The following is a 288,358-nucleotide window of genomic DNA, read 5'->3' as shown; positions in this document are numbered from 1 at the left end:
ATCCACGAGGAGGGCTGCATCAGCCGCACCATCATTAACAGGTTCTGCTACGGACAGTGTAATTCTTTTTACATCCCCAGACATGTCCGCAGGGAAGAGGGAGCCTTCCAGTCTTGTTCATTCTGCAAGCCGAAACGATTTACAACCATGACCTACACTTTGAACTGCCCGGACCAGCAGCCGCCCACCAAGAAGAAGCGCATCCAGCGCGTAAAGCAGTGCCGCTGCATATCCATAGAATTGGACTAGCCATGTGGTGTGATTGACCGGGATGCAGCCAATAAGTCTGCTCATCAAACCGCTATTGGATTGCTCACATGAACGACAAAAACCATATGACTGACTGGGAGCATATTTCCCTCTTCCAAATATGGGAAAATGTTCAATCTGCAAGGAAAGTAATAAATTAAAAACATGTGCATCCCATGTTATAATATAGGCTTGTGTAGATAGGTCTATACGTGGGCATACTATTTTGTAAACAAAGCCTGGTGTACCATATACTTTTATGTGTCAAATGTTGTATTAATCCAATTCCAATAGCAGCCTGTGGCAAGCAACGTTTCATGGTATAATAACATGGAATGAACACAACAAGCTGCGGATTGACTTGTAACCAAGCGCACGGCTTTTCCAACCTCCGCAAATAGGACTGCAGAACCGTTTCACAGAGGACGTTTACACTCTTTTGGACAGAAACATCCTTAGGCAATCACAACAAATTTCAATGGAAGGGAATATGACGGACAATGCATTTAAATAATGGTTGAAGACTAGTTTCCACTATGTGGAATTTGAAGATAAGTGACGACTATTTAATGTGGCAAGAATGCTCCACTGATTTGTGACTCCAATGTTCAATATAGCCTAGTGGAGAAAAGATAGCTTTTGTAAAGTATGCTAGGCCTATACCTATGTTCCACGCTATAAATCGAAACAAACCAAATGTTTGTATTAGTTTGACATTTAAATAAAAATGGTCGATGTTCACTGAATGTATAAAACATTATGAACACCTGCTCTTTCCATGACATACTGACCAGGTGAATCCAGGGGAAAGCTATGATCCCTTATTGATGTCACTTGTTAAATCCACTTCAATCAGTGTAGATGAAGGGGAGGAGACAGGTTAAAGAAGGATTTTTAAGCCTTGAGACAATTGTGTTTGTTTGCCATTCACAAACTATTTAGGTGCCTTTGAACAGGGTATGGTGGTGACAGGGGCACCGGTTTGTTTCAAGAACTGCAAAGCTGCTGAACAGTTTCCCGTGTGTAATCAAGAATGGTCCACCACACAAAAGACATCCAGCCAACTTGACACAACTGTGGGAAGAATTGGGGGGGATCGGGTGCAACTCAATATTAGGAAGGTGTTCTTAAAGTTTTGTACACTCCGTGTACATAATTGTTTATAATGCTATAGATGGAAGCGTTTCTTTTAGTTTTAAAATGTTATTCATACACCAATTGTATATGCAACCGGTTTGATAATTATATCAAAGCAAGTGATCCACAAAACAAAATAAACAGTTATTGACATTGATGCAGTGTTCACTGAACGTGCTTGTTTTTTGTTCACATTCTTTGTCTGAAAGTTGCAGTAAATTAACCCACACCCAAACGGCAAAGACTCCCAATTTCATACAGAACATTTTATGCATCAGGTTAACCCGAAACACCAAATAAAAGCATCCTCTCCAGCGATGGGGTTATTTCCTTGTTGCTTGGAGCCAACCTCTTGCTGGGACCTTTATACGTTCCTTAGACCCGTGGACAGCTTACATTTCGTCGTAAAACGAATATAATTTATGAGGAAAGACCACAAGAAACGCAATTACATGTCAGGCACAACAACCTTCTCAAGAACCCCATTGAAACGATGTTATCAGAGTTTACAATAGCCTCTACCTCGGCTCACAGCCACAGGCCCATGTCTTTCTGTGGACAATCTGACGCTAAACCGGGCTATGACGAATTTGTAAAACCATTGCTGCATTACTATTTTTTGTTCAGACAGTGTACTGTAGATGGTTCTCCACACGGTTCTCTAAAAATAAATACATCAATCAATAGCCCTTCGCTAAAAATGTAATACCGGGCCGAGTTTTCTTCGTCAAATCTTTATTGTCCAGTTGTTTAAGCCTCGTGCGCATTTGGCAAATGGTAATTTGCCACCCCATGCGTAAAAAATCCATCTGCTTGGAAATGCAATGTTTTAGGCTAAGAACATATCAGTTGCCTCGCTTTTCTTCGATTTAGCCTTGCCATGCCTTTACTGTACTTAATGTAGTGTTGAATAATCACGTTTGCGGCCAATTGTAGGCAAATACACAACAATACAAAACATGCAACATGTTTTCAGGGAAATTGATTGTTTCTATCCATTTAACTTAGGTCTCCTTCCTCCCATTATTATCGCGCTTTCTAACACGTTTCAATTATTCATTCATAATGAAAATATGCATTTTGAGAGGAACAGGTGCAATTTAATAAATAATTGCGCATAAATTAATCATATATATTAATGAAACAATTTGGCTACTTGAGTCATTGTAATGAACATATTTCACCTTTATTTAGTTACTGCATCATTACTGAGCCTGAATGTTAAGCCTATTAGGGAGTGCTGAAAGTAGAGAAACAATTGACAAGGATGCTTAAACGTTCCTTTCCAAAGCTGCAAAGTTCCTCATCTATAGACTCCAGTTAAGACTTCGGTGACTGAAATGTTGTGATGTTTGTGGTGTCTGTCATCTATTTCTTTGACCTAGCGCAAATGATTTATTTTACGATAAACATGTAAAAAAACGTGGAAACATATATCGGCCTGTAACTAAATGAACCAATTTACATTATAGATAGGCCTTCATAATATTTAACTTCTAGCCTACTAATTTGGTTTTGAAAAAAATGTAAAGTAAACAGACAATTTGCAATTGTAAGATTGTGAAAACTCTTCATGCAAAATAATGGCACATTCAATGATTATGAAACAACGATGTTATTTTTTACACTCAATTAGGTTCTGACAGGGGTGAAGTATACACATGGCTTGATATGAGCAATCGTTTCTATTTTTAAACAAAGTACAAATGTTCTTGATTTAAATAAATCAAAAGGCAATATATTTAGCCAAATGATACTCTCCCTATCAGTTTGGAGCAGGTATGAAACAAGATAATTTGGGGTAAATGAATAAGGCTCTACATAATATGTCACATCCAAATTAAACTAAACACATCTTTCACCTGACTACTGAGCCATTCATGTATCCTCCTCAAGCTAAGGGTAGGAAACAAATAATACACAAAAATACAGCCTCAAAGAGGCAGTTAACAGTTAATGTTTTGGCATAAAATAAATCTTTCACATTTAGAGTTTTCCAAAACAACGTTTAAATCTTCCAGAGTTAAATGACAAATATTTTGTTAAATAAATATAATATAGTTTTCTCTAAAAACTCGAAATGGATGATGCAATTTTCATTGCAACATTAATTCATAAATGTTCTTATCATAGCACGCAAGCCATAGAATTGCATAGGAGTTTAAACTGAGGTGTAAAAAAAGTGCAATACATTTGATTAATAAGTACCATTCTGAGAAGAACAGGGGATGTAGCTTAGCTACTAAATACAGCTGATGCAAGAAGGAAAGTGCTTAGAATTGTGACATACATATGTCATGAATGACATTCATTGGGAACAACTAACGGTTCTATCATATACACTTAAAAAAATGTGTCAGGGCAGCCATACTCAGAAGACCTGTTGCTTTTCTCAGCGTAGCTTATAGCAGGGTTGTTTGTTCATCTCAGAGCGTGATGTCTGACTCGGGGGATGAGAGCAAAGCATTGCTGCCAAGGTCTGGCATTCTCTGGCTATCACCCAGGAGGGGTCAGTCTGGTGCAGTGAGAAAGTTAACACCGTTACATCCAGTTTCTACCTTCTGACCAGGACCCACATCGCTATGCCTTCAACAGGACTCTCAGTCCAATAAAGACTACTGATTCTCTTCATAATACAACATCAGTCTCTGCTCATATGAAAACAAACACCATATGAAAGGCATTTACAAGACACACTTCAAAAATGGGCCACAGCAGATGAATAGCTATTCTCCACATGATAGCATTGTATATTGCTTTCATATTCTGAATCATTGTTAGAATAACAATACCTGAATGTCTTACTCATTCAATCGTAATAGTTTCTCTGAGTGAACATCACCTGGTAGCCATATCTGCTGACATTGCCCAACAACAATGAGGCCTCCTCTTTATTTTTGATGTATTTATTGTATTTGTATAACCTAGCTACAATGCATTGCATTATGTCATCAAGATGTGTGATGCTGTCCTTAAAGAAACCCAGACTGGGGAATGAATGTAGGTCCTCAGCTCCAGCAGGCCTAGGAAGCCTAGCGGTCAGGGGTCAGGGGCCTACCTAGACTTAGCAGTCGGCATATCTACAGCAGGGTGTCAGGCAGACAGGTTCCTATTTCCCATGGTGTAAGTGGTCTGGATGGTAGTCCTAGGGATACACAGTGATGGAAGCCACACAAGGTGCCTCTCATCTGGGAACGAGGTTGAGGTGAAAGAGGGGTGCCCCATGGAGAGTGGTGGAGATGGTCCAGTCAGTAGGGACGGTAGAATTGGCCGTAGTAGAGAGGTCCACAGCGTGGGGGCACGGAGGGCTATATGAGGTATGATGTTGGGTAAGAGGCAGGTGGTGAAGGCGAGAAGTGGCAAAGCCAGCAGACTTTCCCCATCTGCCATCTCTCTCCACTTCCTCTCTCCACTCTGTCCTTCAATGGTCATCCTCTTCAGCTGGAGGACACGCTGGCTTCCTTCTGACGCAGTCTCTCTTTCTATTGACAGAGGAGAAAAAGGGATAGCTGAGATTTAAAGCATTGTGTTATATGATATGATCCACCATGATCGACTGTGTTAGTAGCCAAGGTAATAGCAACCATGTTACTGATCAAAATATTTGAGGGAGGTTGAAGGGAGTCCAGTTCTTACCAGACTGTTGGCATTGATCTTCTTGGTTTCCACCCTCTTCTCAGCAGTGATCTTTTTCATATTCTCCTGCGCTTCCTTCAGCCTGGAAGAAAGAGAAAACATCAACCTAACAGGTTAAAATAACTTTTGATAATAGTACATAAACCATAACAGCTCCCTCAAATTTGTACATTGTGTCACATATCTGACCATGTGGCACAACACTGTCATGTCTAAGACAGAAAACCTCTTGATGTCTGTTAATAACATTGGCATACATGAGTTAGTTCGCTAACAACGGCCTCAGTCCCTCCAGAAGTTATTTGTACTGTAATAGCAGCATTTATTTGACCTTTATTTAACTAGGCAAGTCAGTTAAGAACAAATTCTTATTTTCAATGACGGCCTAGGAACAGTGGGTTAACTACCTTGTCAGCTCGGGGGTTTGAACTTGCAACCCTCCGGTTACTAGTCCAACGCTCTAACCACTAGGCTACCCTGCCTACCCTATCCACCCTGGGCACTATTGTATGTGGCACAGCGAAGCACCGCCGCAACATGTTATATTTTACCGCGAACACTGCATGTAAGCATGGCACAGAGAGTCCTCATCCTCCCTCACAGCCCCACTCTGTACTGTTGAGCCTTCTGGAGTTAGCAGGTAGTGAAGCCCACCGCTTAAAGCAGGGAGAATGACAGTGGGCCAATGAGATAATGAGCTAGACTTAAAAACACTTGGGTTTTATGGGTGTGCAAACCGTATTTCAAATAAAGTTGATTGTACATAAGCACAATCAGCTGTGTGTAATACGGGACATGATTGCCTAGTAAACAATTAAGAGAGCACATGGGTCCATGGAATGGCTGGGAGAGCATTACCTCTGTCCATAACTCACCAGTTCAAAGATAGCTGCCCTGCTTTACTGTATGTATGGTGACTGTATGTGTGCATGTCTCCATGTGCAGTGCTGCATGTCTCCATATGCAGTAAGCCTGAAGCTCTGTGGACTGGTCAGATCATGACAATGTTTAACAGTCCTCCCAGAACACACAGTCTTTAACGAGCCTCTGTCCCCTGCCAGTAAAGCCAGGAGGACTCCAGGAGAGCTGCTGTCCAGCAGTTGGACTCCCATCCGACCACGCATCGGGTCAGATGAAACACCGTAAATCCAGTCCCAGGCTTTGACTCTGTACCTGGCCCTGGTCCCGGCCTGCCTACCTTCTCTTTGATGCCCGTGTGCTTTAATAAGAACTGGTAAAAGCATCTCCACTCCACACTTTCTACAGAATTTATAATGCCCTGTTGGGGTGTTTGTACCACACATAAATGTGATGGACACCAACAATCTGTTACGTGTCAATAAAGATGGGTAAGAAAAGAGCGACTAAAGGTACTGTTCAACATATTTAAAGTGTGAAGAATGAACTTTGACCCAGTCACAAAAAATCCCCCTTTTATGTCATCAAAAAAAGAACACTCAGGCTTCTAGAAATAGATACAGTTGGAAAGGAGCTGTAGAACTGTCCCCTTCATCACAAGCTGTGTGATTTAATATGATCTCTGATGCAAGCCTGGATTCTTCTACTCACCTCTCCTTGGAGATGTTCTTACACTCCCGTTTCCACGTGTTCTTGAAGTCACTGCAGAACTCATACCAGAGCATGAAGACGTAACCAGGGGCCACCTCCTTCTCCCCAGACTTTGGCTTGAGCCCAAAGTAGCCCACCATGTCCAGGAAGCTGTGTGGGAGAAACAGAGGGAAGAAGAGAGAGGGAAGAGAGATAGAGTGAGAGGACATCCTGCTGGGTCACAGGGGAGAGCCAGTAACGGAGGTCCCGTTATCACATTGACCTCTACTACAGCCTGAAGGGGAACAGTGCCAGGGGATCTAGCCAAGATCTGGCTGACACACACACACGTTGTTTCGATCCAGGAACAATAGTTATTGGCAGACAATATGCAAGATGATCACAGGAATGTGTAAATGTTACATCAAAACACAGCATGTTGCTGGCACGCACGCACGTGCACACACACACACACACACACGTTTGTAATGTTCATCATCCTGCACTCTGAGACATGCTTGACGCAAATATGTTGTGGATTAGGTCTTCAAATCCACAAATAGAAGGGAGAACTACTTGAAGAGATTCAAGATTCTCAGTCTTTATGAGAAGAGAATCCACAACCCTGTGTATGGCAGATCCTCAGACTAATTCAATTGTAACCAAATCTAAATTCTTCACAAGGCTCTCAGCAGTGCTCACAGGGCTTGAAAAGCAGCCTGCTGCTCCGGGGTTTTCTCTAACCCAAACATTAAAGGCATTTTCTAGGCCTGTCTGTCACACGCCTGATATAGAGGAGTCATGATTCAGGAGATGTTCCCAGATTGACACAGAGGTTTTGACCTCCAGATGGTAGGTGGCTGTTGCGACGCTAATGTAAGACATGTTGGGCGGGGATTGTTGGGGGCCGGGGCAATGTGCGCGGCAGACGGCTGCTCCCAATTCCTCAGATAACTGTCATGTGCTCCTCCTCCGATGGTGCAGTATATCATCCTCGCCTTGCCTCGCTCTACAACCAGAACAGACCAGGCCAGCAGAACCCAGGAGGAACACAACAGAGAGAGGACAGCCGGGAATCAATTCTGGAAGCCTTTGTAGACCCGACCAGCACGGTCCAGCGTGATTAACTAGGCCGCTTTTGTATTGGCTCCTTCCCTGACCCTGGGTCAGGTGTCAGAGCTCACACAAATCACACACAGTCTGTAGTGTGGTGAGTTTAGCTCTTTCCCTTGCGTTTTCTTCTTCTTTCTCTCACACACACACACACAATAACACAAAGATGCAACACACACACACACACACACTCACACACACACACACACACACACACGCACACGCACACGCACACACACACATGCACAGGACACACCCGCCCACGCCAAGTCCTACAAACACATATCACATACTTCTGGAGGGCTACGACGCAACTACCATGAGACGGTTTATTACTGTACCTATGTCCAGCATTCCTCACTGACGGCTGTAAAATAGGCCAGTTAAAAAAGCCTGGGAAACCGGGTATATCAAGAGGATATTTGGACCGCTAAAACATTCCATACAAAAACAGATTAGAACGGTAAACACACTTTTGTGATCATCTGTTGTTTCTTTAACAGAGATAAGACATCTTCAATATACTTTGGACAGTTCAAATATCCCTCCTGCGAATCACCCTGTAACCACATACGTATGTAAGCAGCACACACGCTGCAGTCGTGTCATATGAAATTGAGCATGATGAGGGGGGGGGACTGTAATGGTCCATTAACTGTGGACGTATCAGGAAACCTCAGGGAAACTGAAAAATAAAAGGAACAAATTAGGATTGCGTGTTCTGGAGAGGACCTCATTACTCACTGCATAGGATGCCCAGGAAAACTATAACAAACCCCCAAAACTGATGTCATAAACTGTGTATCATATCAGCTTCCCATAAAGTCATTTTACCAACCAAGTATCCAAATTCACTACAACCTATTTAGTCCTATGATGGTTGTTGTCTTGAGGCCACATGGACCATAACAAACAACCGCAATCCCATTCCTGGACGGGTTGACCCAGTGTTGGCCCAGCGTTTCAGTAGCTAACTGTGGTGATGTCTATGAGCCTTATTAACACGGGGCCCTAATGTGAGGGTCGGGGCCCACCCAGGGCCCAAAGAACACACAGCACACACACACTATAGCACACACAGCACACACACACCACGGCCCACTGCCCATATTCATCACCAGCGTGTCACTTTTATGAGGTGCGTCCCTGGGAACCTGAGAGCCCCCCCCCCCCAGCGCCAGGCAGCCCCCGGCCTCGTTTAGGTGAAATTAAAGGCAAACTTCATTAAAGGCTGGGGGCTGTTAGCCGCGGGACCCTTTTGATCAATATCCCCAAGTTCAACATCTTCATTACACTGGTGTCAGTCACACAGCCGCAGACAGAGATATCACAATACCACCAGGAGAGGGAGAGGGAGAGGGAGAGAGAGAGGGATAGTGGAAAGAGAGAGAGAGGGAGAGGGAGAGGGGACAGAGCGAGTGAGAGGAGTGAAGGAGACAGAGAGAGAGATGGAGAGACCCATGCATACCCAAGCTGAGTGCTTCTCTTGGCTTGAAATGGAAACATGAAACAGGGACGTTTGGAAACTTTCTCCTTTATGTGCTTTTCATGATTTATGTTGGAATTGGGAGAGTTATGATTTAAAGCAAACAATTCTGGTCTCTATCTAAACAAGTAAAAACATTTTTTTGTTTGCTCTTTCTAGTGTGTTTTTCCGATATGACATTTTCCAGATATGGTTTCGCTCTGACACTCGTTAAACGTCTGCCAGTTGACCATATCTCCATAAATCAGATGGGCCGCTTCTTACAGTGACTCTTGAAGTTTGCAATACCACACACGGAAGATAAGGCTCGACAACAACTGGAGTGGAGTGAGCACAGTGTGTGTATGTAAAAGTATCGGTGCGGGAGCAGTGTGTGTATAGGGAGGTGTATGTGAGTGTGGTGTGTCTACATAGGCAGCCATTCCTGTCTCGGGGCCAGTCTACAGTGGGCCAGGTTATGACCTGGGTTTTCTGCTACATGACTGAAGAGCCTGGATACCGCAAGGCCCCAGTACTGAAGCCTCTGTCTTATCACAATCCGTATCTGATTACTACAGACAGCTTTACAAATGACCTGCATTACTTTTATCTGATGTAAGCCATGTTAGCTATGTGAAACATGTTAAATAACCATCATGCCCTCATGAAATCCACCATCCATTATACTTGGCTGGGTTCCCTTCTGAATGTCGAAAGGTCTTATTAAAAGCCAACATTAGAGTATTCCAGAGGTATGCAACCAGCCAGGTCAGAAAATAAAGACCACTCTGTTACACAGATGACATGTTGTTTGGTCTAAGACCTCTAGGTAAATCGTGTTGTGTTATCATATTAGAATGGATAGAGACGATTCATACCTTTTCTGTGCTGCATTGAGCCTGTCATCCTCAGCAGTGTGGTCCTTTTGAGCTGGAAAAGACAAAAAACAACATGGAGTAAACAAACCTATGTGTGAGGCAGTATTCGTCGAGGCATTGAGGTCAAAGTACATAGAGTAGTGGGAATAGATATATCCAATGGGAGGGAAACTGAGGTACAACAATGAGACTCCATACAGTTCCACTGATACAGGGTCACACTGGGTGGAGCCCAGGTGGGGACACTGTGGGAACAGACCTTTCCTCTCCCAGGGGGTGGAATGAATGTCAGGGTGGAGGGTCACCAGGTTGACATGTCTTGGGTGAAAGAGCATGTGATAGAGGTGTCTGAGGTAAGATATTTATGTGTCAGTTGGTAGAGCATGGCGCTTTGAACGCCAGGATAGTTAGTGGGTTTGATTCCCAGGACCACCCATACATACATATACATATATATATATATATATATATATATATATACAGTACCAGTCAAAAGTTTGGACACACCTACTCATTCAAGGGTTTTTCTTTATTTTTACTTTTTTCTACATTCTATAATAATAGTGAAGACATCAGAACTATGAAATAACACATATGGAATCATGTAGTAACCAAAAGTGTTAAACAAATCAAAATATATTTTAGATTCTTCAAAGTAGCCACCCTTTGCCTTGATGACAGCTTTGCACACTCTTGGCATTCTCTCAACCCGCTGCAGGAGGTAGTCAGCTGGAATGCATTTCAATTAACAGGTGTGCCTTGTAAAAAGTCCATTTGTGGAATTTCTTTCCTTATTAATGCGTTTGAGCCAATCAGTTGTGCTGTGACAAGTTAGGGGTGGTATACAGAAGATAGCCCTATTTAGTAAAATACCAAGTTCATATTATGTCAAGAACATATAAGCAAAGAGAAACAACAGTCCATCATTACTTTAAGACACAAAGGTCAGTCAATCCCAAAAACGTTCAAACTTTTAAAGTTTCTTCAAGTGCAGTTGCAAAAACGATCAAGCGCTATGATGAAACTGACTCTCATGAGGACCGCCACAGGAAAGGAAGACCCAAGACCTCTGTTGTAGAGGATAAGTTCATTAGAGTTGGTTGCACCTCAGATTGCAGCCCAAATAAATGCTTCACAGAGTTCAAGTAACAGACAGCAACTGTTCAGAGGAGACTGCGTGAATCAGGCCTTCATGGTCAAATTGTTGCAAAGAAACCACTACTTAAGGACACCAATAAGAAGAAGATACTTGCTTTGGCCAAGAAACACGAGCAATAGACATTAGACCGGTGGAAATCTGTCCTTTGGTCTGATGAGTCCAAATTTGAGATTTTTGGTTTCCAACTGCTGTGTCTTTGTGAGTAGCAGAGTAGGTAAATGGATGATCTCCGCACGTGTGGTTCCCACCGTGAAGCATGGAGGAGGAGGTGTGATGGTGCTTTGCTAGTGACACTGTCAGCGATTTATTTAGAATTAAAGGCACACTTAACCAGCATGGCTACCACAGCATTCTGCATCTGGTTTGTGCTTAGTGGGACTGTCATTTGTTTTTCAACAGGACAATGACCCAACACACCTCCAGGCTGTGTAAGGGCTATTTGACCAAGAAGGATATTGATGGAGTGCTGCATCAGATGACCTGGCCTCAAAAATCACCCGACCTCAACCCAATTGAGATGGTTTGGGATAAGTTGGACGGCAGAGTAGAGGAAAAGCAGCCAACAAGTGCTCAGGATATGTGGGAACTCCTTCAAGACTTTTGGAAAAGCATTCCAGGTTATGCTGGTTGAGAGAATACCAAGAGTGCGCAAAGCTGCCATCAAGGCAAAAGGGTGGCTACTTTGAAGAATCTCAAGTATAAAATATATTTAGATTTGTTTAACACTTTTTTGGTTCCTACATGATTCCATATGTGTTACTTCATAATTATGATGTCTTCACTATTATTCTACAATCTAGAAAATAGTAAAAATAAAGAAAAACCCTTGAATGAGTAGGTGTCCAGAATTTTAACTGATACTGTACAGTATATATATACAGTGTGTTGATGAGGAGTGTGAGGTGGTGATGTCTGGAGTGTGGTTGTAGTAGAAGAGGTCTCAGTGGACTGTGTTGAGGAGGGGAAAGTAGCAGAGGCGCGGAGCAGGGGCACAGGCAGCACAGAGCTGGGCTGAGGAGTGAGTGTATGAGGCTCGGGAACTGGAGGCTCCTGTGTACTCCTGCCATGTAAAAGTGTCTAAATGCAAGGCAGATGTGTGCGGCCGGCCAGGGCGAGGTGCAAGAATTTATCTAGGGCCAGAGAGTGCCTGTGATCTCAGATTTATTGCATTTTTCCAGATTCATCCTTTTTACAATGATGGGGGACCTTTCCCACTTGAAGATTTAAGAGGGGGAAGTCTCCCAAAAATTGTTCAAAGGTAGGTTTGCAGGGCTTTTGGGAGAGGGTGAGCTTAAGCTGCTACCACCCCATTTTTTTTTTTACATAAGCAGGCTGATTGTCTGAGATAAACCTAATGAAAGGAAGGGGTGGCCATGGCTGGGATGGGGGAGGAGGGGGGAGAGTCATGACCAATGGCGTTAGTCACAGCGGGGGGGGTCGAGCTGGCGCCTGAGGTCCTCTCTGGTATGGTTCTGTGTGGAGGTGGCACCAGGCTGGCCGGCGCTTTGAGAGAGAGTGGTCCACGGAGAGAGAGAGAGAGAGAGAGAGAGAGAGAGAGAGAGAGAGAGAGAGAGCGAGAGACAAGGAGAGAGAGCGAGAGACAAGGAGAGAGAGAGCGAGAGTGAGAGAGAGTGAGTGAGAAAGAGGATGTGTGAAGTTTCTCTTTCTCCGCTACCTGTGTAAACATGAAACCAGTAGTGGCTAACTAGAAAGTTATGAGACACGCATGTTGAGAGGGACAATAAATTAGGCCTTTAAAACTCTGACACACTTTTCCAAACCACTGGTTTACCAAGCATTCAGATAACGAAGGGCTAGGGAACTACATATCCAGTATAAGCTGTGTTAAGGACCTGGAAGCTTTCTGTGAAAGAAAATTACACAATCTTTACTGCATCGGTGACTACAGCTCCACTGCTATAATTTTTTTTGAATGTATGTATAGCTGAAGTCGGAAGTTTACATACACCTTAGCCAAATACATTTAAACTCAGTTTTCACAATTTAACTTGGGTAAAATGTTTTGGGTAGCCTTCCAGAAGTAAGTTGGGTGAATTTTGGCCCATTCCTCCTGACAGAGCTGGTGTAACTGAGTCAGGTTTGTAGACCTCCTTGCTCGCAAACGCTTTTTCTGTTCTGCCCACAAATGTTCTATGGGATTGAGGTCAGGGCTTTGTGATGGCCACTCCAATACCTTGGCTTTGTTGTCCTTAAGCCATTTTGCCACGACTTTGGAAGTATGCTTGGAGTCATTGTCCATTTGGAAAACCAATTTGCAACCAAGCTTTAACTTCCTGACTGATGTCTTGAGATGTTGCTTTAATATATCCACATAATTTTCCTGCCTCATGTTGCCATCTATTTTGTGAAGTGCACAAGTCCCTCCTGCAGCAAAGCACCCCCACTACATGATGCTGCCACCCCCGTGATTCACGGTTGGGATGGTGTTCTTCGGCTTGCAAGCCTCCCCCTTTTCCTCCAAACATAACGATGGTCATTATGGCCAAACAGTTCTATTTTTGTTTCATCAGACCAGAGGACATTTCTCCAAAAAGTATGATCTTTGTCCCTGTGTGCAGTTGCAAACTGTAGTCTGTCTTTTTTATGGCGGTTTTGGAGCAGTGGCTTCTTCCCTGCAGTGCGGCCTTTCAGGTTATGTCAATATAGGACTCATTTTACTGTGGATATAGAAACTTTTGTATGAGGTCCTTTGCTGTTGTTCTGGGATTGATTTGCACTTTTCACACCAAAGTACCTTCATCTCTAGGAGACAGAACGCGTCTCCTTCCTGAGCGGTATGGCGGCTGTGTGGTCCCATGGTGTTTATACTTGCGTACTATTGTTTGTACAGATGAACGTGGTACCTTCAGGCGTTTGGAAATTGCTCCCAAGGATGAACCAGACTTGTGGAGGTCTACAATTGTTTTTCTTGGCTGATTTATTTTGATTTTCTAATTATGTCAAGCAAAGAGGCACTGAGTTCGAACGTAGGCCTTGAAATATATCCACAGGTACACCGCCAAGTGACTCAAATGATGTCAATTAGCCTATCAGAACCTTTTAAAGCCATGACATCATTTTCTGGAATTTTCCAAACTGTTTAAAGACACAGTCAACTTAGTGTACATAAACTTCTGACCCACTGGACTTGTGACACAGTGAATAATAAACTAAATAATCTGTCTGTAAACAATTGTTGGAAAAATGACTTGTGTCATGCACAAAGTAGATGTCCTAACCGAGTTGCCAAAACTATAGTTTGTTAACAAAAAATGTGTGGAGTGGTTGACAAAATCGTTTAATGACTCCAACCTAAGGGTATGTAAACTTCCAACTTCAACTGTATCTCATTTCCATACATACTCAATCAAACATCAAAAGGTGAACGTTAGTGTGTGTGTCTGTGTCGATAAATCTCTCGTTCTCGGAAACGATAAATATACCTTGTTCCTTGCCAGCCTCAATCTTGGAACTTTGTTAAGCTGTGCTGGTGTTCATATTGTTGTCCTATCAAGAGGGAGCCTACAGCCTCTTATTACCATGGCACAAACAAATATACAGGTTTTCAAAGCCTCTGCCCAAGACAATTGATTGCCAACACAGTGAAGACGTCAGGGTTGTGCAAATATGAACTAGATGATTATGGCCATGATAGTCTGGTGGGGAAAGGCTGGGAACTTGGCCTGGTGGAAACCAGTGTACAATGGGATCTTTCGTGAAGAGCTGACCTTACCCTTTGCAGGACAGTATATGATATTGACCAAGAATACAGATAGAGATTTGACACACTGGAATGTTAAAAGCAATAAACATTCTAGATCATTCTAGAATACTAAAATTTGAGTGCCTTGCGGTCAGATGACAAGCAGTTGCCATACCAAGCGGTGATGCAGCCAGTCAAGATGCTCCCAACTGTGCAACTGTGGAACTTTTTGAGGATCTGAGGGCCCATGCCGAACCTTTTCAGCCTCTTGAGGGGGAAGAGGCGTTGTCGGGCCCTTTTCACGACCAGTGGTGTAAAGTACTTAAGTAAAAATACTTTGTAGTTTTGGGGGGTATCTGTACTTTACTATTTATACTGAACAAATATATAAATGCAACATGCAACAATTTCAAAGATTTTACTGAGTTACAGTTTAAAGAAAATTAGTCAATTGAAATAAATTCATTAGACCCTAATTTATGGATTTCACATGACAGGGAATACAAATATGCATCTGTTGGTCACAGATAACTTGAAAAAAGGTAGGGGCCTGGATCAGAAAACCAGTCAGTGTTTGTTGTGACCACCATTTTTCTCATGCGGCACTGCATCTCCTTCACATAGAGTTGATGAGGCTGTTGATTGTGGCCTGTGGAATGTTGTCCCTCTTCTCTTCAATGGCTGTGTGAAGTTGCTGGATATTGGCAGGAACTGGAACACGCTGTCGTACACGTCGATCCAGAGCATCGCAAACTCAATGGGTGACATGTCTGGTGTCTGGTGAGTATGCAGGCCATGGAAGGACATTTTCAGCTTTCAGGAATTCCAGATCGTTGCGACATGGGTGCATTATCATGCTGGAACATGAGGTGATGGCGGCGAATGAATGACACGGAAATGGTCCTCAGGATCTCGTCATGGTATCTCTGTGCATTCAAATTGGCATCGATAAAATGCAATTGTTTTCGTTGTCAGTAGCTTATGTCTGTGTAACGGATGTGAAACGGCTAGCTTATTTAGCGGTGCGCGCTAAATAGCGTTTCAATCGGTGACATCACTTGCTCTGAGACCTTGAACTAGTAGTTCCCCTTGCTCTGCAAGGGCCGCGGCTTTTGTGGAGCGATGGGTAACGATGCTTCGAGGGTGACTGTTGTTGATGTGTGCAGAGGGTCCCTGGTTCGCGTGAGGGGACGGTCTAAAGTTATACTGTTACATCTGCCCATACAATAACCGACATACAAAAACCGACGTTGGAGGCGGTTTATGGTAAAGACATTAAATTAAATTAACATTAAATTCTCTGTCAACAGCTCTGGTAGATATTTCTGCAGTCAGCATGCCAATTGCGCACTCTCTCAAAACTTGAGACATTCGTGGCATTGTGTTGAGTGATCAAACTGCACATTTTAGAGGGGCCTTTTATTGTCCCCAGAACAAGGTGCACCTGTGTAATGATCATGCTGCTTAATCACCTTGTTGATATGCCACACCTGTCAGGTGGATGGATTGTCTTGGCAAAGTAGAAATGCTCACTAACAGGGATGTAAACAAATTTGAAAACAAAATCTGAGAGTAATTAGCTTTTTGTTCGTATGGAATATTTTTGGGATCTTTTATGTCAGCTCATGAAACATGGGACCAAGACTTTACATGTTCAGTGTATATTTTTGACAACTTACTTCTAATTCACTACATTCCTAAAGACTTTTTACTCCATACATTTTCCCTGACACCCGAAAGTGCTCGTTACATTTTGAATATTTAACAGGACAGGAATATGCTCCAATTCACGCACTTATCAAGAGAACATCGCTGGTCATTCCTATTGCCGCTGATCTGGTGGACTCACTAAACACACATGCTTCGTTTGTAAATGATGTCTGACTGTTGGAGTATGCCCCTGGCAGTGGTGGAAAAAGTTATAAATTGTCATACTTGAGTAAAAGTAAAAACCCCTTTATCTAAACTGACTAAACTAAAAGTAAAAATCTAATAGTATCTGGTTTTAAAAGTACTTAAGTAGATTGGTGGAAAACTACTCAATTGTCATACTTGAGTAAAACTTAAAAGTTAAACGAAATTATATAAATATTTATTTAACCTTTATTGAACTAGGCAAGTCAGTTAAGAGCAAATTCTTATTTACAATGACAGCCTACTCCAGCCAAACACGGACGACACTGGGCCAATTGTGCTCTGCCCTAACGTACTCCCAATCACAGCCGGACGTGATAAGAGCCTGGATTCGAACCAGGGACTGGAGTCACTGAGATGCAGTGCCTTAGACCGTTGCACCACTCGGGAGCACATACATATAACATTAGTTATATTAAAACAAACCAGACGCCACAAGTTTCTTGTTTTAAAAATTTGACAATGCGTTATATTGATAGGTGCTTTTACCCCCAAGCCATAAGACTCCTAAACAAGTAATCAAATGGCTACCCGGACTGTTTGCATTGTGTCATCCCCCCACCCAACCCCTCTTTGACACTGCTGCTACTCTCTGTTTATCATACATGCATAGTCACTTTAACTATACATTCATGTGCATACTACCTCAATTGGCCCGACCAACCAGTGCTCCCGCACATTGGCTAACCAGGCTATCTGCATTATGTCCCACCACCCGCCAACCCCACTTTTACGCTACTTCTACTCTCTGTTTATCATATATGCATAGTCACTTTAACCATACCTACATGTACATACTACTACAATTAGCCCGACTAACCGGTGCTTGTATATAGCCTCGCTACTGTTATAGCCTCACTACTGTGTATAGCCTTGCTACTGTTATAGCCTCACTACTGTGTATAGCCTTGCTACTGTTATTTTTCAGTGTCTTCTTAATTTCTTTACTTATCTATTGTTCACCTGATACCTATTTTTTACTTACAAATTGCACTGTTGGTTAGGACCTGTAAGTAAGCATTTCACTGTAAGTTCTAAATCTGTGTATTCGGCGCACATAACAATTAAACTTTGATTTGATTTGACAACAGTGGTAGGTCTGATCACCAACAACTAGGAGACAGCTTATAGGGAGGAGTTCAGAGACCTGACAGTGTGGTGCAAGGACAACAACCTCTCCCTCAACGTGATCAAGACAAAGGAGATGATTGTGGACTACAGGAAAAGGAGGACCGAGCGCGCCCCCATTCTCATGGACGGGGCTGTAGTGGAGCAGGTTGAGAGCTTCAAGTTCCTTGGCGTCCACATCACCAACAAACTAACATGGTCCAAGCACACCAAGACAGTCGTGAAGAGGGCACGACAAAACCTATTCCCCCTCAGGAGACTGAAACTATTTGGCATGGGTCCTCAGATCCTCAAAAGGTTTTACAGCTGCACCATTGAGAGCATCACTGCTCGGCCTCCGACCGCAAGGGATTACGGAGGGTAGTACGTACGTCCCAGTACATCACCGGGGCCAAGATTCCTGCCATCCAGGACCTCTATACCAGGCGGTGTCAGAGGAAGGCCCTAGACCTTGTCAAAGACATTGTCAAAGACTCCAGCCACCCTAGTCATAGACTGTTCTCTCTGCTTCCGCATAGCAACGGTACCGGAGCGCCAATTCTAGGTACAAGAGGCTTCTAAACAGCTTCTACTCCCAAGCCATAATACTCCTGAACATCTAATCAAATGTCTAAAATACCCCTTGTATATCGCCCCGCTATTGTTATTGACTGCTGCTCTTTAATTATTTGTTATACTTCTCCCTTACTTTTTGGGGGGGTATTTTCTTAAAACTGCATTGTTGGTTAAGGGCTTGTAAGTATGCATTTCACTGTAAGGTCTACCTACACCTGTTGTATTCGGCGCATGTGACAAATAACATTTGATTGGATTTGATTTGAAGTTAGGGACTCAACATTTCAGCATTCTATCAAAAATGTCCAAAATCTGAGCAGATGAAACATGAGGAAGAGCAGTACTGTATGTATGGATGGGAAGCAGGGGTGGGTCACAGCCCCCACAGCTCCCTCAAAGCCTCCCGACAGTCTCCCAGGCAGTTTTGGGTCAGCGCTCCACAGACACGGTCACATGAGCTGCTCTGCTCCCCTGCCTCGCACAGGAGCAGGCATGGAGTGCACTATGACCAACAGACTCTCCCTCCTCCATAAGAAAAGCATACAGTGTGTATGAGATAATACTGTCGCCCTTCTTACACATGCTTGCTTATGGTTATCACTGTCCATCAATACCGATGACGAGATTGCTACCAGAAGCACACCGGCACACGTGCACGCCTGGACAACACTAATACTGTTCAGTCAATTAAATATTTAGATCCTCCACAACTCTTTTGTGTGAGAACTGTTCCTTTGTTCTGTATATTAAAGTCATAGAATCATCCTCAATGGAAGGGACCTGTCACCAGCACTAAACCGCACTGCTTCACAAGTAAGGGCAACTGCTGGAGGAGCTCTGTTTATTAAGAATGGTTTATATGTTTCGCACTGGAAGGTTTATGTTTAAGATGTGTTTTTGTTAAACCAATACCATTTTGTAGCCAGTGGCAACCATCATGGTTTAAAGACCTTTCAAATATTCTGTGATCTTGATCAATAATACAGATAGAGGTTTGACACACTGGAATGTTAAAAAGAGTAAACATTCTAGAACACATTTCCATTTGCAATGTGTAACTAGGAGACAAACATACCAAGGCAGACTTTGTTTGCAACACATACAGTACATGAATCATTTCTATGCTGAAAACACTGCCCTGCCTCCAGTTCTCACTCTGCACCTCCAATAACATGTGGATGCAATCTCTCTGTGAGATACCACATTTGCATTTTTTATAGAAAGAGCCTATTGTTTAACAATATTCTCTGTCCGCCACAAGTAATGTGTGCAATTTGCCCTTTAATGTAGTAAAATCTAGATCGCCTTGCGTGACGCTGACACTTTTGTCTGTCACTAGTACTTTGTAGAGATAAAAGACGTTGTTGTGGATGTTGGCCTCAGAGGTGGTCCACTTTAAGACACCTCTGATGCTCTACCAGACCTATAGAGGTGTATAGACCTGAGTCAGTGTGTTTTGTTAATAGCCCGCTCTTTGTGGCTCTTTGAGCATGCAGAAATGTGAAGGCCCTCGCCTCGCCTGTGGCAGCTATGTGAAGATGGTGAAGGTGGCGAGATTGCATGCAGGTGGTTGTTGGCTTGCCAAGTTGCTTTGAGATGGATTCTGTTTGGTTGCACTTATGTTTACCCACTGCGAGACTGTTGAGAGCTTGATCATTTAAAACCAGTGAACTGTGTGAGAACATTGGCAGAAGCACACCTACGTACTGTATGGGAGTCCTAGTTGGCACTCATTCAAATGGGGAAGAGCTTCTGTATGTATTATGATGCTTTAGCGACACAGGCCTGGCACCCACTCTACATAAGCCTGACACAAGGCCTCTCCCTCTGTCTGCAAGACACATTGTAATGCAAGTTAGGATCAGATGTGTCTCTGCTATGTGAACAATAACTCCTGGGAATATTTACACAGTAATTTCCAGTAAATCAGGGATCACACCGCGTCTCTGTAAACTCCTTCCCTCTGCCTCTCACATCCCTATGATCAATAGTAATCACAGTTGAACACGTTGGCCCTTTGGAGGAACGCTCCGAGATGGATGTCCACTTTCTCTCTAGGAACACTATGACCTCTGTGTTTCCTCATGCTGCATACCACAGAAACCATACAGGAGCCCGTGTCTGCATGATGGACGTGAAAAAGCTTTCTGTTTTCAATGGCAGCAGCTCTACTGGCTGACTGGCTGCCTTTGCAAGGCACTGGAGGGGGCTGTAGGAAGCGTCTGGGGTGAAGATGTCTAGTGGAGGGGGGAGAGGTAGAAGGGATCAGAGCGTCTCCACCTCGGTGCAGTGTGTCCCTGGCTAACACAGTGGTCCCCAAGCTGTCCAACCAGCCTTTACGAGGCCTCAGCCAGGGATGTCCTGCCAGCTTTATAGCAGCCATGGGTACAGGCAGCATGTTAAGGGCAATGTGATCCTCTCTACAGGCTTTAGACTTCTGTCCCTGACAGGCAGCTCTGTCTCTAACTAACGCTGGCCATGGGCTCCACCACCACCCAACTAACGGCCTGACAAGGCAAAAAAATATAGTGAAGAGCTAAATTACAGCTTTGGGCTTTAATGGTTCCTCTCAGTGTTTTTGAGAAAGGAAAACAGGATCTTTCTAGTTTCTCTCTGAGTTTGGTTTCTTTACATGACATTCTCCTCAGCAATAAATAGTCTATGTGGAGAATATTTCATCTCTGAAGACAGATTTGGAGAACAGTGGGTTCATTCTCCATTCAGAGAGATGACAGGCTGGCTTAGAGACATGACAGAGGGGGTGAATATACATCATCACTATCTACTGGTAGAACTTGGGAGTGTGTCACAGAGTATGATTTGGCGGTAGGAGAAGGGGGAAGGTCGTCTCATCACTCAGTCCAGTGGATGGGCTCTGACACAGGCCTCTGCTTGCCTCAGATACAGTGAGTGATATCAAAAAATCGAGGATCCTCATTTCCAAGAGCTGCCATTATAATCAGTAGAGAAAAAGTGGCTTACGGAGAACAAGGGGAGTGTAAACACATCTAAACTCCCAATCAGGCCATACCCAGTGCAGCCACTCTGGCCTCTGGCTTTATTAGCTTCCACTGGGGCTCAAACAGCCTGCCCTGCCCAGCCTGGGTTAGGTGACACGCTATGAGTCTGCTGGAGCAGTATTTACTAAAACAACATATAAAAACAACACATAGCACCCCCTGGAGGTCAACACATGGGGTCATGTCTAGGGTTGCAAAGCTACCGGTGATTTACCAAAGTTACCAGAATCTTTAGTCATTTTGTTAATTAACAGAAAACATATGTCAATCTATTGTAACTTTGGTTATTTATACTTGAATAACTTTTTTTTAAAATTATTCATATATAGTCATAAAGTTTTATATCTATATTTGATATTGTCCATAAGTTTCTAGTAGATGGACTGAATGGTTGAAGAGAAAATAGCCTAATTCCTGTAAAAATGTATAATCTAATCAACTCTTCCAACTATTGACTTTTCTTCACAACTGGCAATCAGTTTGACGCCAAAACATTGACAACCAATACATATTGATTTAGTCAAAAATAAATAATAATATAAATATATATACAGTGCATTCGGAAAGTATTCAGAGTCCTTCCCTTTTTCCACATTTTGTTACGTTAAAGCCTTATTCTAAAATGGATAAAATCATCAATATACACACAATACCCCATAATGACAAAGCGGAAACAGGTATCTATTTAAAATTATAAGTATTATAAGTATTCATTATAAGTATTCAGACCCTTTGCTATGAGACTCGAAATTGAGCTCAGGTGCATCCTGTTTCCATTGATAATCCTTGAGATGTTTCTACAACTTGATTAGAGTCCACCTGTGGTAAATTCAATTGATTGGACATGATTTGGAAAGGCACACACCTGTCTATATAAGGTCCCACAGTTGACAGTGCAGGTCAGAGCAAAAACCAAGTCATGAGGTCGAAGGAATTGTCCGTAGAGCGCAGAGACAGGATTGTGTCGAGGCACAGATCTGGGGAATGGTACCAAAACATTTCTGCAGCATTGAAGGTCCACAAGAACACAGTTGCCTCCATCATTCTTAAATGGAATAAGTTTGGTACCACCAAGACTCTTCCTAGAGCTGGCCGCCCAGCCATACTGAGCAATCAGGGGAGAAGGTCCTTGGCCAGGGAGGTGACCAAGAATCCGATGGTCCCTCTGACAGAGCTCCGGAGTTCTTCTGAGGAGATGGGAGAATCTTCCAGAAGGACAACCATCTCACAACCATCTCTGCAGCACTCCACCAATCAGGCATTTAAGGTAGATATAAAGTCATGGGGTCTGCATACTTTCTGAATGCACTGTACATGCAATATGCTTTGTGGACTTCAGCGGACAGAGGTTGCTCTCCAGTTTTGTGATGAAACAAAGGTTTTGTTGAATTTATTCTGCCACTGTATCTTCTTATTGTCTTGGCTTTAGGCCTATATATCACGCTGGCAAGGCATATGAACTAACAGGTTATAGAGCAAGTAACGCAATTAAGACAACACATACAGCAGGTTATGATATGGCTTTTTCCCCCTGGCTTCCCCAGTGATTTTACCCATGCACCGCTACTGTCCTAGTCATGTCTCTTCTCCTCCCCTCTCTCTGGTTATGGTTTGTGTTACTCACCGGTCGAGACGAAGGCCTCCATTTTCTCCTTGAAGGGCTGGAGGTCCTTCTCAGAGGAGTTAGCACACACCTTCTGAACAGCCTTTTCACACACTGAGGGAGAGAGAGAGCGGGAAATGTTAAATATCTGACATTTCGCAGCAGGAATGGATTAAAAAAGCTCTGGCCTGGGTTGGGTGGGGGAGAGAAAGTGGGAGCGAGAGTAGACTGTATACTGCGGTGTACTGTGTGAATTTGGCATTTATTATTGGGCTAAGCTGTAAAACAATAACAAGCGTGCCCAAACAGCAAATGTAGCACATTTCCAGCACTTTCATAAGTGAGTTAACCAAAGCCTGCCGGGGGGAAACATTTGAGGGGAAATGTGTGTGAATCTCCTCCAAAACATCCCAACCAGATGGCTATTGAAAAGACCTTGCAATCACTTAAATGAGCTTGGTCTGCATTCAAAATGAGAAATGTATTATAAATCTTCATAAACACAGACTGTTCTTTGAATGTGAGTAGGGTGTTCAATCTGTTACTCTCAAAGAATGTGAGGATATAACACATGTTGACGCCACAGATACTGGGGTAAGACAGTCATCCAACCAACACCATGAGCGTTTGGCCCACTAGCTAGATATGACATGGTGGCAGTAGATGGGCCTGTCCTGTTCTGGCTCTCTCCAGTGGAACTGGACATGTGGGTGACGGCTGAATGTCGAAGCCTTGTTTGTTGTGGATGGGTCTTTGTTGCCCTGCCAAACCACCTAGCTCACACAGGCTCAAAGGAAACAATGATGACTTGGGCAAACATGAGCCAAACTATTTCATTTTCTCCTAACAATCAGCGTGGGACGTTATATACAGAGCGGCCTGCCGGAATAACTTTTGAAACTTCACTCAAACCTGCAAGTCATTAATGAGTGCAGTAAATACCTTGTGTTGGTTATTACTGCATAGCTAAATGTCTTAACAACACAACAGGAACACTTGGCTGGTCAGAGTGTGAGACTGCTTCACTGGTTTCCAGAAGAATCCAGAGGGATGTATTAAGAACAGGTGAATATGCCCAGCTATACCCACAATCCTTTTCCAGGGTCTCAGGAGTAGTTGCTCTTGAAAGGTGAGGGACTAAACTTGAACTGCTGCACACTAATTGAGTAAGAAAATACATAATCTACAGCTGAGGGACAACCATGACCCAAACCTGATCAGGTGAGCCAGCTCAAACACCACTGAAAAGTTAGTACTTTAAAAGAAAAGCCTTAGATCCCTCGCTCCATAAAACCCCCCTGTCTCAAACAGGCACATTAAAGGGTGTTCAAAACAGCAAGACTACAATTAAGAGGCGGATCTCCTCTAAATGTGGTCCAGACAGTGTAGGCCACAAGAAGGAAACCCCCAAAACATCAGCAGCTGCATGAAATAAAAACCCAGTGGGCTCTGGTTTAGGACATTGTCCTACAGTGACAATACATAGGCACAGAGGAGGGGTAGGGGTGGGGGGAGAGGGAGGAGGAGGAGGAGCTGGAAGAGGATCAAGGGAGCCATTTCTAAAGCAGTCTCCTGGGGATATGCAGGCTACAGTGTAAAAGTATTACTACAGTCTAAAAGTATTTCTGCAATGTAAAAGTATTACTACAGTGAAGCAGCATTACTACAGTGTAAAAGTATTACTACAGTGAAACAGCATTACTACAGTGTAAAAGTATTACTACAGTGAAACAGCATTACTACAGTGTAAAAGTATTACTACAGTGGAAACGTATTTCTACACTGTAAAAGTATTACTACAGTTACTGTGTAAAAGTATTACTACAGTGAAACAGCATTACTACAGTGTAAAAGTATTACTACAGTGTAAAAGTATTACTACAGTGGAAACGTATTTCTACACTGTAAAAGTATTACTACAGTTACCGTGTAAAAGTATTACTACAGTGAAACAGCATTACTACAGTGTAAAAGTATTACTACAGTGGAAACGTATTTCTACACTGTAAAAGTATTACTACAGTTACCGTGTAAAAGTATTTTCTACAATGTAAAAGTATTTCTACAGTGTAAAAGTATTTATACAGTGTAAAAGTATTACTACAGTGTAAAAGTATTAATAGAGTGTAAAAGTTTTGCTACAGGGTAAAAGTATTACTATAGTGTAAACGTATTTCTACAGTGTAAAAGTATTACTACAGTTAAAAGTTTTGCTACAGGGTAAAAGTATTACTACAATGTAAAAGTATTTCTACAGTGTAAAAGTATTACTACAGTGTAAAAGTATTTCTACAGTGTAAAAGTATTTCTACAGTGTAAAAGTATTACTACAGTGTAAAAGTATTTCTACAGTGTAAAAGTATTGCTACAGTGTAAAAGTATTACTACAGTGTAAAAGTATTAATACAGTGTAAAAGTATTGCTACAGTGTAAAAGTATTGCTACAGTGAAACAGTATTACTACAGTGAAACAGTATTACTACAGTGAAACAGTATTACCACAGGGAAACAGTATTACTACAGTGAAACAGTATTACTACAGTGAAACAGTATTACCACAGTGAAACAGTATTACCACAGTTAAACAGTATTACTACAGTGAAACAGAATTACCACAGTGAAACAGTATTACCACAGTGAAACAGTATTACTACAGTGAAACAGCATTACTACAGTGTAAACGTATTACTACAGTGAAACAGCATTACTACAGTGTAAAAGTATTACTACAGTGAAACAGCATTACTACAGTGTAAACGTATTACTACAGTGAAACAGCATTACTACAGTGTAAAAGTATTACTACAGTGGAAACGTATTACTACAGTGTAAACGTATTACTACAGTGAAACAGCATTACTACAGTGTAAAAGTATTTCTACAGTGTAAAAGTATTTCTACAGTGTAAAAGTATTACTACAGTGTAAAAGGAGTTCTACGGTGTAAAAGTATTGCTACAGTGTAAAAGTATTACTACAGTGTAAGTATTAATACAGTGTAAAAGTATTGCTACAGTGTAAAAGTATTGCTACAGTGAAACAGTATTACTACAGTGAAACAGTATTACTACAGTGAAACAGTATTACCACAGGGAAACAGTATTACTACAGTGAAACAGTATTACTACAGTGAAACAGTATTACCACAGTGAAACAGTATTACCACAGTTAAACAGTATTACTACAGTGAAACAGAATTACCACAGTGAAACAGTATTACCACAGTGAAACAGTATTACTACAGTGAAACAGCATTACTACAGTGTAAACGTATTACTACAGTGAAACAGCATTACTACAGTGTAAAAGTATTACTACAGTGAAACAGCATTACTACAGTGTAAATGTATTACTACAGTGAAACAGCATTACTACAGTGTAAAAGTATTACTACAGTGGAAACGTATTACTACAGTGTAAACGTATTACTACAGTGAAACAGCATTACTACAGTGTAAAAGTATTACTACAGTGAAACAGCATTACTACAGTGTAAAAGTATTACTACAGTGGAAACTTATTTCTACACTGTAAAAGTATTACTACAGTTACTGTGTAAAAGTATTACTACAGTGAAACAGCATTACTACAGTGTAAAAGTATTACTACAGTGAAACAGCATTACTACAGTGTAAAAGTATTACTACAGTGGAAACGTATTTCTACACTGTAAAAGTATTACTACAGTTACCGTGTAAAAGTATTACTACAGTGAAACAGCATTACTACAGTGTAAAAGTATTACTACAGTGGAAACGTATTTATACAGTGTAAAAGTATTACTACAGTGTAAAAGTATTAATAGAGTGTAAAAGTTTTGCTACAGGGTAAAAGTATTACTATAGTGTAAACGTATTTCTACAGTGTAAAAGTATTACTACAGTTACCGTGTAAAAGTATTACTACAATGTAAAAGTATTTCTACAGTGTAAAAGTATTACTACAGTGTAAAAGTATTTCTACAGTGTAAAAGTATTACTACAGTGTAAAAGTATTTCTACGGTGTAAAAGTATTGCTACAGTGTAAAAGTATTACTACAGTGTAAAAGTATTAATACAGTGTAAAAGTATTGCTACAGTGTAAAAGTATTGCTACAGTGAAACAGTATTACTACAGTGAAACAGTATTACTACAGTGAAACAGTATTACCACAGGGAAACAGTATTACTACAGTGAAACAGTATTACTACAGTGAAACAGTATTACCACAGTGAAACAGTATTACCACAGTTAAACAGTATTACTACAGTGAAACAGAATTACCACAGTGAAACAGTATTACCACAGTGAAACAGTATTACTACAGTGAAACAGCATTACTACAGTGTAAACGTATTACTACAGTGAAACAGCATTACTACAGTGTAAAAGTATTACTACAGTGAAACAGCATTACTACAGTGTAAACGTATTACTACAGTGAAACAGCATTACTACAGTGTAAAAGTATTACTACAGTGGAAACGTATTACTACAGTGTAAACGTATTACTACAGTGAAACAGCATTACTACAGTGTAAAAGTATTTCTACAGTGTAAAAGTATTTCTACAGTGTAAAAGTATTACAACAGTTACCGTGTAAAAGTATTACTACAGTGAAACAGCATTACTACAGTGTAAAAGTATTACTACAGTGGAAACGTATTTATACAGTGTAAAAGTATTACTACAGTGTAAAAGTATTAATAGAGTGTAAAAGTTTTGCTACAGGGTAAAAGTATTACTATAGTGTAAACGTATTTCTACAGTGTAAAAGTATTACTACAGTTACCGTGTAAAAGTATTACTACAATGTAAAAGTATTTCTACAGTGTAAAAGTATTACTACAGTGTAAAAGTATTTCTACAGTGTAAAAGTATTTCTACAGTGTAAAAGTATTACTACAGTGTAAAAGTATTTCTACGGTGTAAAAGTATTGCTACAGTGTAAAAGTATTACTACAGTGTAAAAGTATTAATACAGTGTAAAAGTATTGCTACAGTGTAAAAGTATTGCTACAGTGAAACAGTATTACTACAGTGAAACAGTATTACTACAGTGAAACAGTATTACCACAGGGAAACAGTATTACTACAGTGAAACAGTATTACTACAGTGAAACAGTATTACCACAGTGAAACAGTATTACCACAGTTAAACAGTATTACTACAGTGAAACAGAATTACCACAGTGAAACAGTATTACCACAGTGAAACAGTATTACTACAGTGAAACAGCATTACTACAGTGTAAACGTATTACTACAGTGAAACAGCATTACTACAGTGTAAAAGTATTACTACAGTGAAACAGCATTACTACAGTGTAAACGTATTACTACAGTGAAACAGCATTACTACAGTGTAAAAGTATTACTACAGTGGAAACGTATTACTACAGTGTAAACGTATTACTACAGTGAAACAGCATTACTACAGTGTAAAAGTATTTCTACAGTGTAAAAGTATTTCTACAGTGTAAAAGTATTACAACAGTGTAAAAGGAGTTCTACGGTGTAAAAGTATTGCTACAGTGTAAAAGTATTACTACAGTGTAAAAGTATTAATACAGTGTAAAAGTATTGCTACAGTGTAAAAGTATTGCTACAGTGAAACAGTATTACTACAGTGAAACAGTATTACTACAGTGAAACAGTATTACCACAGGGAAACAGTATTACTACAGTGAAACAGTATTACTACAGTGAAACAGTATTACCACAGTGAAACAGTATTACCACAGTTAAACAGTATTACTACAGTGAAACAGAATTACCACAGTGAAACAGTATTACCACAGTGAAACAGTATTACTACAGTGAAACAGCATTACTACAGTGTAAACGTATTACTACAGTGAAACAGCATTACTACAGTGTAAAAGTATTACTACAGTGAAACAGCATTACTACAGTGTAAATGTATTACTACAGTGAAACAGCATTACTACAGTGTAAAAGTATTACTACAGTGGAAACGTATTACTACAGTGTAAACGTATTACTACAGTGAAACAGCATTACTACAGTGTAAAAGTATTACTACAGTGAAACAGCATTACTACAGTGTAAACGTATTACTACAGTGAAACAGCATTACTACAGTGTAAAAGTATTACTACAGTGGAAACTTATTTCTACACTGTAAAAGTATTACTACAGTTACTGTGTAAAAGTATTACTACAGTGAAACAGCATTACTACAGTGTAAAAGTATTACTACAGTGAAACAGCATTACTACAGTGTAAAAGTATTACTACAGTGGAAACGTATTTCTACACTGTAAAAGTATTACTACAGTTACCGTGTAAAAGTATTACTACAGTGAAACAGCATTACTACAGTGTAAAAGTATTACTACAGTGGAAACGTATTTATACAGTGTAAAAGTATTACTACAGTGTAAAAGTATTAATAGAGTGTAAAAGTTTTGCTACAGGGTAAAAGTATTACTATAGTGTAAACGTATTTCTACAGTGTAAAAGTATTACTACAGTTACCGTGTAAAAGTATTACTACAATGTAAAAGTATTTCTACAGTGTAAAAGTATTACTACAGTGTAAAAGTATTTCTACAGTGTAAAAGTATTTCTACAGTGTAAAAGTATTACTACAGTGTAAAAGTATTTCTACGGTGTAAAAGTATTGCTACAGTGTAAAAGTATTACTACAGTGTAAAAGTATTAATACAGTGTAAAAGTATTGCTACAGTGTAAAAGTATTGCTACAGTGAAACAGTATTACTACAGTGAAACAGTATTACTACAGTGAAACAGTATTACCACAGGGAAACAGTATTACTACAGTGAAACAGTATTACTACAGTGAAACAGTATTACCACAGTGAAACAGTATTACCACAGTTAAACAGTATTACTACAGTGAAACAGAATTACCACAGTGAAACAGTATTACCACAGTGAAACAGTATTACTACAGTGAAACAGTATTACCACAGTGAAACTGTATTACCACAGTGAAACAGGTCAACTGAAGGCCCACTTTGCTCCCAGGGGCCTGCTCTCCCCACAGCCACCTAATCCCATTACTGTAAATATGTCCATGCTGTTCTCTAATTGGCCAGTGAGTGTTAATCTGGGTCCTCTGTGCCCAAACAGCCGTGTCAATTCCCCTGGGGTTACAGCAGCAGAGAGAGCGAGAGAGAGAGTGACAGAGAGAGAGAGAGACCTGGGCCCTGGCAGTAACATCCCAAAAATACAAAAATAATGATTTTCCAGAGAAGATCCAGATCTCAGGGAATTAGACCAAAGTTCTCAATTGGTACAAACTATATAGAGTACTGCACACACTACAATTAATTAGGTTTAAAAATAAGCTCAACTGGACACCTTAATGAGGCAGAAAAAGCAGGGCATTCTACGCCATTAAAAAACAAATTCAGATTGAAATAAATTCAGATTGAAATTGAAATTAAAATTTGGCTAAAACTAATTGAATGTGTCATTGAACCAATTGCACTTTATGGCAGCGAGGTGTGGGGTCCACTTGCAAAACAAGATTTCACCAAATGGGACAAACATCCAATTGAAACCCTGCATGCAGAGTTCTGTAAGATTCTCCTACATATCCAGAGGGAAACTACAAACAATGCATGTAGGGCAGAATTAGGCCAATAGCCAATAATAATAAAGACAACAAAAAAGCAATTCAGTTTTGGAAACATCTCAAATTTAGTGACCCCCTCTCATATCATTATCCAGCCCTGCAATGCCAAGAGCTGAGCAAAGAAAAGAGTCCCCTCATCCAGCTGGTCCTGGGGCTGAGTTCATCAACCTGTTCTACTAACACACTGAAACCTCAGGACTCTCATCCAGCTGGTCCTGGGGCTGAGTTCACCAACCTGTTCTACTAACACACTGAAGAAGCCTCAGGACCCGAACATCCAATCAATCAGAATAAAACAAATTACAATACAGTCAAAACAAAACTACATTGCTTATTGGGAAGCACAAAGCAAAATGCAGTGCTATCTGGCCCTAAATCGACAGTACACCGTGACTAACTATTTGACCATGGTTACTGATCAAAACCTTAGAAAAACCTTGACAAAGTACAGGCTCAGTGAGCACAGCCTTGCCATTGAGAAGGGTAGACACAGGAAAACCTGGCTCCCTGTCGATGAAAGGCTGTGCAAACACTGCACAACATCAGAACCTGAGGCAGAGCTGCATTTCCTGACAAAATGTTAAAAAATTTAAAAAAAACATTTCCCCAAATTTGAAACCCTCATTCAAGTTTTCAAAGACCTCTCTGATGAGGATAGGCTACCTGTCCTGTTGGGGGAGGACGCAGAGAGCTGTGGATTGGCAGCACACTACATTGCTGCCTCCCATTAGATGAGGGACAGTGTCTGACAGACCAATCAACCTGCACGTTTCCTCTACTGTATGCTTAGTTATTGTTCAATGAATGGTTATTTTGACCCTAGGTTATTGTTGTTACTGTTGTCCCGTTGACAATTTTGAATCTTATTATTTTAATGTCGTAAATATCCAAATTATGCTTTGGCAATATGTACATTGTTACGTCATGCCAATGAAGCAAATTTAATTGAATTGAGAGAGAGCGAGAGAGAGAGAGAGAGAGAGAGAGAGAGAGAGAGAGAGAGGGATGGAGGTGGGGGGGTAGAGACAGAGAGGGTGCGGGAGGGGGAGGGGAGACAGACTGCAGTTGAGGCTCTTCTTTCATAGAGGAAAAGACTGTTGCAAATTACCACCAAAAGGTGCTTTCCTATCCATCATCTGTGTTAATCAGATAACTGCTAAGGCACACCAGGATCTTGGTCCACACACTCCCACACAGTCATCAAGAGGGCACGACAGCATCTCTTCCCGATCAGGAGGTTGAAAAGATTTGGCTTGGGCTCTCGATCCTGAAAAAGTTCTACAACTGCACCAACTCTGCATTGTTGGGAAGGGCTCGTAATCAAGCCTGTTAATGTCAGCGCTGTTTGTCCTGTCTGGCTTCCTGTCCAGTCACCAGGTCAAAAGGGACCTGTCTCCCCTCCCGCCACCACATTCAGGCAGGGCCAGCCTTCATACAGACAGTGGATTCAGCATTATTGTGGAACAGGGTTATTTCACTGAAGAATACTGATTTCCAGATGTTACTCATCATAAACTGTAAGCAACACATTGATTCTCTGTATACAAATACATGTAGAGGAACATTTGCAAATGTTTATTTGTGATGGTTTATTTGGGTTTAGAGTGGAGATATAAGACAAATATGATGGCAGGATGATTTGATGGCCATATTGTCAAGGGTTGCCCAAACAGTATGCGGTTAACACTGTAGTAAGGCATGGATTCATAAACTCTACAGTGTGTGTAAACAGGAAGCTCGCCCAGTACATGCTGTCTTGTAGGGACACTGGGGTAGCTGGTATGCATCATATAAGGTATAGGATTGCATCATATAAGGTATGTTACTGTACTGTAACATGGGGAGTGGGCTAACATGAAAAGATAGTCTGACTTCTGCTCTGAGACATGGCAAACGCGGTTAGTCAAGCTCACTTTGATGTAATGAATGAACCATGAATTCTCCACATTAACCGACGGCTTGCCACAATATTCTGTAGACCCTGGGATGTTTGGAAAACAAAACATTGTACACTTGGATGATCATTGAGCTCTACATATTTGACTGCCATATAGAAAAGGTTTCTGTTCTAAATGTTCTACTGCTTGAACTCATTCCAGATTCATGTTCATTCTGTTATGCCCTCCTTTATTTCTAACCATCAGTGACTATAAAAAAAACTCTCGCAGATAAACTGACACTACATATGTTTTCACCCATCAAGCATGAATGTTTTGAAAACCCTTTCTAATCAGAGAGAGAGAGAGAGAGAGAGAGGGAGGTTAGTCTTGATCGTGGTCTGGCCTGGCAGATCAGTGTTATTTACGTCAGGCACTGGATCATTTTCCATCAGCTCTAAAGCACAAGGAATTCTCTCACTAATCCACAATTATAAACAACCCACCCCAGTGCACTGTCAGGCTCCCAGCTTCCTCCTCCCTCCCCTCCCTCCCACCCAGGCTAGAGCCCTGCTATTACCCAGGCTACATTGGGCCAGCCAGGAGATAAAGGTCAAACACCCACCACACCTCCCTCTAAAATAAATCTCTCTCTTAATTTATTTATTTGATTTTTATTTAACCTTTATTTAACTAGGCAAATCAGTTAAGAACAAATGATTATGTACATTGACGGCCTACCCCGGCCAAACCTTAACCCGGATGACGCTGGGCCAATTGTGCACCGCCCTATGGGACTCTCTATCTGCCTGGACCTATCCAGCATCCAACCCTGGCCCACGTCTTACATAGAGCCTGTCTGAGAACACAACTGCTGTAAGACATGCTCCTCCAATGTTCAGGATTTCAGCTGTTCTACTGTAAGGGAATGCTTGGGATGTCATAGTTTGAGGAAATCATAAAGAAATGATAGATCTTCAGGAAATGAAAGGGGTTTGGGGTCAGCCAGGATGTTCTGGAGAGGGTGTACAGCAGCTTGGTGGAGAGCATCCTCACGTTCAATATGACAGTCTGGTATGGTAATCTGAGTGTGAGGAGCAAAAGCTAACTGACCAGAAAAGTAAACACAGCCAACAATGTAATTGGTCGACCACAGGCACATTTAAGCATCCTGTTCCAAGGCAACCAAAAAGAAGGCACTGGCTGTCATTGGCGACCCCTCCCACCCTCAGTTGGAGAGGCTTCCCTCTAGCCGGCTCGTTAGTATGCCCATGACCAAGAAGAACGGGTTTAAACATTCATTCCTTCCTTATGCTGTTGGACTACTAAATGCACAGTAAATTGTATCGGCATATGTACTTATCTATCTAGTGTAGTTGGGACACTGGTCATTTGTTAGTGAGTGTATTAATGTCCTCTATGTTGTTAGTGTTCGCAACATGATGGACTGACTGGTTTAAATCTGTATGATGTGAAAATGCATGTGATTATTTTAAGGAAGGTGATGCCAAAGAAAAATGTCTATCCTGGATGGACAATAAAGTTGTATTCTATTCTATTCTAGTTGATAGATTTAGCTTCAATTGGCTCCATATCTAAGAGGAAAACAAGGTGAGGAAATGTACGGACAAATCTGTTGAAAAGGCAGTCATCATTTAATATATGGCCTGCTACCAAGACAAAATAATAGAAGTCATTGAACATGGTTTACAATTCTTATGTGAGGGTCTTGAGTTTACAAAGACTGTATTATCCACACTCGGCATGTTCCCTGCATCTTGTGCCTGTATTTAAGCAAAATTAGGAGTAGCCTATATTTAACCGTTATGTGGGGAGGAGAGGTAGCAGTACTCTAACCCAAACTGGAGCTTCTGTCATAAAATGGACTTCAGGGTAAAGGCCTTGCCTTGACTTGACATTAAGGGGCATTTCTAATAAAGACACTGTCTGATTTGCCATGGTGATGAATGCCGAACCCTGCACAGGACTTCTGTGAAACACTAAACTCCCCCGGGCAGCAAATGAGCTCTGACGGTTCTTTTTTATTTGATACAATTTCATTCAGTAGTGTCCCTGCTTCGCTGTCCGCCCCAATTACCTACCAATTACCTCTGTCCTCCTGACAGATAGAACAAACAACAATGAGACAGCCTATAGGGAGGAGGTCAGAGACCTGGCGGTAATGGTGCCAGGACAACAACCTCTCCCTCAACGTGATCAAGACAAAGGAGATGATTGTGGACTACAGGAAAAGGAGGACTGAGCACGCCCCCATTCTCATCGACGGGGCTGTAGTGGAGCAGGTTGTGAGCTTCAAGTTCCTTGGTGTCTACATCACCAACAAACTAACATGGTCCAAACACACTAAGACAGTCGTGAAGAGGGCACAACAAAATCTATTCTCCCTCAGGACACTGAAAAGATTTGGCATAGGTCCTCAGATCCTCAAAAGGGTCTACAACTGCACCATCGAGAGCATGGTCGAGAACTGGTTGCATCACTGCCTGGTATGGCAACTGCTCGGCCTCCGACCACAAGGCACTACAGAGGGTAGTGCGTACGGCCCAGTATAACACCGGGGCCAAGCTTCCTACCATCCGGGACCTCTACACCAGGCGGTGTCAGAGGTAGGCCCTAAAAATAGTCAAAGACGCCAGCCACCCTAGTCATAGACTGTTCTCTCTGCCACCGAACGGCAAGCAGTACCAGAGCGCCAAGTTTAGGTCAAAAGGGCTTCTTAACAGCTTCTACCCCAAACCATTAGACTTCTGAACAGCAAATCAAAGGGCTACCCAGACCCCTCTTTTACGCTGATGCTACTCTCTGTTTATTATCTATGCATGGTCACTTTAACTCTACCTACATGTACATATTACCTCAATTACCTTGACTACCCGGACTACCCGGACTCCCCTGTATATAGCCTCACTTTTGTTATTTTACTGCTGCTCTTTAATTATTTGTTACTTTTATTTTCACTTTTTCTACTTATCTATTTTTGACTTAATTAACACATTTTTATTCTCAACTTCTTAAAGCATTGTTGGTTAAGGGCTTGTAAGTAAGCATTCCACTGTAAGGTCTACTCCTGTTGTATACGTTGCATGTGACAAATACAATTTGATTTGAACTGAAAGCCTCAGAAGACACTAGGGAAAACACAATATCCTGGTCTTACTCTATAGTTGCCAGGCTTCTTCTGCAGGAGAGAAGGGATGGATCCTAACCCCCCCATCCCCAGAGAGACACCCAGAGAGACACCCAGAGAGACACCCAGAGAGACACCCAGAGAGAGGTCATCAACTCCTGCCCAAACAAGAAGGCAGATCAAATGAGGATCATGTTTCTGCACGGCAGAGTGGAGGAGAGGGCAGCCGCCAGGCTAGGGAGTCTGACCTACTCCTTTCCATTGTCTCAGACCAGACACACACATACATCTACCTGGCTACTTACTGGAGCCTCACTCTCGGGAAGAGGGATATGGAGGAACACCACTGAACCTTAGCAAAGAATGAAAAAGTGGGGCAAAACAGGACTCATGTGGCTCCTGCATGGATAAGGAGAACGGCTTTCATATTGCTAGCCTCCTCTCAGTTGAGAGCCCTTGTAGCTACAGAACCCAAGGGGGTGTGATCCTGTGTCAGCACCAGCCACACAGAGTTAGACATAATTCAGATGTGAATGGAAGTGATCTGATATAATTAAGATCAGTTGGTTTCTTTAGGGTGGTTTATAATAGCGCAGCATAAATATTTATTCCTGGAGGCTGGCGAAGAGGATAAAAATGGGAGTCATAGGTGGACCTCACCAAACACTGAGAATTCAGGCTCACCGCTCCCTAACCAATACCCAGAGGATTCCGGGCGAGACTGCTATTTCTTTCCTGCAGTAGATATAAAATAAATGTAAAATAAATGTATTGTCTTTAAGTGTTCAATTTATCCTAATAAATGACTGACAGCTGGGTCTGGGGCTCTTTTGTAGACTCTTTGTATTTTCCCAGAGGGCAGCAATCTGAATGAGGAGGGGAGAGTGGAGAGCATATCTAATTGCTTTCATATTCTGTATTATTGGTTGACTGAAATAACGCCTTTAACCCCCGGACGGCCCAGCTGACCACTGACTGGCTCGATGATTGACTCACTGACTCACTGACTGCCTGGGGGCAACGCCTTTAATCCCCGGACGGCCCAGCGGACCACTGACTGGCTCGATGATTGACTCACTGACTCACTGACTGCCTGGGGGCAACGCCTTTAATCCCCGGACGGCCCAGCGGACCACTGACTGGCTCGATGATTGACTCACTGACTCACTGACTGCCTGGGGGCAACGCCTTTAATCCCCGGACGGCCCAGCTGACCACTGACTGGCTCGATGACTGACTCACTGACTAACTGACTGCCTGGGGGCAACGCCTTTAATCCCTGGACAGCCCAGCGGACCACTGACTGACTAGATGACTGTCTCACTGACTGCCTGGGGGCAACGCCTTTAATCGCCGGACGGCCCAGCTGACCACTGACTGTCTCACTGACTGCCTGGGGGCAACGCCTTTAATCGCCGGATGGCCCAGCTGACCACTGACTGACTAGATGACTGATTCACTGACTAACTGACTGCCTGGGGGCAATGCCTTTAACCCCCGGACGGCCCAGCTGACCACTGACTGGCTCGATGACTGACTCACTGACTGCCTGGGGGCAACGCCTTTAATCCCCGGACGGCCCAGCTGACCACTGACTGGCTCAATGACTGACTCACTGACTGCCTGGGGGCAACGCCTTTAATCCCCGGACGGCCCAGCTGACCACTGACTGGCTCGATGACTGACTCACTGACTAACTGACTGCCTGGGGGCAACGCCTTTAATCCCCGGACGGCCCAGCTGACCACTGACTGGCTCGATGACTGACTCACTGATTAACTGACTGCCTGGGGGCAACGCCTTTAATCCCCGGACGGCCCAGCTGACCACTGACTGGCTCGATGACTGACTAACTGACTGGCTGACTGCCTGGGGGCAACGCCTTTAATCCCCGGACGGCCCAGCTGACCACTTATTGACTAACTAACTGATTGGCTGGCTGGCTGGCTGGCAGACTGACTCACTGACTAACTGACGTGTTGGGTGACTGACTCCCTGACTAACTCATTGACTGGCTGGCTGGCTGACTCACTGACTAACTGACTAGCTGGCTGACTGACTCATTGGCTAACTGACTGGCTGGCTGGGTGAATGACTCACTGGCTAATTCCCAGGCTGGCTGGCTAACTGGCTGACTGACTCACTGGCTAACTGACAGGCTGGCTGGGTGACTGACACTGGCTAATCCACTGGCTGGCTGGCTGGCTAACTGGCTAGCTAACTGGCTGACTGACTCACTGGCTAACTGGCTGGCTGACTGACTCACTGGTTAACTGGCTGGTTAACTGGCTGGCTAACTGGCTGGCTCACTGGCTGGCTCACTGGCTGGCTAACTGGCTGGTTAACTGGCTGGCTCACTGGCTAACTGGCTGGCTACCTGGCTGTCTAACTGGCTGGCTACCTGGCTGGCTAACTGGCTGGCTGGCTGGCTACCTGGCTGGCTAACTGGCTGGCTACCTGGTTGGCTGGCTAACTAGCTGGCTAACTGGCTGGCTACCTGGCTGGCTACCTGGCTGGCTAACTGGCTGGCTACCTGGCTGGCTACCTAGCTGGCTACCTGGCTGGCTAACTGGCTGGCTAACTGGGCGGACCATGCCAGTGAGCACTGAGCTCCTGATACCAGCCATGTGGTAAAGTTTCTCCTGTGAGTGTTGCTCCTTTATTGCATTTCCATCCAGCTTTCATATCATCTGCAAACGTTTCAGACAGATAGACTTGCTTTGGCTGAAATGAAGACACTGACACTTCTGACATAGGATACTGTAAGTAGAGCATGTTCATGGCAGGGGGAAATGGGGGAGTGATGACATGCCTGTTATGGCATGACACGATGCCTGGGAACAAGGAAAAGGTGCTTCAGAGAGTCTGAGATCCTGAATCTACCCTGAAACACCTCTTATGGATGATGGAGGAAAGTGTTCTTACAGGATAAGACAGAATGTACAATGAGTATCATACTACATATAGAACAGGACGCCTCTATGTAGGCCTGACGTTATGTGAGTTGCTTAGAAAAAAGTGAAATAACCTGTGTCTCACCAGTCAGGTCTCTCCCCAGCTTCCTCATGTCCTTTGTGAGGTCTTCAAATTTGACCTGAGCTGCCAAGAATAAATCCTGTGGCTCAGGCAGTGGGAATATACTCTTGTCTGTTCCTGCGTGCTACAAACCAACAGACAACCCACCAATGTCAAAACATCAAGAAACAACAGAAGAATTTATATTATAGTCCATCCTGGGATATTTGTTCCCTTCATCTGAAATACTGTACCTCGTCAAAATTGCGCAGATAGTATGCAACTACGTAATCCACCAGACTGATACAGTTGTCCTAAAGATACAAAAGGTCAGACAAAAGAAGCCATTGCCACTTCTCAGTAACATACGGTAGATGAATATAATGTAATATGGCTGTGTGTGTGGTGAGAGTACCCTGCTCTTGACATCCTTCAGTTTGGGCAGGATCTCCAGGCCAAAGCCATCAGCCTGACCCCGTGTCCTGTTGCCTCCGTTCATGTAGTTCCCAAAGGCTAGGACCAGCCCCATCACATCCTTCACACTGCTACAGTCCAGCAGATCCTGACCATACACACACACACACACACACACACACACACACACACACACACACACACACACACACACACACACACACACACACACACACACACACACACACACACACACACACACACACACACACACACACAGGGTCAGCATGATAAAAGCTCATACACTGACAAATGAATAAGATTGAAGTCATGTCCAGTCTTACTTTGCTCACGGTGGAGACTATTTCTACTTTGCGGTGGATGGAGGACATGGAGTCAAGGAAGATAGACTGGAATATGATGCAGTGGGACCGGCCAGAGAAGTCTGGAATCTGGGAGAGTTCATACAAGAACCTGCACAAGAGGAAATAATGTGTTATGACAAAATTAAACTAAATGTCCAACAGGAAGAACTATTTTTAATCCTTGGCTGCGCTACTTCCACACACACACACGGCTGAGTCAGTATAGCTTTTAACTAGCAGCTGATAGTCATGAGTCTTTCTGCTCTAATAGTTTGATAGGTCCAGGGTCAACTAAAGGAGGACCGGAGCACTGATTGGTCAAATGTAGTGTCAGGCCGACTCATGTAAACAGGGACATGTCTGTAATATCCTGTGGGATTAGGCTGCTGATGGATCAGACACTGAGTGGGTATGAACATGGCCCTCAGCCCCACAGTGACAAGTCATTAATAGGCCAGCTATGTTTAACCCCCATGGGAGGAATGCCGCGCTGAGAGCCAGCAGCCGTCCATCTCTGCCATTCACTCTGAGACACACACACACACATATGCACGTGTATGTACACCCACACACATGCACACATACACACATAAGCCCATTCCCTCAGTATGGATGACATGAAAGTTGCAAAACAGACCAGGAACAAATATTTACTGTCTGAGGAAGACTAAGGAGCTTGGTTTATTTACTGCTTGAAATGATAAATAAACACAAAAGTGATGCCACCTTTTCTAAGTGATGTCTATATAAAATATCTCCCTGTAATGGTTTGTCTGTAAAGAACCATCAACGTGATGAGTGAGCTCAGGCTGTCAAAGACCAAAGTGTTTGTCTCTGTCTGTACACATTAAAAACCACATGATGTGTTTCTAAAAAATCTCTAAGACAAAACCAAAGTACCCTCTGAAATTGGCATGGTGAATTCACGGGAGGGGATGGCTTTCTGTGTGTATGAGCATCTAGTTCTCTGACTCCAGTAGAAGTCAGGGTCCAGTGTTTACCGCCCTCTCCCTGAACCCTTGGATGCAGGAGAAGCACTCTTACTGTTCAGGCTTGTCCAGTAGCTTCACCTCGTCCTCCTTGGACGTCTCATAGTGTGTTTTTATCTTCTCCAGCTCGTCATTCGTGGCCCTCTGTGATCACACCCAATCAAAACAGTTGAGTAGACAACAATAAAGCTGTAGCAACGAATGATATGGACAGTCATTACAAAACAAGAGGTAGAATAGCAATGGATAAATGTTGAGTATGACATCCTTGAGACATTGGCTGTAGACTAGCATATGTTATAGAGCCCTGGTGTAGTGTCAGTGGTGTAACGTTCTTAAGTAAAACTACTTTAAAGTACTACTTAAGTCGTTTTTGTTGGGGTATCTGTACTTTACTATTTATATTTTTGACAACTTTTACTCCACTACATTCCTAAAGAAAAGAATGTACTTTTACTCCATACATTTTCCCCTGACACCCAATGTACTTGTTACATTTTGAATGCTTAACAGGAGAGGAAAATGGCCCAATTCATGCACTTATTAAGAGAACATCCCTGGTCATCCCTATTGCCTCTGATTTGGCAGACTCACTAAACACAAATGCTTCATTTGTAAATGATGTCTGAGTGTTGGAGTGTGCTTTTGACTTTTACTTAAGTATGGCAATTCGTTATTTTTCCACCACTGTGTAGCGTTAAGAAAAGCATACTGAGTGAGAAAAACACTTAAAAAGGAGTTTAGATTCTCACATTTCTCTCATGCTATTGAATGACTTTACAGCACACCTTGGAATACTCACATTTTCATATAAAGCCTCGATGGTCTCCAAGTCCACCACAGAGTTATCTACACTCAAAACAGCTGGAACAATACATTCATTTATTAGAGACAATCTCTTGTAAAGATGGAATATGTTGGGCAGGCATGCTGTTGAAATTCCCTGCTGCCTGGGTTTGGTGCCCAGGCCTGTTAACCTGTGAGGGAGATTACATTCATATAGGCATGCTATGTACAAAACTATACTTTACAGAAATAATACCCATGTCTATTATTTGTTTTCTCATTTCAACATTAAACACCTTTTGAGATCTGAAATGTCTGACAAACTTAGATTATGTAGTGAACTATCACTTTAAAGTGACTGAACGAGAGTATTAGGGAGTGGTGGGTATCGGGGCGTGTGGTCAGGCAGGTCAGGGCAGTCATTGTGTCAGAGCAGAGCCCAGAGCAGAGCCCCACACAGGAGCTTTCCTCTCAGGCCAGGGGTCACAGGAGAGGGCATATAACTGCTTAACCCCAGGACCTGCAGCCAGAACTACCACAGTCTCCAGTAATGATCTCTAAAGTGGGGACGCCGAGGGAGAGGAGGGGAGAGAGGAGGGAAGAGGAGGGGAGAGAGGAGAGGAGAGGAGAGGAGAGGAGAGGGAAGAGGAGGGGAGAGAGGAGGGAAGAGGAGGGGAGGGGAGAGTGAGAAGGAGAGAGAGAGAGAGAGAGAGAGAGAGAGAGAGAGAGAGAGAGAGAGAGAGAGAGAGGCTCCACTCTTAGAAACAGTCTCCAGTAATGATCACAGTCTGCAGTAATGATCTCTAAAGTGGGGCCGCAGAGAGACAGGAGGGGAGAGAGGAGAGGAGAGGAGAGGAGGGGAGAGAGGTGAGGAGGGGAGAGAAGAGAGAGAGAGAGAGAGAGAGAGAGAGAAAAGGCCCCACTCTTAGAAACAGTCTCCAGTAATGATCACAGTCTGCAGTAATGATCTCTAAAGTGGGGCCGCAGAGAGAGAGGAGGGGAGAGAGGAGAGGAGAGGAAGGGAGAGAGGTGAGGAGGGGAGAGAAGAGAGAGAGAAGAGAGAGAGGGGTGAGAAGAGAGAGAGTGAGAGAGAGAGAGTGTGAGAGAGAGAGAGTGAGAGAGAGAGAGAGAGAGAGAGAGAGAGAAGGCTCCACTCTTAGAAACAGTCTGCAGTAATGATTACAGTCTGCAGTAATGAGCTCTAAAGTGGGGCCGCAGAGAGAGAGGAGAGGGGAGAGGAGAGGACAGGAGAGGAGGGGAGAGAGGTGAGGAGGGGAGAGAAGAGAGAGAGAGTGAGAGAGGGGGGGGGGGGGAGGCTCCACTCTTAGAAAAAAGGTGTTATCTAGAACCAGGAAGAAACATTCCTGGAAGAAACATTTTGGTTCCAGGTTGATGGTTCTCCAAAAATGGTTGTCCTATGGGGGAAGCCAAATAACTTATTTGGAACCCTTTTTTTTTCAGAGTGTAGAGGAGAGAGAGAGAGAGATAAAAATAACATTTTATCAGAAGGGGTGAAAGTAAGCTGGAACGGTCCAGAACGGATAACCGGCCAAATAAATAGTAGGGGTACTCATAAATAGTGGGGGTCATTTATCATGACCGCATGTCAGTCATATTTGTCAGTCATTTTTAGCTGCAACATCGAGAGCATCCTGACCGGTTGCATCACTGCCTGGTATGGCAATTGCTTGGCTTCCGACCAAAAGGCACTTCAGAGGGTAGTGCGTACGGCCCAGTACATCACTGGGGCAAAGCTGCCTGCCATCCAGGACCTCTACACCAGGCGGTGTACACACACACACACACACACACACACACACACACACACACACACACACACACACACACACACACACACACACACACACACACACACACACCTTTTCCGCACTATTGGTTAGAGCCTGTAAGTAAGCATTTCACTGTCTACCTGTTTTATTTGGCGCACATGACAAATAAACGTTGATTTGATATGAAAAATAGACAGTGAAATCTTGCTAAGGAAGAGATGAGTGGGTGAGAACGAGATGCAGTGCACAATATTTGTTTAGGCCGAATGATGACAATCACTGAATGTCATTCATAATACTTTTTGGTGTTTTGTATGTGATTTTAGAGTGGAGTAGTCTAATAGTTGGAATAGTAACTGAATGTAGGCCTCACACACAGCCTAGCCTATTATAATATGAATTCCTGCAGAATGAAGCCGGTTTTAAGGAAGTTTGGCCGGTTTTAAAGAAGTTTGGCCGGTTTTAAAGAAGTTTGGCCGGTTTTAAGGAAATGTTCGTGATGTGTCCTGGTCTGACAAACAGCGCTGTAGCTCAGCTACAGATGCGGAAAGCCCACAGACGGACGTGGTGGATTGAGATGCAGCCCATGAAAAAAACTGACAGATTTTGAGGGGATTCTTTTATCATGTTGATTAGATTGCTGCACAAGTGTAAAAGTCAATGTAAAACAACACATCTTTCCTATTAGGCCCATAGAGACCCTTTTAAATAAAAAATGATTCTATATGTAATTCTGTGATTAGGCCCATGAAAATGACAAAGTGCGTCCACACATACTGTAGGAAGTCCCCGTACCAGGAAGACATTTGATCTACTTTCACCCCTGCTTGTCAGCAGTGCGAGAGAGAGAGAGAGAGAAAGTAAGAGAGGGAGAGCTCTGCTCAGTGTCTCAGAAAGAGGAGTCACAGCTTTATGGCTGGGTACAGGTCAGGGAGGAGAGAGGAAAGGAGGGGGCAGACTGGGAGGGATGGCTCCTGGTCTCAATGGCGATATGGATCTGTGTGCTGTTAGCTGTAGACTGCAGAGCGACCCCTGCACTCAGATCAACCCAGAACAGACCCAATGTGAGTGGAAACAAGCCCCTCTCTACACCACTGTGGCTGTGTCATGTCTGAGAGTCGCATGACTAGCAACGAACCACCAGTGAAGTCGAGCCAAAAGCACATGACTGTACTGTATACAGAGACACCCCTGGAGTCATTAAGACATGTTAACTTCTATCTCCACAATAAGAAGAAATAGTTCTGCATCCAAGAATCCAAGCATTCTTCCAATGACATCCAGATCTTCCCCAAGCCCCTACGACCAGCTGAGGCAGCAGGGCAGCCCAAAATGATGCATCAAAGTGGAGAGCATGCTGGATAGCAGGCTGGAGGTGGAGGGACATTTCCTACCTCTTAATAGAGTGGATTACCTAAGGCCTCAGCGCGCCTGCCATGCACCCGTCAATCACACACCAAAGGAGGGCCGCAGCGCAGTGCAGCACAGTGCTTTGAGCCAAAGGAGGGCCGCAGCGCAGTGCAGCACAGTGCTTTGAGCCAAAGGAGGCCAGGTCCGGATATCTATCCACACCGGGAGATCAAAGGAACCTTGTTGCCACCTCACTCCCTTTCCCTTCACTTCACACCCATCGCTCAGGGTGTGTGTGGTGTGCCTTGAACTGCGGTGGCCCAGGAGGTCCCACAGCCAGGCTCAAGCCCTCCGTTGGCCCCCACTCTTCCCTCTCCCTGCCCTGGGCCACCAAACCCCTGCCTCCCCTCACTCCCTTCTCCCAAGTGGCTGTAATTACATTACATGTCCCATGTCCTTTTAATTTGCCAACAAAGGGCAGGCAAGCAGGCGAGGCCAGGGACCAGGGACCAGGGCCCTTAGAACTGCTTGTTAAGCTGCTCTGCTGCATTGTCAGATTCAAATTGTCCATTTCACCTACACCTCCCATTAAGGCTGTAGGAAGCAGGCTCACGCTGGGAGAGAGCAGACTCTTTTATTGGGGGTTCTTTACTTCGACACTGACAGAGGGAGAAGGAGAGAGAAAAAATGATCACAACCAAAAACGGCAGCTTGGCCCAATGTGTTGTTTGGTTTGCATTGGGCAAGCGTTTTTATGTGGCGGTGCTGTGTCTGCTGACTGCGAAGGTGGATTTATACACACTCAGATCATTAGCAGGGTGTCGCTCCCATTAGGCGGTGGAAACCGTCACTGGCAACAATAAACAAATCTGCCAGGCTGGCCGCATGCTCAGACTGCCAGGCGCTCCACTCCCAGTCCCAGTCCCAGTCCCAGTCCCAGTATCAACCCAGTTGGCTGTTACCAACGGCCCTAAACCATGCACGCCTAAGCGCTGCCTCAGACATTCCCGCCCCATTCACATACATAAACATGTGCAGTCAAATACACATACACAACCAAATACTCCACTCCTCTTTAGTGCAAGAAGGAAAATATAGATGTGATTTTGACCAGTGCATGAACGATTGAATCTGGGGAGACAGAATTGCAAAAATGGCTAATTTCATTCCAATGCTGTTCACTCACAACATTATGTACTAGTCTGGGAAACTGGGGGCACTAGTCTGGAAAACTTGGAAATCTTCCACATTTGACATGAAACACAACTTCATCTATAAAAGTGGGAACTATTCACACATTAGGGTCTGTCAAGAAGCAGGAAACAATTTGCAGCGGGCTTCAACATTTCTTCTTTCTAAAATAACTACTTTCATCATTTTTATGGCATTTCATTTTCTAATCAGGTGAAAAAAGGATTGTAACTGAAGTTTATCACTATTTAATTGAAACAATGACTGTTGGACAGGGAGGAAATGACAGGTTGTCAGTAATATAGACAATATCCTCCAGTAATAATGCACCAAACAGCGTGGTTTTAACACAGTTAAGGAGTTCCTATTTGTTTGCTCTGACCTTTCTGAATGTCCTTCATTTCAAGGTGAAGACTTGAGATGAGGATGCCCACTGCTTGGGAACGTTTCCCATCCAGCAGCTTGATAATCTGCAGGAAAGACATGAATATCATATTTTAATTACATTTACATTTAAGTCATTTAGCAGACGCTCTTATCCAGAGCGACTTACAAATTGGTGCATTCACCTTATGACATCCAGTGGAGCAGCCACTTTACAATAGTGCATCTAAATCTTTTAAGGGGGGGGGGTGTGAGAAGGATTACTTTATCCTATCCTAGGTATTCCTTAAAGAGGTGGGGTTTCAGGTGTCTCCGGAAGGTGGTGATTGACTCCGCTGTCCTGGCGTCGTTAATCACAGTGATTACATCGAAGAGTGAGAATTCCATTGGATTACACATCCTCTATTTGATCACCATTACCACGTGACTGAAGAGGCACAGTTTATACAGTTGATAAGATGCAGACCAACAGTTAATCTTAAATTCAAGTAATAAGAGTTATTTGACTAGAATACTAGAATATGATTTAATATGATATATTCAGATGAAACAGGGACACAGGTTAACATCATCCACAGTCTTTTTCCCAGAGAGGCCAGAAGAAAATATCAGTTAGTCACTTCCCAGAGCAAGACCACTTGAAGATAGATTGACTCTGGGAGGGGAGAGAAGGAGTGCTCTAGAGAAGAGCCATTCTAACATCTCTGTGGAGCGTCTGGATTGACCCTAAAGCCACACTAATCTACACAGTGTCATAATCCTTCACGGTCCATGATAACAGGCTGAGAGACAGTGAGGATAGAAACCCACACGCCACAGACAGCAGGACTTATCAAATGACATCACTAAAAATACAGAGCACAGAGTATAGAGAAAAAGTCCCCCCGTTAAAAGTGCATGATATAGTCGGAAACATAAAGCCACAGGAAAGTAAAAAAAAGTAAAAAATGAAACCATAAAAGGACATCTTTTAAGTCTAGAAGAATAGGTTTTTTATAACAAACTATAAATTCACAGGATTTTTATTTGTGCCTAAACATGGTCACAACGACTTATTACTGAATTACCCATTAAGCTAGAAACAGTTTTGGCAAGGTAAAGCCCAGCTCTACAACTTAATGTCTCAGCCTTCTTCATTAAAGAAGCACTGGACGTTATTACTGCATCTCAGCTACTGGGCCATCCAGTGGGAACCAAGGAGCAGAAGCCTTAGAAGTGAGTATTGAATTACAGAAGGTAGGATGCATACTGCTTCCACGTCATTACCATTATCACTGAGGATCACCCTGTATGTGGACATGAGAGGGGAAGCAGGCAGAGTGAGAGGCCTTCCCAACACCTTTAATGAACTGCACTGGTCGGGCCACACTAAAAGCTTCCCAGGAACCCTGGCCACTCGCTGTGGCCCCAGAAGCACCAATTAGCCTGTCTAGTTGACTTACTGAGAAATTACAACTGATCTGGAGGAACAAACCTGGATGCTTACTCTCAGACACGCAAGGAAGGAACTTTATGATGCTGATGCTGAGAGCTCGGTTAGAAACCCATGATGAATATAACAGCTACATCCAGTGGACACTGGGAGAACTACCCACCAGTCCAAGTCAAGGTGAAGTCCTTCCAGCAGACCAAAAAAACACTTGAAATATAGAGGAGACATTGGTTTGACACTGAAATGAAGATTAAAATAACAAAAGGAAGAGGGAGTGCTTTGAGGAGTAGCAGGTGGCTGGTGTTGGGGAGAGGGCACCAGGTTCATCAGAGAGCTGATAGTTTACACAGCCATGGCTGAGGGGGCAGGCAGCTAGACAGGTGCCTGGGAGCCAACCCTGTCAGAGTTCACCCACCCTGGAGATACGTTACAATAATAAATGGATCAAGAGAACACATCAATAACACCCTCCACTGAATGCTCAACATCCCCACACAACGTTCTGCAAATCTTACAACCACTCTCCCACTCAACACTCAAAATATGACTTTAATAAACCCCAGTGTGAACGATTATGTCATCGCTAAAGATGTAGGGTCTGAACAAATTAAAGCCACTATTTGTTTTACAGAGATCCATGGGTGGTGGGAATTGCTGTGCAATGTTTACGCAGGCTGTATTACTGGTGTATATGCAGGCTGTATTACTGGTGTATATGCAGTCTGTATTACTGGTGTATACGCAGGCTGTATTACTGGTGTATACGCAGGCTGTATTACTGGTGTATACGCAGGCTGTATTACTGGTGTATACGCAGGCTGTATTACTGGTGTATACGCAGGCTGTATTACTGGTGTATACGCAGGCTGTATTACTGGTGTTTACGCAGGCTGTATTACTGGTGTTTACGCAGGCTGTATTACTGGTGTATATGCAGGCTGTATTACTGGTGTATATGCAGGCTGTATTACTGGTGTATATGCAGGCTGTATTACTGGTGTATACGCAGGCTGTATTACTGGTGTATACGCAGGCTGTATTACTGGTGTATACGCAGGCTGTATTACTGGTGTATACGCAAGTTGTATTACTGGTGTATACGCAGGCTGTATTACTGGTGTATACGCAGGCTGTATTACTGGTGTATATGCAGGCTGTATTACTGGTGTATACGCAGGCTGTATTACTGGTGTTTACGCAGGCTGTATTACTGGTGTTTACGCAGGCTGTATTACTGGTGTATACGCAGGCTGTATTACTGGTGTATATGCAGGTTGTATTACTGGTGTATATGCAGGCTGTATTACTGGTGTTTACGCAGGCTGTATTACTGGTGTATACGCAGGCTGTATTACTGGTGTATACGCAGGCTGTATTACTGGTGTATACGCAGGCTGTATTACTGGTGTATACGCAGGGCTGGGGGGCAGTGGGTGGGAGTGGGGCACTGTCAGGGTTTCCTCATCTCCTTAACGCAGCGCAGCACCCGGATCCTGTAGCTCATTATCCTCACACCCAATATGCAGCGACACGCGCATCCTCTCCTTTCCACTTCAAATGCCCCTACAGGTGTCATCTCATCTCCTCCAGCCCCACTGTGGAGCCGAGTGGAGCCACATGGCTACAATTACCCCCAGTCTGGTCTGGTGTGTCCTGGGCGGCCATGGACTGTGGAGGCTGACAGAGAGCTCATTCCCCTGCATGTCATCTCTGCTGCTTTGATATGATAATCAGTGGCGGGAAAGAAAAAGGCCTCCAGAGAAAACAGCAGCTTTCAGTTGTATTGGACACATGATACAGATTAGCACTTCCATGTACAGACTCACCCCTCTACCATTCCCTTACCGCCCCAACTTCCACTTAGGGTCCTGTATGTAGAGTTGTGCATTAGGAGGGATGGGAGAAGAATGGCTAATCTCCATAATGCACATACACATTCCACCCCCCCCCCACACACACACACACACACCCCCGACTAGGCCCACAGGTGTTATCTGATCTGGCAATACTTTCTGAACAAGTTACAAGTGCGTCAGGCATGTATAGGTGTTCTGTCATCACACACACCACTGTGTGCCCTACGGCGAACATGCTTAGTGCAGTGAAAACCATCATGTGTGCAGAGTGTAGCTGCTCTTCATAAAGTTGATGGAGACGACTACAGGGCAGAGATTGAATTACTTGTCTCTGTGTCGTGTAGAACCGTATCGGTGTGGTGGCGAGGCCAGGACAGGACTATTGGCTTGTCAAATCTCCTCGGGGTAAGATATTGCAGAGTAAGGCAAGACAGCGCTCTTGATTGACCCCATGTCTCCACAGGCCCAGTCTGGCTCTGTCTGTTAGCTAGCTGGATGACAGTCTGCTCCCCCCACCACCTCTCTCCAGCTCCCCTCATTCCAGACCCCCTCTCCTTCTCCCTTCCCTTCCCTTCCCTTCCCTCCCCCCTCTCCATCCTCATCTCCTCCACCTTTCCACCCTCCTCTACACTCTCCTCTCTTCCCCATTCTCCATCCCCCTCTCCCCCTCCTTTGTCTAGTCAGAGCCAGTACTTCTGGGAACCTATCAACAGACGATGATTCAGAGAGTTTGAACGTTGGAAGATAAACTTTTAGGGATAAAAGATGAAGCAGTAAACAAGTTACTTTTGTTTAGCTGACCCTTCTAAATGTGTTTGAGTGCCAAGGGGCTGTAGCCAACCCTTTCCACAGTTGTGGTAGTGTCTCCAAGTAATCATAGCTGAACACAGGCTGCTGTCTCTGGCCTGAGTATAGTACGGCCCCTAGTACAGCTCACTGCTCACGGATATCTATACCACATACTGTATCTACTATCTCAAATAAGAACTACCAAGAAAAGTATTCCCATTTCTAGTGGGTATGTGCATTTGTGCCCACACAGCTCAGGCCACTGCTCAGGCCCCATGTTGTTGTCAAGTTCAATGCTGCAACTCTGCACTCCTGCAGCCGTGTGTGTCAGCATTCCCACTAACCCCATGGCACTGAATGTGGCGTCCAAGCAGTTCAAAATCGGCCACTAGCCCAGACTGTCCCCTTCCCAATCCATACACATTGTCATCAATCTGTCAAGGCTCCAGTCCACTGTAGAGGCCTCAGTGTGGGTGTATCCATCCAGTCTGGTCACTCTGAACCCACAAACATTTGATCCAACTCAGATAGCCACAGAGAGACTCCAGGGTGGCTTAAGTTAGTGATTAAGAGCGTTGGGCCAGTAAACCAAAGGTTGCTGGTTCAAATCCACGAGCCAACTAGGTGAAACATCTGTAATTGTGCCTTTGAGCAAGGCACTTCACAGCTATCAATTCTAGGAAGAGAACATTATCGTAATGTTCCCCTAATGTTTGAGTGTCCTGTTTTCCGATTGTTAGGGGAACATTCGATCTATGATAGCAAAAACCTTCTGAAAACCTTTTTAGCATGTTTTGGCGTATGTCTGTTGGGACGTTGGTGGAATATTCTCCTAACCCTCAGAAAACTGGACACATGAATGTTCTTGCAATGTTCCCATGAAATGTGTCTAGAACACTAATATATTACATTCTGAGAACATGGCAACCATGTTCTGTGTACAGTAGCAGTCAGAAGTTTGGACACACCTACTCATTCAAGGGTTTTTCTTTTATATTTACTATACACAGCCTGAACGTGTGTTTTTGGGTCATTGTCCTGTTGAAAAACAAATGATAGTCCCACTAAGTGCAAACCAGATCGCATGGCATATCGATGCAGAATGTTGTGGTAGCCATGATGGTTAAGTGTGCCTTGAATTCTAAATAAATCACGGACAGTGTCACCAGCAAAGCACCCCCTTACCATAACACCTCCTCCTCCATGCTTCAAGGTGGGAATCACACATGCTGTGATCATCCGTTCACCTACTCTGCATCTCACAAAGACACACGGTTGGAAACAAAAATCTCAAATTTGGACTCATCAGACCAAAGGACAGATTTCCACCGGTCTAATGTCCATTGCTTGTGTTTCTTGCCCCAAGCAAGTCTCTTTTTATTATTGGTGTCTTTTAGTAGTGTTTATTTGCAGCGATTCGACCATGAAGGCCTGATTTACGCAGTCTCCTCTGAACAGTTGATGTTGAGATGTGTCTGTTAATTGAACTCTGTGAAGCATTTATTTGGGCTGTAATCTGAGGTGGAGTTAACTCTTTTTTAAAAATGTTTTATTTCACCTTTATTTAACCAGGTAGGCAAGTTGAGAACAAGTTCTCATTTACAACTGCAACCTGGTCAACATAAAGCAAAGCAGTTCGACACATATAACAACATATGGAGTAAAACAAACATACAGTCAATAATACAGTAGAAAAATAAGTATATATACAATGTGAGCAAATGAGGTGAGATAAGGGAGGTAAAGGCAATAAATAGGCCATGGTGGCGAAGTAAATACAATATAGCAATTAAAACACTGGAATGGTAGATTTGACAGTAGAAATACTGGAGTGCAAAGGAGCTAAATAAATAATGAACTTATCCTCTGCAGAAGAGGTAACTCTGGGTCTTCTATCTTCTAAAAATTCCACAAATGAACTTTTAACAAGGCACACCTGTTAAATGAAATGCATTCCAGGTGACTACCTCATGAAGCTGGTTGAGAGAATGTCATCAAGGCAACTTTGAAGAATCTCAAATCTCAAATATATTTAGATTTGTTTAATACTTTTTTGGTTACTACATGATTGCATATGTGTTATTTCATAGTTTTGATGTCTTCACTATTATTCTACAATGTAGAAAATAGTTAAAATAAAGAAAAACCCTTGAATGAGTAGATGTGCCCAAACTTTTGATTGGTAATGTATGTGTGGTAGGACATTAATGGAATAGTCTCCTAACCCACAGAAAACTGGACACATGAATGCTTTTGCCACGTTGCATGAATTGTGTCTATAACATTCATATCTTAGTTCTGAGAACATGGTAACCACATTCTGGGTAAGTTCTATTTAACATTAAGGGAATGGTCTCTTGCAAACATTCCTTGCACATCACAGGAACATTCTTATGAAAACGTTAGTTAATGACCTAATGAGACCCTTAAGGGAATGCTCTCTAAAGTTGTGGGAAGTTTGTTGTTAGCTGGGTTGATCAGTCCTGCCAACTATCTTCTGTCTCACTGACCCTGCCTGCAGGACTGGCTGGCCCCTAAGTCAGCTTCGTAGCTCACATTGATATCTGACCAAGCTGCATTAGCCCAGGAAAACATTAGTAATTGTGCATGTTCTATAATTTCTCTCAAACGATAACTATGACCAGGTTCAGTAGGAAAATAACTATCAGACTTAGTTGAAAGTACAATCCAAAGAACATTCCAAGCCATGGCATAGAACAGTTTAGTCTGCAGCTGATTGTGAAGTGTAAGCAGAAGGTCTTCGAAAGGTGGATTCTACTCAGCTCTGCTTCCATTCACAGAGCCAGAGAGAGGAGAAGAGAACTGAACTCACTGCCACCTGATAGCTTGCTTTGACCTAGCGCAAGAGCTGGCTACACCAATCACCAGGAATTGGACAGTTGGGAGTAAGAGGAGAAAAGGGAGGGGAGCAGTTTACTCCTTGCACACTTTGTGTTCTTTCTAGATTAGACTCCATGTAAGGCTGGGATCCTTACTTGGGCTAATTCAGCAGAGCTCCTAATGGAATGTTCCGGAGGTAAGTGGTCTAGGGTCGGAGAATATGGGATAATCTGCTGACACCATTGTACTCATTTAGCAGATGCTCTTACTGGAGTAACAGTAATAATGTCCTCAAAAATGTGTTTATGTCAATATTTTCTTTCTGACTACCTAATCTCAATGATTCCTAATATTGACGAGGAAACTCGAGTAAAGGAAATATGAATTGAAATGTGCCACTAACGCCCTCGTGTGGTAGCAATTAAACACCATTACGATGACAAAGCATTCTCTTTCGAGAAGACAGGTGTCTGAGAATTACAACGTGCCATGCAAAATATAGTGTGTCGTCGATACTGATAACAGCTTTAGAGTTACAGCATATGGGTCCCTGCATGGAAAGTCCAATAGCACTCATCACTTTCCAAGCCCAAGATATTTAAGACGCTCCTCCCGAGAGAGGAAAAACAGTAGGAGCCAACACAATATAATAGCAGCAGCATGGGGGAGAGAAGAGAATGTATGAGTTAAACCAACCTTCTTAGTCTTGGCCTTCTTCTCAAAGGTGTCTGAGAGGGGCTTCTTCTTTGGCTGCAGAGTGGCCTTCGAGAACAGGTCCTCAAACTCCTTGGTGTCTACGATGTCTGGCTCCTCCAGAGAACCCCATAGTGTATTATTACTGGAAACAAGAGACAGGCTTTTAGTCTGGGGCTGGGGGAGAGATACCCTTCTATATGCTGAGGAGCACCCCAATTCAACATAAAACCCTCTTTAGTGACAGTGTTACTGTGATGAAAGAAGAGTGCGTTACAGAGGTGACTTCTTGGGAGAAGTAGAATAGCTAGTGGACTGCTCAGTACAAATTGTCCTGTGACAGAGATAAACAGATATGAAGCAGTTTATTTGATGTTTACTCGGGCTGTCCAGTGTTTACTTCCATCTTTTGATTTATAGCAGACGTTTGCTGGAGTGAGAATTTGAAGAATGCATTTCCACTTTTTAATAAAGTGACATTTATGACTGAGGCTTCTGAAAATCATGTGAGTTAAGTGTCCCTGAGTTTGAGATGTGAGATTTCAGCACTAAAGGAGTATTTCAAATAAACTACCAGGAAGATAGGAGGTATTCTGTTTCCTCTGTTGCTGGGTAACGCTGAAAGCAAACATAGAGGGAGTCTGAAGATGTCTCTGTACAGGAGTCTTCCAGAGTTCAGCCCTGCTCTGCTACCATTACTTTCCATTCCTCTTTTAACTCACAGAAGACAACTACCCCTTGGGTCAGACAGTGCGGTAGCCTTAGACTCGGCATGATACGTGATCCAGCCTCCTAGTCTCTGATAATGCAGGGAGAGGAAGATGAAGTCAGCAATAACTCAGCCTGTTTATAGCCCAGGTCAGGCAGCTTCACAGGCAGCAGGTTTATTGAGACAGTTTCATCAGGACCCACCCACGTGAGCAGAGTTACTGTATGTACACTGAGTATACCAAACATTAGGAACACCTTCCTAATATTGAGATGCACCCCTCTTTTTGCCCTCAGAACAGTCTCAATTTGTCGAGGCATGGACTCTACAAGGTGTTGAAAGTGTTCCACAGGGATGCTGGCCCATGTTGACTCCAATGCTTCCCACAGTTGTGTCAAGTCGGCTGGATGTCCTTTGGGTGGTGGACCATTCTTGATATACACCGGAAACGGTTGAGCATGAAAAATCCAGCAGCGTTGCAGTTCTTGACACAAACCGGTGTGCCTGGCACCTACAACCGTACCCCGTTCAAAGGCACTTACATCTTTTGTCTTGCCCATTCATCCTCTGAATGGCACACATACACAATCCATGGGCGGCAGGGTAGCCTAGTGGTTAGATCTTTGGACTAGTAACCGAAAGGTTGCAAGTTCAAATCTCCGAGCTGACAAGGTACAAATCTGTCGTTCTGCCCCTGAACAGGCAATTAACCCACTGTTCCTAGGACATCAAAGGGATCCTTCATAGAAAATAAGAATTTGTTATTAACTGACTTGCCTAGTTACATAAAGGTAATATGTCTCAATTTTGTCAAGGCTTAAAAACCCTTCTTTAACCTGTCTCCTTCATCTATACTGATTGAAGTGGATTTAATAACTGACATGAATAAGGGATCATAGCGTTCACCTGGATTCACCTGGTCAGTATGTCATGGAAAGAGCAGGTGTTTTTAATGTTTTGTATACTCCGTGTATAACAGGTCATGTTAACTTTCAAAGTAGAGCTAATCTACTGATACTACTGTGTAATGTTGCATGATTTAGCAACTTTCTATAAAGGATCCCTTTGTAAAATGTAATAGGCCTACTGTTTGACACTTTTTACACTGCTTTTGTAGACGTAGGTTAAAGCGCTGTATCCATACTGTATATACAGTAGATATGCCTTAAATGTGTTTGGGTTCTCTCTAGTCATGTCATGAGGTTAGGGTTTGGCAGGCCCGGGTTGTTCCACCCGAGAGGAGACATTTTACAACTGTGGAGACAAAGTGAACTCAACAAACATTCCAAAAAGTTGGCAAGCTAGTCATGGCTGAAATACCACAGCAATCAACCACATAGCCAGAGACTCAATTAGGGTGAAGTGAGTCCAATTGGGTCCTATTTGCTATTGGCTTCCCACAGCGGTGGTGAAAGTAACTGTCTGGGACAGCCCAGAATAAGCTTTAACCAAGAACATAATGTTACTCCTGAAAATCCACCCTTTCATTTCATACTGCCTTCACAGGGACCAACTCAAATAACTCCATGCAATGGGCTCTGACTCCAGCACGCTGCAGTGGAGGAAACAATGGCAGAAAATGTTGGGAAAGTAAATCTACATAAACTCCACTTAGCCTTTGTGATTCCACGGTAGACAACATTTATACATGACCGGATCATGCCTGTATTGTCATTTATGCATTTCCCCTATAAGTTATGTATTCAATCCCCTATATGTCATGTATTCAATCCCCTATATGTCATGTATTCAATCCCCTATATGTCATGTATTCAATCCCCTATATGTCATGTATTCAATCCCCTATATGTCATGTATTCAATCCCTATATGTCATGTATTCAATCCCTATATGTCATGTATTCAATCCCCTATATGTCATGTATTCAATCCCCTATATGTCATGTATTCAATCCCCTATATGTCATGTATTCAATCCCCTATATGTCATGTATTCAATCCCCTATATGTCATGTATTCAATCCCCTATAAGTCATGTATTCAATCCCCTATATGTCATGTATTCAATCCCCATGTATATGTCATTCAATCCCTATATGTCATGTATTCAATCCCCTATATGTCATGTATTCAATCCCCTATATGTCATGTATTCAATCCCCTATATGTCATGTATTCAATCCCCTATATGTCATGTATTCAATCCCCTATATGTCATGTATTCAATCCCCTATATGTCATGTATTCAATCCCCTATATGTCATGTATTCAATCCCCTATATGTCATGTATTCAATCCCCTATATGTCATGTATTCAATCCCCTATATGTCATGTATTCAACCCCTATATGTCATGTATTCAATCCCTATATGTCATGTATTCAATCCCCTATATGTCATGTATTCAATCCCCTATATGTCATGTATTCAACCCCCTATATGTCATGTATTCAACCCCCTATATGTCATGTATTCAATCCCCTATATGTCATGTATTCAACCCCCTATATGTCATGTATTCAATCCCCTATATGTCATGTATTCAACCCCCTATATGTCATGTATGCAATTCCCCTATATGGCATGTATGCGATTCCCATATATAGTGCATTCGGAAAGTATTCAGACCCCTTGACTTTTTCCACATTTTGTTACGTGACAGCCTTATTCTAAAATTAATTAAATTGTTTTTTCCCCTCATCAATCTACACACAATACCACATAATGACAATGCAAAAACAGGTTTTTATACATTTTTGCTAATTTATAAAAATAAAAAAATACAAAACTGAAATATCAAATTTACATAAGTATTCAGACCTTTTACTCAGTACTTCGTTGAAGAGCCTTTGACAGTAGATTACAGAATGGATTCTTCTTGGGTATGACGTTACAAGCTTGGCACACCTGTATTTGGTGAGTTTCTCCTATTCTTCTCTGCAGATCCTCTCAAGCTCTGTCAGGTTGGATGTCAGGTCTCTCCAGAGATGTTCGATCGGGTTCAAGTCTGGGCTCTGGCTGGGCCACTCAACGACATTCAGAGACTTGTCCCGAAGTCACCCCTGCATTGTCTTGGCTGTGTGCTTAGAGTCGTTGTCCTGTTGGAAGGTGAACCTTCACGCCAGTCTGAGGTCCTGAGGGCTCTGGAGCAATTTTTCAAAGAGGATTCCTCTGGACTTATCTCCGTTAATCTTTGCCTCGATCCTGCCTAGTCTCCCCGTCCCTGCCACGGAGAACATCCCCACAGTATGATGGTGCCACCACCATGCTTCACTGTAGGGATTGTGCCTGGTTTCATCCAGACGTAAAGCTTGGCATTCAGGCCAAAGAGTTCAATCTTGTTTTCATCAGACCAGAGAGAGAATCTTTCGCCTTTTGGCAAATTCCAAGCTGGTTGTACTGTGCCTTTAGTGGCTTCCGCACTGACATGCACTATCAACTGTAGGACCTTATATTGACAGGTGGGTGCCTTTCCAAATCATGTCCAATCAATTGAATTGACCACAGATGGACTCCAATCAAGTTGTAGAAACATCTCAAGGATGATCAATGGAAACAGGATGCACCTGAGCTCAATTTTGAGTCTCATAGCAAAGGGTCTGAATACTTATGTAAATAAGTTATTTCTGTTTTTTATTTGTAATAAATTTGCAAACATTTCTAAAAACCTGTTTTCGCTTTGTCATCATGGGGCATTGTGTGTAGATTGCTGAGTTTTTAAAATGTATTTACTTCATCCATTTTAGAATAAAGTTATAACCTAACAAAATGTGGAAGAAGTTAAGGGGTCTGAATCATTTCCGAATGCATTGTATATCATGTATCCCATTCCCCTGTATGCATGTAGAAGATGTACCCCCCACACTGCAGGAAGACTCCAACAATCCCCTGCTAAATTTGCTGAAGGAAATCCTAGGGGAAACACTAGTGTTAACTATTCCTTCCTATTACAGGTGCCTCATAAAGCCTGCTCTGTGTACACAGTCAAATTGTGTATATCTTCACATTTGTTCGTTGACCTGGCCTTATTTCAAAGTGTACTGTATTTCCCCTCATAATGTCCATTAGCCCAAAAACCTGTTACAGTTAAGAGTCCTGTTTAATTCTGTTCTCCTGAACTTTATAGCAGACATGAAACCCCTGTGGCCCACTCAACCCTCCACCATTGGCCAGGACCAGAGAGTGTGAACCACAAGTCAACTTCCTCTACTAATCCAGCCATAGAAATACAAGGCCATAAAGCTGGGAGCCTGGTATTCAGCAGTACAAACCACAGCCACTGGAAATTAGCTGAATAATCCACTACATCTCACTGGGGCACCTGTACTCATCCAGAGTACTGGTGCAGGGGAGGTCAACCCAGCCTGATGCATTACTGAATGACAGTGTCTCTGTACCGGATGGCAGTGACACACTGGGGAGACAAGGATGATAATAAAGCTTGTGAATGGGCTATAGAAGTAGTACATACTTATTGTCTTGGATCTGTATCCTCGTCCAGTATAGAGGCTTCATGGGAGTAGCAGGTTCCAACGCAGGTTTCCTTGGGGCCTGGCCGAACCCAAACCCAAATAATCCACCCCCAGGAGGAGGGGGTGGGGCACACCCAGGTGGAGGGGGAGGAAGGGGAGGACCTGCTCCAGGTAACCCCGGAGGAGGGGGAGGGGGAGGTGGGGGACCAAAACCTGGGAGGGGGTGGAGGCGGTGGCCCCATGTTGCCAGGTAACGGGGGAGGTGGAGGAGGAGGAGGTGGAGGCGGTCCGGATTGGCCAGGGAGGGGAGGAAGGGGGGGAGGGGGCAGGGGAGGTAGGCCGGGGATTCCTGAGGCTCCTCCATGCAGACTCAGGTTGAGTTTCTTAGGCACGTTCTGACTGGGGCCAAGACTGGGCCGACTGGCCTCACCCTCGGGCGTCCTGAGGAAGGTCTCCCTGTCTGTCTGGATGCAGACATTCCGAAAAGTTTTGGGAGGCAGGTCGTCCTCGGTGGACACGCAGGCCTCACGGAGCTCGCCCCTCTCGTGGCCCAGGCTGAAGGCCTGTTGACGGTCTGTCTGCATCATGCAGATGACTCCGTCCAGATGGGACATGGCGACAGCATGCTCCCCTCGCACCTGGAAGATCTGTAGCTCAAAGTCTGCCTGTGTGGAGCAGGAGCACAGAGATAAATCACAAACATCCCACTCAGCCATATGAAACAGAATCACATACTGTGGGGCTCCAAAAAGACCCCTGGGTGACTCAAAATGTTCATCATGACCTTCATGAGATGAAATGTAGTAATTTCTAACATAATGCCCACTCATTCTCATTCCTATCTTTCATCGCCAACCGAAAAGTACAATGACTGACAACATAATGAAGAGCTAATAAGCTTGATGTTGATAGACGTTTCAAACATCAACACAATCCAGACAAACTTGAGGAAAAGTGTAAAGGAAAATATTTAGCTTTGTATCCGACACATGTTCCTTGTTAGCATGTGGTCAGCTGGGAAAATGTGTTAGGCACGTTTCTATCCTTTCTCATGGTTTAACTACATATTTAGGAGTGTCAATATCATGGCCTAATGCAAGGGATCAGGGACAAATGACAGGGTAACACACAGAGGAAGACAGAGAAACCTGTATCTGCAGAATCAGCACTGCTGTAATAATAGTAATTTTAAGACACTTTGCTCCAATAAGCTTGATCTTCAAAAAAATTGTTCCATAAATAAGGTCAATAGTTTGCTCTATCATCTGGCATGTTTTGACATGCATTCTTATTAATCTCAGGCTGATCTTAGAAGACAGAGAAAACATTTGACTACTCCACTGAGACCTGTGAGAAACTATTTGAAATACTGTTTTCAGTTGCACCTCCTTGGCACCGGTGGCTCAGTTGAACAAACAATGCATTATAGTGCTTCAGTGGAATCTACTAAATTCATAGGGTAATGGAGACATTTCCAGTTGGAGAGAGACAGTTCAGTAAATCAGATATCTGTGTGCATCCAGCATCCAGGTTGTAAATGGTGATCTTATTTCATATGAGGACATCACAGCTTCCAGAATCAATGCTGACCGCATATCACATGTGAATGTGGTCTGTCCTACTGGAGGTGAGCACTATCATTCCAACACAGTCAAACACATTTGACCATTTCTATGCTGACAAAACCTTGGGACTGACAACAGTGTTATACCACAGAGGTGTGTCAATTACTGAGATGCTTTAGTTGAAATGGCCATTTGAAGGAGTCAAAAGATGACACCAGACCCACTTTGACATAGAGTTTTGAATAAGCCCAACAGGTGAGGCCAATAACATTTAGATAGACACTAAAGGCTGTAAGTGTTCTATGGTGATGAAGAGAAGTGTTAACCACACTATGGGAGAAGCTCAGACGTCCAGCGTGGAGAGTCCACTCACTAAAGACACAGGTTGGCTTTGCTTCTGTGGTTGATTGGTGACATCTAGTGTCTCTGAAGAAAACTGCAGTTTCCTGGGTTCACTATAAGTTACTTTGTTATTACATTCCAGGAGGACATGGTGAGGTGACTACAGTTGCAGACCTCTCTCTCTGTCTCTTGATCGAAACAAACCCCAGCGCTGAAACCAGTAGGAACTATATGTAGTGAACTGCTTCGCACAAGGAGATGTACTTACATGTACTTTCTCCACCTCCTCTTTGCATTCTCTCTTCAGCTGTAAGAGGGCAGCCTGGTGCTCTGTGAGGGAAAAGAGCACAGACACTGTAGGACACCATAATGTAAGAAATATTTCTACATAAATACAATTACACAACGTAAGACCATCTCAAATGTCTCGCTAGTTTGAAGGATTATTTTAATGCCTGCCAGAGATGACACTTTCAAAAGCCATCAAATTTACTGGCCATTCATGAGATAATTTACTCTGTGATCGTACATTAACCAGTAAAATAGTGACATGCACACAAGATGAACCTATCATTGCAGGGGTAACTAATATGGCAGTAAAACATCATCCTCTCCTCTTCCATATTACACTAGGCTGATGTTGAGAGACAAAAGAGACATGCCTTTGTCTCGACGGACCACTTGAAGAACAATAAAGGACATGAATCTATTTTTTAAGACAACAGTAACATCTGACAACAGTTACTGTAGGGTGGATCACTTACAGCTATGCCAGTAAAAGCGCCTATTTAGGAAACTAAACCAACCTGTTTTTAATGTCCTTGCTGGTACCATGAAAGATATTGAATTTTCAAAGACTGCTTTATTTATGTTGCCTCGTTATCCCACAGTAAACTATAGTAATATATAGTTTATAAGGCCAACATACACTGAGAGTGAAAAACATTAAGAACACCTTCCTAATATTGAGTTGCAACCCTCCTTTTGCCCTCAGAACAGCCGCAGTTCGTCGGGGCATGGACTTTACAAGATGTCGAAAGCGTTCCACAGGGATGCTGGCCCATGTTGACCCGAGTGCTTCCCACAGTTGTGTCAAGTTGACTGAATGTCCTTTGGGTGGTAGACCATTCTTGATACACATGGGAGACTGTTAAGTGTGAAAAACCCAGCAGAGTTGCAGTTCTTGACACAAAACGGTTTATGGCGCCTGCCATAAACCGTTCAAAGGCACTTCCATTTATAATATTTGAATGTTTTGTACACTCAGTGTATGTGAGAATAAGAATGTCTTCGACAACCACATCAAAATAGTTTTTTTTTCATCTAATTGTGCAGTGAACTATACAAAGAGCTTCTGGCAGTAGGAACAAGTTAGCACACTCAGCAGTAAAGCTATTTGCACTAAGCAATCTGTTGTAGATGGGATATCACAGTATGCTTGTTTGGTGTTTTAAAGTATGTAAGTGTAGCCAAGTGTAGCCATGGTTTTAGAATAAGAAATATATATTTTATACTGAAGAATATATATAAATGCAACATGTAAAGTGTTGGTCCCATGTTTCATGAGCTGAAAGAAAAGATCCCAGAAATGTTCCATACTCACAAAAATATCATTTAGTAAAAAAAAAAAAAATGTGTTTACATCACTGTTAGTGAGCATGTCTCCTTGCCAAGATAATCCATCCACCAGACAGGTGTGGCATATCAATAAGCTGATTAAACAACATGATCATTACACAGGTGCACCTTCCGCTGGGGACAATAAAGGCCCACTCTAAAATGTGCAGTTTTGTCACACAACACAATGCCACAGATGTCTGAAGTTTTGAGGGAGCGTGCAAAATTGGAATGCTGACTGCAGGAATGTCCACCGGAGCTGTTGCCAGAGAATGTAATCTTCATTTCTCTACCAACGTCACTTTAGAGAATTTGGCAGTACGTCCAACCGAGCACACAAGCGCAGGCCAACACCAGCCCAGGACGTCCACATCCGGCTTCTTCGCCTGCACGATCGTCTGAGACCAGCCACCCGGACAGTTGATGAAACTGTGGGATTGCACAAACGAAGAGTTTCTGCACAAACTGTCAGCAAGCGTCTCAGGGACGCTCATCTGCGTGCTTGTCGTCCTCACCATGGCTTCGTAACTGACTTCAGTGGGCAAATGCTCGCCTTCGATGGCCACTGGCACGCTGGAGAAGTGTGCTCATTATGGATGAATCCCGGTTTCAACTGTACCGGGTAGACGGCAGACAGTGTGCATGGCTTTGTGTTGGCGAGCGGTTTACTGATGTCAATGTTGTGAACAGAGTGCCCCATGGTGGCGGAGGGGTTATGGTATGGGCAGGCAGAGCAGAAGCTACAGACAATGAACACAATTGCATTTTATCGATGGCAATTTGAATGCACAGAGATATCGTGACGAGATCCTGAGGCCCATTGTTGTGCCGTTCATCTGCTGTCATTCCCTCATGTTTCAGCATCATAATGCATGACCCAATGTCGCAAAGATCTGTACAGAATTCCTGGAAGATGAAAATGTCCCAGTTCTTCCATGGCCTGCATACTCACTAGACATGTCATCCATTGAGCATGTTAGGCATGCTCTGAACTCTATGAGAAGGAAATGTCTCGTGCTGCATGAGGAAAATGGTGGTCACACTAGATACTGACTAGTTTTTTGATCCACACTCCTACTTAAAAAAAATAAAGATATCTGTATTCCCAGTTATGTGAAATCCATAAATTAGGGTTTAATGAATTTATTTCAAATGACCGATTTCCTTATATGAACTGTAACTCAGTAAAATCTTTGAATTTGTTTAACGTTGCATTTATATTTTTGTTCAGTATATAATCAGAAACATGTAATGTGTATCTGAGACTTTTATTATGACATTGCAATATATATTTTATGTTGAGACTTCTGAAAATACCCTTCCCAGACTCACCTGCACGTGAGGAGGAATTCACATGAGAGATGATGTGTGACAGATAAGTGAAGATGTGACCTGTTGTGCCCCTAAAGTTTGTGTTACTGCTACTTGGAATGATTCAACTATAGAAAAGAACTTGATGGTAACTCTTTATCATCGGGCCCTTAGGGGTAAACAATAGATAGTTAAGTAAAATAATTAGGGTTACACAAGCAATTTCTACAAACCAACAATGCTGTTTCAAGGCTAAAATTGGGAGAGAGTGAAAGCACAAGAGTTAATGGTAATGGTGTGTGTGTGGGTACGTGCCTACAGTATATGGATGTGCGCACGCACGCACGCACGCACGCACGCACGCACGCACACACACACACACACACACACACACACACGTAAACATGTTTTCCTCAACCTTCCAAACTCCATGAGATGGCCTGATATAGCTGCCACATAGCTCTGCTCCAGTACAGCAGGTCTTCTGCAACCAACACATTAAGTTAAATGAACTTCTCCCTGTAATGTTATTAGATCAGCCTATTTAGAGTCCTCTGTGCCTTTACCCTATTTGTTTGAGTATTCTTCTTCAAAGAGAGACAGGCTGAGAGAATGGCAGGCTGCCCACCCCCAGCCTATCCCCAAACTACCTCCCAAAGCTCCACTATACTGTGTGATTCTACCAGACGTCTCAACAGACAGCAGCATTACTGTGGAGGGAAGGTTTCAGTGCGTTCCTGCTTTAAATGGATTTAAGGGTTATCTTACACTCTGTCACTGTGATTAGCTGGCTCTGTAGATACCAGCAGGGCTGCACTACATGTTTGTGTCACCTCTCAATTAGACTAAATAGACTGATTCTGTAAGGAGAGCGTCTGCCCTGGATAAACCCGGGTGGAGGCACTCAGTTTATTTTTGTTAAGACTATCTTGTCTTGTGAGAATTAGTTAAGGCAGACAACAGCATACATGCATTTCTTAACAGGACATTGTATGATACTTTAGACGCAGTGTTGAGTAAGTAGAGAGCTCCAGGATGGCGCAGGTCCTTACCTGCCTCGGTGTACCTGAGCCCCACCTTCTCCTCCTCATCCTTGGGCTTGGGCGGGGGCCAGATGGCCTGGAGCCGCCCGGGGGTCCGGTCCTCACTGTCTGTAGGGGAGGTGACCTCAGACTGGGAGGAAAGACAGCAGATCATTCCTCAATTAACACAGAACATACAGACTTACAGAACCGTTGGTGCCCAGGATAAGAGTATCTGCAATCTGACTGGAAAGTCAACATGTGATAAGACATGAGAACATCTCAAATCAAGATCATGACCAAAACTAATACCCTACTGTCCTGCCTGCCTTGCAGGTCACAACAAAACACAACATACACTTCAAATGGCTCTACATTCCTACATTTCAAAACCTTGATGATCTGAGAACAAGCAAACAACAGGGTTCTATTAAGATACAGAAGGAATAAACCTTTGAGTTAGACACAAACAGTACAGTTCAATCACCACCTTCCGGAGACACCTGAAACCCCACCTCTTTCAGGAATACCTAGGATAGGATAAAGTAATCCTTCTCACCCCCCTTAAAAGATTTAGATGCACTATTGTAAAGTGGCTGTTCCACTGGATGTCTTAAGGTGAACGCACCAATTTGTAAGTCGCTCTGGATAAGAGCGTCTGCTAAATGACTTAAATGTAAATGTAAATGTACATACTTTAGACTCCGCTGGACCTTTTTGCTCACTGCTGGGAGACTTGGAGGTTCTCTCAAAGATGGATTTCAGCAGGTCCTTCTCACTTTTATTTTTTTTCTTGACAGCCTCTAAATCCACAGGATCCGCTGTATCCCTTTTAGCAGGTTTGGAGCTGAAGAGACTCTTAAAAGTGTTTAATGTTGTGTCTGAGGCTTTCCTGTTGTCTGCTGGTGGGGTGGTGGGGATCAGCTCTGGACCCTGGTCTGTCGCCCCCTCCTCCCCCCTCTCAGGCTCCCTGTCTCTGAGCTCTAGCAGTGGGTCCGGCTTGTCCTCGGCCTTGGTCCCGTCAAGGTTGAGCAGCTGGCTGAGCTGCCCCAGGAGATTACTCTTGGTCTCAGCCACATGTTTGGGCTCAGGACGTTTCTTGGGGGTGCGGCTACTGGAGGTGATCTGCTCAGGGAAGTTATTGGCTTTGTTGACGGTCTTCTTCAGGCTCAGAAGGGCCAGGTCAGCGTCTCTCTGTTTGATCTCAGACACTGTCTCCCTCTCCTCCCCCACAGCCCCTTTCCTCAGAACCCGCAGTCCACTGAACAGGGCAGGCAGCTGGAAGGAGGGGGCATGGGAGGAGACTGTGCCACTGGAGGGGGAGGCGGAGGGTGAGTCTGTGTCGGACCTCCTTTTGACAGTCATGTCGCCTTGGCCCCTGGGTGAGACAGAGACAGGAGTGGCACTTGGCTGGCTGTCAGTTGGGGACTCTCCAGGAACACGCGACACGGCCAGACCAGTCCTTAAAATACCTTTTCTCACTTCAGTGTCAGGCTGCTTCTCCAGGCTAGGAGAAGATGTCTCTGCTGCTTCAGGTTGCTTTGACTCAGAGAGGGTGGAGGAGGAGTCCAGGCAGTGGACATGATCTTTATGCTCCTCAGTTCCAGTGTTTTCACCAAAAATCTCCTTCCTCTGTCCAGAATCTCGGCCCTCTGGCTGTCCTGACTGCAAGGCAGTGTCGTCTGCTGCTTCCTCTGATGTCTGGGGTTCAGAGGTGAGAGACAAGTTAAGAAGTGAAGCCACTGCAGATTTGTCTCCAGCACACATGTCAGTAAGGCTCAATACCTCCTGGCTGGTGCTGAAGCCTTTGGCTACTTTGTGGTGATGATAGCTGGACCCCTTGGCACCCATGGCGGCTGCATCCACACCCACCTCCACAGGCCTGGGATCAGTGTAGAGGTCGGTGCTGCAGCCGTCTCCAGGCACTTGTGTTTTGGAGACAGAGGAGAGCAGTCCAAGGTCTGTCCCACTGTTAGATCTGCCCATAAACCTCGCAGAGTACAGAACAGAGGTGTCTTTGAGGGATCCCTCCACAAGACTATGTGGCTTAAACACAGGCAGCTTTAAGTCTGTCTCAATGGCACCTCTCACTGGGCCAACGGGTGGCAGCTGACCCTTGTTATCATTGAACACTGCCACTGTCCACTGGTCAACGTCAGGTGGGAAGGACATTCCAGGGGCGTCAGGCTTGTCCGATTGGCTGAGGCTGCTGATCCCCTCCTCATCTTCCATCTCTGTGTCGCTACAGATCTCCACCATTGTAACCTGGACCAGACCTGGGTCGGCCGTGGAAACAGACACCTGGCCGGCGTTAGGAGAGGTCACAAAGCTACTGGACTCATTCTCCCATGATTCAATCCTGTCCTCTCTTTTATGAAGTACCACACTCATACCCCTCACGTCACTGATAACATCCAGGGTACTTTGATCACTGACCCCTGTGAGATCGTTCTCTTCATCAGACAGGGTCCTGTAAGCCGTCAGCATCGCAGTCTCCCCCGCTAGCCTCTGAGGCTCAGTCTTTTCCCCACGTGTAAACATAGTGGATATCTTATTGCGGAACAAATTGGATTGCTGCTTCCCCTGAACCTCAGAGCTATTACTTACACTGTCCATTTTCACAGAGCCCTTAAATGCACTGTAGCATGTACTTCTGGCAGTGAACTCTGGGTCGGCAGGTAGCCTAGCGTTAAGAGCGTTGGGCCAGTAACCAAAAGGTTGGTTCGATTCCCTGAGCCGACTTGGTAAAAAATCTGTTGATTTGCCCCTTGAGCAAGGTATTTAACCCTAATTTCTCCTGTAAGTCCCTCTGGATAATAGTGTCTACTAAATGACTAAAATGTCGTCAGCCAGCCAGGTAGAAAGGCTACCCCAGTACAGTCTGTCCATTCAGTGTCACAAAAGGATCATCTCTACACCTCCAGCTGTCTAACCTGCCAAACTGTGTCCACTTCTACTGGTTCCAATGAACAAAAGGCCTTTGTGAGGACAAATCCCCTAGCTCTTCTTACCCTCTCCAGGAGGGCTCTAGCTATAACCCCTGCTATCCTGTAATCCCGGTTGGCAACACAAAACCTTGCTATGCTGTGAATAGACAACTTTCTTCAATCACAAACAGCCTCTACTCTACATTTTCCAGAGTTCCAGAACTTCCAGTTTTGTAGAGCAGAATTCCAATGACGTGCCCGGTCAAGTCAAACTGTTCAGAGGCAGGAAGCATGTCCCGGAATAATCTCCCTGGGAATCCAGGAGAAACAAATTATCACTTTCTCAGGAAAACAACGGAACAAGTTATTTGAATTTGGCCCGGATGGTTCCAATACTCCTCTCCTACTATATGTGTAGATACAGAGACCTGAGTCAGAGCTACTGTCCGAGTTTCCCTCCTGGCATGGTTCTTTCCCCTCTCTTCCTGTGTGTATATGTGTACAGAAGATCTCTGTATTCCTGAGAAAAGCCTCCAGGTTGGAAAAGAATGCGGCACACTGGTCTATCCGGTCTGGCCCCGCCTCCCCCCGCCCTGACTGGGAGGGAACTGTGGCAGCAGGCAGCACAGGTGTCCGGTTACTGCTTCTTACTTCCGCAAAATGGCAACCATGGGTAGCTGGAGCTCTCTGTTGATTAGCGCTGTGCTCTCTGAGTGAAGTGTAAGAGTGGGGCTGCTAGCTAGTTAGCTAGCTAATCTCCTGATGGTCAGGTGGACCGCAGGGGAGATCCAGCCCTGTGTTACTCTGCTCTTTGCTCTCTGTACTATTACAGCATAGGGCTTAAGCTGTAGTGATTAGTCAGTCTGCTGCTGCTGCCCAGCCCTGACCAGCCCTGACCAACACTGCAGTCAGTAGCTCCGCTAACGTCAAGTGGCTAATGCTGCTACAGTTTGGTGAGAGGAAAATAGGTATTGATTCCCTCATCTCAGAGTGGGAATATCGTTAGATAAGATTCGTCTTGACACTAAATCATAAACTGCAAACATACATATCATCACACAAGTGTTCTAGTACAGTGAGTTTATATTGAGTGTACACAGACAAGCAACACTACAATATGTATAGTCTACAAAACCTGCTGCTTCAAAGAGGTACGATGGGTTCAACAATCTATCTAGCACCAAGCAACTTTTATTTGAACACAATGTGCACTACCACTTGACAGATTTTAGCACAAAACAGAGCACAGAGGCCTGAAAAGTACTTGGTGAAATTAGGGCTGCTTGGTCATTTAACTTTCAGAGGGTGCTCAAAGCCCTACTAAGGCCATAGTTAGCAGCCAATGTTCACTGCTCAATGTATTCCTTCAGACATAGGAATATTAAGAATTACCAATGGTTGTCAATGTGATTTAGAGCCCCATACCAAACAGACATGCAGTTTGTGTTCAAAGACAAAAACATGCCATTAATAACAAAGCTCTGTAAACATTAATAATATATTAGATAATCATATTTATAATGTATTAGAAAATACTATTATTGTACTTAAAACATTATTTCTGATCTTCTGGGGTTTAAAACAAATCCACAGATTTGTCAGTCAGGGGCTGTCAAGCCTGGAGTGAGGCCCATTATGTCATCAAATCAATAGAATTGGTGTTTAATTTACTAAGTGTAAATCCATCAGCTAGCCGCATAGCCAGGCCTCAGCACGACTTGAAGGGCTGAGAGGAGCTGAGTAACAGTGACAGTAAGGAGGTTCTTCTTTAAATCTCCCACTGACTACAACTACTGTTTTTAGGACAGTATCGAATCACAATACATATAGAATCGTGAGAATATCGCATCATGAGGTCGCTGGAAATTCCCAGCCCTAACCACAACTACTGTACAATGGTTGAAAAGCAGTATATCAATCAAGTAACAAGTGACTTGTAAAACAAGTCACCCCAATGGATGCCATGACTACAATGCCAGTGTAGGCCACACCACACATGAGTATGTGGGTATCTTCATGTTGAGACAGTCTACCACTAGTCTAGAGGTAAAACAAGAGACAGGTTACTTTTGTTATGATATGCTACAACAAAGATCAGGGAGTGCCTTTTGATTAAACTATGCTATGTCGCTCTAACTGACACACAACCACACCCAAACCACACAATAATCTACCCTTCAAATCTAGTCAAATGGCATGATGGAATCTTGACAGACAGACACAGGAATTGTTAAGTTGTTACAATTTACAGTTCATTTGGAAAGTACTCAGACCCCTTGACTTTTTCAAAAAAATATATATTACAGACTTATTCTAAAATTGATTAAATCATGTTTTCCCTCATCAATCTACACACAATACCCCATAATGACAAATCGAAAATAGGTTTTAGAAATTCTTGCAAATGTATAAAAAAACAAAAACAGAAATACCTTATTTACATAAGTATACAAACCCTTTGCTATGAGACTCAAAATTGAGCTCCGGTGCATCTTGTTTCCATTGATCATCCTTGAGATGTTTCTACAACACATTCTATTGATTGGACAAGATTTGGAAAGGCATACATCTGTCTATATAAGGTCCCACAGTTGACAGTGCATGTCAGAGCAAAAACCAAGCCATGAGGTCTTACGAATTGTCCGTAGAGCTCCGAGACAGGATTGTGTCGAGGCACAGGTCTGGTGAAGGGTACCAAAACATTTATGCTGCATTGAAGGTCCCCAAGAACACAGTGGCCTCCATCATTTTAAAATGGAAGAAGTTTGGAACCACCAAAACTCTTCTTAAAGCTGGCCGTGGCAAAACTGAGCAATCGGGGGAGAAGGGCCTTGGTCAGGGAGGTGACAAAGAACCCAATGGTCACTCTGAGTGAGCTTCCAGAAGGAAGCATCCCACCTTTATCAGGCCTTTGAGAAACAGACGCCTCACAAGTCCTCCACAGGCAGCTTCATTAAATAGTACCCTGAAACACCAGTCTCAACGTCAACAGTGAAGAGGCAACTCCGGGATGTCCAGTGTGTGTTCTTTTGCCCATCTTAATCTTTTTTTTTTATATTGGCCAGTCTGAGATATGGCTTTTTCTTTGCAACTCTGCCTAGAAGGCCAGCATCCCGGAGTCACCTCTTCACTGTTCACGTTGAGACTAGTGTTTTGCAGGTACTATTTAATAAAGCTGCCAGTTGAGGACTTGTGAGACGTATGTTTCTCAAACGAGACACTCTAATGTACTTGTCCTCTTGCTCAGTTGTGCACCGGGGCCTCCCACTCCTCTTTCTATTCTGGTTAGAGACAGTTTGCACTGTTCTCATACAGCATTGTATGAGATCTTCAGTTTCTTGGCAATTTCTCGCATGGAATAGCCTTAATTTCTCAGAACAAGAACAGGCTGACGAGTTTCAGAAGAAAGTTATTTGTTTCTGGCCATTTTGAGCCTGTAATCGAACCCAGATACTCAACTAAATCAAATCAAATGTATTTGTCACATGCGCCGAATACAACACCTTACAGTGAAATGCTTACTTACAGGCTCTAACCAATAGTGCAAAAAAGGTGAACAATAAGTAAGTTAGGTGAACAATAAGTAAGTAAAGAAATAAAACAACAGTAAAAAGACAGGCTATATACAGTAGCGAGGCTATAACAGTAGCGAGGCTACATACAGACACCGGTTAGTCAGACTGATTGAGGTAGTATGTACATGTAGATATGGTTAAAGTGACTATGCATATATGATGAACAGAGAGTAGCAGTAGCGTAAAAGAGGGGTTGGCGGGTGTTGGGACACAATGCAGATAGCCCGGTTAGACAATGTGCGGGAGTACTTGTTGGTCGGCTCAATTGAGGTAGTATGTACATGAATGTATAGTTAAAGTGACTATGCATGTATGATAAACAGAGGGTAGCAGCAGCGGAAACAGAGGGTTTTGGGGGAGGGGGGGGGACACACACAATGCAAACAGTCCGGGTAGCCATTTGATTACCTGTTCAGGAGTCTTATGGCTTGGGGGTAAAAAACTGTTGAGAAGCCTTTTTGTCCTAGACTTGGCACTCCGGTACCGCTTGCCATGCGGTAGTAGAGAGAACAGTCTATGACCTGGGTGGCTGGGGTCTTTGACAATTTTTAGGGCTTTCCTCTGACACCGCCTGGTGTAGAGGTCCTGGATGGCAGGCAGCTTAGCCCCAGTGATGTACTGGGCCATACGCACTACCCTCTGTGGTGCCTTGCGGTCAGAGGCAGAGCAATTTCCGTACCAGGCAGTGATGCAACCCGTCAGGATGCTCTCGATGTTGCAGCTGTAGAACCTTTTGAGGATCTCAGGACCCATGCCAAATCTTTTTAGTTTCCCGAGGGGGAATAGTCTTTGTTGTGCCCTCTTCACGACTGTCTTGGTGTGTTTGGACCAATCTAGTTTGTTGTTGATGTGGACACCGAGGAACTCGAAGCTCTCAACCTGCTCCACTACAGCCCCGTCGGTGAGAATGGGGGCGTGCTCAGTCCGCCTTTTCCTGGAGTCCACAATCATCTCCTTAGTCTTGGTTACGTTGAGGGATAGGTTGTTATTCTGGCACCACACAGCCAGGTCTCTGACCTCCTCCCTATAGGCTGTCTCGTCGTTGTCTGTGATCAGGCCTACCACTCTTGTGTCGTCTGCAAACTTAATGATGGTGTTGGAGTCGCGCCTGGCCATGCAGTCATGGGTGAACAAGGAGTACAGGAGGTGACTGAGCATGCACCCCTGTGGAGCTCCAGTGTTGAGGATCAGCGTAGCAGATGTGTTGCTACCTACCCTCACCACCTGGGGGCGGCCCATCAGGAAGTCCAGGATCCAGTTGCGGAGGGAGTTGTTCAGTCCCAGGATCCTTAGCTTATTGATGAGCTTTGAGGGTATTATGGTGTTGAATGCTGAGCTCTAGTCAATGAATAGAATTCTCACATAAGTGTTCCCAGGTGGGAAAGGGCATTCTCACACATTTGTCCAGGTGGGAAAGGGCAGTGTGGAGTGCAATAGAGATTACATCATCTGTGGATATGTTTAGGCGGTATGCAAATTGGAGTGGGTCTATGGTTTCTGGGATAACGGTGATGATGTGAGCCATTACCAACCCTTCAAAGCACTTCATGGCTACGGACGTGTGTGCTACGGGTCTGTAGTCATTTAGGCAGGTTGACTTTGTGTACTTGGGCACAGGGACTATGGTGGTCTGCTTGAAACATGTTGGTATTACAGACTCAATCAGGGACATGTTGAAAATGTCAGTGAAGACACCAGCCAGTTGGTCAGCACATGCCCGGAGCATACGTCCTGGTAATCCATCTGGCTCCGCAGCCTTGTGTATGTTGACCTGTTTAAAGGTCTTACTCACGTCGGCTACAGGGAGAGTGATCACACAGTCATCCGGAACAGCTGATGCTCTCATGCATGCCTCAGTGTTGCTTGCCTCGAAGCGAGCATAGAAGTGATTTAGCTCACCTGGTAGGCTCGTGTCACTGGGCAGCTCGCAGCTGTGCTGTAATAGTTTGCAAGCCCTGCTACATAAGACGAGCGTCGGAGCCAGTGTGGTATGATTAAATCTTAGCCCTATATTGACGCTTTGCCTGTTTGATGGTTCATCGCAGGGCATAGCAGGATTTCTTATAAGCTTCTGGGTTAGCGGCAGCTAAAATCTGCCATTTCCAGCTACAATAGTCATTTACAACATGAACAATGTCTACACTATATTTCTGATCAATTTGATGTTATTTTAACGGACAAAAAGTTGCTTTACTTTCAAAAATAAGGACATTTCTAAGTGACCCCAAACTTTTGAACAGTAGTGTATAAGTGTATTAAAGTAGTAAAAAGTTTAGTATTTGATCCCATATTCCTAGCACGCAAAGATTACATCAAGCTTGTGACTCTACAAACTTGTTCGATCCATTTGCTGTTTGTTTTGGTTGTGTTTCAGATCATTTTGTGCCCAATAGAAATTAATGGTAAATAATGTATTGTGTAATTTGGAGTCACTTTTATTGTAAATAAGAATAGTATATGTTTGGAAACACTTCTACATTAATGTGGATGCTACCATGATTACGGAGAGTCCTGAATGAATCTTGAATAATGATGAGTGAGAAAGTTGCAGATTCACAAATATTATACCCCCCCCAAAATGCTAACCTCCCCTGATATTGTAATGGTGAGAGGTGAGCATGTCTTGTGGGTATGATATTTGTATGTCTATAACTTTCTCACTCATCATTATTCACAATTCATTGCAGGAATCGGTTACAGCTTGAAGATTCTTTTTGAGTGGACAGCTTGATGACAATCAGTCAATATTTAGGTCACTCAGAAAATATACTTAGGTATCTGTTGATATCAAATACATTATCAAGCATTTCACACATATAGTCCAAAAATGGACTTTTAGCGGTCGGGAGTCTACAGCAACTTCCTATGAGAATAGGCTTTAGGTGAGGCAGGTGAACCTGTAGCTATATTACTTCAACATCATCTGACACTACCCTGCAACAAATGGCCGATGTTTGGATGGATGATTGGCTTCAGTAGTGAAAACACCTAGAGACACACTGCACCTAAGGGGTTAGTACAGTAGCTAGAGTCAGTCCTGGGCTCTGAACCACCAAGGACCACAGCACCACATCCCAGATCTCTTAATGTTAACGCAACTGGCAGAAATCATGATCAGGTGGTTTAGCGCTTCAGTAGATTGGAGTACTCGCTGGCCTGGAGCCCTGGGGGAACAGCACTGTCATGCTACACTGCTCTGAAAGCGGATACGTAATGGAGGATGACTAATGCTATTGTGTAGTAACCTTTATACAGTATCAATTAGGGCCAGAGGTGTTCCTGACCATGTGACCCACCTGACCAGGAAAAACTCTAGGGCCTAGTTACACTTTGGCCAGTTATTTCCTGGTTAGGTCGCATAACCCTAAGTATGACCTATTGCTGTTAGCTAAATGTGTGGGTGCAGCAGCTCTCACCGTGCACTCCAGTTGAGGGTAGTAGGGGGTATCTCCGATGATGTCATCCTCTGGGGGCGTGATCCTGAGGAAGTCCAGGTGATTGGGACGGGAGACACGGTTCAGGGAGTCCTGAGTCTGGGAGATGGCATCATCACCGTCCAGCATCCAGATATCGGCCTCCTCTACACACACACACACACACACACACACAACACACAAACACACATGTGCACATGTAAACACACAATAAAGAGTTGTTATGAATTGTAATAACAGGTGTATTAGGATAGACTGAAACACACACTCTGTTAGGGAGGAATTTTACAGAGCAACAGAGCCAAGATGTATCCTGAATGGATCAAGTGGGTGGAGGTAGAAAGCAGGCATCGTAGCTTTTAAAAATCAAAGACACCGATTAAGTACATCTCTGCTGCAGGGTACAGATGTGTTTTATATACTGTACATAGCTAGACTTGCTTCAGCCTGAGGACCACCAACCGCCCTCTGATCTGATAAAGAACAGTGCCCTATAAAACAAATGCAACTATAACCAATATGGATTTCTGTATATGAGCCAATGCACTGTAACAGAGTACATTACCTACGGAATGGTAATACGCTCTTCTCTAAAACAATTGGCTAAAGAAACCAGACCAACAGTGTGTTTATGTTTGTTTTCACTCACTGTAACACATCTATTCTGTTGTCAGGGATTGGAGAGCAGAGCAGCCGACATCTAGCCCACTCAGAGAGAGACTAAACCTGACTAAATCTGACTAGATCACTATGTTCTGGCTAAACTATGGTGGAACAGAGCTGTAAGAACAGGACTGATGTGAGTAGAGTCTTTCATCCATACCCTATTCCTAATCCCAGATAATCCTCAAACACCTCCACTCCCTTCAGCCTACAGGATGGATTCAGATTCATTTGAACTTTGTGATTCATAGCTCAGAGACAACCTCATCCATAGTCCATCACCTCTCCAGCCTATGATCACAAATAATGTCTAGGTGTTGGCTATTATAGTGCGCTTCCCAAAAACATAACACAGCAGTGCATTTCACAAAATAATACTGTCACATCCACATTAACACATCCACATATGCACACGTGGTACTGTCACACACAGCGAAAATAATTCCTGCATTATTCGCCTTGGGAGTGAACATTTCACTTTTAGTTTACACCTGTTGTTTACAAAGCATGTGATGAATACAATTTGATTTGAGAAGCGCTGAAGAACGATAAAGACAGAGTGGTGGGGGAGAAAGAGAGATAGAGAAACAGCTCACAATGAACACACTGATGCTCAACAACCTCAATTCAGGGTTTTCTCATGCTGTAATACAACACCTTCCCACGAGGGTCACACTGCTATCACTTCAACCTGTTGTTTAGATAAATAATAAGGTTAAACTGAGAGGTACAGTGGTTTGCGAAAGTATTCAGCTCCCTTGGCATTTGTCCTATTTTGTTGCCTTACAACCTGGAATTAAAATGGATTTTGGGGGGGTTGTAAATCATTTGATTTACACAACATGCCCACCACTTTGAAGATGCAAAATATGTTTTATTGTGAAACAATCAAGAAATAAGACAGAAACCCCGAAAACTTGAGCATGCATAACTATTCACCCCCCCAAAGTCAATACTTTGTAGAGCCACCTTTTGCAGCAATTACAGCTGCAAGTCTCTTGGGGTATGTCTCTATAAGCTTGGCACATCTAGCCACTGGGATTTTTGCCCATTCTTCAAGGCAAAACTGCTCCAGCTCCTTCAAGTTGGATGGGTTATGCTGGTGTACAGCAATATTTAAGTTATACCACAGATTCTCAATTTGATTGAGGTCTGTGCTTTGACAAGGCCATTCCAAGACATTTAAATGTTTCTCCTTAAACCACTCAAGTGTTGCTTTAGCAGTATGCTTATGGTCATTGTCCTGCAGGAAGGTCCATTCCAGTCTCAAATCTCTGAAAGACTGAAACACACTTCCCTCAAAAATGTCCCTGTATTTAGCTTCATCCATCATTCCTTCAATTCTGACCAGTTTCCCAGTCCCTGCCGATGAAAAACATCCCCACAGCATGATGCTGTCACCACCATGCTTCACTGTGGGGATGATGTTCTGGGGACGATAGGAGGTGTTGGGTTTGCGCCAGACATAGCATTTTCTCATTTGACCAGAGTACCTTCTTCCATATGTTTTGGGAGTCTCCCACATGCCTTGTGGTGAACACCAAACATGTTTCTTATTTTTTTCTTGAAGCAATAGTTTTTATCTGGCCACTTTTCCGTAAAGCCCAGCTATGAGGAGTGTTCGGCTTTAAGTGGTCCTATGGACAGATACGCCAATCTCCGCTGTGGAGCTTTGCAGCTCCTTCAGGGTTATCTTTCGTCTCTTTGTTGCCTCTCTGATTAATGCCCTCCTTGCCTGGTCTGTGAGTTTTGGTGGGCAGCCCTCTCTTGGCAGGTTTGTTGTGGTACTATATTCTTTCAATTTTTTTAATAATGGATTTAATGGTGCTCCATGGGATGTTCAAAGTTTCTGATATTTTTTTATAACCCAACCCTGATCTGTACTTCTCCACAACTTTGTCCCTGACCTGTTTGGAGAGCTCCTCGGTCTTCATGGTGCCCCTTGCTTAGTGGTGTTGCAGATTATTTTTGACCCGAGATGGCATAGCAGTTCAGACGTCTTTTGTCCTCGTCTTGTCGTGTCGTGTATATATATATATTTACAACTTTTTTTCACATACATTTTATTTTTATTTTGCATCAACTCATCTTCAATACACTCTCCTGCAACCTGCCTCACCAATTGATATGTATAAATAAGTATTATTTACCTCAAATCTGCAATCCTCCAAGAAGCTAGCCAGAAGCTAGCCAGAAACTCCAAGAAGCTAGCCAGAAGCTAATCAGAAGCTAGTTAGCTTCTTTACTGGCAACTCGTTAGTATTCAGCTAACCACGGTTTGTGGTCATCAGCTATCCTTTAACTCGAAAATCTATCGCCAGTTTTGTACGGCGCAGCGCGGCTCGGAACGGAACATACCGGACCGATTTTTCTCTCCATGTCCCTGGATTTCAACTGCTCTCTGGACATTCACTCCCGGATCTCACAGCTAGCTGGCTGCTATCCGTGTGTCTATCTGCTTTCGTCGATTCCGGAGCAAACATCAATTACTCCGGAGCTAGCCAGCTCCGTCAATCACTCCTGAGCTCCGTCAATCACTCCTGGGCTGCAGTCACCTATCCGGACCCGTTTTACTGCCTACGCGGAGCCCCACCGGGCCTTCACAACTGGACTGCCGACGTTATCTACCTGAAGGAGATCCGGCTGGCTCCTCCGTCGCGACGTTACCTGAACGCCCATCTGCGGCCTGCTAACCGTTAGCTGTCTTACCGGCTTCTCTCAGAATAGACAATCGGACAATTTATTTATTTTTATTATTATTATGTTTCTTCTTGGGCCTCTATAACTATATATATTGTTTTTATTTTTTTGTTGTTGTGTGATTTGGACTAATCCCCTCTACAACACGGAACTCCACTAATCTACTGACGGAACGCAAGAGGTGGCTAACAACATGCTAGCTTGCTACCGATGTCCTGGCTAGCTGTCTAAATCGCCGTGACCCCCAAACCAACCTCTCCACTCCCTGGACCCTTTTGATCACTCGACTAAGGATGCCTCTCCTTAATGTCAATATGTCTTGTCCATTGCTGTTCTGGTTAGTGTTTATTGGCTTATTTCACTGTAGAGCCTCTAGTCCTGCTCACTATACCTTATCCAACTTATTAGTTCCACCACCCACACATGCAATGACATCTCCTGGTTTCAATGATGTTTCTAGAGACAATATCTCTCTCTTCATCACTCAATACCTAGGTTTACCTCCACTGTATTCACATCCTACCATACCTTTGTCTGTACATTATACCTTGATGCTATTTTATCGCCCCCAGAAACCTCCTTTTACTCTCTGTTCCAGACGTTCTAGACGACCAATTCTTATTGCTTTTAGCCGTACCCTTATTATTCTCCTCCTATGTTCCTCTAGCGATGTAGAGGTGAATCCAGGCCCTGCAGTGCCTAGCTCCACTCCTATTCCCCAGGCGCTCTCTTTTGATGACTTCTGTAACCGTAATAGCCTTGGTTTCATGCATGTTAACATTAGAAGCCTCCTCCCTAAGTTTGTTCTTTTCACTGCTTTAGCACACTCTGCCAACCCGGATGTTCTAGCTGTGTCTGAATCCTGGCTTAGGAAGACCACCAAAAATTCAGAAATTTTAATTCCAAACTACAACATTTTCAGACAAGATAGAACTGCCAAAGGGGCGGTGTTGCAATCTACTGCAAAGATAGCCTGCAGAGTTCTGTCCTACTATCCAGGTCTGTACCCAAACAATTTGAACTTCTACTTTTAAAAATCCACCTCTCTAAAAACAAGTCTCTCACCATTGCCGCCTGCTATAGACCACCCTCTGCCCCCAGCTGTGCTCTGGACACCATATGTGAACTGATTGCCCCCCATCTATCTTCAGAGCTCGTGCTGCTAGGCGACCTAAACTGGAACATGCTTAACACCCCAGCCATCCTACAATCTAAACTTGATGCCCTCAATCTCACACAAATTATCAATGAACCTACCAGGTACCCCCCCAAAGCCTTAAACACAGGCACCCTCATAGATATCATCCTAACCAACTTCCCCTCTAAATACACCTCTGCTGTCTTCAACCAAGATCTCAGCGATCACTGCCTCATTGCCTGCATCCGTAATGGGTCAGCGATCAAACGACCTCCACTCATCACTGTAAAACGCTCCCTGAAACACTTCAGCGAGCAGGCCTTTCTAATCGACCTGGCCGGGGTGTCCTGGAAGGATATTGATCTCATCCCGTCAGTAGAGGATGCCTGGATATTTTTTTTAAATGCCTTCCTAACAATCTTAAATAAACATGCCCCATTCAATAAAATTAGAACCAGGAACAGATATAGCCCTTGGTTCTCCCCAGACCTGACTGCCCTTAACCAACACAAAAACATCCTATGGCGTTCTGCATTAGCATCGAACAGCCCCCGTGATATGCAGCTGTTCAGGGAAGCTAGAAACCGTTATACACAGGCAGTTAGAAAAGCCAAGGCTAGCTTTTTCAAGCAGAAATTTGCTTCCTGCAACACTAACTCTAAAATGTTCTGGGACACTGTAAAGTCCATGGAGAATAAGAACACCTCCTCCCAGCTGCCCACTGCACTGAAGATAGGAAACACTGTCACCACTGATAAATCCACCATAATTGAGAATTTCAATAAGCATTTTTCTACGGCTGGCCATGCTTTCCACCTGGCAACTCCTACCCCGGTCAACAGCACTGCACCCCCAACAGCAACTCGCCCAAGCCTTCCCCATTTCTCCTTCTCCCAAATCCATTCAGCTGGTTCTGAAAGAGCTGAAAAATATATCTATATATATATATATATAAAATATCTTAACCGCCATCGATAAGAAACATTACTGTGCAGCCGTATTCATTGATCTGGCCAAGGCTTTCGACTCTGTCAACCACCACATCCTCATCGGCAGACTCGACAGCCTTGGTTTCTCAAATGATTACCTCGCCTGGTTCACCAACTACTTCTCTGATAGAGTTCAGTGTGTCAAATCGGAGGGTCTGCTGTCCGGACCTCTGGCAGTCTCTATGGGGGTGCCACAGGGTTCAATTCTTGGACCGACTCTCTTCTCTGTATACATCAATGAGGTCGCTCTTGCTGCTGGTGAGTCTCTGATCCACCTCTACGCAGACGACACCATTCTGTATACTTCCGGCCCTTCTTTGGACACTGTGTTAACAACCCTCCAGGCAAGCTTCAATGCCATACAACTCTCCTTCCGTGGCCTCCAATTGCTCTTAAATACAAGTAAAACTAAATGCATGCTCTTCAACCGATCGCTACCTGCACCTACCCGCCTGTCCAACATCACTACTCTGGACGGCTCTGACTTAGAATACGTGGACAACTACAAATACTTAGGTGTCTGGTTAGACTGTAAACTCTCCTTCCAGACCCATATCAAACATCTCCAATCCAAAGTTAAATCTAGAATTGGCTTCCTATTTCGCAACAAAGCATCCTTCACTCATGCTGCCAAACATACCCTTGTAAAATTGACCATCCTACCAATCCTCGACTTTGGCGATGTCATTTACAAAATAGCCTCCAATACCCTACTCAACAAATTGGATGCAGTCTATCACAGTGCAATCCGTTTTGTCACCAAAGCCCCATATACTACCCACCATTGCGACCTGTACGCTCTCGTTGGCTGGCCCTCGCTTCATACTCGTCGCCAAACCCACTGGCTCCATGTCATCTACAAGACCCTGCTAGGTAAAGTCCCCCTTATCTCAGCTCGCTGGTCACCATAGCATCTCCCACCTGTAGCACACGCTCCAGCAGGTATATCTCTCTAGTCACCCCCAAAACCAATTCTTTCTTTGGCCGCCTCTCCTTCCAGTTCTCTGCTGCCAATGACTGGAACGAACTACAAAAATCTCTTAAATTGGAAACACTTATCTCCCTCACTAGCTTTAAGCACCAACTGTCAGAGCATCTTACAGATTACTGCACCTGTACATAGCCCACCTATAATTTAGCCCAAACAACTACCTCTTTCCCAACTGTATTTAATTAATTTATTTATTTTGCTCCTTTGCACCCCATTATTTTTATTTCTACTTTGCACATTCTTCCATTGCAAAACTACCATTCCAGTGTTTTACTTGCTATATTGTATTTACTTTGCCACCATGGCCTTTTTTGCCTTTACCTCCCTTCTCACCTAATTTGCTCACATTGTATATAGACTTGTTTTTTTTACTGTATTATTGACTGTATGTTTGTTTTACTCCATGTGTAACTCTGTGTCGTTGTATGTGTCGAACTGCTTTGCTTTATCTTGGCCAGGTCGCAATTGTAAATGAGAACTTGTTCTCAACTTGCTTACCTGGTTAAATAAAGGTGAAATAAAATAAAATAAAAAATTCTGGGCCCTTTCAGAACAGGTGTATATATTCTGAGATCATGTGACAGATCATGTGACACTAAAAACTAATTATGTGACTTCTGAAGGTAATTGATTGCACCAGATATTATTTAGGAGCTTCATAGCAAAGGGGGTGAATGCATATGCACGCACCACTTTTCCTTTTAAAATCTTTTTACATTTTTTGAAACAAGTTATTTTTTTCATTTCACTTCACCAATTTGAACTATTTTGTGTATGTTCATTACATGAAATCCAAATAAAAATCCATTTAAATTTACAGGTTGTAATGCAACAAAATAGGAAAAACTCCAAGGGGAATAATTACTTTTGCAAGGCACTGTATCTATGCTGCATAAGATGCTCAACTCTCACACACTATTAGATCCCTTCTCTTTTTGTGTTGTTTCCACTCTCTAAAGCTCCTAAACACTATGATGGTGTTTCAAATCCTAATACTGTAAATGGGAGTCCCTCCTCTTATTGTATATTCCTGGCTCTTATATGGTGTTTATAAACTCCTCATTGGTCATTCCAAAAGTTCAAATGTACGCTTGAATAAAGTATGCTTGAATAAAGGACACGAGAAAATATACTTCTGTGAAAATACAAATTAATACGTTTTTTAAGGATAATAATTATTGAGTACAAAATTATTATCTTCAAGACATGATTTTGAAGCCTCAAATGCTTTATATTTTCATTGCAAATTATCACAAGACAAAACAACAGGTCTTTCTCATTTGTATATTGATAAAGTAAGACAGTTTAAAGATTTGTAAGGTATTTCACTGGCTCCAGGTCATCTACAAGTCTCTGATAGTTGAAGCACCGCCTTATCTCAGCTCACTGGTCACCAAAGCAGCACCCACCCGTAGCACTCGCTCCAGCAGGTATATCTCACTGGTCACCCCCAAAGCCAATTCTTCCTTTGGCTGCCTTTCCTTCCAGTTTGCTGCTGCCGATGACTGGAATGAACTGCAAAAATCACTGAAGCTGGAGACTCATATCTCCTTCACTAGCTTTAAGCACCAGCTGTCAGAGCAGCTCACAGATCACTGCACCTGTACATAGCCCATCTATAAATAGCCCATCCAACTACCTCTTCCCCATACTGTATTTATTTATTTATCTTGCTCCTTTGTACCCCTGTATCTCTACTTGCACATTCATATTCTGCACATCTACCATTCCAGTGTTTAATTGCTATATTGTAATTTCTTCACCACCATGGCCTATTTATTGCCTTACCTCCCTTATCTTACTTCATTTGCACACACTGTATATAGACTTTTTCTACTGTATTATTGACTGTATGTTTGTTTGTTTGTTTGTTCTCAACTAGCCTACCTGGTTAAATAAAGGTGAAATTAAAAAATATATATATAATAAATAAATGTATCATTTTAATGATTTTAAAAGAAATATGGCATTTTATTTCACATTCATGGAAACAAAACACAGACATTGACTACTAATGTTGCCAGTAATACTTGTACAAAACTTCAGCCCATGGCTCAATGTAATCTCCAGCTCATCCATTATGCTAATGTCTATGACCTGAAACTTTATATTTAGATGATGGTACATTGCATGTAAGGTTGTTCAGATGAATTGAATCACAGTACAGTTCAGTTAGATTGTTGACAGTTCAGTTGGAATTTTTCTAATTCTTGTCTTGATTAGCTTTGGTTAGGACTGTCCAGCCGGTAGGTAACGTAGTATGTCTGCAGGGAGACAAATAAATTGCAAATAATAACAAGCAATAATGATAGTACATGAATGCACAATTAGGTTATCTAATGCTATAATATTAATATATTGTAATATAAAAATATACAATTATTAAACAAATCAATAGCAATATGCATACAAATCAAATCAAATTATATAGCCCTTCGTACATCAGCTGATATCTCAAAGTGCTGTACAGAAACCCAACCTAAAACCCCCAAACAGCAAGCAATGCAGGTGTAGAAGCACGTGATCATACGTGATTAAGCTATGCAAAACAGGAACAATATAACAAAATGAATGTCAAAGTGGGATGCAAAACCATGTGGTGTGGTTGGCTAAATTGGCAGTGGCTATTTACTGTAGCATATAACATGTGGGTCACACATCAAACAATAGATGAAGCTCATAAAGCTAGTAGGCTTTCCAGCAGTATTAACTAGAAAGCAAACCTCAATTTGCATAAAAACAAGTGCACGAAAGGAACAAACAATGACGTGTCATTTTACAACTAGAGTACATGACCATCGGTATGTGGACACCTGCTCGTCGAACATCTCATTCCAAAACCATGGGCATTAATATGAAGTTGGTAACCCCTTTTGCTGTTATAACAGCCTCCACTCTTCTGCGAAGGCTTTCCACTAGATGTTGGAACATTGCTGCGGGGACTTGCTTCCATTCAGCCACAAGAGCATTAGTAAAGTCGGGCACTGATGTTGGGGGCGATTATGCCTGACTCGCAATCGGCGTTCCAATTAATTCCAAAGGTGTTCGATGGGGTTGAGGTCAGGCTCTGTGCAAGCCAGTCAAGTTTTTCCACACCAATCTCAACAAACCACTTCTGTATGGACCTCGCATTGTGCATGGGGGAATTGTCATGCTGAAACAGGAAAGTGCCTTCCACAAAGTGCATATATGTAAACAACAGCTGGTGCACGATATCTCAGGAAGTCTCGCCTGAGGTAGACGGGGCTCTAGTGGAGCAGGTTGAGAGCTTCAAGTTCCTTGGTGTCCACATCACCAACAAACTAACATGGTCCAAGCACACAAAGACAGTCGTGAAAAGGGCACAACAAAACCTATTCCCCCTCATGAGACTGACGGGATAAACCTGTCAGTGTGCTCTCGATGGTGCAGCTGTAAAACCTTTTGAGGATCTTTTGAGGATCAGGCATACTGTTGCGTCGTCGCACATTTGTAAGATAAATATTGACATTTTACGATCTCTAACACTTTTAACATGCAAAAATGACAAATTAATTAGCGGGTGATGGGGGGCTCAGTTTACCTCATGGCGCAGATCAGGCGCTGAGCCAATAGCCATGGACTTACAGTTGAAGTTGGAAGTTTACATACCCTTAGGTTGGAGTCATTAAAACTATTTTTTCAACCACTCCACAAATTTCTTGTTAACAAACTATAGTTTTGGCAACTCTGTTAGGACATCTACTGTGTGCATGACACAAGTAATTTTTCGCACAATTGTTTACAGACAGATTATTTCTATAATTCACAGTATCACAATTCTAGGGGGTCAGAAGTTAACATACACTAAGTTGACGTTACTTGAAACAGCTTGGAAAATTCCAGAAAATGATGTCATGGCTTTAGAAGCTTCTGATAGGCTAATTGACATAATTTGAGTCAATTGGAGGTGTACCTGCGGATGCATTTCAAGGCCTACCTTCATACTCAGTGCCTCTTTGCTTAACATCATGGAAAAATCAAAAGAAATCAGCCAAGACCTCAGAAAAAAATTGTAGACCTCCACAAGTCTGGTTCATCCTTGGGAGCAATTTCCAAACGCCTGAAGGTACCACGTTCATCTGTACAAACAATAGTACTGTCACGCCCTGACCTTAGAGAGACTTTTTATCTCTCTATTTGGTTAGGTCAGGGTGTGATTTGGGAGGGCATTCTAGTTTTCTATTTCTTTGTTGGCCGAGTATGGTTCCCAATCAGAGGCAGCTGTCTATCGTTGTCTCTGATTGGGGATCATACTTAGGCAGCCTTTTTTCCACCTTCAGTTGTGGGATCTTGTTTTTGTGTAGCTGCCTGTGAGCAGCCCAGAACGTCACAATTTGTTTGTGCTTGTTTGTTTTTGTTTGGTGAGTTTCGATTTATTAAAATATGTGGAACTCTACGCACGCTGCGCCTTGGTCCGCTCATTTCAATGACCACGACAAGTATGTAAGTATAAACACCATGGGACCACGCAGCCATCCTACCGATCAGGAAGGAGACGAAAAGTGCAAATCAATCCCAGAACAGCAAAGGACCTTGTGAAGATGCTGGAGGAAATAGGTACAAAAGTATCTATATCCACAGTAAAACGAGTCCTATATTGACATAACCTGAAAGGCCGCTCAGCAAGGAAGAAGCCACTGCTCCAAAACAGCAACTGCACATGGGGACAAAGATCGTACTTTTTGGAGAAATATCCTCTGGTCTGAAGAAACAAAAATAGAACTGTTTAGCCATAATGACCATCGTTATGTTTGGAGGAAAAGGGGGAGGCTTGCAAGCTGAAGAACACCATCCCAATCGTGAAGCACGGGGTGGCAGCATCATGTTGTGGGGGTGCTGCAGGATGCACTGGTGCACTTCACAAAATAGATGGCATCATGAGGCAGGATAATTATGTGCATATATTGAAGCAACATCTCAAGACATCAGTCAGGAAGTTAAAGTTTGATCGCAAATGGGTCTTCCAAATGGACAATGACCCCAAGCATACTTCCAATGTTGTGGCAAAATGGCTTAAGGACAACAAAGTCAAGGTATTGGAATGGCCATCACAAAGCCCTGACCTCAATCCTATAGAATTTTTTTGGGCAGAACTGAAAACGTGTGTGCGAGCAAGGAGGCCTACAAACCTGACTCAGTTACACCAGCTCTGACTGGAGGAATGGGCCAAAATTCACCCAACGTATTGTGGGAACCTTGTGGAAGGCTACCCAACATGATTGACCCAAGTTAAACAATTTAAAGTCAATGCTACTAAATACTAATTGAGTATATGTGAACTTCTGACCCACAGGGTATGTGATGAAAGAAATAAAAGCTGAAATAAATAATTCTCTCTACTATTATTCTGACATTTCACATTCTTAAAATAAAGGTGTGATCCTAACTGACTTAAGACAGGGAATTTTTACTAGGATTAAATGTCAGGTATTGTGAAAAACGGAGTTTAAATGTATTTGGCTAAGGTGTATGTAAACTTCCCACTTCAACTGTATAAGTCATTTTAGAGAATCCAGGTCAGACTGCCGGCTGATGGGCTCCATCAGCAGTAGATGTTAGAATGGAAAATGAATATGTTAATGCAACAAATCGAATCGAACCGAATCGCGTCAAGTTGTTCCTCTAATCAAACAGAATCCCACCAAATCGTTTGTAACTAAAACGTATTGAGTAGAGAACAGCACTCTTCCATCTTTTCATCCCTATATTAAACATTTACTGATAATTGAGCTTTTGAGACTAGTTTGTCCACATCTATAGCTGTGACTACACAGCATATTCTGAGCTGAGGACACAGGCAGCAGTGTTAAAATGGCATTAAGAGGGCCACGCTGCCACCTTCTGGACAGGAATAGGTAGAGAGGCTTTGCGTCCCTGTCCAAACAGTCAGTGCAGTGCAGCTCTGACTGGCTCTGAGCAGAAAGACCACCGTAAATATAAAGGTGCACAATGAATTAACACTGTCATCAGGGGATCTCGTGTCTTCTTCTGAAATGATATGTGTGCCAAAACATATTATAGACTTCAATCTATTCAACTTTTGTTTATTACACATATCAAAAAACCCAATAATGGTGCACTGAAAAATAATACTCAAACAATTAAATGAGAGTGAGCCTCCATTCCACTATAATAATAGAACGTTAAACTTATAAAGTGTTGACTAGAATCTGATTTAGAAAGCACTCTGCTGCATTAGGTAATACATTTATTAGCGTGTGCTCTGAGAACACTTAGAAGTTGCTTCTACACACACACATACACACACACACACACACACACTATGCTGGGTGAAGCAAAGTTCACTGGCACTGGGAAAACTCTGCTCTAATTGTTATTTAATCTCCAACTTCTCTTAAACAGAAGCCAAGGTAGGCTGAATCGATGCCTGTAGTTCACTGAACACAGAGCCAGAAACACACTTCTCTCTTTCATTGATGACATAGGATCTGATAACACCCTTTCCCAGGCTATAGAGTGGACTGAACCTAAGACAACATTATCATCTTGCCAAACTCATTCCGACTGGATAGTGCTACTGTTCTGCTCCTGCTACTTTACTAGTTACTACTCTGACTTATAAGACTTATAATAACTCCTGTTTCCACACCTCCCTCTCAGTCAAGGCCAGGCAGGCCAGGCAGGCAGGCAGGCAGGCAGACAGGGAATGATGTGGTCCTGTAGGTGTTCATTGACAGGGCTGTGATGTGACTGTGTATAAATCAGAGCTTGTGAACTGAGCAGCTGTCAAACAGACAGTGAGAAAGAATATTGTATTTTTTTTTTAAAAAAAACAAACATTTTCCTTATTTTATTTCACTTAGTCCTGCATGTTGGCGCTCAAAGCCCTGCAATCACACCTGCAACCATTTACATGTGACTATTAAACACTGATTCTGAAAAAGAGAGCACTGGGCTGGGTGGGGTAGGGACAGCGCAGGGCTAATGGAACAGGGCCTGTGTTAGTTAGGTCACATGGTGCTGAGAAGGCAACTTCTGGCTGATTGTGGAGTGCCTGGAGGTGTCAGTGGTGATTGATGACTGGAGATAATACGCAATTCACCGCTCAACAATCTCAAGGTGAGCAGGAGCAACCCTCTTCTTAATGCACTCCATCGAACAGGCTGAAGCCATACATTATAAACAGTGCACTCTTCTCTCTCTCCCTCCCTCTCACCCACAGCAACTAACCCTCAAAGTGGTGTCCAGTGCCCTACTCCTACCATACTATACAAACATCTATAAACTCATTATTCCAATTTAAAGACTGCCCATGTGCTTGGTTAACTTGAAACACCATCATCTTTGTGCTGGAGGCAGGCTTTATACATCTTCATTTCCTGTCTGTCCTGCATGGTTTAACCCTGGTCCCGCTGCTCTCTGTGGGCCATTGGTTGGTTGTCTGAGGCCTGGTCTACAGAGGCAGGGTGGACATACAGTAGCTGAGAATGCAGATTCTCTCTCTCTCTCTCTCTCTCTCTCTCTCTCTCTCGTGCCCTGAAGGGGAGAGCTATAATGTAGCATGATGTGATGGTCACAGATTCATCATCACTCATCTCCTGTCTAGCACTAGCAGAGCGAATGGAGTGGGACTTGTGTGATGTCTGCACGTCAACATAAAGCACAACAACTAGAGGCTAAACAACTACAGTAATAATACATGTAAGCAATAAAATAGGTTTTCAGCAGATAACATCAACCTAAAAGTTACATGATACATAAATATGACTATTTATGATTATGATAAGAAAGGTAAGATTATTCTGAAGAGCTCCAACAGTAACAAGTGCCACAGTAGAGAGGGACCGTAGTGTAGAACTATTCCTCTGGCCGTGATACACCTTAGACAGGCAGCGCGAGAGCTGAGCGCAAACCCTCCTACCCAGACGGGCTTCGCACAATCTATTTCATGATCTGAATAGAGCTGGCCCTTGAGCTGGCCCTTGTCCTCACTTTGAGGAGCAATGTTGCATGACCGGCATTTTGCAATTGACGCTAGGAGAGGGGAGGAAAGACATGTCAACTGACTCCAGGCTGGAGTGGTCATTTCCATATGGCCTGGTTTATGTCATCGAGGTGTTATTTAAGGTACCTCAGATTGAGCAGGCAACATTCACTCATACTCCGTCTCTATTTGTGTCAGTTGCTGCTGTCTCTGCTATAGACAGTGGGAGGGAGTGAAAATCCTTTAAGAAAGTAATTTAAAAATGGGATTTACATTTGCTCTCCTGCTTAGAGCAGAGTAATTGCAATGACAATGAACATAGCATAGATAATCCGAGCAGAAATCTCTAATATAACGCGATTGTTATATATTCCCTATTGTACAGCCATAAACAGACTTTAGGTCTAAAACATAGTGGGCGCAGAGCATTTATACTGAACAAAAATATAAACGCAACATGTAAAGTGTTGGTCCCATGTTTCATGAGGTGAAAAATTATCCAAGAAATGTTCCATACTCATAAAAGTGTATTTCTCTGTATACAAATTAGTTTACATCCCTGTTAATGAGCATGTCTCATTGCCAAGATAATAATCCATCCACCTGACAGGTGTGGCATATCAAGAAGATGATTAAACAGCATGATCATTACAAAGGTGCACCTTGTGCTGGGGACAATAAAAGGCATCTCTAAAATATGCAGTTTTGTCACACAACACAATGCCACATATGTCTAAAGTTTTGGGGGAATGTGCAACTGGCATGCTGACTGCAGGAATGTCTACCAGAGCTGTTGCCAGATAATTTAATGTTAATTTCTTTACCATAAGCTGCCTCCAACGTCATTAGAGAATTTGGCAGTACGTCCAACCACGCCAGCCCTGGACCTCCACATCTGGCTTCTTCACGGCCGGGTTGTCTGTGGCCAGCCACCCGGACAGCTGATGAAACTGAGGAGTATTTCTGTCTGTATTAAAGCCCTTTGTGGGGAAAAATTAATTGTGATTGGCTGGGCCTGGTTCCCCAGTGGGTAGGCCTTGCTCACAACTGGGTGGGCCTATGCCCTCCCAAGCCCCCCAATGCTGAGCCCCTGCCCAGTCATGTGAAATCCATAGATTAGGGACTAATTAATTAATTTAAATTGACTGATTTCCTTATATGAACTGTAACTTTATATGAACTGTAAATTGTTGTATGTTGCGTTTATACTTGTGTTAGTATAGAAGGGGAAGGGGAAAGGCGATACCTAATCAGTTGTACAACTGAATGCATTCAACTGAAATGTGTCTTCTGCATTTAACCCTCTGAATCAGAGTGGTGCGGAGGGCTGCCTTAATCGACATCCACGTCTTCGGGCGCCCGGGGAACAGTGGGTTAACTGCCTTGCAGAGGACAATAGGTTTCTAAATGTTACATATATTTATACACTCTCCCGTACAGCTTCCTTTGACCAATTAAACATTGATAACTGAACCTCACACAGACAACAGAGATCGTATTTAAATGAGAATATTATTGGCAGGACCAACCACGAAGAGCAGCCTTTATTCTGACCTACATAGTAGCAATTATAGCCCCTCTGTTGTTCATTTGTCCTTGTTAACATTTCAAGTGTAATGAATTATTGAACGTGGAGAAAGGATGGCTCAAAACCCACTGAGGTCCTTCCAAATGAACAGTGAGACTGTTTTCAGATTTCTATCAAAGGGGAGATTTAGAGGGGACAATATGCAGCATGGAGAAATATCATGTTACCATCTATACATACAGACCTTATACTATACATACAGACACTGTTCATGCAATTCAATAACGGACAGTATTCATGTTATATGCCTGCAGATGAAACTGTATCCTGTTCACTCAGGCCAAGAATAGTTATTTATAGAACTCATATTGATTAATCATGAGCCACAACAGCCTGAAAAGCACACAGTGCCACAGACAGGCTAACAGGGGAAAATAATTCTACTGCTTTGAATCCTATTTCTCTTACCATTTAAAGGTAGAAGCCCATGTTGACCTTTAAAAGAAAATCGGATTTTCTGTCTGTTTGAATCTAGTCTCGGTAGTCTTGCATTCTGGGAAGCCTGGCGATCTAGGTTCAGAAGATGAATGAACAATGGAAGCGGTGAAGACTTAAGCCGGCTCTGCAGGAAATGGTGTGTATGTGGTGTGTGTGTATGAATGGGTGGATGGGGGGACATTACCACGATGAGAATTGATTCAGATTATTCCTTCTATTTGTGCACGCACCTAAACAATGTATGGGCCTAATCATAGAACCACGTATAGAATCCCTATTAATTCATAAAGATTTGTCATTTAACTTTTAAAATGCATTAACTTATATTGTTGCATAAACACAACCAGTCATTATGTTTTCATCTGATTCACAAACAATCACTTCAAACAGCTCCTTTACTAGGATACCAGCGCACGTTCATCCACTCACAACATATTTCCACCTTCCAAACAGTGGTGAATGGAAGGATACATCTGTTACACCAAACACCAAAAAGTGTAATGACATTTGGCAAATGTCATTAGGCCAGAATTTTTGTGTCCACTGCTGTCTTCGCTCCTGTCGGTTTCGGCCATGCTACCACATCGCATTTTGCAGCGTAGGCTGCTATACTACTCGCTTTCAACTCCATTTGTCATGCCTCTGCAGTAATGATAGATAATGGTGTAACAGCGTACAGTTTTCTTGTTTTACCCAACTATTTATTTTGCTGGGACGCTGTACCGGACCGTACTGCCTTACTTCCACCCCTGGGTAGACGTCATCAATGTAGTTACAATGTAATTACAGGTACCTGTCTAATGGAAGCACCAGGCAAACATTGATACAATCAACTTGCTTCATGACCTTTGTATCTTCCTTTACCAATTTGGACTGATGGGATGTACCCAAACACTAAGCCACGCTACAGCACTCTTACACTGATCAAAGGTTGGGAGGTACCAGACAACCTGCCGACACAACGTAAAAGCAGGCTACTCTTTGCTGTAGGGGCAAGGCATTTGGGGTACAATGTCTGACAGTCAATGTTACATTTTTCAATGACCGAGGCTTGTGACACTTCTACATGGATTCAGAAAGAGGATATGGGGGAGCTATACTTTGTATCACATTTATGCTGTCGATGTAACCATGGAGATACTGCAGTTGATTAATTCCAGATTAAGAGGCCGTCAGGCCATTCGGGAAGTTCTGCTGCACTTCTGCTTCTTAAACTACATCCCAAATCCTAATCCTTTTGTTCTGTAACCCGTGTGCCTATTGAGGCTGTCTTTGTCACCTGGCAGTCTGTGAACTCAGTGGGCAGTGGTTTAGGAGGAGGTGCAGAGCACCGAGAGGACAAATTGGCAATGCTTCAATTAACATTGTTTTTGTGAGAGCGGTAGTGGGTTTGAACTGCATGTCAACCCAGATCCTTTGATCTGGGACCCCATCACAGCCCCTCCTTCCCTGCCCGGTGCTGAAACGGTTAAGAGTGTCTCATCAGCATGGGTTAGAAATTAAATCAGTCTCAGGCTCTGCTCTCTCTCTCTCTGTATGTTGGGTAGCTTTTTAATACGGAGTCGCATGCCAAGGGTAAAGCAAGCATATCAGGCCAGTCACAACCAAAACAGGATGATCAGAAACCATTTGAATTTAAACAGATTGGCAAGGGATGACTGTGCATCAGCTAGCACTGGGACATGCTTTACTCTGTCTCTCACCTAGAGGGGGGAACTACAGAGAGAAAATAGCTTCAATCAGTGGGGAAAACTCCCACAGTGTGCAGTAGAAATAATTTGTTGTTTGACAGCTACCTCACTGCAGTAACCAAGCATTTCCAAAACATCTCCAGGCTGAATGGACTGGGTAGAAAATGTAGCTATAGTGCTCGGGTGCTATATTCTAAACATCAATCACTATGTAATCTCTCTTACAGCTAAGTTAACATAACATCCATTGCAATCCAGTGTTGTATTGATGCCTGATTAAGGACAAATTCTGAGAGGCATGTCCCACAAAGGAGTGAAAAGCATTGATGTCAACATTAGTGTCAAGACGGGGGGACATTACAGGAAAGAATGCAAGCGGTGCACAGAGTGCTTTTGATTGTTAACACTAACTCACCTGTTGCCGTAGATAGGCCATTTAAATTCCATTTGGAAGTCCCTGGTAGTCTGCTGAGGTTCAGGTCCAGCCGTGTGATGGTCCGCTTGTTGCCATTCTTATCTATGACCTCTGTGGTGACTTTGGGCTCCTCTTCGGATCCAGTCATGGGGCTGTCACTGTCCGTCCCCTGGCCAACGTCAACGTCAGAGAGGAGCAGGATGCGGTGGTTGAGCTTAGGGCTGGGGAGCTTGTGCGATAGGGGGGACAGCACTGGGGACATGCTCTGCAGACTGTTGGTGGCAGGGTAGGAGGTGTTGAACACCCCACTCAGAGAGGGTGAAGAGGGGCTTTTTCTGTGGAATTTGATAGAGGAGGCCTCAACAGGAAGTGAGAGATGCAGCTGCAGCCCCTCTGAAGGTTTGGTCCCTCCCGTATCTTTAATGTCCCTGTTTAGACTCCTCCACTCCCCATACCCCTGCTGACAGCTGCTCATCCCCGGCTGAGGTACATCTGATTCAGTCTCTGGATAGAACTCTTTGGACCAGTCTGGGCTAATATGGCCAACATGTTGCACTGTGCCCTCCATCTCCTGCCCCTTGGCAACCACCCTAACCCCCGTGTCCCTCCTGTTGACCTCATCATACAGCTGGTGGGCTGACTTGTCCTCAGACCTCATGGGACGAATGTTGTTCCCACTCATCATATGCTCTAGTTGAACATGATCCTGCACGTCTTCCAATAAACTACAGGACGAAGCTTCGTAGCCCAAGCAGAGTTCACTGTCGTACTCAGACATGTTGTTGCAGAAGTCCAGGTCTGGCTCAGAGGCACGAGAGTCTTCCTCCATGAAGTCCCAGCCCTCTCTAGCGATATGGAAGTGCTCCTCCATACTGAGGATGGGGTTGCTGGCCACACTGGCATAGGAGCCTGACATTGGAGTGTCCGAAGATTGGAGAAAGGCTGGGGCCCCAGGAATGATTTTCTCCTCCGCCACTGGGACGAGGTTGGATTGATCCCGGGTCTGAGTCGAGGACTGAAAAAATAAAGACTCTACTGCAGTGCTCCCTATCCCTACTTTCTTCTTCATCTTGCTGTGCAGGAACTCCTCTGCACTGTTTAACTTCTTTCCCCCCAGCTTCTTCAGCTTCCTGCCCAGTGAGGAGGCTCTATCGTGCCCCAGAGACATAGAGAGAGCATGTTGAGCATTGCTGCTGAGGACCTGTCCTGAGAAGCTCCCACAACCCTCCCTGTGATCCTGGAGCTTCCCATCCTGATTACCCATCCTGACTCTGTCAGCGCAGTCTCCACACAGAGATAGGAGATCAGCCAGCAACTGGTGGTGCTCCGCGGCTAGCCAGCAGAGCTCAGCTACAGCCTCATTTGTTGCCTGGCAGCAGTTGAGGAGTTCGCCTGCGGACTCAGAAGACTGGCTTCTTCTTTTGGCTGCCATGGGATCTACATCTCCCTGGTCTTGGTCATTACAGGGCTTGGCCCCCCGAGGGGCGTGGCTCTTGTACATAAACCCTGGGGCCCTCCCCTTGGGTTGATAAAGGCTGATACTGCACAGTTCCCGGATGGGCTCATAGAGACACAGGACTGTATGCCTGCCCTCCATTATGGGCGCCATGTTAATTGCTTAAGCACTTTAATAAAAATGGACTGTTGTCCCCAGACGCTGGTGTGTTTGGCGTTGGACTTCAGAGGAAGAGTCTGAAGAGCTCTAGCTGTTCATCATCTGGTTGATTGAACTCCTGTCAGAGAGAAATATGCTTTCATTGAGACAAACAGCCATTTATCTGCCTGAGAAAATATAAAGCATGTAACAGCTGTCAATCAATGTTTAATTTTTTTTACATTTAAAATGAAAAGTTGTATTTTATCTTTAGACGGATTTTTTCTAAACTACCACCAATGCAAGAAGCCTAATATTACTATTAAAAGGTCCAGCAATACAAAGTATTTTTTTTTAAAGTCATTCAGGGCCAGTGTTTACAGAGTAAACAGTGATACTGTTCTGAGGGAATACAACATAAAGGTAGAGCAAAACCATAAAAAATAAATAACAAAACCTTTAAGGCTTTGTTATTTGTCTGTTATTCTATTGAAAATAACAGGTGCACCAGTGGAAATGCTTAGCACAACAGAAGTCTCCGCGTTTGACAAATAAGCAACACCAGCCAGACCGTTTTAGACAGAAGATCATTGGCAATAGATCAAGAGTAATGGGTCTTAGTTTCATTATTTAATTCACCCCACTGCAGCAGTTCTGAATATAACCTTGAATAGGGATGTAATTTCATTTACATTTAGGCTATGCATTTGCACAGATGAGAGGTTTAGGACAGTGGTTCCCAACCAGGGATACTAGGTACTTTTTTGGGGTGGCAGGTAGCCTAGTGGTTAGAGCGTTGGGCTAGTAACCGAAAGGTTGCTGAATCGAATCCCCGAGCTGACAAGGTAAAAATATGTTGTTCTGCCCCGGTAGGCCGTCATTGTAAATAAGAATTTGTTCTTAACTGACTTGCTTAGATACATAAAGGTTAAATAAAAATAAATACATTTTAAAAACGGACCCCTGGAGAGGATACTTGAAAAGACTCATGAGAACATAGGCTTACTGGTAAAATGCTCAAGCGGGTACTCCGGGCAGAGCAAATTTCAGTTGGTGGTACAGTAAGAGGTTGGGAACCAGTGGTTTAGGAGATAAATTGCCACACTCAGTGTATACCCTACATATGCCCTTACAGCAAATTCATGGATGACTGTCTTTATCTGGTGTAACACAGGTCATTTTGATATTTATTGTACTGTACCTAAAACCAGAACATACTGTAGCATTGGGAGTGGGACATGCACGACTGTGCTGCTGGTCAAATCACAGTGGGCTCATTCAAGAGTGCAAAGCAGGCAGTATCGAAGTGAATTAACAGCATGGAAAGATGTCACTAATGGACATTGGATCTATTGACGATGTATTGTATATCAATGTAATACTAGTCTTGCGGGGTCATCCTTTCAAATGTACGTAATCCTAACCGACCAACAAAAAATGGCATGCTATTTGATGGATACCTAGAAAGACAGACAACATTTCTCATCACTGTTCTAGTCAATTGTTGCAGTCTTCATCCACATCATCATCATCATCATCAGCAAAACAAACTATCATCTTTATTGAAGCACCAACAACTCACCTAAAAGGCATTCCATCTTCATTGTACAAGCTGCGAACAATGTCCCAAAAAGTGAAGATGAAGTCACAAGCAAACAATATGTTAGTACCACATATAAAAGAGATATAATTTCCCCTTTAAATAATGTATCTGTACTGTAACGTACATCTCTGAGTTTAACTGTTTACATACCTGCCTCTGTAGGGTTTCACCTTGCAGCAGCAAGCCATTTAATGCATGCGGCTCTATTCTGTTTCCTGTTTCACAAACTATGCACATGATATATCGTCAAAATAAACTATTCCATTATGTCTTACGTTATTAAATTCCATAGGAAAACTGTGCACCTTTAAGTTGCACGTCTCCTTTAAATGTTCTCCAAAAGGAAGGATTCCAGTGTTCCAATTCAATAATCAAAATCATGGATACATCCAACGCAACTCCTGCAGATAAATGATTTAGCTGTTTGAGGACGATAAGCTGCGATTTACCCATTTTAGTTGCGTGACAAATAATGTATCTATATCCTCACTGCAGCCAGCGTCCACCGCTGCTTCTTGGAGGGTAGCGTTAATCCTTAATGACTGACAAGCGTGTGGGCTAACTGGAGAGCTCAGTGTTTTTTTGACAATCCCCCCCCAGCACACTGAGTCAGAGCAGCTGCAGCTCTCAGGTAACGATAAAAAACTCACAAAATAGACCATCCGAATTTAGAGAGGACCTGGTAGAGGACAAGAAGGGCTTTACATCAATGCACTGTCACTATGTAGGTGTATGGAGAGGAGTCATATTATGTGAAATAGTAAAGAGTCACATTGTGGCTTTAAGAATGAGTTGAAAGTGGATTGAATAAAATAAACTGTAGGCTTATTACTTGATTATCTCCCTCGACCCTGCATAGATCAGCTTTATCTTCTGATACACATAAAGTAGGCAACTCAAACAGCAATATGACAAAATGGCAAATAATAACAATTTTGGGAGACCTGGCTCTGGCTGGGATCTAACCAGCAACAATTCCCTTATACAACATAATATACCAAGTGTATTGCTGTAGGCCTACCTGTAGGCTACTTCAATGAGTGTGTAAGGTAGTGGACCTTATTGTCTTGTCAGACTGGTGCGAAGCTTCAAATCAAGCAGAATTCAGGTGCAAAATGGTGGGATTTATTTACAGGTGCTGGTGAATAAAGCTGGATCCAAAATATGTAACTAGGCTACACAGAAGGTTGACTCCACAATCATTTGGTTGTTGCATATTTCTAAATTATTTCTAAAATCATTATTTGCTGAAGTCCTTGTTGCCTATTTATACATTATTTATGAAACCATTTTTTGTATCTTGTCATCATTTAACCTCTGCTACCGTAGCTACGTGGCAACGATTTGTTTACCATAGCAACGTGGAATAACTAGAATTAAATATACATTCACTGCAGTCCCGGAGCGTAGCCGCCTTTTACTAAAACCTGCCTGTCACTAAATGTATTATTCTCTACATAAATCCGTGTCACCTCATTTAGTATGATATGTTATGTTACTTGGCCACGCCTAGCTACCTTTCGTCATTTCCTTCTTATTTTTGGATGAGTAGTCAGTCTATGTATAACTTAATGACGATGCTTACAAAGATCATTTAAATATCTCACAAATTTGAAAACTCTTGTTGCTAGTAGTTCCTGCAGGTCAGAGCATATTTCAATCCTAAATTACACCTGTGGTGGTTAGACTATCCACTGCCATTCATATAGACATTCTTAATTGACAGATATAGTTTGAGATGTCTGGAAGAGGTGGGAAGCATTTCAGTCTGAGTATGTACAGCAGCTGTGAGTGTCCAAATAAACTCAGCAAAAAAATAAACGTCCTCACTGTCGACTGCGTTTATTTTCAGCAAACGTAACATGTGTAAATATTTGTATGAAAATAACAAGATTCAACAACTGAGACATAAACTGAACAAGTTCCACAGATATGTAACTAACAGACATGGAATAATGTGTCCCTGAACAAAGGGGGGGGTCAAAAGTAAAAGTCAGTATCTGGTGTGGCCACCAGCTGCATTAATTAAGTACTGCAGTGCATCTCCTCCTCATGGACTGCACCAGATTTGCCAGGTCTTGCTGTGAGATGTTACCCCACTCTTCCACCAAGGCACCTGCAAGTTCCCAGACATTTCTGGGGGAATGGCCCTAGCCCTCACCCTCCGATCCAACAGGTCCCAGACGTGCTCAATGGGATTGCGATCCGGGCTCTTCGCTGGCCATTGCAGAACACTGACATTCCTGTCTTGCAGGAAATCACTCTCAGAATGAGCAGAATGGCTAGTGGCATTGTCATGCTGGAGGGTCATGTCAGGATGAGCCTGCAGGAAGGGTACCACATGAGGGAGGAGGATGTCTTCCCTGTAAACGCACCACGTTGAGATTACCTGCAATGAAAACAAGCTCAGTCCGATGATGCTGTGACACCGCCCCAGACCATGACGGACCCTCCACCTCCAAATCGATCCCGCTCCAGAGTACAGGTCTCGGTGTAACGCTCATTCCTTTGACGATAAACATGAATCCGACCATCACCCCTGGTGAGACAAAACTGCAACTCGTCAGCAATTTTTTGTCAGTCCTGTCTGGTCCATCGACGGTGGGTTTGTGCCCATAGGCGACGTTGTTGCGGTGATGTCTGGTGAGGACCCGCTTTACAACAAGCCTACAAGCCATCAGTCCAGCCTCTCTCAGCCTATTGCGGACAGTCTGAGCGCTGATGCAGGGATTGTGCATTCCTGGTGTAACTCGGGCAGTTGTTGTTGCTGCCATCCTGTACCTGTCCCGCAGGTGTGATGTTCGGATGTACCGATCCTGTGCAGGTGTTGTTACACGTGGTCTGCCACTGAGAGGACGATCAGCTGTCCGTCCTGTCTCCCTGTAGCTCTGTCTTAGGTGTCTCACAGTACAGACATTGCAATTTTTTGCCCTGGCCACATATGCAGTCCTCATGCCACCTTGCAGCATGCCTAAGGCACGTTCACGTGAGCAGGGATCCTGGGCATCTGTCTTTTGGTGTTTTTCAGAGTCAGTAGAAATGCCTCTTTAGTGTCCTAAGTTTTCATAACTGTGACCTTAATTGCCTACCGTCTGCAAGCTGTTAGTGTCTTAACGACCGTTCCACAGGAACATGTTCATTAATTGTTTATGGTTCATTGAACAAGCAGGGAAACAGTGTTTAAACCCTTTACAATTAAGATCTGTAAAGTAATTTCGATTTTTACTCATTATCTTCAAAAGACAGGGTCCTGAAAAGGGATGTTTCTTTTTTTGCTGAGTTTATAACCATTTCAAGAGAGCATAGGCTTTTAGTGCATTTACTACCACTATCTCCATTCCAAACATGTGTATACATTTGATACGTTTTCAGATTAAATGTGACCCTGGCATTAATCTAGTTTTATTTTAATCTGGAGGCAAGTTGAATTGAACCTGCAATAGAACTGTGATCAACCTGCTTATCTTTCTGTATTTTGTTAATGCTACAACCCTTAAATTTTTTATACGGTAAACTTAGTCTATTACTTTGGTTTGTGTCCTGTTTAATTTCAAATGGCCTATTCACTCTTGTCAGTATACACTGTTGAGATTGCTCTGAGGTACTGTATACATCCTGTTGAAATCGAACCCAAACACAACTATTGACTTATTTGGTCAGAGCCACAGTATGTAACTTGTGTCAATTGTAGTATCAAACTATGGATTCTGTTCTCTCACTGTATGCAGAAATTACTCTGGATTGTAGTGTAACTAGTATACACGTCCTGCATGGTTTTATTTAATTTGTTCTAAGCATTTTTATGGCCGAAATGAAGACGTAGGATACTGTACGTCCTGCAATTCATATTATATTGTAAGGCTGCTATTCCATTGGTAGCTTAATGCAATGGAATCTACCGTAATGTAACATATCATAGTTTTTTAAGTTTTTTTATTTAACCTTTATTTAACGAGGTAGGCCAGTTGAGAACAAGTTCTCATTTACAACTGCGACCTGGCCAAGCAAAGCAGTGCAACACAAACAACAACACAGAGTTACACAAACAAATGTACAGTCAATTACACAATATAAAGAAGTCTATATACAGTGTGTGAAAATGGCGTGAGGAGGTAAGGCAATAAACAGGCCATAGTGAGCAAAGTAATTACAATTTAGTAAATTAACACTGGAGTGATAGGTGTGCAGATGATGATGTGCAAGTAGAAATACTGGTGTGTAAAAGAGCAGAAAAGTAAATAAAAACAATATGGGGATGAGGTAGGTAGATTGAATGGGCTATTTATAGAAGGGCTGTGTACAGCTGCAGCGATCAGTTAGCTGCTCAGATAGCTGATGGTTAAAGTTAGTGAGGAAAATACAAGTCTCCAACTTCAGCGATTTTTGCAATTCGTTCCAATCAATGGCAGTAGAGAACCGGAAGGAAAGGCGGCCAAAGAGGTGTTGTCGGGCAGCGATCGGTTGAAAAGCTTGCATTTAAGAACAGTTGGAGGCCACGGAAAGAGTGTTGTATGGCATTGAAGCTCGTTTGGAGGTTAGTTAACACAGTGTCCAAAGAAGGGCCAGATGTATACAGAATGGTGTCGTCTGTGTAGAGGTGGATCAGGGAATCATCCGCAGCAAGACCGTCATTGTTGATATATACAGAGAAAAGAGTCAGCCCGAGAATTGAACCATGGTAATAGGGGTTGCAACAATGGCGGCGGATACTTTTAGAAAGTGAGGGTCCAGATTGTCTAGCCCAGCTGATTTGTACGGGTTCATGTTTTGCAGCTCTTTCAGAACATCTGCTATCTGGATTTGGGTGGAGGAGAAGCTGGTGAGGCTTGGGCAAGTAGCTGCGGGGGGTGCGGAGCTGTTGGCCGGGGTAGGGGTAGCCAGGAGGAAAGCATGGCCAGCCGTAGAGAAATTATTGTTGAAATTCTCGATTATCGTGGATTTATCGGTGGTGACAGTGTTTCCTAGCCTCGGTGCAGTGGGCAGCTGGGAGGAGGTGCTCTTATTCTCCATGGACTTTACAGTGTCCCAAATTATTCTGGAGTTAGAGCTACAGGATGCAAATTTCTGTTTGAAAAAGCTAGCCTTTGCATTCCTGACTGACTGCGTGTATTGGTTCCTGACTTCCCTGAAAAGTTGCATATCACAGGGACTATTCGATGCTAGTGCAGTCCACCACAGGATGTTTTTGTGCTGGTCGAGGGCAGTCAGGTCTGGAGTGAACCAAGGGCTATATCTGTTCTTAGTTCTACATTTTTTGAAAGTGGCATGCTTATTTAAGATGGAGGCGTCACGCTTGTGGCGTCACTACAGACACCCTTGTTCCAATCCAGGCTATTTCACAACCGGCCGTGATTGGGAGTACCATAGGGTGGCGCACAATTGGGCCAGCGTTGTCTAGGTTTGGCCGGTGTAGGCCATCATTGTAAATAAGAATTTGTTCTTAACTGACTTGCCTAGTTAAATAAAGGTGAGGAAAAAAACCCACTGTGATGCAGTGCCTTAGACCGCTGCGCCACTCGGAAGCCCAGTAAATTTAGGTAAATGGAGGGTCACAAATTAAATTCGGTCAAAGCATTCGAGAAATAGGATACTGTACGTCATATAATTTGTGTTAAATTATACAAGTGCTATTGCTTTGGTAACCTAATGTAATGTAACCTAACGTAACATATCCTACTAAAGCAGTCAAACATAATAACATAAACATATATCATACTAAATGGGTCAAAGCATACTGATGCAATCAAGACGTTGGATACTATACGTCCTACAGTTCTTATTATATTCTAAGACCGTTATTCCATCGGCAGCCTAATGTAATGTAAGCTAACATACACTTAGAAAAAAGTGTTATATCTAGAACCAAAAAGGGTTCTTCAGCTGTCCCCATAGGATAATTCTTTGAAGAATTCTTGATGGTTCCAGGTAGAACCCTTTTGGTTTTATGTAGAACTTTTAGGGTCCTACATGGAATCTAAAATGGTTCTACCTGGAACCAACAAAGGTTTTACCTGGAACCAAAAAGGCTGGAACCATATAACCTACCTACCGGCTCCCTAAAAAGTTGGGTAAACAATAGTTTTCTGTGGATATCTTATCTAAAATTTAGAGCAGCTGAAGACAAACAGCACATAAAACCGATAGAGTAAGTTTATTGTAATTTTATTCAACATTCTGGCTTGTAAGGAACATTTACACGATTTTTCAGGGATTCGTTTCAGGCTGTATTTACCAAATAATTGTCTATTACAGCCTAATTAATCAAGCTGTAAACCACTCCTTTTTGGGGGTTATGGGTCAAACCTTTTGAGAACCACGTTTAGACAAACATCCATCATTCCAATTGGAACAATGTCACAAGGTGGCAGCATTGGACCATAAAACATTAGGCTATCTCCAATTAAGACTTAAGGCACAACATCTGGTCAACTGTTGGAGAAAATACAATTATAGCCCATGTCAAGTAAAATACTTGCCAAATTATTAATTATAGATCTATGTATTTGTTTTTGTGAAATAAATGACTAATTTGCCCTCAAGAAATACAAAACTGAGGCAGAGAGGTGAGGAAGAACTATTCTCTGTCAAGATGGTAAAATATTGACTTTACAAACATCTTAGTACATAAGCTCTTTAACATTGTTTTGTTCAAGTTCAAGGTTTTATTGTCACATGCACAGTGAAATGCTTAGCTTGCATTATCAACAGTGCAGTCAGTAATCAATATAAAAATAGTATAACTAATAAAAAAATGAATATATACAGTACCAGTCAAAAGTTTGGACACACCTACTCATTCCAAGGTTTTTCTTTATTTGGACAATTTTCTACTTTGTAGAATAATAGTGAAGACATCAAAACTATGAAATAACACATATGGAATCATGTAGTAATTAAAAAAGTGTTAAACAAATCAAAATATATTTTATATTTGAGATTCTTCAAAGTAGCCACCCTTTGCCTTGATGACAGCTTTGCACACTCTCAACCAGCTTCATGAGGTAGTGACCTGGAATGCATTTCAATTAACAGGTGTTCCTTGTTAAAAGTTCATTTGTGGAATTTCTTTCCTTATTAATGCGTTTTAGCCAATACGTTGTGTTGTGACAAATAGGGCTGATATACAGAAGATAGACCACCAAGTCCATATTATGGCAAGAACAGCTCAAATAAGCAAAGAGGAATGACAGTCCGTTACTTTAAGACATGAAGGTCAGTCAATTCAGAAAATTTCAAGAACAAGAAAGTTTCTTCAAGTGCTATGATGAAACTGACTCTCATTATTTACATTTTTGGTTCCAACCGCCGTGTCTTTGTGAGATGCAGAGTAGCTGAACAGATGATCTCTGCATGTGTGATTCCCACTGTGAAGCATGGAGGAGGAGGTGTGATGGTGTGGGGATTTATTTATAATTCAAGGCACACTTAACCAGCATGGCTACCACAGCATTCTGCAGCGATACGCCATCCATCTGGTTTGCACTTAGTGGGACTATCATTTGTTTTTCAACAGGACAATGGTCCAACACACCACCATGCTGTGTAAGGGCTATTTGACCAAGGGGGGGTGATGGAGTGCTGAATCAGATGATCTGGCGTTAACAATCACCCGACCTCAACCCAATTGAGATGGTTTGGGATGAGTTGGACTGCAGAATGGAGGAAAAGCAGCCAACAAGTACTCAGTATATGTGGGAACTCCTTCAAGACTGTTGGAAAAACATTCCAGGTGAAGCTGGTTGAGAGAATGCCAAAAGTGTGCAAAGCTGTCATCAAGGCAAAGGGTGGCTACTTTGAAGAATCTAACATCTAAAATGATTTGTTTAACACTTTTTTTGGTTACTACATGCTTCCATACAGTATGTGTTATCTCATAGTTTTGATGTCTTCACTACTATTCTACAATGTAGAAAATAGTACAAATAAAGAAAAACCCTTGAATAATTTTGTGTTTCCAAACTTTTGACTGGTACTGTATATATAATAAAGAAAACACGAGAACAAGAAATAAGATATGAAGCTTAATACCAAATGTACAATGTGCATGGATACTGGAGTTTTTGATTTCAGTATTTTTTTATTTCACCTTTATTTAACCAGATAGGCTAGTTGAGAACGAGTTCTCATTGACAACTGCGACCTGGCCAAGATAAAGCAAAGCAGTTCGACACATACAACAACACAGAGTTACACATGGGAATAAACAAACATAAAGTCAATACTACAGTAGAAAAAAAAGTATACAGTGTGTGCAAATGAAGTAAGATAAGGGAGGTAAGGCAATAAATAGGCCATGGTGGCAAAGTAATTACAATATAGCAATTAAACACTGGAATGGTAGATGTGCAGAAGATGAATGTGCAAGTAAAGATACAGGGATACAAAGGAGCAAAATAAATAAATAAATACACTATGGGGATGAGGATGAGGTAGTTGGATGGGCTATGTACAGGTGCAGTGATCTGTGAGCTGCTCTGACAGCTGGTGCTTAAAGCTAGTGAGGGAAATATGAGTCTCCAGCTTCAGTGATTTTTGCAGTTCGTTCCAGTCATTGGCAGCAGAGAACTGTAAGGAAAGACGACCAAAGGAGGAATTGGTTTTGGGGGTGACCAGTGAGATATACCTGCTGGAGTGTGTGCTACGGGTGGTGTGCTACGGGTGGGTGCTGCTATGGTGACCACTGAGCTGAGATAAGGCGGGGCTTTACCTTGCAAAGACTTGTAGATGACCTGGAGCCAGTGGGTTTGGCGATGAGTATGAAGTGAGGGCCAGCCAATGAGAGCGTACAGGTCGCAGGGGTGGGTAGTAAATGGGGCTTTGGTGACAAAACTGATGGCACTGTGATAGACTGCATCCAATTTGAGAGTGTTGGAGGCTATTTTGTAAATGACATCACCGTTAAGGATCGGTAGGATGGTCAGTTTTACGAGGGTATGTTTGGCAGCATGAGTGAAGGATGCTTTTGTTGCGAAATAGGAAGCCGATTCTAGATTTAATTTTGGATTGGAGATGCTTAATGTGAGTCTTTTTTTAATGTGAGTCACAAAGTCACATTAAAAACTCATAATAATAAAAATGGTAAACAGCATGGCAGCAGCATAACCGATGGATGGCTGTGTATGTGGTGGTGAGTGTGTCCATGTAAGTGTGTGAGTGAGTGTGTGTGCAAGACTGACAGCCTAGGTACCATGAGCGGATATGTGAACAGGCCTTGAAAGTGACTGGTAGCAACAATATATAAATACTTTTGGTACTATACTTGTGATAATATCTACATGTAACCACAAACAATAGTGACCAGTAGCAGAATAAAATAGATAGGTTCTAATAGTAATGCCAATCAATAATCAAATAGCAGCAGAATAGTGGTGGTAATACCTCTAATCAATAACCATTTTAGCAGCAGCGTAGGTGTGAGGGGAAGCAGTAATTGTTAGCCATTTAACAGTCTTATGGCCAAGGGATAGATGCTGCTTAGGAGTCTATTGGTCTGAATCTTGATGCGCGGGTACCGTCTGCCAGACCAGAGCATGGAGAACAAACAGTCCATGTCTGCAGTGGCTGGACTCTATGGCAATTTTTCTGAACCTTTCTCAGACACTGTACATGTACTTCCTGGCATGTACTTCCTGGATGGCTGGGAGTGATGCGCAGGGCTGTATGCACCACCCTCTTTAGGGCCTTCTGGTCAAGGGTGGCGCAGTTTCCATACCAGACCAGGTGATACTACCAGTCAGGAGGATGCTCTCAATGGAGCATCTGTAAAAGTTCCCATGGATCTAAGGGGCCATGCCAAGTCCTTGCAGCCGTCTGAGGGAGAAGAGTTGCACTTTATGTCTCAGACAAATACAGAATATTGCTATTGCTGCACAACTTGACCTCGTTTTAGGTTGTGGATCTGACTAAAGCTATGAACATTAACTAAGTAAACCAAATGAAAGTTGAGGTTATGCATTGATTTGCTTTCCAGTGTTGCAACATTATTTGAATCAGGGTTGGTTCTGTCCATGTTGTCAAAACAATGGGCTTTAATATGCTGCTGGACTGGGGAGCCTATGTAGGCCTATTATAGGTAATATTTACACATTTAACCTGACTCTACAATACATTATTTATTTAAGCTACGTAAGTCGATTTGTAGCCTACACTAAATATTGAACATGTTTTAATTGTTCGCTAATAGTGCAATATTGAAGCCATACTTGTCATTCTGGGTACTGTCCATGGTGTTGATTTTTGGAAGCACTTAGGCCTACTTGGCTACAATTTCATGCATCTTGGATGCTTGATAACCCAATTCTGCTATGTCTACACACCCAAATTCACCATATACCATCGAATACCATCGCTGTAGCATATGTCATAGATTCTGTTGGCCAACGGAAAACCAATTGTCGTGCGCAATTATGTGGCAATTGTATGGTGAGGGAATTTTGAAAGCTCGCGCTTTAATGTTTAACGTATATTAATCATTTGTATTTTTATTTTACCTTTATTTAACTGAATAAGATCCACTGGTGACGTCGACGACAAAAGACCCCACTGCCGTATTTTGACTGCAAGACTACGTTTCACATTCCAGACCCGTTTTCATTTGCTCCCGCCTATACCAACGCTTACACGCTCCTTTGGGAACAGCACCGCTGGCATTTGCAATGAGCGAGCGGGCTTGAGTGAGTGACAGGCTCCAGTAGTTCGCTCGGTCTCCGGTACATGGCTGTGGATTAGCTATATGCTAATATCGATACGAGAGAGGAGCAGCAGCGTGGTGCTGCAAGCCGACAGTGGAGGCTACCCGAGTCTGAGCAGGCTCCTCAACAGCCATGGCTGAAGGTGGTGAAGGGGAAGATGAAATTCAGTTCTTGAGAACTGTAAGTAGCCTAATTTCCGTCCGCTATTTCGTGAGGCAACATGGCTCCTGTGTGCATTTCGAGCATCTTATCCCATGCATGTCGATGCCTATGCAATAGCCTACTGCTATTAGTTTTACAGATTATGATTTGTGCAGCCAGGTTATAGACTACATGTTGATTATGAAATATGGCTATAATGTAGCCTATAGTTCTAATTACGAGTAGACTGTCTCCTGAACGAGTTGGCTTTCTAACCACCGCGCTTTTTGGGTAGCCGTCCTTAACCTGCTCCCTCGTAAAGCAGACCTGCCTCGCGATGACAGAACCTTTTTGTTTGGCGCATCCCTCACCTTGATTCCCTCCCAGATTTAACCTGTCCGGTTGTCTCAGTACGTATTGCTATTAATGAATACAATGGAATGTCTACCCGTGTAGGCCTACTACTCTATCCAGTTTACGCAACGATCTCTGTCTCACTTCCAGCCCACAACCCTCCTGCTTTGTTGTTGTTAATTGATAACTACGTTGTCTCACTTCCAGCCCACAACCCTCCTGCTTTGTTGTTGTTAATTGATAACTACGTTGTCTCACTTCCAGCCCACAACCCTCCTGCTTTGTTGTTGTTAATTGATAACTACGTTGTCTCACTTCCAGCCCACAACCCTCCTGCTTTGTTGTTGTTAATTGATAACTACGTGTCCCTTTTCCAGGCATATCAATGCTGTCTATAGTTAGAAAAAGTTCACCTTTGCATGCCTAGTTCTTATTCAAGGAAACGTTCCAACTCACAAGATATTGGTGAACCACTTCTTAACCTCAAATTCTGCATATGGTGTCTATCCAGGCAGATTTATATGCAATGAACAAATAACACAAATGATCATGTTATAATGAAAATAGGTGAAGATGCATTGATGACTGATCCATAGGCTAAGATTGAACTGTTTTTGAGCATTTATTTGGAATACTTTTTTTTATCCTTCTGCCCTGTAGATTTATCTACAAAATTGAGGCTATTCCGAAACCAAACTTGAACCAGTGACAATCCACCTCTTAAGAGAGGCTACTTACTTGTACATTAGCAGTGGGCTTACTACTACTTGGACATTAGCAGTGGGCTTACTACTACTTGGACATTATTCCCAGAGATGCCAGTGGGGTTTAAAATGCATTGCTTTGGAAGCCTCCTGTATTCCCAGAGATGCCAGTGGGGTTTAAAATGCATTGCTTTGGAAGCCTCCTGTATTCCCAGAGATGCCAGTGGGGTTTAAAATGCATTGCTTTGGAAGCCTCCTGTATTCCCAGAGATGCCAGTGGGGTTTAAAATGCATTGCTTTGGAAGCCTCCTGTATTCCCAGAGATGCCAGTGGGGTTTAAAATGCATTGCTTTGGAAGCCTCCTGTATTCCCAGAGATGCCAGTGGGGTTTCAAATGTATTGCTTTGGAAGCCTCCTGTATTCCCAGAGATGCCAGTGGGGTTTAAAATGCATTGCTTTGGAAGCCTCCTGTATTCCCAGATATGCCAATGGGGTTTCAAATGCATTGCTTTGGAAGCCTCCTGTATTCCCAGAGATGCCAGTGGGGTTTAAAATGCATTGCTTTGGAAGCCTCCTGTATTCCCAGAGATGCCAGTGGGGTTTAAAATGCATTGCTTTGGAAGCCTCCTGTATTCCCAGAGATGCCAGTGGGGTTTAAAATGCATTGCTTTGGAAGCCTCCTGTATTCCCAGATATGCCAGTGGGGTTTCAAATGCATTGCTTTGGAAGCCTCCTGTATTCCTAGAGATGCCAGTGGGGTTTAAAATGCATTGCTTTGGAAGCCTCCTGTATTCCCAGAGATGCCAGTGGGGGTTTAAAATGAGACCCTGAAAAAGTTGATGATTTCAACTCCCCGCAGCTCCCTGTCCCTTGTTACCACTACATTCAGAGGTCATTACATCAGCATTCACCCTGCCCCAAACAGTGCTGACATTTCAGCACCATTACTGCTTGGAGAGCTAGCACCTGTGTCAGCCAGCAGTCTGCAGTTGTGATCTACACAGTAAAAACAATGATCAAAAGTTCTGGAGTTTTGCTGTCTGTGCTAAAATGGTGTTTCTTAGTCAATCAAATTTGTCCTGGCTGGTCCCACCACAGTTGTCTTATTTGGAAAAGTTCAAATGTGACACTTTGAGTTGGAAAGGCACTGCTCCTTTAAGAGGCTTTGCAGCTTGTTGCATCTTTCCACACGGGGCAGCAGCAGCTGACTGGATGGCACGGGAATGGGGATGGGGTCTGCGCTAGTGTGTGGATGTGTGAATGCAAAGTGGGCTAGGCTGTGTGGTGCTGCTGCAGAAGCAGGCAGGCTGCTCAAGACGTGCCACAGCAGAGCAGAGTGCAGAAATGATTCATCAGGCCAAGTTGCAGCTGAGCTGAACCATTGAGCCGTCAATGACTCTCGTCTCTCTATCCTCATGCTGATGCCAACACACATTAGAGCGCACACACATGCACACACTAATACACACCCTTGTGCATGTACACATTAACATCCAATCAGAACCGCACACACACAGTCTCTGACTGATCTTGCCTTTGCGTGGATATTGTTTAGCTGTAAATAGGAAGAATGTTTTCCTCCTACATTCAAATAGGTGCACAAACTACCTTTTCTCTAGTAACAACTAAACAATTTCCCGTAAAAGAGAACAGAGAAAATCGCCCCTAGTGGCCTGCTGTCTAAAGCCAGCCCCGGGTTTTACACACCAGCCAAGCTTCTGGGAGAGCACGATGGTATCCTTTTGATTAGAGAGTATTTCCCTGTCATGGGTAATTTGATGCTACAGGAAGAGAAACAGCTCTTATTGTGCTCATGCTTAATGTTAGAGGGTGCTAGGGGGATAGGGGAGAGTGTAATAAGGCTCCACGTCACAATGTAGCACGGTTGTTTCTGTATTTGTAGATGTCCTGAGATGCACCAGCATAGTGGCCTCATAAGCAGGATGATGATTAAAAAAATATCAGCTTATTTGTATTTGTATGTATTATGGATCCCCATGGGATCCGGCAAAATTAAGGCAGTTATACAATTTTAAAAACATTACAATACATTCATTACAGAATTCACAACACACTAAGCTTATATGGAATAACGGATCAGACTGTTAAGTAAGAACAGTTTTGCAAATGAACTATAGTACGTTGTGTCGCTTTTAATCAGTATCAGTGGACTGTGCTTGTGCTTGTTTGCACACGTTCGTGCCATGGTTCCACCTCTAACTTAACACCCATGGGCTCTAACAGGGAGCTGATCTGTGGAGGGATGGAACAGTCTGCAGAGGGAAACAAGCCATTAGCTTTTTCTAATTGGGTTTGTTATTTCGCCCTAAGTTTGTTTGTCTGTTTGATTGTGCTGTGATTCTGACAGGAGGCCTCTGATTTGTACAGGCACCACGCTGCGTGGGGCATGATGCACACATCAGATCACTAAGGAATAGATATGTGCTGGGGCCACAACCCCCCTCCTCGGGAAGAGTCCCAGCTGGGAGAATATCACAGTCTCCGGCTCCATTAGCAGGTAGCGGGGTAGTGGAGGCAGCAGTGAAAAGGGCAGCGTATGAGTGTGACTAATGTGCTATGGCAGCGTTTGGGACTGTTACGTTTTATGTGGAGAGACTGTCTGACCTGGTGTACCAACCAGCTGTCAGCACATTCAGAGAGAAAAGCGTTTGTTAATGAACCAACACTGTTCCCATCCTAACACAAAAACAACTCCAGGTAAGCTTGACTTGGCACCAGCTCCAAACAGACGCTGGCATGGAACGTGTTATCCTGGCTGGTGGGTGTATTCTCTAATGGCAGCAGTGCGGGATAGCTGCCTCCTCTGCCACACACACGTTTCTCTGTGAGTGCTTCTGGCTGTCTCTCTCTCAATTCAATTTCAATTTAAGGGCTTTATTGGCATGAGAAACATAGGTTAACATTGCTAACATTGCTATGTTAACAGTGAAGTAGATTATAAACAAAAGTGAAATAAACAATAAAAATGAACAGTAAACATCACAAAAGAATAAAGACATTTAAAATGTCATATTATGTGAAAATAATTCAAGTACAAAAGAGAAAAAAAATAAACATAAATATGGGTTGTATTTACAATTGTCACATTTGTTGAAAGGATTTATTAAAAGAATGAACACCGAACAAACTAACAAAATAACAACGAAAAATAACAAACGAAAAACAACACAGAATCTGTGTAGAAGATCTAGGTGCTGTTGTAGGCCCTCTTTGGTTGGGGACAGAAGCACCAGATCATCAGCAAACAGTAGACATTTGACCTCAGGTTCTAGTAGGGTGAGGCCGGGTGCTGCAGACTGTTCTAGTGCCCTCGGCAATTTGTTGATATATATGTTAAGGAGGGTGGGGCTTAAGCTGCATCCCTGTCTCATCCCACTGCCCTGTGGAAAGAAATGTGTTTTTTGCTAATTTTAACTGCACACTTGTTGTTTGTGTACATGGATTTTATAATGTCTTATGTTTTTCCCCAAACACCACTTTCCATTAATTTATATTGCAGACCCTCATGCCAAATTGAGTCAAAAGCTTTTTTGAAATCAACAAAGCATGAGATGACTTTGCCTTTGTTTTGGATTGTTTGTCAATTAGGGTGTGCAGGGTGAATACGTGGTCTGTCGTACGGTAATTTGGTAAACAGCCAATTTGATATTTGCTCAGTACATTGTTTGCACTGAGGGAATGTACGAGTCTGCTGTTAATGATAATGCACAGGATTTTCCCAAGGTTGCTGTTGACACATCCCACTGTAATTATTGTGGTCAGATTTGCTCTCACTTTTATGCATTAGGGTGATCAGTCCTAGGTTCCAAATATTGGGGAAGATGCCAGAGCTAAGGATGATGTTAAAAGAGTTTAATAAGTATAGCCAATTAGAATTTGTGGTCTGTATTCTGTCATGACGTTGCCAGGTTGGTGAGGTTTATGACCCCTATAAATACCTTTCCCCCTTTTCTCTCTCTACTCTACAGAATGGACTCTTGGATAGACCGTTGTTAACATAGAGATTGTATTGTAACATCAAAAGGTTGGGGAAAAGAACAATCTTTATGTAATCCAACCAGTTGAAAGTGTTCGTTGGTACTTAAAGAATATGATGTCAGATCAGTAGTCACATGGAATTGTTGGAATTGGAATTGTTGGAATTGTTGTGCAATTTAAATGTTTAAATATGAAACTATTTGTGAAAATATGAAATGTAATTTTAGTTTTTAAAATGAGAGAATTGTTTTCATAAGTAAAATATGCTCAATCAGTGGCCACGCCCACGTGAATAGGCATGGGTTGGAAATGATGAGCCAACCCCTTTTCTACATTTTTACAAGAGCCCCCGTGACCCAATTCACGCAAACTAAGCCAACCTCAGCGTGAGCTCTGGTTGCGAATGGTTGAACGACTACAACCTAACAAAATTAACATTGTGTTCTCGATGACGTGAGGACTGATGTCCATACGTTTAAAATGGTGAATTTCAACAAGGAGGTGACGATTACCACGCTGGAAGGATGAATTGACTATACCAGCCAGAATATAGCATGAGCTTATAGTATGGCAACTTGGTATGAACTTTGAACTCTTATTCACTAAAGAAGTGATACATCCTAGACATTGAGTTAACAGCAACAGCTGTAAACGTGCGTGGCCTAGGAAAGGACGAACAATCTCTTCAAAACGACAGGGTACCACAACGTATCCGTTCTACTAAACGATGACGGTACCGCAACGTATCTGTTCTACCACAAGCCGACAGACAACAACGTATCCGGCCAGAAATATTCTTCAAAGGACAAGGGAGATGTCTGCTGGGCAATCCAGCCTTCCCTCTTCCACCAATCTATCGAAGCGCAGCTCAGAGTAGAGGTCGACCGATTATGATTTTTCAACGCTGATACCGATACCGATTATTGGAGGCATTAAACGGCCATTTTTTAAAAATGTATTTGTAATAATGACAATTACAACAATACTGAATGAACACTTATTTTAACTTAATAGAATACATCAATTACATCAATTTAGCCTCAAATAAATAATGAAACATGTTCAATTTGGTTTAAATAATGCAAAAACAAAGTGTTGAAGAAGAACGTAAAAGTGCAATATGTGCCATGTAAGAAAGCTAACGTTTAAGTTCCTTGCTCAGAACATGAGAACATATGAAAGCTGGTGGTTCCTTTTAACATGAGTCTTCAATATTCCCAGGTAATACGTTTTAGGTTGTAGTTATTATAGGAATTATAGGACTATTTCTCTCTATGCCATTTGTATTTCATATACTTTTGACTATTGGATGTTCTTATAGGCACTTTAGTCTTGCCAGTGTAACAGTATAGCTTCCGTCCCTCTCCTCGCCCCTATCCGGGCTCGAACCAGGAACACATCGACAACAGCCACCCTCGAAGCAGCATTACCCATGCAGAGCAAGGGGAACAACTACTCCAAGTCTCAGAGCGAGTGACGTTTGAAACGCTATTAGCGCGCACACCGCTAACTAGCTAGCTATTTCACATCGGTTACACCAGCCTAATCTCGGGAGTTGATAGGCTTGAAGTTATAAACAGCTCAATGCTTGAAGCACAGCGAAGAGCTGCTGGCAAACGCACTAAAGTGCTGTTTGAATGAATGCTTACAAGCCTGCTGGTGCCTACGATCGCTCAGTCAGACTGCTCTATCAAATCATAAACTTAATTATAACATAATAACATACAGAAATACGAGCCTTAGGTCATTAATATGGTCGAATCCGGAGACTATCATCTCGAAAACAAAACGTTTATTCTTTCAGTGAAATACGGAACAGTTCTGTATTTTATCTAACGGGTGGCATCCATAAGTCTAAATATTCCTGTTACATTGCACAACCTTCAATGTTATGTCATAATTACGTAAAATTCTGGCAAATTAGTTCGCAACGAGCCAGGCTGCCCAAACTGTTGCATATACCCTGACTCTGCGTGCAATGAACGCAAGAGAAGTGACACAATTTCACCAGGTTAATTTTGCCTGCTAACCTGGATTTCTTTTAGCTAAATATACAGGTTAAAAAATATATACTTCCGTGTATTGATTTTAAGAAAGGCATTGATGTTTATGGTTAGGTACACGTTGGAGCAACAACAGTCCTTTTTCACGAATGCTCACCACATAGATTAAATTCGACGCAGGACACACTAGATAAACTAGTAATATCATCAACATGTGTAGTTCTATCTAGTGATTATGATTGATTGATTGTTTTTTATAAGATAAGTTTAATGCTAGCTAGCAACTTACCTTGGCTTCTTACTGCATTCGAGTAACAGGCAGGCTCCTCGTGAGGCAGGTGGTTAGAGCGTTGGACTAGTTAACCGTAAGGTTGCAAGATTGAATCCCCGAGCTGACAAGGTAACAATCTGTCGTTCTGCCCCTAAACAAGGCAGTTAACCCACCGTTCCTAGGCCGTTATTGAAAATAAGAATGTGTTCTTAACTGACTTGCATGGTTAAATAAAGGTGTAAAAAAATTTTTTTTTTTAAACAATCGCCAACATCGGTGTCCAAAAATACAGATTTCCGATTGTTATGAAAACTTGAAATCGGCCCTAATTAATCGGCCATTCTGATTAATCGGCCGACCTCTAGCTCAAGAGTAAATATATTTATTGCATTTTTCTTTTCCTAATGGGCGGTTATTTAGAATACATAAGATTCTGTATTTACGATAGCATAGCTTCATAAGGTCCGATAGAGACCCAAAATCCTTTTGTTCCTCAGTCTTGCCGCGCTTTCATTCAAACCCATTCCCCTTTCTTTGTGTAACCAGCTGTCATATTGGCCACGGACGTTTTCTTTTATGACATAATTACTAATCAATGTATGATCCATCTTGTGTATATGTAATTCTGTGTGTTTATTTAGGTATTTATTAACTAAATAATTGAATAATTGCTGATTCAACCTGTTAGCCAGGGTTCGTGAAGATAACCAAGAATTTCACAATGTTCAGATGAGACTGAATAAGGTGACGATTAATAATTGACTGCTATTGATTTAAAAGATTATCAGGTCTTTAAGATTTTATTCGGAAGACAACAGTTCTATAAACATTCTTCCGTGGTGCCCCGTCTACCTAGTTAATTACATTTACATGATTAGTTTAATCAGGTAATGTTAATTTCAAAGAATGTATTTGATAAAATAGCATGTCATATATCGCTTAATCCATAGTAAAGACACAACAGTTTATAATTTCATTGAGGATACCATCAACACCACAGGCCTTTTTGGGTTGGAGGGTTTGTATGTTGCCCTGTAGTTCATTCAGTGTAATTGGATATTCCAGTGTGATCTGGTAGTCTTTAATGGTTGATTCTAAAATGCGTATTTGATCATGTATTTGATGTTTGTTGTTTGTTGTTTGTTGCTTGTTCTTTGTTATAGGGCCAAAAATATTGGAGAGGTGGTTTACCCATAGATCCCCGTTTTGGATAGATAACTCTTCATGTTGTTGTTTGTTTAGTGTTTTCCAATTTTCCCAGAAGTGGTTCGAGTATATTGATTCTTCAATGACATTGAGCTGATTTCTGACGTGCTGTTCCTCCTTTTTCTCCTTTAGTGTATTTCTGTCTTGTTTTAGTGTTTCACCATAGTGAAGGCGTAGGCTCAGGTTTTCTGTAGTGTATTTCTGTATTGTTTTAGTGTTTCACCATAGTGAAGGCGTAGGCTCAGGTTTTCTGTAGTGTATTTCTGTATTGTTTTAGTGTTTCACCATAGTGAAGGCGTAGGCTCAGGTTTTCTGTAGTGTATTTCTGTATTGTTTTAGTGTTTCACCATAGTGAAGGCGTAGGCTCAGGTTTTCTGTAGTGTATTTCTGTATTGTTTTAGTGTTTCACCATAGTGAAGCCGTAGGCTCAGGTTTTCTGCGTCTCTGTTTTTGTTTGGATAGGTTTCTCAATTTCTTTCTTTTTGCATTCGTCATCAAACCATTGGTCATTGTTGTACATTTTCTTCGGTTTACTGTTTGACATATTTAGATTTGATGAGGAAGCTGAGAGGTCAAATAAACTGTTTAGGTTTTCTACTGCCAAGTCTTCACCTTATAATTAAAACATTTTTCCAGGAAATTGTCTAAAAGGGATTGTATTTGTTATTGCCTAATTGTTTTTGGTAGGTTTCCATACTAGTTCCCTTCCATTTATAGCATTTCTTAATATTATTCAGTTCCTTTGGCTTTGATGCCTCATGATTGAGTATTGCTCTGTTCAAGTAGACTGTGATTTTTCTGTGATCTGATAGGGGTGTCAGTGGGCTAACTGTGAACGCTCTGAGAGACTGGGCTGAGGTCAGTGATAAAGTAGTCTACAGTACTACTGCCAATAGATCCGCTGCCAATAGATCCGCTATAGGTGTACCTACCATAGGAGTACTCTACCTCCTACCATTGACTATGTACATACCCAGTGTGCGACAGAGCTGTGACCCGTTTTTGTTGGTTATGTTGTCATAGTTGTGCCTGGGGTGCATATGGGGGAGGGAATGCTGTCACCACCAGGTAGGTGTTTGCCTCTCTGTGTGCTGACGGTGTCAGGTTCTTGTCCAGTTCTGGTATTTAGGTCGCAACAGATTAGTACATGTCCCTGGGCCTGGAAATGATTGATTTCCCCCTCCAAGATGGAGAATCTGTCTTCATTAAAGTATGGGGATTCTAGTGGGGGTATATACAGTTGAAGTCAGAAGTTTTCACAATTCCTGACATTTAATCCTAGTAAAAATTCACTGTCTAATGTCAGTTAGGATCATCATTTTATTTTAAGGATGTGAAATGTCAGAATAATAGTAGAGAGAATGATTTATTTCAGCTTTTATTTGTTGCTTCAATATATGCACATCATTTCCCTCCTCATAATGCCATCTATTTTGTGAAGTGCACCAGTCCCTCCTGCAGCAAAGCACCCCCACAACATAATGCTGCCACCCTCGTGCTTCACGGTTGGGATGGTGTTCTTCGGCTTGCAAGCCTTCCCCTTTTACCTCCAAACATAACGGTCATTATGGCCAAACAGTTCTATTTTTGTTTCATCAGACCAGAGGACATTTCTCCAAAAAGTACAATATTTGTCCCCATGTGTAGTTGCAAACCGTAGTCTTGCTTTTTTTTAATGGAGGTTTTGGAGCAGTGGCTTCTTCCTTGCTGAGCGGCCTTTCAGGTTATGTCGATATAGGACTTGTTTTACTGTGGATATAGATACTTTTGTACCCGTTTCCTCCAGCATTTTCACAAGGTCCTTTGCTGTTGTTCTGGGACTGAGTTGCACTTTTCGCACCAAAGTACGTTCATCTCTAAGAGACATAACGCGTCTCCTTCCTGAGCGGTATGACGGCTGCATGGTCCCATGGTGTTTATACTTGTGTACTATTGTTTGTACAGATGAACATGGTACCTTCAGGCGTTAGGGTTAGGAAATTGCTCCCAAAGGATGAACCAGACTTGTGGAGGTCTACAATTTTTTTCCGGAGGTCTTGATTTCTTTTGATTTTCCAATGATGTCAGTTAGCTTATCAGACGCTTCTAAAGCCATGACATCATTTTCTGGAGTTTTCCAAGCTATTTAAAGTCATAGTCAACTTAGTGTATTTAAGCTTCTGACAGCCTGGAATTGTGATACAGTGAATTATAAGTGAAATAATCTGTCTGTAAACAATTGTTTGAAAAATGACTTGTGTCATGCACAAAGTAGATGTCCTAACCGACTTGCCAAAACTATAGTTTGTTAACAAGAAATTTGTGGAGTGGTTGAAAAACGAGTTAATGTCTCCAACCTAAGTTTATGTAATCTTCCGACTTCAACTGTAGGTAGCACAGAGAAGGGCATTTTTCTCTGTTGAGATAATTTCCTTTTGAATTTCTTGCCAAATGTAAAATGTTCCTGTTTTGATTCATTTAATAGAGTCAGTTAGGTCTGCTCTATACCAAATTACCATACCCCCTGAGTCCATTCCCTGTTTCACACCTGGTAGTTCGGTGGATGGGACTACCAGCTCTTTCTCTCTCTCCTCTCATTCTCCATTCCCATCTATCTCTGTGTAGTAGCTCCTTCAAAGGGCCTGATTGGGCACTGCCGCTACTCTGCCTGCCTGTGCGGTATGCCATTAGGTTCTTCTGTCCTGATCTGTAATTGGGGTATTCTTAGACAAGCATCCAGTGAGCGGCCTGTTAGGGAGTCATGGAAACTTCCCTGATATCTGGGCTGATAGAGAAGGCCATTTCCAGCTGTTTGAATTCATCAATAGTTGTTTGGGATCTGATGGCTCCTGCTTTCTGGGAGGCAGCAGGGGCAAAGGCTCCCTGTATCAGTCCCACACTGTGCCAGAGGGTATCAAAGGTTCCCTTGATCCCTTCCCTTTCCTGGGTAGTGTAGATTCTCACCCTCTTCACCTCTAATAATCAGTGTTGGGTCTGTAAACTGCAACGTTATGTCATTGTCACCTTCAATGACATTGAAATCACCTTTGTGGAGTAGGCCTGAGGCTCCTACTTTATTCAACCTCTCTAGGTTAGGTGAGACGCTAACGTCTCACCAGGCCAGCATCCGGTGAAACTGCAGAGCGCTAACATTCTAAATACACCATTTTTTATATTAAACATTCTTGTAAATACATGTATCTTACATCATTTAAAAGATGAACATCTTATTAATCCATCCGCTGTCTCAGATTTCAAAAAGGCTGTACTGCGAAAGCAAACCATGCGATTTTCTGAGGACATCTCCCCGCACACACAAGTATTACTAGCATTTTCCAACCAAGCATTAGCGTCACGAAAGTTAGAAATAACAATAAAATAAATTGCTTACCTTTGAAGATCTTCCTCTGGTGGAAATGCCAAGTGTCCTAACTAAATCAAATCAAATTGTATTTGTCACATACACATGGTTAGCAGATGTTAATGCTAGTGTAGCGAAATGCTTGTGCTTCTAGTTCCGACAATGCAGTAATAACCAACAAGTAATATAACTAACAATTCCAAAACTACTGTCTTATACACACAAGTGTAAGGGGATAAAGAATATGTACATAAAGATATATGAATGAGTGATGGTACAGAGCGGCATAGGCAAGATACAGTAGATGGTATCGAGTACAGTATATACATATGAGATGAGTATGTAAACAAAGTGGCATAGTTAAAGTGGCTAGTGATACATGTATTACATAAAGATGCAGTAGATGATATAGAGTACAGTATTTACGTATACATATGAGATGAATAATGTAGGGTATGTAGGCAGTGGCTCGGGTGGTTGTTGTCCTTGATGATCTTTATGGCCTTCCTGTAACATCGGGTGGTGTAGGTGTCCTGGAGGGCAGGTAGTTTGCCCCCGGTGATGCGTTGTGCAGACCTCACTACCCTCTGGAGAGCCTTACGGTTGTGGGCGGAGCAGTTGCCGAACCAGGCGGTGATACAGCCCGCCAGGATGCTCTCGATTGTGCATCTGTAGAAGTTTGTGAATGCTTTTGGTGACAAGCCGAATTTCTTCAGCCTCCTGAGGTTGAAGAGGCGCTGCTGCGCCTTCTTCACGATGCTGTCTGTGTGGGTGGACCAATTCAGTTTGTCTGTGATGTGTATGCCGACGAACTTAAAACTTGCTACCCTCTCCACTACTGTTCCATCGATGTGGATAGGGGGGTGTTCCCTCTGCTGTTTCCTGAAGTCCACCATCATCTCCTTAGTTTTGTTGACGTTGAGTGTGAGGTTATTTTCACACTCCGAGGGCCCTCGCCTCCTCCCTGTAGGCCGTCTCGTTGTTGTTGGTAATCAAGCCTACCACTGTTGTGTCGTCCGCAAACTTGATGATTGAGTTGGAGGCGTGCGTGGCCACGCAGTCGTGGGTGAACAGGGAGTACAGGAGAGGGCTCAGAACGCACCCTTGTGGGGCCCCAGTGTTGAGGATCAGCGGGGTTGAGATGTTGTTGCCTACACTCACCACCTGGGGGCGGCCCGTCAGGAAGTCCAGTACCCAGTTGCACAGGGCGGGGTCGAGACCCAGGGTCTCGAGCTTGATGACGAGCTTGGAGGGTACTATGGTGTTGAATGCCGAGCTGTAGTCGATGAACAGCATTCTCACATAGGTATTCCTCTTGTCCAGATGGGTTAGGGCAGTGTGCAGTGTGGTTGAGATTGCATCGTCTGTGGACCTATTTGGGCGGTAAGAAAATTGGAGTGGGTCTAGGGTGTCAGGTAGGGTGGAGGTGAATGTTCGTTTTGTTTGATAACATCCATTTTTATAGCCTAACACGAAACATTTGTAAACCGCTTGTGTCGTGATTTCCGTCTCATTCAACTTTGGACAAAGCGTTCGTGGTAATTACACACACTAAACAAACGTTTATCCAGTCATGGTTGGTTTCATTGCAATCCGCTGGTTGTTCCTAACACAACCATACGTGATGGTTCTTTTCCCGGGACGTATTGACCGAAACAAACTGATTTGAAGACACCAATCAATGACCTCATTGCGCACCAATGGTAGGACCGGTTTATCGTTGATTGCTTGTATTTTGTCCCAATGACCACTGATCATCCCAAAATCTAGCTTGGAAGATAGCCAATGAGCTGAGGTAAATGGCAATATGTAATGGTTACTCGTTCGAAGACCAGCCTTTGTCGTAAACTCTGTCATAAAAGAGGTTCATTCTCCATTACAAATCCTACTTGACGCAGTCACAAGTGTTACGCATAGCAGTACATAGTCAATAGCATTTTCAGCAAGTTTATATATTTAAATTATGGCGAATAAATCAGGAAAAGCTAAAACAAAGTCTAGGTATACAGATTTAACCCAAATTATAGTGGAAATTGATAGAGAAAGCGAGACCGAGTAAATAGTTACCGTTGTTATTAAAAAACAAACAAATTGTAAATATTTTTTATATTTTTTGCGTGTGTGTTAGAATAGAATTGATGTATTTTGTATATACACTGCTCAAAAAAATAAAGGGAACACGAAAATAACACATCCTAGATCTGAATGAATGAAATATTCTTATTAAATATTTTTTTCTTTATATAGTTGAATGTGCTGACAACAAAATCACACAAATTATCAATGGAAATGAAATGTATCAACCCATGGAGGTCTGGATTTGGAGTCACACTCAAAATTAAAGTGGAAAACCACACTACAGGCTGATCCAACTTTGATGTAATGTCCTTAAAACAAGTCAAAATGAGGCTCAGTAATGTGTGTGGCCTCCACGTGCCTGTATGACCTCCCTACAACGCCTGGGCATGCTCCCGATGAGGTGGCGGATGGTCTTCTGAGGGATCTCCTCCCAGACCTGGACTAAAGCATCCGCCAACTCCTGGACAGTCTGTGGTGCAACGTGGCGTTGGTGGATGGAGTGAGACATGATGTCCCAGATGTGCTCAGTTGGATTCAGGTCTGGGGAACGGGCAGGCCAGTCCATAGCATCAATGCCTTCCTCTTGCAGGAACTGCTGACACACTCCAGCCACATGAGGTCTAGCATTGTCTTGCATTAGGAGGAACCCAGGGCCAACTGCACCATCATATGGTCTCACAAGGGGTCTGAGGATCTCATCTCGGTACCTAATGGCAGTCAGGCTACCTCTGGCGAGCACATGGAGTGCTGTGCGGCCCCCCAAAGAAATGCCACCCCACACCATGACTGACCCACCGCCAAACCGGTCATGCTGGAGGATGTTGTAGGCAGCAGAACGCTCTCCACGGCGTTTCCAGACTCTGTCACGTCTGTCACATGTGCTCAGTGTGAACCTGCCTTCATCTGTGAAGAGCACAGGACGCCAGTGGCGAATTTGCCAATCTTGGTGTTCTCTGGCAAATGCCAAACGTCCTGCACGGTGTTGGGCTGTAAGCACAACCCCCACCTGTGGACGTCGGGCCATCATACCACCCTCATGGAGTCTGTTTCTGACAGTTTGAGCAGACACATGCACATTTGTGGCCTGCTGGAGGTCATTTTGCAGGGCTCTGGCAGTGCTCCTCCTGCTCCTTCTTGCACAAAGGCGGACGTAGCGGTCCTGCTGCTGAGTGGTTGCCCTCCTACGGCCTCCTCCGCCTCCTGATGTACTGGCCTGTCTCCTGGTAGCGCCTCCATGCTCTGGACACTACGCTGACAGACACAGCAAACCTTCTTGCCACAGCTCGCATTGATGGTACATCCTGGATGAGCTGCACTACCTGAGCCACTTGTGTGGGTTGTAGACTCCGTCTTATGCTACCACTAGAGTGAAAGCACCGCCAGCATTCAAAAGTGACCAAAACATCAGCCAGGAAGCATAGGAACTGATAAGTGGTCTGTGGTCACCACCTGCAGAACCACTCCTTTATTGGAGGTGTCTTGCTAATTGCCTATAATTTCCACCTGTTGTCTATTCCATTTGCTCAACAGCATGTGAAATTTATTGTCAATCAGTGTTGCTTCCTATGTGGACAGTTTGATTTCACAGAAGTGTGATTGACTTGGAGTTACATTGTGTTGTTTAAGTGTTCCCTTTATTTTTTTGAGCAGTGTAGTTCTTTCCATCAAAATGTATCACTGTACCATTTCGGCCACTTGGGTACATTTGGTTACATTTGTGTGGGACCCCTGGGTGACTTCATGCTCAATGTCATGTAGCTCGCTCATTTATGAAGTTATCTGTCTAAAATTTTGCTCAGCTATTGTTGCCATCTTATGTTCTTCATTAAAATCAGCCCCAGCATCCTATTTGTATGTTTGGCTGTTCTTGGTCATTTGAAAGATGATGCAGCAACAATAACAAACAGAAAATGTATGTTTATTTCCTTGTATTTTCTTCTACCAGATCTATTGTGTTATATTGTCCTACATTCAATTCACATTTCCACAACATTCAGAGTGTTTCCTTTCAAATGATACCAAGAATATGCATATCCTTGCTTCTGGGCCTGAGCTACAGGCAGTTAGATTAGGGTATGTCTTTAGGCGGAAATTGAGAAGAAGGGGGGTACCCCAGAGAAGTTCAATCCAGTTGATATCCTATAATAATGTTTTTTTTTTGTGAATGAGGACCATTTTTATGATAACTTTACACATGAATGTTCAATTCAATTTCAAGGTTAATATTTGTGTAGAGTTGTGTTGAATGAAATCTGGATGTCCATCCATGTTGCTTTTCCCTCAGCTCTCTGCATAATTATCCCATAGGATTGGTATTCAGTTGAACACAGCACCCCAATCTACTTGACATGAGAATGATAGCTTTAATGCTATTATACTCACGAAGTTCACTGTCATTTCATGGTTGATTTAAAAAGTAATTGGCCCATTTGATTTAGAACTAAATGGCATTTTCAGCATAATGGTACTGGTCTGCCAGCAGACTTTGGTAGAACCAGCAGTATAATGGAAATACCCTGAAATATGACTGATTCGAGATTCCAAGTTCTCTGCTCTTGTAACAGTAGGGTAAAGATGTAGGATCTTAATTTGAACCAGATTGCTATAGCAAGAAAATAATCCTGCAGCAGCATGAAATGTGAAATATTATATGGATTATAATTAATGGATTTTTTGTTGTAGGGGATGATACATTTTTTGTTAGTGCAAATCAAGTCTGGCATTTTAAAGTGTAAATTACAAACTTTAGAACACTTTTCAAACCTTGAATACGCTACAAGTTTGTATTTTCTGCTATGCAGGAAAATTCTCAGCAACAAAAGAGTGTTCAAATTAAGATCCTACATCTGTATGTCTTGGAGAATCCACCTTTCCTCATTTTTATATTATTTATTTCAACAGTTTGCCATCTGCTTTTACCAACTTTTCCATTTAATTAATATTTTTTAACATTTATTTGATTTACCAATGGAGTTAATTAAATGGATTGAACAATTACTAGTGCTGTTCACCAAGAGTACGCTCTAATTCATGGTTTCCCAACCACCTGGCCGGAAAAAAGAAACATAAAAATATACCAAAACAAAAATAAAATTGTTTTCTTCCAAAAATAATAACAGGGCGTATGAACGGCATTATAAGAAAAGTTTCATTACTTTTCACAATGCAAATTGTTCATAATAATAAGAGGCTTTTAATTTGTTACATTCAATGTTAAAATGGACTACATTTGACCTCCAAGATATTTAATGTAATTTTAAAGAATCTGACTCCATGAATGATGGTCCTCAAGAGCTTTTGACAGTGATTTGGTGTTCCCTGGAACGGTAAAGGTTGGGAATCGCTGCTCTAAATGTTATCTGGTACTCCTTTCTCTCCAAAAAGTGATCGTCACGCAGATACTCTTTTTCTCTGCTGCAAGTAAGCAGAGATTGTCTACCCTATATCCATATTGATTTCCTGTATTTAATAATGGTTAACACATTTCCTGAAAGTCATTGAGTGTTTTCAATAGTGCACATTTAGATAGAAGCTGTTAAAACAATGGGAGTCTCATTTTAGGGTGGAACCAGTATTCAGCAGAAAGCTGCTCTCCTGTGTTCCTGCCGGGTGGACGGACTGTCACGTTCATCATAACGGGGAGACCAAGGTGCAGCGGGAGAATACATTCAAATCAAAAATCAAATCTAATTTGTCACATACACATGGTTAGCAGATGTTAATGCGAGTGTAGCGAAATGCTTGTGCTTTTAGTTCCGACAATGTAGTAATAACCAACGAGTAATCTAACCTAACAATTCCAAAACTACTACCTTATACACACAAGTGTAAAGGGATAAAGAAGATGTACATAAAGATATGAATGAGTGATGGTACAGAACGGCATAGGCAAGATTCAGTAGATGGTATAGAGTACAGTATATACATATGAGATGAGTAATGTAGGTTATGTAAACAAAGTGGCATAGTTTAAAGTGGCTAGTGATACATGTATTACATACATGCATACTGGACCCTGGAGGCGCACTGGAGGCCTGGTGCGTGGTGCCGGCACTGGTGGTACCGGGCTGGGGACACGCACCTCAGGGCGAGTGCGGGGAGGAGGAACAGGACGTACTGGACTGTGAAGGCGTACTGGAGGTCTGGAGTGTAGAGCTGACACAACCCGTCCTGGCTGGATGTTTATTTTCGCCCTGCAGGGCGCTGGCACAGGACGCACTTGGCTGTGCAGACTCACTGGAGACACCGTACGCAGAGCCGGCGCAGGATATCCTGGTCCAAAGAGGTATACTGGAGGTATACTAAAGAGGTATACTGGAGACCAGGAGCGCCTCCTTCCTGGCTGGATGCCCATTCTACCTCTGCCAATGCGAGGAGCTGGAATAGAGCGCACCGGGCTAGAATAGTGCACTGGAGACACCATGCACTCTACCGCATAACACGGTGCCTGACCAGTAACACGCTCCCCACAGTAATCACAAGGAGTTGGCTCAGGTCTCCGACCTGACTCATGCAATCTCCTCATGTGCCCCCTCCCCCCAAAAAAATATTGGGGCTGCTTCTCGGGCTTCCGTGCTAGCCGTGTACCTTCATATCGTCGCTGTTCCTCTATTCTCCGGAGTTTATCCTCATAGTATCGCCGTTCCGCTTTCGCTGCCTCTAACTCCTCCTTAGGATGGCGATACTCCCCCGGCTGTGTCTAGGGTCCTGCTCCATCTAATATCTCCTCCCAGCTCCATTTCCCCATTAAGCGCTGTTCCTCCTTTTCACGTTGCTTGGTCCTTGTTTGGTGGGTTATTCTGTTCGTTATTCACGTTCGTCATAACGAGGAGACCAAGGCGCAGCGTGATAAGAATACATTCTTCTTTTATTACACGAAGAACACTAAACAAACTAACAAAACGACCGTGAAGCTATAAGACACGAGTGCTGACAGGCAACTACACATCGACAATAACCCACCAAACCAAAATGGAAAATGGCAACCTAAATAGGATCCCCAATCAGAGACAATGATAAACAGCTGCCTCTGATTGGGAACCAATTCAGGCCACCATAGACCTATATTTACCTAGACATACCAAAAACCCCATAGATATACAAAAACCCTAGACAAGACAAAAAACACACATACCACCCTCGTCACACCCTGACCTAACCAAAATAATAAAGAAAACAAAGATAACTAAGGTCAGGGCGTGACACGGACAGAGGGAATTAAACAGCAGCAGAGCCATAGACAGCCCAGTGAAAGATAGCTGTAATGAGCTATTGATCCAGCCACCAAATGAAGACATTTCCTGAGGAATGTCAGTGGTATGCAGTTAACAAACCTAATTTATTTGTGTTTCACAGCATGAATATTTAATCCAGGAAGTAGATTTAACTGTTTTTTAAGATGCAAGAGAGACGGCCTCTTCCTCAGCGATAGTCTGCTAAGATTTATTTTGCTGTTAAAGGGATTTTTCATTTGCCTACTCCTCACACTTTATGACAAGGCTGTCAGAGACTTGCTCTTCTCATTATTGTTAAACTGGTATTTATGGATGTTGTTTCAGTATTTAGCAGGATTTATTATATAACAAAACTTATTAAACAGTTCCTAAAATAAGTGTCTCTCAAGGTAGTTAATTTGTAGTATTATGTGGATTATAATCAATGGACATTTTATGTAGGGCTGGGAATTTCCAGGGAACTCACGATACAATATTATCACGGTACTTTGGTGCCGATATGTTATGTATTGCGATTCTCATGATTGTATATGCAACGTGATTCCATACTGTGATTTTATTGCGATTCGATGTTCCGAATGTATTGTTCACCATATGTCTGCTGCAGAGGGCCAAGAGGGCCATGAGAAAACAAGTTTTGATTGGTCATGGAAACAATAGTGCTGACAACAAATTGACTCCCTTTTTAAAAAGAAGATGGAGAAAAAGCTATTAAGGAAAAATACTGCAGTTGTGGTACAGGTACTAGCGCAAAATAATATTGCAATATTGTCAAAATGGTACAATAAGATATATCATTAAAAAACTCCCGATATGTAAGTGTATTGTTTTTTTCCTCTACACAGATTTTATGAAGTGGTAGATACATTTTATGTTAGGGAAAATCAAATCTAAAATTTTAAAGTGAAAATTCCAAATTTTGGAAGACTTTTTAAACCTCTAATACACTACAAGTTTGCATTTCCTGCTGTGCATAAAAATGTTCAGCAACTGAAGAGTGAGCAAATTAAGATCCTACATCTGTACAGCTAAGTTGCTTTCAAGGTAGTTAGCACTACAAGCTCACATGTTATCAGTGCTGACAGTGACACTACCCACCCGGTTCTACCCCCCTTACATGAGCTGGGTCCACGGCTCAAATGAACATAATTACATCACATGTAGTAAGCAAACTGGATGCTGAGGGCTCACTCCATCACGCTAACCTATTTTTAACCAGGGCCAAGTATACTGTATTCCTGAGGTTACTTCCTTCCTGTATATGGTACACATAGACTACAGCCTTATACACACCACATAATGTTTTGCAGTGTGCAAAGTTATGCAGGACTTTTCTACCGTCACATTATCCTCCACCATCTGAGCAACCGCCAACTGTATTCATGCCATTTAAAAACTGTCCCAGGTTACCACGGAAACAATGTGAGTGTATTCTATTATAGCACGTAAATTAAAGTCATTCTACCACTTTGCATACGGTACTTGTCTGAATCATTCTCTCCCCTGTAAGCAGCACCTCAGGTATTTGTGTGATAATGATATCCAATGTTCTGCTGTGCCCCACTCCCCACTGTGCTCTTAATAAGGGTTTTTGAGGAACATTTAGTATCTGCTGTTTGGATTCTTAGCTTACTCAGCCTTGCATGGCCCAGGCTCCAGTCTAGTGTTGTTTTAGAGCCCCAGTCTAGAGTTTACAGGCTCCAGTCTAAAACTCTGGTCTCTTGTTAACCCTGCACATTACCTTATCCTACCCTTGATCTCGCTGTTCAATTGAGATATCTGCTGCATCTTTACTGCACAGCCCTTGGTGTCTCTTGAACTACGATAATTGTTGTGTCTTGAGAACCTCATATTTCTCTCTCCCGGCTGATGCCAGCCTCTGAGCCTTATGTCCGATATTGACGACACTGCCATTCCCCACCCCATAAAAGATTCATGCCATTTTAACAACCTCTGCGTCTGCTTTCCACCACAAGCATAGACTAAGAGATATTGGCCTCTTTATTGGGCCTTGTTGCAGCAGAGTCAATGATGTGTGTAATAAAACAATGTATTATTCTGCTAGGGCAGCAAGCAGGAGACAGACCAGGAAGTGCTGAGAGCAGTACTAGCGGTGAGGAGGGATATACAGCCTGGACACTGATGAGCATACTTGACCCTCCGCCATGACCTTATCAGGGCCCACTATCTGCACACTCTCCAACCTGGCACTTTTCAATGACAACAGTGTGATTATGACCCACTGTCATACACCTGCTTGGTGAGTAACTTTCCTGAGGGAATCAAAGTAATGTGGAAATAGAGAGTAAACTTTTACAACTGCGGCTCAGCTCTGTGGTATAGGGATGCTGTAAGGTTTCTTCTCCCTTGATTGGCTAGGGTTTCTATCTCAGCTGCCTGTGTTTCTCCCTGCCTTATCAGCCCACAGCGGGGCTCAGGCCAAGCTAGAAGCTTGAAGAGTTACTGGGACATTAACCGAGAGAGCTGACTGCACAGATTCCTTCTCTCAGCTCTTAATGTGCTTTTGCATGGAAAATTAGAGCACTGGGTTGATTTTTGAAGCACCTGAAACTGCACCGCAAGAGGTTGTAGTCCTATAAAACATTGTTAAATTGCACCCAGATGAGACAGATTTATGTCACTTTTTTTTTTTTACTACTACTCTGTGCGTCTTCACATTATATCTGTGAATTGGCTGTCAAACTCTCTCTTTATCTTTCTCTCTCTCTCCCCCCTACCTTCTCTCTTTCGATCTGACTCAAAAGTGTTTAAGTGCGGAACCATTGGCCTGGGCAGATCTGTCAATCCCAGGCCCTCAAATTGTTTGACAAAGTGGGAAATCAGGTGTAGTTCACTGCCTGCCCTCTCTGACAGGGCGCCCACCTCTCTATTCAAGGAGGGGATAAGTACATGGAATATTCCCCTGATGGATTCAATTGCTGTCAGAACCTAGAATTCAATACCAATCATCTTTTTATTACCATGGCTTTAGTACTGTCACTAAAATTGCCCACATTGAAATTCTGATCTGCTATACAAACACTGAGAGTAAATGTACAACAGTGCTGTAGGTGTTTACCCAAAGGTCCTACGGGTTATCTGCATAGACATGTGGTAGGCTGAATAGTGTCAACCTGTCTCTTCTTCAGCATTCTTTTCTCTGGTGGGAGGCATGAATGAGTAATCCTGTTAGCTGTGTGGCAGTCTGGGTACAAGTCAACAAGCCCAGTTGAGCAGCATAGCCAGAGCCAATTAGTGGGTTTCTAGAGAGTTCCATGTGAACAAGAGAGCCTCTGGGATCTCAGCCTCCCTGAGGCAGGGACACGGTCACATGATCAACCCACTGCATGATTGATATTGGATTGGACTTCTATCAGAGGAAGTAACCTAAATGAGTCAGCCACACACATGTGGGCAGAGATAATGCTGACTGGTATTCTATATTCTAGTATTTACAGGAACAAAACAACAAAACAATAGTCTATATCATACATAAAACAATACATCACAACAAAACAATATCAGGTATTACCAAATTGGGGTACAAGCAATTCTGTCGGGGGTACGCCAAATAAAAATGTGATTCACATTACATTTTTATATATATATTATGTATATGTATATATATATATATATATATATATATATTTTTTTTAAACAGTCCAACGGGGCTATACATTTGGGTGAGGTTTTTTTCTCACCTGAGTAGCCTCGTTTCACTGCCAAAAATTAAATTAAACCATCTAGTGTTCAGCGAAATAACAACACAATGTCAAATACAGGTAACCTAGTCAAATAATTGACATGCAATCAAATTAACCGTTACTCTCTCACGGGAATTCCACTAAAGGTCCGTATGTAGCCCAACATAGCTGCTGCTCACTCCGTTTGCGCGAAAATTGATAAATGGTTAAAAAAAGTAAGGTCTACGTCCATAAAGATACATACAGTTGAAGTGGGAAGTTTACATACACCTTAGCCAAATACATTTAAACTCAGTTTTTCACAATTCCTGACATTTAATCTGAGTACAAATTGCCTGCCATAGGTCAGTTAGGATCACCACTGTATTTTAAGAATGTGAAATGTCAGAATAATAGTAGAAATAATTATTTTTTTCAGCTTTTATTTCTTTCATCACAATCCCAGTGGGTCAGAAGTTTACATACACTCAATTAGTGTTTGGTAGCATTGCCTTTAAATTATTTAACTTGGGTCAAATGTTTCGGGTAGCCTCCCACAAGCCTCCCACAATAAGTTGGGTGAATTTTGGCCCATTTCTCCTGACAGAGCTGGTGTAACTGAGTCAGGTGTGTAGGCCTCCTTGTTCGCACACGCTTTTTCAGTTCTGCCCACAAATTTTCTATAGGATTGAGGTCAGGGCTTTGTGATGGCCACTCCAACACCTTGACTGTGTTGTCCTTAAGCAATTTTGCCATAACTTTGGAAGTATGCTTGGGGTCATTGTCCATTTGGAAGACCCATTTGCAACCAAGCTTTAACTTACTGACTGATGTCTTCAGAGGTTGCTTCAATATATGCACATAATTTCCCCCCTCATAATGCCATATTTTTTGTGACGTGCACCAGTCCCTCCTGCAGCAAAGCACCCCCACAACATGATGCTGCCACCCTCATGCTTCACGGTTGAGATGGTGATCTCCGGCTTGCAAGCCTTCCCCTTTTCCCTCCAAACATAACGGTCATTATGGCCAAACAGTTCTATTTTTGTTTCATCAGACCAGAGGACATTTATCCAAAAACGACAATATTTGTCCCCATGTGCAATTGCAAACCGAAGTCTGGCTTTTTTATGGCGTGTTGGAGCAGTGGCTTCTTCATTGCTGAGCGGTATAGGACTAATTTTACTGTGGATATAGATACTTTTGTACCTGTTTCCTCCGGCATCTTCACAAGGTCCTTTGCTGTTGTTCAGGGATTGATTTGCACTTTACGCACCAAAGTACGTTCATCTCTAAGAGACATAATGCGTCTCCTTCCTGAGCGGTATGGCGGCTGCGTGGTCCTATGGTGTTTATACTTGCGTACAGATGAACGTGGTACCTTCAGGCGTTTGGAAATTGCTCCCAAGGATGAACCAGACTTATGTAGGTCTACAATTTTTCTTCTGAGGTCTTGGCTGATTTCTTTTGATTTTCTCATGATGTCAAGCAAAGAGGCAGTGGGTTTGAAGGTAGGTCTTGAAATACATCCACAGGTAGACCTTCAATTGACTTAAATGATGTCAATTAGCCTATCAGAAGCTTCTAAAGCCATGACATAATTGTCTGGAATTTTCCAAGCTGTTTAAAGACACAGTCAACTTAGTGTATGTAAACTTCTGACCCCATGGAATTGTGATACTGTGAAATAATCTGTTTCCAAAAATTGTTGGAAAAATGACTTGTGTCATGCACAGTGTGTCCTAACCGAGTTGCCAAAACTGTAGTTTGTTAACAATACATTTGTGGAGTGGTTGAAAAATGAGTGTTAATGACTCCAACCTAAGTGTATGTTATCTTCTGACTACCAACAGTACTGCACCTGCACCTGTCGACGACACAAGTTGTTCTGCTTCCACGAGCACATCCAATGTTAGCATCAGTAATTCTACATTTGTTGTTAGCCCAGCTAGCATTGACACTGACAGTTGTGAATCTGATGCAGCCGACGAGCTACTGCCCCCTTACCCGGGAAAGCACCGAACAACAGACAGGGAAGTTGGACCATCGAAGAGGCACAAGTATGATGTGAACTGCATTGATTTGGGGTTCACTTATATTTTCACTAGTGCCTTTCCTCAGCCACAGTTAAATCAAATCACATTTATTTATATAGCCCTTCATACATCAGCTGATATCTCAAAGTGCTGTACAGAAACCCTGCCTGAAACCCCAAACAGCAAGCAATGCAGGTGTAGAAGCACGGTGGCTAGGCAAAACTCCCTAGAAAAGCCAAAACCTAGGAAGAAACCTAGAGAGGAACCAGGCTATGAGGGGTGGCCAGTCCTCTTCTGGCTGTGCCGGGTGGAGATTATAACAGAACATGGCCATAATGTTCAAATGTTCATAAATGACCAGCATGGTCAAATAATAATAATCACAGTAGTTGTCGAGGGTGCAGCAAGTCAGCACCTCAGGAAGTAAATGTCAGTTGACTTTTCATAGCCGATCATTCAGAGTATCTCTACCACTCCTGCTGTCTCTAGAGAGTTGAAAACAGCAGGTCTGGGACAGGTAGCACGTCCGGTGAACAGGTCAGGATTCCATAGCCGCAGGCAGAACAGTTGAAACTGGAGCAGCAGCACTGCCAGGTGGACTGGGGAGAGCAAGGAGTCATCATGCCAGGTAGTCCTGAGGCATGGTCCTTGGCTCAGGTCCTCCAAGAGAAAGAGAGAATTAGAGAGAGCATACTGAAATTCACATAGGACACCGAATAAGACAGGAGAAGTACTCCAGATATAACAAACTGACCCTAGCCCCCCGACACATAAACTACTGCAGCATAAATACTGGAGGCTGAGACAGGAGGGGTCAGGAGATACTGTGGCCCCACAGTGTGTTATATTTGCAAAAGTACTAACTCCCAACTCGATAAAACCTTCACTCTTGCGCAGACATTTAGAAATAAAACATGCCATTTTCGAGTAGTAAGACATGCATACAGCAGGAGCGGTAGAGATACTCTGAATGATCGGCTATGAAAAGCCAACTGACATTTACTCCTGAGGTGCTGACTTGCTGCACCCTCGACAACCACTGTGATTATTATTATTTGACCCTGCTGGTCATCTATGAACATTTGAACATCTTGGCAATGTTCTGTTATAATCTCCACCCGGCAGAGCCCGGTTCCTCTCTAGGTTTCTTCCTAGGTTCTGGCCTTTCTAGGGAGATTTTCCTAGCCACCGTGCTTCTACACCTGCATTGCTTGCTATTTGGGGATTAAGGCTGGGTTCCTGTAGCACTGTGAGATATCAGCTGATGTAAGAAGGGCTTCATAAATAAATTAGATTTAATTTGGTATTGACAGTATTGAAAAACCATCCCGTAGTATTTCCAAAAACCCCAGTATAGGGTAAATACGGTATACCGCCAACTATGTAATAGTGTGTGTTTCCCAGCCTCTGTTTTGGACATAGGAGCTGTAAAGAGACCCCTGGTGTCAACCTCCTATATTCTACATTTTATTGGAGGCTGACATGGGGCAGAACGACAGATTTGTACCTCGTCAGCTCGGGGGTTTGAACTTGCAACCTTCCGGTTACTAGTCCAACGCTCTAACCACTAGGCTACCCTGCCGCCCCTGTAAGGTGTTGCTCAGATGCAGTGTTAGCAGCGTTTCCTCCATGGTATGACAGGTATACAGGTTAGTGGGGAAAGTAACGGCTCTCTCAGGTTCGCTCGTTGGAGTGGCAATGGGATTTGGTTACTTTAAAGGTTGGCTTTCCAAGCTTAGACTGCTGGCGGTTATTGTAAAACAACATCTCATTTCACAAAACAAGCATACAAGAAGGGTACAAATGTATCTATTTGTATTCCCCTCCAATTGGGGACTTTTACAACACTTTCTCCTAGAAATACTATTGCTTGTCAGATGGCAGACAACATAAATGTGTATTTCTAGCGTTGTTTCCCTTCCTTGGTAAATTAGCCTCCTACAGTATGCGAAAAGTAAGTAAAGAAAGTGAACAGTTTGTTTCTGTAGTCCCCAGTGCAACACAGCCCAGAAAGAGCTCTGTCATACACTGGCCCTATCTCATCACACCGTCATTTACCCTCACAAACCAAGCATGAAAGAGGGAAATATATTGCTTCCTATATACAGTACCTAGTGGATTTAAATCTCAAAGCATACCTGGATTTTCAACCGGAACTTAATAGGTTGGTAGCCTCCTCTTGGGGTGAGAAGCTATGAAAACAGTTATCTCTCTTTCTCTCAATTCAAAGTAGCTTTATTGGAATGGTAAACATATGTTTACATTGCCAAAGCAACAAAACTGGAAAAAACGAACAAAAAAACAAAAGTAAACTATTACAAATGAACCGTAAACATTAGACAAAGGTTTGAAAAAGATTAAGACATTTCAAGTGGTATATTATCAGCTATGTACATACAGTGTTTTAACAATGTGCAAATAGTAGAGGAAGATAAATTAACACAAAAATATTGGTGCTATTCACAATGTTGTTTGTGCTCCACTGGTTGCCCTTTTCTCATGGCAACGGGCCAGAAATATTGCTGCTGTGATCTCTCTCTCTCTCTCTCTCTCTCTCTCTCTCTCCTTCTGTAATGAAGGATGCAGCCTGACTCGATACTCCTTCAAGTGGGAAGGGAGGCTTCGATCGGCTTGCAGGGCAACTGTAAAACATTCAAAGGAGTTTTGTTCAAACTTGCTCAACAGATGAACAATATTAGTACTGCCAATGAACTGCTCTACTGTGGAGCAATCGTAAACACCACAGTGATCGTAAAATATATTTTAATGTTGCTCACTTATATAGTGCACTGTGATATCTGTCACTGTGACTCATTTTATGAGATAACCATTCCTGTCCAATGCTGTAGATGGATAGGAATAGCACAGAATGATGTTGAAATGCACAACTCTATTGTGGTGATTAGACTGAATGAAATCACCCATAGCCTGATGTGGACCAGATGTCTCTCAGTCTCAGACAGGTGGAGAGCAACCCTGGGCTGTTCAGACAGGTGGAGAGCAACCCTGGGCTGTTCAGACAGGTGGAGAGCATCCCTGGGCTGTTCAGACAGGTGGAGAGCAACCCTGGGCTGTTCAGACAGGTGGAGAGCAACCCTGGGCTGTTCAGACAGGTGGAGAGCAACCCTGGGCTGTTCAGACAGGGTTAGAACGTAACACGACCACAGGTTAACCTGTGTAAAATAGAGTCAGTACTTTGAACAGTAGTATTGAAAGGGCGGTAGAGAAATAGTATGCTCCACATGAAAAGGGATACATGGAATGGCTTTGTGCCCTACATAATGTAGTTCAGAGATTATGCTACTGTAGCAGCCTGTGCCACGTTGGCCAGAGGAATGTATGTACACTTTAAAACTGTCATATTCAGTGCTGTTAGCATCCTGTTTAAAACAGGCTGAAATGTTTAATGGATGTTGAGATAAATGGATGTTGTCACTCTAGGGTGAGGGAAAGGAATGCAGCGATGGTGTTTCCTCTGGACCCGGTCTTAGCACTCTCTCCCCCCAGCAGCAACAGAACAGCACACTGACAGCACTGTGTCATGGGAACAAAGCGGTCTGCTTGCTACTCAACTCCAACATGGCACTCACTTTCTCTCTGTCTGAGTCACACCACTCTCACTCGCTAAGAGAAGGAAAAAGCCATGAATCACTCCAACACAAACACACACAGCTGGAGAGCATTTTGAAGGGAGGGAGGGAGGCTGGGAGGAAGGGAGGCTGGGAGGGAGGGAGGAAGGGCGGGATTGTGACAATAATTTCTCTCCAGCTGCCTGCTTCTGAAGTAGCGTTGTAAGGTGATCTCAGTTGATGGTTTGAGAACCACACTTATCACACTCCATTAACTATTTGTATACTGAAAACCAATATGAACGCTGCATGTTAAGTGTTGGTCCCATGTTTCATGAGCCAAACTAAAAGATCCTAGACATTTTCCATACTCACAAATATCTTATTTCTCTCAAAACATTTTACATCCCTGCTAGTGAGCATTTCTCTTTTTGCCAAGATAGTCCATCCACCTGACAAGTGTGGCATATCAAAAAGCTGATTAAACAGCATGATTGTTACACAGGTGCCCCTTGTGCCGGGGACAATAAAAGGCCACTCTAAAATGTGCAGTTTTGTCACTCAACACAATGCCACAGATGTCTCATGTTTTGAGGTAGCGTGCAGTTGACATACTGACTGCAGGAATGTCCAACAGAGCTGTTGCCAGTGAATTGTTAATTTCTCTACCATAGACCACATCAGCCCAGGACCTCCACATCCGGCTTCTTCACCAGCGGGATATTCTGAGGAGATGGGGCGGGTATAATAAAGCTCTTTTGTGGGGAAAAACTCATTCTGATTGGTTGGCTTATAGCCCCCCAGGCCCACCCATGGCTGCGCCCCTGCCCAGTCATGTGAAATCCATAGATTAGGGCCTAATTTATATATTTCAATTGACTGATTTCCTTCTTTGGACTGTATCGTGCTAAAATGTTTGAAATTGTTGCATGTTGCATTTATATTTTTGTTCAGTACAGGTAGGTATTATTATATCTGAACCACATTAGAGCCCTAAGGTGAAGCACTTACAGGAATAGTTAAGTGAGTGTGTATCCTTTCTCTGTCATTCCAAAATGGTGACCCTGTGCACCATTTTCCTGATGCCTTCCTACAGTGCGTTATATGTTGGGACAGGATACTTCAGGAGCCGAGGAGGAGCTCTCAGGTTGCTGTCTAAAGGAGAGCAATAGGCCTGGGGAACACCTGGTGTTGTCTGTACAGTCTGCCTCCAGAGACAGTAGAGAGAGGAAGAAGCCACCCACAGCTGTATTTTGTTCTATGGGGCCTGACCAGCTGTAACTATCACAGCTATCCAAATACTCTGCATGAGCCAGCACACGTATGACATTGAGTGACATGGGCTCTCCATGTCTGGCTATGTGTAGGGCTGATAGGGCTGTGTTGTTGCCTAGAGCCCAGAGGTATGAGGACATAGGCAGGAGGAGGCCAGTGGAGCATAACTGACTGCTTCTGGCTCAGGTTGCTCCCCCTGGGAAAGGCCGCTCACGACCTCTCCCCCTGGCCCTCTCCTCCCCCCTGCCCTTGATCTCCTCCTCCCCTGGCCCTCTTCACTGGCACTCCCCTCCCCCCTGCCCTCCATCTCCTCCTCCTCTGGCCCTCTCCCCTGGCACTCCCCTCTCTTCGCCCTGCTCTCCCTGTCCTCTCCCCCTGTCCTCTCCGTCTCCTTTCCCCATGACCCTCTACTCCCCTCCCCCTGCCCTCCATCTCCTCCTCCTCTGGCCCTCTCCCCTGGCCCTCTCCTCCCCCTGCCCTTGATCTCCTCCTCCCCTGGCCCTCTTCACTGGCACTCCCTCCCCCTGCCCTCCATCTCCTCCTCCTCTGGCCCTCTCCCCTGGCACTCCCCTCTCTTCCCCCTGCTCTCCCTGTCCTCTCCCCCTGTCCTCTCCGTCTCCTCTCCCCCTGGCCCTCTCCTCCCCCTGCCCTTGATCTCCTCCTCCCTGGCCCTCTTCACTGGCACTCCCCTCCCCCTGCCCTCCATCTCCTCCTCCTCTGGCCCTCTCCCCTGGCCCTCCCCTTTCTTTCCCCCTGCTCTCAGTCTCCTCTTCCCCTGGTCCTCTCCTCTCCTCTTCCCCTGTCCCTCCCCTTTCCTCCCCCAACCAAAAATATTATATTTTCAACTGTTTGAAGCTGGTGTACAAAAAGTAAAACACGAAGAAAGTAAACTTAAGAACAGGGCGCATAGAAATAGAAAATAACAGATCTATCTACCGCTTCTTAGACTTGCTTTCCAGGAGAATGACAGATCTGTAATGCACATTTCTATGTGAATTCGGTCGGGTCGCCAAAACAGTTTGCAGATTTCAAATCAAATCAAACTTAATTTGTCACATGTGCCGAATACAGCATGTGTAGACCTTACTAAGAAATGCTCACTTACAAGCCTTTAACCAACAATGACATTTTAAGAAAATAGAGTTAAGAAAATATTTACTAAATAAACTAAAGTTTATAAAAAAAACTTTAAAAGTTACACAATATAATAACACAAATGTTAACACAGGGTACCGGTACCGAGTCAATGTGCAGGGTACAGGTTAGTCGAGGTCATTTGTACATGTACTGTACAGTAGGTAGGGGTAAAGTGACTATGCATAGATAATAAATTGTGAGTAGCAGCAGTGTAAAAACAAATAGTCCGGGTGGCCATTTGATTAATTGTTCAGCTGCCTTATGGCTTGGGGGTAAAAGCTGGAGCCTCTTGGACCTCGACTTGGTGCTCCGGTACCGCTTGCTGTGTGGTAGAAGAGAGAACAGTCTATGAATCGGGTGCATGGAGTCTTTGACATTTTTTGGGGCCTTCCTCTGACACCGCCAAGTATATAGGTCCTGGATGGCAGTAAGTTTGGCCCCAGTGATGTACTGGGCTGTATGCCTTACGGTCAGATGCTGAGCAGTTGTCAACCGGTGCAACCGGTGCTGTCGATGGTGCAGCTGTATAACTTTTTCAGGATCTGTGGACCCATGTCAAATCTTTTCAGTCTCCTGAGGGGGGAAAGGGATTGCCCTCTTCACAACTTTCTTGGTGTTTGACCATGATAGATTGTTGGTGATGTGGATACCAAAGAACTTGAAAATCTCGACCCGCTCCACTACAGCCCCGTCAATGTGAATGGGGGCGTGTTCGCCCCTCCTTTTCCTGTAGTCTACGATCATCTCCTTTGTCTTGCTCACGTTGAGGGAGAGGTTGTTGTCCTGGCACCACACTGCCAGGTCTCTGACCTCCTCCCTATAGACTGTCTCATCGTTGTTGGTGATCAGGCCTACCACCTTTGTGTCGTCAGCAAACTTAATGATGGTGTTGGAGTCATGCTTGGCCACATAGTCTTGGGTAAACTGGGACACAGGAGGGAAATAAGCACCCACCCCTAAGGGGCCCCCGTGTTGAGGATCAGCGAGGCAGATGTGTTGTCGCCTACCCTTACCACCCGGGGTTGTCCCATCAGGAAGTCCAGGATCCAGTTGCAGAGGGAGGTGTTTAGTCCCAGGGTCCTTAGCTCAGTGATGAGCTTTGTGGTAGGGCTGGGCGATAAATCAATATCAATAATTATTGAGGTAATTACTTCCCTCAATAACGATATAAAAACATTTAGATTAACTTTCGATAATGTCGATATAGACTAATTAGGTACAGCAGTCCATTTCACCTCTGTGACGCAGCAGGAACGTGCGGAGAAGTGACAATATGCACGTGGAGAGGTATATGCCCACTAAAAACCACTTAGCACCTCGAGTGATGGAGTAGCCACTATTAACCACGAAAAATGAGTGAGGTAGGTGAAAACATTGGCAGTGATAGCCATGGAGAAGGAGCAGCTTCCAACGAAGAAATTATTGATTAAAAGGGTTAAACTGTTTCAGTAATTTGGAAGTGGTTTGGCTTTTTGAAGTCAGACAAAGAGCAGAGCAATGTTCGGTGCAAATTGTGCCATAGACGGGTGGCTACGAAGTCTGGTAATACAACAAACCTTTTTCAACATCTGAAGCAAAATCACTCTTTGGAACATGCAGGAAGTTTGAGTTTGCCACACGGTATTGATAAACGCCTGTCAAGCACCAGCCAACCTAGGGATGTTGGCTCGAAGCAGTCAACACTGACAGCGTTTATGCCATACAAGCAAACATCGAAAAGACTAAGACATCACAGACGCTATTATGCATTGCATTGCTAAGGACATGCTACCAATTAGCACAGTCGAAATGTGAGGTTTCAAGAGGCTTATCAATTTAATTGACCCTGGCCGCAAACATGGAACAATGTTCCTTCAAGTATAATTTGGTGTAGTTCACATTATTATTATTTTTTTTAAAACCTTTATTTAACTAGGCAAGTCAGTTAAGAACAACTTCTTATTTAAAATGACAGCCTATCAGGGAACAGTGGGTTAACTGCCTTGTTCAGGGGTAGAACGACAGATTCTTACCTTGTCAGCTCGGGGATTCAATCTAGCAACCTTTCGGTTATTGGCCCAACGCTCTAATCACTGTTTGTTCAGGCATTCTTGAGTTTGAAGCATATATGCTCCTTTTAAACATTATTTGATTAATATCGTGATATTTATCGTTATCAAATAAACAAATATATAGATATTGTGATAATTTATTTGCCATATCGCCCAGCCCTTCCTTGTGGGCACTATGGTGTTGAACATTGAGCTGTAGTCAATAAAAAACATGTTCACATAGGTGTTCCTTTTGTCCAGGTGGGAAAGGGCAGAGTGGAGTGCGATTGAAATTCCATCAACTGTAGATCTGTTGGGGCGGTATGCGAATTGGAGTGAGTCTAGGGTTTCCGGGATGATGGTGTTGATGTCAGCCATGACCAGCCTTTCAAAGCACTTCATGGCTACCGACTTGAGTGCTACGGGGCAGTAGTCATTTAGGCAGGTTACCTTCGCTTTCTTGGGCACAGGGACTATGGCGGTCTGCCTGAAACATGTAGGTATTACATACTCGGTCAAGGAGAGGTTGAAAATGTCACTGAAGACACTTGCCAGTTGGTCCGCGCATGCTCTGAGTACATATCCTGGTAATCCGTTTGGCCTTGCGACCTTGTGAATGTTGACCTGTTTAAAGGTCTTGCTCACATTGGCTATGGAGAGCGTGATCACACAGTCGTCCGGAACAGCTGGTGCAGTGTTGCTCTGAGTACATGTCGGGGGCAGGTAGCCTAGTGATTAGAGTGTTGGACTAGTAACTGAAAGGTTGCAAGTTCAAATCCCCAAGCTGACAAGGTAAAAAAAGATGTCCTTCTGCCCCTGAACAAGGCAGTTAACCCACTGTTCCTAGGCTGTCATTGAAAATAAGAATTTGTTCTTAACTGACTTGCCTAGTTAAATAAAATAAAAATTGTCCTGGTAATCTGTTTGGCCTTGTGAATGTTGACCTGTTTAAAGGTCTTGCTCACATTGACTATGGAGAGAGATCACACAGTTGTCTGGAACAGCTGGTGCTCTCATGCATGCTTCAGTGTTACTTGCCTTGAAGTGAGCATAAAAGGAATTTAGCCCGTCTGGTAGGCTCGCGTCACTGGGCAGCTCACGGCTGTGTTTCCCTTTGTAGTCAGTAATAGTTTGCAAGCCCTGCCACATCCAACGAGCTTCAGAGTTGGTGTAGTAGGATTCAATCTTAATCCTGTTTTGAGGCCTTGTCTGTTTAATGGTTCGTCTGAGGGCATAGCGGTATTTTTTTACAAAGCCTCCTGATTAATGTCCTGCTCCTTGCAGCTCTAGCCTTTAGCTTTAGATGTTGCCTGTAATCAATGGCTTCTGGTTGGAATATGTACGTACGGTCACTGTGGGGAAGATGTTGTCGATCCACTTATTGATGAAGCCGTGGACTGAGGTGGAATACTCCCCAATGCCATTGGATGAATCCTGAAACATTTTCCAATCTGTGCTAGCAAAACAGTCTGGTAGCATAGCATTTGCGTCATCTGACCACATCCGTATTGAGTGAGTCACTGGTACTTCCTGCTTTAGTTTTTGCTTGTAAACAGGAATCATGAGGATATAATTATGGCCAGAAATGGAGGGTGAGAGAGAGCTTTGTAAGTGTCTCTGTGTGTGAAGTAAAGGTGGTCTGGAGTTTTTTTTCTCCTCTGGTTGCACGTGACATGCTGTTAGAAATGAGGTAAAACGGATTAAAGTTTGCCTGCATTAAAGTCCCTGGCCACTAGGAGCTCCACTTCTGGATTAACATTTTCTTGTTTGCTTATGGTCTTATACAGCTTGATGAGTGAGGTCTTAGTGCCAGCGTCGGTTTGTGGTGGTAAATAGATGGCTACGAAAAATATAGATGAAAACTCTCTTGGTAGATAGTGTGGTCTACAACTTATCATGAGGTACCTCGAGATTACCTTAATATTAGACATTGAGCACCAGCTGTTATTGACAAATAGACACACTCCCCACCCCTCGTCTTACCAGACGTAGTTGTTCTGTCCTGCCGATGCACAGAAAACCCAGCTAACTATATTATATGTGTCGTAGTTCAGCCACAACTTGGTGAAACATACAATATTACAGTTTTTAATGTCCAGTTGGTTTGTATAGTCTCGATCGGAGCTTATCCAGTTTATTTTCCAGTGATTGCTCGTTGACTAATAGAATGGATGGTAGAGGCTGGTAACCCACTCGCCGACAAATTCTCACAAGGCACCCTGATCTCTGCCCCCTGTATTTCCTTATTTTCTTCATGCGAATGACGGGGATTTGGGCCTTGTCTGGGAGCAACATTATATCATTTGCGTCTGACTCATTAAAGAAAACTCTTTGTCCAGTTTGAGGTGAGTAATCACTGTTCTAATGTCCAGAAGTTCTTTTCGGTCATAAGAGATGGAAGCATCAACATTATATACAAAATAAGTTACAAGCAATGCGAAGAAATTGGTTAGGAGCCCATAAAATGATAGCCATTCCCATTGACCCATCCAATCCAGTGTGGAAAACATTACCTGAGGATTAACATCTCAGTCCTCAAACCTTCCACTCTATAGCCTTGCGTGTCAGGCTTCTTGGTGCAATGCAAATGTGAGATTATCTGGCAATGTGAGAGTACCTGTGATCTGAGCTTGGAGAAGGTGATTTGGAAAGGTGTCACCAGTTTATCATATTAAGCCCCAGTCTGTCACCTCAGACTGTGCAGTGTCAGTGTTCACAGAACAGGGAGAAAGTGATTTAGTCTGCAGCACATTCAGGGAGATTTGTGATGTGCCTCACTGTTACTGTGCAGAAATCTCACGTTGTTACAGTGCGTGGGGCTAAAGTGATTATAGCACATCCAGAATGAGTTGAGCTATCATTCATGTACCGTAGTAGTAGTAGTTGGGTTTTTAGCTCTGCTCAATGTCAAACTGCTTATCCAGGGATTTGACATTATTTAACGTGTCAAGATGCACTCTATTCCCCCTAGGATCTCCCAGGGGAGATGTTCCATCCAAAAGGCCTGATTTAGAGAGGGGCACAGTCAGGTCAAAGCCAATTATGTCAAGGACAAAGCGTCCTCTAAAGCTGTGCTATTCATAGAAAGTGATAACAGTCATGATGGTACTGGTAGATAGTGATGATTCATGACTTGTCTAGTAGAGTGCTGTAATTAGGGATGACCTTATACTGTACATCTGCAAGTTAAATCAGCCAGTGTAAATGTACTCGTCCTAAGCTGACTCTCAGCCTCCCAGCTGTAGAGTAGAGGCACCTATATCTCACAGCCAGGCTCACATCAATTGAGATCCATTCATGAATGATGGATGGTGGTTAGGCTAGCAGCGGGCTGCCCTACCTGCTCCCTCCCTCCCTCCCCTCCCTTACCTCCTCTGTGTTGGCCAGGTGAGACGGGAGGTGAGTGTGTGGGCCTTGCCTAGCGTGTGTATGATACATAATTCTGCCCTGAGACAGGAGTGAGAGATGAGGTAGACGGAGAGGAGAGATGGGGGGAGTGTGTGCCCAGACGTGGGGGCCAGACAGAGCCCGGGCCAGCCTGGGCTGTGAGAGGAGAGATGGGGGGAGTGTGTGCCCAGACGTGGGGGCCAGACAGAGCCCGGGCCAGCCTGGGCTGTGAGAGGAGAGGAGAGTGAACCGATCTGATTAACGAGGGCCTCTTGCCGTGCTGCTGGCACTCAGACAGACCTGACGGCACAATATGAGAGACAAATCAATAGTGGCCTCGTATGGCCCAAATCACAACTCCCCCTCCTCAGAGAGAGTGATTGCTTGTGCAGTGGTGTCTGTCCACTGTGTTCATATGCCATGCAGGTTATTCATGTCGATTAAATTCATAAAAGGGGAAAACAATGTTTTAAATTGGTCCTGACATGCATGTTTGTATGATATGATTCTGATTTCTGGTAGTGGTTTCCACCATAGTGCAGTGGTTTACAGTGTAGTACAGTGGTTCTCACCATAGTGCAGTGGTTTACAATGTAGTACAGTGGTTTCCACCATAGTGCAGTGGTTTCCACCATAGTGCAGTGGTTTCCACCATAGTGCAGTGGTTTCCACCATAGTGCGGTGGTTTCCACCATAGTGCAGTGCATACACCATAGTGCAGTGCATACACCATAGTGCAGTGCATACACCATAGTGCAGTGGTTTCCACCATAGTGCAGTGCATACACCATAGTGCAGTGGTTTACAGTGTAGTACAGTGGTTTCCACCATAGTGCAGTGCATACACCATAGCGCAGTGCATACACCATAGTGCAGTGGTTTCCACCATAGTGCAGTGCATACACCATAGTGCAGTGGTTTACAGTGTAGTACAGTGGTTTCCACCATAGTGCAGTGCATACACCATAGTGCAGTGCATACACCATAGTGCAGTGCATACACAATAGTGCAGTGCATACACCATAGTGCAGTGGTTTCCACCATAGTGCAGTGCATACACCATAGTGCAGTGGTTTAGACCATAGTGCAGTGCATACACCATAGTGCAGTGCATACACCATAGAGCAGTGCATACACCATAGTGCAGTGGTTTAGACCATAGTGCAGTGCATACACCATAGTGCAGTGCATACACCATAGTGCAGTGCATACACCATAGTGCAGTGGTTTAGACCATAGTGCAGTGGTTTCCACCATAGTGCAGGGATTTCCACCATAGTGCGGTGGTTTCCACCATAGTGCAGTGGTATTATAAGTTGCAGCAGCATCTACCTCAGCATTCACTATTCTATCAGATGTGTTCTACTTTGTATGCTGTAGTTGAATTGCCATCATACATTTCCAAAACTAATAGACAGTTAGTGTCCTCAAGGCTGGAATATGTCATGAACTTTAAAATTAAAATAAAAATGCCTTAGTAGTAGTAGTGCTATAACGGGCATGGATGGAGAATTTCCTCACCGGCAACATCTGAAGTGTGCATAGAGGACTTGAAATAATGTCTGAAGTAGTGTGTTTTTTAAGAGCTCAGGGCCTTTCACATCGGACTTCAGACACACAGTGACACAGGGCTGAATGCTGCTACTACACCACTCTGCTCTGGAGTGCTACAGCTGCGGTCCTCTCCTCTCCTCCCTTTGCAGAATCCCTTCCTTCAGATGAAATATTGTAGAAGCACAATCTCTCAGTTAGCAGCAACATCAGCACATTCTGCCTGTCTGCTACATTGGGAAAAGAACATTAGAAATGTCAGTATTTACGCTGCCAGTGAGTGCTGTAAATGCAATCACAAGGTTTTCAGAACAAGGGCATTTTCTAATATTTATTTTCAGATAGTGGGCTCCCTCTGTAAGCAGTATACTGTAGGTAAATAACACAGTCTGTGAACACTGAGCAGTGATATGGTTACGGCTGCTGCAATATTACTGTAGTAAAACATGTAAATGTTTACAGCTTTAATAAATCACATCCATTTAACATTGATGTTATTTATTTCTTGCGGGATTCCCATTTATTAATGTGTATGGAACTACAACATAGTGTAAAACAGGCGTGAATAATCGTCCTGTTAATTATTCATTAACTGCTTAGTGATTCTCCAACAGAGACATTCATTAACCACATGCTGAAGGGTGTTTATATGCTCTTATACTAATGTTAATTATATTGTATAACATTCATACAATGAAAATGCTGGTTGGAAACATTGGTCAGAAACAACCAGAAAGTGAATAAAAAGATATTGATATACAGATATACCAAATATACTATATAATGGCAGTTTCCAGTGTATAGCTGTAATAACTACTGTATATTGATGACCAGAATGTGGTGAAAAGACAATTAACTGTTATCAGTATTTACACTGTCTCTTACATGGTCTATGACTTAAACCAAATCCTCCATATCTAATAAGCCCTTACAGAAAAACCACATGATTTCACCTGTGGAAAATCACGATTTCACCTGAAATTTCACATGAATACATGTTTTCGGGAACATGTTTTCACGTGTAGTTTCATGTTATTTCATGTTGCTTCACATGCTATCACATAAGATCACATGACAGCATGTGTTTTTGGAACACTTCACATGTGATTAAATGTGAAATTAATTCATTTTTTCCATAAGGGAGGCATCATCAGATGATATCTTCAGCAAAGTGCATGCCAAGTGCCTCTTGTCTCATGAGGTAGGCCTAATCTAACCCAAAGCAATGAACAGCTGCTGTTCTCTTTCATGATGCTCCTCAGCATACATTTAGCTAGATCACTATGAACTCTCCAATCAATGACTTCAGCCTCATTTATACTGGTGACTTCAGAAAGTAGACCCCTTTCCCTTTTCCACATTTTGTTACGTTACAGCCTTATTGTGTTAAATGGATTAAATAAAACATGTTCCTCATCAATCTACACACAATACTCCATAATGACAAAGTGAATAGATGTTTTTAGAAATGTTTGCAAATATATTGAAAATGGAAATATCTCATTCACACCCCTGTCAATACTTTGTAGAAGCACCTTTGGCAGCATTAACAGCTGTGAGTCTTTCTGTTTGTCTCTCAAGCAACTTCAGTGTAGATGTGGTCTTGTGTTTTAGGTTATTGTCCTACTGATAGTCAAATTCATCTCCCGGTGTCTAGTGAAAGGGTTGAAAGTTTAAACCAGGTTTTCCTCTAGGATTTTTCCTGTGCTTAGCTCCATTCTGTTTATTTTTTTTTATCCTGAAAAACTCCCCAGCTCTTAACGATTACAAGCATACCTATAACATGATGCAGCCAGTGGCGATTGTAGTATGTAAAACTTGGTGAGGCAAACTCAACCAATTTTTTTTAGATGCATGCCAGCAAAGCCACTACACGACACAACACTAAACAATACATGAATTGCACCATAACGATGACAAACGGTGCCGAAAAAATGTTGGGCCAACATAAAGCTCTCCCGACAGCTGCACTTTCCTCTCAGCACCACTAATACACCTGATAGATGTTAGTTCAGATAAATTCTTAACTTAACTTTTCTTTAAGTCAACGTACACAGAGAGAGAGAGGGAGGGAGAGAGAGATGTGGTTAGCCTACCATTTGTATTTTATTAGGCCTATGTGGTCTTAAAAGGAAGGAAAATACAATCACGGGGATCCACTTTTATAGACAATGTACCGAAGCACAGACAGCACATTGTGCAAACAAAACAACCCTCGCAATATCAACTGGAATTACATGGGTCTATTAGCCTAATAAACATTTTTTAAATTTTTTTTATTTTAATTGGAAGAGATTGTAACTGGCAAACATGGTTACAGACCGCAAAACACCAGTCTCAACGTCAACAGTGAAGAGGCGACTCCGGGATGCTCCAGTTCCAGTTCCTCTATCCAGTGTGTGTTCTTTTGCCCATCTTAATCTTTTATTTTTATTGGCCAATCTGAGATATGGCTTTTTCTTTGCAACTCTGCCTAGAAGGCCAGCATCCCGGAGTCGCCTCTTCACTGTTGATGTTGAGACTGGTGTTTTGCAGGTACTATTTAATGAAGCTGCCATTTGAGGACTTGTGAGGCGTATGTTTCTCAAACCAGACACTTTAATGTACTTGTCCTCTTGCTCAGTTGTGCACCGGGCCTCCCACACCTCTTTCTATTCTGGTTAGAGACAGTTTGCGCTGTTATGTGAAGGGAGTAGTACACAGCGCTGTACAAGATCTTCAGTTTCTTGGCAATTTCTCACATGGAATAGCCTTCATTTCTGACTGATGATTTTCAGAAGAAAGGTCTTTGTTTCTGGCCATTTTGAGCCTGTAATCGAATCCACAAAAGCTGATGCTCCAGATACTCAACTAGTCTAAAGAAGACCAGTTTTATTGCTTCTTTAATCTGAACAACAGTTTTCAGCTGTGCTAACATAATTGCAAAAGGGTTTTCTAATGATCAATTATGATGATGATCAATTAAAAGTATACATTTGGATTAGCTAACACAACGTGCCATTGGAACACAGGAGTGATGGTTGCTGATAATGGGCCTCTGTACACCTATGTAGGTATTCCATTAAATATCAGCCGTTTCCAGCTACAATAGTCATTTACAATATTAACAATGTCTACACTGTATTTCCGATCAATTTGATGTTACGTTAATGGACAAAAAAATGTGCTTTTCTTTCAATAACAAGGACATTTCTAAGTGACCCCAAACTTTTTAACGGTAGTGTATATAAGCAATATAACAATTCAGATGTAGAAACTATTGCATAAGCGAACGATGAGTGGATAAGTGGCAAGCCGTAATTTCCATGTAGACATTGAGCAAGCTAAGACGGACCTAGTCGATATGCCTTTTTTTTAGCACTTTTGAAATGGACAGCAACATAATTCAGAACATGGGCTGTTCTTACAGTATTCTCCCATTACACCAAATCAGAACCGTAGGATAAATAATGGGAGCATATAAGCAGACAATGAAAGCTCTTACAATATTCAACTATGGCATTTCTCTAAAACAGGCTATAGGCTACATGTGTACCACCAAGTCAGAACAGTTGGCTAAGTTCCGAGGGGAAGAAGGACCAAATTCTTAGAGCGAGACACATGGGCTACTAACAGCTAACTACACAACATACACTTAGTATTACTTTCTTAGCTATACATATCCTGGCATATTACATCATTTATGCAGCAGCATACAATGCATATTTTTGGACTCTTGTGGGCCTTCTTGTGGGCAAACTTTATATTCAAACTTTGTCATTAAAGTCTGGCATTCTCTGGATAAAGTCATGCTGGAATGACTGCATGGCCAATGTATTCAACTTTTTCTGGCCCATGGTGTTGCGTGTGAATGTTTATCCTTTTAAGCTAGGAAAAGAGACTCTTTCTGACAGATGTTTTAAATCCTTAAACGCAAACCTGGATAGCAGGCAAGGGAAGCAAAACTGTGATTACTTTGCAATGCTTGCAGTTAGCCAGACAATGCACTGATTCCTTCCAAACCACTCATTGTTGAATTAGCGATTTCCGACATTCTGTATAACGTTTATGTCAAATGGCCAATGAGCACCGATACATTTGATCTATAATTTCTCTTCATATGACAAGGATTGGAAAGGATTTGCCTGTAGATTGTCAACTTGATTCATGAAGATACTGCTTGTCTAGCTAGCTAGCTAAGATTTTGTAAGTACAGTATGATGTTGATCAGTCCAATCAAAGCTATGGTAGATACACTGCTCAAAAAAAATAAAGGGAACACTTAAACAACAAAATGTAACTCCAAGTCAATCACACTTCTGTGAAATCAAACTGTCCACTTAGGAAGCAACACTGATTGACAATACATTTCACATGCTGTTGTGCAAATGGAATAGACAACAGGTGGAAATTATAGGCAATTAGCAAGACACCCCCAATAAAGGAGTGGTTCTGCAGGTTGTGACCACAGACCACTTCTCAGTTCCTATGCTTCCTGGCTGATGTTTTGGTCACTTTTGAACGCTGGCGGTGCTTTCACTCTAGTGGTAGCATAAGACGGAGTCTACAACTCACACAAGTGGCTCAGGTAGTGCAGCTCATCCAGGATGGCACATCAATGCGAGCTGTGGCAAGAAGGTTTGCTGTGTCTTTCAGCGTAGTGTCCAGAGCATGGAGGCACTACCAGGAGACAGGCCAGTACATCAGGAGACGTGGAGGAGGCCGTAGGAGGGCAACAACCCAGCAGCAGGACCGCTACCTCCGCCTTTGTGCAAGGAGGAGCAGGAGGAGCACTGCCAGAGCCCTGCAAAATGACCTCCAGCAGGCCACAAATGTGCATGTGTCTGCTCAAACGGTCAGAAACAGATTCCATGAGGGTGGTATGAGGGCCCGACGTCCACAGGTGGGGGTTGTGCTTACAGCCCAACACCGTGCAGGACGTTTAGGCATTTGCCAGAGAACACCAAGATTGGCAAATTCGCCACTGGCGCCCTGTGCTCTTCACAGATGAAAGCAGGTTCACACTGAGCACATGTGACAGACGTGACAGTCTGGAGACGCCGTGGAGAACGTTCTGCTGCCTGCAACATCCTCCAGCATGACCGGTTTGGGTCAGTGGGTGTGGGGTGTGCGGTGGGTGTGGGTGTGCGGTGGGTCAGTCATGGTGTGGGGTGGCATTTCTTTGGGGGGCCGCACAGCACTCCATGTGCTCGCCAGAGGTAGCCTGACTGCCATTAGGTACCGAGATGAGATCCTCAGACCCCTTGTGAGACCATATGCTGGTGCGGTTGGCCCTGGGTTCCTCCTAATGCAAGACAATGCTAGACCTCATGTGGCTGGAGTGTGTCAGCAGTTCCTGCAAGAGGAAGGCATTGATGCTATGGACTGGCCCGCCCGTTCCCCAGACCTGAATCCAATTGAGCACATCTGGGACATCATGTCTCGCTCCATGCACCACAGACTGTCCAGGAGTTGGCGCATGCTTGAGTCCAGGTCTGGGAGGAGATCCCTCAGGAGACCATCCGCCACCTCATCAGGAGCATGCCCAGGCGTTGTAGGGAGGTCATACAGGCACGTGGAGGCCACACACACTACTTAGCCTAATTTTGACTTGTTTTAAGGACATTTCATCAAAGTTGGATCAGCCTATAGTGTGGTTTTCCACTTTAATTTTGAGTGTGACTCCAAATCCAGACCTCCATGGGTTGATACATTTGATTTCCATTGATCATTTTTGTGTGATTTTGTTGTCAGCACATTAAACTATGTAAAGAAAAAAGTATTTAATAAGAATATTTCATTCATTCAGATCTAGGATGTGTTATTTTAGTGTTCCCTTTATTTTTTTGAGCAGTGTATAACGTGATTTGACATCATTTTTTAGCCAATGACCTTGAGCCTTCTTGAATGGGCACTTCTAATGTAAATCTATGGCAGCACCGAAGGGGGCTTGAACTGCCTAGTTCTCCCTGTAGATTCTGCGGTGACGTAGTGTCTCCATGAGAAACCGAACACTTAGTCAATCACGGCACAAAGAAGATTACCAATCCCTATGCTCTGTGTGTTCACTGGCTTCCCCTCCACCACGGAAAGCACTAAGCTACATAGGCTAAAACACCTCCATTTTGGAGCTGCTTTACTCAATAAAAAATCCATGTTTGTATGCGACTTTATTAACTCAATGATTATATATTTATTTACATTGGTTGCAAACTGATATGTGACACAACTTAATGCCAGGATAACATGCAGAGTGGTACTCAGTAATGTGTTGTATTGAATTTTCCCCAAACTTAACACTTTCTATTCAGGACAAATTCTATATTGCTTTGCCACATTTTTAGCAGTATTACTTTAGTGCATGTTTTGGAATATTTGTATTCTGTACAGGCTTCCTTCTTTTCACTCTGTCAATTAGGTTAGTATTGTAGAGTAACTACAATGTTGTTGATCCATCCTCAGTATTCTCCTATCACAGCCATTCAACTCTGTAACTGTTTTAAAGTCACCATTGGCTCATGGTGAAATCCTTGAGCAGTTTCTTTCCTGTCCGGAAACTGAGTTAGGAAGGACGCCTGTATCTTTGGAGTGACTGGGGTTCTTGACATACCATCCAAAGTGTAATTAATAACTTCACCATGCTCAAATGGATATTCCATGTCAGTTTTCATTTTTTTTTACCCATCTACCAATAGGTGCCCTTCTTTCTGAGGCATTGGTAAGCCTCCCGGGTCTTTGTGGTTGAATCTGTGTTTGAAATTCACTTCTCGACTGACAGAACATACAGATAATTATAATTGTATAACACTATTTATAACACTATTATTGCGCACAGATTGAGTCCATGCGTGTGTAGGCCACTGACCAAAAATCTAAATTCAATACATTTTAAATTCAGGCTGTAACAACAAAATATGGAAAAAGTCAAGAGGTGTGAATGGTTTCTGTAAATAGCGTGAATAGCCTAAAGGATGTTTGGCAGACTTAAAGGGATCCTCAGTGGATAATTTGTGTTCGTTCATTACCTTAGCAGGAGACTGCAAATCAACAGCCCGAAACAGTGAACCCAAATAGAGAAATGTATTAGTCATCAATATTAACTCCTCAAAGCAGGAGTTAATATTGCATTGTCTTTTTCTTTAGCATTTGTGTCAACCTATTCTCCGGTTCTGCGTGGTGTGTCAAGGCTTCATTAAGACGTAAAATACTAGAAATCTCACCCCACCATTTTTCCTTGATATTTTTAAGGTACCTATTTTGCTGCTGGAAAATATGAATTGTGAAGCCTGAATCTTAAACCAGCAGCACATTCAATGTAATGCTCTGCAATTATGTCAAATTATTCTGCAATGATGTAAATGATGACTTTTTTCTACCCACCCAGTGTCTGGGTAGATGAATCCCCTGTTTCCAGAACACACTCTTAGAAAAAAGGGTTCCAAAAGTGTTCTGTAGCTGTCCCCATAGAAGATCTATTTTTGGTTCCAGGTGGAACCGTTTTTGGTTCCATATAGAATAACTATTTTAGGTTCTATGTAGGACCATCTGTGGAAAGAGTTCTACCTGGAACCAAAAGGGGTTCTTCAAAGGGTTCTCCTATGGGGACTTCCGAAGAAGCCTTTTAGGTTCTAGATTTTTTTCTAAGAGTGTGGAGTCACAGTGAATAATATGGTTGATGGGTTCCTGCTCCTGAGGGTAGTTTTTTTTTGTCTACCTCCTCTCACTCTGAAAACCTCCATTTTGTCTTGACAGGATGATGAAGTGGTGCTCCAGTGTGTCGCCTGCATCCACAAGGAGAATCGCAAGTTCTGCCTGACTGCAGAGGGGCTCGGCAATCGACTGTGCTACCTGGAACCCACATCAGAGGCAAAGGTAGGCACACAGAGGAGTAGGGTTGTCACGTTATTCGTTGTTTGTTTGTCTCAAACTAAAATCTTATGCAAGAAAACATGAGACAGAATTTCGCCGTGGCTCTAACGCTAAGATATAATAAAGTATTTCCTACCGGAACTAACATCTTGAATGTAGAATTATCACCCTTATCTTTTCAGTGCCTGATTCTCCTACTGTTCAGTGTAGATTATAATGTTGTGAGAAAGGGTGTATTTGAGTCAGAGATAAGGTCTTCCAAGGTGTTCTCCATAGAGCCCAGTGAGTGAGATGAGAGAATGCCAGGACATGTTCACTGAGTTCAGAAGTCCATATACATGTAACTAGGGTCTTTACATAACCAGGGTCTTTAAGTAACCTGAATGTACAGTTTTTATTTTATTTTTTTAACCCCCTTTTTCTCCCCAATTTCATGGTATCCAATTGTTAGTAGCTACTATGTTGTCTCATCACTACAACTCCCGTACGGGCTCGGGAGAGACGAAGGTCGAAAGTCATGCGTCCTCCGGTACACAACCAGCCACACTGCTTCTTAACACAGCGCCCTCCCTAACCCGGAAGCCAGCCGCACCAATGTGTCGGAGGAAACACGGTGTCTCTGGTGCGCGATGAGACAAGGATATCCCTACCCGGCCAAACCCTCCCTAACCCGGAAGCCAGCCGCACCAATGTGTGGAGGAAACACGGTGTCGCTGGTGCGCGATGAGACAAGGATATCCCTACCCGGCCAAACCCTCCCTAACCCGGAAGCCAGCCGCACCAATGTGTCGGAGGAAACACGGTGTCTCTGGTGCGCAATGAGACAAGGATATCCCTACCCGGCCAAACCCTCCCTAACCCGGAAGCCAGCCGCACCAATGTGTGGAGGAAACACGGTGTCTCTGGTGCGCGATGAGACAAGGATATCCCTACCGGCCAAACCCTCCCTAACCCGGACGACACTAGGCCAATTGTGCGTCGCCCCACGGACCTCCCGGTCGCGGCCGGTTACGACAGAGCCTGGGCGCGAACCCAGAGTCTCTGGAGGCACAGCTGGCGCTGCAGTGCAGCACCCTTAACCACTGCGCCACCCGGGGGGCCCTGAATGTACACCTAAGCAGGGTCTACACGCGTAATCAGGGTCTACACATGTAATCAAGGTCTACACACGTAACCAGGGTCTTCAAATAACCAGGGTCTACAAAATGCTGAATGTCTCCAAAATTGTTATAAATTCACTGGGTTAAATGACGTGTCTCTCCCTTGCCCACTGCTTGCATGTACTGTGAGAGAGACACCCACGAGTGAGTGATTGCATGGAGTTTATTCAGTACACTTTTATAAAAGAAGAGATTAGTCATAAATGTAACGGAAACAGATTATTTACTGTACCCGCTTATACCCAAAACAAGGTAAATAACATGCATTCACACACTCCTATTGGATATGCATTCACCTGCCTATGACATCTTGATTTACTCAGTTTATCGAGAGATTTACCATTCAAATGAAAGATTATTACCAATATGTTGTTATGTAGTTAAATTGGTAAAAACAAAGTCAAATGAATTGTATGATTTTATGCATACATGGCTGTCTCTGAGAAATGTTGTCATCAAAATGTTCAAATGTAATAATATTGAATATTGGCCATCCTGGACCCCAAAAATTACTATCAGCATTGGACCTAAAGATAAATCAGATCCTGCTCTCTAGTAACCAGGGACACGCTGAGAGCCTCACAGAGGCAGCTTACTATACCACATGATCAGAAACAGGAACCAATCACAGTCGCCTGATTATACATGATGCAACAATTATAATGTATATAATGTGATTGTACGTCTCAGCAGGCCTCCAGTTTTATGATAATGCTCAATTTGGAAAAATTAGACCATGCGGTTTTTCTTGATTAGTTCATAAACAAACTGTGGTTGTTTGCTATAATTGCTCAATGTTGTAATACAGCCTGGTGCTTTGTCAGTGCTAATGCATTTGTGGTTTGTGCAACTACGTGCAAAATCACTGCAAGTTTTATAAGGATGGATTGAGCAAGGCTTAATTGTTTTAAAAACCAAATCAGCATTTGTCACATCAAAGGGTGTAGTTCTCTCCTGAATGACTTACAACGTGACAATTCTTACTATTTCAAAGCCGATTAGTTTCATTTGTCACGTTTTGCCTGCTTGTAGTTTTGGAATATACTTGGGGAAGAAGCACCATTGCTGTTCTATAGAACTAGTTCTATGAAAGCATAGCAATATTGCACTTTAAAACATTGCAGCTGTCCAAGTGACAATATTACACAGTAAAGCCAGTCGCCCTCATCAGCGCTTCCGAATTCCATTCCCTCTGTCACTGTAACCTGGCATGATTAGATTATTCAGCATTGATTGTTCTTTTAATCATAATCTATTTAAGGTAGACTTAGCTAAATGACGTTGCCACAAGCAGCACCGGAGATATTGAGACAAGCGAGATGCAACACTTCACTCTCACTCTATGTACAGCGTGGTAGCCATGGGACCAAAACAGTGGAGAAGTTGGGCCTTGCGCTTCAACGCTCTTAGTTGTTGCGGAAATTGATCTACTATGCTGTTTATTTTCTGCCTCTATGTCATATCACTGAGTCTACCTTTAACATTGTCTCCGATTAATTTTAACGTGGCCGGGAAGCCAGTTACGTAGACGCTGAGATAGAGACACAGACACAGAGAACATAAGAGAGTGAGAGAGTGGGGAGTGATAGTGATTTATGTATGCACTGCTTAGCTACAGTTTTCCCCTTTCTTCACCCCCACCCCACAGCACTCACCTAGGGATGGAAGGAGAGGCAATGGGAGGGTCTGGATGCTTTCATCCCAGATGGGATGGTAATTACACTAGACAGGTGTAATGGATGCTCTTCCTGTCTGCCACTTTTTCTTTATTGCTTGGTGTTTGTATGAAATGCCGTCATCCCCCAGGGACAGGACCAGAGACGGGGAAGGGGAAAAAACGACTCAACTAACTACAGTACCACTACTCTTTAAAAAAGGGTTCCAAAAGGGTTCCTTTAACATCCTAAGAACCATTTTTGGATGGAACGGTTGTTTGATGATTCTTTGGAAGGCAGGCAGGATTATTTGGAAGGCAAGAAGGGTTCTACATAGAACCATATACTATTTTCCAGAATGCTCTATTGCAGGGAGAATTTGGGGAAATTGTTTGTTTTACTGTAATATCTGTGTTTTTGCATGTACATTGATCGGTTGATTCTTTTTAATCTACACAAAGATAAATAACATACCATTTCTTTATTTTGTATTTATTGAACCTTTATTTAACTAGGCAAGTCAGTTAAGAACAAATCCTTATTTACAATGACGGCCTAGGAAAAGTGGGTTTAACTAATCCAATCTGTTAGTAATTGCTTTTATTGCACCCTTTACTGAGATGGTTGTTCCAATTTAGATGATTGAGTTCGTCTCCCTATTCAATCTTCCCTACCTTGGCAGTCATTCTGAATTCAGTTTGAGGGTGATTAACAATTCCACTTGTTGGATATCCTAACTCTGGCTGGATTCCACTAGGAATTACACGTCACTTTGCAAGCCTGCATAATGTGACTTGCAGGCCTGATGTGGCCTGTAAACCAGGAGATTCATAACACCACAGTGTTAGGATGTACGGTGCATTCGGAAAGTATTCATAGCCGTTGACTTTTTACACATTTTGTTACATTACAGCCTTATTCTAAAACGGATCAAATATATATTTTTCTCATCTACACCCAAAACATTTCTGCAGCATTGAAGGTCCCCAAGAACACAGTGGCCTCCATCATTCTTAAATGGAAGAAGTTTGGAACCACCACGAAATAAACTATTTAATCCACTTTAGAATAAGGCTGTAGCGTAACAAAATGTGGGAAATGTCAAGGGGTCTGAATACTTTCCGAATGCACTGTAACTAGGCCCTCAAAGAAAGGCCGTATGATATACGTAATGGATTGTCAGAAATAATCAAATGTTAAAGGCTAATAAGGTTGGTAGAACCGTTCATAGAGGGTTTTTAGGCAGAACCCTTCATAGAGGTTTCTACTGTATGTATAATCATACAGAGGGGGTTCTTTGAAGAACCCTCTGCAAAGGGTTCTACCCAGCACCAAAAAGGGTTTGACTATGGGGACAAACCCAAGAATCTTGTATGGTTCTACTTAGCACCTTTTTTTCTACGAGTGTACAATCACAATCTAAGCAGAATGAGAGGATTGGTTTTGATGTTCCCTCCCTTGTGATCAGTCAGATCGACATGTGGATCGTAGGGACAGTGTAGGGACACAGTATACAAAATATATACAGTGCATTCGGACTTTTTTCATATTTTGTTACGTTACAGCCTTATTGTAAAATTGATCAAACTGTTTTTTCCCCTCATCAAATACCCCAAAAAGCTGTTTGCCTTACAATTGTACGTTGAATCAACATATATATATATATTTTTTTTACAGTGCATGGAGACATACACAAGGCAACAAGGATGTTGATTTACATGGTGCATGTTTAAATGTGACATCAGTCAGCCAATGAATTAAATTAGCAGTTGATGTTTATTCATGGTTAGCTGCTCCCCCGTCAGCTCTCTCGTGGTAGGATCACCAGAGAGCTGAAGCCCCCATCATAGAATCAACAATGTACAGCTATTGTAAAGTGAATGTTTAACTAATGAAATGGCCAATTAACTGTTAAATAAGATGAAGATGATGATATAGCCAACTACTTCTAGGTTTCTGAACTAATGCACAGTATGTACTCTGTCATTAGGGTGAACATGAAGGAGCTAAATTGAGAGGTCATCTCTTGGGGTAATCAAAGTGAAAGTGGTATGTAACCTTTTGGATCTCCTCCGCAGAGAAGATGGGATATGTGATCCATTGGTCTAGCTGCTCCCCTCCCACAGCATGAGCCATAAACCAAAGAGCAGTGTGTAGGCAAGCAGCCCTAAATATATCTTCATGATATGCCATCTCAGATTGAGGACACACAGACCTACGCCCCCAGCGCCTCAACACAGATTCCTCCGTGCTACCCTCTATTGTGTTTCCCCAACAGCATGCCAGGAAAGAGTGGAACGGGGGAGAAAATCAAATCTAGTCAAAGAATAGAACTGGCACAGAGTCCTCTCATAGGGTGCGGATCAAATGGACTTCGGGCTTTTACAGTGTCTGTGCTGCTGTGGCTGTAACCCCTGGTTGTTTGTGGATGGGTGCATGTGTGAGCATAGCGTATGTGTGTGTTTTGACTAAAAACAGTGATGACAATTCTCAAAATGCCCTTAGTAATGGCAGGTCATTAAGGTCATTATGTCTGAGTACGTTACTTTAAGCCACTTTGACATCATTTTGACATCTCCGAAGCTGATGCTTGAGGCTGTCCTAAGAGAGACACTGGGCTTCCGACGTTGGCATGTGTCACTACAAATCACATCATGTCTGTTTTACTGGTGTAACTCCACTGTCCTGCCACTGTTGGTCCAGCTCTCTGGATCTATACTCCACCATGATTTAAATGTGCATATTTAAAATGTCTCGAGAATGGATAGCTGCGTCGATACTGCTTTAGATTATTTCACATATTAACTTAGTTTTACCTGAGTGTAGAAAGCAGGTAGGCTCACAGCAGAGTAGAACTAGGTCGGCTGAAGTTCCAATTTAAAGTTAGATTTATCTGTAACTAGGTGAACCAGTTTAGCCAAGTTTTACATGTTGCTACTTAAAGGAGGATAGTGTGTGTGTTTGCTGTGCATCATTTATCTTGTAGTGTTGCAGGTCCCTAAGTATCTCCCTCTCTGCCTCATTCTGTCAGACTGCTGCCCTGTCCTGTATGAAGAAGGGATGAGCGCTCCACTCTCTCTGTTACTTTGTCTCTCGGTCTGTCTCTCTCGGTCTGTCTCTCTATGTTACTTTCTCTCTCGGTCTGTCTCTCTCAGTCTGTCTCTCTCGGTCTGTCTCTCTCGGTCTGTCTCTCTCAGTCTGTCGCTCTCGGTCTGTCTATCTCTCTCGGTCTGTCTATCTCTCTCAGTCTGTCTCTCTCAGTCTGTCTCTCTCGGTCTGTCTCTCTCAGTCTGTCTCTCTCAGTCTGTCTCTCTCGGTCTGTCTGTCTCTCTCTGTCTGTCTCTCTCGGTCTGTCTCTCTCGGTCTGTCTCTCTAGGTCTGTCTCTCTCTGTTACTTTGTTTCTCAGTCTGTCTCTCTCAGTCTGTCTCTCTTGGTCTGTCTGTCTCTCTCGGTCTGTCTATCTCTCTCGGTCTGTCTCTCTCGGTCTGTCTCTCTCCGTTACTTTGTCTCTCGGTCTGTCTCTCTCGGTCTGTCTCTCTCGGTCTGTCTCTCTCGGTCTGTCTCTCTCTGTTACTTTGTCTCTCGGTCTGTCTCTCTCGGTCTGTCTGTCTCGGTCTGTCTGTCTGTCTGTCTGTCTGTCTGTCTGTCTGTCTGTCTGTCTGTCTGTCTGTCTGTCTGTCTGTCTGTCTGTCTGTCTGTCTGTCTGTCTGTCTCTCTCTCTCTCACTCTCTCTCTCTCTCTCCTGTGGTCTCTTCATGCTCTCTTTCCATCCCCTAGATTGGCCAAGATCCACATACACCGATACTATAGACACTTGCTGTAATGATATAGAATTCTGAATTTGGCCCTCCAGTCAGTTGATATGCTTTCAAAGTTGCATCTTGTAGAGCAGGTGGACTGACTTACGCAGGCATTCAGAACTATTTTGGGAGACACAATATAGATAAATGACTGTAGGCTTTTCCTTATCAAATAAGATTGATTGAATGTTTTCAAAGACATCTGTGTTATTGCGTTTCTCTCACTCTGCAGTGCTGAGGGAATGTGGAACAGGCATCTAAAATGGTTTTCAAGTGTAATCAATCTCTGGCGTTTGTAATTGATGGTTGTTATGATTATTAGTCATGGGTGTAATGGACAAAAAATGCTTAGTAAAGAACAACACACTCAGTCACAATCTGTGACTAACCAATCTGAGGACCAGGCATCTGTAGTGACCAATCAAAAGCCTTTTCTGGGTTTTCATTTAATCTACATTTTATATTGAGACTTTTTAACATGGTTTGAAATCCTCACTTGTAACTGGCAATTGTCTGCTGCATACAACCCTAAACCCAATCTCCCATCCTCTGTCTCTTCCAGTATGTCCCTCCAGACCTGTGCATCTGTAACTTTGTGCTGGAGCATTCTCTCTCTGTGCGAGCCCTGCAGGAGATGCTGGCTAAGACGGGCCAGAACAGTGAGGGGGTGAGTACTGTCCTTCTACCGCAGCATCCATACACACACTCCACACGTCCATACACACTCCCACCCCAGGACAGACGGCAGAGAGAAGGTATCACCACATCACAGAGAGCCCTCTGGGAATCTACTGAACATCCCCGTTTCACATATTCCATTTAATTGATTACAGGATATCAGGGTCGGAGAAGACTAAAATGTTGTGAAATTGTTTCTTATAATGATGCAAGCACCACCTGTTTATGTTCATTAATGGGATTAATGAGAGGAATTGGCCTATTACAGTGGCCTGGGGACCTGGGTACTGGGAGGTTGAGCCTTCCATGAATAGTAATGTGAATGGAAGTCATCAGAAGGAGAGCGCTGCCCTCTTATTGCAGCTTTACTGAAGTGGTTCTGCCCTGTGCTGCTCGGTTGTCCATTTGATTAACAATGAGGCTGAAAGGACAAATTCTCAATGCTATAATTTTCACTATAGAGCAGAATTGCACTGTAACTACTTTTGGTGTACTGTAAAACACACACAGAGAACCAAACAAGTTCAAATGACAGAGCCACGGTGTAGAATATACAGCACACGCGTTACATACACACACCCGAGTCAATGGAGGCAATCTCATTGAATGGACCTTCATATAGCTTTTGCATAGCAGTTGAATCTGTGTGTATAGCTGGTCTATTGGTAGTCAAAGCAGGTCTCGACACCACCTCCCTATCTCCTCTGAACAGCCAGTTACACTGGGTATCATAAGTATACACCCCCCTGGATTTTCCCACATTTTGTTGCTTTACAAAGTGGGATTGAAATAGATTTAATTGTCATTGATCCACACAACATGGTTCTACACGTTTTTACAAATGAATACAAATGAAATGTAGTTGTTGCATAAGTATTCACCCCCTTTGTTTAGGCAACCCTAAATTAGTTCAGGAATAAAATATTGCTTAACAAATCAGATAATAATTTACATGGACTCACTGTGTGAAATAATATGGATTGACATGATTTTTTTAATGACTACCCCATTCCTCTGTCTCCCATACATACAACATCTGTGGAGTACTGAATTTCAAGCACCGATTTTTTTATTTAATCTTTATTTTGACAAAGAAGACATATTGAGACCTAGGTCTCTTTTCCAAATGTGCCTGTGATCTATGGCAAGATTCAACTACAAAGACCAGGGAGCTTTCAGAAAGCCTCAAAGAAGGGCAGTGATTGGTAGATGGGTGACGATAACAAATCAGACATTGAATCTCGTTTAGCATGGCCAAGTTAATAATCATGCTGTGGATGATGTATTAAACCACCCAGATACATCAAAGTGGTCCTTCTGAACTGAGCTGCAGAACAGGAAGGAAACTGCTCAGAGATGTCACCATGGAGACAATGGTGATTTTAAAACAGATACGGAGTTCAATGGCTGTGATGGGAGAAAACTGAGGGTGGATCAATAGTAACCTAAATGACAGAGTGAAAGGAAGAATACAAATATAGAGAATTAAAATGTTCCAAAACATGCATCCTGTATGCAAATCAAAATCAAATCAAATGTTATTTGTCACATACACATGTTTAGTAGACGTTAGTGCAGGTGTAGCGAAATGCTTGTGTTTCTAGCTCCAACAGTGCAGTAATATCTAACAAGTAATATCTAACAATACACACAATCTAAAGTAAAGGAATGGATTTAAGAATATATAAATATTTGGACGAGCAATGTCAGAGCGGCATAGATTAAGATACAGTAGAATATGACAGAATACACTATATCACTATACATATGAGATGAGTAATGCAAAATATGTAAAAAATTATTAAATGGACTAGTGTTTCAATTATTAAAGTGGCCAGTGTTTTCAAGTCTATGTATATAGGGCAGCAGCCTCTAATGTGCTAGTGATGGCTATTTAACAGTCTGATGGACTTGAGTTAGAAGCTGTTTTTCAGTCTCTCAGTCCCAACTTTGATGCACCTGTACTGACCTCGCCTTCTGGATGATAGCGGGGTGAACAGGCAGTGGCTCGGGTGGCTATTGTCCTTGATGATCTTTTTGGCCTTCCTGTGACATCGGGTGCTGAAGGTGTCTTGGAGAGCAGGTAGTTTGCCCCTGATGATACGTTGGGCAGACTGTACCACCCTCTGGAGAGCCCTGCCGTTGCAGGCGGTGCAGTTGCCATACCAGGCAGTGATACATCCTGACAAGATGCTCTCAATTGTGCATCTGTAAAAGTTTGTGAGGGTTTTAGGTGCCAAGCCAAATTTCTTCAGCCTTCTGAGGTTGAAGAGGCGCTGTTGCGCCTTCTTCACCACACTGTCTGTGTGGGGGGACCATTTCAGTTTGTCAGTGATGTGTACACCAAGGAACTTGAAGCCTTCCACCTTCTCCACTGCGGTCCTGTCGATGTGGATAGGGGGGGTGCTCCCTCTGCTGTTTCCTGAAGTCCACTATCAGCTCCTTTTTTTGTTGATGTTGGATGAGAGGTTATTTTCCTGGCACCACACTCCGAGGGACCTCACCTCCTCCCTGTAGGCTGTCTCGTCATTGTTGGTAATCAGGCCTACCACTTTGGTGTCGTCTGCAAACTTGATGATTGAGTTGGAGGCATACGTGGCCACGCAGTCATGAATGAACAGGGAGTTTATTTGGTAAATAATTTATTCACTCTATTTCTTGAACTGCATTGTTGGTTAAGGGCTTGTAAGTAAGCATTTTACGGTAAGGTCTACAGCTGTTGTATTCGGCGCATGTGACAAATACGATTTAATTTGATTTGAAACACAGCTCGACCAAGTTGCTCTCTATGCTCCTCTTGCAGGGAACATCCTAAACAGTGCCTGTCCTAAAATATCATGTTTCATGTTTCAGAGGAAGGAGTAGGGAAGATATGAACATATGCTAATTTCTCATCCATTGTACTTTAGTATGACATTGCACTTTTTCCAGGTTGCAGTGGTTTACTGATCTCATTTATGCACTTTCCTGAGATGGGATTGTTGTAGTTCATTACCAGATGCAGCATGTTGTATTTTAGTACATTATTAATCCAATAGATAAGAGTATATTGTAAGTGTAGAGAGAGTGAGGAAGTGTAATTACTAGATCATTTATCATCTTATTGTTCTGTTGTCAGTCGTTCTCTAATGTATTCTAATAGACAGATAATGCATTTCTGATACTGATAATGATCTTATTCGATGCAATCTTCTTTGTTAAAAGTAACGTTGCAAACATTGTCTTTTGCTTTCATTGATCAGCTGTGAAAGATCTGTACTGTTTGCATTGTTATGTTCATCCATTGTGTTCTGTTATTCTCTCTACCTGTTAGCCTCAAGGCAAGAACCGATGGGTATGTTCACCATTCATCCCATTCTCCTCTCCTCTCACCTCTCTGCATTGCTGTTTAGTCATGCTAGCAGCCTGCTCTCCCAATTTCATGTCTCCTAGGGATACGATAGTCCCTTCAGTGAAGCAAATAGGTTCCCCACAGAATGCTAGTGCTTTTTATATGAAAACATGAATGCGTATGCTGCAGAAATGACTGCCATTATGGATTTATTTGGTTAAACAAGTTAATCAATTTTGTCACAGCACTTAGCAACATGACAAAGACAAATAGATCTGAGTATAGACGTTGTTCAATTGTTACTGCTCACATTTCACCTGATCAAAGAGAACATTCTACATCTATCCTGAATTAACATCAGAATTAACATCAGATCAATGTCAGACTTCATTCATTCCTTAGGGGATTTAGAGTTATGTTTTAATGTTTTAAAGTCCAGAATCATTGAATTTTACCAACAAATGATTACCTGTTCAGACATTCTACACCTCAAATCAAATCTTATTGCTCACATACACATGGTTAGCAGGTGTTATTGAGAGTGTAGGGAAATGCTTATGCTTCAAGATCCGACAGGGCAGCAGTATCTAACAGGTAATATCTAACAATTCTGCAACAAAACCTAATACACACAATCTAGTAAAGGAATGGGATGTGAATATTTAAGTATAAAATATATGGATGAGCAGTGACAGAGTGACTAAGATGCAATAGATAGTAAAGAATAGATAGTGACGGATACAGTAGCATTATTAAAGTGACAAGTGTTCCATTTATTGAAGTGGCCAATGCTACTTTAATAAAGTCTATAGATAGGCAGCCGCCTCTCTGTGCTTGTGGTGGCTGTTTAACAATCTGATGGCCTTGAGATAGAAGCTGTTTTTCAATCTCTCCCGGCTTTGATGCACCTGTACTGACCTCGCCTTCTGGATGGAAGCAGTGGCTCGGGTGGTTATTGTCCCTGATTATGTTTTCTGCCTTCCTGTGATATCAGGTGCTGTAGGTGTCCTGGAGGGTGATGCGTTGTGCAGACCGCACCACCCTCTGGAGAGCCCTGCGGTTGAGGGCGGATCAGTTGCTGTACCAGGCGGTGATACAGCCCGACAGGATGCTCTCAATTGTGTACCTGTAAAAGTTAGTGAGGGTTTTCGTTGACAAGCCCCATTTTTTCAGCATCCTGAGGTTGAAGAGGCGTTGTTGCGCCTTCCTCACCACACTGTCTGTGTGCATGGACCATTTCAGTGATGTGTACACCGAGGAACTTTTCACCTTCTCTACTGCTGTTCCGTCGATGTGGATATGGGGTGCTCCCTTTGCTGTTTCCTGAAGTCCACGACCATCTCTTTTGTTTTGCTGACATTGAGTGAGAGATTATTTCCTGACACCACACTCCGAGGGCCCTCACCTCCTCCCCGTTGCCGTCTCGTCATTGTTGTTAATCAAGCCTACCACTTTGGTGTCGTCTGCAAACTTGATGATTGAATTGGAGGTGTGCATGGCCACGCAGTCATGGGTGAACAGGGAGTACAGGAGGGGAATGAGAACACACCTTTGTGGGTCCCCAGTGTTGAGGATCAGAGGAGTGGAGATGTTGTTTCCTACCTTCACCACTTGGGGGCGGCCCATCAGGAAATCCAGGACCTAGTTGCACAGGGTGGGGTCGAGACCCAGGGTCTCAAGCTTAATGAGTTTTGAGTGTACTATGGTGTTGAATGCTGAGCAGTGGTCAATGAACAGCATTCTTACTTAGGTATTTCTCATGCCCAGATGGGATAGGGCAGTGTGCAGTGTGATGGCGATTGTATGGTCTGTGGACCTATTTGGAGGGTAAGCAAATTGGAGTGGGTCTAGGGTGACAGGTAAGGTGGAGGTGATATGATCCTTGACTAGTCTCTCAAAGTACTTCATGATGACAGAAGTGAGTGCTACGGGGTGATAGTCATTTAGTTAATTTACCTTAGCTTTCTTGGGAACAGGAACAATGGTGGCCATCTTGAAGCATGTGGGGACAGCAGACTGGGATAGGGATTGATTGAATATGTCTGTAAACACACCAGCCAGCTGGTCTGCGCATGCTCTGAGGACGCGGCTAGGGATGCCGTCTGGGCCGGCAGCCTTGCGAGGGTTAACACGTTGAAATATTTTACTCACGTCGGCCACGGAGAAGGAGAGCCCACAGTCTTTGGTAGCGGGCCGCGTCGGTGGCACTGTATTGTCCTCAAAGTACGCAAAGAAGTTGTTTAATTTGTCTGGAAGCACGACTTCGATGTCCGCGAAGGGGCTGTTTTTTTTATAATCAGTGTTTGCCTGTAGACCCTGGCACATACGTCTTGTGTTTGAGCCGTTGAATTGCGACTCCACTTTGTCTCTATACTGACGTTCTGCCTGTTTGATTGCCTTACGGAGGGAATAACTACACAATTTGTATTCGGCCATGTTTCCAGTTGCCTTGCCATGATTAAATGCGGTGGTTCGTGCTTTCAGTTTTATGCGAATGCTGCCATCAATCCACGGTTTCTGGTAGGGGAAGATTTTAATGGTCACAGTGGGTACTCCTATACACTTCCTTATAAACTTGCTCACCAATTCAGCGTATACATCAATGTTATTGTCTGAGGCTACCCGGAACATACCCCAGTCCATGTGATCGAAGCAATCTTGAAGCGTGGAATCCGATTGGTCAGACCAGCGTTGGGTAGACCTAAGCACGGGTGCTTCCTGTTTTAGTTTCTGCCAATAGGAGCGGAGGAACAAGATGGAGATTTGCCAAAAGTAGGTAGGGGGAGGGCCTTGTATGCATTGTGGAAGTTAGAGTAGCAATGGTCGAGCGTGTTACTCGCTCGAGTACTGCAATTGATATGCTAATAGAATTTAGGTAGCCTTGTTCTCAAATTAGCTTTGTTTAAATCCCCAGCAACAATACATGCGGCCTCATGATATATGGTTTCCACTTTGCATAAAGTCCAGCGAAGTTCATTTATGGCCGTCTTGGTATCTGCTTGCAGGGGGATATACACAGCTGTGACGATAACTGAGGAGAGTTCTCCGGAGATAATATGGTTGGCAATTGATTGTGAGGAATTCTAGGTCAGGTGAACAAAAGGACTTGAGTTCCTGTATGTTGTTACAATTACACCATGAGTCATTAATCATGAAACATACACCCCGCCCTTCTTACCGGAGAGATGTTTATTCCTGTTGGCGCGATGCACTGAAAATCCCGCTGGCTGTATGGACTCCGTCTGCATGTCTCCAGCTAGCCATGTTTCCGTGAAACAGAGTATGTTAAAATCCCGGATATCTCTTTGGAAAGCAACTCTTGCCCTGATTTCATCGACTTTGTTAACTAGGGACTGGACATTAGTGAGTAATATACTCAGAAGCGGTGGATGGTCCGAAGCCTCACTAGAAGACCGCTCCGACACCCTCCTCCGGCGGCGTTGTTTTGAGTCGGACTCTGGTATCAGTTCAAATGCCCTGGGAGGTGCAGACAAAGGATCCGCTTTGGGAAAGTCGTTTTCCTGGTCGTAGTGCTGGTTATGCTGGTAAGTTAACGTCTCTCTGATATCCAATAGTTCTTCCCGGCTGTATGTAATAACACTTAAGGTTTTCTGGGCTAACAATGTAAAAAAATATATATATACTGCACAGTTTTCTAAGGACTAGAAGCGAAGCTGCCATCTCTATCTGCACCAACCAACTTAAGACATACAATAGTGCCCTACATTACATGTATTATAAATCCAGAAGTCAGTGCACTGACATTTAGAAGGATAAAAATAACATTCTTATATTTGTGAAGTGAAGCAACCCCTAGACAGGCTGCCAGTCTGTTTCTGCTTTAGCTAACTCGTTGTTGCCTTGCCAAACTTATAATAATTTATTAAGAATTTCCATAATTTGATAGGTGGAGCTTCATACTAATTGAGTCGAGTTCAAAGATAAATGGACTTTGTCAAAGCTGCAGCCTAGTGACCACACTAGACTCCCAATGTAGGGGAATTAACTAATCAAGCCCCATTGGTTCTGCCACAGCTGTGTGAACTGGAAAAGCTCTTTGGCAAGAGATCATGCAAAGCACAGGCAGACTGGACCTTCATGGGAGCTTACTGTCCCTTTAAAGCTTAGTGAGACATTTTCAAGTGAAACTGCTGGTTTGCGCTAGCTAAGCTGCTTTCTAGGTGCCACTCTCACCCCTCTTGCATTTACACTTGTGTATTAACTTAACATGACTTGCTAGACTAGTTCAACATAACCGGAGGGAAGGCCATGGGTTAACCAGTATTGATGTCCGATTGTAATCATACAGTGTACTCTAATCACTGTTTCTCCTCGACGGACTATCCTCTCTCTAAGGAATGACGTGGAGACTGATTCAGATCCGTTTTAACACTACAGTATGTTACGTCTCTGCAAATTCTCTCTCCTCACATGTATCTTTTTTCAATAACCCTTAGCTCTCCATTCCTCTATTCCTGCTCTGAAATGTCAACGGAGGAAACACTGATGGTAGTTGAATGCTGTATGTCATGTTTCAGGACTCAATAGTCTGTCGTGGAGCTGATGAGCTACAATGAGGGTATCGACTCACAGAAGGAAGAACTTATTCATTTATTCAGCTGGTCTCAACGTATATACAGGGGTTCGTCAAAGTGGAATACGGTCTTATTAATGGTATTTTGGACTAATATTGTGTGGGTTTGAGGGTTATCAGTCTCATAGATCTTGTAAACGGTGAAAACACAATGCTCAGAAAACCATTGAGTCAGCTATCAAACATTCATTTATCACCATTTCAGCTAGTGACCCAAATTGAGTTTGGAGTGAAGCTGTTCTAACTCATCCAAATAGAGTGCTGAACACACTTGTGATTTCATCACTTTGTTGACAGGGTTTTGGATCAAAGTTCAAACAATCAGAGTCAGTGACTGAAGTGCCCAGGGTAAAGCAGGGTGAGGCTTATACCCTCTGGCAGGGCGACGTGCGCAGTGTTATTTCAGTGCCACCTCTTTGTGTCAGTCTGCCTCTGTCCCCCTGGTGGCTGCTGGGTAAACGCAGTGGGGTGACGTGCTGCTAAAGGTCACACTTCTTCAATTGATGTCAGCATGTCATATCCCGGCAACAGCTGTGGGGGTGAAATCGGTCCCCCCCCCATCTTTGATCAGCCTTTTCCCCTTCTGGGCCAGATGGCCAGGGACACGACAGTAGGGACACTATGGACACCAGGGACACGACAGTAGGGACACTATGGACAACAGGGACACGACAGTAGGGACACTATGGACACCAGGGACACGACACTAGGGACACTATGGACACCAGGGACACGACAGTAGGGACACTATGGACACCAGAGACACAACAGTAGGGACACTATGGACACCAGGGACACGACAGTAGGGACACTATGGACACCAGGGACACGACAGTAGGGACACTATGGACACCAGGGACACTAGGGACAGGGGAAACTGAACCTGCCAGAGCTTTGGATGGTGTGAGGTTAGGATAAGAAATGTTAAGAGCTGGTGTAGTTTTCTCAGGTTGTGTTGGGGAGAATGCAGCGGGATATGCCTGATGCCTATTAGACTCTCCCACAGGAAGTAGAACAGCCTGGCATGGTGCTGGTACTGCTGCAGTCTATATAACCCATGGCAACTGCATTGAACTGGAGACTATTGTCTTAGCAAATAGCAGCGTAGATAGATGTTGCACAGTTTGTTTGGACTAAGAGACACTGGCATGCAAGATCAAGTACGTTACAAATAAGATCTTACACCGCACGTCACCATCTGTGAATGACCGACAAGGACTATACACAGTTTATTGTGGATAGGACAGACAGAGACCAACTCAGACATTTTTTAAAAACTTACAGCACATTCTCAGTAATGTAACTCTCTCTTATCTTACTGCTCCATAGAGGCTCATAAGAAAGGTGAGTAACACAATGTTGCCTGAAAAAAGTAGGGACAGGTTTGCAAGCAGAGCCCAAGTCTGTGACGTCACATCACTCTTACCCCTATGCATCCCCTCAAACCACTGTGGAACCAGAGTGGAACCAGAGTGGAACCCGTTTGTGTCTTTCCTTGGTTCTCTCTCTAATATCACAAACCAGAGACTTCTTACTGTAACAAAAAGTCTCTGTTACCGACTCATTAGAGGCAGAGAGCTCTCTCTCTCTCTCTCCCACCTCCCATTCCCTTCACCTGTAGTCATGTGATGATGATGATCTGTATTCTGCTCCATGAATACAGGAAGCAGTCGTCTCCCCTGAGTGACACGTCTGACTGCATGCCTTCAGTATTGTGTTGTGGACAGTAGGACAGTCGTCCAAGAGGAGAGGACAGGCTGACAGGGGCAGGCTGAGTCAGTCTGTGGCCCCTGCCTTGTGTGAGGTCACCCCTGCCTTGTGTGAGGTCATCATCATGAGCCAGAGTCTTGGTTCTCCCACTATGATGCAGAGAGATGAAGATAAATAGAGAGAGGAGATTGAGAGAGAGAGAGAGAAAAGGACAGAGAGCGAGTGGCCACAGGGGACATTCTGTCTGACAGTGTGTCTTGTGTGTGATGGGTGTTGTGCTGTCTCCGCAGGCGGCCCAGGGGGGCGGACACAGGACACTTCTGTATGGACACGCTATCCTCCTGAGGCACTCCTTCAGCGCTATGGTGAGAGTACACCACCCGCACTCACTCATCCATTACCCAAGAAAAATGTATTGTTTTCTCATTACTCCATGTGTTACTGTTTCATAGTTACGACAGTTTATCTGAAGATTTGATGCACGTGTCCTAGTGACATTTGTTCCAGTTCTGAATGTGACACCGGAGTCGTGTGCCTCTTTTGATCAGCTCTTTTATGTTGTTTTGATGTCTATCTATCCGCTCCAGTATCTGACCTGTTTAAAGACATCAAGGTCACAGACAGATAAGCTGTCCTTTGATGTGGGGCTGCAGGAGGACTCAACAGGTAAAACCTTCCACTCTATCTGTCTCTACTCTCATTATCACACAGTCACTCTCTTAGCTGGGATTCTGAGTGGGACTGACTCATGGGATTTCACCTGCCCCAGTGTTCATTTCAGAGCTCCTAAGCACTGCACGAAAAGAGGGACTTTCGGTTCAGATACTGTAAAAAAAATGTACCACCTTTGCAGAGATTTTGTGTCAAGTCATTTATTCCATAGGATATATCTGAAAACATTCCAAGCAGACTGAAATAAATGTCTTAGATGCTCTTTGTCACGATGTCGAGGCTCAGCTAATTTGTCTCATAGAGATGTAAAAGATGGTTTGGCTGTCCAGGTATTGGAAAGCTGGTTGCTATGGTGCTTGCATGTTGATGAGTGTGAGTGGGCATATATTAGTGCTTGTGTGAATACATTTGTGTGTCAAATCTAAGTTGTGTCTTTGCTGTGCTCACGCGCTCGCATGTGTGTGTGTGTGTGTGTGTTTGTGTGTGTGCGCGTGCGTGCGTGCGTGCGTATTGCTTTCACCATTGTAATCTGAGTTTCAATCACCTGTGTATGGAGATCAAGGAGTTGTAATCACCATTGTGCAGGCATGTGTCACCACCAGTGTCTCTCTGTGTTCCTGCAGGTGAAGCCTGTTGGTGGACCATCCATCCTGCCTCCAAACAGAGATCAGAGGGCGAGAAAGTGCGCATCGGTGATGACCTCATCCTCGTCAGCGTGTCATCAGAACGATACCTTGTGAGTACTCCCTCAGTCTATAAACGTCTTATTAAGAATAGTTTATATGATAGGCTATTAAATGTTTACAGCCCCATTACACAGAACCATTATGCCATTCAATCCAGTAGGATGAGCCATGAATTGTAGATCTCGGACTGAAGGTGTCTCCCTCCCACTCAGCTCCCTCTGTCCAGTAAAGAAGACTAGATATTGGGGACATGAAGCTAAGAAAGAGCAGGAGAAGGCTACGTACGGAGAGCTGGGAGGGAGAGAGCAACACTGTCAAACTGAATACCCTATCTTACTCTGTCCCCTATCCCACCTTTCCTACACTGTGTGGCCTGTCAAACCCTGCTCCCCTGTTCCTCATCAGGCCCATCTATGACCATCTCCCAGACCCCTCTGTTATTCCACTGTGTGGGCCTCAGGGCCTTGTGGCATGCTGTTCCTGGAAAACATCTCCAGCATGATGCAGGGAGGGTGTAACAACAGCCAGCCCAGCCAAGCCCATGTTTATGGGAATTAAGCAGGGATACGGCAGCTTTCACTGGGCTAGAGGCCCACTTTCATGTGACTGTTACTGCCACAGCTCCTCTCTGTGCTAACCAGGCCTACAGCACATTCAGGACCAGAGCTGGAGAGTTCCCCTGCGGCACTGCTGCAGAAATGTCCCATGCACGGGCATGCCAACATACACACCTCAACCCACACACACATACACGCACACACACATACAGACACACACACACATACACACACATACAGACACACACACAGCCCACTAGAAACTGGCAATCCCAAGTTCACAGTGCTGTTGTCTCTCCAGTGCCAGCTTCTCTCCAGGTTGATGAATGACTCTAAATCTACTGCAGCAATAGCTTGCATGCATGGACAAACCTCTGAGTTGTAGCCTGGCTCAATGCCTTGAATCAAACTGTGTATTTGACATGGCTCCTGCAGTATAGGCCAACGGTAGTTTATGTCCCATAATGTAGTTATTGATGGTGTGTGTAACATAATGTTTCTCTGTCCCCACCAGCACCTGTCCATCTCCAATGGCAACATCCAAGTGGACGCGTCCTTCATGCAGACTCTGTGGAACGTCCACCCCACCTGCTCCGGCAGCAACGTGGAGGAGGGTAGGTCCAACTGTTAGTTTAGTTTCACTGCTAAACTGGCTTATAATGTTGTTTGAAATGTATGGGTATCAATGAAAGGTGCTGTTAATCCACTCTCCAATAGGTTATCTGCTGGGTGGCCATGTGCTGCGTCTGTTCCACGGTCATGATGAAGTTCTGACCATCCCAGGTTCCGACCAGAGTGATGAGCAACAGAGGTAAGTCACACAACTGGGAAACAGCTGTAAGACTAAACGCAATGAGTCTTCAGGAGTTAAAGAGCGGCTGCCTTTAAAAAACAGCTAATCCCTTTGAAAAACCGCTTATGTGGCATCGATATTTTTTATTTATTTTTTATTTCACCTTTATTTAACCAGGTAGGCTAGTTGAGAACAAGTTCTCATTTGCAACTGCGCCTGGCCAAGATAAAGCATAGCAGTGTGAACAGACAACACAGAGTTACACATGGAGTAAACAACACAGTAGAAAAAAAAAAAAGAAAAAAAAATGGGCAGTCTATATACAATGTGTGCAAAAGGCATGAGGAGGTAGGCGAATAATACAATTTTGCAGATTAACACTGGGGTGATAAATGATCAGATGGTCATGTACAGGTAGAGATATTGGTGTGCAAAAGAGCAGAAAAGTAAATAAATACATTTTTAAAAAACAGTATAAAAACAGTATGGGAATGAGGTAGGTGAAAATGGGTGGGCTATTTACCAATAGACTATGTACAGCTGCAGCGATCGGTTAGCTGCTCGGATAGCTGATTTTTCAGCGATTTTTGCAGTTCGTTCCAGTCACAGGCAGCAGAGTACTGGAACGAAAGGCGGCCAAATGAGGTGTTGGCTTTAGGGATGATCAGTGAGATACACCTGCTGGAGCGTGTGCTACGGATGGGTGTTGCCATCGTGACCAGTGAACTGAGATAAGGCGGAGCTTTACCTAGCATGGACTTGTAGATGACCTGGAGCCAGTGGGTCTGGCGACGAATATGTAGCGAGGGCCAGCCGACTAGAGCATACAAGTCGCAGTGGTGGGTGGTATAAGGTGCTTTGGTGACAAAACGGATGGCACTATGATAGACTGCATCCAGTTTGCTGAGTAGAGTGTTGGAAGCCATTTTGTAGATGACATCGCCGAAATCGAGGATCGGTAGGATAGTCAGTGTTACTAGGGTAAGCTTGGCGGCGTGAGTGAAGGAGGCTTTGTTGCGGAATAGAAAGCCGACTCTTGATTTGATTTTCGATTGGAGATGTTTGATGTGAGTCTGGAAGGAGAGTTTGCAGTCTAGCCAGACACCTAGGTACTTATAGATGTCCACATATTCAAGGTCGGAACCATCCAGGGTGGTGATGCTAGTCGGGCATGCGGGTGCAGGCAGCGATCTGTTGAAAAGCATGCATTTGGTTTTACTCGCGTTTAAGAGCAGTTGGAGGCCACGGAAGGAGTGCTGTATGGCATTGAAGCTCGTTTGGAGGTTAGATAGCACAGTGTCCAATGACGGGCCGAAAGTATATAGAATGGTGTCGTCTGCGTAGAGGTGGATCAGGGAATCGCCCGCAGCAAGAGCAACATCATTGATATATACAGAGAAAAGAGTCGGCCCGAGAATTGAACCCTGTGGCACCCCATAGAGACTGCCAGAGGACCGGACAGCATGCCCTCCGATTTGACACACTGAACTCTGTCTGCAAAGTAATTGGTGAACCAGGCAAGGCAGTCATCTGAGAAACCGAGGCTATTGAGTCTGCCGATAAGAATATGGTGATTGACAGAGTCGAAAGCCTTGGCGAGGTCGATGAAGACGGCTGCACAGTACTGTCTTTTATCGATGGCGGTTATGATATCGTTTAGTACCTTGAGCGTGGCTGAGGTGCACCCGTGACCGGCTCGGAAACCAGATTGCACAGCGGAGAAGGTACGGTGGGATTCGAGATGGTCAGTGACCTGTTTGTTGACTTGGCTTTCGAAGACCTTAGATAGGCAGGGCAGGATGGATATAGGTCTATAGCAGTTTGGGTCCAGGGTGTCTCCGCCTTTGAAGAGGGGATGACTGCGGCAGCTTTCAATCCTTGGGGATCTCAGACGATATGAAAGAGAGGTTGAACAGGCTGGTAATAGGGGTTGCGACAATGGCGGCAGATAGTTTCAGAAATAGAGGGTCCAGATTGTCAAGCCCAGCTGATTTGTACGGGTCTAGGTTTTGCAGCTCTTTCAGAACGTCTGCTATCTGGATTTGGGTAAAGGAGAACCTGGAGAGGCTTGGGCGAGGAGCTGGGGGGGGGGCGGAGCTGTTGGCTGAGGTTGGAGTAGCCAGGCGGAAGGCATGACCAGCCGTTGAGAAGTGCTTATTGAAGCTTTCGATAATCGTGGATTTATCGGTGGAGACCGTGTTACCTAGCCTCAGTGCAGTGGGCAGCTGGGAGGAGGTGCTCTTGTTCTCCATGGACTTCACAGGTGAGGTCACCGCATGTGTGGGAGGTGGGACAAAGGAGGTAACAGGGGTATGCAGAGTGGGTCTAGGGGCTCCATTGTGAACTAAAACAATTATAACTAACCTGAACAACAGTATACAAGGCATATTGACATCTGAGAGAGACATACAGCGAGGCATACAGTAATCACAGGTGTTGAATTTGGAAAGCTAGCTAAAAACAGTAGGCGAGGCTAATCCGCTAGCACAACAAACAGCAGGTAAAATGGCGTTGACTAGGCAACGGGGCCGACAGGTAAGACAAACAAGCAGAAAGGAGTACCGTGATTAATGGACAGTCCAGCGTGCGTCAGCTATGTAGCCAAGAGATCAGTGTCCAGGGGGCAGCGGTGGATGGGCAGCGGTGGATGGGCAGGGGGGCTGGGCTGGCGAGTGTTATCCAGGTTTTTTTTTTTTTAAACTAACAATGACTAACTAGCTTGTAGCTAGTTAGCTGGTTAGCGTCTGGAGGTTCTTGAGTGTGTCATAAAAATAAAAATAAGAGTAAAAGTAACAGTGATTCCGTATCACATTGGGTGAGGCAGGTTTCCGGAAGGTATAAACAAATTAAAAATTAAAAAGAGATAGAAAGTAAATGGGGTCAGAGAGTGATTGGGACGCGGTGGTTCAGACGGTTAGCAGGCCTGTGCTAACAAGCTAACAGTTCGTAGGCCCGAGCTAGACAAGGTAGCAGTTAGCGGACCGGAGCTTGACAAGCTAGCCGTTAGCAGGCCGAATTAGCAAGCAGGGAGATCGCGAGGGCTAGAGAGTTAACCTTTGGGGGACGTCGCGATGGGGTGAGTCTGTTTATTCCTCTTCATGCGGTGAGCTGGAGATACAGCGATTCAGAAAGCTCGCGGGCCTTGGCCAGCAGATGGATCTTTGGCGATGTCGCAGCGGAAAAGCCTGTTGAAACCCCCTCGGACGATTATGACGGCGGACCAGTCGTGATGGATCGGCGGGGCTCCGTGTCGGCAGTAGAGGGTCAGTAGAGGGTCCAGGCCAATTGGCAAATTAGGTATTTTTGGACCTCTTCAGCAAGTCGGGAGATGGGCTTAGCTCGAGGCTAGCTCCAGGCTAACTGGTGCTTGCTCTGGGATATGAGTCAAACAGTTATTCTGGTGTCAAAATGTACTACACAGTCTAAATAGGATAATTTTGGACATAAAGAAAGTCTCGTTTAAAATGGAGTTTGGCACATCCTTGCATCACAACGGGTAAATGAAGGTTGGGTTTTGATTAGACAATGTCTGTTTGTCCACTAACATGGGATGACAAGCTGTGGTGATTGCTCTCTATCCAGTAGCATAGACAGTGCGACAGACCTGCTCAAGCAGCTCCGACTGTTTACATAAGACACGTCGCATTTTTTAAAACTTGAGAAATACCCCACTAAACACCTTAGTTTGATGTAAAATTGCCCAACTAAAACATCCTTTGAAAAACGTCAAAATGATCTTATATTCTTTCTGGGGATTATGAGGAAGTGAAATAAATAGGTGTCCGTGTCTACTGTGTCTCATGGGAAATAAACACCATTAACCAAACGTGGAATCAGTCAGGAAACACACCTCCAAGACTGAGATCAACTTTTTCTAACGAGCAACAGAAAAACACATGTGCCAATTGGCTTGTTAAGTGACTCTTTAAGGGATTTGTTTTTTCCTTAGTCTTTTGTGAAAGGGGCCTAAAATCGAACTTGGTGGACCTGGCTGACTGTTTGTTTTGAATTCCCTGTGGGTCCAACAGGTTGGTGTCACTACTCAGTCTGACACTGGGTCTCAGGAGCAGGAAAAATGACCGCCCTGCTATCTATAGTCGCACAGCGCTAGCGCTGACAGACAGCAAGGGAGCAGAGGGATATGGCACACAAGGCCTGAAGTGGGTCGAGACAACAGTAGCAGAAGCCGACAGCAACGTTAACATAGCCAGTCACCGAAGACGTGTGAGATGACCCTTCGTCTTCCTCTCAGTCAAACAGTCTCTTTTTAGGACGGTGTGTGTGGGGCAATAATTCGCTGAGGATTATATATTGGTTGTCAGTTTTGGCTTTGCCTTTAGTCATGTCCTTGAAATTGAATAGAGGAAGCATTTTTTTTAAAGACGCAACATTTCAGGAGGTCCATCAAACCTAGTCCAAACTGTCACCAAGGGCGATGAAAGATTCCTTTCATCTTTGGAGCCAGTCCCCCCCCCCCATATCAGTGATAGACAATGTTGCTCTCAGTCTCCGTTGGTTAAGTGGGTGGCCTCGATGAAAGATGTGCTGTGTTGCCGGGAGGGTAAACAGTATGGTTCATCTGAGGTCCCAGTCTGAGTATTACCTCCTGTGAGCTGATATCACTATGACTGTAGGGAATAAAGCAGTCAGAGATGGTATCCTGCTAAAGTCATAAAACATGACTTTAGGACCATTATGAGCCTGTGGCAGTTTTAATAAAACATTGCAGAGATCCAGACATGTCAACCTCATGCTCCTCTCGTGTCCCCAGGATAGTGAACTATGAGACGGGGAATGCAGGAGCGAAGGCCAGGTCTCTGTGGAGGCTGGAGCCTCTGAGAATCAGGTGAGTTCAGCTCTTTTTATCCTCTCCGTCTTCTGTCTATATGTGTTCTCTCTCTCCCTCCCTCTGTCCCTCCGATCTGTCTATCTCTTTCCTTCTCTCTCTTTCTCCCTCCCTCTCTTCCTCCCTCCCTCTCTCTCTTCCTCACTCTCTCTCTTCCTCCCTCCCTCTGCTCGGATTCACCTTGATATTTCAAGATGCTTTGAGTCATTTCGACTTTTTGACCCCAACTATTTGTAGTCTTTCAAAGATTCCTTTCCTCTCCTGCACTTTCAGATCTGGAATGTGTCATCCATGTGTCATCTGCTATTTTGTTTTGATCTGAGAAACTGGTTAATGTCTAGTCATAGGAATAATACTGTAAGTGCCTAATTAGTAGTTTTTGTTGTTGATATAATTCTGTGTGTGTGTGTGTATGTGCTTGTGTGCCCCTGGACAGCTGGAGCGGGAGTCACATTCCCTGGGGCCAGCCCTTCCGTCTCCGCCACCTCACCACGGGGCACTACCTGTCCCTGACGGAGGAGAGGGGGGTGGTGCTGCAGGACCGGGAGAAGTCTGACACATCCTCCACTGCCTTCTGCTTTAGAGCCTCCAAGGTCAGAGTGCAGGACCAACTCTCTCACACACACGCACACACACACTTCTCAAACTTTGCCTTTCCATCACAGTCAAGGACTTAGCCGCACACTCACTTACAGAGAGCTACTGAAATGATATTACAGTCCTAGGAACAATTCTAAAGACTATCAAATGAATTGCACCTCCTCTCTTTGAGTTATTAAGCACATTAAAGCCATGCCATAAAGGTTCATTTAGCTGAAGTTGCTCTCTATAAATGTATGGACCTGCGGAACCATACCATTCTGGACTAGGGTATTTAAGTCTATTCTTGGTAATGGTGCTTTCAGACGTAGCTAGTGATCGGAAGCTATTAGTGACCTCTTCACAATTAGTGACCTCTTCACTATGGATCAATAGCATGGTGTAATCCACCATTTCACTGAGGCAGTTTATCATAGGTTTAATACACTATACATTATCCATTGTGTCTGTTCTTAATGGGGAAACAAATGCATAGTGATGCATGAGGGCTTGCCTGCGGCCATCCTTTGTTGCTCAGTGATATAGGCTATACACATTGTATGCCCTCTTCCTATCTCTTCCTCCCTCTGTCTCTCTCTATTAGGCTAGCCGTCATAGCGTGTGTAATTAGAAGTTGTATCATGGAAAGCTGTCAGTGCTCCTTCAGTCCTTGACCAGCCTGATCCAGATCTGTCAACATCTTTAAATGGCTTTTCTTAGATCAAGGTCCCTCAACACCTGCTGCTTAGCATAATAACATGTGATTTGAATACAACTGTATAACGTTTTGAAGCCTGGCTTGGAGACTTTGTGTGACCGCTTGATCTTCTTTTGGATTCTTCCTTCCCTCTAGGAAAAGCTGGAGTCGAGTCCAAAGCGGGACATCGAGGGCATGGGGATGGCAGAGATTAAGTATGGGGACTCAATCTGCTTCGTCATGCACGTGGCTACAGGACTCTGGCTGTCCTACCAGGCGCCTGATGTAAAATCATCTCGCCTGGGTCCTCTCAAGAGACGGGTGAGACACCAATACACTGCTTTATTTGTCAGCTGTTTATGATACAGCCAGGACTTTTTAAAATCCCTAGTTGGATGAATTAACTGACTTTCAAAGTGAGAACTGTTATGGTGTGACTATTCCACTAACAGTGATAAAAAATAATTCCATTGAAAAAACAATTGACCAGAAAGTAGCACATGCAACAAACATCATTAGAAAATTCCTAGTGCAGAGGAGAATTCTCTTGCTGATTTTCTAGTTGATAGGTTTGAGATAAGTGTATTACACTGATAGTGCTTTTCCTTTGACTAAATCAAACCCTGTGGCTGTAATGAATGAGATGTGAGAGGAGTGTATCTGACAGTCCCTGGACTCCACAGATACAGAGCCTAATAGCCTGTAGTGTCAGCAGCACCTGCGTTACAGCCAAGCCATGCTCATCTCTGCTAATGTCTGGAAATTGCTCCCTCCCTCCCTCCCTCCCTCCCTCCTTCCTTTCCTTCCTCTCTTTCGCTCTCTTTCTCTGTGACTCTCTCTATCCCTATCTATCTTTCTATCTATCTCTCTCTCTCTCTATCACACTCTATCCGCCCTCCCTCTCTCTCCCTCCCTTACCTACCCCCATTTCTCTCTCTTTCTTCTGTCTCTCCCCGCTCTCTATCTCTCCCTCTCTTAACCCCTCCTCTCTCTCTCTCTCTCTCTATCACACTCTATCCCCCTCTCTCTCCCTCCCTTACCTACCCCCTTTTCTCTCTCTTTCTCTGTCTCTCCCTCCCCTAACCCCTCCTTTTCTCTCTCTCTCTCTCTCTCTCTCTCTCTCTCTCTCTCTCTCTCTCTTTCTCTCTCTCTCTCTCTCTCTCTTCCAGGCCTTCCTCCACTCTGAGGGTCATATGGATGATGGGCTGACCTTGCAGCGGTGTCAGCACGAAGAGTCCCGTGCTGCTCGCATCATCCGTAACACCACCCGCCTCTTCAGTCACTTCATCAGGTAGCACCACTATCACCGGTACACCTAATATCACCGCTACACCTAATATCAGCAGCATACCACCCTGCATACCACTGCTGGCTTGCTTCTGAAGTAAGCAGGGTTGGTCCTGGTCAGTTCCTGGATGGGAGACCAGATGCTGCTGGAAGTGGTGTTGGAGGGCCAGTAGGAAGCACTCTTTCCTCTGGTCTAAAAAAAATATCCCAATGCCCCAGGACAGTGATTGGGGACACTGCCCTGTGTAGGGTGCCGTCTTTCGGATGGGACGTTAAACGGGTGTCCTGACTCTCTGAGGTCATTAAAGATCCCATGGCACTTATCGTAAGAGTAGGGGTGTTAACCCCGGTGTCCTGGCTAAATTCCCAATCTGGCCCTCAAACCATCACGGTCACCTAATAATCCCCAGTTTACAATTGGCTCATTCATCCCCCTCCTCTCCCCTGTAACTATTCCCCAGGTTGTTGCTGCAGTCAACTTACCTGGTAAAATAACGGATAAATAAATATCACCGCTACACCTAATATCACTGCCACACCTAATATCATCACTACACCTTATTTAACTGCTACACCTAATATCACCACTACACCACTATCACCCTACACCTAATATAACCACTACACCACTATCACCCTACACCTAATATCACTGCTACACCACTATCACCTCTACACCTAATATCCCCACCTCACCTAATATAACCACTACACCACTATCACCCTACACCTAATATCACTGCTACACCACTATCACCTCTACACCTAATATCCCCACCTCACCTAATATAACCACTACACCACTATCACCCTACACCTAATATCACTGCTACACCACTATCACCTCTACACCTAATATCCCCACCTCACCTAATATAACCACTACACCACTATCACCCTACACCTAATATCACTGCTACACCACTATCACCTCTACACCTAATATCCCCACCTCACCTAATATAACCACTACACCACTATCACCCTACACCTAATATCACTGCTACACCACTATCACCTCTACACCTAATATCCCCACCTCACCTAATATAACCACTACACCACTATCACCCTACACCTAATATCACTGCTACACCACTATCACCTCTACACCTAATATCCCCACCTCACCTAATATAACCACTACACCACTATCACCCTACACCTAATATCACTGCTACACCTAATATCCCCACCTCACCTAATATAACCACTACACCACTATCACCCTACACCTAATATCACTGCTACACCACTATCACCTCTACACCTAATATCCCCACCTCACCTAATATAACCACTACACCACTATCACCCTACACCTAATATAACCACTATCACCGCTACACCTAATATCACTGCTAGACCACTATCACCTCTAAACCTAATATAACCACTACACCACTATCACCCTACACCTAATATCACTGCCACACCTAATATCATCACTACACCTTATTTAACTGCTACACCTAATATCACCACTACACCACTATCACCCTACACCTAATATAACCACTACACCACTATCACCCTACACCTAATATCACTGCTACACCACTATCACCTCTACACCTAATATCCCCACCTCACCTAATATAACCACTACACCACTATCACCCTACACCTAATATCACTGCTACACCACTATCACCTCTACACCTAATATCCCCACCTCACCTAATATAACCACTACACCACTATCACCCCTACACCTAATATCACTGCTACACCACTATCACCTCTACACCTAATATCCCCACCTCACCTAATATAACCACTACACCACTATCACCCTACACATAATATCACTGCTACACCACTATCACCTCTACACCTAATATCCCCACCTCACCTAATATAACCACTACACCACTATCACCCTACACCTAATATCACTGCTACACCTAATATCCCCACCTCACCTAATATAACCACTACACCACTATCACCCTACACCTAATATCACTGCTACACCACTATCACCTCTACACCTAATATCCCCACCTCACCTAATATAACCACTACACCACTATCACCCTACACCTAATATAACCACTATCACCGCTACACCTAATATCACTGCTAGACCACTATCACCTCTAAACCTAATATAACCACTACACCACTATCACCCTACACCTAATATCACTGCCACACCTAATATCATCACTACACCTTATTTAACTGCTACACCTAATATCACCACTACACCACTATCACCCTACACCTAATATAACCACTACACCACTATCACCCTACACCTAATATCACTGCTACACCACTATCACCTCTACACCTAATATCCCCACCTCACCTAATATAACCACTACACCACTATCACCCTACACCTAATATCACTGCTACACCACTATCACCTCTACACCTAATATCCCCACCTCACCTAATATAAGCACTACACCACTATCACCCTACACCTAATATCACTGCTACACCACTATCACCCTACACCTAATATAACCACTACACCACTATCACCCTACACCTAATATCACTGCTACACCACTATCACCTCTACACCTAATATCCCCACCTCACCTAATATAACCACTACACCACTATCACCCTACACCTAATATCACTGCTACACCACTATCACCTCTACACCTAATATCCCCACCTCACCTAATATAACCACTACACCACTATCACCCTACACCTAATATAACCGCTAAACCACTATCACCGCTACACCTAATATCACTGCCACACCACTATCACCTCTACACCTAATATCCTCACCTCACCTAATATAACCACTACACCACTATCACCCTACACCTAATATAACCACTACACCTTATTTAACTGCTACACCTAATATCACCACTACACCACTATCACCCTACACCTAATATAACCACTACACCACTATCACCCTACACCTAATATCACTGCTACACCACTATCACCTCTACACCTAATATCCCCACCTCACCTAATATAACCTCTACACCACTATCACCTCTACACCTAATATCACCACTACACCACTATCACCTCTACACCTAATATCCCCACCTCACCTAATATCACCACTACACCATTATCACCTCTACACCTAATATCACTGCTACACCACTATCACCCTACACCTAATATCCCCACCTCACCTAATATAACCACTACACCACTATCACCTCTACACCACTATCACCTCTACACCTAATATCACTGCTACACCACTATCACCTCTACACCTAATATCCCCACCTCACCTAATATAACCACTACACCACTATCACCCTACACCTAATATCACTGCTACACCACTATCACCTCTACACCTAATATCCCCACCTCACCTAATATCACCACTACACCATTATCACCTCTACACCTAATATCACTGCTACACCACTATCACCCTACACCTAATATCCCCACCTCACCTAATATAACCACTACACCACTATCACCTCTACACCACTATCACCTCTACACCTAATATCCCCACCTCACCTAATATAACCACTACACCTAATATCACCACTACACCACTATCACCTCTACACCTAATATCCCCACCTCACCTAATATAACCACTACACCACTATCACCCTACACCTAATATCACCACTACACCACTATCACCTCTACACCTAATATCCCCACCTCACCTAATATAACCACTACACCACTATCACCTCTACACCTAATATCCCCACCTCACCTAATATAACCACTACACCACTATCACCTCTACACCTAATATCCCCACCTCACCTAATATAACCACTACACCACTATCACCCTACACCTAATATCACTGCTACACCACTATCACCCTACACCTAATATCACCACTACACCACTATCACCTCTACACCTAATATCCCCACCTCACCTAATATAACCACAACACCTAATATCACCACTACACCACTATCACCTCTACACCTAATATCCCCACCTCACCTAATATAACCACTACACCACTATCACCTCTACACCTAATATCCCCACCTCACCTAATATAACCTCTACACCACTATCACCTCTACACCTAATATCACCACTACACCACTATCACCTCTACACCTAATATCCCCACCTCACCTAATATAACCACTACACCACTATCACCCTACACCTAATATAACCGCTAAACCACTATCACCGCTACACCTAATATAACCACTACACCACTATCACCTCTACACCTAATATCCTCACCTCACCTAATATAACCACTTAACCACTATCACCGCTACACCTAATATCACCACTACACCTAATATCCCCACTACACCTAATATAACCTCTGAACCTAATATAACCGCTACACCTAATATCACCACTACACCACTATCACCCTACACCTAATATAACCACTACACCACTATCACCCTACACCTAATATCACTGCTACACCACTATCACCTCTACACCTAATATCCCCACCTCACCTAATATAACCACTTCACCACTATCACCTCTACACCTAATATCCCCACTACACCTAATATAACCTCTGAACCTAATATAACCGCTACACCTAATTTCACCGCTACACCTAATATCACCGCTACACCTAATATCACCGCTACACCACTATCACCTCTATCACCTCTACACCTAATATAACCGCTACACCTAATATAACCGCTAAACCACTATCACCGCTACACCTAACATCACCGCTATACCTAATATCCCCACTACACCTAATATAACCTCTAAACCTAATATCACCAATAAACCACTATCACCTCTATACCTAATATCACCGCTACACCTAATATAACCGCTACACCCACTATCACCGCTATACCTAATATCCCCACTACACCTAATATAACCTCTAAACCTAATATCACCAATAAACCACTATCACCTCTATACCTAATATCACCGCTACACCTAATATAACCGCTACACCCACTATCACCGCTACACCCACTATCACCGCTACACCTACTATCACCGCTACACCTAATATAACCGCTACACCTAATATAACCGCTACACCTAATATCACCGCTACACCCACTATCACCGCTACACCTAATATAACCGCTACACCTAATATAACCGCTACACCTAATATAACCGCTATACCTAATATAACCGCTACACCTAATATAACCGCTATACCTAATATAACCGCTATACCTAATATAACCGCTATACCTAATATAACCGCTACACCTAATATCACCGCTACACCTACTATCACCGCTACACCTAATATAACCGCTACACCTAATATAACCGCTACACCTAATATAACCGCTACACCTAATATCACCGCTACACCTACTATCACCGCTACACCTAATATAACCGCTACACCTAATATAACCGCTACACCTAATATAACCGCTACACCTAATATCACCGCTACACCTAATATCACCGCTACACCTAATATCACCGCTACACCTAATATCACCGCTACACCTAATATCACCGCTACACCTAATATCACCGCTACACCTAATATAACCGCTACACCTAATATAACCACTATACCTAATATCCCCACTACACCTAATATAACCGCTACACCTAATTTCACCGCTACTACACCTAATATCACCGCTACACCTAATATAACCGCTAAACCACTATCACCGCTATACCTAATATCCCCACTACACCTAATATAACCTCTAAACCTAATATCACCAATAAACCACTATCACCGCTACACCCACTATCACCGCTACACCTAATATAACCGCTACACCCACTATCACCGCTACACCTAATATAACCGCTACACCTAATATAACCGCTACACCTAATATAACCGCTACACCTAATATCACCGCTACACCTAATATCACCGCTACACCTAATATCACCGCTACACCTAATATAACCGCTACACCTAATATAACCACTATACCTAATATCCCCACTACACCTAATATAACCGCTACACCTAATTTCACCGCTACTACACCTAATATCACCGCTACACCTAATATAACCGCTAAACCACTATCACCGCTATACCTAATATCCCCACTACACCTAATATAACCTCTAAACCTAATATCACCAATAAACCACTATCACCGCTACACCCACTATCACCGCTACACCTAATATAACCGCTACACCCACTATCACCGCTACACCTAATATAACCGCTACACCTAATATAACCGCTACACCTAATATAACCGCTATACCTAATATCACCGCTACACCTAATATAACCGCTACACCTAATATCACCGCTACACCTAATATAACCGCTACACCTAATATCACCGCTACACCCACTATCACCGCTACACCACTATCACCGCTACACCTAATATCACCACTACACCTAATATAACCGCTACACCTAATATAACCGCTACACCTAATATAACCGCTGAACCACTATCACCGCTACACCTAATATCACCGCTATACCTAATATCCCCACTACACCTAATATAACCTCTAAACCTAATATCACCACTACACCACTATCACCTCTATACCTAATATCACCGCTACACCTAATATAACCTCTTTACCTAATATAACCGCTGAACCACTATCACCGCTACACCTAATATAACCTCTAAACCTAATATCACCACTACACCACTATCACCGCTACACCTAATATCACCGCTACACCTAATATCACCGCTACACCTACTATCACCGCTACACCTAATATCACCACTATACCACTTTCACCGCTACACCACTATCCCCGCTACACCACTCTCACGCTACACCTCTATCACCGCTACACCACTATCACGATACACCGCTAAACCACTATTACCGCTACACCATTATCACCGCTACACCACTATCACGCTACACCACTATCACCACTATCACGCCTCACCTCTCACCACTACATCACGACCACGATACACCGCTACACCACTATCACCACTACACCGGTACACCACTATTGCTGCTACACCACTATCACCACTACATCACTATCATCACTACACCACTACACCATTATCAACGCTACACCATTATCACCACTACAACACTATCACTGCTATACCCACTATCACCGCTACACCTGATATCACCGCTACACCACTATCACCGCTACACCACTATCACCGCTACACCATTATCACCGCTACACCACTATCACCGCCACACCATTATCACCGCTACACCACTATCACCGCTACACCATTATCACCGCTACACCACTATCACCGCTACACCATTATCACCGCTACACCACTATCACCGCTACACCATTATCACCGCTACACCACTATCACCGCTACACCATTATCACCGCTACACCACTATCACCACTACACCGCTAAACCATTTTCACCGCTACACCACTACTAAACCACACAACCAAAATATAACTAATCATTGACTGTAGTGTAATATTCATGCTGTCTGCGTAAAGCCCTGTAGATTTGAATGCGCAGCAGCAGTTGAGCTCATGGCCTGTGAGAAGGGTCCTCTATGGATAGCACAGCCCCCAGACAGCATGCTGCCTGCCTTGCTCAATGACCCAGTCCCTAGCCAAACAGGACAATAAACATCTCATGCCATGAGGCCACGCAATGGAATGGAAGAGAGCGCAATGGATAGAACAAGTATTAAACTGGCCTGTGACTGTGACTGTGACTCAAACCCAAACCCCCTCGGTGACGTCAGTCGTTCACACATGGCTGACTGTCTTTCACCACTGTCCAGACCCAGACCGCCTCTTGTGAGCTGTACCTTTCCACACACCCCTCCCACTCTGTGTGACAGAGTAGGCACTATTTTTAGCTCACACAGAAATAACATTTCAGCATGGATGAACCTCAAGGCACAAATTATGTTCACTATGGCAGTCACTCCTTGAGTCATATTCTAATACCGGAGTTTGGTGTTGTTATGAAATCTAATGGCATCATTATGAAACCTTCTGATTATATAATGATATAGTGATATAAATGAGCTGCTCTCATAATATTATGTTGTTTTGATGCTGAAAAATGGAGTACTTTCTAATAGTCATCTGATGAAGATCATCTCTTCTCCTGTTCCAGAGACCTAGACTGTCTGGGGGGTAAGAACCGTGCATCAGTAGCCCTGCCCATCGAGGAGGTCCACCAGACTCTCTACGACCTCATCACCTATTTCCAGCTGCCTGATGCTGAGCTGGAGCACGAGGAGAAACAGATCATGCTGCGCTCTCTCAAGAACCGACAGAACCTCTTCAAACAGGAAGTGAGTTCATCCACACAGGAAGTGTTGCATCGCAATCCTGCATGGCGGTTGGTTGGCAGCAGAGGACAATAAAAGTCAAAAGTCAGGTTTTTGCAGGGACCGGGCGTTGACACAATGTTCGCAATACACACTGTTTTTAAAGGCTAAATCAATAGATTCTATAGTATTTCAATGGCGCATTGTATTTCAGAGCATTGCTTTTTAACTGTCAGCAGTTTTGCTCTGAGTTTTTCTGTGGTGACAACAATGCCTTTTGATAAGCCTCTCGGCCCAACATTTCTCTTATCCATTATAAAATGTCAGCTTCCTTCCCTTGTGCCTGTAATGTCAAATACTCAACGTCAACTACTCTCCCTAACTCAAACAAAAGCCGCTGCTATGGATTTTATTTTCCCCCAGTGGTTCACTATGTCCTCAAGCAATAAGTTGATAAGTTTAATTAATGTAAAATAGCTGTATGCTGTGTTTATGTTATGTTTACATAACTAGTATTACCATGGATCCTGCCCTTGGAATGCTGCTATAACTCATCTATATCCTAGCCTACACACTTTTCCATCATTTTATTAGCATCCCCAAACTGCCCTTTTCCATCCCACTCTCCCATACATCCTGGTTATAAGGTAAATGTTTCAGTATTGACAGCTGACATAAATAACTTGCAATGTCCTTTCTCACTGGGCTTGCATACCTCTTAGCATGTCTGAGGTGGGACCAAGTCATTGTTTTACAAGTCACAAGTAAGTCTCAAGTCTTAGCACTCAAGTCCCAAGTCAAGACAGGCAAGTCCGAGTCAAGTCTCAAGTCAAGACCGACAAGTATCAAGTCAAGTCTCAAGTCCTAAACTTTGAGTTTTGAGTCCTAAACAAGTCATAATGTGCTCTTCACCAAATGTAATACCATTTCATATGTTTAACAAGAGTAATATTTAGTATATTACATTCATGCAAATCATGAATGCATTTAAAAATATCTATATATTTATTACTTTCCAAATAAATGTTATATTTCCATCTAAATACATGGGGGGGGGTCTTTCTCATGGGTAGTCGAGGATCGCTATGGGACGCAATCGGGCGATGTAGGCTTATACACAATCGCCCAACCTTAACACACACACGCAAACACACTCTCTGTGTGGTTACAGTGGGATTTAGGCTACCAAATGCCTAGCCAGTTGTAGCTCAATCTTGGGTGCAATGATCACGTTCCTACACTGACTGACTGTGTGGAGGTTCATTGATTTAACATTATGTTAGCCTACATGCTACACTAGCAAAGTTATAAATTATATAGCTGTCGGCTATATTAGCCACGACTTACCATTCTTTGTGCAGCTTCAAATGTCGAACAAAGTTGGAAATTGTTGTGCCTCTGTCTGTAATTTTAAGAGTTGATGCGCTGCAAACTTTTTTTAATAGCATCATTTTTAATATTTGGGCTTGGGGATGGTATCAAGTCAGGTCGAGTCAAAAAGTCCAAGTTAAGTCACGAGTCATTGGAGTTAAAGTCAAAGTTGAGTTGCAAGTCATCATATTTGTGACTCGAGTCACATGACTTGGGCTCCAGTGAGACTCGAGTCACAAATATGATGACTTGCAACTCGACTTTGACTTTAACATCTCTGCGGATCAGTATTATTACCATTCTAGATTCATCACCAAGGCATGCAGTGGGAGTAGTGCACAATATAGGGAAAATGGCACCATTTTGGAAGCACCCTAGGAGCTGACATGTGATGATGGGTGCGACTGTGTTTCAGGGCATGCTGACTCTGGTGTCCTGCTGCATCGACCGTCTCAACGTGTACAACAGTGCAGCCCACTTTGGGGAGTGTGCCGGGGCAGAGGCTGGGGCTTCCTGGAAGGAAATCCTCAACCTGCTCTATGAGCTGCTGGGTGAGAGAGACAATAGAAGAGTTCATTGTCCTCCAATGAGGACAGAGTCTTATACACAAGTCATCACGCCAATACTGTAACAGTGGCATAAAGAGTCACAGTAGGCCAAGACAAACAAATACACACACACACACAATATTGATTACAACTCTATGATCTACATACACAGGTGATTGAGACTTTCACTACTGTTTAGGGAGAGATTACAATGGTGAACACAACACACACACACACAGTATTCAGTCACAGGTACCAGAGGCATTGTAGCCTGCCACTAAAGCCCTGGCCATCCCAGCGTTGCTCTTACCAACCACAGGCCTGCGTCTCACTGCTGCGCTGGGATTATTTGGGATACCTAAGCTGGTATTTACAGAGCTGTTTCTGGTCCTCTAGGCACCCTGGGGTGGTGTTTCCCTAACTTACACTGCTGTTTGCTGTCTGTAAGGATGCCTCAGTACACATGCACTCTAGCACACACACACACACACACACACACACACACACAGTCAGCCTGTGTAACGGATTTCCTCCTCTTCGTCTGAGGAGGAGTAAGGATCGGACCAAAGCGCAGCGTGGTAAATGTTTATGATGATGTTTAATTAAAACTCAGAAGACTAAACAATAAATGACAACGTGAATTTACCAAAACGGAAACAGTACCGTGTGGCCCAAACACTCACACGGAAACAAACACCCACATACCAAAAGTGAAACCCAGGCTACCTAAGTATGATTCTCAATCAGAGACAACTAACGACACCTGCCTCTGATTGAGAACCATACTAGGACGAACACAAAAACCAACATAGAAAAACAAACATAGACTGCCCACCCCAACTCACGCCCTGACCATACTAAAACAAAGACAATAACAAAGGAACTAAGGTCAGAACGTGACAGCCTGACCTTTGCGATCTTATTCAATCTTAAATTATAGGACCAACAAAAAAATCTATTCTACAGTGTATCCTATCATCAGCTAGCATTAACACAAAGTTACACGTTCACTCTATGAGTACACAGGGGCTGAAGTTGGGTGCTGGGAGTGGATAAGGATAGCATGTAGATTTCAGGTCTGTGAGAAGTGCTTCCAGGGCTTCTTCCTGACTGTACATCTCCCACAGCACACAGAATGTCCAACACACACTCCTAGCCAGCCTGGACTGTGCCATGCTCACCAGTTGGCTTTCTAACCCATAAGGAACCACACCATCCCTTCTCACCATTGTATTTGGTTGTTTTTTGGTCACTCTGTTATCCATGTCCTTACTTAAGACCTAAAATTGCCAGAATCACAGACCAGTCCAACCGTTCATGGTAGTTGGACATTACAGCCATTCCCTCACAGTGGCAGAAGCGTTTCTTTGTCTCAGAAGCTTTCCAGCTCTAGTGTCTGTGTCACTGTCTAAGCCCTTCTGTTCCCCTCTGAGTGTGTCCTTCACAGCGTGTTTACATGGTGCTTTCTCCTCATGGGGAGCATTAGTGTGCAGACCACGTCCCCCATCTCACATTCCTTCCTTCATGCACCTGCTCCAGCTAAATGGATTTTGGAGCCAGGCTTCCTCTCCTCTGTTTGTCTGCACTGGGTGACCCTGTCATTTTTGGCTTGGACGACTCTCCTGTGCCCCCGATGTCACGCCCTCCCTCTGCACTCTGCCGCTTAATTAATATGGATGAGGATTAGGAAAAAGACACTACTCTTTCCTTGGCATGGAGTGTGGTTTAAGGTGTGCGTTTTGGGTGACGTGGTTGTTGTGTAAAGATGTACGTTTTGGCAGTGTTGTTGGCTGTAGGTCAAAAGACATCTTCATAACTATGTAACATGTCTCCTTGGGTTTAATACGTTGTGAAAGATGTACAGTAATGTTCGGTAGTGTTTTTCTATAGTTGCTAGGTTTTCTGTACTGTAGGTCAAAGATCAGCCATTTGCATTATCCTCTTCAAACTAGCCAACTGTGTATGAATGTATCTCCTCCCCTTGACCAGTGACCTTCTTGTCCATGTGTCCTGTAGCGGCGCTGATCCGAGGCAACAGGAACAACTGCACCCAGTTCTCCAACAACCTTGACTGGCTGGTCAGCAAGCTGGAGAGACTCGAGTCCTCCTCAGGTACCATGGTGATGACATGTTTACAGCTCTGTTTGTCCTTGACCTACCGTTCCTTCGGCTGCATGCTGACTGGACAGGGTTGAAAAGGTGATGTGTAGTTGGATTACACTGCTGTAAACCCCAGACCTGGTGTTTAGAGTCCTGAATGGGTTTAGTTATGCTTTACTATGTATGGTCACACCCAGAAGCATGCGTTTCAGGAACGTCCTTTCGTGTCTTGTTCCCTTGTTCTCTGTGGCCACGGCAGGCATACTGGAGGTTCTCCACTGCATTCTAACTGAGAGCCCGGAGGCTCTAAATATCATCCAGAGAGGACACATCAAGTCCATCATCTCCCTGCTCTACAAACATGGACGCAACCACAAGGTGAGCTGAAACCGGAGGAGGAGCTGTATCAAATATCACCATGATCAAGTGGATGTAGCGACATTGTTTGTTATTTTGATAACATTTGTCCATCACAACAGTTATAAAGCACAGTAATTCACTCATGAGCCTGCGTTTTATTAGTACACCCAGTGCTGTCAGGGCTTCAGAGAGTTGATGAGTTCTTGTTGGGGCTGGGCATTTGGTTGTTATGTGTATAGAGATCAATATATTTGCATTGAAATTAGATCTCCAGCGGCAGGTTGCCATTTATTGTCATGAATCTTGCCCTGGAGGCAGCTTTGCAGAGTGGTCACTAACTGGCACAGCCACAAAGTAATAAAATCTGATTTTAAACCTAACCCTAACCTTAACCATGCTGTTAAACCTAATGGCTAACCCTAACCTTAAATCTAACCTGTACCCCTGCACATTGCCTCGGTACCGGTACCCCCTGTATATAGCCTCGTTATTGTTATTTTGTTGTGTTACTTTTTCTTATTTTTTACTTTAGTTTATTTGGTAAATATTTTCTTAGCTCTTTTTTGAACTGCACTGTTGGTTAAGGGCTTGTAAGTAAGCATTTCACGGTAAGGTCTTCACATGCTGTCTACACATGCATGTGACAAATAAAGTTTGATTTGATTTGAAATCTGCAAACTGTTTTGGCGACCCGACCAAATTCACATAGAAATGTGCATTATAGATCTGTCATTCTCATTGAAAGCAAGTCTAAGTGGTAGATTGATCTGTTATTTTCTATTTCTATGCTTTCAGTTTTGTACTCCAGCTTCAAACAGCTGAAAATATAATATTTTTGGTTATGGAAAATATATTTCACAGTGGTTTAGATGGTACAATGATTCTCTACACTATACTTGCTTGTTTTGTCACATAAACTTAAATTAGGAAAAACTATTAGAATTTTAGCAACAGAAAATGGCAGAGTGATTTCTGCATAGTCCACCATTAAATTAAGCAAATTTTTGTTTTCATAAATGTTTTACAATATAGCCAATTATGACTTTGCAACTGGCCCATCTAGTGAAAATCAGTCAGTTCTGCCTCCAAGGCAAGATTCATGACAATAAACGTCAACCTGCTCTCCAGTGGGCTGTCATCTCCTTTGTCATAAATCACAGTTGATGTATCATTTGGCTGTGGCCCCTTATGAAGTGGTGGATAATAAAGCACAGGTCTTGGCCTGGCGCCCTTGGCTGCCGTTCCTTGCCCATTTAATTCCTCTGCTTTGTAAAGCCAGGTTGGGCCCCCATGCATCAAAATGATATTACTGGATATGGTTTCACCCTGATTAGCATCTCTCAGTAATTATGGCTGGCTGCATTAATAGCTGCATAAAAAGGTTCTCCCTCTAATAGCAACATGAAAAAGGACTACGGATGAGTTGGTAGTCCTTAGTGCTCTCTCTCTCCCTGTCTCTCCCACTCAGGGTTTGAATGGGTTAGATGAGCTGTATTCTGTACTCAGTGATTAGGGAGCTGCTGTATTCACCCCCTCTCTCTCTCCCTTTCTCTCTTCAACCTGCAGATTCTGGATGTGCTCTGCTCCCTCTGTGTGTGTAACGGGGTGGCTGTAAGAGCCAATCAGAATCTTATCTGCGATCACCTGCTCCCTAAAAGAGATCTGCTTCTCCAGACCCGATTGGTCAATGACGTCCAAAGGTAACAAGCCATCCAATCCCAGCCCGGTATAATTAGATTAATGCGCTACTGGTTGTAATATAAGAGTGATAGATAGTGTTGGTTATTCTTCTCTTTGCTGTGTTTGTTTGATGGGATTGTGCATAGTGCCTAAAGAAACATCAATCACAATTATATGATTAAACCCTAATCCGAGTCTCTGATACTTGGCAGCATGAGGCCCAACATCTTCCTGGGAGTGAGTGAGGGCTCGGCCCAGTATAAGAAGTGGTACTACGAGCTGACGATTGACCAGGTGGACCACTTCTTGACCAGCGACCCCTCTCACCTGCGTGTGGGCTGGGCCACCAACAAGGGTTACGCCCCTTACCCTGGTGGAGGGGAGGGCTGGGGGGGCAACGGGGTGGGGGACGACCTCTACTCTTACGGCTTTGACGGACTTCATCTCTGGTCAGGTGGGTATTCGCAGTAGATGTTTGCTTTCATCTTAACCTAGCTGCTCCACATTAAGTCACCTGATTCATAAATGATGAGAAGTAACCCAGGGCTAAGACCAGATTGTGTCTAGACAGTGTGTGTGTCCTACAGGGTAAATCGGTCTGCTCCGCCCAAAGAGTGTGTGTTCATGTGTGTGTGTCTTGTAGGTCATATTTAAGTGCTGACACTGGTTTATTGCAGGTCGTATCTCCCGGGCGGTGGCTTCTAATAACCAACACATCCTGACCTCTGAGGATGTGGTGAGCTGTTGTCTGGACCTGGGAGCTCCCAGCATCTCCTTCAGGATCAATGGACAGCCCGTACAGGGCATGTTCGAGAACTTCAACATCGATGGACTCTTCTTCCCTGTTGTCAGCTTCTCTGCTGGCGTCAAGTATGTGTTTGTCTTAGACACACACCTATGTCATTAACATGAATGAACACGTATACACACCTACAGAGCACTCTCTTCAAATATCTTCCTCTCCTCCCTCTAGTCTGCATGAAAATACATCTAATCCCTCCCTACATCATTTCCTCTATATGCTGTATTAAACCTTAAGGGCTCAGATGCAGGTAGAGGCCATCTTACCCACTTGTGTTGCCATGGCAACTTCAGATGATATGAATGCCGTCTGCTAAATGAAATTTCAGGCCCCAGCAAGCTTCACAGGATTTCATGATCGACTCCATTTTTGCAGCAAAAGGGCATTTTACTATTCTGAACTTCACTCTGTGCCGAGATGTGACGCTTGACAGTTCCAGACATTTCCATTCACATCAAATTCCACCCAGGGCTGCAAGCTACACTGTATATCAATTACCACAATCAAATTTGCGGAAGCGTTAAACAAAATTAACATAACCTCATATTTATAGAAATTCTGTCAGCGTTATTCTGCATTTGTCTGTGTGTGTCACGAGATGCAGGCCACATCAGATCATGTAAATAAGGAACCCTGAGGGGCTTGAACATTTCCTGTGCTCTGTACTGCTGGCCATGCTATGCCATGGCACAGCCAGTCACTGTGCAGCAACACTTGTTAATAATTGATTGGTGCACTGCACTCAGAATGGACTTGGAGTGAATGCGTCATCATCACTACTACTTCAGCTGCTATTTCAGACAGGGCCCAGGAGGGCTGCTGAGTAGTGGGCTGAAATGCTGCATCATTCTCAGTGTGGGGTAAGTCATAGTCACTCTCTGTTCTACTGGGCTCAGCTGGGGCGCGGTTAGAGATGAGCTGGGGCGCGGTTAGAGATGAGCTGGGGCTCGGTTAGAGATGGGCTGGGGCTCAGTTAGAGATGAGCTGGGCCTGGGGCTTGGTTACAGCTGGGCTGGGGCTCGGTTGGAGCTGGGCTAGGCTGGGCCTCAGTGGCTCTATGCTCTGCTCTAATCCTCTCCTCTAAGCCCTCCACCTAAATCAACCCATCAACCCTCTTCATCACTTTCAAGCTCATGCACATACTGAACACACTAATTGACTAAGTCCCCCTCTCCCTCTAGGGTGCGTTTCCTGTTGGGCGGTCGTCATGGCGACTTCAAGTTCCTGCCTCCGTCAGGCTACGCTCCGTGTTACGAGGCCCTGCTCCCTAAGGAGAAGGTGAAGGTGGAGCCAGTGAAGGAGTACAAGAGGGACATGGAGGGGGTCCGAGACCTGCTGGGGACCACACAGTTCATGTCCCAGGCCTCCTTCATACCCACCCCTGTGGAGACTAGCCAGGTAACAGGGGTATGGCATTCAGCTCAGAACGCGTCATATTAACTGCAACATGGCTCATCTGAAACACAGTTACAGTGATTATATTGCATGTTTGTAAGGATGTTGTACAATCATACCTACAGAGGAAGGGTTTCCAAATATCCACAAATGTATGATTGATGACATAAGCCTGCTGTACTGTCTACAAACAGATGCTGTTTATCGACGACACAGATTCTTTGTGTTCTCTGTCTCTCAGATCGTCATGCTGCCATACCTGGAGAAGGTCCGGGACAGACTGGCTGAGAATATCCACGAGCTGTGGGCCATGAACAAGATAGAACTGGGCTGGTCTTATGGGAAGGTAGGAGACCTCTTTAACACTGATGGAGAGAATAGAGTCACAGAGCACTGGCAAACCCTTTTGGACAGTCCATGTCATTGGCTTACATAGGAAAGACATGATACACTATGATGGGTTATCACTCAGCTGATAATTTAAGCCAATATAAACATGAATACAATTGTATTATGAAATACAGTACACATCAGCCTGCACATTTTTGTTTGTGTTAAACAATGATTAATATACTGTAATTGATCTATGTGAAATACATTAACCCTAAACTAAACGTACAAGTTCTACCATCATTAAAGCAACAAAACAAGCCTGTACACCATTTTGCTTTCTCTTTTATAATTTGCGGTACAAACCAAACAGAGGGTAAGTGAAGAATACTCCTGTCTTTCTCCCATTGTGCTCCTCATACCATTCATTCTAGAGACTTCATTATAGTTTGTTTGTAGGGGTCTTTTTATTTCTCTCTTGATTCATCAAGTCCTGTTTCTTGGTTTCATGTGAGTAGATGATTGCCAAAGTGACCTGAGGTGCGTTCAGTTCGCTTGAACGTTTGCTATGTTGTGGGACGGTTTGTACTGAGCGACACGTTTCTCCAAAACGTTCTTGTACATTCTTGAGCAGACTTTGAGGTACGTTTGCTCCCGTTTGGTGGGAGTGGAGAGGTGTGGCTTGTTGCAGTGAGTGACGTATTTAAAGGGCAGTCGCAATGTTGACAGCTTTCCCCAACCCACAATCCAACCCCTCCATGTTTTTCAACTGGTCGTTCAGAACAGCACCGTTTCCCCTTAATTGAACGTCCCAGAACGTAAAAACGTTCTGAACGTCCCAGAACGTAAAAACATTCTGAACGTCCGTCCCAGAATGTAAAAACGTTCCGAACTTCCCAGAACGTAAAAACGTTCCGAACGTCCCAGAACGTAAAAACGTTCCGAACGTCCCAGAACGTAAAAACGTTCCGAACTTCCCAGAACGTAAAAACGTTCCGAACGTCCCAGAACGTAAAAACGTTCCGAACTTCCCAGAACGTAAAAACGTCCCAAAAAAGCGTTCCCCCAGAACGTAAAAACGTTCCGAACGTCCCAGAACGTAAAAACGTTCCGAACTTCCCAGAACGTAAAAACGTTCCGAACTTCCCAGAACGTAAAAATGTTCCCGAACTTCCCAGAACGTAAAAGCGTTCCGAACGTCCCAGAACGTAAAAACGTTCCGAACTTCCCAGAACGTAAAAGCGTTCTGAACGTCCCAGATGTAAAAACATTCTGAACACAGGCCTGTTGTGCCCTTACTACCCTTAAAGGTGCAGACAATCAATATCAGAAACAATATGCAACACAGCTCTTATGTCCATATTACAAATGTGATGGAGTTGTATAGAGTAGACCCCCTTGTTCTCTCAGTCTTACTGAATGATTCTCTCAGTCCTCCAGTCCCTTCATCCACCCTTTCCCCATTTGTAAACTCCACTATGACAGCCAGCCATTCCTTCAGTTCCAACATCTTAATAAAGCATTTTATTTGGGGTGAGGACATCTATTACGCCGGGGTCAAGTTCTCTCTCATTCATTATAACAGAATTCTGCACCCCAGACATACCAGGTCGGCTTTTATATGTGATTTTAGCGAGACCTTGTTAGCTCAGGCCAGGTGACATTGTCCTGGCCGGCTATAGAGCTAGCTTCACCAGGGAGGCATCAGTGTGCTGAAGCCAGGCTGAACCAAACTCATACAGTACCTGGACAGCACTGGTATTGTATTCCACTCCACAGCTCCAGTGCTTAATAACGAGGTGAGCGTTGTAGTTGCCGGGGTTGCTATGGGGTAGAGCTACCTGACACACTTCCTAATCTGAGTCCAGTATTTGGCATAGTTATAATAGTTGTATCAGCATGGGCCATTGAAAGTCTAAAAAGGTCTCAAACAAGACGTGTGACTCATATGGAGGCTATTAAGAATGGCATGTACTTCTTTGTCCTCTAGCACAGCCCTCTTTGAATGGACTGTAATAGGCTGCAGGAAACTCTGTTCGATAAAAGCATTCATGCAGGAGAGTTCTTGTACTATTCACAAAAGAGCTGCCTGGTGTTCATTTAGCACACAAATAGCCATGTATGTGTACATGTTTTCTTGGTCAACATGGATGTAGTACTGCTTGGGCTGCAGAGAGCAGCCGAACGGATTAGTTGGCGTAAAACACAGCAAGTCAATTAATTACTGACTTGGTAATGCAGACTCACACCTCTCTATCTTCCAAGAAAACATGCTCCTCCAACTACATTCATAACATGTCCACTAGACTAGATCATGTTGTCATTCCAGTACACCAGTAGCTCTCTGTAATTAAGGAGACAACATACCTACTCCTCTGTTGATTCACAGTTACCTTCATTGTGATTCAAATTATACTTATAGTTGGCTGTTGTGTTTTTTAATACGTTTTTTTCTTTTGGAGCATTTCTGCCCCTCTTCTTCAATACATGTACAGTAACTGAAATATTCATACGTCAACAATTATTTCTGTGTTTCTCAGATAAGGGACGATAATAAGCGGCATCACCCCTGCCTTGTGGATTTTTCCAAACTGCCTGAAACAGAAAAAAATTACAACCTGCAGATGTCAACTGAAACCTTGAAGTATGTCCTGCATTATAAGTAACACTATATTAGACCCACTGAGAAAAGGAGGAAGACAAGGAGAGAGATATGACAGAAGGTGTGGGTGAACCAGGGGCTCAGTCAGGAAGTAGACTAAAGGCTAACGGCTGTTGGTGGAAGAAGGTGAGGACCAATGTGGAGCGTGATTCGTGTTCATCCTTTTATTAATGGAACTGAACACTGATGAACAAAAACAACAACCGAAACAGTTCTGTCTGGTGCAGATACAAAAACAGAAAGCAACTACCCACAAACACAGGTGGGAACAGGCTACCTAAGTATGGTTCTCAATCAGAGACAACGATTGACAGCTGCCTCTGATTGGGAACAATACCAGGACAAACACATAGAAGTACAAAACCTAGAACAAAACCTAGAATGCCCACCCCAACTCACGCCCTGACCAAACCAAAATAGAAACATAAAAAATAAACTACGGTCAGGATGCGACACTCTCCTGCTGAGCTCTCAGCACCTGAAACACCCCAGTGTTCCTGACATCACCCACCTATCACCGTAGGACATCTGCTATTGATCCACTGACAGCCCACACTGAGAACACTGAGAAATGAACGTTTCACGAGACAGAGAAGTGTGTGTGAGTGATGCGTGTGTGTGATTAGAGAGGGCGGCAAAGACTGCTTTGATTAACGTTCATCTACAGTGACATTGACACAACAGAGACAGACAGTGTGGGCCCCGAAAGAGCAGCCCCGCCCTTCTGCAATCACACCACATCTCTCCTTTGTCCTCTTACTATGACAAAGCAATGAGATCCTGCTGATAGTTGTACCTAGTGAATAACTCGTCCCTAATACGTCTTTAAAGGGATATCTATGGTTTCATAATGGACAAGGACATGCATGATTGAACAAATCATTACTCTCTTCACGTTGGTTCTATTGCCAGTCTGTGTGATTTGGAAATAGGACAGAAACCCACCAGACCTAGTATCATAACATTAAGCCTGCTGATTATAGTATTTAGTAGAGTGTGAAGGCAATGTCAGTGTCTTAAACTGTCACTTACTAAGAAAGCTGATCCTGTGTAGACAGATCTAATCCCCAGGTTGGGGAGTGTTAATATGTGTGTCTCTTCACAGGACCCTGCTGGCATTAGGCTGCCATGTTGTCCAGGTCAACGCCAACGCTGAAGAGGACCTGAAGAAGATCAAACTCCCAAAAAAGTAAGTGTACTGTAGAGTAACAGAGGATGGAATGGACAGAGAATGGTCAACATCAATAACCCAATACATTATATACCAACTTCTAGATATGTAGACATGTTCTGTATAGGATAGTAGAAATATGAAACATCCAGACATATGTGTGTTTTGTCCAGGGGTTAATCTTGATAATGTCCTGTTTTGATTGAAGCTACATGATGTCGAATGGTTACAAGCCCACACCGCTGGAGCTGTCTGACGTGAAAGTGACCCCAGGTCAGGAGCTCCTGGTGGAGAAACTGGCGGAGAACGCCCATAACGTGTGGGCCAAGGACAGGATCAAACAGGGTTGGACCTACGGCATTCAGCAGGTAGAGCACACAGTCATCTGTGTTAAGTCTTTGTGAAAGGACTGCAGGTTCATACTATCCCAGCTCATGCAGTACCACACAAAGTTTTTATAACAACTGACAAAACAATGACCCTCTCTCTATGCAAGCCACAACAAATTCGAAATGGAACACAACCTCCACCACCTCCTGCAGAGTGAGGAATGATGGGATTCACAGAGTTTAGAGTCAGAGTAATAACATCAAACACTCAATGACCCTTCGGGATTGGCAGTGCAGTCGTAACAAGCATTGGCTTTGAGCGGGTCCCTGGAGTGGTGTGTGTGTGTGTGTGTGTGTGTGTGTGTGTGTGTGTGTGTGTGTGTGTGTGTGTGTGTGTGTGTGTGTGTGTGTGTGTGTGTGTGTGTGTGTGAATCTAACTGTGCCTGTCTTTTCTCAATGCAGGATGTGAAGAGTAAGAGGAACCCTCGCCTGGTGCCATATTCTTTATTAGACGAGCGCACTAAGAAGTCCAACAGGGACAGCCTCCGTGAGGCCATCCGCACTCTGATTGGATACGGATACAACATCGAACCTCCCGACCAGGATGGCGGTAAGTTATCATTACCACACAAACCCATGCTGACATCCATGGTTAGGATGTATAGAACAGTAGAAGACTTCCTGTGTTGATACTGTGGCTGTCCTCCCACCCAGCAGGCCACGTGGTGGAGAGACTGAGCATTGACAAAATACGCTTCTTCCGTGTGGAGAGAACGTATGCGGTGCTGACAGGGAAGTGGTACTTTGAGTTTGAGGCGGTGACGGGAGGTGACATGCGTGTGGGTTGGGCCAGACCTGGATGTAAGCCGGATGTAGAGCTGGGTACTGATGAGCTGGCTTTCGTCTTTGATGGATACAAGGTGAACCCTCCCTTTTTCTTCCTACATCATTGAACATCATGTACTCATAGAGGGAACGTTTAACTTTGTCTTAATGCTAGCTGATGATAGGATACACTGTAGAATATATTTTTTGTTGGTCCTATAATTTAAGATTGAGTAAGATTGCAAAGGTTAGTGTGTGTGTGTGTGTGTGTGTGTGTGTGTGTGTGTGTGTGTGTGTGTGTGTGTGTGTGTGTGTGTGTGTGTTGTGTGTGTGTTTTTATCTTCAGGGTCACCGTCTGAACATGGGCAGCCGTTTCTTTGGCCGTTGTTGGCAGGCAGGGGATGTGGTGGGCTGCATGATCAACATGGAGGACAAGTCTATGATTTTCACCCTCAATGGAGAGATCCTCATCACCAACAAGGGCTCCGAGCTCTGCTTCGCCGACTTCGAGACGGAGGACGGTAAGTGTGTGAGACTGAAGATGGTGGGCATGTAAAACAACCAGCAGTGTGTGAGACTGAAGATGGTGAGTACTGTATGTAAAACAGCCAGCAGTGTGTGAGACTGAAGATGGTGAGTACTGTATGTAAAACAGCCAGCAGTGTGTGAGACTGAAGATGGTGAGTATGTAAAACAGCCAGCAGTGTGTGTGTGAAACAGAGGATGAAGAGTGTGTGTCATGGACCTCTCTAAGCCCTCTCTTATGTCTCTGTGCCGCCGGATCACTGACAGACATGCTGACAAGTTAACCTAAAACCACCATGCTGAGAAAATGAGTGCAAAATCAGTCCCTCCCCATTATGAAATGACTTTTCTATAAGGTGACACTTCTAAATTGACTTGGATAGTTTTGACCCTCCCCCAGCTGTGTGTGTGACAGGTGCTCTCTCTCTCTCTCCCCTCTCTTTCCCCTCTCTACCCTCTCTCTCTCTCTCTCCCCTCTCCCCCTTCTCGCTCTCTCTCTCTCTCCCTCGCCCCCCTTCTCTCTTTCTCTCCCTCCTCTCTCTCTGTCTCTGTCTCCCAGGTTTTATCCCAGTATGTAGTCTGGGCCTGTCCCAGGTGGGTCGTATGAACCTGGGGAAGGATGCCAGTACCTTTAAGTACTACACCATGTGTGGTCTCCAGGAGGGCTTTGAACCCTTCGCCGTCAACATGAACCGTGAGGTCACCATGTGGTTCAGCAAACGCCTCCCCACCTTTTTCAATGTGCCAAAGAACAACAACCATATAATGGTAAGACAGACGATAATATATTTTAGAAAATCAAAATCAATCACAAAATCAATATTGTAATATACAGTTGAAGTCGGAAGTTTACATACACCTTAGCCAAATAGAGTTTTTCACAAATCCTGACATTTATTCAGAGTAAAAATTCCCTGTCTTAGGCCAGTTAGGATCCCCACTTTATTTTAAGAACATGAAATGTCAGAATAATAGTAGAGAGAATTATTTATTTCAGCTTTTATTTATTTCATCACATTCCCAGTGGGTCAGAAGTTTACATACACTCAATTAGTATTTGGTAGTATTGCCTTTAAATTGTTCAACTTGGGTCAAACGTGTTGGGTAGCCTTCCACAAGCTTCGCACAATAAGTTGGGTGAATTTGTGCCCAATCATCCTGACAGAGCTGGTGTAACTGAGTCAGGTTTGTAGGCCTCATTGCTCTCACACATTTTTTCAGTTCTGCCCACAAATTTTCCATAGGATTGAGGACAGGGCTTTGTGATGGCCACTCCAATACCTTGACTTTGTTGTCCTTAAGCCATTTTGCCACAACTTTGGAAGTATGCTTGGGGTCATTGTCCATTTGGAAGACCCATTTGGAGGAAAAGGGGAGGCTTGCAAGCCAAAGAACACCATCCCGACCGTGAAGCATGGGGGTGGCAGCATCATGATGTGGGGGTGCTTTGCTGCAGGAGGGACTGGTGCACTTCACAAAATAGATGGCATCATGTGTAAGGAAAATGTTGTGGATATATTGAAGCAACATCTCAAGACATCAGTCAGAAACTTAAGCTTTAACATCTTGACGCTACCTATCCCGTTAGCGGGATAATTGTCATCAACAACCGCTGAATTGCAGAGCGCCACATTCAAATAATATTACAAAAATATTTATATTCATGAAATCACAAGTGCAATATAGCAAAACACAACTTAGCATTTTGTTAATCCACCTGTCATATCAGATTTTGATAACGAAAGCAATCCAAGCATTTGTGTAAGTTTATCGATCACTAGACAAAACATTAAGAACACCTAGCATCAAAGTAGGTTGGTCACGAAAATCAGAAATGCAATAAAATGAATCGCTTACCTTTGATGATCTTCGGATGTTTTCACTCACGAGACTCCCAGTTACACAGTAAATGTTCCTTTTGTTCCATAAAGATTATTTCTATATCCAAAATACCTCTGTTTGTTTGGTGCGTTATGTTCAGAAATCCACAGGATCGAGTGGTCACGACAATGCAGACGAAAATTCCAAATAGTATCCGTAATGTCCACAGAAACATGTCAAACGTTTTTTATAATCAATCCTCATGTTGTTTTTAAAATATATAATCGATAATATATCAACCGGCACTGTCTTTTTCAGTAGCAGAGGGAGAGACAATGGCTGCCCAAGCTCTGTTGCGCAAGCAAAATTCATGAGAACACCTGACGCGATGTTATCTTTCTCGCTCATTTTTCAAAATAAAAGCCTAAAACTATGTCTAAAGACTGTTGACACCTTGAGGAAGCGATAGGAAAAGGAATCTGGTTGAAATCCCTTTAAATAGAGCGAAGGCAGGCTATGGAACATGGATCTTTCAAAATAGAAGCCACTTCCTGGTTTGATTTTCCTCAGGTTTCGCCTGCAATATCAGTTCTGCTGTACTCACAGACAATATTTTGACAGTTTTGGAAACTTTAGAGTGTTTTCTATCCTAATCTGTGAATTATATGCATATTCTAGCATATGGGCCTGAGAAATAGGCCGTTTACATTGGGAACGTTGTTTTTCCAAACATAAAAATAGTGCCCCCTAGCTGAAAGAGGTTAAGTTCCTGACTGATGTCTGAGATGTTGCTTCAATATATCCACATAATTTTCCTTCCACGTGATGCCATCTATTTTGTGAAGTGCACCAGTCCCTCCTGCAGGAAAGCACCCCCACAACATGATGCTGCCACCCCCGTGCTTCACAGTTGGGACGGTGTTCTTTGGCTTGCAAGCCTCCCCCTTTTTCCTCCAAACATAACAATGGTCATTATGGCCAAACAGTTCTATTTTTGTTTCATCAGATCAGAGGACATTTCTCCAAAAAGTATGATCTTTGTCCCCATGTGTAGTTGCAAACCATCTGGCTTTTTTATGGCGGTTTTGAAGCAGTGGTGTCATGACGTTGGCCTGGGGTTAGGTTTATGACAGTCATAAATACCTCTTCCCCCTTTTTTTCTCTCTCTACCCTACTGATGTTACATTTGAAAATCCCTTTGCTTAACAAAGAGATTCTGGGAACATCAGAAGGTGGGGGGGGGAATTAACTATATTCTGGTAATCCGACCAATTGAACATATGCGGTGAATATGATGTCAGTTCGGTTGTCATCTGAGACATTTTCATCAATGATAAGATGACATAAACTCTACAGTGGAAAGTCTACACATCAGAGTTATCGGATTCACATGGAATTGTTGTTCAATTTAAATGTTTGAATATGAAATTATTCGTGATGGGATGAAATGTGATTTTAGCTTCTAAAATGTGAGAATTGGGTTTTCATAAGGTTAGGGCTCTGCTCAATCAGTTCCCCCCCCCCCTGTGAAGAGACACGGGTTATAAAACTTTTCAGACGCACCCTTCTCGCTCCACTATATAAAGCCTTGACGAAAATGTAACCTGTTCCGAGGATGTGGGGACGACGGTCCAATATCAGAATGGTTCAGATAATAACTACAGAACAAAGCCAACATCAGCGTGAGCTTTGGTTGCGAATGGTATGAACTTTGAACTCTTATTCACTACAGAAATTATACCTCCTAGCCGTTGAGTTAGCAACAGCAGCTGCAAACGAGGGTTACGAAGGAACACAGAGAATATCCCGTCTATAACACAACAACGTTACTATAACGTATCCATTTGACCACCAGAGACATTCTTCAAAGGACTCGGTTTGGCAACACGGCCTTTCATCTACCACCAACCTACCAAAGCGCAGCTCAGAGTAAATATTTATTGCATTTTCCTTTTCCAAATGTGCGGTAATATAGAATGCATAAAATACTGTATTTATAATAGCACACTTTCTTCCTTTGGTCCTCAGTCTTCCCGCTCTTTCACTCAAAACCAGCCCTTTTCTTTTGTGTAACCAGCCGTCAAATCTGTTCCGCCCGCTAGGGCCGTTTTCCTTTATGACGTAATTTGTAATCAAGGTCTAATTCATTCTTTGTATATGTAATTCTGTGTGATTCGTTAGGTATTTAGTAAATAAATAATTAAACCCAATTTTGCATTGCTGATTCAACTTGTTAGCCAGGGTTCGTGAAGATAACCAAGAATTTACAACTTTCAGATGAGACTGAATTAAGGTTCCGATTAATATTGACTGCTATTGATGTAAATATTACTAGGTCTTTAAGAGTTTATTCGGAAGATAACAGCTCTATAAATATTATTTTGTGGTGCCCCGACTCTCTAGTTAATTATATTTACATGATTAGCTCAATCAGGTAATATTAATTACGGAGAAATTATTTTATAGAATAGCATGTCATATTACTTAATCCGGCATAGCCAAAAACACGACAATGGCTTCTTCCTTGCTGAGCGGCCTTTCAGGTTATGTTGATATAGCACTCGTTTTACTAGGATATAGATACTTTTGTACCTGTTTCCTCCAGCATCTTCACAAGGTCCTTTGCTGTTGTTCTGGGACTGATTTGCACTTTTCGCACCAAAGTACGTTCATCTCTAGGGGACAGAACGCGTCTCCTTCCTGAGCGGTATGACGGCTGCGTGGTCCCATGGTGTTTATACTTGCGTACTATTGTTTGTACAGATGAACGTGGTACCTTCAGGTGTTTGGAAATTGCTCCCACGGATGAACCAGACATGTGGAAGTCTACAATTGTTTTTCTGAGGTCTTCGCTGATTTTTTTTGATTTTCCCATGATGTCATGCAAAGAGGCACTGAGTTTGAAGGTAGGCCTTGAAATATATCCACACCTCCAATTGACTCAAATGATGTCAATTTGCTTATCAGAAGCTTCTAATGCCATGACATAATTTTCTGGAATTTTCCAAGTTGTTTAAAGGCACAGTCATCTTAGTGTATGGAAACTTCTGACCCACTGGAATTGTGATACAGTGAATTATAAGTGAAATAATCTGTCAGTAAACAGTTGTTGGAAAAATGACTGTCATGCACAAAGTGGATATCCTAACCGACTTGCCAAAACTGTAGTTTGTTAACAAGAAACCTGTGGAGTGGTTGAAAAACAAGTTTTATTGACTCCAACCTAAGTGTATGTAAACTTCTGACTTCAACTGTACATATATGTAGAGGTCCACAGAAGGTGAAGATAATAGGCTATTTCACTATATTGTTTAGAATGAGTAAATTAACTGGCAAAAAAAATGTATCTATGCCAGGTGACCAGAATAGATGGCACCATCGACAGCCCTCCCTGTCTGAAGGTGAGTCACAGGACGTTTGGGACCCAGAACAGTAATGGTGACATGGTATACTGTCGTCTGAGCATGCCCGTGGAGTTCCACACCTTCTTCAAGACCAGCCCTGTCATGGACATGAACGGAGTGCACGAAGAGCACGAGTCCCTCAAACTCAAACACAGGTCAGACCTCTGAACACATTCACTGTTGTACAACACAAACACAACCTCTAAAAGCACGTTATCTTCTCACATTTGAAATGTTTCTTCAACGCTCACGTTTTCCTCGTAGACATCCACTGAAGTCCATGAGACACAGTCATGACGGAATAAGAGGAACAGATTACAGCAACATCACCACGGTATGAAGTGAATGATAAACAGCTACTGATGGTGCTTGGTATAATATCACCATTATAGACTTCAGGTGTTGTAGATCAAGCTAACCTGCCACCATGTTGTCTTGTAGTACTACTACTCTGTCAGGGTATTCGCTGGTCAGGATCCATCCTGCGTGTGGGTGGGCTGGGTCACCCCAGACTACCATTACTATAGCAACCAATTCAACCTCAGTAAGAACCGGACGGTGACAGTTACCCTTGGAGACGAGCGTGGGCGGGTCCACGAGAGGTAAGCATGTTGTTAAGGAAACCCTCATCCTCATGTCGGTATCAACAGTAATGATCAGTGCTAATCAAATACCCATCTCTCTTCTTTTCTTCCCCTCTTCCTCCCTCACCATTCCCCAGTGTGAGGAGGAGTAACTGCTACATGGTGTGGGGAGGGGATGCCACCAGCTCAGGCCACTCGTCCAGTCGCAGTAATGTGGACCTGGAGATAGGCTGCCTCATTGACCTGGCCACTGGCCTGGTGACCTTCACTGTCAACGGCAAGGAGCTGGCCACCTCCTACCAGGTACTGCATTGCCAACTACACAGAGTGTCTCTGTACAGTCTCTTTCCTATCACACTTTATCGCTTCAGACTCCTTTCTGCTGCTATCAACCCAACACTATCTGTCCCATCATGCAGTCTGCATCTTATCAGACCTGCATCATCTCTAGAAACATATCATTCTGTCCTGGTCTCTTCATTACTCATTGTAATAGTCACTCAGTCCTCCTGCCTCGGGCTCAGAAGTAGGGTAGGGCTGTCTGTCCTGCCTGCCAGCTCTTAACCCAGCGTCTGGCTGTCTCTGTATGTACTTTCAAAACAGAGAAAAAAATCTCCCCTTTGTAGGGCATGATCTTCTTCATTCCTCCCGTCGCAGAAACACGGTGAGCTTTTAAACTGTTCTGAGTCATCCTGCCAGCCTCTTCCCTAGTCTCTTTCAGCAACGCCTGACCTGACACCAACGCACATAGGCACACACACACACACACACACACATACTCACACAAACACACACACACCAAGTCAGATAGCTACAGAACATCATGTACTTTCACTTCCAAGCTGCTCTCTAAGTCACCCTCTATTACTGCGCCTTTTCTGTCTGCAAACGTCTTACATTAATGCTGTGCTCTTTCTTCTCCAGGTGGAACCCAACACAAAGCTGTTTCCTGCTGTGTTTGTGCGACCGACCAGCCCCAATCTCTTCCAGTTTGAGCTGGCCAAGATAAAGGTAGAGTAACTCGATTCCAATCGCTACTTTCCTGACCTAAAGTGTGTTCAATTTTTCCCCGGTTCTACTGGTATACAATCGACTGTGCGGACCACAACGTCGCTCTGTGTGACCTCTGACCACTACAGAACACCATGCCTCTGTCGGCGGCCATCTTTAAGAGTGAACATAAGAACCCAGTGCCTCAGTGCCCTCCGAGGCTGGACGTCCAGACCATCAACTCAGTGCTGTGGAGCCGCATGCCCAACACTTTCCTAAAGGTGGAGACAGCCAGGGTCAGTGAGAGACACGGCTGGGTGGTGCAGTGTCTGGAGCCCCTCCAGATGCTGGCTGTGCACATACCTGAGGAGAACAGGTAGACATTTACATGTGCTTATACATACTGTACACACATACTCAGAGGCAGCACACACGCCCTGCTTGAGGACATAAGCGCTCCTGTATACTGCCATTCTCTGTTTGAACACAACATGTTTGACCTCCCCCAGGTGTGTTGACATCATGGAGCTGTCTGAGCAGGAGGACCTGAGGACGTTCCACTACCACACCCTGAAGCTCTACTGTGCCCTGTGTGCACTGGGTAATACCCGTGTAGCACACGCCCTCTGCAGCCACCTAGACCAATCCCAGCTGCTCTACACCATCGACAACCAGTACCTGTCGGGCATGCTGCGTGAGGGCTTCTACAACGTCCTGATCAGCGTTCATCTGGAGACGGCCAAGGAGGCCCGCCTCATGATGAACAACGAGTTCATCATCCCTGTCACTGCCGAGACTCGCAGCATCCGCCTGTTCTCCGATGCCACCAAGCACCACTCTCCTCCCGGCGTGGGCCTCAGCACCTCCCTGAAGCCCCGGCTCAACTTCTACCCTCCCTGTTTCATCAGCACCAAGAGGGAGCAGCAGCTGTACAGCCCCCAAATCCCCCTGGATGCCCTGAAGGAGAAGGCCATCACCATGCTGACCGAGGCCGTACAGGGCGGTGGGCATCACATCAGAGACCCTGTAGGGGGCAGCGTGGAGTACCAGTTTGTGCCCATCCTGAGGCTGATTGGCACGCTGCTCACCATGGGCGTGCTGGGCAGTCAGGACGTTCATAAGATCCTGCTGCTTATCGACCCCAACGTGTTCGCGGAGCATCACGAGGAGGCGGCCACCGCGGTGACGGAGGCCGCAGAGAAGGAGGGACTGACAGGTGCCGAGGAGAAGGCAGTGGAGGCCGGGGAGGAGGAGGCTGCCAAAGAGGCCAAGCAGCCAATCAAAGGTCTGCTGGAGAAGAGGCTGCCTGAGCCAGTCAAACGACAGGTAACATGGTCACTGAGACAGAGTCCCTGCTTCAGCTAGTCTTTCAATCACATGCTCTGCAAAATGCACTGACATTTATAGTCCGTTCCAAAGTCACTTAACCATGTAATGTCTCTGTATCAGTGATTTCTCTTCTCATGAGTCCACTCAAATACAGTATGTGTCATTAGATGCAGCGGTCTAAGGCACTGCATCTCAGTGCTAGAGGCGTCAATACAGACCCTGGTTCGATTTCAGGCTGTATCACAACATAGGGCGGCGCACAATTGGCCCAGCGTCATCCCTGTTAGGGTTTGGCTGGGGTAGGCTGTCATTGTAAATGAGAATTTATTCTTAACTGACTTGCCTAGGTAAATAAAGGTTAAATAAAAAATAAAAATGAATTTCTGTGTGTCCAAATCCCAGCTGATGTTAAATGTGGAGGCTGACAGATTGTCTCTATGTGTTTTTCTCTCTCGTAGATGTGTGAGCTGCTTCACTACTTCTGTGACTGTGAGCTGAAGCATCGCATTGAGGCCATCGTGTCCTTCTCAGACAGCTTTGTCTCCAAGCTGCAGTACAACCAGAAGTTCAGGTACAACGAGCTGATGCTGGCCCTCAACATGTCTGCTGCCATCACCGCCAAGAAGACCAAGGAGTTCCGCTCCCCTCCCCAAGAACAGGTACACACTGAAATAGAAATAACCTAGGATGGCCTCCTAGTTAAAGATGTAGGTAATGGTGAGTTTATCATCTCTCTCCTGTAGAGTCATAGTATGAGAAAGTCACAGGCAAGCAGTTTTATTCACAGACTTTCGGACGTGGCCGTAACTCTGTAATTGAGTTAGGCTTTTTGAAATGCTGCCCACTTCATGAGGACTGGGATGACTGCAGACATCTGTGCGTGTTAACCTTGTTACACGAGTATTAGATAGAAGTGTTTGCACATTAACACAGGACAGGCTGCTGCTCCTAAGCGAGTGTGCGCACACATACACACTGCAACAAGGGCACATTGTTCTCATAAACCTCAAAGTGACCCTCTGGCCGCCTCTCCACTCTAAACTAAAAAGAGAGTATTTTGGGGGGAGTTGTGGGAGTGTTCAGTCATTTTTCCACATTCATGGGTAATTGATTTCTTCCTTTTCCTTAAATTCCCTTTGGTTTTGTGTCATTGGGTTCTTTCATTTGTGGAGAGCACAGCTGGCCCGGAGTGACTGAGTGAGGCTTAGTGACCGGCTTTATAACAGTCTAACAGCTCCCCAAAGATCTTTCATTTGTGCATGTCCCTTCGCTGCCCAGCCTCAAGGCTGTGGGAATCCATCCCTGTCTGCTGTGTCATTGTCACTTCAGGTTTACCAGGGCTCTATACGACCCGCCCCCGGCCCTGCCAGACAGGAGGGAAGAACACCCTCATCTCATCCACAGTATGTCAGGGTCACAGCTCCCTGCTCACTTCAGCACTTTTCACAAACTATCATGACTTTTTACCTGGCTTCTTCAACTTCTCTTACTGCACACAAGTGTTTGCTATTTTCTCTGAACTATTTATGTATAAAGTGTGTAGGGCCATTGTGTAGTACAGTCATGTGGTCTAAATGACAGTCTATGTGTGTTTCAGATTAACATGCTGTTGAACTTCAGTACGGGGGAGGACTGCCCGTGTCCAGAGGACATTCAGGAGGAGCTCTATGCCTTCCACAACGAGCTGCGGCTGCACTGTGGTAAAAAAACACCATCAGGTTTTATATGACCAGTCTGGAGATGGAGATTATGACCTGCCGTCTGACTAGGATTAAAAATGAATGTCAGCATCAAATGGTCTGTGGCGGAAAATGATACCGTAGAGATGAGCTGTGGAATTCATCGAAAACAAAAATGCCAGCATTGGAGATGTACTTTACTTACAGCAAAGGGGACACAATGCTTGTCCAAATAGGACTGGATAAAACACACACAACAAGAGTCAACATAATAGCATTTTTACTTGACAAACGGTGTAATATAGCTTGCTCTCATCCTGTTTCCTTGTAAATATCTGTGTATTGTCTGAGCTCCCCAGGTTGGTTTGAAGTACAGGGGATGTTGTATTAGAGCTTCCGGTGTGTTTCTCGGCAGAATGGAAGGCTTCTCTATCTCTGCAGATATCTTATAGTTCACTGCCTCTCCAGATTGCTCTGACGTCTGAATGTTTTGCTAAATAATTAAAGGCTTGGTCCTGGGGGGGGGGGGGGGTACTCTACCAATGTAATGTCTTCTACAGTCACACTGCACTACTCTGACACAATGCAGCACCGTAGAATGGAGACTGCAGGGAAATAAAAAGGAAGGACACATAGGGAGAAAAATAACGCTAGCAAAAAACCTGTAATACATCTGAAATATGGCGCTAGATTGACCACTAGGAAGCAACATTTGTCCAGGGATATTGGTTTCATCTCTGTGCCGTGTGCTTGTGTAGGAATCCCTATGGAGGAAGAGGAAGATGACCAGGACACGTCTATTAAAGGTCGTCTGCTGGCCCTGGTCTACAAGGTCAAAGGTCAACCTCTGAAGACTGAAGAGGAGCCCACAGAGCAGGAACAACAAGCCCCCTGTAAGACTATTACTTCTACAACTATGTCAGAGCCACAGCAATAACATGACCTGGTGACTGTGGAATCCACCTCATTCCCGTAGTCCCTGAAGATAATACCGTCTCTCAGTAATAACACACGTTTCCTAATAGACTCTTTGTTGGAGGTTATCCTATTTTTCTCCTGAACAAGCCACTGTTTACTCTCTCTGGCTAACATAGGTGGACGGGGAAATTGAAAGGAGCCGTGTAGCAGCTGAATAGTGATGCTGGCATACAAGCTCTGTTCCATTTGTCTGGCATGTAGCACAGACACACAGTTGCATCCATTTCCATTTCAATGTCTTTTTCAATGTTATTATGGTAATGTCGAGCCGGTAGAGGATTGGCTGCTCTGCCTGGCAGTGAGGGGCATCTTCACTCAGTCCTCCTTCTCTTCTGCAGAGAGAGAGGAGAAAAACACTGCACTGAGATAACTCAGGCTTCTTCATCCTGATCTTACACACATACACACACACACACAGGCACATACAAATATACAGAAATGCAGAGCTCTGTACCAGTATGGAAATTGTCTGACATTCTTCAAGTACAATGCAATATCAGAGGCTACTAATTAATTCACTGATTGCCATTAATCACTTCCCTCCCTTCCTGTCCTTCAGGACAGACCACTGTCACAACACTGTTTCACCATAGCAGAATCCTTCCCTCCCTGTCCCTCAGGACAGACCACTGTCACAACACTGTTTCACCATAGCAGAATCCTTCCCTCCCTGTCCCTCAGGACAGACCACTGTCACAACACTGTTTCACCATAGCAGAATCCTTCCCTCCCTGTCCTTCAGGACAGACCACTGTCACAACACTGTTTCACCATAGGAGAATCCTTCCCTCCCTGTCCCTCAGGACAGACCACTGTCACAACACTGTTTCACCATAGCAGAATCCTTCCCTCCCTGTCCTTCAGGACAGACCACTGTCACAACACTGTTTCACCATAGGAGAATCCTTCCCTCCCTGTCCCTCAGGACAGACCACTGTCACAACACTGTTTCACCATAGCAGAATCCTTCCCTCCCTGTCCTTCAGGACAGACCACTGTCACAACACTGTTTCACCATAGCAGAATCCTTCCCTCCCTGTCCTTCAGGACAGACCACTGTCACAACACTGTTTCACCATAGCAGAATCCTTCCCTCCCTGTCCTTCAGGACAGACCACTGTCACAACACTGTTTCACCATAGCAGAATCCTTCCCTCCCTGTCCTTCAGGACAGACCACTGTCACAACACTGTTTCACCATAGCAGAATCCTTCCCTCCCTGTCCTTCAGGACAGACCACTGTCACAACACTGTTTCACCATAGCAGAATCCTTCCCTCCCTGTCCTTCAGTACAGACCACTGTCACAACACTGTTTCACCATATCAGAATCCTTCATATTATCGGGACAGTTCTATTGAAACATTTTATGGCGTTTAATTATCATTTTACTCCCCTGTAAGACAATAAAGCAATCAATAAAATGAAAGCCCTATCTTGAGTTTAGAAGCCTCTCTGTATCCAGCACAGGAGGTTGGTGTCACGTTAATTAGGGAGGATGGGCTCATGGTAATGGCTGGAATGGAATAAGTGGAATGGTATCAAATACATCAAACATGTGGTTGATACCATTCCATACGCTCCGTTCTCCTATGGTATGTATCCAGGATGGGCTACACTTGTAGTTGAGATCAGTACATTTCATTCAAAGGAAAACATGTTTGCACTTTTCCTGACCCCAAACCAATATGGGTACACCTCACTGCCTATAATAATAGTGCTGCTGGCAAGGACAAGTGCCCAATTTGCGGCAGGTAAATTTGGTCTGGAATATGCCACAGTGAATGCAGACAGTGAAAGGAAATCTGTCCCCAGACCGTTAGACTGGCCCTGATGTGGACCATATGAGACTCTCCACTATTGATCTCACAAGAGAGAGGACATGAATATAGAGGTTGTGTGTTTCCACTTAAACACTTGTTTGGATATTTTTTTGCCCGTGTTCTCAGTTTTGTTTTTCAGACATGATTTATTCTAACTGTGCTGGGTTCAGGGTTCCTACTGGGTTCAGACTGGGTTCAGGGTTCCTACTGGGTTCAGACTGGGTTCAGGGTTCCTACTGGGTTCAGACTGGGTTCAGGGTTCAGACTGGGTTCAGGGTTCCTACTGGGTTCAGACTGGGTTCAGGGTTCCTACTGGGTTCAGCCTGGGTTCAGGGTTCCTACTGGGTTCAGACTGGGTTCAGGGTTCCTACTGGGTTCAGACTGGGTTCAGGGTTCCTACTGGGTTCAGACTGGGTTCAGGGTTCAGACTGGGTTCAGACTGGGTTCAGGGTTCCTACTGGGTTCAGACTGGGTTCAGGGTTCCTACTGGGTTCAGACTGGGTTCAGGGTTCCTACTGGGTTCAGGGTTCAGACTGGGTTCAGGGTTCCTACTGGGTTCAGACTGGGTTCAGGGTTCCTACTGGGTTCAGACTGGGTTCAGACTGGGTTCAGGGTTCGTACCTCTGTGACCTCTGAATAGGAGTGTGGAGGACAAGATGCTGAAGAGTGAATAAAGGAACGGGTGCACTGCAGTGATTGGATGCCACTTCAGTGACCACACTCTCTCTTCCATCCTGATAGAACTTCCAGAATGCCCAGAGGTGTTGTTTTGGAGAAGTCCCACTAATCATCTCCTACCCCCCCCCCCCCCCCTTACCCACCTAATTCAGCAGTGACCAAAGCTCTCCTGTGCAGCCCCCCTGTCCTCATCGCTGAGGGGTCCAATTACATTTAGCCAGGCGTTTTATGGGCCCTCTGCAGCCCCTGTCCCTACACCTGTTTCTCTCCCTCAGGTACTGTAGCACCTCAGCAATGCAAACCCCTCCAATTGGTGTGCTCCCGGTCAATGGGGGCACATAAAGCTGTGGTGTGAGCTGTGGTGAGAGCTGTGGTGTGAGCTGTAGTGATGATTGACAACCCAGTGTTGAGAGTTTTACTCTGTGGAGTACAAGCCAAGCCAATCAACCAACCAGCAGAAACAGAGACCTAAAAACACAGCCTCCTGATTGCACTGCTTGAAAACAACTATTATTGATTGCATGCAAAGTGTCCCTTCCCCACTGTTCTGAATTGGTTACTGTTCTCCCTTTGGCGAGGCTACCTAAGCTTGGAAGACACACACACGCACACACATACACACACACACATCACACACCACCACTACAAACTGCCATCCACCGCCACAGGCCTATTGATCTGATTTGAATGAAGCCTTAAGGGTTCCCTTCATACGAGCGGTCTAAACAATGACTCGGTTGACCGTGAGAGGCAACAGGATATGCTACAGTACTATTCATAGCTCTTACTCTCCCAGTGAGTCACTTTTTTACATAATAGAGCTTCGATTCCGCTCCGCCGTGAATGTACTATCGCCTTTTCATGAATGAACTAGCAAAAGTGTTTTCTTGACAAATCACGGAAAACAATGACATTAACATTGCTCATATAATTCATTACCTCTTTTGAGAAGAGACTTGTTGCTATGTGTGATACACAGACAGAGTTCTGCTTTCAGCAGACTGGAGCCTTGTGAAGGCAAGAAGAAAGTGAGAGAGACAGCGGCTTCTAATTCCAGGTCTTATCATGTTCTGAATTGAGTCTTTCAATGACTTCCCTTTCATCACTCTTGCATGGTGACAAGTAGGATCAGCTGGTCAAGTCTCTTTAACAGCAGTGATGGGGCTTTGTGACCAGGGCTGCTACTGAAGGGTCTGAAGAACCCTGCTCTGTCTCTCACTCACTTTTCAAAGACGTCTAGAGAGAGGGTCATTCTCTGTTCTGTTCTGTGTACATAATGACACCCAGGCACGTTGCCATCAATATGTATACCTACAAGCAATGTTCCCTAAAAATGAATTCAGCACTGAGGAAGTGTCAGATCTTCTGTGCAACTTCCAGCGCATGTTTACTGTGAACTCTGAGGCTGTACCCGCTTTAAGTTACAGTTTCTACAGTGTCCTTGTAGGCTAATACATTATCAACGCATATTGGCTTTGCTTGAATTGCCATGCCAATGCATTGTTGTGTGGGCCATTTTTTTATATTATATTTCAAAGTTTGAGGTAGGCTATATGATCACGTCGGTAATTTATCCATTGTTGTATTACTTGTGAAGCACAGCTGAGTGAGCATACATTTAAATCATTCGCTTTTTATTTGTATTTTTCTCGGTTGATACTGCCTGTATCTGATGGTCTGTCTCAGCGGAGGGAGAGAGCAGCAGACTGTTGGTCCGCCTCTCAGCATCCCTACGCTCTCCGTTTCCTCCACTGACACTGACCAAAAAGGGACACGGCAAAACTCAAGTCGCACCGCATTATGTCTGCCTCATGCACAAATTCATGTTGTTACTCCTACGAACAGAGAAAGTGAAATGTTCCTTTAAAGAAAGACCCAAGCCGCTAATAATAACAACAACACAAGCCTACGGATACACTTTCCTACTCATTCACTGAGTACTGAGTAGAAATAGGAAGGAGGCACATTTTATGGCTTATAAAAGTGTTGAGTAAAAAGTGTTGGCATAGGGCTGAGCGAGAACTTAAACATGAACTCACTCATACACTGGGGCAAAAAAGTATTTAGTCAGCCACCAATTGTACAAGTTCTCCCACTTAAAAAGATGAGAGAGGCCTGTAATTTTCATCATAGGTACACTTCAACTATGACAGACAAAATTAGAAAAAAAAATCCAGAAAATCACATTGTAGGATTTTTTATGAATTTATTTGCAAATTATGGTGGAAAATAAGTATTTGGTCAATAACAAAGGTTTATCTCAATACTTTGTTATATACACTTTGTTGGCAATGACAGAGGTCAAACGTTTTCTGTAAGTCTTCACAAGGATTTCACACACTTTTGCTGGTATTTTGGCCCATTCCTCCATGCAGATCTCCTCTAGAGCAGTGATGTTTTGGGGCTGTTGTTGGGCAACACGGACATTCAACTCCCTCCAAAGATTTTCTATGGGGTTGAGATCTGGAGACTGGCTAGGCCACTCCAGGACCTTGAAATGCTTCTTACGAAGCCACTCCTTCGTTGCCCGGGCGGTGTGTTTGGGATCATTGTCATGCTGAAAGACCCAGCCACGTTTCATCTTCAATGCCCTTGCAGATGGTAGGCTTTGTTATTTTGGTCCCAGCTCTCTGCAGGTCATTCACTAGGTCCCCCCGTGTGGTTCTTTTTGCTCACCGTTCTTGTGATAATTTTGACCCCACGGGGTGAGATCTTGCGTGGAGTCCCAGATCGAGGGAGATTATCAGTGGTCTTGTATGTCTTCCACTTCCTAATAATTGCTCCCACAGTTGATTTCTTCAAACCAAGCTGCTTACCTATTGCAGATTCAGTCTTCCCAGCCTGGTGCAGATCTACAATTTTGTTTCTGGTGTCCTTTGACAGCTCTTTGGTCTTGGCCATAGTGGAGTTTGGAGTGTGACTGTGAGGTTGTGGACAGGTGTCTTTTATACTGATAAAAAGTTCAAACAGGTGCCATTAATACATGTAACGAGTGGAGGACAGAGGAGCCTCTTAAAGAAGAAGTTACAGGTCTGTGAGAGCCAGAAATCTTGCTTGTTTGTAGGTGACCAAAGACTTATTTTCCACCATAATTTGCAAATAAATTCATAAAAAATCCTACAATGTGATTTTCTGGATTTTTTTCCCCTCATTTTGTCTGTCATAGTTGAAGTGTACCTATGATGAAAATTACAGGTCTCTCTCATATTTTTAAGTGGGAGAACTTGTACAATTGGTGGCTGACTAAATACTTTTTTGCCCCACTGTATAAACAGCAGCTCTTTAATGTATTTGTTGACAGTCTCTCTCTAGTCATGGTTTTAAAAGTTTTGAAATCTCACAGTATCAACTTTGCTGTACTGAACTTTTGTACCTGCTACGTTACTGCAGACACGGCCATCTGAGCCATCCGATTGGCCAGCGGTTGGCCTCTAGTGCACTTAATTTGCTCTCTGGAATGTCTTCATTGTACCTTCATGAAATGGTTGAAAATGGCAACAGTTGGCCTACCCGGCACACAGGGCAGCTGAATCAGGTGCACCTACAGCTTGAGACAAATAAAAAGAATAGGAACACAAGGCTTTATCATTGGGTTTTTACAGAAATGTTTGGCGATCGACTAGGAATGCATTGGAGATCAACCAGGCGATCGCGATGGACATCTTGGTGACCACTGTTCTAAAAAGTTGAGTGAAGTTCAATCTCGTGCTCTGTGGGATGATATTTCTGCGCGGCAGTCCCGGGGAAGAGGTCTCGGGGAGGAGGTCTTGGGGAGGCAGTTTCTGCGCGGCAGTCTCTGGGAGGAGGTCTCAAGGAGGTCGTGGGGAGGAGGTCTTGGGGAGGCAGTTTCGGGGAGGCAGTCTCGGGGAGGCAGTTTCGGGGAGGCAGTCTCGGGGAGGAGGTCTCGGGGAGGCAGTTTCTGGGAGGCAGTCTCGGGGAGGCGGTCTCGGGGAGGAGGTCTCGGGGAGGCAGTTTCGGGGAGGCAGTCTCGGGAGGCAGTCCCGGGGAGGAGGTCTCGGGAGGCAGTTTCGGGAGGCAGTTTCGGGGAGGCAGTCTCGGGGAGGCAGTTTCTGGGAGGCAGTCTCGGGGAGGCAGGCTCGGGAGGCAGTCCCGGGGAGGAGGTCTCGGGGAGGCAGTTTCTGGGAGGCAGTCTCGGGGAGGAGGTCTCGGGGAGGCAGTCAGGAGGTCTCGGGAGGCAGTCTCGGGGAGGCAGTTTCTGGGAGGAGGTCTCGGGGAGGAGGTCTCGGGGAGGCAGTCTCGGGGCTACTGCACTTATAGGAAGCATTGCCTACAAACTCTTTGAAAAGGCTCACTTCCCACACACTAGTTCCATCTACTGTACTTCCGTAAACTGCTCTTGTTTTTACCACTATAATGTTAGGACTTCTTACTATACCACTATATGACAACGGTTACAAAAAATGTGGCGGTACAGTACATATCCTAAACATGTAAAGGAGATAACAAGGTGCTGCTGTCTGTTCTCTAGCCAACCTGAAGGAGTTGATCTCCCAGACCATGGTGAGCTGGGCTCAGGAGTGCCACGTCCAGGACCCCGAGCTGGTCAGAGTGATGTTCAGCCTGCTGAGGAGACAGTACGACAGCATTGGAGAGCTGCTCCGGGCCATGAGGAAGAGCTACACTATCAGTGCTGCCTCTATACAGGATACCATCAACCTGCTGGCCTCTCTGGGTCAGATCAGATCACTGCTATCCGTACGCATGGGCAAGGAGGAGGAGAAACTCATGATCGACGGTCTGGGGTAGGTTACATGTCAGTGACACAGTCTACTGCACGAACATATATAGTCTGATAACCAGGGAGCTTTAAAGTACCAATGCTTAATTTAAGATACAATAATGATCTCAATCACTGTTCCAAGTATTATTTGACCTGTTCTGAGTATTCTGTGTTTTGTATTTCCATCCAGTGACATCATGAACAACAAGATATTCTACCAGCACCCCAACCTGATGCGTGTTCTAGGCATGCATGAGACGGTGATGGAGGTGATGGTCAACGTGCTGGGAGGAGGCAAGTCCCAGGTACAGTTCAGTACTGCTACGGATGATAGAGGAGACTCTGATGTATCACAGCATCCATGACAGTTGTTGATGAGAGATTCAACTAGCACTGTGTGGCTACTGGGTAGGCGTCAGATGCAGCATAACACAACACAATGGCCAATTACAGGGAATGACTTTAATAAACACACTTGAGAATAAATATTGGTTGTATACAGTATTGGTTATTCTCTCAGGCTGACGGCTCTCTACCATGACACTGGGGTATAGAGCCCGGCCTGTGGATGGAGGAAGGACAGAGGGGGGTCGACATGGAATGGCATGGCAGGCCTTTTTAGACATTCGTTAGTGAAGGGGATTTATAGCAACACGCCTTGAGGAAGCCAAATAGTCAGTAGACCCAACACAAGCCCAGAATAAAGTGATACTGTAACTGTACCCTCTCGTCTGTCTGCCTGCCTGTTTGTCTCTTTTTGATGATCACATGAGTTAAGCTTGTATTTATCTTTTAGGTCTTCTAGTTTCAACAGTTTAACTACTAGTAGTTTCAAGTTTTATCTGCTAATAATATGCATAGCTGTCAGAATGTCAGCTGAGTCTCAGTTTTATAGTGAGAATTGGACAGGTTGTGCCTCATCAACCCCAGTCTCTGTGTTTTCCTCTCAGGAGATAGCGTTCCCCAAGATGGTGGCCAGCTGCTGTCGCTTCCTGTGTTACTTCTGCAGGATCAGTCGTCAGAACCAAAAGGCCATGTTTGACCACCTCAGCTACCTTCTGGAGAACAGCAGCGTAGGCCTTGGTAGGTACACTGCTCCTGGTAGAGCTAGGCCTGGGGGTACACTGCTCCTGGTAGAACTGGGCCTGGGGGTACACTGCTCCTGGTAGAACTGGGCCTGGGGGTACACTGCTCCTGGTAGAACTGGGCCTGGGGGTACACTAGAACACTGCTCCTGGTAGAACTGGGCCTGGGGTACACTGCTCCTGGTAGAACTGGGCCTGGGGTACACTGCTCCTGGTAGAACTGGGCCTGGGGGTACACTCCTCCTGGTAGAGCTGGGGCTGGGGTACACTGCTCCTGGTAGAACTGGGCCTGGGGTACACTGCTCCTGGTAGAACTGGGCCGGGCGGTACACTGCTCCTGGTAGAACTGGGCCTGGGGGTACACTGCTCCTGGTAGAACTGGGCCTGGGGGTACACTGCTCCTGGTAGAGCTGGGCCTGGGGGTACACTGCTCCTGGTAGAGCTGGGCCTGTGGGTACACTGCTCCTGGTAGAACTGGGGCTGGGGTACACTGCTCCTGGTAGAACTGGGGCTGGGGTACACTGCTCCTGGTAGAACTGGGGCTGGGGTACACTGTTCCTGGTAGAACTGGGGCTGGGGTACACTGCTCCTGGTAGAGCTGGGGCTGGGGGTACACTGCTCCTGGTAGAGCTGGGGCTGGGGTACACTGCTCCTGGTAGAGCTGGGCTGGGCAGTACACTGCTCCTGGTAGAGCTGGGGCTGGGGTACACTGCTCCTGGTAGAGCTGGGCTGGGCAGTACACTGCTCCTGGTAGAGCTGGGCTGGGCAGTACACTGCTCCTGGTAGAGCTGGGGCTGGGGTACACTGCTCCTGGTAGAGCTGGGGCTGGGGTACACTGCTCCTGGTAGAGCTGGGCTGGGCAGTACACTGCTCCTGGTAGAACTGGGGCTGGGGTACACTGCTCCTGGTAGAGCTGGGGCTGGGGTACACTGCTCCTGGTAGAGCTGGGCTGGGCAGTACACTGCTCCTGGTAGAACTGGGGCTGGGGGATACACTTGCTGGGGGTTGATGGAAATCACATTCTCAGTACCCTACACCCCTGAGTTGATGGAGAGTCTCTGACATAGGAAAATCACATGCTATATCCAGCATCTCTTACTTCCTATTGGAACAACAGGCTTATACTGTAGATACACTGGGTGTGGCGGCATCTCTGACGCTGTTCTCATTGTTATGGACAATAATCTCATTGGGGCCTCACGTTAGGTCCTTGAGCTGTGAGTCTGCATACATTAGACACACACCTGAGATTAGGTGTGTGTGTGTGTGTGTGTGTGTGTGTGTGTGTGTGTGTGTGTGTGTGTGTGTGGTTGGTTGGTTTGGTCAGTTGGTCGTGAATTCATCAGGGGAGAGGGTGAGTCATCATACATTCTGTCAGGAGGGGTTGTGCCACAGTCACTCTTTGAACACCGTGCTGTGGCAGGGAGAAAGAGAGAGCGGTTCTCTCCTGGGCTAACTCTCTCTCTCTCTCTCTCTCTCACACACACACACACATAATTGTCCAAAGACGAGGGACAACGTAGTCACTTACAGTATATTGGACAAAGTCTTTGAGTGTGATTTTAGCCTGAACAAATAATTTGCACATCTTTGAATGTTTCTGTTTATGAAAACAAAGATAGTGAAATATACTGCTGCTTTAATGAGCTTAAATAAACAATAGAAGGTATGAGTCATTACTGCCAATATGAGCTGGACATTTTGGTTTAGCTCAGTATCACTCAGCTGTTGACAGATGAACAGTCTGACAGTCCAATCAGAGTCTGGTCCTGGTTCATCATGAGAGTGTAATGCTGCCACCTGCTGTTGGCTTTAGGTTACTCCCACAACTTCCCATCTCAATGAGAAGAACCTCTGACTTAGTGGACTGGAGAATCATTCTCTGAACACCAGAATTGTTGTAAATACCTGTGAGAAATGAATAACTTAAATTGGATCCTATGTATGGTTTCTCCCCGTAGCATCCCCAGCCATGAGAGGCTCGACTCCTCTAGACGTGGCTGCCTCCTCTGTGATGGACAACAACGGCCTGGCCTTGGCCCTGGAAGAGCCCGACCTGGACAAGGTAGGGGATACTGTCTCTATTGGATGTGTGTGTGTTGGTGTGTGTGCATTAGAATTGGGGTTTTGTGTCTATGTGTTTCAGAGTATCCTCAGTCCATGTGGCTGTTGCTAAGCTTGTCTTTGTTTTGTCCTGGTTGTGTGTCGCAGGTGGTGACGTACCTAGCAGGCTGTGGGCTCCAGAGCTGTCCCATGCTGCTGGACAAAGGTTACCCTGACATCGGCTGGAACCCCATTGAGGGTGAACGCTACCTCTTCTTCCTGCGCTTCGCTGTATTTGTCAATGGTAGGTGGGGCACTGTACTGTAATGACTGTCAGCAGCTCCTGTACTGAACCTTGGTCTCTGTAGGGTAAAGTGGAGGATGCTGCTTGGTAATGTACTGTACTGTGCCTTCCATACCAGGGGTGGGCAGTGTCGTGTCTTTACTATCATTAAATGAAGACTTTTAGTTTTTATCAAAGATTCTCTGTAATTAGTATTACGCGATTAAACTGATGAATCATGTAACTGTAATTAACTCGGAATTCGGGGCACCAAGGAAAATATTCAGATTACAAAGTTATCATTTCCTATAATAACTTTTCAGATATTTTATATCTGATCAATTAGTCTTCGAATGAATGAATTATTTATTTTACCTCACGTTAGTCTCATTCCAAACGTCGTAAATTGTTGGTTATCTGCACAAACCCAGTCTTCACTATGAGTCATCCATACATCAATTGTCTTAAATCATTTATTTATTACTAACTAAGTAATTCACAAAAATGCATAAACAAACAAACAAGGTAAATATGGTTACAAGAAATGATAGGGGAATGTGCCCTAGTGGGCTAAACCGGCATCGCGGCTTGGTGAACAAAGGGGGGAGTCAGCTGAGAAGTCACCACAGAGTGGTAATTATAACAATTGAAATGCTAATCCTTTGCACATGAACGCTCACTCATTCGGGAACAATTGAAATCGATATATATATTTACTCTCAGTGTCGTCTTGATCGCTATTGAAAAGTTCATTTCTGTTGGAGAGTTTGTCCTCTCTCTCTCTTTTTGTCTTGGTTAGAGTGGATTGTTCAGAGTGACATTCATTCGTTTCGTCATAGAATGGTTTTGGCGGTTGTCGTTCTTCACGTTCAATGATACCGAATTCCTAGCTGCAGACTAGTAATTAATATCAAAGACTTGTTCTTATTCTGTCGGTATCAATAGTCTAAGAGTATAACCACGTGGTATGGTTAAAAGATTCATCAATGGTCTACAACCTTTGTACTCCCGTGATTGAGAGAAACATGGTCTGGTGATAATTTCTCAAAGTTGTGGTTTTATTCGGAATTGCAGAAAAGGGCTGTCCCAGGATGCCTGACCATAACTAGGCTCAGGGGCGGTCCTCTGATTTAGTTCAACTCAAAAGGGAATTGGAGTTTCCTTCATTAAACAGTCCAAAATCACATCACACAATTTTACAAACAGTATCATACTCACTCATTCATCTTATACAACAATTAGATGTAAATCTCATATCTGAGGCTATTATATAAACAGTGTTATGGCAATGTGGCCACACCGTCTCCCATGAGCTTCCCCAAAATGTAACAAACGGACCAGTTCGTAGCTGGATTCTTCACCGATCTTAAATACATTGTCCGGAACATGACACTTGTTCGGACCTCAAGTTCTGTGAGGTGAAAGAAATTCCTTTGTTCTCTGTGAAAATATGAATTTACGACCTCTCTCTGACCACAGCAGCCTAGTTGAAGGAGGCAGTGGGAGGCAGGGGGAGGCAGAGAGAGGGGGATGGGCTCGCTGTACCCAAAGAGGGCAACGTCATGACAGCAGTTTTAGAGATGGCCTGTCTGTGTGGATCCTGCTGGGCAGGCTAGACTGCCTGAGGGGGTTAGCTGATAGGAGCCACAGCCTCAAGGTCAGTAGAGCTCAGTGGAGGAACAGGATCTCACTAAAGAGAGTGAATATTGGAAACTGCTCCTGGATGAAAGAGCAGGGCAGCCATTAATTTGCTTCCTGACAGTGATGGACCAAAAACAGTGGCGATACATTGTCAAGCACTCACTAGATGAGCTTTATGTCTGGTGCTGTTCACCTCCGAGGTGTTTGGGAGCCCAAAGGAGTATTTTGTTCATATCAGTTGTTGATGTGTGTGTACTGTGTGCTATATTTGTGTGTGTTTTTCCACTGCCAATGCATTTTATGTGCATCTTGTGTCGATATCTGTGTTGATGTCAATGTGCTAATGCAGTGTATTACTGAAATATGTTTTGTTAACCTAGTGGTGTGTGTGTGTGTGTGTGTGTGTGTGTGTGTGTGTGTGTGTGTGTGTGTGTGTGTGTGTGTGTGTGTGTGTGTGTGTGTGTGTGTGTGTGTGTGTGTGTGTAACAAATGCATGTGTGTGTTCCAGGTGAGAGTGTGGAGGAGAACTCCAGTGTGGTGGTGAAGCTACTGATCAGGCGTCCAGAGTGTTTTGGTCCGGCTCTGAGAGGAGAGGGGGGTAACGGGCTGCTGGCAGCCATGAAGGAGGCCATCAAAATCTCAGATAACCCTGCTGTGGACTTGCCCTCCTCCGCCCAGGGGGTCAGCTCTGACGCGTAAGCTACATACTGTACCTGCCATAGCTATAAAGCAAGAGCTAACAGCATAGAACATCGCAAAGTAAACGTTGTCAGATCATCATGAGTTAGTTGAGAAGGCAAGGTAAGGCCCAGAAGACCTTCTCATTGGTTTTGTTATGGGCAGGTCTGCTGAGGACGATGAGGAGGAAGAGGTGGTGCATATGGGCAATGCCATCATGTCCTTCTACTCTGCCCTCATCGACCTACTGGGACGCTGTGCCCCAGAGATGCACGTGAGTTTAGCTGATGGTCCCACTCCTATCACAGATCACATGTACTCTAACCTACTCTGAGAGGTTCATTTGCATACGAGACATCTCAGCATCTGTTCTCTCTGACTCATCTGGATAAGTAAAGATTGAATGAATGTCTGTTTTCCACCAGTGAGATTTCAATAGGACTAATGACCTTCTCTCCTTCCTCCTCCTCCTTCAGTTGATCAACAAAGGTAAAGGGGAGGCCCTGCGAATCCGTGCCATCCTGCGCTCCCTTGTGCCCACTGAAGACCTGGTGGGCATCATCAGCATACCCCTCAAAATGCCTGTCGTCCACAAAGGTAGAGGACTGCCCAGTTCCCACTTCAGCTCTTATAACGCACAACAGCACACACAACAGCACACAATAGCAACACACAACACACAATAAAATCCCAAATCACTCAGCCGTCGTGGTGATCTAATGGCATGCACACTTTACTCTCTGGAGTCTAGAAACAACAAAAAGTGATCTAAATAATGAATTGGTTGAGGTAGAAATGATGAAGTATGAAACTTAATAATTTAAATGGTGGTGCCGTGCTTTTGATCCCAGCTCACAATTCATGTGTTTTTAATCAAACCAAGGCTTTCTACCTCCCACGGCTCTCCTCGTCTCCCTCTCATTTCTGTTGCCGGGTGTTTTTCTCTATTGATTGCTCTGCACAAGCTTGGCATTACTCGGATCTTAAAACGCTGCTAGCTAGTGCTGCCACACAACGAGCACTGTCGGCAGGCCAACAACTGAATAACTCAGCCATGCCTCGCTCCCCAGAAACCCTCTCACAAGCTGCACTGCTGCTAATGAATACACATTAATTATCTGGACTCGCATGCCTTTCAGATGAGGCTTGCTATAATGTATGGGTAAGTCTCCTTGTTTGAATACTGCAAGAAAAACATATTTACACAAGTCCTATTTATACAGAGACCCACCTCCTCTTCTTCTTTTGTTGTCCTCTGTGTATCTCATTATTTTTTATATCCTCTTTCTTTGTCTATCTTTCCCTTTTATGTTATTTTCTCTCTCTCTTTCTTTCTTTCTCTCTCTTTCTCTTTCTCTCTCTCTCTCTCTCTCTCTCTCTCTCTCTCTCTCTCTCTCTCTCTCTCTCTGTCTGTCTGTCTGTCTGTCTCTCTGTCTGTCTGTCTGTCTGTCTGTCTGTCTCTCTCTCTCTCTCTGTCTCTCTCTCTCTCTCTCTCTCTCTCTCTCTCTCTCTCTCTCTCTCTCTCTCTCTCTCTCTCTCTCTCTCTCTGTCTGTCTCTCTCTCTCTCTGTCTCTCTGTCTCTCTGTCTCTCTCTCTTCCTCTTAGACGGCACTGTGACAGAGCCTGATATGGCAGCCAGTTTCTGCCCGGACCACAAGGCCCCCATGGTGCTGTTCCTGGACAGGGTCTATGGTATTGAGGACCAGAGCTTTCTACTTCAGCTGCTGGACGTGGGCTTCCTGCCCGACCTGCAAGCCTCTGCTTCTCTGGACACGGTGAGTGGTGAGCTCACCCTCAGCTGAGAAGTGGGAGATGTGGAAGACCACAAATTAGGCTAAGGCATCAAGTTGTTTGTTCATTGTTTACCAGACAAGTGGGTTGAGGTATTCAAGGATGTGGAAGATGAGTGGAGTGGAGGCTGTGTATTGAAGGCTTGTGTGTGTGAGAGGGAGTTTAAAACGTGTATTTAAAGCTGAGTGTCTAAGTGGAGTCAGCTAAGAATATCTCAAAAATCAAATCAAATCAAATGTATTTGTCACATACACATGGTTAGCAGATGTTAATGCGAGTGTAGCGAAATGCTTGTGCTTCTAGTTCCGACAATGCAGTAATAACCAACGAGTAATCTAACCTAACAATTCCAAAACTACTACCTTATACACACAAGTGTAAAGGGATAAAGAATATGTACATTAAGATATATGAATGAGTGATGGTACAGAACGGCATAGGCAAGATGCAGTAGATGGTATCGAGTACAGTATATACATATGAGATGAGTATGTAAACAAAGTGGCATAGTTTAAAGTGGCTAGTGATACTTGTATTACATAAAGATGCAGTAGATGATAGAGTACAGTATTTACATATACATATGAGATGAATAATGTAGGGTATGTAAACATTATATTAAGTAGCATTGTTTAAAGTGGCTAGTGATATATTTTACATCAATTTCCATCAATTCCCATTACTAAAGTGGCTGGAGTTGAGTCAGTGTGTTGGCAGCAGCCACTCAATGTTAGTGGTGGCTGTTTAACAGTCTGATGGCCTTGAGATAGAAGCTGTTTTTCAGTCTCTCGGTCCCAGCTTTGATGCACCTCGCCTTCTGGATGATAGCGGGGTGAACAGGGAGTGGCTCGGGTGGTTGTTGTCCTTGATGATCTTTATGGCCTTCCTGTGACATCGGGTGGTGTAGGTGTCCTGGAGGGCAGGTAGTTTGCCCCCGGTGATGCGTTGTGCAGACCTCACTGCCCTCTGGAGAGCCTTACGGTTGTGGGCGGAGCAGTTGCCGTACCAGGTGGTGATACAGCCTGACAGGATGCTCTCGATTGTGCATCTGTAGAAGTTTGTGAGTGTTTTTGGTGACAAGCCGAATTTCTTCAGCCTCCTGAGGTTGAAGAGACGCTGCTGCGCCTTCTTCACGATGCTGTCTGTGTGGGTGGACCAATTCAGTTTGTCTGTGATGTGTACGCCGAGGAACTTAAAACTTACTACCCTCTCCACTACTGTCCCATCGATGTGCATAGGGGGGTGCTCCCTCTGCTGTTTCCTGAAGTCCACAATCATCTCCTTTGTTTTGTTGACATTGAGTGTGAGGTTATTTTCCTGACACCACACTTCGAGGGCCCTCACCTCCTCCCTGTAGGCCGTCTCGTCGTTGTTGGTAATCAAGCCTACCACTGTAGTGTCGTCCGCAAACTTGATGATTGAGTTGGAGGCGCGCGTGGCCACGCAGTCGTGGGTGAACAGGGAGTACAGAATGCACCCTTGTGGGGCCCCAGTGTTGAGGATCAGCGGGGTGGAGATGTTGTTACCTACCCTCACCACCTGGGGGCGGCCCGTCAGGAAGTCCAGTACCCAGTTGCACAGGGCGGGTCGAGATCCAGGGTCTCGAGCTTGATGACGAGTTTGGAGGGTACTATGTTGTTAAATGCTGAGCTGTAGTCGATGAACAGCATTCTCACATAGGTATTCCTCTTGTCCAGATGGGTTAGGGCAGTGTGCAGTGTGGTTGAGATTGCATCGTCTGTGGACCTATTTGGGCCGTAAAGCAAATTGGAGTGGGTCTAGGATGTCAGGTAGGGTGGAGGTGATATGGTCCTTGACTAGTCTCTCAAAGCACTTCATGATGACGGAAGTGAGTGCTACGGGGTGGTAGTCGTCTAGCCTCTGGGCCACCAGTTGCCCTGCTCCTGTACAGACAAACAGATCTTTGATCCACACTGGAAAGCGATAAGCATCACGCGCCCACGTAATCCAGCAGCTATTAAATGAAAGTCTGGTTGATTCCGATGTAACACGATGCTAGGCTCACCGTTCCAGGCCTTTCATTAGAGAGTATTACTCTGTAGATACGATTAGCCCTGGCCTGGGATGACCTAGTGCGTTGTCTCCCTGTTTTAGTTCTTCATCAGCTATTTCCTAAGAATAAATGCAGATTCAGCTCCTCACTAGGATTCTATTTAGAGTAGTTGAAAGTCTATCTTTGACACACCTATTGATAGTGATTGTGGAACAGTTGAAGTTGTGCCTGGGTTGTGAGAACTGCTGTGTGACACTGTGTTGTGTTGACCTCTCCCCTTTGACCCCTCCCCTATAGGAGGTACTCAGCACCACAGAGACAGCTCTGGCCATGAACAGGTACATCGGCTCTGCCATGCTGCCCCTGCTCACCCGCTGTGCCCCCCACTTCGCTGGCACAGAGCACTATGCCGTGCTCATCGACTCCACGCTGCACACCATCTACAGGCTGTCCAAGGGCCGCTCGCTCACCAAGGCCCAGAGAGACGCTATCGAGGAGTGTCTGCTGGCCGTCTGCAAGTAAGGAGTTCCACTATGTACATTAGCACCCCTTAAGGAAGCGATAAGCTCACTGTGTGGCCATTGAAACACTTAAGCCAAACAGATACAGTATTATCCTGGGTCATGATGTAGTCTCTCTCTGATTTCCTGTTCCCTCCCTGGTCTGGTCCTCTGTCTGCAGGTACCTCCGTCCCTCCATGCTGCAGCATCTCCTGCGACGCCTCGTCTTTGACGTGCCCTTGCTGACGGAGTACTGCAAGATGCCTCTCAGGGTATGTCTCCTTTCCTTCCCTCTCCCTCTCTCTTTCTCTTCCTCTGCCCTTCTGCTGCCCTCTCACGGTAGGCTGTGGTTTCAGGGGTGTGCTCTGCAGCCTGCTTGAAGATATTAGCTCTCTATCCTGTTTATCAAACATACCGCCTCTGTCTCTTTCTCTACCTCTCTCTGACTCTCACTGCTATTAATGATGACGTTCTCAGCATTAAGCAGATGTTGGCAGTTGTTTTGTTTTATAACAACACCCGAGCACCAGGGAGCAGAGAGCAGCCTGGAGGAATTTGATTGCCTGTGGAAGACGGAACACAGTTGATTCTGCCTCCACTTAAGCTGAGATAGGTCATGGGATATTCATTCTCACTATCATCAGCTGTAGATCCTATTGGAGATATTTGGCTTGGTGCCAGTGTGTAGTTGTCTTTCAGTACACCAGTAAAGTGGTTACCTACGTGTCTGTTTTCTATTCCTACAGTGTAGCCCACAGCAGACTGTACATACATCCTCTCTCTCAGTCTGATGGACTGTCCTTTGACCCTTTGTGCCCTCCACAGCTCCTGACCAATCACTACGAGCAGAGCTGGAAGTACTACTGTCTGCCATCAGGCTGGGGCAGCTACGGCATGGCCTCAGACGAGGAGCTGCTCCTCACAAAGAAGATCTTCTGGGGTGTCTTGGATTCGCTCTCACAGAGGGTACGATGAGGTCTCCTTTAACACAGCACTTAGACCCAGGAGAATGGCAGGGCTCCAACAGGATCCTAGTTGAGGCTATAAAATAAAAAGGCTGCTAATGAGCCAATAAAACCAAAGCTGCACTGAGCTTTGATCAGGAAGTGCTGACCATGTGGATACATGTTTAGGCCAAAAGGTCCTAACCTTTAGTAATCTGGTACTAGACACTCCTCCTTAAGTGTCCTATTGAATTATCTCTCTACAAATGCCTCGTTGCCTTTCTGTGCTGTTGAATATGGCCATTGATTTTATGGCTCACTTTGTATGCTCTTTTTGAAGTATGGTAAATGTCTGGACCCAGCACATGAAAGTGAAGATGGTGACAGAAAGACCAGGCTGAGAACATCCATATTTGAACAGTCATCATCGATCTCAGCCTCTGCTCTCTGTAACTGGGACGACTCTGCATTAAGCATGTCTCTTAACCTCTCGCCATTCCTGCAGTCTCTAGTCGATAGTTTAGCCTTACTCAGACCTCAGTGGAGGTACCTCTGATAGTCCACCAATCAGAGTGTGTTTGACATTGCAGAAGTACGATGCAGATCTCTTTAAGATGGCCATGCCCTGTCTGAGTGCCATATCTGGGGCCTTACCGCCTGACTACATAGACGCCACCATCAGCACCACCCTGGAGAAGCCTGTGTCTGTGGACGCTCAGGGCAACTTCGACCCCAAACCCATCAGCACTGCCAAGTGAGTGGCCATTGGAGATTATGGCATATAAGGCGTGACTGTCTGATCCCACTCTGACATTATATGTAACAACTTGTTATAGGTGCCATGTAGAAGTTATGCACATAATTGATTTGATGTAATGTGCAGTGCTTTTATATACTTTATGACTGCGTTTACATATGCTTTATCCCAGCATGCATCATACCTGCAGTGAGTAATGGTTACTCTCTCTTGACAGCATATCTCTTCCAGAGAAACTGGAACACGTTGCCAACAAATATGCTGAGCATTCCCATGACAAATGGTCAGCCGAGAAGGTAGGCCAACGATGAGCTCCTCTGCCAAGGAAATGTGTATTAGATGCTGCAAAATTACACCTGGAACCAATTCATTATAACAGGCCATGAAGATTAAGAATCTACTGCTTTTGCACTGTGTTTTATAAAGCCTTACCACGACCCTCTTGGATGAAACAATAGGAGGCTGGTTTCAGGGTTGCTCTCTCTATCCTGTTTGTTTTTATTTGGGTTGAAAAACTAGCTGGTAATGTATCAGGTCTGTAGTAGGGTCATACTTGTCTGTTCTCTCCAGGTGATGTTGGGATGGAGGTATGGGGACTGTATAGATGAGAAGGCCAAGACTCACCCTCTACTCAGGACCTACAAAGGTCTGACAGAGAAGGTAGAGTGTAGTACAACATTACACAATATGGAATTGGTACACTAAAGTACGAGCTCAATAGGTAGACCTCATGATGTGATCATTAGTTTTGAACTGATTGTATATCTTGCTAACTCTTGGTGTGTATCTGTGTCTGTGTGGTCCTCAGGAGAAGGATATCTACAGGTGGCCTGTGAGGGAGACTCTGAAGAGCATGCTGGCTATGGGCTGGAACATCGACAGGACCAAGGACGGAGAGACCATGTCCCTACGGGAGAGTGAGAAGATGCGCAAGATCTCCCAGTCCTCCTCTCATGTACTCAGTTTAATAACGTCCTCCTCCTCCTAGTACTTTACACTCTAAGAAAAAAGGTGCCATCTAGAACCTTCGGAGGTCCCCATAGGAGATGCCTTTGAAGAACCCTTTTGGGTTCCTTTCCACAGATGGTTCTACATGGAAACCAAAAGGGTTTTACCAGGAACAAAAAACGGTTCTACCAGGAACTAAAAATAGTTATCCTATGGAGTACATCCAAAGAACTCTTTTGGAACCCTTTTTTCTGAGTGTTTATACCAGGACTGCTGAGTTATCTGTTCAGTGTTTGTTTTTATTACTGAATGTTTTCTTGTTGGCATTTGACAGGCTAACGGTTTCAACCCGACCCCAATAGACACCATCAATGTGGTTCTGTCTAGAGAGTTACAGGTGAGTGAACCACACAGCTGTTATTTTGTAACTGTAAATAACTGGTTTGTTTATGACTAGGCTGTTAATGTTATTTAATTAACAGAGGTTCTCTTTGCTCTTTGGATCAAGGGCATGGTGGAGGTTGTGGCTGAGAATTATCACAACATCTGGGCTAAGAAGAAAAAGAATGACCTTGGAATTAGAGGTGATTCTATAATTATCTACCCTCCCTGTGAGATGGAGGAGCCAGATTAATGTAGTCAGAGTAAATGTGAGATTTATTGGTTCTGATTGTTACAGTGTTGTCGTTTGTGGTTCCAGGTGGGGCAACTCACCCTCTGCTGGTGCCCTATGACACCCTGACCGCCAAAGAGAAGGCCCGGGACAAAGAGAAGGCCCGGGACCTGTTCCGCTTCCTGCAGATCAACGGCTACGCCATCACCAGGTCAGTGTGTGAACTTCAGTCTTTGTAAAAACATTGATTTGTATTGTTGTGACAGAATGACAATTCGTCTGTCCCTTCTCCCTGTGTTGTAGAGGTCTGAAGGACATGGAGCAGGACTCTTGCTCCATGGAGAAGAGGTTTGCCTACAAGTTCCTCAAGAAGCTGCTGAAGTATGTGAACTCAGCCCAGGAGTTCATTGCCCACCTTGGTAAGAGCCTGGTGACATTCATATCGTTGATCTTTGAATGCTCCTCTACCTTTTCTCTGTTATGGACAATGCTGCCTTATTGACCTGCTCTTTATTCAACTTTAACCTTGTCGTTTCAGAGACCATGGCTACCAGTGGGAAGACCGACAAGTCGCCTCATGAGCAAGAAATCAAGTTTTTTGCCAAAGTGAGAATATTGTAAATCTGTGTGAAACACATGAACATTTTAAGTACAGTACATGAGATTACACAAAGAATGTCACACATCTCCTAAATGGTATTTATTCTTTAGGTCCTCCTCCCTCTGATAGACCAGTACTTCAAGAACCACTGTCTCTACTTCCTGTCTTCTCCCAGTAAGAACCTGAGCAGCAGCGGCTACGCCTCTAATAAGGAGAAGGAGATGGCCACCAGGTCGGTACAATAACATCTCACGACTCTGCAGTTCCACTTTCTCACTCTCTGTGAAAGCTACTTACTTTCTCACTCTCTGTGAAAGCTACTTACTTACTCTTCTCTGTGAACTCCTCTCTTCTTTTCCTACTCTTAGCCTTTGACCTCCCTGATTTCGTTCTTTCTTTCCTTCTTTATCTCTCCTTCACTTTTCCAGCCTGTTCTGTAAACTGGCAGCTCTTGTCAGACACAGGATTTCCCTATTTGGTAAGAAGCTGATTCTCATCGCTCTTTGTTGCTGTGAATATTAGGATGACGATTAGTGTGTGATATGCTAATGACTGTACTGTGTTCTCCTGTAGGGAGTGACTCCACCACCATGGTGAGCGTTCTCCACATCCTGGCCCACACACTGGACACCAGGTGGGTAGAACTCAGTCCTGCAGTCTTATGCCACAATATAACCCTTAGAGTTTGAAATTAAATCAAAGGTTTGAAAGAGGTCCGTCACGTAGCAATTTTACAGTACATGTCATTGGAAAAGAGGGCTAACCTAATGTCTAGCCAACGTTGCATTACTTAGGCCCACACATATGTTGTTCTCCATCATGTTCATAATCACCAGTTGTTGTTATTCGTGTCGTTTTGGAATCATTGACATTAAGAGAAACAACTCCCGCTGGTATTTAGATAAGTACACTCATCATGCATACACAGCAGGTCCTGTAGCTAGCTCCGGGCTCCTAGTGTTCTTTAGAAACAATGTGTTGTTTGAGGCAGCAGTTCTCACAAATGAGGTTAAAATAGCAATGCATTAAACATGATGTTTATGCTGAGGATGTAGCCACTGTACTGTACTGTACTTGCCCATAGGCCTTGTCTTTCAACTCCCTCCCTTTGGGAGATTCATCACGGCTTCAAAAAGCTTTAAGAGTCACAAAATGCATTCCAAAAAAATTGACTAATCTAATCTGCTTAATGTATCAAATAGTTTTTGGGGTGTAATATTTCTGCACGTCCTTACACTGATAGTCTCACCTTGAATCTAAATATTTACATAATTTACTGTATAAATCATACACTGTAAATATTCAAGGTCAGATAGAAGTTTTTATCTCAGTCACATGACATGACTAGAGTCCCTTGGGAGCTCTCTGTAGTATAGCTGGCTCTCCTCTATGGAAATGATGCTGTCCTTTGGGAACTCTTCTATCATATGGCAATTATTATTCTAATCAAATACGATCATTTTATTATCCCACATGGGGACATTGTTTGGTTATTGTGTGCACAAGCGGCAGCAATGACAGACTACGTACTCCACCATTTAACCCCTTCCTCCCTCTCCTCCGACAGGACGGTGATGAAGTCTGGCTCAGAGCTGGTGAAGGCGGGGTTAAGGACGTTCTTCGAGAACGCAGCGGAGGACTTGGAGAAGACACTTGAGAACCTGAAGTTGGGGAAGTTCACCCACTCCCGCTCACAGATGAAGGGCGTGTCCCAGAACATCAACTACACCACGGTGGCACTACTGCCCATCCTCACTGCCCTGTTTGAACACATCACCCAGCACCACTTTGGAGTGGACCTGCTCTGTGAGTGACCACAGCAAGACCTACACATCTAGGAGATATGAGGAGTGGCGAGAGTTTGCTTTCTATGTCAAATCACTGATGCTGTGCATATGAATGTAACCAACATACCTTTTCTGCTGTTTTTCAGTGGATGATGTCCAAGTGTCCTGCTATCGTATCCTGACCAGCCTCTATGCGCTCGGGACTGGGAAAAACATCTATGTGGAAAGGTAGTATTATTTAGATCTTGCTAGGAGACTGATATCACAGATACTATATGTCTGAGATCTGTGTGTCTGTCTCTCCCCTCTCCCTGTCCCCTCCAGGCAGCTGCCGGCCCTGGGGGAGTGTCTGGCCACCCTGGCAGGGGCCATGCCTGTGGCCTTCCTGGAGCCCCTGCTCAACAAACACAACCCCTGCTCTGTGTTCAACACCAAGACCGCCAGAGAACGGGCCAGTGAGTTACACACACTTATACGTGATAGTGTTGTACATGTTACACCATGATACACGATTTAATGGTTCTTTACCTGTGCATGTAAAATAGTGCTCATCTTATTCTGTGTAGTCCTGGGCATGCCAGACGCGGTGGAGGAGATGTGTCCGGAGATGCCTCGTCTAGACGTCCTGATGAAGGACATCAACGACATGTCTGAGTCTGGGGCGCGCTACACAGAGATGCCCCACGTCATCGAGGTGGTGCTACCCATGCTGTGTAACTACCTGTCCTACTGGTGGGAGAAGGGCCCAGAGAACCAGGCGTCTCCGCACAGCGGGGGAAGTGTTGGGGGCAGTGTCTTCTCCACCACCGTCACCTCAGAACACCTCAGCCTCATCCTGGGAAACATCCTGAAGATCCTCAACAGCAACCTGGGCATCGACGAGGCCTCCTGGATGAAGAGGATCGCAGGTTAGCTGGGTTGCATTACTGTGTGGGAGTGTACAGCAGTCTGTCACAGTGGATGGGAGCTTTAGGAAACAAACTGGTTTTGAGGGCAAAACTGTCTTCGAATTTGTATACAGTGCTGATCAGATGAACCAGACTGAAAAGGGATTGTCTTTTGCATTCCTAGCAAGACAGCTTTTCTATTGTTTTGTTTTTAATTTCTAATAAAACAACTAACTCTGTGTCTGTCACTACGACTGCTGTGTGTGCAGTGTACGCCCAGCCCATCATCACTAAGGCCAGGGCTGTTCTGTTGAAGAGTCACTTCCTGCCTACACTGGAGAAGCTGAAGAAGAAGACAGTGAAGGTGGTGTCGGAAGAGGAGCTACTGAAGGCTGACAGTAAGGGAGATACCCAGGAGGCTGAGCTCCTCATCCTGGATGAGTTCGCTGTGCTCTGCAGAGACCTCTACGCCTTCTACCCAATGCTCATCCGCTATGTAGACAACAACAGGTGAGCCCGCTGAACCCTGGGTAATGGAGTAGTTTACAGTGGCATGATGTGGGTGTGTTTTAATTTTACCATAGGACCTATTGTAATGAAGGAATGTACTAGTTTGGTAGCAAGGCTTTGAAGCAGAGGATACTATATTGATATAGTCTTTGGGTTCATCTCTCCTCTCCTCTTTGTCCTGCAGGTCCAGGTGGCTGAAAGAACCAGACGCTGACTCCAATGAACTCTTCAGAATGGTGGCTGAGATCTTCATCCTCTGGTGCAAATCACATGTACGATTTCTCCTTGAAAACAATGGACAAACTACTACAGTTACAATGGAGAGGACGCTCAGAATGAGAAGTAAACAAAGCAGAAATGTCTTCTTCATACATTGTTATTACTCTTTCCTCAGAACTTCAAAAGGGAAGAGCAGAACTTTGTGGTTCAGAATGAAATCAACAACCTGTCATTCCTGACTGGTGATAGCAAGATCAAGATGTCAAAGGTAGCATTTATTATTATGTGCCTGCTTACTGAGACAGTCAAAACAGTTCTGCATCTTCCCCTTATTTTCAGTGGTGGAGAGCTCTACTCTACACTCTCGAAGCAGTCTGCAGCCCGTGTGGTCATGTATGTTCACATCCTAACCCTGCTAACCTCAGTTCAACCTCCCACTGCTCTCTGTCAGCACGCTCTCCAGCTGAGCCTTGTTACTGGGCTTCATTCTGCAGAGGCAGCCCTTTCTCTCTCACTGCTCCAGTACTGCAGCAACCCTGACACTCATATCCCCCATGGCCAACCAGCGGCCATGTCACCACCTCAGGGACAGGGAATAGATTTGTTGATTGTTTATTTTTGTATTTTTTTTCTCCTGTCTGCGTTTACACTCCATTCACTGGCATAGGCAGCAGCCATTGGCGTGCCGTGCCTCACTGTAAACACATTACATCAGCCAATCATTAACACCTATCGGCCCTCCATCATCAGACCCGCCTAACATCATAACTAGTGTTTCTCATTCCCTTATGGGCCGACCACGTCCCATCTCTGTTATTGAAAGTCAACATGCCCATGACAAATAACATGAGCACATGTCAATGGTGTTTCTGGGTTATGGATACCCTGGTGTGTGTGGCTCCTGCCTTCTACTGGCTGTCTCTATTAGTCACTCAGCTCCTGCACTGGTGTGTGTGTGTGTGTGTGTGTGTGTGTGTGTGTGTGTGTGTGTGTGTGTGTGCACCCATACATACAGTTAATTGTGTTTCTGTCTCTTGCTCAGTTGAATATGAGTATCTCCTTTGTGCCAGCTTCTTCCATTAGCCTTTTTCAGTGTAGTCGTTCTTGAATAATACCTCACTGTATGGGTAGAGGCAAACTGTTGGCTAATGCTGCTTTCAGGCTATAGCTCAATTTGAAATGCTTCATTGGCACAGCCTCTGCAGATTTTGCTGGTGATGAAAAAATGCCTTGGTTCTCTCTGCTACCCACAGGCTTAATTCAGCGTGTGGTGTGCTGTGTGCTCTCCCACTGTTAAATAAGCTCCAGTGAAATACAGCACAGTCAGGTCAAGGTAGCAATTTGAAAGTAAAGGTAGACATAGAGAAAAGACTAGACTGTGTCCCAAATTACTGCCTATTCCCTTTAGTGCACTACTATACATAGGGTGGTGTCTTGTGAACTTCCTGGTGCCAGGTGAAGTTATTAACATTTCATTCCGTCATGGTATCAGTCAGGGGGTCAGGACCAGGAGAGGAAGCATAAGAGGAAACGAGGAGAGTTCTACTCCATCCAGACCTCCCTGATCGTGGCTGCCCTGAAGAAGATGCTGCCCATTGGACTCAACATGTGCACCCCCGGGGACCAGGAGCTCATCTCCCTGGCCAAGACACGCTATATCCTGGTGAGACGGCCTGCCTAGCCCACACTGGTCTGGGGTCAGGTGTTACCGACTACACAATACTTAGCAGAGACCAGTTTTCCATTTATTTTCGGTCATCAAAGGTGGTCAACAACTGGGTACGATTAATGAATAGTATATCTAATTTTTTCCTCATATTACTCAACAGAAAGACACAGATGATGAAGTGAAGGAGCATTTGCGGCAGAATCTGCACCTTCAAGAGAAGGTGAGCTAGAGAAAATGATGAATTACTGTCATTCATTAAACTAGAACAGCACCTCTGTATCAAACAGCAGTGATGTTTTCTAAGCCCTACACTGCACTAACCCACCCCCAGTCAGAGGACCCTGCAGTGCGGTGGCAGCTGAACCTGTATAAGGATGTGATGGTGAAGAACGAGGGGCCTCCAGACCCTGAGAGAACAGTGTTCCGGGTCCAGAGCATCTCAGCTGCAGTCTTTCATCTGGAGCAGGTCAGTGGCTGGCTGCATCCTTACTGCCTACAGTACATCCAGTTTTCTCCATCTTATATCTGTGCCCCATATCTCCATATACTGGCTGTGCCCCATATCTCCATATACTGGCTGTGCCCCATATCTCCATATACTGGCTGTGCCCCATATCTCCATATACTGGCTGTGCCCCATATCTCCATATACATATATCTCCATATACTGGCTGTGTCCCATATCTCCATATACTGGCTGTGTCCCATATCTCCATATACTGGCTGTGCCCCATATCTCCATATACTGGCTGTGCCCCATATCTCCATATACTGGCTGTGCCCCATATCTCCATATACTGGCTGTGCCCCATATCTCCATATACTGGCTGTGCCCCATATCTCCATATACTGGCTGTGCCCCATATCTCCATATCTCTGTGCATATACTCCATGGCTGTGTCCCCATATCTCCATATACTGGCTGTGTCCCATATCTCCATATACTGGCTGTGCCCCATATCTCCATATACTGGCTGTGCCCCATATCTCCATATACTGGCTGTGCCCCATATCTCCATATACTGGCTGTGCCCATATCTCCATATACTGGCTGTGCCGCATATCTCCATATACTGGCTATCTCCATATACTGGCTGTGCCCCATATCTCCATATACTGGCTGTGCCCATATCTCCATATACTGGCTGTGCCCCATATCTCCATATCTCCATATCTCCATATACTGGCTGTGCCCCATATCTCCATATACTGGCTGTGTCCCATATCTCCATATACTGGCTGTGCCCCATATCTCCATATACTGGCTGTGCCCCATATCTCCATATACTGGCTGTGTCCCATATCTCCATATACTGGCTGTGCCCCATATCTCCATATACTGGCTGTGCCCCATATCTTCATATACTGGCTGTGCCCCATATCTCCATATACTGGCTGTGTCCTATATCCTGGATCCTTTATGTCCTGCTTCTCTGATCATAGATCTATACTCAGCATGATATACTCATACTTCTGCTCCAAACCATACTCCTTATATCATTTGATATATATAACACAGTACATATTTTGTCTTAATTTATTCAATGTAGGTTGAGCAGCCGTTGAGGTCTAAGAAGTGTGTGTGGCAGAAGCTGCTGTCCAAGCAGAGAAAGCGTGCGGTGGTGGCCTGCTTCCGCATGGCTCCTCTCTACAACCTGCCCAGGTACCACACACCCGTATCCATTTTCTATAGTCACATTCCTTTACAAACAAATTCATTAGCTGACTGAATGTAGTGTAATGGCGCCTAAACCAACTGTGCTATTCATTTATTTTTTTGCATTGTTTGTAACTCATTTTGTACATAATGTTGCTGCTACCGTCTCTTATAACCGAAAAGATCTTCTGGCCATTATAACAGAGATTACTCACTTCGAACTGGACAAAGACTTTTTCTTTAACGAGTCCGACGCGAAGGATATACTGCTTTGTCGAGACTGGAGGTCAGAGTGCCTTGTGAGAATTCAGAGGCGTATCCTGTACTATTGGCCAACCTGCAATCATTGGAAAATAAACTGGATGATCTACAATTAACCTTTTCACATGTGAGTTCCAAATATCTCTAACCGTCACCCCTGCGTGAGTTTTTTCAAGCAGACCACCATAGTCCCTGTGCCCAGGAAAGTGAAGATAACCTGCCGAAATGATTACCGCCCCGTAGCACTCAAGTCTGTAGCCATGAAGGGCTTTGAAAGGCTGGTTTTGGCTCACATCAACACCATCATCCCGGAAACCCTAGACCCACTTCAATTCGCATACCCCCCCAACAGATTCACAGATGACGCAATCTCGATCGCACTCCACACTGCCCTTTCCCACCTGGACAAAAGGAACACCTATGTGAGAATGCTGTTCATTGACTACAGCTCAGTGTTCAACACAATAGAGCCCACAAACCTCATCACTAAGCTAAGGACCCTGGGACTAAACACCTCCCTCTGCAACTGGATCCTGGACTTCCTGACATGCCACCCCCAGGTGGTAAGGATAGGCAACAACACATGTGCCACGCTGATCCTCAACACTGGGGCCCCTCAGGGGTGCGTGCTTAGTCCCCTCCTGTACTCCCTGTTCACTCACTACTGCGTGGCCAAACACGACTCCAACACCATCATTAAGTTTTCTGACGACACAACAGTGGTAGGCCTGATCACCAACAACGACGAGGCAGCCTATAAGGAGAAGGTCAGAGACCTGGCAGTGTGGTGCCAGGACAACAACCTCTCCCTCAATGTGAGCAAGACAAAGGAGCTGATCGTGGACTACAGGAAAAGGAGGGCCGACCAGGCCCCCATTAACATCGACGGGGAGCTGTAGTGAAGTGGGTTGACAGTTTCGAGTTACTTGGTGTCCACATCACCAGCGAACTATCATGCTTCCAAACACACCAAGACAGTCGTGGAGAGGGCACGACAATACCTTTTCCCCCGCAGGAGACTGAAAATATTTGGCATGGGTCCTCAGATCCTCAAAAGCTTCTACAGCTGCACCGTCAAGAGCATCCTGACCGATTGCATCACCGCCTGGTATGGCAACTGCTCGGCATCTGACAGTAAGGCAGTACAGACGGTTGTGCGTACGCCCCAGTACATCATTGGGGTCAAGCTTCCTGCCACCCAGGACCTATGTTCTAGGCGGTGTCAGAGGAAAGCCCAAAGAATTGTCAAAGACTCCAGCCACCCTAGTCATAGACCTCTGCTACTGCACGGCAAGTGGTACCGGAGCGCCAAGTCTCCGACCAAAACGGCTCCTTAACAGCTTCTACCCCCAAGCCATAAGACTCCCAAATAATTAATCAAATGGCCCCATCCGCCACCTACATGTACACATTTCCTCTACTATACTGGTACCCCCTGTATATAGCCTCGATATTGTTATTTTATTGTTAATTCTTTATTTTATTTTATTTTTTTGCTTTAGTTTATTTTGTAATATTTTCTTAACTCTTTTTCTTAAAATGCATTGTTGGTTAAGGGCTTGTAACTAAGCATTCCACAATAATGTCTACACCTGTTGTATTTGGCGAATGTGACAAATACAATTGGATTTGATTTGGGGACTCCAAGTCAAATATTAGAACCAAATACCCCAGCTGCTGATGTCGGTACTGGCAGGCAGCAGGCTGTGTACAGTTTAGCATTGTCTCTTATTTCCAAGCTAACCCTACACTCTCTCTTTCTCTCTGCCTCACGAGTCTCACCCCTCTTTCCTAGGCTCCAGACCCTGTATTTAATGTGAAGCTCCCCTCCCCCAACCTGTATGACAAATGACTCGCCTCGGCCAGTTATCAAGGAATAGAAAAGGACACGAGCAATTTCATGCCCTGCTGCACTGTAACTCAATCACAGAGACCCAGGAGGAGAGACAGCAGGGAGAAAAACAATTAGGAGCCCAACCTGGGGTCGGCCATCTTTAATGTGTGCTTTGTTGCCGCTCCTCGACATCAGATGACTCATTTCACCTAGTTATTGGTGTTCTTTTAGGAATATGACATTGCCTCACATAGTTGAGTAATGAGTAAGCATTAGCCTTCTCAGTCAGAGTAATGTTTTTGAAAGAATGACATTGTTGAGGACATTTGATGAAATGTCTGTGTACTTTTCTGCTCCACCTGTTAGCTTAAATTTCCACCACCTCTAAAACTATTACATACCCTTGTTTTAGTGACTTACCACGCTTCTTACTGTGTCTCTACTACTCTGTCTCTACTACAGACGTACTTTCTTAATGTTATAACTCTGTTGTTACAGAGAACTGTTCCTGCGCAGCATCAAATGCAAACTTGTATTGTATTCAAGGTTTAAAAAGGCTTCTGAAGTTTGTCATTTCCACTTTAAAATGTCAGACTTGATTAGCCCTAATGATAAATGTATCAAATCCTACAAGAATGTCCATTATAATCCACATAATAATGTACATTTCCTGTTGCTGCAGGATTATTTTCCTGCTGTGAGAAACTGGTTAAATGAAGATAGTACATCTGTACTTTACGTTCTCTCCTGAATGACATTACTATACTGAACTTCACCTTCTCTCTGTTCTCTCCTGAATGACATTACTATACTGTACTTCACCTTCTCTCTGTTCTCTCCTGAATGACATTACTATACTGTACTTCACCTTCTCTCTGTTCTCTCCTGAATGACATTACTATACTGTACTTCACCTTCTCTCTGTTCTCTCCTGAATGACATTACTATACTGTACTTCACCTTCTCTCTGTTCTCTCCTTAATGACATTACTATACTGTACTTCACCTTCTCTCTGTTCTCTCCTGAATGACATTACTATACTGTACTTCACCTTCTCTCTGTTCTCTCCTGAATGACATTACTATACTGTACTTCACCTTCTCTCTGTTCTCTCCTGAATGACATTACTATACTGTACTTCACCTTCTCTCTGTTCTCTCCTGAATGACATTACTATACTGTACTTCACCTTCTCCCTGTTCTCTCCTGAATGACATTACTATACTGTACTTCCCCTCAGGCACAAAAGTAATAATTACTTCCTGAATGCCTACCGACTCTATTGGCTTGGAAAAATGCATGAGATCACAGACTATGACAGTCTGCTCTCCATGCTAACGGTAATGTAATGTTCAGACAACGTTTGTGACCTCCACTTCCTTCCTCCTGTAACTCTCATACAGTGATCCAACTGGCATTCTGACTGGTCGGCCTGGGAGCTACACTCATTACAAAAATATTCACTCTGACCCAAAAGTATTTTTCTCCTAAATTCTAGGTTTCTGTACTGATGTCTCTGTAATTTATACCATATTTTATTTAGCTTTAATCATCATAGTACACTATAGATGTTTCTAAAAAATAAATATGTTCCGTGATAATTGTTTACTGGTGTATACATGACAGGGTTATGAATTTGGGGGTACAGTTCAGTCTGTGTTTTTTCAGTGTTTCTCCACAGTGACCAGTTGGATGTTCCAGTGCCATACTAAAATGTATGAACCATTCTTAAAGTAATACCCCGCTCCTCTCCTCTCCCCCCTGGCCCACCCTGCTAACCCTCCTCATCTCCCTCTGCACCTCCAGGCATCGCTCTATTAACCTCTTCCTCCTGGGCTATCAGAGAATATGGATAGAGACAGAGACGTACTCTTTTGAAGAGAAGCTAGTGCAGGACCTGGCAGTAAGTACTGTACCTGTCCTCACAGTGCCCAGCCTTCTCTGTGTTATTTGTGGTACTAGCCTGTCCTGTCCATCCTCACCTGGCTGTGCCACAACCCAAGCTCTTCGCCAGCACAATGCCTGCCAAGCACTTCGGGTGTTCCGCCAGTCATCCATGTTTTGCCCCTGTCTCCATATTGATCTGTTCCTTGCTAACGAAATGCCTTCCCAGGCACGCATGACATCGGTCTGCCTGTCAGTGTCATGGCTGCCAGCTGTACTGTACTGTTATCCTGTTCTAGAGCTGTCCCCCATCCCACAGGGGTAAGAGAGCATCCAACCACGATGCTATGGCTTACTGGTGAAATTTATTTTCCTTTCGTACATTTTCTGTCGCACCATGGACACATTATCGTGTCATATTCATGTCGTTTGAGGAATTTGTTGTAATAAAATAATTAAGGAAAACTGTCCCTGCAAGGGTTGCTTTCTTTACACCTTTGATTCTAGATTTCTCAGAAATTCTTCAAAAACACCATTCTGTCCTGTGTACGTATTAGAATTGGCTACATTTATCAAAACAGCAATTAATACAATGGTTATAAACACTCTATAACACTTAATAAGATATTGTGGACTTAAAATGCAGGGGAAGTGGTTACATCTTAAAAGAGATGACCATGTGGAATAGCATCCCATCGACCACTTCTTTTTGCACCATCCTTTCCTGGTGCTCTCTCTTCTTCTCTGTCTGTGACTGTCATAGCGATACAGTGGTAGACTAGTATAGAGTATTATAGAGTATGGATCGGGCTCATGGAGAGTCATGCTTAACCTCTATCTTCCTCTCTTTATCTCTACTGAGCACACACCTTGACACCGCTAACCTGGACACTGCTGTACCATCTAAATGTGCTGTGCGTATGTCCCTGTGTGTGTGCCTGCATGGTCTGCTGATGTAGGAGTGGCGTGCCGTACCCGTAATGCTATCCTGTTGAGATACACTCAGTCTGTGTTTTTCCATGGGCCATGCTTCAGTGAGACAGGGTTTGACTGCACGTTATGCATCTTTCATTTCAATGTGTTTCTGTTGATCAAGTACACCCTGTTGTCTCTGAGGTAAGTGATGCGCAGTAAGATAAGACTAATTATGACATGGCAGTGGTTACTGCATATTAGATACCTTGGCCTTCTAGCAATTGTTATTTTGAAAGTGTGTTGCAGTGTAATTTGAACAACTTTAACTTCCATTATTAAAATATCACTAATTCAAAATAGAGCACACTGATTTAGAAGTTCAATCTATAAGATTTGTATCAGCAGGCACATTTAGTCACTCTCAGAGGGTCAAGGGCACTGCTACTGTATATATGACAAGTAATTGGGTGTCAGGCTGTACTCTGATGTACTCTGTGTGACTGGGTGTTTGTGCAGAAGACCCAACTGAAGGTGGAGGAGGAGGAAGAGGAGGAGGCAGAGATGCAGCCAGACCCTCTTCATCAGCTCATCCTGCATTTCAGTCACAATGCGCTCACTGAGCGGAGGTAAACACACACACACCTGTGCACCTGGCATCATGCTGCTAGCTCCATCTGTGCTGTGTAATATTGCTGGTGTATCCCTTGGCTAATAAACTGGCACATTAAACTAAATCACTGCAGCATTTCTCCCCACGCAAGGAGAAGCACTCGGGCACAAGTAATTGTGTCACAGTTGTTCTTAGTCATGCACCTGAGATACTTGTTTATTATGGAGTTATGCAAGGTTTATTCACATACGTACGTTTATCCTGCTTTTTCATTCAGTTCTTTGGAAGAGGATCCTTTGTATATTGCATATGCAGACATGATGGCAAAGGTACAAAGCCTATAAGGATTGTTTGCTGATTTGTTATTGGATTCATATCTTTAGTGTCATGTAGAGGTCAACAGAGACCTGGCTAACAAAGCTCTCGCTTGTTTTCTTTAGAGTTGTGCAGAAGATGAAGAAGAGGAAGATGAAGGAAAAGAGAAAACGTTTGAGGTGTTTTGGATCTCCCATCAGGGTTTTAGATTTGACTAGTCTCAAATGGTTTTGTAAGGAGCTGTTTGTTTACATGGGGTTTGTTTGTTGACCTGATAGGAAAAAGAGATGGAGAAACAGAAGACTCTGTACCAGCAGGCCAGACTGCATGACAGAGGAGCTGCTGAGATGGTGTTACAGATGATCAGTGCCAGCAAAGGTACAGGGTGTTCAGAGATAGATGGGAATGGTTGAGGGTAGCTGAAGGATGGGACTAAAAACATACAAAGATAACTATTGTAAAACATACTGTGTTTGTAAAATGTATGTAGTATGTGTCACGTTCGTTGTAACGATGAGACCAAGGTGCAGCGTGATTAGAATACATTCTTCTTTTATTAACGAAAAACACGAAGAACACTTCAACAAACTAACCAAAAACAACAAACGAACGTGAAGCTATAAACAACTAGTGCTGACATGCAACTACACATAGACAATAACCCACAAAATACCCAAGGAATATGGCTACCTAAATATGGTCCCCAATCAGAGACAATGATAAACAGCTGCCTCTGATTGAGAACCAATCTAGGCAACAATAGACATAAAAACACCTAGACTATATATAACCCCATAAACATACAAAAACCCTAGACGGGACAAAAACACATCACCCTCGTCACACCCTGACCTAACCAAAATAATAAAGAAAACAAAGAATACTAAAGTTCAGGGCGTGACAGTACCCCCCCAAAGGTGCGGACTCCCGACCACAAACCTAAACATATATGGGAAGGTCTGGGTGGGCATTTAACCTTGGTGGCGGCTTAGGTTCTGGACGCCGCCCCCCTTCTTTACACTGAGGGCTGGGGACCCTCGATGGGGACCCCGGGCTGGGGACCGTCGCTGAAGACCCCGGGCTGGGGAACGTCGCGGGAGACCCGCTCGCTCTGGACTGGGTACTGTCGCCGCTCGCTCTGGACTGGGTACTGTCGCCGGACGCTCTGGACTGGGTACTGTCGCCGGACGCTCTGGACTGGGTACTGTCGCCGGACGCTCTGGACTGGGTACAGTCGCCGGACGCTCTGGACTGGGTACAGTCGCCGGACGCTCTGGACTGGGTACAGTCGCCGGACGCTCTGGACTGGGTACAGTCGCCGGACGCTCTGGACTGGGTACTGTCGCCGGACGCTCTGGACTGGCGAGGCGCACTGTAGGCCTGGTGCGTGGTGCCGGCACTGGTGACGCCTGGGCTGGGGACACTTACCTCATGGCGAGTGCGGGGAGGAGGAACAGGATGTACTGGGCTCTGGAGGCGCACAGGAAGCCTGGCGCGTGGTGTTGGCACTGGTGGTACTGGGCTGGTGACACACACATCAGGACGAGTGCGGGGAGCTGGACGAGTGCGGGGAGCTGGCACAGGACGCACTGGGCTGTGCAGAATCACCGGAGACACAGTACGTAGAGCCGGCGCAGGATATTGTGGTCCAAGGAGGTATACTGGAGACCAGGAGCGCTGAGCCGGCACCCTCCTTCCTGGCTGGATGCCCATTCTAGCCCGGCCAATGCGAGGAGCTGGAATAGAGCGCACCGGGCTAGAATAGCGCACTGGAGACACCGTGCGAAACTCTGCATAACACGGTGCCTGACTCTCCCCACGGTAAGCACGAGGAGTTGGCTCAGGTCTCCTACCTGACTCAGCCAATCTCCTCGTGTGCCCTCTCGAGCTTCCGTGCTAGTCGTGTACCCACATGTCGTCGCCGTTCCATCTCCACCTGCCTCCATGGTAGGCGATCCTCTCCTGCCAGTATCTCCTCCCACGTCCAGGATCCTTTACCGTCCAGTATTTCGTCCCATGTCCATGCTGTCTGCTCCATCATACGCTGCTCCTCCTTTTCACGCTGCTTGGTCCTTGTTTGGTGGGTTATTCTGTCACGTTCGTTGTAATGATGAGACCAAGGTGCAGCATGATTTGAATACATTCTTCTTTTATGAACGAAAACCACAAAGAACACTTAAACAAATTAACCAAACAAAATGAAGGTGACGCTATAAACAACTAGTTCTGACATGCAACTACCCATAGACAATAACCCACAAAATACCCAAGGAATATGGCTACCTAAATATGGTCCCCAATCAGAGACAACGATAAACAGCTGCCTCTGATTGAGAACCAATCTAGGCAACCATAGACATAAAAAAAACTAGAATTAGACGTAAAAACACCTAGAAATAACCCCATAAACATACAAAAACCCTAGACAGGAAAAAAACACATATCACCCCTACCACACACTAACCAAAATAATAAAGAAAACAAAGAATACTAAGGTCAGACAGTATGTATATGCTGGAAGTAGAAGCCTAAGTGTTGTTTTCCATTAGTTTACTCCAATTAGGGGAGGTATGGTAGGTTTAGGGTGAAAATAATAAATAATCATTACAAATAAATATATGGGGGACTGGAAATGATGCAGACACTTACATTGATGGAAGGTGCAATCTATATGCAATATTAAAGCTGATCTACCACCTAAAATATATATATATATATATATATATAAATAAATTACAGGGGAACACTCTTACAAAGACACACACACACAAATAATGTGATTACTGATTGTCCTCTTCAGGTTCACTTGGGCCCATGGTGACCTTTACCTTGAAGCTGGGCATCTCTATACTCAACGGGGGCAACATACTGGTTCAGCAGGTATATTAGAATATTTATGGAATCCATATACATTTTTTCAGTATGTACAGTGCAGCTCAAATTTTATTGTGTATTTCCTTTTTGTAGAAAATGCTTGACTATCTGAAGGAAAAAAGAGATGCTGGCTTTTTCAAGAGTTTATCAGGACTCATGCAGTCTTGCAGGTAAAATGATCTCACAATACACAAACAAATCTTTGACGGTTTGACATTCAAGCAAAGCAAAACCGTACGTGTTGAAAATGATGTTGGGTCTCTTTCTTTGAACTTCATTAGTGTCCTGGATTTGAATGCATTCGAAAGGCAAAACAAAGCAGAAGGTCTTGGGATGGTGACTGAGGAAGGATCAAGTAAGTGAGGAGAGATAAACAAGGGGAAACAGTATACTACCTCAGACAGACATGTGCACTATAACCTCCCTCTCTCCTGTAAACACTACCTCAGACAGACATGCACTATAACCTCCTCTCTCCTGTCAACACTACCTCAGACAGACATATGCACTATAACCTCTCTCTCTCCTGTCAACACTACCTCAGACAGACATGTGCACTATAACCTCTCTCTCTCCTGTCAACACTACCTCAGACAGTCATATGCACTATAACCTCTCTCTCTCCTGTCAACACTACCTCAGACAGACATGTGCACTATAACCTCTCTCTCTCCTGTCAACACTACCTCAGACAGACATATGCACTGTAACCTCTCTCTCTCCTGTCAACACTACCTCAGACAGCCATATGCACTATAACCTCTCTCTCCTGTCAACACTACCTCAGACAGTCATATGCACTATAACCTCTCTCTCTCTCCTGTAAACACTACCTCAGACAGACATATGCACTGTAACCTCTCTCTCTCCCTGTAAACACTACCTCAGACAGACATATGCACTGTAACCTCTCTCTCTCCTGTCAACACTACCTCAGACAGACATATGCACTGTAACCTCCCTCCTGTCAACACTACCTCAGACAGACATATGCACTATAACCTCTCTCTCTCCTGTCAACACTACCTCAGACAGACATATGCACTGTAACCTCCCTCCTGTCAACACTACCTCAGACAGCCATATGCACTGTAACCTCCCTCACCTGTCAACACTACCTCAGACAGACATATGCACTATAACCTCTCTCTCTCTCCTGTCAACACTACCTCAGACAGCCATATGCACTGTAACCTCTCTCTCACCTGTCAACACACAGAAAGACATGCATATCTTAGAAATGTTTAGTATTATAGGAAAGTAATTGTAGATTTGTTTGATTATAAGATGACAATTTATTTTCTTACTTTTGAGATCCAAGTCCACTTGGTGCTCTTGCCAAATGCTGACCCATGATGCTCCATACACATTTCTTAAGTGTCTGAAACCCTACACAAGTATAACATATAAATGTTAAGTAGGTAATGTTGATTTCCATGTTGATTTCATCTGACCCCGCCCCCTTCCTCCCACCCAGCCACAGGGTCACAAGTCACCTGTCTTCTGATCTCCAACCAATCAATGCTCACAGACGAAACCAGTCTAAAATTACATTATTCCACTAATGTGATTATTTGTGGTTTGCTCTTACTGCTTGTGCTACAGCCAGTGGTCAATGTGTTCCTATTACCACCTTGTTGTCCTTTCTGAATCTGCCCGTAGAGAAACGGAATTCATTAATAAAGATTTACTGTACCCTACTCCATAGTGACAAAGGTAATGTTATGTCAGAACTGCATGTGGAGGCTAGTAATTTCTACAACCTTATGCACAAGCAATAACAGCAATCCATAAGGATACACCCCTTGCCATTATGATTGGTCAGCCAATGTCCAACCCACCAGCTAATGATTGGCCCAGGTCTTTTTGTTGTGTTTGAAGGCCTGTGATAGGGCTATTACAGCCACATGATACAGAATTAGCGTGCCACATTCGCTCTTTTGTTTGTGATGGAAAAGCTCATCTCCATGTCACATATGTCACTGGACGAGTTTGTTTTGCATGGCCCGGTTCCCCGGGTAGGCAGAGATTGCACATTTTACACCATTCCATTGGTCCTTAAGTGAAATCTCCACCACCCGGGGCACCGGGCCAGGCAAAATGAACTGGCCCATTGTGTCTGTGTTCATTGGGCAGGTAAACCTGTGCTACTGTATGTTCCTCAGTCACGTGATGTCTGTCAACAAGATAAAATACTCCAAAACAACAGATCTATACACAATGTAAATCAACCACCATAGAAGCTGTTGGATCTAATGGAGCGCATACAATAAATGGCTATGTTCTCATACATACTCCAGCTCGTTCCCATCTCATGTAACCAGGCATATGTGATGGTGACTGCAGTCCTGTAGTGATTCTCACTCCCCGTCTAACACCAGTCCTGACAAACTCTGCAGCAGAACCTGTAGACCTACCTACCCGAGACTCTTAACCGCATGTCTACTGTATGTCCAACGCCTAAAATGATGTCGATATATCTCTTCTTCTTCTTCCTTACTTCTTATTGAAACGCAATGTCTTCTACTTTTTGCTTATGTCTGCTTTTTTTGTTTGTTTGTTTCTTCTTATCATTTTTTAACTCATCGGTCGCAGTCAACGTGAGTGAGCGGGGTAAATACACGGTTTAGATTCTACTCATTTCGCCACCCTGATTGCTCTTCGTCCAGTTCCCACCTCTTCCCCCTCCCCTCAGTCTGGAATGTGATAATAACCTACTGCTCTGATCTGAAGGAACACATGCATGCTCAATAAGCCATATAGCTTTAGACCCAACTGACTCTTACCTCTCTCTCCTATACAAAGTTACTGCTTGTCTGCTTGTTGTGTGTGGAAACTTTTATTTCTTTTTTACATTGATATTACTAACCAATATGAATTGATAAAGTCAATTAGTAATAAGAATAAAATGTCCAAAGCTTTGCTTATATCTGAAGGACCGAGCAACAAAGCTCAGTTTTATTCCTATTATCCCTCACCTCTGTCCAGTATGTATATCAAGTCAAAGTGATATGAATGTCTCATAGAGAGCATAAGACTTCCATGACAAAGTATCCTAGTCTAGGAGCTAGAGGACTATACAGCAGCTTTGTAGGGAAGTGAAAGTTATGCTGGCCATGGTGTAAGCTTGCGTTAGATCAAGCTGGGGGGGGTCATCTGGTTTCTAGCCCCCTCCTAACCAAAGGGGACAGTCCTTAATCTCATCTCCTGTTTCCAGGTTCCAAGGTACTGCAGAACGATGAGTTCACTAAGGATCTGTTTAGGTTTCTGCAATTGCTCTGCGAGGGACACAACAACGGTATGTCCAACACTTTACACAGAACACCTTACGTCAATAACACGCCTTAGTTTACCTACTGTAGCCTACTTGTAACAATGTTCAATATATATAATTACCGTACACTGCTGAAAGGGATCCTCTTTTTTCCATTTGACCCCCTTTCCCTTTCTTTAGACTTCCAAAACTTCCTGCGGACTCAGACAGGGAACACGACCACAGTAAATATCATCATCAGCACTGTGGACTACCTGCTCCGTCTGCAGGTAAAATACTATCCCCGCCCTTCACTCCCTATATGCTTTATGTGTAGCGTCTGTTTATATTGTCCTGTGTTACATGTTGATTTATCCAATATTAGGAATCCATCAGTGATTTCTACTGGTACTACTCTGGGAAAGACATCATGGATGAGGCTGGCCAGCGGAACTTCTCCAAAGCCCTGGCTGTGGCCAAGCAGATCTTCAACTCTCTCACTGAGTACATACAGGTAACACAAGCCTCTTGGGTTGGAAGAAACTAACCGTCACGGACAGGAATGCGTTGTATGGTTAATCATGGTTATCGTCCTGACTATAGTGATATCTTCTCTGTGTGTCCCCAGGGCCCGTGTATTGGGAACCAGCAGAGTCTGGCCCACAGCAGGCTATGGGATGCAGTGGTGGGCTTCTTGCATGTGTTTGCCAATATGCAGATGAAGCTCTCACAGGTAATACAACTAAGGACCATTTTCTAATCAACTCACTCCTTGTCAACCAGTGGCTCAATATTAGATCTATCAATTCAGATATGAAACTGAATAGCATCTGGTTAGTGTGATACAACATCAAACTGTATGTGGATGGAGAGTTCACATCCTGACCTTCTTACCAATCAGCTGTTGCCACAAGAGGTCCCTCTTAGTTCAGGGATGTTCTCTGCAGCATGCCTTGGTGACAGGCTTTTCTCCCTGCCTTCATTTGAAATGTTATGAAGGCTATGTGATCCATCACTCCACAGCAAGACACCTTAGATGTGCTTTGTAGCCAATAACCCAGGTGGGATCAGAATGAAACCTCTCCGACCGTTAGACTGCCTCGGCTTATCTCAGGGTTATCCGGAGGGGCAGGGCTGTTTGCAAGTGACCAGATTGACAGGGCTGCCGGGTGCGTTTTGATTAAGCTAATCAAAGTCCCTCTTCAGATTTATTGCATGCTGGGGAGGCCCAAAACGAGTCATCCCCTCCCAGCCATCTGCTCTGGCCCAGCAGAATGACATTAGGCCATGTGCTGATGGATGGTTGGGGCCTAGCGAATCCTACAGTAGCGGGTCCCAGTGCTCGCAGAGGGCCTTGATCTATCCAAATGGCGCTCTGGGATATTAGCAATGGACTGGCCCCTGACAGAGCAGCACTAACCTTGATTGGGTGCAGAATGTGTCTCAAAGTTGCTTTTGTTTCCTGTCCCCCCAGGACTCAAGTCAGATTGACTTATTGAAGGAGCTGCTAGACCTGCAGAAGGACATGATTGTGATGATGCTCTCCCTTCTGGAAGGTTCTATTACACCTTTTTATCTCAGTCGTGACTCATCATGGAACACAATGTGGCTATCAGATGACACTGATAGAACAGAGATAGCTACTAACCATTTGATCCTTTATCCCTAAAACTGTAAACACATTTATTTGCTTGAACTGATTTTGCATGGTATCAAACATCTAGACGATCTACCTTGACAATAAAATAAGCAGATTGTGTTATGGTTACTGTGTACTTTGTATTGTATGTCCTAAACTTTAGTAACCCTCGCTACCCTCCTACAGGTAATGTTGTCAACGGAACCATTGGCAAACAGATGGTGGACACCCTGGTGGAGTCCTCCAGCAATGTAGAGATGATCCTCAAGTTCTTCGACATGTTCCTCAAACTCAAAGACCTGACCTCCTCGGACAACTTCAAGGAGTACGACCCGGACAGCAAGGGAGTGATCTCCAAGAAGGAGTTCCAGAAGTCCATGGAGAACCAGAAGCAGTACTCCCAGTCAGAGATTGAGTTCCTGCTCTCCTGCGTCGAGGCTGACGAAAACGACATGTTCAACTACGAGGAGTTTGTTGAACGTTTTCATGAACCGGCCAAGGACATTGGTTTTAACGTGGCGGTCCTGCTCACCAACCTATCAGAACACATGCCTCACGACGCCCGTCTAGCCACCTTCCTGGACCTGGCTGAGAGCGTAATCAACTACTTCGAGCCCTACCTGGGCCGCATCGAGATCATGGGCGGGGCCAAGCGCATCGAGAGGGTCTACTTTGAGATCAGTGAGTCCAGTCGTACGCAGTGGGAGAAACCCCAGGTCAAAGAGTCCAAGAGACAGTTCATCTTTGACGTGGTCAACGAGGGCGGGGAAAGCGAGAAGATGGAGCTGTTTGTCAACTTCTGTGAGGACACCATCTTTGAGATGCAACTGGCCTCCCAGATCTCTGAGCCTGACTCAGTGGAGCGTCTCGAGGAGGATGAGGAAGACAGCCACAGTGTGGAGGAGGAAGGGGAGGAGGAAGAGGAGGAGAGCATGATGGAGTCTCACTCAGCCTTCACAAACTCCTGTGTCTCCATGAGGAAGAACCTGTCCAGCTTCCGCCAGCTGCTCACCTTCAAGAGCATGCGGCGGCAGTACAGGAATTTCAGGAAGATGAGTGTGAGGGAGATGGTTCGAGGGTTATTCTCCTTCTTCTGGAAGATAATCACGGGCCTCTTCCGCTTCCTCTACAACCTGGTGTGGGGCTTCTTCCACATCTTGTGGTCCTCCATGTTTGGTGGGGGCCTGGTGGAAGGGGCAAAGAACATGAAGGTTACAGACATCCTGGGGAACATGCCTGACCCCACACAGTTTGGTATCCATGGCGACGTGCTGGAGGCAGAGAAGATGGAGGCGAGCGAGGCATCGTCGGTTGCGGAGATGGTCCAGATGGCCCAAGTGGACAAGGCAGAGGCCGACCTGATGGCTGAGCTGCTCAACATTCAAACCAAGAGCCAGGGGGGCAAGCACGCAGCCGAGCCAGGTCTGGGGGACATGGGGGAAGTGGTGGGGGTTGACGCCCCCTCTTTAGCCACTGCCGTCAAACAGAAGAAGGCCAAGGTCTGTACCTGGATCTCCTCAGAAATCACACATGTTCAGTCTTAGAAAAAGAGTAATGGTTATCTGTGTAAGGTCAGGCCGCTGTAATGTATGTCACATAATGATTAGGTGCAAAAATTAGCTGTACCCTCTTAGAAAAAAGGGCTATTTAGAACCTTAAAGGGTTCTTTGGGCTGTCCCCATAGGATAACCTTTTGAATAACCCTTTTTGGTTCCAGGTAGAACCCTTTTGGTTGCAGGTAGAACCTTTTTAGGTTCCATATATAACATTTTCTACATGGAACCCAAAAGGGTTCTACCTGGAACCAAAAAGGGTTCTACTTGGAGCCAAAAAGGGTTTTCCTATGGGTACAGCAGAATAATGTTTTTGGAACCTTTTTTTGTAAGAGTGTAGTTTCACCACATTCCATGTGTTTCTTGAAGGAGGCTTCTACTATGGAGCCTGCCAATGGAGATCACAAAGCCAAGCCAGAGAAGGCAGAGTAAGTGACCTCATAAAGTCCTTGATGTGATGTGATTGCACCTGATTTGATTCCCAGTGTGGACAAAATATTCCCTACCAGGCTCAGCCCTATCATCATTTGTTTTGCTCTTGGTGGAAACTGAACTGATTTGTTGAGGGTGCTTGTCTGTCTGTCTGTCTGTGTAAACCCACGGGGTGTGTGTTTGTAACTGCAGCCCAGAAGACGAGGAGAAGAAAGACAAGGACGAAGCCAAAGAGGAGACTCCACCTGAGTCCCCACCAGAAGAGGAGAAGAAGGCCCCCAAGAAGAGACCGGGACTAAAGAAAGAGCCCCCAGAGGCCTTCATGGCCAGATTCTTCTCTGGCCTGGAGATCTACCAGACCAAGATGTTGGTGAGCACACTCACCCATTTTGTTGAGCCCTGTAAATCACAACAGTACATTCATGTTTGTCCTGTTGCATATGACACAAATGTATGAGTAATATACACTGAGTGTACAAAACATTAGGAACTCTTTCCATGACATAGACTGACCAGGTGAATCCTGCTGAAAGATATAATCCCTTAATAATTTAATATGTTAAATCCACTTCAATCAGTGTAGATGAAGGGTAGGAGACAGGTTAAATCATTATTTGTAAGCCTTGATACAATTGAGACATGGATAATGTATTTGTGCCATTCGGAGGGTGAATGCGCGAGACAAAAGATGTATAAGTGCCTTTGAACGGGGTATGGTAGTAGATGCCAGGCGCACCAGTTTGAGTCAAGAACTGCAACGCTGCTTGGTTTTTCACGCTCAACAGTTTCCTGTGTGTTTCAAGGATGGTCCACCACCCAAAGGACATCCAGCCAACTTGACACAACTGTGGGATGCATTGGAGTTAACATGGGCCAGCATCCCTGTGCAACGCTTTCGACACCTTGTAGAGTTCATTCCCAACAAATTTAGGCTTTTCTGAGGGCAACTCAGTGTATACATGTGTGTTTTGCAGAACTATCTGGCCAGAAACTTCTACAACCTGCGTTTCTTAGCGTTGTTCGTTGCTTTCGCCATCAACTTTATTCTGCTCTTCTACAAAGTAAGTCAAACCCTATCTAATCAAATAGAGCACAGTGTTGCTGTTGAACTGCCATGGATATAAACTGGGTGTTTGTTGTGTCAGGTGACTGGCGATGATGGGGATGACGATGATCCAGGCCCCTGGAACGGTGGTGGAGGTACTGATGAAGAGGAGGATGAAGGTGGGATGGAGTATTTTGTCCTGCAGGAGAGCACCGGCTACATGGCACCTACACTGCGCTTCCTGGCCATATTACACACAGTCATCTCTTTCCTGTGTGTGGTGGGATACTACTACCTGAAGGTACATTTTGTGAACACACACACATACAGATAACTAACTCATCGACACCGACATCTTTATAGTATCCCTAGAGGATGTATTAACCATCATTATAATGGACTAGTAATTCAAACTTAGATATAGTGGTCAAAGAAGTGGTCAAAATCCTTTATATTGTGATATGGGAACTAATTTACCACCAATACATATCCCCCCTTTTTCTGAAGGTGTATTTGGTGAAGTAATCATCAGAGTGTAATGGTATTATATCCAGACAGTGCCCTGTGGAGCTGTGATCTAATGTTCCATCTCTCTGTCTGTGTCCCCAAGGTGCCTCTGACGGTGTTCAAGAGAGAGAAGGAGATCGCCAGGAAGCTGGAGTTTGACGGCCTCTACATCACAGAGCAGCCGTCAGACGATGACATCAAAGGACAGTGGGACCGCCTCGTCATCAACACCCCGTGAGTCAAACAGAACAAACTAGAATCATCACTTTGGTATTTGATTGTAGTATTCAGATTGTGGACTGATTGTCTACACCAGGGATTTTGTTTGTAAATCTTATCATGTAAATCCTTCATGTGATAATTCTATATTCTATCCTCTTGTTGTATAGTTCCTTCCCTAATAACTACTGGGACAAGTTTGTGAAACGCAAGGTAAGTAGACAGTATTTAATTAATTATTTTTGGGCTTGTAATTTATATTCACCAGATCAATACCACTTGCTCATGCACATACTATTACTACTATTTACTGTTAGTTTCTCCTTGTTATCCTGGCCTGCTGCTGTTAGGTGATCAATAAGTATGGAGATCTGTATGGAGCAGAGAGGATAGCAGAGCTGCTGGGGCTGGACAAGAGTGCTCTGGACTTCAACCCCACAGAGGAGACAGTGGTGAAGGAGGCATCGCTGGTGTCCTGGTGAGACCCTGGGAGAGTGACCTATAATAGAGTTATTGGGTTAGCATACACAGAGTGAAGTCAAAAACAATACCATTCACATCATTCCACCTCTTTTGACAGGTTGAGCTCTGTCGACACCAAGTATCAATGCTGGAAAATGGGTGTGGTGTTTACAGACAATGTGAGTGTCCTACATTTACAATGAACATCATTTGGTATATGATAACAACACATTATTGACTTGATCTGTCTGATCTGTTTCTTTGTTGTGTGTCCCTACAGTCGTTCCTGTACCTGGTGTGGTACACCACCATGTCCATCCTGGGTCACTACAACAACTTCTTCTTCGCTGCCCATCTGCTGGACATCGCCATGGGCTTCAAGACCCTCCGGACCATCCTGTCCTCAGTCACCCACAATGGCAAACAGGTGGGTGGATGCCGTTTGACCAGCAGGGGGTCAGTGTTGAGTTAGAGCTCTAGTTCTACTCTGGTATTAACCATAGAGCTAAAGTATATCATGGTGGTAGTAACCTGAAGTATTCTCTATGTGTCAGCTGGTTCTGACTGTAGGTCTACTGGCGGTGGTGGTGTATCTGTACACTGTGGTGGCCTTCAACTTCTTCCGCAAGTTTTACAACAAGAGTGAGGATGAGAACCAGCCGGATATGAAGTGTGACGACATGATGACTGTGAGTTCCTGAATTTTTTTGACTAAAATCATAATGTAGAGGCCACACTATTAAAAAACAAATAAAATAATTTATAAAACATCAGCCCAGTTCTCAACAATATTTTAACCTCTTACCTCTACCTGGGACGCTTGCGTCCCAACTAGAGCTCTGGAAATGCAAATGTGCTACGCTAAATGCTAATAGTATTAGTTAAAACTCAAAAGTTCATTAAAATACACATGCAGGGTATCAAATTAAAGCTACACTCGTTGTGAATCCAGGCAACAAGTCAGATTTTTAAAATGCTTTTCGGCGACAGCATGAGAAGCTATTATCTGATAGCATGCACCAATACACTACAACAGAAAAGCACAGCAGGGGACGTAAACAAAATAATTAGCATTTCGGCGTTACACAAACCGCACAATAAAATAGAAAACAGTCATTACCTTTCACCATCTTCTTTGTTGGCACTCCTAGATGTCCCATAAACACTATTGGGTCTTTATTTCGATTAAATCGGGCCATATAAAGCCAAGATATCGTTATATGTAGACTGTGTGATAAACGAAAAAAACAGCGATTTCACAACGTAACGTCATTTTTTAAAATTCAAAAAGTAGACGATAAACTTTCACAAAACACTTCGAAATACGTTTGTAATGCTACTTTAGGTATTAGTAAACGTTAATAAGCGATAAAATTCATCCGTAGGCGATGTACATATCATTAGCTGTCTTCTTGGAAAAAATTTCAGGAGAGAGCTCTTCCGGAATGATCTGGGCGGAGACCGGAGGTACGTCGTGCCCCTCTTTCGGTTCAACCAAGAATCAAAGAGGATTAAATTCACAAGATACTCGACTACATGGGGATGCTGTGGGAGTTGAATGCTCGGTCTTATCTAATTCGGCTCACTGTTAACAATTGCTGGAAGTGGCGCAAGGATATTTATTTCCATTTTCTGTGATCAGGTTTTCCTGCACTTTCCGATGTAACGCACGTTATGTAATAGCCACAGTCGTGATTTAACCAGTTTTAAAAACGTCCGAGGGTTTCCTATACACACATTCTAACCATATGAACGTACTATATTCCTGGCATGAGTAGCAGGGCGCTGAAATGTTGCGCGATTTTTAACAAAATGTTCAAAAAAGTAGAGGGTAGGAGCAAGAAGTTAACTAAGTGGTCCTATTCTATTTCCAACCCTATTCCATTTCCAACTATCCTGTGGCTGAAACCTCTCTTACCTTCTATCTGTTCTTTCTGTCTCTCTCCCCTCCATCAGTGCTACCTGTTCCACATGTATGTTGGTGTGAGGGCAGGGGGTGGCATCGGAGACGAGATAGAAGACCCTGCGGGCGACCCCTACGAGCTCTACCGCATCCTCTTCGACATCACCTTCTTCTTCTTCGTCATTGTCATCCTGCTGGCTATCATCCAGGGTACATACTGTACTGGTCTGGCTCACAGAGGGCAGTTTCGGAGACAACTTGGGGACCAGGATGAGACCAAGCAGGGTCAAAGTCACTCTGGCTCCCTGGTGTCAAAGTCACCCTGGTCCCTGTGGGCAGAAAGGGGCTGTGTAAAGGGCTATGCAGCTATGTACGTCTGTCTGTCTCTACCGGGCCCTGATAGCAGACAGACTGACAAACTCCCTCCTACACAGTAATGTTTCTCTCACAGTCAGACAGTATCAAACTGTCCAATGGTTCTTCCACCTCAGACCGAGACAATCAGTCAGCCTCATGCCTCTCCCACAGACACACTGAAACTGTCAACTCGCCTCACAGTCATTCACCAGAACACACAGACAGATACAGATGTAGCCTGTACCTTAATACAGAGTAATGCTGCTTCCTGTTGTCAGAAGCTGTTCAACCGTGAAGTATTTTACACTGCAATGCAAAAGCCGGGGGAAGGAGAATTGTATTAAATTGCCATGTCCATGAAGAAACATGTTCACTGTTGGTTGTTGTGGCTGCAGGTCTGATCATTGATGCTTTTGGAGAGCTGAGAGACCAACAGGAGCAAGTGAAAGAGGATATGGAGGTGAGAGACTGATTTGCATCTGTAGTACAGGTCAGCAGAGGACAATTTTGGAATATATTATCTTTTTTCTCCTCAGACCAAATGTTTCATCTGTGGCATCGGCAATGACTACTTTGACACCACGCCTCACGGCTTTGAAACACACACCTTACAAGAGCACAACTTGGCTAACTACCTGTGAGTATCCCTCTGTATCTAGACTGGATGTAACCCAGCACTTTAAAGCTAGACTTTTTCATCTAAAGTATCAGTTAGCCCACATGTCTTTTGTCTTCCTGCATCTTTATACTTGTTTACTATTAAGTCACCTGATTGATGGCTTTTACACAACAATAGATGGTATCTGGTATCTGTGCCAAAGTTAAAAATACCTGCAGTGCCTCATAATGCCAGCACCCTTTCCCCCTCTAGGAGCTCAATGCTCATCTATTGTTTATCTGTGTGAGTTAGCTGGACAATAGGAAGCCATGTGGCCTTAATCTGCCCGCTCAGTCAGCTGGAGGATGCTATGACGCTATCCTCATTAGCTCATGCTGTTTAAGTTGGTTGGAAAATAGTTGTGTGATATTCTCTTATGCATCGCACATTTTGATTTGGTTAACAGTCATGGACAGACTCAGTAATCTGATTGCTGCTCTATGCTTGAGGATAGGACACGTGGATGATTGATAAGATCATCAAGAACTCTAACATTATGCTTGAATGAATCTTTTATTCCCTCCTGCTATATCTATTTGTAGTTTTGAAAAGGTCAGTTGCTCTTTGAATGTTGAATGATACTAGTGAACCATGACCGTGGATAAGTGGTCATTTTCATGTCTCGCCATTTTGCTTGACAGGTTTTTCCTGATGTACCTCATCAACAAAGATGAGACAGAACACACTGGCCAGGTATGGAGCTTGTCACCCTTTTGTCCCCTTAATCCTGAGAAAATGTTGCTTGTCATTTCAGGAACCAAAGGTTACTATATATTGACCCGTCTGTTTGTCTGTCTGCTTCCTCTAGGAGTCATACGTGTGGAAGATGTACCAGGAGAGGCAATGGGACTTTTTCCCCGCTGGAGACTGTTTCAGAAAGCAGTATGAGGATCAGCTTGGATAGTCCTGACAGACAGGATTGCAGTCCTACAGAGAGCTGCTCCAGATCCACTCCCACTTCCTCTTAACAGCTGAGGACGGTTGATAACCATTCACCGCCTATTGCCTCCTTGAAATGTGTGAGACTGACTAGAGGAGAGTGGAGATGCTGTCTTTCATATGGCGGAATAACCATTTTCACATCAACATCAAATGTACTTCTACATGTTACCTTTGGTACAGAGAGTGATTTTACCACAACCTGCCCAGACATTTGATTTCAGTTTGGTACTATTTTTTCATTGTTTTTTGACAAGGTGTTGCCTTTTCCTCCACATAACCCCAAACCATTGCACAAATGTTTGTCTTTTTGAGAAACACTGGGTTGTGTGGGGTTATGGGACAAAGTGTGAGTCTGGGCCCGTACGAATATGCACAAGAAGACTACTTCAATATTTCAAGAATGATGAAAATGACACTTATGCCAAAAGATAGGGGGAACAGATTTATAGAGAGAGCCAATGTGATATAAGAACGTTTTTAAGATGTTGTTACAGTCTCGTGCTTGCAGAGATGAAGTATTGAATATAGAGGACTTGACAAGGTGAATGGTTTATTATATGATGAAATGCCTAAATCAAGTACTGATGAAGTGCCTTATCTACATTACGACACAGCTATGCAAAACCATGTGTTTTTCTTTCTGAGATGGAAGTGCAGTAGTTTTCCTGGATAGCTGTTCAGAGTCATTTGTTTGTGGCTTATGTTTTTCATTTGAAAAAGTATGAACAGTATTGAGTTTTTTGCCAACTGCAGCGTCCTAACTGCAAACGTACATGGTACAAAGAGTATAAATGACACACGTCTAAGTATATCACGTCAGAATTTATTAAACACCTTGAAACAAAAACAACAACAAGATAAATTGCTATTGTATGGCCATTTGTATGTAGTAACTTTGCTGAACCGTGCATTTTTTCTGAAGGGAAAATAAAGAAATGAATGCAATAAATGAAGTCTCTTCACACAGTGTTTCTTTAAGGATTTTATTAAACTTTTTTTGCTATTGTTAAGGACAAAGTATGTAGCCTACAGTACAAACTACACTCTTAGAAAAAAAAGTGCTATCTAGAACCTAAAAGGGTTCTTTGGCTGTCTCCATTAGGGAACCATTTGAAGAACCCTTTTTGGTTCCATGTAGAACTATTTTGGTTCCAAGTAGAAACCTTTTGGGTTCCATGTAGAACCATTTCCAAAAAGGGCTCTACCTGGATCCAAAAAGGGTTCTCCTATGGGGACATCCAAAGAACCCCTTTGGAACCTTTTTTTCTAAGAGTGTACACAAGCTTGCGTGTCATATCTCACTGTCCAGTTGGTCCTCTACTGACCCCTACATCATGTCCCAACGTCACTGAGTTCATATCAGGGGATTTAGAGTTTTTTAAAGCATTGCATAATTTCCTCCCAAAAAATAGTCTACATGTGAAGGTGAGCCTCTGGCTCTCCTTTACCCATCAACATGGCCTACAGTTTAGACCTGACTGTTACAGCTTAGATCTGACTGTTAGGTGTTAGCTAGGGTGGCCTTGAAGGTTTACCCTATTCAGTCTCCACATTAGGTATTTTAAGCTTTGTTATTAATTAGTAAGATAGTATAATCAGTCCTAGCTTTAGACTTTAGCTAGTAGCTACAGAGTAGTGTTGGTCAGTACCTGTCCAGTCGTAGCAGGGTGCAGGTGGCATGCGGGACATAAGAAGGCTGGCTCCCTGCCTTGGTCGTTGGGAGTTTTATCTATATTACCCACGTTGCCACCTGTCAGTTCGTATTATGTCCCTCCCACCTCAGTACCACACTGGGCTGCAGCCTGGCATCCCTCTAACCTCACACAGCCATCCCTAACCAGCCTTACCACCTCTGACATGTTGATGTCTGATCATGTTTTTAAGTCATTTTAGGTGAATGGACTGAAGCTTACTAAAGAGCGAATTACCATTTCAAAATCCCTGAAATTATAACAATCTTCAATAATTAGACATAATGAGAGCAGCAGGAACCCACTCTGGCTAATTTAAAATAATGTTGAAGCTATTAAAGTACTGGAGACAAATTATACCCATTAAATGTTAATTTTCCATTTCTCTCCTTTTGTGTTTCATTGTCTCAGTCTGACGTCCCAACAGTGGTTGATGTTGTGTATGTGAAGTGATGGTTGTGAAAACAGGGCTGTGGTAGTGGGGATCATCTCCCTCTGTGGTGGAAGCATTAGTTCTGTAATTACACACTGCTACTAATCTGAAATCTCAATTAAACTGAGTCAACCTTAGAGAGCCATTTACTTAACTGATCGAATGTGGAGACCTTGGAGACATACAGTATGACTGGCTATGGCTATGCTGTCCACAGCAGAATGGATGTATTGTGTATAACAGACCGTTGTCCTCATAAAAACCTTCTCTCGCATGAAACATGGGCTGTTTCTCAGATAGCGCACGCCCACCTTCACCACCACGACATGACACCGAGAACATGAAGATTAAAAGCACCTGCTACACGGCCCATTTCAGAGTACCTCCACTTGCAACTAAGAATAGCCTATGGATGCTACGGCTGGCATGGCTGGGAATCGATCCTGCAGCACTCCGTAACCTCGTTGATGGCCTGATCAATGAGCCAGCAGCAGAACACAACCCACAGGAGCTGAGCCCACAACTTTTTTACCCCATTCTCTGTGACCTCACGCACCCTTGACCAGCAAGAAATGACCATGCCGTAATCTCCCTGATTATGGGAACAGCGAGCGGAGGGTGACTGGCTGGTGAGGAGATGGGATATTAACAAGGCCATTCTAATGTTTCTAGTCACATCTCAGAGCACTCAGGGTCTGACCTTCTGCTCCGTCTGGTCATTCAGCAAGACACACGGCCGGAAGCCAGATGACCATGCTCAGGGGACATGTTCCACTTCATTTAACTGTACTCCTATTCAAGACCTGGAACCACTCCACTCAAATATTTCCAAGTCACTTTAGGAGTATTATTGTCAAAGTGATAACTGAATAGTTTTAAGGAGCCGAAAGAGAACTACAGAAATGTATAAAAATCGTAATACCTGAATGTTGTTTATTTTTCCTAAAGCAGAAATAGATATGCCTTCAGTGGTGACAATGTTACCTTTTTTAAATGTTGTCTTTAGATGTAGATTCAGTCGAAAACAGAAAAAGTTGGGCAGTACACAATTAATAACCACATGTTGACAGCTATTTGTCTTCCTACAAGGATCCCCACAAATAGCCAATTGTCATGTGTGTAAAGCTGCTGCATGCTGTTCCAACTAGTATCTGGCCTGTCATCCAGTTCTCCTTCTGGTGGTCTCTGCTGTGCCGAGACAGAGACACAGACAGAGGAGAGCAGAAGAATGAGACACACTCTGCTCTGTCACCTGCAGCGGTTTGGTACCTGCAGAGCAACCTCGCCCAGCCTAGCGCCGCTGAGTACTGTCCCCCGCTACATCCTGCTGAGTCTCTCAGGGTTCTCAACCTACAGTATCATCCGTCAGATAAACACTATTAGTTCAGCTTCAATCAGGTTGTACTGTAGCAGCAGTGGAAAAGTGGAAGCAGAGCATTTTGTGTAATTAATCAAATCAAATCGTATTTGTCACATGCACCGAATACAGGTGTAGACCTTACAGTGAAATACTTACTTACAAGCCCTTAACCAACAATGCAGTTTTCAGAAAAATAACTGTAAAGTAAAAAATAGATAAGCAAAAAAATAATAACAATAACAGTAGCGAGGCTATATACAGGGGGTACAGGTGCAGAGTCAATGTGCAGGGGCACAGGTTAGTCGAGGTTATCAAGGTAATACAGTATGTACATGTAGGTAGAGTTAAAGTGAGTATGCACTGAGAGTAGCAGCAGCGTAAAAGAGGTGGAGGACAGCCTGGGTAGCCATTTGATTAGCCATTCAAGAGTCTTATGGCTTGGGGGTAGAAGCTGTTATGGAGCCTTTTGGACCTACACTTGGCGCTCCGGTACCGCTTGCCGTGCAGCAGCAGAGAGAACAGTCTTTGACGAGGATGTCTGGAGTCTTTGACAATTTTTAGGGCCCTTCCTCTGACACCGCCTGGTATAGAGGTCCTGGTTGGCAGGAAGCTTGACCCCAACGATGTACTGGGTCGTACGCACAACCCTCTGTAGTGCCTTGTGGCCGGAGGCCGAGCAGTTGCCATACCAGGCAGTGATGCAACCAGTCAGGATGCTCTCGATGGTGCAGCTGTAGAACCTTATAAGGATCTGAGGACCCATGCCAAATCTTTCCTGAGGGGGAATAGGTTTTGTAGTGCCCTCTTCACAACTGTCTTGGTGAGCTTGGATCATGTTAGTTTGTTGGTGATGAAGGTGTTGGAGTCATGCCTGGCCGTGCAGTCATGAGTGAACAGGGAGTACAGGAGGGGACTGAGCACGCACCCCTGAGGGGCACATGGGTTGAGGATCAGCGTGGCGGATGTGTTGTTACCTACCTTTACCACCTGGGGGCGGCCCATCAGGAAGTCCAGGATCCAGTTGCAGAGGGAGGTGTTTAGTCCCAGGATCCTTAGCTTAGTGATGAGCTTTGAGGGCACTATGGTGTTGAACGATGAGCTGTAGTCAATGAATAGCATTCTCACATAGGTGTTCCTTTAGTCCAGGTGGGAAAAGGCAGTGTGGAGTGCAATAGAGATTGCATCATCTGCGGATCTGTTGTGGCGGTATGCAAATTGGAGTGGGTCTAGGGTTTCCTGGATGATGGTGTTATGTGAGCCATGACCAGCTTTTCAAAGCACTCCATGGCTACAGACGTGAGTACTACAGGTCGGTAGTCATTTAGGTAGGTTACCTTAGTGTTATCCCGACTAAGGGTACGACCCAGATGCAGACATGGGAGGCGGATAGCACAGTTTACAGATTTATTAGAAACATGGGGCAGGTAAAGGGCAGGTTGAGGGCAGGCAGGGGTTCGTGAACAGGAGTCAAGCAGGTACAAGCTGGTACAGGATGGCAGGCAAGCTTGGGGTCAGGGCAGGCAGAGGTTTGTAATCAGGTCAGGGTCAGGCAGGTAAAGGACGGCAGGCAGGCTTGGTGTCCGAGCAGGCAGAAGGGTCAGAAACTGGAAAAACTGGGAAACACAACGAGAGAAACAGGAAGGCGAGAAAGAATGGTGGTAAGACCTGACAAGACAAGACGAACTGGAAACAGACAAACAGAGAACACAGGTATAAATGCACAGGGGATAATGGGAAGATAGACGACACCTGGAATAGGGGTGTAGACAAGCACAAAGACATGTGAAACAGATCAGGGTGACAGCGTTCTATGGTGGTCTGCTTGAAACATGTTGGCATTACAGACACAGTAAGGGACAGGTTGAAAATGTCAGTGAAGACAGTTGGTCAGTGCATGCTCAGAGTACACATCCTAGTATTCCGTCTGGCTCTGAGACCTTGTGAATATTGACCTGTTTAAAGGTCTTACTCTCATCGACTACGGAGAGCGTGATCACACAGTCGTCCGGAACAGCTGATGCTTCATTGTTGCTTGCCTCGAAAAGAGCATAGCAGTCATTTAGCTTGTCTAGCTCATGGCTGTGCTTCCCTTTGTAGTCTGTAATAGTTTGCAAGCCCTGCTACATCCGACGAGCTTCGGAGTTGGTGTAGTACGATTCAATCTTAGTCCTGTATTGACACTTTGCCTGTTTGATGGATCGTTGGAGGGCATAGCGGGATTAGAGTCCGCTCCTTGAAAGCAGCAGTTCTACCCTTTAGCTCAGTGCGGATGTTGCCTGTAAGCTTTATACACGTCTCTGTGCGTGGAGTAAAGGTGGTCTGGAGTTTTTTTCACTCTGGTTGCACATTTAACATGCTGGTAGAAATGAGGTAAAACAGATTTAAGTTTCCCTGCGTTAAAGTCCCCGGCCATTAGGAGTGCGGCCTCTGGATAAGCGTTTTCCTGTTTGCTTATGGCTCATTGAGTGCGGTCTTAGTGCCAGCATCGGCAAATATACACATACCCCCAACCCCTTGTCTAACCGGAGACGGCTGTTCTATCTTACCGATGCAGCGTAAAACCCGCCAGCTGTATGTTATTAATGTCGTCGTTTATCCACGACTCTGTGAAACATAAGATATTACAGTTTTTAATGTCCCATTGGTAGGATATTCGTGATCATAGTTTGTCTATTTTATTATCCAATGATTGTACGTTGGCTAACAGTACTGATGGTAGAGGCAGATTACCCATTAGTCGTCGGATCCTTACAAGGCACCCAGACCTACGCCCCTGATATCTCCATCTCTTTCTCATGCGAATCACAGGGATTTGGGCCTTTGCAGTTGTCTGAAGTTAATCCTTCGCGTCCGACTCGTTAAAGAAAAATAAATTAGGACAGTAATAGGACATTAATCTCTGTCCTGATATCTAGAAGCTATTTTCGGTCATAAGAGACGGTGGCAGAAACATTATATACAAAATAAGTTACAAAAAATTGAAAAAACACACACAATAGCACAATTAGTTCAATGAATGAACTAACAAAGAGCCCAAGAGCCCACCACAAACAAAGAGCCCAATCTTTAATAGCTATGGTGACCTATTAAGCCATCATTACTGGCACAAAGAAGACTGAATTTATCTCACTCCTTGGTGGTACGATGCGTCTCTTCCTCTGGCTTTATTGATATCAAGAAATGTATTGATATTTGTGTGGGAATTTCCAGATTTGTGATTATGTTAACTTTTGCTAAAATGGACGGCTAATTGGTAGTTAAATGAAGGTTAAAATGCAAAAAAAAAAAAAAAATAGGTAAAGATGAGCTTAATTTAATGTCTTAATTACAGCTCAAAGCACATGGAGGAATGAACGAATGAAGAAGGAATGTTTTGTGAACAGAGATTATTAAAATGGTAGTAAGGATAGGAGATATACTCTACACGGTTTACCCTTGTGAAGGTGAATGACCTGAAACACAGGGGCTTAATATGGAGAGTGTGTTCTATTTGCAGATTGGCATTGCACGGACATTGTAATAAGAGATTAAGCACATCAATTGTTCATGAACTTGAACCCATGGGTCATTTTTATGGGACATGAAAGACAGTAAAAACAACAGCAAATCAGCTCTAAGTGTTTTTAATTTAGGAAATCTTTTTTAAAGTATTCCCATGCATAATAAACTCAGCAAAAAAATAAACATCCACTCACTGTCAACTGTGTTTTTTTCAGCAAATTTAAAACGTGTAAACATTTGTATGAACATAACAAGATTCAACAACTGAGACATAAACTGAACAAGTTCCACAGACATGTGATTAACAGAAATTGAATAATGTCTCCCTGAACAAAGGGGGGGTCAAAATCAAAAGTAACAGTCAGTATCTGGTGTGGCCACCAGCTGCATTAAGTACTGCAGTGCATCTCCTCCTCATGGACTGTACCAGATTTGCCAGTTCTTGCTGTGAGAAACAGTTCTTTCATGGGAAATGAATGAAGATATGTTAAATTATTTGGATTTTTACGAATTATCTTCGAAAGACAAGGTCCTGAAAAAGGGACATTTATTTTTTTGCTGAATTTAGAAAGATACAGTTCAAGTTGGAAGTTTTTCACAATTCCTGACATTTAATCCTAGTAAAAATTCCCTGTTTTAGGTCAGTTAGGATCACCACTTTATTTTAAGAATGTGAAATGTCAGAATAATAGTAGAGATAATTAATTATTTCAGCTTTTATTTCTTTCATCACATTCCCAGTGGGTCAGAAGTTTACATACACTCAATTAGTATTTGGTAGCATTGCCATTAAATTGTTTAACTTGGGTCAAACGTTTTGAGTATCCTTCCACAAGATCCCCACAATAAGTTGGGTGAATTTAGGCATTTTCCTCCTGACAGAGCTGGTGTAACAGTCAGGACTGTAAAGGCCTCATTGCTCGCACACACTTTTTCTGTTCTGGACACAAATTCTCTATGGGACTGAGGTCAGGGCTTTGTGATGGCCACTCCAATACCTTGACTTTGTTGTCCTTCAGCCATTTTGTCACAATTTTGGAAGTATCCTTGGAGTCATTGTCCATTTGGAAGACCCATTTGCGACCAAGCATTAACTTCCTGACTGATGTCTTGAGATGTTGCTTCAATATATCCACATACTTTTCCTCGTCATGATGCCATCTATTTTGTGAAGTGTACCAGTCCCTCGTGCAGCAAAGCACCCCCACAACATGATGCTACAACCCCTGTGCTTCACGGTTGGGATGGTGTTCTTTGGCTTGCAAGCCTCTCCCTTTTTCCTCCAAACATAACGATGGTCATTATGGCCAAACAGTTTTTTTTTTGTTTCATCAGACCAGAGGGCATTTCTCCAAAAAGTACGATCTTTGTGCCCATGTGCATTTGCAAACCGTAGCCTCGATTTTTTTATGGCGATTTTGGAGCAATGGCTTCTTCCTTGCTGAGTGGCATTTTAGGTTATGTCAATATAGGACTCGTTTTACTGTGGATATAGATACTTTTGTACCCGTTTCCTCCAGCATCTTCACATGGACCTTTGCTGTTGTTCTGAGATTGATTTCGCATCAAAGTACATTCAACTCTAGGAGACAGAACGCGTCTCCTTCCTGAGCAGCATGACAGCTGCGTGGTCCCATGGTCTTTATACTTGCGTAATATTGTTTGTACAGATGAACGTGGTACCTTCAGGTGTTCAGGCGAGGTCTTGGCTGATTTCTTTTGATTTTCCCATGATGTCAAGCAGAGACACTGATCTTGAAGGTAGGCCTTGAAACACATCCACAGGTATACCTCCAATTGGCTCAAATGATGTCAATTAGCCTATCAGAGCCATGACATCATCTTCTGGAATTTTCCAAGCTGTTTAAAGGCACAGTCAATTTAGTGTATGTAAACTTCTGACCCCCTGGAATTGTGATACAGTGAATTATAAGTGAAATAATCTGTCTGTAAACAATTGTTGGAAAAATGCCTTGTGTCATGCACAAAGTAGATCCTAACCGACTTGCCAAAACTATAGTTTGTTAACAATAAATGTATGAAGTGGTTGAAAAACGAGTTTTAATGATGTAATATATTTTAATATGTAAACTTCCGACTTCAACTGTATGTAATTGTATACAAATGTAAGCAAGGTTTCAAATAATTATATTTTAGTCCTATATCTGTTTGGGCTTCTTGCGGTCAATTTGCAGTCCACAAATTATTTGTAATTATGTTCCTGCCCCCGACCATCCGCTCATGAAAATATCAGCCCGTGGATGATTCTAGTTGATGATCCCTAGTTTTCAGTATTTTTGTGTCCGGATGCTGGTTAGTGTGCGTACGTGCATGGTGTGTGTTTGTGTGTGGCACTGGGCACCCTCTGAGACGACGGAGTCCCCTCTGTCCATTCGCAAAAATAGAGAGCTACATTAGAATAGAGACACAGACAGAGAGTTGATGCTGCAGTGTGTGTTAGGAGCAAGACAGAAAGATGATTGAAGAGATCCCAGGATTACACTGTTTTAAATCCAAATGTACCTTCTCTGATCTCTTCTTTCAGAGTGCATATTTGCTGTGAATTCTCATATGGTCAGTGCGTTCTAAGACGTGATTTAACAGGATTGCGGGCTCATGGTGGGTTCGATCCCAGCATTGTCTTAGAAATTGAAGTAATTATGTAAGTACTCTGCGCGACTGAGTAAATCCTCATATCCGCTCGGGTCATGACACTGCTGCCTCGGGGACTAGGCCTTGAGTTGATGTACTGTACAGTATGCCTTATTACATCTGAGACACAGTTCCAGTAACACATTAAACAGTCGGAATGGTGTCTTCTCTTTCCTGTAGGATGTCAGATCTTTCTTCCTCATTTACATAGAGGGCAGGGGGCAGTAAAGCTGACTAGTGGAGAATAATTCACCCTAACATCATTCTAAGTAGAAGTTAGTGTTATTATGCTTCAACACAGCTCAATGTATCAATGTTGTTTCAACGTAATTTGTCAATGAATTGTGATGTGGATTCTACAGTATATGGAAAATACACTGGATTTGAAAAAAGGAATCACCTGTTGTTTTGAGAGTGAAATTTCAACCACAGGATTATGTCATCATGATAACCAAATTTCAACAGAGACAATGTATAAAAAAATACATGAATTTGAATATGTACCTTTAAAACAATGTTAGATCTTCGACGTTATATCCACTATCAGAAAAGAAAACTATAGGCTGGGGAGTACCTCCTACCTGAGAATTGATCTATCTACAGCTACCCTTTGGTCTCCCCTCCGGGGTTTTCACCTAGCCCTGCTTAGCTATGATATTTTACCAATTTGCTATTGTGAGAATAATTGTTGAGAGATCTCCACTTAAAACCTAAATAGACACATTGTTGCTATTGAAGTCATTCCAAAGGGTAGGTTGAACAGAGAATATTAAATGTGTATATACATTATTATTCATATATCACTAGGAAAGTCAGTTAAGAATAAATTCTTATTTATAATGACGGCCTACCATAACCCAGACAACGCTGGGCCAATTGTGCGCCGCCCTATCGATCTTCCAATCACGGCTAGTTGTGATACAGCCTGTAATCAAACCGGGGTCTGTAGTGATGCCTCTAACACTGAAATGCAGTGCCTTAGACCGCTGTGTCACTCAGGAGCCCCATATTGTTTCAATTCAACCCAGAATTTCAACAAAAAATAGAAAATACAATAGGCCTATGGTTTCAAGCTCTATTTGATTTCAAATGCAATGATATTTAGTGGTGTTGAATTGTGTTGTTGTCAAGGCAACCAAATGTCACATTTGAAGGAGATGCATCTTCTGCTTGGATAGTTCCATCTGTGCCAATTACTTAAATGCTGACCAGACCGGACAAGTCACGTGCGCAAGCTTTACAAAATAAATGTAGAAATCCATGTTATTCAATTATTGTACCCACACTGCTCCCGCGCGCCAACGAGCGCCTGTGTTGCCAAGAGCTAAAATAGAACTGGTTTCTATTTCTGACGCAGATCGCGCTGCAAGTCCTGCCTCTCCAAGAGCTAAAATAAAACTGGTTTCTATTTCTGACACAGATCGCGCTGCAAGTCCTGCCTCTCCAAGAACTAAAATAGAACTGGTTTCTATTTCTGACGCAGATCGCGCTGCAAGTCCTGCCTCTCCCATCTCCTCATTGGTTTATAGAAGCAGGTACCCACGTGCCATCTCCTCATTGGTTATACCCACGTGGGTGATTGAAAGACAAACTGTTTTGCCTGTCGTCGTGGTAATACTATGAACGTTTAGATGCCAATCACCATATAAATTCAAAAATGAAAAGCCTGGAAGTAGGAGAGATGACTAGAAACGATTTGGTTGACCGTTTTATATGTGGATTCATTGTCGGAGTAGAGGACCTTGTGCATTTCAGGTAAAATAACAACTCAATGTTTATATCCTAGGACAAATTAGCTAGCAACAGCAAGCTAGCTAAATAGGACAAATTAGCTAGCATGTGCAAGCTAGCTAACTAAATTGCCATACATGTTTAACGCTTTTCGACCTGTCCCCACCCAAATGAATGTAATTGGTTCAGAGATTGTTTTGATATTTTAACCTGCGTGTCATGATCGCGTTTGGTGTGGGGGGACAAAATTTATGCACGATGGCGCACGCGCGCGCAGCCGGTTTGGGTTTTTGTCTACAAATTAGTAATTGTTATGTTGGATTCATGTCTCCATCTCAACCAAAAATCTAAGTTAAAGAATAGGACTAAATCAAGTGCAAACTCTATTTAAAGTCCTATGCCTTAACTTAGATTTTTGGTTAAAATAGAGACAACAATCCAACATATCAACCAAACACAATTTAATATTACTTTGAAATACAGTAAATAGCCTAAAGGCTATCTTACAAACTAATAGCATTCAACCTTAAAATTAGTAATTGATATGTTTTATAAATCATATTCCCGTTTGCTGTGCTTTAAATGATTGAAAGCCCACTGATAGAAATTTGATAGAAAATTGTTTTTGCATTGGAATTTGGTTGTGCTTTTAGGTGGTTGAAAGCATAGGAATAACTGATAACACATTAGAAATGTAACTAACTTTTGGATGTCTTTTTTGAGTGGATGACTATATGTTGGAATCTCATTGATAAACATCTCAATCAAATATTACCCAATTATCCACGTTGAAATGACATGGTGTGCCCAGTGGGAAGGCAGTAACAGAGGAACTTTATTTTTGTGCTTTCTATGCTGCTCTGCAGCTCCCTGCTGAGAGTTTAAGTGTTTGAGCATCAGGAGACAAAAATAATCTTCTGTTCAGCACAGGGGACATCTCCTTAGTGAGAGCAGCTTTCAACATCTCCAGCAAATACTCTCTTAGTGAGTTATTCAATAAGCTACATTCAAACAGACTTCAGAAAAAACACCATCATAAGATTCGATCATGGGTGCGCACTTCAAGTTGAGTGTGTGCTTTAAAAAGAAAACACTAATCAATACAACAACCACGTTTCCATCTAGAGTTTTTATGCGAGTAGGCCTACAGTCCTGCGGTATAAAAAATAATCAATAACAGCTGGAAATATGATGTTTCGGTAAAATCTGATAAACGCTGGCAGATAATTTGCTCGTTCGACATGGTGGGATCTTTTTGCGTCTGTAAAACTATTTATGCAAGAAATGAACCGCTTTTATGCGCAAATATTCATAATCACCATAATATCGAAGTAAACTTGGAGTCATGTGGTCCTCCCACTATGACTTGGGAAACCATGCAGTTTATTATGCTACAAATTATGATATACTTCACCAGGTGGTGAAGTGTCCGGTGATGAGCTTGATGCTGCTTTCCAATAAATATCGAAGGTCTTACTCTGGTGACATGACGATCGATGCTTGACTGCCGTTTGACAAATAAGAATATTTTTGCTCTCATCCATAATAATTTAACTGTGTCTGCAAGCTGTTAAGTAGAACGCAGGTGCCAAGACCAGAGTAGGGACATTTGCTATTTATTAATACAACAGTTTTTGTGACGCCAGGGGCGCAACTGTCACTGGGGGACAGGGGTGTTATGCCTGCCCCCCTCCCACACACACATTCTGTAATTGCCTTTTTGTGCCCCCCAGTTTTATCATTGCAATGCGATACAAAAAAACGCAACCATGTGCTTCAGGACAATGCAGACCATAGGCTTGTTGGAGTGTTCAGCTGGAAACCCCAGAGCTGGCTGAGGCTGTGAGAAGGCTGGCTGGACCAGCATGGTAGAGTTGAGCATAGTTCAGTGTGTATGTGTTGCACTCTATCACAGAGTTGTAAAATCAAGCATAGCAAAAAACTGTCTACTCTTTAGTTGACTGATGTAGCTGGCAAGGTAACTGCTGTTTAACTTGACAGAAAAAAATGAAACTAGTGTTTATTTGCAGTGCTAAGCTAGTATTGTAACTGACATGTAACGTTAGCTAATATTTCATCCCCTCTTACTGAGGTGAATGATTTAGCTTCACTAGCTAGTAGCTAACACAGCCAAGTCAGCACGAGCCTCTAGCTATCTGTCAGATAGTAATAATAGCCACCTCATATTGCTATCTAACAGAAGTCATTTGTATGGAAATGTTTTGTAGCCTTTAATTTGTCCCGTTTCAACAGAGTAAATTAAGTTGGCTAGCTTTCACCAGTTGATGTACCGTTAGAGAGAGCTGGCCAAATATTTTGCCACAGTCACAGTCCTAAATCAAATTATGAAACCATCAGCCAAACGATTGAAGGTTGATATTCTGACTTTTTTTCTCAGTGCAATGTGAGTTTTTATTGGTCAGTATGACAATGTAACGTTATTGATCTGTCAGTTTCCCTAGCTAATTCCCTACTTTTCACACTGACACAGTAATAAACAGCTCTAAAAATACAGGCTTCACTGTCATGGTGCACAGGATCGATTTCTTAATCCCACTCCCATCCGCACCAGCAGCTTTTCATTACGTCTCTGCAAGAACTGGTCCCAAACTCAACCGCAGTCCGGCAATGTTATTTTAGGCATATGAGATGCAGCTCACTTGCCAGCCATGGTCCCAGCAAGTTTGTGCCCTATAGGCAATATCAAGTTGTGCAAAAATGACTTAAGAAATATTTACAATTACCAGATATTCTCTGTATTACTGGGCTGTATCAGCCAATATGCTAGATGTAGTTTGAAGAGAGCAGAGTAGGAGAGACTTGCACTTTCTCTTGAGCTATTTTTATAGCCTACCTTTTAGGAGTGGGAAGATTTTCAGACAGAGAAATATGGGTGATCAATATCTAGGCCTATTTCTAGGCAATGTAGTAAACTATTTAGGAAGTACATTTCCTTGGAAAGATAACTGACCCATGCATCTCCGGCCATGCATAGGCTATAGCCTACTGTATTTAATTGAGACCACAGGCGCACCTGAAGAATGATAGCAAGAATGATTACAGCGACACTTGCTATGTTTGGCCTATAGCAGGGGTTATTTTTCAGCCTGGGACCCAATTTAGAAATGTGTTTTTCTGGGGACACAAGCTTAGTAAAATATGCAACTATATGTAAATATCGGTACATTTCATTGCCCTTATGCCTAAAACAAATGCAATATAGACAATAACAAATAACAATGAAATTAAATATTAATATAAATATATATCCAGGTTTATTTTCCCCCATTAAAAGCACTCTTACATATCTGTCGAGGTTGGAACTGTTGCTGTTAAAATACAATAAATAATTTTCATTCTGAACTGGAATAAACTGATGGATCACATCACACAGATGAGTAACAGAACACACACACAGGATTTTTGATAGTGCAACCCTAAGTAACAGTACAGATGAAAAATTATCAGGCCAACTGTACATCTTACTGTACAAATTATTGTTAAAAGAAAATCTAGTTTGGAACTGTTGCTGTTTAAAAAACAATACATATTTCTTTATTCTTAACTATAATAAACAGATTGATCATATCACACAGATGTAGACCAGAAAACACACACAATCACCATATTCTTATCGGCAGACTCAGTAGCCTCGGTTTTTCTAATGACTGCCTTGCCTGGTTCACCAACTACTTTGCAGACAGAGTTCAGTGTGTCAAATCGGAGGGCATGTTGTCCGGTCCTCTGGCAGTCTCTATGGGGGTGCCACAGGGTTCAATCCTCGGGCCGACTCTTTTCTCTGTATATATCAATGATGTTGCTCTTGCTGCGGGCGATTCCCTGATCCACCTCTACGCAGACGACACCATTCTATATACTTCCGACCCGTCCTTGGACACTGTGCTATCTAACCTCCAAACGAGCTTCAATGCCATACAACACTCCTTCCGTGGCCTCCAACTGCTCTTAAACGCTAGTAAAACCAAATGCATGCTTTTCAACCGTTCGCTGCCTGCACCCGCACGCCTGACCAGCCTCACCACCCTGGATGGTTCCAACCTTGAATATGTGGACATCTATAAGTACCTAGGTGTCTGGCTAGACTGTAAACTCTCCTTCCAGACTCATATCAAACATCTCCAATCGAAAATCAAATCTAGTCGGCTTTCTATTCCGCAACAAAGCCTCCTTCACTCACGCCACCAAACTTACCCTAGTAAAACTGACTATCCTACCGATCCTCGACTTCGGCGATGTCATCTACAAAATTGCTTCTAACACTCTACTCAGCAAACTGGATGCAGTTTATCACAGTGCCATCCGTTTTGTCACTAAAGCACCTTATACCACCCACCACTGCGACTTGTATGCTCTAGTCGGCTGGCCCTCGCTACATATTCGTCGCCAGACCCACTGGCTCCAGGTCATCTACAAGTCCATGCTAGGTAAAGCGCCGCCTTATCTCAGTTCACTGGTCACGATGGCAACACCCATCCGTAGCACGCGCTCCAGCAGGTGTATCTCACTGATCATCCCTAAAGCCAACACCTCATTTGGCCGCCTTTCGTTCCAGTTCTCTGTTGCCTGTGACTGGAACGAATTGCAAAAATCGCTGAAGTTGGAGACTTTTATCTCCCTCACCAACTTCAAACATCTGCTATCTGAGCAGCTAACCGATCGCTGCAGCTGTACATAGTCTATCGGTAAATAGCCCACCCATTTTTACCTACCTCATCCCCATACTGTACAGTAGGCCTGATCATTTTTCATCTTCATCTGTACTGCTACTAAGGGTTGCACCATTAGTAACTAGCTAGCTTGCTTTGGCTAATGTTAGCTATTAGCTGTGTAATTTACAAGGCCACGGGATTGTTTGAAAGCGAAACTCACATCTACTACTATGAGAGTTAGTACTCCCTTATTTCTACTTATCATCGCCTGTTATAAAATTACAACGCCTTGCTAGTTGACTTACTTTTCCACTGTCGAAGCACTGTTTCCTGAAGCATTTATGCCCTGTTCTGAAAGAACTCCCTGGGTTTACCATCATTCTGTATGTTCGGTCAGGACGTGTCGTTGTATTAATGTGTTCGTTTTGAGACTCGTTACTAACGTTAAGCACTTCCCCGCACAAAACACATTGTGGGCGCTCCTCGTTATTTCTCAAAGTGTGTATGAAAAAGAGAGAAACTCATTCCTGTATTTGCGTTTCATGACAATTGAGCTCAGTCAGAACTTGAAAAGTCAGTGGCTGACAGGGCATCATCTGCTGCTGAACGACAGCGCTGCAGCGTGTGTCGCGGAGTGGTCTTCAAGAAAACGGTAGAAAAAAAGATCCGGAGAACCGCGAAGCACACGGGCATCTCCCGCTCGCGCAGCTGCCAAACTGAGCAGAGACTGCTGCTAGGCAGAGAGCGCACTGAACAGAGAGCACAGATGCACTTGGCCAAATCAATTCCAGTAATAAAATAAATCATTATAAATGTACTCAGACAGGTCGCGACCCACCAAACCCTCCCCTAACCCGGACGACGCTGGGCCAATTGTGCGCCGCCCTATGGGACGCCCGATCACTGCCGGTTGTGATACACCACGGGATCTAACCTGGGCATGTTGTGACCTCTCTAGTGGCGCAGCCTTAGACCGCCGCGCCACTATCAAACATATTTAACAATTATATCTTACCTAGCTTGATGACTGGGCATTTTTGCTTACTTTTTGTTTTAAATAGAGATGGCATATTGGCGTGTGTAAAAATGCAGGAAATGAGGTTGACATTCCCACCCGGTACATGAACACTTAAGTAAAAAATGTAATTCTATTAATTCTATTACTGATTGTTTTATGCACAAAAAGTTAATTTGGAAAGGTGTTTCCGCTAACACATTGGTGCGGCTGGCTTCCGGGTTAAACTGGCGGGTTTTAAGAAGAGCGTGAAGTAGGTCATATTTCTGAGGACGCATGACTCGAACTTCGACTCTCCCGAACACGTTGGGGAATTGAAGCGATTTTTATTTATTTATTTTTTATTTGACCTTTATTTAACCAGGTAGGCTAGTTGAGAACAAGTTCTCATTTGCAACTGCGACCTGGCCAAGATAAAGCATAGCAGTGTGAACAGACAACACAGAGTTACACATGGAGTAAACAATTAACAAGTCAATAACACAGTAGAAAAAAAAATGGTCAGTCTATATACAATGTGTGCAAAAGGCATGAGGAGGTAGGCGAATAATACAATTTTGCAGATTAACACCGGGGTGATAAATGATCAGATGGTCATGTACAGGTAGAGATATTGGTGTGCAAAAGAGCAGAAAAGTAAATAATTTTTTTTTTAAAAACAGTATAAAAACAGTATGGGAATGAGGTAGGTGAAAATGGGTGGGCTATTTACCAATAGACTATGTACAGCTGCAGCGATCGGTTAGCTGCTCGGATAGCTGATGTTTGAAGTTGGTGAGGGAGATAAAAGTCTCCAACTTCAGCGATTTTTGCAGTTCGTTCCAGTCACAGGCAGCAGAGTACTGGAACGAAAGGCGGCCAAATGAGGTGTTGGCTTTAGGGATGATCAGTGAGATACACCTGCTGGAGCGCGTGCTACGGGTGGATGTTGCCATCGTGACCAGTGAACTGAGATAAGGCGGAGCTTTACCTAGCATGGACTTGTAGATGACCTGGAGCCAGTGGGTCTGGCGACGAATATGTAGCGAGGGCCAGCCGACTAGAGCATACAAGTCGCAGTGGTGGGTGGTATAAGGTGCTTTGGTGACAAAACGGATGGCACTATGATAGACTGCATCCAGTTTGCTGAGTAGAGTGTTGGAAGCCATTTTGTAGATGAAATCGAGGATCGGTAGGATAGTCAGTTTTACTAGGGTAAGCTTGGCGGCGTGAGTGAAGGAGGCTTTGTTGCGGAATAGAAAGCCGACTCTTGATTTGATTTTCGATTGGAGATGTTTGATGTGAGTCTGGAAGGAGAGTTTTCAGTCTAGCCAGACACCTAGGTACTTATAGATGTCCACATATTCAAGGTCGGAACCATCCAGGGTGGTGATGCTAGTCGGGCATGCGGGTGCAGGCAGCGATCGGTTGAAAAGCATGCATTTGGTTTTACTCGCGTTTAAGAGCAGTTGGAGGCCACGGAAGGAGTGCTGTATGGCATTGCAGCTCGTTTGGAGGTTAGATAGCACAGTGTCCAATGACGGGCCGAAAGTATATAGAATGGTGTCGTCTGCGTAGAGGTGGATCAGGGAATCGCCCGCAGCAAGAGCAACATCATTGATATATACAGAGAAAAGAGTCGGCCCGAGAATTGAACCCTGTGGCACCCCCATAGAGACTGCCAGAGGACCGGACAGCATGCCCTCCGATTTGACACACTGAACTCTGTCTGCAAAGTAATTGGTGAACCAGGCAAGGCAGTCATCCGAGAAACCGAGGCTATTGAGTCTGCTGATAAGAATATGATGATTGACAGAGTCGAAAGCCTTGGCGAGGTCGATGAAGACGGCTGCACAGTACTGTCTTTTATCGATGGCGGTTATGATATCGTTTAGTACCTTGAGCGTGGCTGAGGTGCACCCGTGACCGGCTCGGAAACCAGATTGCACAGCGGAGAAGGTACGGTGGGATTCGAGATGGTCAGTGACCTGTTTGTTGACTTGGCTTTCGAAGACCTTAGATAGGCAGGGCAGGATGGATATAGGTCTATAGCAGTTTGGGTCCAGGGTGTCTCCCCCTTTGAAGAGGGGGATGACTGCGGCAGCTTTCCAATCCTTGGGGATCTCAGACGATATGAAAGAGAGGTTGAACAGGCTGGTAATAGGGGTTGCGACAATGGCGGCAGATAGTTTCAGAAATAGAGGGTCCAGATTGTCAAGCCCAGCTGATTTGTACGGGTCTAGGTTTTGGACTCTTTCAGAACATCTGCTATCTGGATTTGGGTAAAGGAGAACCTGGAGAGGCTTGGGCGAGGAGCTGCGGGGGGGCGGAGCTGTTGGCCGAGGTTGGAGTAGCCAGGCGGAAGGCATGGCCAGCCGTTGAGAAGTGCTTATTGAAGCTTTCAATAATCGTGGATTTATCGGTGGAGACCGTGTTACCTAGCCTCAGTGCAGTGGGCAGCTGGGAGGAGGTGCTCTTGTTCTCCATGGACTTCACAGTGTCCCAGAACTTTTTGGAGTTGGAGCTACAGGATGCAAACTTCTGCCTGAAGAAGCTGGCCTTAGCTTTCCTGACTGACTGCGTGTATTGGTTCCTGACTTCCCTGAACAGTTGCATATCACGGGGGCTATTCGATGCTATTGCAGTCCGCCACAGGATGTTTTTGTGCTTGTCGAGGGCAGTCAGGTCTGGAGTGAACCAAGGGCTGTATCTGTTCTTGGTTCTGCATTTTTTGAACGAAGCATGCTTATCTAAAATGGTGAGGAAGTTACTTTTAAAGAATGACCAGGCATCCTCAACTGACGGGATGAGGTCAATGTCCTTCCAGGATACCCGGGCCAGGTCGATTAGAAAGGCCTGCTCACAGAAGTGTTTTAGGGAGCGTTTGACAGTGATGAGGGGTGGTCGTTTGACTGCGGCTCCGTGGCGGATACAGGCAATGAGGCAGTGATCGCTGAGATCCTGGTTGAAGACAGCGGAGGTGTATTTGGAGGGCCAGTTGGTCAGGATGACGTCTATGAGGGTGCCCTTGTTTACAGAGTTAGGGTTGTACCTGGTGGGTTCCTTGATGATTTGAGTGAGATTGAGGGCACCTAGCTTACATTGTAGGACTGCCGGGGTGTTAAGCATATCCCAGTTTAGGTCACCTAACAGAACAAACTCTGAAGCTAGATGGGGGGCGATCAATTCACAAATGGTGTCCAGGGCACAGCTGGGAGCTGAGGGTGGCCGGTAGCAGGCGGCAACAGTGAGAGACTTATTTCTGGAGAGGGTAATTTTCAAAATTAGTAGTTCGAACTGTTTGGGTATGGACCTGGAAAGTATGACATTACTTTGCAGGCTATCTCTGCAGTAGACTGCAACTCCGCCCCCTTTGGTAGTTCTATCTTGACGGAAGATGTTATAGTTGGGTATGGAAATCTCTGAATTTTTGGTGGCCTTCCTGAGCCAGGATTCAGACACGGCAAGGACATCAGGGTTAGCAGAGTGTGCTAAAGCAGTGAGTAAAACAAACTTAGGGAGGAGGCTTCTGATGTTGACATGCATAAAACCAAGGCTTTTTCGCTCACAGAAGTTAACAAATGAGGGTACCTGGGGACATGCAGGGCCTGGGTTTACCTCCACATCACCCGCGGAACAGAGAAGGAGTAGTATGAGGGTGCGGCTAAAGGCTATCAAAACTGGTCGCCTAGAGCGTTGGGGGCAGAGGATAAGAGGAGCAGGTTTCTGGGCATGGTAGAATATATTCAGGGCATAATGCGCAGACAGGGGTATGGTGGGGTGCGGGTACAGCGGAGGTAAGCCCAGGCACTGGGTGATGATGAGACAGGTTGTATCTCTGGACATGCTGGTTGTAATGGGTGAGGTCACCGCATGTGTGGGAGGTGGGACAAAGGAGGTAACAGGGGTATGCAGAGTGGGTCTAGGGGCTCCATTGTGAACTAAAACAATTATAACTAACCTGAACAACAGTATACAAGGCATATTGACATCTGAGAGAGACATACAGCGAGGCATACAGTAATCACAGGAGTTGAATTTGGAAAGCTAGCTAAAAACAGTAGGTGAGGCTAATCCGCTAGCACAACAAACAGCAGGTAAAATGGCGTTGACTAGGCAACGGGGCCGACAGGTAAGACAAACAAGCAGAAAGGAGTACCGTGATTAATGGACAGTCCAGCGTGCGTCAGCTATGTAGCCAAGAGATCAGTGTCCAGGGGGCAGCGGTGGATGGGCAGGGGGGCTGGGCTGGCGAGTGTTATCCAGGTTTTTTTTTTTTTAACTAACAATGACTAACTAGCTTGTAGCTAGTTAGCTGGTTAGCGTCTGGAGGTTCTTGAGTGTGTCATAAAAATAAGAGTAAAAGTAATAGCGATTCCGTATCACATTGGGTGAGGCAGGTTTCCGGAAGGTATAAACAAATTAAAAATCAAAAAGAGATAGAAAGTAAATGGGGTCAGAGAGTGATTGGGACGCGGTGGTTCAGACGGTTAGCAGGCCTGTGCTAACAAGCTAACTGTTCGTAGGCCTGAGCTAGACAAGGTAGCAGTTAGCGGACCGGAGCTTGACAAGCTAGCCGTTAGCAGGCCGAATTAGCAAGCAGGGAGATAGCGAGGGCTAGAGAGTTAACCTTTGGGGGACGTCGCGATGGGGTGAGTCTGTTTATTCCTCTTCATGCGGTGAGCTGGAGATACAGCGATTCAGAAAGCTCGCGGGCCTTGGCCAGCAGATGGATCTTTGGCGATGTCGCAGCGGAAAAGCCTGTTGAAACCCCCTCGGACGATTATGTCGGCGGACCAGTCGTGATGGATCGGCGGGGCTCCGTGTCGGCAGTAGAGGGTCAGTAGAGAGTCCAGGCCAATTGGCAAATTAGGTATTTTTGGACCTCTTCGGCTAGTCGGGAGATGGGCTTAGCTCGAGGCTAGCTCCAGGCTAACTGGTGCTTGCTCTGGGACAGAGACGTTAGCCAGGAGTAGCCACTCGGATTGCAGCTAGCTATTTTCGATGATCCGGTATAAAGGTTCAGAGCTTGCGGTAGGAATCCGGAGATGTGGTAGAGAAAAAGCAGTCTGATATGCTTTGGGTAGATGTCGCGCTGGTGTCCTAGTTAGCGTTGAAGACCGCTAGCAGTGGCTAGCTAGTAGCTAGTTAGCGGCTAGCTTCTGATGAGGGTTCCGATTCTAAAGTATAGAAAAAGCAGATCGATGAGACAAATCTTAATTGGATATCATGAAATTGGGGAGAAAAGAATTAGTAAAAAAAAATGTATGTCAGTTTGGTAGAAGCACACTACTGTTGGAAAAAGTTGCATATTTTCTTAATGCGGATTTTCCAATATTTGCATGAATGTCTGTCACCATTGGATGCAAACCTAGCTAATGTTTTACATTAGCAGTCCTCACTGTACTGAAGTACTCCTACACTAATAGCAATTTACGCTCATATCTGACATAGTCCACTCAAATGGTATTGGCATATCAACACCAGTTATCAGCATAATCACAAAGTCCTTGCCCATGTCTTTTACTTAAGGAAGTGAAAGGTAGTCCTCATCAGGGGGATCAAGTTACAAGGTCAGAGTGAAAGGCCTGCCAGCAGAGTGAAAGGATGCTGCAGGGGGGGAAACACAGTCGCCTACTGTAGAGGTGTGCTAAGGTGAGCCCTGCTGAGCTGTGCTGAACTGAGCATGGCAGGGCGACCAGTACTCCACCGGTGTTCTATTGCGCTGATAAGGCAGGAGACGACCTCAAGAGAGCCTAAATTAGTCCTTGTCCTAAAGCCAAGCACACTGAGTCAGGAGAGGGACAGTGTACCGTTGGAACCTGGCAACATTTTGGAGGTGACTAAATAATATCTTGACCCTTACTTTGGCCTGTCTGAGAGAGGAGAAATCCTGTGATGAGATTCAGCACCACATATTGTAGCAGCATGAGGCCCTCATCCCTGATACCTGGCAGATAAGATGGATAGAGAGGGCAGAGTTCATAACTCTTTGAAGCCAGTCTCAGCAGAGGCTCAGAAATGTAACTGGGTCGTTCGACGAATAGAGTACATTTTGTGTCCCTTTTGATATTTTAAGTTGAAATTGTGCACCGATATTGCAATTTAAAAGCCTGTTATAATAAATTAAGTCCCCTTTAATATAGACCACATGGGAAATTCAATAAATCAGATTTTTAATATGAATAAAGACTTGCTCAAGATTTGCATTTTGACATTCTCCCTCATCATGTTTCTCAGACTTCTAGGAAGATTTCAACCCACTTAACCCCATTATTTCTCTAAGTTTTCACCAGCCCTAGTTATGTTCCTGCTTTGACAAAGTAATTTCTTAAGATTATTATTTATTTCTTGTGATTTTTTTATTTATTTATTTCACCTTTATTTAACCAGGTAGGCAAGTTGAGAACAAGTTCTCATTTACAATTGAAACCTGGCCAAGATAAAGCAAAGCAGTTCGACACGTACTACAACACAGAGTTACACATGGAGTAAAACAAACATACAGTCAATAATACAATAGAAAAATAAGTCTATATACAATGTGAGCAAATGAGGTGAGATAAGGGAGGAAAAGGCATAAAAAGGCCATGGTGGCGAAATAGATACAATATAGCAAGTAAAACACTGGAATGGTAGATTTGCAGTGGAAGAATGTGCAAAGTAGAAATGGATTGTTTGGGCTATATTATAGATGGGCTATGTAAAGGTGCAGTAATCTGTGAGCTGCTCTGACAGCTGGTGCTTAAAGCTAGTGAGGGAGATAAGAGTTTCCAGTTTCAGAGATTTTTGTAGTTCGTTCCAGTCATTGGCAGCAGAGAACTGGAAGGAGAGGCGGCCAAAGGAGGAACTGGTTTTGGGGGTGACCAGAGAGATATACCTGATGGAGCGCATGCTACAGGTGGGTGCTGCTATGGTGACCAGCGAGCTAAGATAAGGGGGACTTTACCTAGCAGGGTATTGTAGATGACCTGGAGCCAGTGGGTTTGGCGATGAGTATGAAGCAAGGGCCAGCCAATGAGAGCGTACAGGTCGCAGTGGTGGGTAGTATATGGGGCTTTGGTGACAAAACGGATGGCACTGTGATCGACTGCATCCAATTTATTGAGTAGGGTATTGGAGGCTATTTTGTAAATGACATCGCCGAAGTCGAGGATCGGTAGGATGGTCAGTTTTACGAGGGTATGTTTGGCAGCATGAGTGAAGGATGCTTTGTTGCGAAATAGGAAGCCAATTCTAGATTTAACTTTGGATTGGAGATGTTTGATGTGAGTCTGAAAGGAGAGTTTACAGTCTAACCACACACCTAGGTATTTGTAGTTGTCCACATATTCTAAGTCAGAACCGTCCAGAGTAGTGATGCTGGACGGGTGGGCAGGTGCAGGCAGCGATCAGTTGAAAAGCATGCATTTAGTTTTACTTGTATTTAAGAGCAGTTGGAGAGTTGTATGGCATTGAAGCTCATCTGGAGGGTTGTTAACACAGTGTCCAAAGAAGGGCCAGAAGTATACAGAATGGTGTCGTCTGCGTAGAGGTGGATCAGAGACTCACCAGCAGCAAGAGCGACATCATTGATGTATACAGAGAAGATAGTCGGTCAAAGAATTGAACCCTGTGGCACCCCCATAGAGACTGCCAGAGGCCCGGACAACAGGCCCTCCGATTTGACACACTGAACTCTGAACTCTCTCGAGTCTGCCGATGAGGATGTGGTGATTGACAGTCGAAAGCCTTGGCCAGGTCAATGAATACGGCTGCACAGTATTGTTTCTTATCGATGGCGGTTAAGATATCGTTTAGGACCTTGAGCGTGGCTGAGGTGCACCCATGACCAGCTCTGAAACCAGATTGCATAGCGGAGAAGGTGTGGTGGGATTCAAAATGGTCGGTAATCTGTTTGTTGACTTGACTTTCGAAGAACTTAGAAAGGCAGGGTAGGATAGATATCGGTCTGTAGCAGTTTGGGTCTAGAGTGTCCCCCCCTTTGAAGAGGGGGATGACCGCAGCTGCTTTCCAATCTTTGGGAATCTCAGACGACACGAAAGAGAGGTTGAAAAGGCTAGTAATAGGGGTTGCAACAATTTCGGCAGAGAGTTTTCGAAAGAAAGGGTCCAGATTGTCTAGCCCGGCTGATTTGTAGGGGTCCAGATTTTGCAGCTCTTTCAGAACATCAGCTGACTGGAGATGGGAGAAGGAGAAATGGGGAAGGCTTGGGCGAGTTGCTGTGGGGGCTGCAGTGCTGTTGACCGGGGTAGGGGTTGCCAGGTGGAAACATGGCCAGCCGTAGAGAAATGCTTATTTAAATTCCCAATTATAGTGGATTTATCGGTGATGACCGAGTTTCCTACAGTGGGGAGAACAAGTATTTGAATCACTGCCGATTTCCAGAAAATCACATTGTATGATTAAGTCATTAATTAGCATTTTATTGCATGACATAAGTATTTGATCACCTACCAATCTGTAAGAATTCCGGCTCTCACAGACCTGTTAGTTTTTCTTTAAGAAGCCCTCCTGTTCTCCACTCATTACCTGTATTAACTGCACCTGTTTGAACTCGTTACCTGTATAAAAGACACCTGTCCACACACTCAATCAAACAGACTCCAACCTCTCCACAATGGCCAAGACCAGAGAGCTGTGTAAGGACATCAGGGGTAAAATTGTAGACCTGCACAAGGCTGGGATGTGCTACAAGACAATAGGCAAGCATCTTGGTGAGAAGGCAACAACTGTTGGCGCAATTATTAGAAAATGGAAGAAGTGCAAGATGACGGTCAATCACCCTCGGTCTGGGGCTCCATGCAAGATCTCAC

The 288,358-nt window shown here is 44.0% G+C and overlaps 2 protein-coding genes and 1 pseudogene across 2 annotated transcripts in view; 2 read left to right on the top strand and 1 right to left on the bottom strand.

Moving 5' to 3' along the window:
* Positions 1–1,543, top strand: part of LOC115145381 (gremlin-1-like) — a 2,630-nt gene extending 1,087 nt beyond the window's left edge. Inside the window, exon 2 of the mRNA XM_029686902.2 lies at positions 1–1,543. This exon is cut by the window's left edge and continues 304 nt beyond it. Coding sequence (XP_029542762.1) covers positions 1–249 — 249 coding nt within the window. The 3' untranslated portion in view covers positions 250–1,543.
* Positions 1,544–2,547: 1,004 nt separating this feature from the next.
* Positions 2,548–96,358, bottom strand: LOC115145382 (formin-like). Its single transcript, XM_065004243.1, is given in 20 exon segments — positions 2,548–4,868; positions 5,023–5,104; positions 6,592–6,741; positions 10,027–10,078; positions 23,130–23,222; positions 38,780–38,900; positions 39,010–39,069; positions 39,171–39,317; positions 39,514–39,643; positions 40,579–40,667; positions 41,326–41,387; positions 46,023–46,110; positions 53,639–53,780; positions 58,776–58,994; positions 58,996–59,441; positions 60,952–61,013; positions 64,664–64,784; positions 74,552–74,715; positions 93,149–94,881; positions 96,325–96,358. Coding segments are annotated over 19 exon segments (3,882 nt in total). The 5' UTR covers positions 94,758–94,881; positions 96,325–96,358; the 3' UTR covers positions 2,548–4,823.
* Positions 96,359–135,028: 38,670 nt separating this feature from the next.
* Positions 135,029–263,437, top strand: LOC115146497 (ryanodine receptor 3-like; annotated as a pseudogene).
* Positions 263,438–288,358: the final 24,921 nt, after the last annotated feature.

Source organism: Oncorhynchus nerka, linkage group LG18 (assembly GCF_034236695.1).
Source record: "Oncorhynchus nerka isolate Pitt River linkage group LG18, Oner_Uvic_2.0, whole genome shotgun sequence".
NCBI classification, from domain to species: Eukaryota; Metazoa; Chordata; class Actinopteri; order Salmoniformes; family Salmonidae; genus Oncorhynchus; species Oncorhynchus nerka.
This window is presented reverse-complemented; position numbering and strand designations above follow the sequence as displayed.